The sequence below is a fragment of the Liolophura sinensis genome, chromosome 6, assembly GCF_032854445.1.
Source record: "Liolophura sinensis isolate JHLJ2023 chromosome 6, CUHK_Ljap_v2, whole genome shotgun sequence".
Taxonomy (NCBI): domain Eukaryota; kingdom Metazoa; phylum Mollusca; class Polyplacophora; order Chitonida; family Chitonidae; genus Liolophura; species Liolophura sinensis.
Window position 1 is genome coordinate 15986434 of NC_088300.1, and position 288358 is coordinate 16274791.

Consider the following 288358-nt stretch of genomic DNA (forward strand, 5'->3'; position numbering starts at 1 on the left):
TCCATGCTAAGACAACACTCGATCACACACACTCGGATGACCAGTACTTTGCATATTCCTCTTACACTGACCGTCAAGCGGGATCGTGCTAAGATTACCGATTATAAAGCACAAATTTCGGGCTGAACTCCGGATGTATTCATAGCGAAGGGCGCAGACTTTCCACTAATTGAAAAGTACATCAAAATAATGACAGATTACTAAAATTTAACTGATTGCTTTACTTCTGTGGTGGGCTTTACGTTCAATGTTGACTGTTTGATCACTTAAAACGGAATTTTTGAACTTTAAATTTTTCGCTTTGGCCAAAATTTTGCATTATTTACAAATATAAGGTCTACTGTTGCATGAAGAAAAACGATTCAAACAAGAAAGACCGAGTTTGGGATGAATAAAGGCCATTTGTCATTGACATCTTAAAGTGATCCAAACGGCTCACCACGAAATACAAATTTTTGACAGCGTTGTATTCAAACAATATATATCTAACAAAATGAAGCATAAGTTCTTAGTAAAGGTAGTTTTGTATATGGTTTCTATTGGTCCTTTTACTAAAGCTAAATGGGACTGGATTGTTTTCTGTCATTTTGAAGGTTGCGGAGCAATGCCACAACTTGTACAGTTTTATCAAGGGGTGTGACGATGTAGATTGGCCACAGATCAGATAAATCCAGTTGTAGGTCTATACATTATTTGTTTTTGTGTATGTATCATATAAAGGTGTATTCTTCAAACATTCCAAATTTCACGAAGTTTTGCTCAATTTGGACAGTTCATTTTACACCATCGTAAGCCATTGCATTAAACCTTGATATATGCGTGTTGGGCCTAGGCCTATGTCTTTACGCTGGCCTGAAATGAAAGGTAAAGAACATAGCTCGGCGTTAGCTATAGGCCTACTGAAACATGTAGATCTACTTTGTAGCTTGTGCTTTATATTCAAATATCTAAATCGTCACCATATACCATGTTATAGCCTACATAAAAGTTATGCAACGTTTCTTCTTTTACTTCTTTTTCTTTTGAACCTTCAGGTTTTGTGTGCAGTTGAATATCGTGCACTTCACGTGTAGCCTAAATATAATAAATTATATCAGATCTAAAATAAATTATATCAGATCTAAATAAGTAATGAATTTAGGTCTTTCCAGTTAATGCTATTTTTCAACAGCCGTTCAAAGTTACGACATGGCTCACTTCACTTATGCAAAAGTTTGCACGTGAATATAGTCCATATCATTAAGCATACGCGACTCATTTATAATGAATAAATAAAAGGAATAGGTTGTACGTGAAAATATGTTTCAGTTGTAGATTTCCAAATCCTTGGTCCATATACATGTATATGATACGATAGTGTCGGATGAAGATCCTTGGACCGCCTATAGAGAAGTTCAGTCGACTCTTGCAGTTGGACTGATCGAGAAATACATTATATTATAAGCGCTTTAATTCCTGTGAGTATATGAGAAATTATAACTAAGTAAACCGTACAAATCCCCGGCCGGTCCAAGTCACATATATCCATATATATGCAGGTCTTTACACATCGAGGTACACATCTAGGTATACGAAGGCCAAAAATATATTTACTGCATATAAGATTTTTTTTTTCACCTGGTCGTCATGTATTTTACATGTATTTTATGTCCGCTCGCAAAGTGAAGATTTTCAGTGAAAGCTCTCTAGTGTAAACCCTTGTTGCATGCCTTATCATTTTACAAAGTGTGCTTTTATTACATGTGGGCATTGTTCGGACTGGGGTAATAAGGATTTAATATATGCACCGGTAGCCTACGTCAGTTAATTATTGATTTAAATATATACATACACATATACATCTGGGATTTTTTTTTTTCAAATTGGATGAACTCTACCCCTATACAGTGGGACACTTGAGTGCTGTGCCGATGTTACAGCAAACACCCTAATAGATCTATACGTTTACGTGTATATCGGGCATTTATGTACCTGCACATCAATACTGTATATCGTCGTCATATGACTGAAAAATTGTTGAGTACGACGTTAAACCCCAAGCACTCACTCACTCACTCAATACTGTATATATTAACTGTAGGGGTTGGAAATTCCTATTGTTTAATTCCTGCAGGTGATCAAGCATTTAAACTCTAATCCGCGAGGGTATTGTAAAAGGATCATAATTAGCGACAAATTAACTTAAACTATATGACTCGTTTAGGATGGCATTCGCACTGACACGTCTTGGCACTCCAGCAGGTGGGTGGGGGAAACCGGTTAACATGATCCATGCATGCACACAAGGGTGACCGGTACCTGGCAACAATACATCTTCTCGGATACCTGTTCCCTGATTTACATGTACTATTCTAACACCAATCATCAACATTTATGTGTTGAATTTTGTGCTCAAACGGTGCAAGTGTGACGAAAAATTTCAGGTTGTGGGATAAAGATGCGAAAGCTCAACCAGCTGTTTGGCCCGCAGTGATGATGTCATTCTGCGTCGGCGCACCAATCAAACCTTACCTTGCGGAACCCGTCTGCGCACGGCCCGCTATTTGGCGTGGACAGTGAAAAGTCGGCCATCTTGGCAATGAGAGATTGAAAATTCGGAAAACGAATTGCCTGTGCACGGCTAGAATCATCTGATTGTTATAATTCTGTTGCAATTTTAGGATGCTCGCGATCATGGATTATCCAGGAGAGCCAGTCTAAATGTGGAACTTAAACTTTTTCACTTGTTTTGGCAAGTGAATAGGTTGAATGCCAGTTAGCGCCGACACAACACTGGACATTTGCTGACCTATTTCCCAGGAAAATAGCCGTCAGATTTCTCCTTTCGGGTTGCTAGCCGGTCGAACGAATGCGTCTTCAGCGAGGTCATTCTATCAACCATCGGGCATCATATTTTTTGACGGCTTACACCATCAATCCAAGGCTAGTTTTGGCTAGATCGACCTACACCGGCAAGTAAAATTAGAAATTCAACATGTCTGACAGCAGAACGAGAACTCAACTGCAGACAGTGCACGAATGCGTCTCTGCCGACTACCCAGATGATTCGCCACTGTTTTCCAAAAGACGTGTGACAAATGAACCACATATTGGCAAATATCGTCTGGTGAAAACCATCGGGAAGGGAAATTTTGCTAAAGTAAAGTTAGCAAAGCACGTGCCCACAGGAAGAGAGGTGCGTATACAACACCGATGACTGTCAGTTGCATGCAACTAAAATGACAGCCATGTCAAAAATAATACTTTGACTGATTAGTTAAGTTTTGTACTTTTTATAGTAATGTTTGTAAGCAGCATTTGGCCAAACAGTTGCTTTGGTGATGACGATGAATTTTGTTGTAATGATAGATGAACACATCCATGGTAGTGCTGATAAGTATCAGATGCAACAATGGTGAACTGCAACCTGATTAAGCCAGTCTTTATTTGTACACCATAGACCTGTAAATATTATGTGGTACAAGCAAGCCACAATAATTGAATGTGTGAAGTTCACCTGGAGAGGAAAAAAATTTCATCAAAGTGAAAATGTGAAAGCAAAATTCAAGTTACCCGCTTGTCAATCTTTTGCTGCATTCTGTAAGACGAGTCGGAATTGGGGGTCATGTGACCACCCTTTCGTGTCTAAAATAAAATGGCCGCCCAATGTTAAGCATTGGGGAAAAGGTCACTTTTTTCCACTTCGCTAGCGACCAGTAAGGCCTCATACATAATAATGTCACAAAAGCTCTGCAGAAACACTCAGCCTATCTGGAAAGCTGAAATTATACAAATCCAGTGGATACAAGATGGCTGACAACGATTCAAAATAGGCAATTTGCTATGCAATAACGTTGGAAGGACCATTTTCTCACCCATGTTAAGGAGATCATGTGGCTTCTATCTTCTGATCTGTCTTACAGAATGCATCACCATCAAATGGGAACAACTACATTTGCACATGCCTCGGATAGACACAATTCACTTAAACAGCTTGACAGTGCATGTCCATGGGTTAAAAGTAGTCTGGTTTTTGGTACCATCTCTCACATATTCTGTATTCATGTAGAGAAAAGAAAATTATACTACTACTACGGGTAGATCCATAGTTATCCAAAACTACTGTCTTTTATTCTTGCAATGTGGCCAGCCTGCCATATAGACTGCAGTGACAGAATGAACAGGTATAAAGACCAGATTTGAGATGGATCAGCTACAAATAGGTGACTGTAACACAGAATCTACCGCATGTACGTCAATCATGCAACTGATTAAAAAAGAGCAGATTTCAAGCTATCCAGAAATATATATTGCAATTTAGTTACATATAGGACCCATTTCTCAGACCATATGAAAGAAAAACCAGACCACAAAACCTGGCCTGGTAAGCCACTTTTGTGGGTTATCTCCCCTGATTGCCTTGTCAGAGTTGGCCACAGAGCTCAAACAACGTGGGGCTCGAATAGAGCAATTGTGCTTGCGATCTTCCGCCAGATCCAAGAAATAGACCTGAAAGAAAGCAAGTCTTCATATACCATGAACATATATTTCTGTTTAGCTTGCAGGGCTCAAATTAAAAGTCTCCTCTGGCCTGCAACTTTTTTCCAGTTTTAGCAGGCACAATAGCAGATCATCTACAGTGTTTAAACTTGGCCTGCCAATTTAGTAGTTCAATTGATGTTGAGGTCTATTTTCAACAATTTTCTGATATTTGCCTGCCTCAACGTTTATTGAATGTTGAATTCCAAAATCTAGTCGGTCCATAACGATGTGGGCTTTTAAATTCTCTCTAAAGCAAGAGAGAATAGAACCTTTATTATGACTTCTGCAAGTATAAATCCAGTCTCGAGTCAAAATGTTGTTGCAATCTACAGAATTGTTTCCTCCTCACTTGTTGAAGTAATTTTTTGCTGTCATGGCAAGTCGGGTCTACTAACTTTTCGGAGCTGCGCTCCAAAAAATCAACATAGATATCAACCTAACAGGACAACGCAAATTTGTTTTAATAAATGTCCAGGCATTAGTTTCTGTGTTATGTTAGCTCATATGTACTTGACCTGTCTCGAATCAAGTTTTCATACCCTTCAAGTCTCTCATTCCGGGCTTAGGCCAGAAAAGACCAGATTTCAGAGGGCTTATGTACACACAAATGACTATTACATGGAAATTGCTGCAGAAACATCTATTAAGCAACAGATTCAAAAAAGAGCACATATCAAGCTTTACACAAATACACAGTATGTCACAATGCAGTTTATTTTCAGGCCTATTTCTTGGACTGGACGAAAGAAAATGTAATCAGTTCGGTCCAAGAAGTAAAACTAAAAATAAAGAAATTTTTCATATAACCAGTAACAAGTATCATGGTCACTTAGATGAAATTGACCACTCAAATCTGGGTCTATATGCCGGTTTTGTCTATCATTTCGGTCTTTAGGCTGGCCCCAATTATTTTATTTTTATCACACCATGTACAAAAAATAATGTATTAAATGAATTATTGTGACTAAGTCTATACTTTGCACACCTCCATTGTGCGAATGTTTGCATGCATTTTTAATTTTTATCAGCACAGTCAGATAGAATAAAAGAGCAAGTTACAATGAAAACGTAGCGATTTTGTCATGACCTGTACGGAAAACAACTGCACACCTGAACACAGTTGTTGTCTGATCCCTTATTTTATCTTTTTCTTGCTCACATTGCTTCAAGGATTGTTATTGGTTTTGAGCTAGAAATCCGGGTATTGCTAAAATATGATGGAATACACCCATTGAGCATCCTTTTTTTTTTTTTTTACTTAAATTCCGTTTCATATGGCAAAACAAAATTTAGGAGATCAGTAATTAATTCTAGAATAGCTTAACAAGGAAAAAGAAATCTGATTGATGGTCTTAATGCAGCATATGTATAAACCAACATCACAAGTTCAAACATTGAAGAAGGGAGGTAACCATGTAAAAAATCGTAATTTCTTGTTGAATACGGGGATTCATAGAAGTCCAACTTTGTATAAGCGGAAACTCAAAATTGGTTTTTTTTCTGGTCCAAATTGAGTTTATTTATATTTTAAACACTGACTATAACCTGGTATTGAAGTTAATTCTGTTTTAGGGACCGGTATGTTTGTGAATGTGAAAGTATATATGATATACCTTTATATACATATGTGTCTATATGTGTGTACAACACATATATGTCTATAAATTTACCAACGGATGTAGATGCCACCCAAATACTGTCCAGACGGAAATATTGTGTATATGGCATCACTCTAGAGGAATGTGCTTATTCCCCCATGCATACAACACCAGTATGCAACCCCAGCGAGCCAGATGTCTGTGTAGAATTTGTTGTGATGAATAAAATGCCATACTGGTAGTAAATGCTGGTTAATTTGTCCTGAAAATTTCACGTAAAATTTCCTGGAGTGACCCTCCTTGGAAAGACACATGATGATGCTGCTCTTTACCATTTGGTGTTATATTGGAATCTACATTTACACTTATCTCTCGTAACCTTGGGTTCAGGGTTGTCAGGCTTATTATGAGGTTTTGGGTACATATGCATTAGGCGCTCCAGTGGCAAAATACATCAGGGGGCTTTCTAGCCAATTTCTTTTCAGAAACTCAATTTGAACAATCAGACAACTCAGTATTTTTTTGTCATCCATGTGTCAAAAAATTTTTCTCCATGTATTGTATTTCAAATGCCTAAAACTCCATATTAAATCTGTTTCAGTCTTTTTTTATTAAACACCTCATATCTAATTTATAATCTTTGTGAAATTAAAGGCCTGCATTTATTGATATATTTTAAGTGGAACGGCTTTTATTGTTAGGTAACAAATTATGCGATCTCAGCTGTTGATATGTATAACTAATTCTTGTGATAATTATGCAGAGCGATTGGATATTTCTAATCTCTATTAAATACTATTTTCCAACAGGAAAGGAAAGTGAATAGTCCAGTGTACAGTAGCATTACCTTTGTCTAAGTGATTGTATGCTTTAATGATATAAACAGTAAACAGGTGGGAAAATACAGCTGTACACATTTACATTGCTACTTCAGTCAGAAAAAAAGGCCATGTTGTGTAAAGTTTATTTGTGAAGTAACATTTTGTGTAGCCCAATAGTCTAGTATCCGTTTGGAATGTTGCGTTTATGAATGATTTTGCCAACTGCTATGTTGTTGTAACTGCTGAGTGACAAAGTACCGATCTTGTTGCTGAGCATTGCAAAGAGTTACTGAACTCAAGAAATTTTCACAAAATAGCTCATACAATTCTTGAAACCCTAAATCATGTCAAACGAACAAAATAAGACGAACAAGCAGAGTGATAATAGGTGCAGGAATCTGGTAGTTACCGATGTGAATAAAGACAGTCTGCATGGAGAACTGTCACTTGTCTGTCTGAAGTATTTCACGCTATACTTTTATCAATTATACTTTGGTGGCTTGGCAGATCATACATATTCATGTTCCACACCTCCTTCACCTGAATGTATTGTGCATTGAATGGACCTTCCAGCAAGCAATCATTTGTCTGGGGGTAGTTTTGTTTGTCGGTTAGGAAAAATACCAACTGCCGAAAATTTCCCATCTGGGGAGAGCGCCAGGGGGAAACCCAAGTCACAGCCCATGTGTGCAAGTAAACCTTTGACCAGTAGTGGTGATATGCTGGCGACTCCAGCGAGGAAGTAGTCACCAAAAATCCATAAGCAACAAAACCTCAAAGTCAGAAAAATGCAGAAACTCAGTTTTTTAAAATTTGTCTAAAACTCAGTTTTCCAATACTTCTCTTCGTGTTTATCACAAGTGGTTACAAAATTTCCCAAACAGAAAGAGTTCGTGTGAATACAACAAAAATTCTTCTGCCTTGGTTGATTCCTCTGCTCTCATTGTTGTTCCTGGCCTTGGTGAAAATAATAATTTGCCATTGTTCATGGGTATGTTTGCGCAGCTTTATGTTAGTTAAAAAATAGTTTTTGAGTTTTTTTGAGATGTGTGTTTAGTGTTTTGCCGAGTAAATAATACCTATTTCTCTTTCCTTGTGAGCTCAGCTAATTTTATGTCAGTGTTGCTGATTGTCCAGAAATCAGATCTTGAATATGCTCTAATTGTAAATCCATAGTTTTTTTTTTTTTTTTTAAGAATTCTGATTTCAAGGACTTTAAGTTGATGTCTGGATTTGTTGTGATGATCATACCAGAAAATCTGGAATTCATCAACCTTGAGCAAATTTCTGTTTCTGCAATGTCCTACCATGGTACATGCAGGTCTACATGTAAGTACTTCATTCCAACTTCCAAGGGAGTGAAGTCAGTGGAGCAGCTTGGATAGCCTGGGATCCTCATTGTACGTCTTGTGTATATTTGTACATCCTGTATATATTTTGTATGTGAGCGATACATCCTATGTTTTAAGGACACCTTTCGTTTTTTGCCCATGGAAATCCACTTCATTGAGTTAAAGCCATTGTAGTTCACTGTGAATTATAAATGGCATGTTGCTAGGCTATGACTTTGACTGATCAAGCAAAATTGATAAATAGGTGTGCCCAGATTATAGTGGTACTTCACACTGTCCAAAAATCCATAATCCCGTGTCAGTTTCATACAGGAGATCAACCAGGACATGTTTACCTCTTAGAACTGTGACCTCCACAGATCAACTAAATATACATTAACCCTTATTGTCTTCCATTTTCAGACACAGTAACATAGTCTATCAGAGGGCTTTACACTCTTTGGGCAAGGTTGGGGAGATTGGTCAACAGGCTGGATAATGTTTCTGAGGCTTTTTAGAACAAAATGCCTTCTAATATGGGAGTCTATCAGAGTGCTTTACACTCTTTGGGCAAGGTTGGGGAGATTGGTCAACAGGCTGGACAATGTTTCTGAGGCTTTCTGGAACAAATTGCCTTCTAATATGGCATGAAAATAGGCATTTGTAATACATGATTCACTGAATTTTCAAAAAAATGTGGCTCTCTCGTCTGACATCTTTGATTTTGCCATAGGATCATCAGCTATGTAACCTTGATCTGCATAATTGTGGTAAATTATCTGCTTTTCTGCTTAGCATAGGAAATTACTACAGCTGGAACACCTGGATAGCACATTGCTTTCAAGATAACTGCTTAGTTGAGAGGTACACCTTGCCTTAGGGAAGACCATGTGATTGATAAGAACACATTACTTTAGGGATGACCATGGGGTTGAGAGGAACACATTGCTTTAGGATGACTGTGATTTAGAGAAAACATGTTGCTTTAGGCATGGCAATTTGATTGAGAAGAACACATTTCTTTAGGGATGACCAACCATGTGATCGAGAGGAACACAATGCTTTAGGGATGACCAACCATGTGATCGAGAGGAACACATTGCTTTAGGGATGACCAACCATGTGATCGAGAGGAACACATTGCTGTAGGGATGACCAGCCTTGTGATCGAGAGGAACACAATGCTTTAGGGATGACCAACCATGTGATCTAGAGGAACACATTGCTTTAGGGATGACCAACCATGTGATCGAGAGAAACACATTGCTTTAGGGATGACCAACAATGTGATCGAGAGGAACACATTGCTTTAGGGATGACCAACAATGTGATCGAGAGGAACACATTGCTGTAGGGATGACCAACCATGTGATCTAGACGATTACATTGCTTTAGGGATGTCCATGTGATTGAAAGGAACACATTGCTTTAGGGATGACCATAGGGTTGAGAGGAACACATTGCTTTAGTGATGTCCAAACATATGATCAAGAGGAACACACTGCTTTAGGGATGACCATGGGATTGAGAGGCACACATTACTTTATGGATAACTATGGGGTTGAGAGGCACACATTACTTTATGGATGACCATGGGGTTGAGAGGCACACATTACTTTATGGATGACCATGGGGTTGAGAAGCACACATTACTTTATGGATGACCATGGGGTTGAGAGGCACACATTACTTTATGGATGACCATGGGGTTGAGAGGCACACATTACTTTATGGATGACCATGGGGTTGAGAGGCACACATTACTTTATGGATGACCATGGGGTTGAGAGGCACATATTACTTTATGAATGACCATAGGGTTGAGAAGCACACCTTACTTTATGGATGACCATGGGGTTGAGAGGAACTTGTTACTTTATGGATGACCACGGGGTTGAGAGGAACTCATTACTTAATGGATGACCACGGGTTTTCGCCATAGGGTTGAGAGGAACTCATTACTTATGGATGACCATGGGGTTGAGAGGAACTTGTTACTTTATGGATGACCCTAGGGTTGAGAAGCATACATTACTTTATGGGTGACTTTGTGGTTAAAGGATTAGTGTCCAGATTTAGCTACTTGTGTTAAGTATAAAGATTATAACCAGTTTAACAGTATTCACCAGGAAGGCTTCTGAGAAAATTAATTATGACTTTAAATCCACCAAAAACAATAGATTTACTACCCTAGCCAATCTCCAGCCAGCCATCCAGTAAAGCTCAGTGAGTGATAGATGACCAACCCAAGGCTTGCTGGCCTATATATCCTGGGAATTCGTATCAGAACAATGTCATTTTCAAGATGGATTCTAGCTTCACAGAAGCTAATGTACTCATGTATGAGTTTGAACATGTGGTGGACGACATTGAAGTTCTCATTTATGACACTGACATACGACTCAGGTTAGACTTCAGATTACAAGGTTTTAGACGTTGAATTTGATCTTTGTACATGCATTTCCAACTGCACTGGCAATACGGACTTGTAAGCTATAGCTTTATCCTTTGCTACACTGTAGGTTGTTTGTATGTCAGATTTAATATTTACTGTTCCTTCCTTCTGTCCGCATCACAATAAATATTTTATTCCCCAGAGTGGATTTATCTCAAAAATGGGTTTGCGGGAATAAATGTTCGTGCATTTAATCAAGGAAATACTGGAAAAAAATTCTTCCACCTGTTAAATTTTCCTAGTTAAATTATGTCTGGAATTGTTAGGCATGTCAAACAGGTGTTATGAAGGGCGGCTTTAATCCTCTTTAGTTTCCTGCGGTGTCGCTAATCATCGTAATCTGGATCAGAGATTAAAACAGTGTTGGATGGTTTATCACTATAAGATTGCTTGCGCACCTACCCTGAGCAGTATTCAAAGAGATGTCACTTGTTTTTGCACCTTTTGATGAGTAATTTTAATCAATAACCAAGATTTCTACCCAAGTCATTAATTCTTGATTAATGTAGTCAAGCAACATGATTAGTCTTCCACTGTTTTTGGTTTCAATTGTCCCCTGTAACCTGTCTGAAACCGCTAGTATAGCCGTAGCTGTCAAGCGACCATTGCATGACCTTTCACTTTTACTGGCATACAGAATATTGATCAAGCTAATGACGAATGACCTCTCACTTTTTTTTTACACCCACCAAGCTCTATCACCAAGCAGTGATCCTTGCATAGGCCCTATTAGTGAAATATAAACCCTCCTTAGACACTATAGAATCTCTCCTTTAGTTTTAAAACTCGTGTAAATGCGATCAACTTTACAAGCAAACTGTTTAAAGTCATTCTGATTCCCGCTGCTTCTGGTGTTTCATTGCTGCTTAATAGCCAACAAAATATTTTTACAAAAACGTTTTCATGCGTAATATAGTATCCTAGCTGTAATATAGGCTTCGTCGTTGTTATACTTCGTACGGTACTGTACTGCTACAACAGCTAAGATGTCACATAATAAGGGCAGGTGCCTGTGATTGTACAAAGGTGGCATTTCCAACAATTTGTTCAAAGCTCATTCATTGGTCCACAGGAGAGACCCAGCCAATGCGATAGCCTGTATCATAGCGACATTCACTAGAAAGCACCAGAAACTTTTCTTTCACTTTTACCGGCATACCGAAGATCGATCAAACTAAGGACGATGGAACACCCACTTGGTTTACTCACAGCACCCTAATTCACCAGAGTTTATATACACATCTTATTTCTCCTCCCTGCTGTTAAAATTTAGCTTGTCCCATTGGACTTTCTTATCCCAACTTTTGCCATCACGTCAAAGATTTCACTCTCAGTTATTTCAACCCTGCTGTATTTCATTGTTTGTCAGTCCGTTTATGCTAAATAATTTGTGTGCAATGTAGGATAAAACCAAACAGTGATTCATTTCAAAGTTAGTTCAGAGTTTATTTTGATCTCTGTTTGTCAGTTTAGAGGTTCTAGTGTTTGTATGTTTTGAAAGTTATCATGGCGAATAACAACAACGCCCATTTGACATAATGTGCAAACAGTCGAGCAGAAGGCACATTGTGGTGATGGTTATGGTCGTAAGTCCTCTTATTGAGATTTGAGAAAAATTGGTCATTGGAATATTATTATTGTGACTTTCTTATGGGAATCCAAGCAGATTGGATTACAGGGGTCATGGCGAAAATCGGATAAGGGGTCAAAAGTAAAGCCCTTCTGTATAGCTTCATGTAATTCTAAGTGAATTTGACTGTTTGACAAATACCTTCGGGAAGTGTTTATTTTACAAACATGTACTTTCTTTAGACGTTTGCTGTAGTGTTAGACGTTGAATCCTGTTCCCAAAAATGTATTCTGGCTTGCTTACATGAGTGATTATGTGATTAGCAGAGATTTAATATGTTTCACCAGTTTGTATTGTGAGTCACAAAAACTGCATGGTGCTTGACTAGCTGTAAGGCTCCACATCCCTCAGGTTAGAATGTCCCACTGCTGAGGTATGTTCCGAAGTACATGTTTTAGTGATGTGAACACCAGGGGGAGGTATCCAGGGCTATGAGCCTATCACTATGGCCACTTGATATATGGACTGGAGTCTGTGGAGAACTTAATGGAATATCAAGGTTTTCTTTACATCAGAAGTGTTCTTAGTGTTATCCAGGCTGGTCCTGTTGCCAGGGATCAGAAATGTACATGTGTGTATGTGTTATCTGAAGCCCCCCTCCACCTTTCGTGGAGACTGCATACCCTTCACGTGCCCATAACATATTCTCATTATATGGTCTTGTGTACAAATTTCACCTGTGCTGGATGAGCATTAAAGTCACAAGACACTACTGATTTATGTTTAGTCTGTTATGGTTGACTTGTGTTTTAGGCATTGGGTGGTAAAGATAAGTGTGATAAATTTTGCAAGTTCCAGACCCCTAGTTAGGATTTGGTGAAGGCATGGGGGAAGAGCGTCCCAGCCAAATGAGCCGGGCATCCTCCGGAAGACTTGCATTGCCAGAAATGCTTTTGTCACATCGCAAGAGTAGTTTTACATCTAACATCAGGATAAATTAAATGGCCTAAAACATTTTATTTTAGTAAGCTTTGTAATCCTCATAGTCAAATGGGATCTTTGATCGCAAGGCTTGCTGCTGTACTTGATTCGATAGATATGACACGTGACCAGTATTCCGAGGTCACCACGGCAGGAATTTTCTCATTCCACCGCAGGCAGTTTAGTAGTTAATTTCATGGGGTTTGGTGGCAGAACTGTGTAAACGGGGCTGCTGTAAGACAAGTGGGGAAGTTGTCAGTGACTTGCCAATGATTGGTGGCTTACCCCGGTTTCTTTCAGGGGTTACCTACACCCACCTGACAGTACTGACCCATCTTCATATGGGTGATATAATCACGAGTATGGCGTAAAACAACAGTCAGTCAGTCAGTCAAATATCTTACAGGATAAATAAAATGTTAATTGAAACTGATTGTGGAAGAACACCATTTCAGTAGTTGCTGTGACAACAAAATCGTTCATATTTTATCACTCCAGCCTTCCAAGATTTATTTTCACTAACTTCTGTGCTCTTCAGTTGAAAGAAAACAGGATCAATTACTTTTTAAAGTAAATTGGGTTTGCCATCCCTCTAAAGCCTCAAAAATTTCCCTAACAGAAAGCAGAAAGTTTATCAGGGATCATGCACTATGGCTGTACTGAAAAGAATTTCCTGTATCAAAATCGACTAAGCTTTAATGGTAATCTGGGACACAATAGTAGGCTGCATTCAAAGTCAGTGCACTGGCATATTTGACAAACTTTCACCTGAAAACACCTGTTGTCGGAGTCAATTAAAAGGCTAAAATATTGCCTTTGGAGGTTAAACTGAAATTTTATATGGGGAAATCATCCTGCCTTCAAAACACTTTTCCAGGATGGACTTCCTAGATAGCCGAGCTGAACTCGGCATGCTTTTGTGTCAACTCAGTGCATTGCTATTCTAGGTGCTACCTGCGTAATTTGCGATTTAATAAGCAATGGCTTGGCAAGATCACAAAAATTTGAGCGTTTCCGCAGATATTTGTGCAGCCAGCCGACTCCGGAACTTCGGAAACCATGCCTCAAGCACTCAAGATGTCTGAACTAACGGGTTCCGATGTGGAAGTAACTCTCGGGAATTGGAGGCGAAAAATAACTACGCGTATGTAAGAGATAATATGCCGATGGAATTCTAGTGCATAGCGTTGTTTTATTTGACAGAAAATTAAAAATATGGAAAAAAATACTTTACAAAGGACATTTTTAGCCATGGCGCTTGGTACTGTGGTTTCACAGATGGATGGCGGACATTCCGAGATGCATGGCGGAGCACTAGCTTGGGCTCTGAGTTCGCTTGATGCAGCTTCATTTTTCTGGTTTTGCTGAAGTGTAGGGTTGTTACATTATGTGACAAAGTAAAGTTAGTAAATGCAATTAACACGTTTCTAGGTTTACCATTAAACTTGTATGTGTACACTTCCATGTGTACAGGAGTGGACATTATGAGCCAAAGGGCAGGGTACATGTGCAGTTAGTTACGTCTGAAGTGTACATGTGGCTTGAAGAAAAACATCATATATTTACTGTTTAGCTTACAATGAATGTGTATTTCAACCGTGCTCAGCAACATTGCACTTCTCCCTTACGTCTTACAATAGTGTTGTGGTAATAATGTGAAATCAGAGACAAGTCTGCATGTATCTACTAAAGCAAGAAAGGCTCATTGTATTGTACCCATTAAAAGAGTACTTTCCAATTAATTTAATGGGTATATGGTTTTACATGTGTGATGACAGTATTAGTATAATATATACGTGTGTACTAGAGTTCTGAGACTTCGGAGTTTTGCATCTGGTTTATTTATTTTACTGGCTCAACTATTCTTATTATGCTTCATAAATACTGCATGCGTACTCTTACTGCAATGCATGTACATGCAATGTTCTGAATTGCTTTTGTTTTATTCGAATGATTCCATTTGCACAACTGAAGTCACAGAGCCACTGTGCAATGTCGGCCAGTCGGCTACATCCATGTTCAGCTTATCACAAACATTCACTCGCTACTGTCTAAGACAGGTCCTTCCTGTTAGCCATGCTAGAATTTGGAACAAGGGTCAGGCACAGCTTTAAACTAAAGTTGATTTAAACAGGTCAAGTCACATTGTAAATCTGTGAAAGAAATCACGTGATTTGATCAGACATCTTGATATAGATATAATAATACATGTATATTTATTATCATAGAACTATTTTTTGGGCTAGGGTACTGGTAATGAATTCTATGTACCAGTTTTGTGGCCAGTTCTGTTGTGCCACAGTGTGTGGTATGTATCAACATGGTTGGTAGGGTACTATGTATGAAGGATTTCAGGTTAGTTACCCAGGGTATATGTATCACAGCAGGCTTTTCAGGAGAGTTTGATTTTATCAGCTCATCCTCTATTCTGATTTGAAGGCTGTGTTTCTGTATGTTTCTGTACTTGTTATCAGCCTGTGATTCAGTGCAGAGGCCAAAGACTGAAAGCAAATACATATCTAAAGCCTACTTTGTCAAGCATGTTCAGTGTATTGGTATCTGATTTTAATTATAGTGGACAAGTGGAAAACTTAATTTTTTTTTCTTCTTTTATACTGGTCTGAAGCTCATGTATAAGTATGTCTATATGTGTAATATGAGTGCATCTTTTGTGATCTGAACTTCTTTGTAACCTAAATGTTCAACATAAATTTACGATACTCCATGATACGCCTTTTATACATTCTCAATAACGTCACAAATGGATACGAAACCTGCACTGTACATATATTAGAATATGCCTGTCATGTAACATGTACAGGTGTATTTTATCTCATCTTATGATGTACATATATTGGTATATAAAGATTGCTCATCATTGGCTAGTCTGTAGGTTTACCACTCATGGTTGGAAAGATTTTGCTGTCATGGCTTGGGCATTTGTAGATCACACTGTGTGCAGTATGAATAGTGATTAATAATCATGTTGACTGTTGCATGCTTTTGTCTTCCTGATGACCCTACAGACTAGCCAAGACTCTGCAACATTGGCCTTTGTGGCAAGACATTGATGCCTCAGTCAGTTAGTCTTATGTTATCTTTTGACACCCACACATTTTACCCCTACTTTGACTAAAGGATATTGTAAGATTAATGATTTTGGGAAATTCTTAAGCCAGGTGAATAGTAGCCTGGTTGATGTATTTAGGTAGTTTTCACAGGTAAAATATCATCGGAAAAACATTAATTTACCGAGTAAAAGTGAAAAAGACTTCAGATGGATGAAGGCCTGGTTGGGAAGATAACAGTAGAGGTGTTTTACCCGTCTCACCCTCCACTTGGTAGCCCCCTGTCGAATATTCCTCTTAGTCTAGCAAGACTCTGATAAGCTACTTTTGTATATGTGTTCTGGGTAGCAAGTACCATAGTCTAATTTTAGCCTTGCTTATGCAGGAATAAATTAGCCAACTGTTGCTAGAATTCAGTGAGGTTTTTCTTTTAAAAAATGTCAACAGTATTCCAACACATGGATTCCTGTACATTCCACCCTTCAGGCATTCATAATTTAGCTGTAAAGGGCATGTGCACATGTATACACTGGGCTACACACTGGCCAGGTATATGAGCCACTCACATCCTCCATGCTGTGGGCTGAGGCTAGCTGGTGGCAGGCGAACTGGTATATCTGCTTTGAGCACTCATTAAATCAGCTTACCTTTCAAGGTCATGTCATAGGTCGGCTCTTGAGAAGGCTTTTAACTATGCATCCCCATTTGAATAGTATGGAGATATCCAGTGCATGGGAATGTAGGCTAAAATGTGCCATAACATAATGATATACATGGCTGTTCAGGTAATATTTGAACAAATAAAGAATAAACTACATGGGAGTTTTATTATATTCTTGGGTGAGAAGTAATTTACGTGTACATGTCAAAACAGGTAATCAGGCAGACAGAAAAAAAAAGCTTTTTGACCGGTTGGCACAGTGGATGTAAGACATGGGATATATTAGTGAATACATGTATATGATTGTCCTAAAGTAGGTAAGGTGCTTGCCTTTCAATCACATAGACACACAAGACGCGGGATCGGTGATGTTCCTGGACAGGTAATTTTCAGGATACTCCTCCTTTCAGTGTTGTCGAGCCTTGGTGGAAATAGTAGCTAATATACAATTTGAGCTTCTTGAACCAACACTTATCTTCGCTATCCTATGACAGGTAGACTGTCAGACTGTTACTAATTTTAGACTCAGTTTGTAAAGATGTCCGATTCAATTGTCTCATAAAGATGTTACGAATCATTATGATGTAGAAGCCTTTTGAAAATGAAGGCGACAAAAAGTTATTGTCTGGTGCATCTTCCATTACATATACCACATTATGAGTCAAATTTATTTTTACAATAAATTGTATTACAGTAAACTCTGGTTAGGGCTTACAGTCAATTGTAGCTATGATCGCTTTGTGCAAGTGGGTCCTGAACATTACAGATGGGATTGCTGCTGATCTATTGTGGCATGTGCTGGTGCATATACATGAATCGGCACAGATGTATACCATATGTGAATCCTTGTTCTCTTCATTCTAAACTGGGCGCTAATAAGAAGAGGGTGAGGGTAATTATGTGCATATATGTACAGTAGTTCTCTGTCGCTAGTTCGGCCATTTTATTTATTTATTTGATTATACTCAAGAATTTGTTCACCACTAATAGCCGGAGGTGTCCAGTTTTACATGTATGGTAGGAGGAAACCTGATTGACCTTTGGCAAGTTTCTGGCCGACTTGCCCACTTATGGCAAATTGTATTGGTGGTAGGCAAGTAGTTTTCAGGCAAACTTAAAGCCTAAGATGAGCGCTATCAAGAACAGTGGAAACAGGGACAAATTCTATGACCGAGAATGGGATTGATCTCGTGTCGTCTGATGTGATCTGTTGTAAGTGAAATTGATAGTGCAAGCACAATGAAGTCCCTTAACCACATAGCCACCAACTTTAATAAATGAGTTGTAGTCACTGCTCAGGGTCCAGTTTCACCAAGCAGCCAACAACATTTTTTTATCATACGTTTGGCGTACAGTATTCTGTATGTCACTATTAACGTAACATTGTGCGATTGTCATACATGTACGACATCTTTGTGAAACTCCGGGCCCTGATCTGTTTATACAGTATATAAATGTACATCAAGTGAGGAGACTTGTCAGGTGCCTAACTGCTATGGAGAATTCAATCTGGTTTCTTCAAGCCCCGAGAAGTGGAATGTTGTGTTCTTGAGACAGGCACACACATACAACATGTAGAAGACCAATCAAGTAGGTAAATTATGTGCAGAATATTTTCAATTTGTTGTAGCCAATAAAAATATTACATCCTACTGTACATATGTGAAAATATAGTTTAAATACCAAGCACTGTACTGAAGAATAAATTTTCTGGGTTCAAGGTTCCCTGGAATAACATTCGAAGTAAGACAAGCACTGTAACTGATACAGTGTGGTCACATACGTGTATGCATGTGCAGACTGGCCTCTGTTGACGTGTAGTGATGGTGGTGATGTTCAGTGAGTCAGTCACTCCCCATTTCACATCACCTGTTCTAGGCTGAGCTGCCCTGGCAGGCAGAGCAGTACTGTGGACAGCTACAGGTACACACTTCAGTTCTACACAGACAGGTACATGTATGACATGCAGTATGTAGGTCACGCCAATGGTCTCCCTCTCACAACCAAAGCTGTCAGCATCTACACACACAAACACACACACACATAAAAAAAAATCCTGATTAAATTGATGCGCGGCATTATGTTGTGCAAGTTTGATTTTCAATCCAGTGACAGTTGTCCAAACCGGTAGACTGCACAGAACAATGCAGCTGAATGTTGTGTGTTGATTTGAAGCCTCCGGGATGCCTGCTGCTCCACGTACATATATTAAAGGTTGAGAAGGAAGGAAGCTGATACATACATGTACATGGGGCGGACACTGCGGATGTAATGCTGGCATTTCTTCCATACCGTTACTATTTATACTGGACTGCACCTGTGGGCTTGTTTGGATTGCCCCCTCAAGTCTGTGTAGTCAGCCTGCGAAAGAAACTCGGGTTGACTGTACAACTGGGGAATGTGTTTCATGTTCATGGAATCAGATTAATCTTGTATGGTGCTGTTTCATCTACACTGATCATCACCTATTAAAGTCACACCTGTATTGAGTTTTTGTGTAAAAGCAAAATAAACTGTGGCCCAGTGGATAGAATATTTATTTTGCTTTGTGGAGTGAACTTCACCAGGTGTTATAAAGCGGGATATACTCCCTTTTCTCCATCCCTTACTTGCACCCTACCTGCTGACAAGAATTTACTTCATTATATTTTACAATTTGATACAGAACTGTTTCAGCTATTCAAAAGTGGATTCATCACTATGAAAGCATGAAGCTGAACACTTGACTAAAGTTATTGTAATTTTCAAATAAGGATGTTTAGGGACATGATCAACATATATAAAGGCTAGTGTACACTTACATAAATATTGTGATCATAGATGGGTAGTACTGCAATACAAGCTATTTTTGATTTCACATTACACACGTTTAGTTTGACGATCAGGAAATTGTGGATAGTCTGCATGAAATAAAGAAATAAATACAAGGTGTGAGTATGATGCTGAGCAACTATGAGTCTGGTATGGCTGTTGTACTGGGTGACGCCGCACAGCTGGGGTTGAGGCTGATTAATACGAGATATGGCACAAACCTGACAGCCATATAAGCTGGGCGTTGGGAGGGAAGTGAAGTCTTGGCTGTCCTCACAGCTAAGGTACTCTCATAGATCGCTGCAGGTTTGTCATCGAAGCATTAGTCATGTCTATGCTGGTGGGTGGGAAGGTGTGTGGTATGCAACACACATTAGCCCAATAGCAAGGTAAACGAGTACACAACAACCAACTGTCGATGAACTCTTAAATTATGATACTTTGAAGCCGATGCTCACAACTGACCAATGCATATTACAAGGACAAATTTTAGGGAGGCTTTTTTTTTTTTTCTTTGAGGACAGTAATTGTGTGTTTTAGGACTAGCTTAATTCTTTTGGGTACTCATATGAAACAGTCCAGGGAGAATCTACATGTACGTGTAGCATACTTGTATATGTTTTAAACTTGAATAGCTGAGCTATTATGCTGGTATTTTCTCGTCATGATCAAGCTCATGCCATTCCAACATGTGTTCTTACTACCTTCCAGTGGTGAAAAAAAGAGAATATGTTCATAGACTCTTTGCTGTCACTGGTTCATCATTGTACACATTTTTCACTCTGGGACAAGTTACACTGCACAAGTTATGGTTGATATTTGCTCCCAAATCTGTATATGCCTGTGCTCTAGTGTAATGCTTAGTCACATGTCTGCATCTTATGTAAATGCAAACACTATAAACTGTGCAAGAAAGCACAAGCAGGACTCACTGTCATTGCTGTTTTTGAGCCTGGCTTGCTAGATCTAAGATGTACATGTTCGTTAAACATTTGTGTTAATTATGACCAATTGCTGATTGCTGTCATTAAAAACAGGTGCTGGAGACACTTGATGAACAATCTGGTGTTTTGTAAATCCATTTAAAGATACATATTTGTCATAATAGGCAGGTTGTAACACATATTTAGGGCACATACATACAACTACATGTACAACTACAAGCTGTATGTTCATGTATATGTATGTGTATGCTTCTCATATGCAGTTTGTGCAGGTCTCTTCAGTTTATGTACTTGTGGCTAATAACCAGAGACCATTAGTTACCATGTCCTGGTTATGCAATACTGCGGTATACATTTGTGGAGTAACCTCACCAAACCTGGTTTCTTGTCAAGGTGGTCCATAATGGCTTGCTGTGCAAGGCCCCTGGCCAGTCGTGCTTTTCAATCATGCATTGATGGATAGGAGATGTTTGGGTTCTGCATGTCTACATGTGCAATGCCATAGTGTATGGTGTGGGATACATGTAGCTGTTGTGATGATCAGTACACAGGTATACAGGTTAGGTCTTCCATTCTAACTTGTATGTAATAAGTGTGAATAATTATATCTGGCCATGTCATAGTATATGTAGTTTTTGGTGTATTTTATTTGATTTTTAAGCATCATGATTTATGCAGGAAGTGGTTTCATAACTTGTACATGTATATTCCCTTCACTTATAAGTGCTTGATGCTTAACACTTGACTGAAATCATTGTAATTTTCAAATCAGGGTATTCAAGATCATGCTCAAATAAATACATGTGTGTACAAAGTTTAATACCTGCATATACACGTACATGTACATAAATGTAAGGTACCTTACAATGTATATGTAAGGTAAACCTACAGCACATGTGCAGTGCATTTCTGAAATACTGTCCATATGAGACCACTATTAGTAATAGCCCATAGCTAATGAGGTTCTGGGTGCACATCTAGCTCTCACAGGATTCATTCCTGCAGCACTAAATTCATACAACTGACATGTTTCTGAGTACAACGTAAACTGACGATCAGGAAACTATGTAAATAAAATAGCATGCTGAAACAAAAATGCGTTTGATTGAAGTATGTGTTTTTTGCGATTTCGTTATGTGATAAATCTGACTGACTGGTTGTTTATTTACAGGTTGCCATCAAGATTATAGACAAAACACAGCTGAACCCATCAAGTTTGCAGAAGGTAAGGTATATTTGCACAACAATACAAAGTATAAAATGTTGTAAATGTGTAAAGCTATCAATTCGTACTGTTTTATTGTACATTTACATTTGCCTTGATTCTAAACTTTCCCTCAGAACATTAACTGCCATCGTGGAAGTGAAAAATTCTTCAGTTCGCTTATAAGCAATCAAGAAATGAATAAATCAATCTAAAGCATTGGGGTCAATATTGCCAATGTGGTGTTAAGTCAAAAATCATTCATTCTAAACAAGGGGAACTTGAGTATGCAACACTACTCCTAATCACAACCCACATAGACATGGACAAGGAATATGTAGATTTTCTTGTTCTCTTGGGTCTTGGTGATCTTAAGCAGTCAACAGCACTCGTTGGTCATTTACCAGATGTTAATGGCGGATTCCACCTTTAAAATTGCCCCTCAATGTATAAATGACATATTCCTAACTATGGCATTAAAGAACAGTTAAATAAACTTCCTGTAGCAGGATACCACTAATTGCGGCTGCCTTTGTAGTAGATAATTTAGAGGTAGGCCTCAGCTACTGCTGAATGTCCTGCAGCAGATACAGATGGGTTGTCATAGGTAAGAGTTTTTATCAGTGAACAGGTTGTCTATCTAATTCATTTCAACTGTCTAATATTCACCTGACATTTTGAATGAAATTTTTATATCAGTAACACCGTCTGCTTTTGAGCTTTTGAGGAGATAAAGGTGTATAGGATCACAAAAGCTTCATTCTCACCACACCCATGATAAATCATCACCCAAAAAAGAAAAAGATAAAAAAGTACATATTTGATAGGTACCTTTTTGTTGCTCATTGAGTAATAGAACAGAACTCGTATGTGTTTTTCAGTCTAATTTTTTAGTTATTTTCGATCTGTAAAACCCTATTGAACACTGTTTTAATTTGGAGTGTATTTTTGTCCACACTTCATGTGAACAAAAATTAGTCTATCTGATAGATATATATACATCTGATTCTTTTCATAGATAAACACGAAACTGTTGTATGAGGATCTTCTATCTATTGACAGATATTTTTACATTTTCGTAAAAGTTTCATCATCAAGTTGATAAGTTGCAACACAAGCTTCAATAATGTGTATTCAAACTGAAACTTCCTAAAAGAAGTAACAAAAAAGATATGCAAACATATGTATTGTTGAATAAAGATATCTCATATATTGTAATCTGATCTGCTTTGTTCGACTCTAGTTGATATTTTAACCTTGATTGTTTTAACTCTAGTTGATCTAGTTGTGGGTAAACATCCTGGACCAGCTCTTTTTGTGGGAACATTGTAAACAAACTGTGTAATCTATAGATACAGACCGTTTTAGTCCCAAGTCCTGTTAGTGTTGAAATATAAAGCAGCTTCGCTTACAAATCATTTTGAGAGCAGGAAACATAGATGATTTTATCACATAGCATGCCAACAGCAATTTGCATTAAGCACCAGCTTGTGCATGTAACGTAAATTGCATACCAGTTTAAGTCTCTGAACAGAGTGTGTTAAATTTTATATGAATAGCAAATGATGCGTCATTATGGGACAAAGGCCATTGAGGGGTGTTGCATGCATGTGTCAGTGGGAAGTATGGTCAGTGACATCCCCACTTGGGCCCCTCCCTTGTCTGCTTCAGGTTGATGGGATATCCATGTCTTTCACTTGAGGCCTGATCACCTGTATTGACCCATTCACCAATCTGTTGTAGGCCATCCCCCTAAATGTGCCAATAGTCAAAAGTAATCAGTGATACTGTTTCGGGCAGGGTGTAGAGTTGCACATGTCAGAGGTTACATAGGGTCACAGGAGTTTCTCGGCATTGGCTGTTACCCCCTCACATTAGACATTTGAGTATTGATAATTTATCACTGAGTGACAGCCATGTGGATATATTTAAACCTGTTGCCTTTGTATAGGTTTGCCTTTATACCTTCACAAACTCACGCAGAGCCAGGTTTACCTACATGTTTTTCTAACATACATATATGTAAATGTAGTGTACAGAACTGTCTCGATAACCAGTGAATGTGTAAGCAAGTGCTCATTGGAGCGTAGCTAAACGTCCTGTTGCGGTATCGGCACTACCTACACCCTAAAGACTGATCGCCTCGTGTCTCTGTATGACCCGCCAGGTTTTAACCTACATGTACAGTTATCAGCCTTGAAACCTGTGAATATAGTGGTTTCATGTTTATGTTACATGTATGGCTGCTTTCATCCACCTGCACATGTGCCCACTAAAGCCCACTTAACTACACATCCCATACTTTTACACATCCCATACTTTCTTTGGGTTCAGCACATCTTCACATATAGTTTTCAAAAGGTTTAAACAATTTGAAACTGTCAGCCTTATTCAGTGTAGTGAAATATATTTTCTGGTTGAGGTGAAGGATCATGGAAACTAGGAAAACACTGGTGATAAGTTACAAACCAGTTTTATTCCATAATAGTTCTACAGTGGGTAGGTGCGTATTTATGAAACTCAACAATGAATAATCAACTTTAATACATGTACTTAAACACCAACTTGTGTCTTGGGATGTGGGTTAGGTTTATGAAAAAGAATTATTTCTGAATTCCAAGATGCAGAGTTATGCCCCTTTCCATACATTGTTGGGTTTGTGGTTGTATTCTGATTACGTGTTGGTAGTGTTGCCATTATATTTTGTATGCAGTGGAAAGGCCTTAAAATGAAAATCTCCAAGTTAAGGTGACCTGGATATTGATTATTTTACCGTAAAAAAAAACATTCATGTAATACTATTTTAATGATAAAATCAAAAATATATCATATGTACCTGGGGCATCCCTAAGTTGATTGTAAAAAGCCAACGGTGGCATATCTGCAGTACCTGGCTGTATATCTTAAACATTCTGTGTTAGAGTATTAATATTGGCATTTTTAAAGCATGCTTTTCAGAAGAGTTGTCTATTGGGCAGTCAAATGGAAACAGACAGCTGTGTATATCAAATTTCAACTGTTTATTTATTTCTTCGCTATGATTTGAAAAGTCCTTGTCCTAAGCCCTTGGTCAGGGGTACATTGTTTTGAAGCATAGCTATTTTAAATGAAATAAATGTTGTTTTTTTGTATAATTTAAGTATGTTTAAATGGATTTATATGACATATCTTTTTTGAGTGAGTGAGTGCTTAGGGTTTAACGTCGTACTCAACAATTTTTCAGTCATATGACGACGAAGGAATCCTTAGGGTGCATGTACGTGTAATGTGCCCCCTTGTTGCAGGACAGATTTCCACCGCTCTTTCATTTAGTGCTGCTTCACCGAGACGACTTACCGAAGGCAAGTAAGGCGCCCTGCCCGAGCCATTATACTGATGCGGGTCAACCAGTCGTTGCACTATCCCCTTCATGCTGAACGCCAAGCGAGGAAGTTACAACTTCCTCTTTTAAAGTCTTAGGTGTGACTCGATCAAGGATTGATCCTGGATCTACCGGTCCCGAAGCGGACTGTTTTTTTGAGAGTTCTGCTATTAAATTGTTTGTGAATAAAGGTTAGAGATCTATCCTAAACATATAATTTGTGGTCAGAAACTGGTCACAAACTATGAACCAAACCCTCTTAATCATTCATAAATAGAAACAACCTTTTTTTTCTATTTTTAGTTATTCAGAGAAGTCAGAATAATGAAACTTCTAGACCATCCAAATATAGGTAAGTCTACTGTTGCTATATTTTTGTTTAGCCTTATTTTGTGCCAACTTCTTCTGAAGACATAGCCCTATGTCACTGATTTAAAGTTTTGGAACAGAGTATTAATTTCCTGAAGATGCTGTATTTCACCAATATACTTTAAGACCTTAAAATGATGCTATTGATACCAGCTCATAGGTTTTTCTGAAAAGAAATTAACCAAACGCCACAAGAAACTCTTACGTGGCTCTATGAGGTAAATGAATCAATAAGAATCAAGTGAAATGTCATTTAACCACACTATACCATACTTTACATTCAGGGCCTTATCCAGCCCTTCTCAGCGTCCGATTACCGGAAGCTGCCATTCCCTCGAAGTGCCCTTTGCGTCAGAAAAAAAAAAAGTAAACAAATAGTAAAGAAGACTCGGATTATCTACTTAGTCGCTAGGCTTCAGCTACCATTCGCCACATTAGTTTGGCGAATATAATTTCTGTGTGGCAAATGCAAATTGGCATACCTTCACCGCAGTGGCTAAACAATGGATGCCTGTCAACTTCAGTTGTTTAGGTTTAAATTCGTAAATTTACTCATATTTAATGTTGGATCCAGTATCAAGAAAGCATATTTGACTTCAGTGTGAACGAACTTGTTATGAAAACAACAAAATGTATGCCCTAAAGCAGGTGACGTACATTGGACTCACGATAATTCAATTATTATTCAGATTATGCGGGCTGGGAATGACTTCCCGTTTAATTTCAAAAAAAAAAAATGCCGACCGACTGACCCGACTTCAAAAAACAGGGCTTGTTACCCACAACAAACAATTTTTTAATGTCTTGGTATCTATGATACAGTGTGATGATCAGATGCACATGTCATCTGGGATGGCAGAGTTCTCCACATATCAGTAAATACAAGCCATTTTTACACTGAATTTTATGGTGAGGTAGGTGTTCTGCTGTGCACGTGGGGTGGAGGTCAACCGTGGAACCGAGGCCCTTAAAAATGTATGAGAATCAAAATATTCAACAGTGAGGTGCCCTTCACCTGTGCTTCCACCCCCTGCCCTTCTGAGGCCAGATTAGGCCCTGACATTAGTAACACTGTAGTTACATGGACTAGAAGTAGTGCATGTACATGCTAGGAAAATGCAAGTAAAATAAGTATTCAGATTGCCCAGGGGTGTGTGCAGTGTACCTTGTGTCTTTGTCCATCGTCCCGTTTTAAACGAATTATTTAGCTACTTATACTACCCTATGTTCTCAACTGTTTCGCATATGAAAGAGCAACTTTCAGTGCAATTTATGCACGTTTTTAATTTGATTTTGGTGACAAGACTTCATTGGTTGGATTGGCCAGTTTCAGGGCTTCACATTTAAATCATTCAACACAGAGTATTGACTTCAGAATATGTTTGAACAAACACCTTGCAAACATGCAAAAGAGTTGAAGAATTACAGTAATGTGAGCGTTCAGAGCATTTTGTTAAACTTGAACTAAGAAGAGTTTTCATGATGACAAGGAAGTCGACTTATTGTCTGTGTAGTCTAAATAGTAATATGTTCAAATGTAGATAGAACCTTGTTCAAAACTGTCTTAAGACTTAATACCAGATGTATCTTCAAGCTACATGTAAGTCTGCAGTTTTGCATTTGGCTCCAGAGTAATTGTGTACCAGTATATTAAGTATGAACTAAATCTGCTGCTGTGCCATTTGATGTCTGTGCAGCTGTATTGGTTGCTGGGTTTTGTTAAAATAGTAAATATATAATATGACTTAATGCTGTTATTAGCAAGTACACTTTTGGACAACCTGGCTGTGGTCTCAGGGAACATCTGTGATGTCATAATGAACAAACATGAAGTATGACATTATTATAGGAACGAGCATGTTATTTTCTGTCCCCATTAACTACTGATTAGCTGGTTTAATGCTTTCTTTAAAAATAAAAATTGGATTAAAAATGAAACTTGCCCTGAAGTGCAGATATGGTATACATTATGTGGTTGTTTGAAATACACCATAGGTCATGGCCACTAAATGGCCGAGCAACTATTTGTGTTGTCAATGTGCAGTGGATGCCCCTGGGCCTGGTAGTACCAGCATGTCTGTACATTACATCTATCCTGGCTACAGAATGCGGGTAGAACAGACTTATCCTTGAGCCTGTATACATATCATAGGGGAAACATTTCATGCTTTATTGAACATGACCACAGGGAACAAGAATACAAACAAATCACAAAGCAAGATAAGAAATACATGACTAGGAAAAACAGCCAGAGAGTACAGCTGTTGATCAGTTGCATGATGGCTAAGATTATACTTAGTGATAGGCACTTCATATTCCTTACTACTTTGCATGCTAACATAACAAGCACCTGTCGTGCATGAATAAAGTGCCTAAGCTACATGTACATGTTTTTTTGACAGGAAGCCTTTTCTAGGGTGTTGTCATGTCATAGACTATACATACCATTTTATTTGGTTGATAGAAATTATTTTGGTCATTCCAGCAACTTAAAAAATGTACTGCTTGAAGTAAGACTCCAGCTTTGTTGTCAGGTACATGTACATATTGATGGTGTTTGAGGGCAGTTGGTCACAACTGAGGCAGCACATGTAGCTAAGAACTTTTACTTTAAACTTCATTCTGTATGGCTAGGAAACTTTTAATATAAAAATGTGTGTCTGTACATTCATGTGTAGAAGAGAGTGTCAGTGGGGATGTTTTTTGCTGACAAGAAGTTTAAATGAGATGAAATGACTCATGCTCTGGTTTTGTTCTATCTGGCTTGCTCTACATAAGTATATGTATTAATATGCCAATAAAAGCTTGGCCTGGGGCCATATCAGTTAAAACTCAATTTTCAAACATTCATCAAACAGGGACACTGTAATATTTTCTGATTCATGATTATCTTTTTTTTCCCTTGTTTTCCAGTAAAATTATTTGAAGTAGTAGAAACAGAGAAGACCTTATATCTGGTGATGGAATACGCAAGTGGTGGTAAGTTTATTAGCTACATTTAATTTCTCACCATGGTAACCGCGACTCGTGAGCATTTTGATTGCTGCAGATTTTCACCCTTTAATGTGTGTAGACCTGTGACATTGCACATTTTCTGTGGATGATCATAAGGCTTGTGGCCATCTTCATGAAGCATAATGCATGTTTGGGTGTACTTGATTGGCTAGATTCTGGTAGCTTCATCTTTGTGTTATTTCTGTATAAAGACATAAGACAATGCTGTGTTTGTTGCAGAAAACTTAAATTCAGTCTATATATAAGAATAGGTAAAAATCAACTCTGCAAGCTTAAGGCATCACATAGTTGTGAATTGGCTGATTTGGCAGGGTGTACATTTATTCTTACAGTATACTTCTAACTTTGGGACAGATGATGTAGTGGTAGTTCTTTTCCAAAACTCAAATTACTCAAAGTAAAGATGTATATATGTTGATTTTTCTCAGGTGAAGTGTTTGATTACTTAGTGGCACATGGCAGGATGAAAGAAAAAGAGGCTCGTGCCAAATTCAGACAAGTAAGTAATAGTGTCTAAAATGTACATGTTATTTTCATAGAACTGTGGAATTTGTTGTCAACCCTGTATGCATGCCACGGCCCAATAAAGTTCAATGGTTGAATTATGCCCATGCTTGGTCATCTGTAATATGAGGTTTTATCAGGGGCAGGAAAGAGGATGTGAGGTTTTCAGTGGGCTATGTCTTTTATCATTCACGTATAAACATAACCACAAATGGGTGGATTGTGCAAGTAAACCGCAGTCCTGTCAGGTCTTCTAATATTGTTAATGAAAGGACAGGATTCGTGTCACTGATATGTCCCAAGTTTGTTTGAAAACATTTGCTGTTTGCAGAGATTTAGCACATGCGGAAGTGACTTTAGCACATTTTTATGTTGTTTTTCTGTATTGGTACAGACTGTTGGTAGAATTTGCATTATTTTATGATCGTATCAATCTTAGCTTTTGTCATCTGTGAGTGATGCAAAACATGAACATTGTTGTCTTTGTTGATTGCAGATTGTTTCTGCTGTTCAATACTGTCATCAAAAGCACATAGTTCACAGAGACTTAAAGGTAAGTCAAGTCTAAACTTATAGGGTTTTATGCCTTTACTGCCGCTTTACTGATCTCTTGAAAGACATTTGTTTTATTGGAAATATTTAGTTAAAAGGCAGATGTAGTTTTGATGTGTTGTATAGTCCTCGTATGTCAAACTGATGCTTGTTTCTACCTTTGTGTATATTTTTCAGGCTGAAAACCTTTTGCTAGATGGAGATATGAATATCAAAATAGCAGATTTTGGTTTCAGCAATGAGTTTGTTCCTGGCAATAAACTTGATACATTTTGTGGTAGTCCACCCTACGCAGCTCCTGAACTTTTTCAAGGTCAGTATTTCTCTCCTGTTTGGTGTTCAAGGTCAAACTTTGTCACATCTGCAGAGCCCTTTATTTCAGATGAAAATATGGAACATTGGTTATGTCTTTTACAGGTGATTAGAAGAAACATGTTTTGTTGCAAATTACCCCAGCTATAGACCCATCACCATTTCTTCTTGAACTGTATACATTTGTTTTCCAGAAGATTTAATTCTTGTGCCTGACAACATATTGAGCTTGTAATTGAACAGTTTCTCTTCTGTTCTTTACTTAGTTTTAATAATTTTTTGCCTTTTTGTTGTCATCTCTGGGTTCAGACCGGTAGAACTGTTCCTGTAAGAAAACTACATTTTACTTTAAAAAAAAGTTATATACTCTGTTTAGAGAACTTGATTCGTTTGAAGTTTTAACACTTTGATTTGGTGTGATGAAAAACCATAAAAAGGCTTTTATTATGTCAGATCTGTAAATTTCTTCATGTTCTAACATTTTTATAGGAAAGAAATATGATGGCCCTGAAGTAGATGTGTGGAGTTTAGGAGTTATATTATATACACTAGTCAGTGGGTCACTACCATTTGATGGTCAGAATTTAAAGGTGAGTAAGCTACACATATCATCTGCATTAATGGTTTTAATTTAAAAGTTTGAAGTTATTTTTAAAGTTTGCAAAACACAAGTTTTTTTTTTGTATTATGATATGAGTGTGTTTGCAAAGAAGAATATTATCAAACTTCAGGCATGGAAAACTAAAAACTTTTCACCTGAGCTCTGAGGTGAGCGAGCTATAGTATATATTTTGTTAAATATTTGACTTTGTGAATGATTCAGTCTTTGATTTGTCTTCACAACAGGAACTTCGAGAAAGGGTTTTACGTGGTAAATACAGAATACCTTTCTACATGTCCACAGACTGTGAAAATTTGTTAAAAAAATTTTTAGTTTTGAACCCAACAAAAAGAGCCAGTTTAGAGGTAAGTATAGCTATAATTGCTTACAATTTGTTCTGAAAGTTCTGAAAAGTTAATCTGACTTTTTGAATTTGTTTCTGTTTTTATCTATCTGGTAATGTACTATGAAATCAGATACAAAAATGTTCTTACTATCATTGAAAACGTTTTCTAGTTAACATATTGCTTTTGTTAATTTAACAATATTGCTTAACAGTTCATTGACATAAGAGACAACGTTTTGCTGCTTATGATGTACTGTTCTTTTTTAATTTTTATGGTCAAATCAGAAAAGAAAAGAAAACAGTGATGTTTAATCTTTATGTTAGTACTTTGTGACACTGTACGGACTAAATGAAATTTTCAGGAAGTGCCAGGCCTAGAATTAAAGACTGTTTAACATTGGTTCAAAATGTCACTGCTTATCTGTCTTTATCTGAGTTCACCACAATAGTAATCTGGGCTCATTCCATTCACTGATGTATTAAAAAACAGAATGGTTACATTTTTTAAAACTTTTATAATGCTACATTTTCTGAATCACTGTCATTTAACTATGCATCGTTAAATATCACAGTTTTTTTTGGACAAATGACAGCACTGGTATTGAGTAAAATATTGAGGAAGGATTCATTCAAAACTCTGTTGGCGTAAGCGGCTTTGGACATCTTGCATTATGTCGTCAGAGTTACAAGATTATAGTATGAAGCTAATTTGGCAATTTGTCACCTAATGGTGTGCTCACTAACCTCACACTGAGTCTAATTATCATCCTAACTGAGGTGAAGTGTCTGCTGGATTCAGTTGAAGTAACTTTGTGTGATTTCATCATTAAACTCTCCTTGAACAACCATACCACATCAGCTCTCATTAAAAATTTAGCCAGGATCATTTTAATGTAATGTAATCAAAATTCCAATGTAACTTGTATATAAAAGTTGTGTAATTTGTAGTGATGCATTTTTGTTGATTATGAAATCATGATTTTAATGGAAAGGTTAAACTTAGAAACAAGGAATTGTTGTTTATGTTCTGTCCATAAGTCTTCTTAACATTTGTAATGTCGACGACGGAGCCCTCAGTGGTGATGGGTTACAGGTAAAATCTTTGTCTTTGTACTGCACTTTAACTCTCTCTCCTGTGTTTTTCCTGTGTGCCACCACAGATTATTATGAAGGACAAGTGGATGAATATAGCTTTCGAGGATGATGAACTAAAACCATATATAGAGCCCATACAAGACTTTAGCGACTCTCTACGAATAGGTAATGAGTACAGCTCCAGTAGCTGGCTGCTCCATGGTCTTGGTATTGTCTTCTACATGTTGTGAATGTTGAGTGCTGTAGTCGTCGTAACCCTTACTTTTCAGATCGTTCCTCCCTCCAATGGCAGCGATCTGGGAGTTTTCTTCTTACTTTGCTAAACTTTACATCTGTCTCCATTGCACGTTGTATTCTTAACTCTCAGAATGTTCGATTCTTTCTATAAGTCGGCAAAAATAAAAAGTCTGCAGGACATGTCGTGTATATGACAGGATGAGAACTTCTGCAGAGTAGAAGATAAGCTCCCAAGTCATCTAGGCGACTTACCCACCCTTTTCTCTTTATTTTTTTTTTTTTTTTAAGTTTTGTTTGTGGTTTCGCCATTTACAACTGGAATGGTTTCTTTTGCTCAGAACACTATGAAAGACAGATGGATCAATATCACATTTGAAGACAATGAGTTAAAGCCGTACAAAGACCCAACGTTTGACGCCAATGATGTCAATCGAATAGGTAACCTCACTCTCTGCTGTCATATATTATCCACTCCATAGTACAGGGCTAGCAGCAAACAGCTTCCAAGAAGATTATCTCTTGTTGTCTGGAGTGTTTCTTCCCAGTGCTGTGTAGCCAGGCTTCGGTGGACAGCTGTGTGGTACACATTCAGTGGTCATTATCACATTCAGCAAAACTACCTCTTTTCAAACATCTTCCAGGCAACATACACGCATCATAATAACTGTGTCAGAAACAGCAAAATGCAGTTCTTTCTGCTCTTCAAAGTGATCTTGAACCCCCAAAAACAGCATCCAGTGCTATATAGTGTGTCTGCTTGTGTCCAGGAATCTGTTGTCCTCGTTAATTTTTATTTTTTTTGGAATCGTTGCTGAATCACACAGGAGAATTTAAAATAGAAATTTAATGTTATTTGTGAATTGTCACCTAATGAACCACCAAAAAATTGTCTGTTGGAAAAAAAAGAAACCATTGAATGTATCATAGTTAATGGAAATCTTCAAACTTTTTGACCTCTGCGGCATTTTTAATCAGTGAAATATATGCTAAAATGATTAATTTTTGTCACTAAAGATGCACGCTTTATAAACTGTGCAAAGTATTTCTCTACACCCCATAGTAATCCTAGAATATTTCAAATATCGGTCGCAAAGGCGGTTGAAGAATTGGGTACATTATTGTAGTTGTCTACTTTGTTACCTTAACTCAATTTGGAATGGTATTTTCCTCGTAAGTTTTCTCAATTCTCACATACGTTTCCTCGTTTGCCTTCTTCATTGCTTGTTACCTACTTTTGTCATGTTGCACATTGCTTGTACATGTAACCTACGTGTAGTTACTGTTGCCAGTCCTTTTTTCTTTTACCCGTGCCCCATAAATCATGGCTTATCAGTGTTCATTTTGCAGTTTTAATCATTTTATCATTTGCCCAGTATCCCATCTCATTCCATCATACCTCGATTAATGGGACAGTGTGTTGATTTCATCCTTCATTGTCAGCATCAGCTCATCTAGTATTCAGGGCCCCATTTCATAAAGTGCACGTAGAGCTATGTTCAAGTAACTACCATGGTGCTGTATACCTCGAGTACTGGTCACCATGGAAGATATGTGCATGCAACGCTAAGCTCGCTTTGTGAAACGGGCCCCTGGTCACATTCTGTTGTCAAGCTTTCTTCTTCTCTTCAAATGTATTCCATCATTTCTTATCACTGTTCCTCATCAAGGATTGTAATCGCCTTGATTGAAGGGTAATAATTACCCGTGTTCCCAATATTTCCTGTCAGTTACAAAGTTTTATATGAGGTTGTGATTATAACATGAAAGATCTTAATGTTGATCTTATTTTAGATCATTGGGTATGAGTGCAACACATGATTTGATTACTTGACAGAACCGGCCTATTCCAAGTGTTTGGCCTTTAACCTCTTGAGATTCTGACATGTACTTTTTACATGAATCACTTACACAACTGATCTCTTGTCAGTTTCTGCTCTTTAGGACTCTTTTAATATGCTCAAGATTACAGTTGAACAATTGTGGTGTTGGGGAGGATAGTTCAGTATGCTGTTCATACAAATCCTTGTCATCTCTGACTGCATTCATTGTTTTAGTTTTGGTGCTTGTGCTATCATTTCTCCCTTCATTGTCTGGTACATCTGCACATGCATGCAAAAACGCCCCATGCTTCACTCAGAAACAAATTCAGAATCTTAAATGTATTTTATTTCATAATTGGACTGATTGAGCAAATTAAATGTACTTTATGGTGAAAAAATTACATTTAGTATTATTCTCTCAATTAATAAAATTGGGACGTTGTTGATATGATTGTTTTCAGTGTGTAAGTATAGGACTGTTATTATTTGTTCTGTCCTACCTTATCTTGTTGATCTGTGCACTGAAGTGGGAGGTAAATTCCTAGTTCAGTAAGGGCTTGTGGTATAGTTCTGTATTACAAGCCCTTACTACCAACTTCACAGGAAGTAATTGATATTGTATATTATTGGAATTAGTATGATTCATCAGTGAAACAGGATTCAGATCCATATAAAATAATCTGTGTGAAATATTCAGAATCTTAATTTGTGACCAGTTGGTTAATATTTTATTTACCCTTTTTTCAACAATTGCATCAATGCATTTGGGTAGGTGCATTGATGCAGTGGCTAAAAATTACCTCTGTGACAATGAGCCAGAGCAATTTGTGTACACTTGCAAAAAGTCTTACATGTATGAACAGTGGCATTGGCTGAAGCAGTAGGAGGAAATCATGATACAGATTTTCCAAAAGCAGGCTCAACTGTGCTGCATATGTCAATATAAACTGGTATATTTGACAAATTAAAAATTTGGAAATAATAATTTCTTTCCAAATAATTCTGCAGTAACCATTTACTATTCAGTTAGAGATTTGCAATTGTGCAGTACATGTAAACATTTATATATGCTTTCACCTCTCACTCATACTTTATCTTGTATTATTTTTAAAAACTTGCTGTTGGAATTTGTTATTAAAATGTTGCGTTGTTTCCCCCTTTTTCTCCCCTTAGATATCATGGTCAATATGGGATACTCCAGAAAAGATATAGAGGACTCCTTAGGCAAGCAAAAGTTTGATGACATCCATGCCACATACTTACTGTTAGGGAGAAGAACTACAGACGTAAGTACATTAAGACAAACTTTCATGTTTTCTTCTTATACTTCTTGAGGTGAAGCAAACTTTGTAAGTATATAAAATGTATAATTAAGATTTTAGAAGGCATTGTTGTCGCATGTAAAGAATTGTGGACATCATCTCTGCAGAAGGAAGCCCAGACTGGTGACAAAACACAATGACAATGAGAAAGACAGGAAAATGCCAGCTCTGCTTTTGTGTTCATTTTCTGATGGACTGGAGACTTTTGGAATTTGAAGACATCCTCATATCTTACCTTATGTATACATGTACTTTTCGCTCTATGCAATTCGTCTGGAACCAAAGTAGTTGAATTTACTTTTTGTTGAGCCATAAAACCTTGATGTTCAGGGTATAAATGATGAGATTTAATGGTTGAATAAAAAAACTTTTTTGCTGGTGTACAGACCAATATTGTTAGTGACGGCTGCAATGGAGAACAGTACATGTCATTATTACCCCTCAGGCAAGTTAAACCATAGTTGTCCTGTCTTTTCAACAATCTGTAACAAATAAAAATTTGAATTAATACCCTGTTAGTTAACTCAAGAGTTTGAGGCATAAGGCATATTGAAAAAGAATATTAATGTAAAACAAAAAAATTACAGAGTTATGGCCCTTTATAAGATTTGTGTGACTTTCTTGCATCTACTTTATCAAGTCAGCATTCCTTATATCTCTAAAATTGCTGTGCCACAATGATCCAAGTTTTTGATCTTGGGTCCTTTTTGTGCTGAACCCTCAAACTGAGATGTCATTATTTTGTGGGTGTGCATGTTGGTGGGATTCACCATTTTCTGATAACTCTTTACTGGTTTCATTTCTTGAATTCTAAACTTGTTGGACAAATGGTTGCCAACTAGCCAACACTCTTATTGACTTGCATTCTTACAACTGGTCATTTTGGTTGCAGCTGGACGGCAGTGACCGGTCAGGAAGCAGCCAATCATTGAAAAATATACAGACATCAAACCGACCTAGCAGCGAGCACAATGCCAACATGAACCAGTCTCCTAACAAAGTCACACGCAGCCAGTCGGCCACCGGCGGGCAGAAGCACAGGCGGCTAAGTCACGGTGGGGAATACAATGGTTAGGACATTTGGGGACGCCCATACTTGGCATGGTGTCCGAGTACTTGTCCGCATGGGGATTGGCTTTGTATCTCCCTCTCAGCATAACAGCCAATGTGTCTGTGTCAAGCCCTGTTTGTGGAACAAGAAAGTTTGCGCCATGTTGAGTTTGTGTTGACTCCCTACAATGTTCGCTTGCCTTGTTGTTGTTGTTGTATTTGTTTCTGCTGCTTTCTACAAATGTAAAGGTGCAGATTGTGGAAAGTAAATGAGATAAAATTTTCCCCATGACTGTTGCCTAATTTTGCCTAATTCTGAGAATAGTTTTCTGGGTTTGTTTGGAAAGTAGTACAGGAGCAATGTAAGTTTTAGCATCAAAATTAATATTTTAAAACACGTTTGCCTCTAAAATTGCATCACAGTGGGAAGGTCTATTAGCAGTCTGCGGAGGATCATGGGTTTCCTCCCACCATAATGCCTCCCTCCATAGTGCAAGTCAGATATTTTATGTACAACATACAACACCAATCAAATGAATAAATGAATCTTAAAAATGAACTCTTTTTTTTTTTTTCGAAAATTTTACAGGCTTGAGATTTGTCCTCTTTTTGGAGGAATTCCTCTTTATTTATACAAAAAATGCATTAGGAAAATGTTCAGAATTTAATTTAGAAATGCGAAAAATGACAAAATTATAGTTGTGCTGTGTAGTTTCCTCTTTTTCATCCTAGTGTTTGTCTCATCCCTGATTTTAGGTATCATATGATATCATCCTACCTTACACACAAACCTCAAAACACTTTTCTAAGGTCAGTAGAGCTCGGGGAAAATTTGAAACTTAATGATGGGTGAAATTTTAGGCCAAATTGCCATAAAATTGATGCCACTTGGTATATTTCCCAATGCCTGGCCTTTAAAAGACCTAAATTCCTTAACAGGGCATTACCATGTTCATTTTAATTAGCTTGTTCTTTTACTATCACAGATGGGAAAAAATAAAGACACCTTAAGATAGTGTCGATAAGATTGATAGTATATTTACTTTGCTCAAATTGTATTCAGATGTGTATCTTGATAAACTTCGTTTAAAATGTCTTATTAAAAGAAAGAATCAAGACACCCATTCTCCTGAATGCACAGCTAGTAAATAACGTAATTTAGAAGTTATTTGAGGAAAAGAAATAACATGTTCACTTGAAATTCTGTTTTTACTTTTGTTCACAACTCTATAGATTGAGAGGGGTTGTTTTCCTTATTTCCTTTTGGGAAAGTAATGTTTTTTGTGAAACTTCATTAAATTTAATATATAATGGAGTCAAACTAGGTATAATTTCCCTCTTTTAGCTGCATGTCATATAGTTATGTATTTTACTTCTCTAATGTGTCCATTGCTTCACTGCTGCACTTGTACTGTACACTTTGATTGATGGAGTTTCATGGTGATATTTTGACAGGCACGTCAGGCGGGTCTCATTCATCATCAGCGTACCCTCCGAAGCGACAGAACACAGACGCCAGCAGCACAAAAGAGAACGCCTTATCAGCCCGCATGAAGACCAGCTCCTCAGGTTCCACTCCACTCGAGTCGCCTAAAGTGGCGCAACATATTCCAATGATAGACGTCACACATGTAAGTCTTATCATGAATTCTCGTCATACGTCTGAAAAGTTGTAAGCTACGACATAAAAACCAAGGCATGCATTCATCATAAATTCAGAGCCTTATTGGGTTTCTGGTGTATACACACTGTGATGGTTTCTCCAATAAATGTTGAGCAGTTACACACTTTATGAGGCCTGTCATCAGTTCTCTATCTCGCAACATGTATGTGATGCTTGGATATCATTGTACATCAATCCAACACTAAAATTAAGATGAACAAAAATACTGGACCTTTCATCATTTCATGTTTGATGTTTTCGTCATAGATGTATGTAATATATGGGGTTACTGATTTGGGAAATGTCTTGGTGTGTCCTACAAATGACTCATTCCAATCTCATATGTCTTCCTTTAAGTACATGTATCTAATTTATGAACCCAACGCCTCTGCTTTTCTGTGAAAATTTAATCATTTGAGCGAACTGGATCAAATGCAAGTCCAAAGAAATGCAGGCCAGTTTTGACTTTGTCCAGAGATTTGTTGAAATTTTTTTTAGAGATAAGGTGGATGGTTTTGAACAAAGACCTGACCATCATCCAAGTGGAAAGTTAAACTTTGCTTAACACCAATGGCATAAATATCATCGACCCATAAATGAATGCCATCATGTTGGTGAAAAATTGCTGATATTTAAAAAAAAAACCAAAGAAAAAAAAGGAACATAAAATTGAAAACTATACTGTAGCATCAGTGGTATAATGATGGCAGACTGTTAAATGGTGCTGTATGTTTAATGTTCCATTCCTGTTTATATGCACAAATTATGGACAGTATTACAGTATGATATTGTCCATCCATCTATAAACATTTTTTGTAACTACTAAATGTACAAAGATACTTCACAGTTATTAAATTTGATCACTTCTTGTCTTTTCCACAAAAGCATATTGAAAACAAGTCACATTGCTTTCATATTAACAGTTTTGTCCCTGTGGTGCATATTGGTTTTTGTGTGAACATTGTTTTTGTTTGAATTTGTTTGAATTCAGGTGGTATACAGGGTTTTCATTTAGAGAAGGTCAGTTCAAAAGTAGGCGGCTGAATTGAAAGTAACAATGCCACAATTTCTGTTAATTTAAATAGTAAGAATATTCAAAGTAGGCCGCTTCGGGGACGACAGTAGACAGCTGTCTGCAGCCTGTTACTTGCCCTTTTTGTACATCCTGGGTATAGCTGAAATATTGCGGGTGTGGCATTAAGTTATAATGATGCACTTCTTTGTGTTTTTGTCAGCGCTCTTCAACTGGTTCTGGTCGCTCCTCTGCAAAGAAGAACAGTGTGCCTTCGGGTCCGAACTCCTCCAAGGCTGGTGTGATCAGTGGTACAGGGGGGATCAGTCGTCGGAGAACCTTCAGTCCAGGGGATACTAAAACACCATCAATAGAGAAAACTAGTAGGGTCACCAATGGACAAGATTCAAGGAGGTAACATCTGGCATGACCTTTTCTCTGCCCCTTCCCAAACTCTTTCATCTCCCTCAAGCCCCCCATGTCTGTAGTCAGGAATGATTCATTGCATTTTGTTTATGCAATTTTCATACATTTTGCATTCTGTCCGTATTACTTTGAAATGTACAGAAGATTAGCTTGCTTGTACACAGCATGAGTATTGTGTACACAATGCTACATGTTTTCCCAGCTCGAGTTTAGTTTAGTAGCAGTGACCAGAAGCTGTACAAGGGTTTAGATATAAAGCCTAGGTCATGATTTTTGCGCTGTTATTACTTATTTTCACCACATCTTAAAAAGAAAGGTGATCAGATATCAGCTCATACTGGTAATCCACAGGGTAACATCCCAGAGAAAAAAAACGTCAGTCAAGGGCACCTGCATGGCCAAGACGTGTAACTCTGTCTGTCAAACTGTGACAGTGAAGGCAGTGATGTCACTGTACTGTGATTTTAACCTGTAGCTCAGACAGCTAACAGGTGCAGGGGAAGTGGAGAGTCCGGGTTGGAACCTTGTAACATTACAATGCATGTTGTATAGTGAATGAAATGGCCTTCAACTTGGCCCTATTGTATGAAGTCTTCTCTTTCGGCTGTTAACATATCTCATGTGTCGTCAACCTCTCTCTTCCTTCTGTCCTGCTAGCCCCCTGAGTAACACAAGCTCTAACAGTAATGCAACTGGTGACACATCGTCTGCACGACCAAAGGGGCACGTGAAATCGGCCAGCTTGTCACAACCTGCCTCCAGATCAGCTGAGCTGCCGCCTCTTGAAGGATCTGACAGCATGCATCGGCCAACGTAAGCACCTACTCTAGTTCAGCTCAGAGATCTAGGGTCTGTTCTACACGCCGTTCACAGTCATCAGTTTCACAGTCACGGCCATTTGTTTAGCCAGGCATCCAACCTGAAGTTCTAGTGCATGTAGAATGGATTCTAGAGTTCTGATTTAGTTCTTATCTGTCTGTGATTTCTGCCTGATGTTGTTAGTGGTGTGAAGTCTGCATGACTAACCTGATGCATGTCTAACAGACCTGCATGTGTGCTGCATGAGCAACTGACCCCCATGTATGTAAATAACCCAGGGCTAGTAAGGTATAGCTGCATTGCTGATGTAACATTATCTGTCTTAAAAAGATTTGGTTCTCATCAGATGTCTGTCATGTACAATGTTGCTAAATTATTAGCTTCTTGAATAGTTTTAAATTCTCATTTAGGCCAGATACAGAAAGTTTGGAGTGGAATGTGATAGCTGTTGATAATAGCAATTTTACTACAAAATGTGGCTTCAAGCAATTTATGAAGCTTTTCAGTGAAACTTAGAGTATCTTCTCGTGAAAATAGTCCTACCGAACTCGGTATCCTACAATATTATATTTAATTCTATGAGAAAAATTGCTAAAATTCTCGAAGATGAAAGAATTAATGTACTTTAATTTAAGTTTCAGTTAACTGGTTCATAAATTTGCTGCTCACAACCATAAGTTGAGGTTGTGGCCTTCAATGAGTAAAGTGACAAAACTTGGGATTTGTAGCCATGCAGGTCTTCTGCAATGTAATGATCTGAAAAGTAACTACATGTACCATGAACTTGGGAAAGAGTGGAGTCTGCAAAATGAAGGCAGGAAGTATACATGACAACAAGCCTCATACATGTTCATGTATTTCTATCAGTATTTTATTTGTAATCAGTTTCATTATAAGGTATGTACAGTATCTAAGGATTCTGAACAGACTGATTGATGTTGTTTTCTGCATGACTATAAGAGATGATGGGATGTAAGCATATTGTATTATTGCTGGGTAATTAGTTGTGTTCAGACTCATTATATCAATATTGTGTTTATTAGCATGTGTCAGATATGTAAAACAGGTATCAGACTTGCGGATTGTATAGGGTACTGGTTTAATATCTTGCTCAGTGAAATGTGTGTGCTTATTATTTGGATAAATTACAATCTGTAAAGAGACCTGTAATTACATAATCAGCATGGAATGTGCTTTAATTTTAGAGGTTATTTTGGTGCACTCACACAGGTGACCACGCAGGTAACCACACAGGTAACAGACTTGATGCTAAAGGAGAACAAAAATACAGGGTAGCGTTTTGGATTTTCTGACATGGTGCCAAGAAAGGAAATGTCTTAAGACAGATAAAACATCCACTCATAAACACTCACCTAGCAATTAAGGAAACAATTGACTGTATTAAAGCCTGTGAATTGGTGTAAATTAAGCAGCTTAATTGAGTAGGTGTACATATGGCTCCAAGTGATTGATGTGTTTTTAGTATAGTGATAACTGCACGTGATTACTGTCAGTGATGACACTTCAATTGCACATCATTGCATACTTAACTGTCATAAAACATAACATAAAGACACCAGGATTCAGTTTTGAGTTGCAAAAGACTTGTTTAGACTATTGAGCGGGTCTGACGGTAAAATATATATATTTTTGGGGTCAGATTACTGTTGATAGAGAAGAATTATGTGTACCAACATCTGTGATTCTGTAAGGCAACTTGTCAGGTGGACACATTTGTTTTCCCAGGCTATTGTCAATACTAACATGTGCATTTTGTAGCTGTACCACAATTCTAGTTTAGATTTTTGAGAAATATTACATCTATTTTGACTGAATAGAGCATCTTGCAGTTATTTTTTGGAAATGATGATGGTGCTGATTGTGAAGTACATGTACTGTTACTGTTAACTTACTCTAACAAATTTGCCACTGCAATTTGGCAGAATTCTGCAGCTCATAATAAATTCATTTTCCCCCCCAAAAACAACCTAAGGAAAACAGTTAAGTAATTAATATTTCATTTATGAGGGCTAGATGTCATGAACGAATGATTAATGCCACTGTTATTACAACCATATCATAGATGTCATAAATCCCCTGCCCCCTTTTTGCCTGCAAATGGTGATTATCTTTATGTCTATATTATAATAACACAAATACTGGGTCAGACATGAGATTTTGACACACTTATGGTTGAGTACATGCCATTTGTTTGCCAGAGGACAAATGACATCTCTTACATGCAAGATTGTCTTTAGTTGGGGGAATTGGCTATTATAGATTACTATTATTATTGGATTTTAGTGGAACGATTCCATGTCTGCTAGGATGGGAGCCTAGGGGTTCCTATCTGCTCATATATAGCCCATATCTCTCTCTGGTGTTCACACACTCAGCTCTGTGTGCATCTCTTGGTTACAGTGTATATGATATTCAGATCAAGCTGTATGTTTATCCTTAGTGAGTTGTAGTTAGATAGCCTGTTTGTTCTCCTTTCATTTCTCTAGAACTGCCCCAGGGAAGACGGCCGTGCCGGTGTCGCCCGCCACTGCCAACCCTCGCTTCCCCCGAGGGACGGCCAGCCGCAGCACATTCCACACGACGCGAGACCGCCGCCAGCCGGCCAGCCCGGACAACGGCCCTGGTGGCCTCCCCTCTCACTGCCAGGATACTTCTGCCATGGGGGCAGGCCGACCCGGCACAGGAATCTCTTTCTTCAACAAGCTTACATCCAAATTTAGTCGCAGGTATTTGTTCACTAGTCACTGCCGGCATCGGCCCACACAGCGTGCATATCTATGTGTTTTCTCACCTCGTCACACACTGCATTGTGGGACGCATTTAACTGTATTACTAACATGACTGATGGGGTTCTCTCTTGCAGGTAAAGTTTCGCCTCTGAATCCGCTCCTTAATATATCTACTATTATAATATAAACAGCTACATTCCTTGTGTCTATTGTAGTATGCCATAATGCATCACTACATGTGTGCTATACATACGTCTATATATATATATATATATATATATATATTCTTTTTATGTGTACAGCTGCTTTGGTGATTGAATTCATAAATGATCAAAAAGCTTTTGCTGGTGTGAGTTTTCATATTTTTTTCTGGTAATCTATGATATTTATAACCTGTTCGCTCTCCATTGTAGGATTGGGGTTTATATAGAACTGTGCTAACTTCTCCTGGCAGCCTCTCCTCACTGTGTCTTGTGAAATGGTTGATATCAAACTGTTAACCCTCTCACAGCATTAATGTTACACATGTACCTAATATGTTTGGCATGATAATCCCAGCAATACACCACATGCTTCCAACAACAAATGCTAAAGTATAGAGCATGTTTTTAGCTTTTACATACTGGCAATGGCATGATTTTTATATACAAAAAAAAAAGACAAAAGTAAGAAGCTGTGGGGCTCATCAGTTTGTCTTTCACAGACTTTCTTGTCATTGGAACTATTCAAATCTGTCCAGTGCTTTTTTTTTTTTTCAAGGGTATTGTGCACATTCTGATTTAAGATGAATGTGCTGCCAAGGCCAGGCATGTTGTAGCATGGGACCTCCTAGTCCTTTGCAAAATCCTGAATCCTTTTATGGCAGGTTGTCATGAAGATGTCATGTTCCAAATTCACTGCTAAATAAACATGTTTGCATATAGTATTCATTGACATTTGTTTTTAAAATCCTTATATTTAAACCAGTTGGCTCGACTGCAGAAATATTTAGATAGCCCTCAGGTATGGTGTTAATGAAAGCAATTTTCAAGAACAACTTTTTGGATTTTGCATTGACTGGAGCTGTTCAGGCCCTGCTATTCTCTTTTTCCAAGGTGGCATAAATCTGCCCTATCCCACTGATACTTCACTTACTAGTGAGAGAGAGGCCTGCCACTAATTAGCTCCCTTGGTTGTTTTTCTAATTTCCAGCAAATTGTTCCGCAGGTCCATTAATGAGAAGGAGGGAGAGCAGATCAAACCTCGGTCATTGCGCTTCACCTGGAGCATGAAGACCACCAGTTCTATGGACCCCAACGATATGATGAAGGAAATCCGCAAGGTGCTTGATGCAAATAACTGTGACTATGAGCAGCGGGAGAAGTTCTTACTGCTGTGTGTACACGGAGATCCCAACACGGACAGTTTAGTGCAATGGGAGATGGAGGTGTGCAAACTACCTCGCCTCTCCCTGAATGGGGTACGCTTCAAGAGGATTTCAGGGACATCCATAGGCTTCAAGAACATTGCTTCAAAGATAGCCAATGAATTGAAACTTTGATATCAGCTGAGAGAGGAAGGGGATGCAATAGATGCTGGGGAAGGGCTGGTGTAAATACAAAGAGTGTAGACCCATGATCCCCGAGGGAAGGGTGCTGACCCTGTTTTAGCTGAACTGTCAGAAAACATCGCTGGTGATGTAGGTTTTTATCTTTTGTATACAACAGTGTTAGTTAACAGATATCCTTCCTCAGGGTTGTGGACTATCAGAGCCTTCCCTCTTTCTCTTTCCCCAATTGCAGCTCTAACCATGTACCGATTTGACCACATGTTGGGTCTAGAGAAGACATCAGAAGAGAAATGATTGACCGTGATAAGGCACCCGTAGCTGTCATTTCATACTATACCAATAGTTTTTTTATGGTTTTCACATAACACTCAGTTCATGTAGGTAATCTCATAACATCTGCTTGATCATGTTTTTGTAATGTTTCACTGATTATGCGGAGTTACGCCCTGGGCCAGGCTTCCTCTTGCGGCCACATACCGCAGGCTTATACAGGCTGGCGGGCCAGGCCGCACGGCTGATCATGCTAGGACGAGCAGCGGCTCACATTTTAATCTGGTTTTGTATATTGTTTTCCGTTTTTACCTGGCTGAAGGCCAGAGCTTGCCAGCCCAAGTGAAGGCTTCTGTTGCTGATGTAGATGTTGGTTGATACAGACAACATCATCGCTGTTCTTGTTTCCTTTCTCAGACGTTTGTGTGTCCTCCACCGAACTAATAGAAGTTATCAGTTGTAATCCAGTTGAATCATGTACATGAATGTCTTGTTTTCCCTTGTAAATAAAGATGCCCAATAGGGGGCAGTTTTAAATTAATCAATCTTGTATCATTTTCTATGTGCCAGTTTTGAATTCTCTGTAACGGTAAAGCATAAATGTGTAATTGATCAGTCCAAAGCACAAAATGTTACCTCCTCTGGTGTCAGTTGGTACAACACTTCTCTTGCAGCCAAAACAAGATTTGAAACTGCCTTACTGCAATTATTTGCAGTTAGAATGGCAGTTCAACTTTTTTCAGTGGCAAATCATTATTCTTTACAGTTTTTTTTTTTTGTTTTTTTTTTTTTGTACATAAGAGATTGTAAACTTTGTGTTGACCATTTGGTCTGTACAGAGACTAGAGGCAGATGACCACAGTTCGTGGCTTCCACTGCCAGTTGTTAACATACGTGTAAATGCCCTGTATGTAAAACCCTAGTATTTTTGAAAGGTATGTAAGTCTGTATTTAAATCCATTATATATACATATATATATATATATCTATATATATCAATATATAAATTTTAGGCACTGGATAGTATGTGACCATTAAAAATGCTTAAGACATACATAATGAGTTGCTTATGTCTTCCAGTTGTGCTTCGCAGACTATGACCAAGTGCAGCTTGTGTGAATTTCAGCCACACTGTCAATAAGTGTGTGTAGAAGGTTGGTACAAAGCTTGAATGCTCATGGTTTCCTTATGTATGCTCAGTTTGTATGAATGGAAAATGTGAGGTTTCCTGGCTACAGTATAAAAAAGGTTATCGTTGTGTTCATGGGATTCTAAAACAGATACTACAGATGAGTTTGAACAAGTGTAGCTAATTCAGAGAATTTACATCTCATACTACATGTATATATGGAAAATTATGCAAAAATCAAGCCACTTGCAAACCACATAGCCTTTTATATAAAATTAAAAAAAAAATTTAACAAACAGAATCGAATTTTAAGAATGCAAAACTTTCTCATGGATCTGAATGGTTGTGGAACTTGATCTGAGGTAACAAAACGTTTTATCAAAATATCTACTGGAAACAGTTTTTCCACAAAATTATTCAGGATTCAGGATTGCATAAACAGATCTTTACATTTCACAACATCCAGGTTATATTTTAGAGCAGAAATTACACAGTCGCCCATGAGCATATGCGTAATGGACTTTGCTAGATATGCAAAGTTGTGCACTGCAGGAACGGGTCTGGTTTTCGACCTTGATTGGCTTGTCCACAAATGATTGTACGCACCAGTTTAGTTAAGTTGAGCAATATTTACAGGAATTGTTGCCTGGAAACCAAAAGATAATATAAAGACAGACCCAACTTAATAATCCTCACATTCAGAGAAAGTAGATCACAAAGCGGTTGCAGCTTTAAGTTAATTTTAACTATCATGGTGACACATGTTAAAAGCTTATGTTGCCATAGTAGTTATGGTCAACAGCCTATAATCGCTTTGTGCAAGAGAGCCCTGTGTATTGGGAGCTCTGCGATATCAACAAGGTCCAAAAGCCCACCTTGAATTAACATACTTATGTAGTTAAATGTAGTTGATTCAATTATACAATGATTTAAATAAGAAGTCATTAATAGATAGCTTTCAGTGATGTGAATGGTAATGCCTTTTTTGTTAGTTTCTTTAAGATCTGCTGTCTAAATGGCTGTATGCCAGCATAGTACATGTATATGAAAGGTTAAACAAAAAGCAGATATGACTGTGGAAATAAAAAAAATATCAGAAAAAACATAATTGCTGTTGCATCATAAATAAGAGTGATATTTTGAGAACAGCAGAAGTGTATTCAACATTACGTGCAGGACAATTGCCTTCAGCTGTCACAAAATGGAAGTGGCCAATTATTGTTTTGGGGGTTCTCTATAATATTTGTCAGCTAGTCTGATCTATCGTGGCTGCGTCTCCTAAATAAGACATGACTTGTACTTACACAAACAGTACATCATCGCAGCCAATGATGGTGCTGGTACCATGATTTCACTTCAGGTCTTATAAATCAACCCTCAGACAACACAGGTTGAAATATAACCATGTAAAAGCTGGTATTATGGAAGACAGAAACAAACACAGCTGCATTGTTTAGCTAAATTCATGCCAAGTTTCCGTCATAGTTAACAAATGTAGTAAATAACCTCAAAAACCTTGAGCAGTTAATATCGGTACTCTGCGATATTATTTATAGACCAGTTCCTCTGACAGATCTTGTAGAAGTTGCATGTAAATGTACCAGGTCTTGTAAATATCTTTTTAATGGTTATATTTGTGAGTCACGCACGCAAACCAAAGGGAAGTTCTTTAGTAATAAAGCTCTAAATCAGAATGTTGACAGAGAAATGATGTAAAGGTACAATCCTTTCTGACCTTAGGTTGGTTCAGACGTATATAAACTTTGAAGAGGCCAAAGTTAAGGTGCCAGATTACACAATTATACCATTTCTGATTTGGTCAAAATTCAAAAATAAAAAAAAAACATCTATTTTTTTCCAATTTTGGGGTCCTAGAAATTACTATTTTGAATCTGCATAAATGTCATCATGAGACAAACATGTCAAAATGTCAAATTTCAAAAAGAAAACTAAGCGTTCTGATGAGGTTTTAAATTTTGACTTAAGACAGAAATTCTGTTGTGAGATGAGCTGCTGATGTTGGAAAACTGATTCACCCCAAAAATTCCAAGCTTGACAGATATACAAGCATGGGTTTGTGGCACTGAGAGTGCAATGCAAGCCATCAGGCTTTAATGGCTACCGCCCATGGCCAATTGCTGTAAAAGATAAATATGGACATATAAGGACCGATCTGGACTGTGAAAGGCCATAATTCAAAAATTGTTGCAAATCCTGTTACTGGGAGCAGAAAGATGAGTGCATGTTGTGTCAGTGATGAAATCCATCCCAAGCCATTAAAATCTTTCTGAATCTTTATGTCAGGCTGTAGTAACTGGACACCCTTTTCTTCGGATAAGTGAATTAACCTGTTAAAGGCCGTGACAGTATGAAAAAAAAAATTCTCCACAAATCTCCAAGTGATGATAGTTGTCAAAGATCATTGAAACAGCATCAAAAACTATGAAGCACTGATGAGAAATAAAGATGGACAACCTGTTCAATAAAATTAATATGTATAAAAACGAGTTTTAGGAATAATTCTGCTTGTACGTTCAATGTGCGTTTCTACTAAGTCAACCACTAAATCAATAATGTTCACTACTAAACTTTGGATGATTCATCACTGGCTTCTTAAGGTAGTCCATGTGTGTGTGACAGCCCATAATGTCAGAAGATCACATGATTGTCATAGGTGTGTGGGTTGCCTTGGATAACAGGCCATTCAGGGTGTGTCAGTATCCTAAAAAACTACACTACACACTGAACATCCTAGGGTGTGCATGACCTGATATCTATTGGGCATGTAGGACATGTTGCTGAATTAGAGACATTCATGGGTGCACAGGGCATGCCAGTAGACTAGAGAACATCAATGGGCATGCATGACATGATATCTATTGGGCATGTACGACATGTTGGTGAACTAGAGACATCCATGTGTTCATAGGACATGCCAGTAGACTAGAGGAGAACAAAGGGTGTGCATGACATGATATCTATTGGGCATGTACGACATGTTGGTGAACTAGAGACATCCATGGGTGCACAGGGCATGCCAGTAGACCAGAGAACAGCAGTGGGTGTGTGTGATAGGTCAAAAGATGAGAGTGAGTGAGTGAGTGATTGGGGTTTAATGGCGTACTTCAGGTGACAAGAGGACATCTATGGGTGAGTATGATGTTAAATTATAACAGGGCATTCATGCATGTGCATGGCGTGGGGAGTCTACAGGATATCCATGTGTGAAGAGTCAGCAGACAACATCATTTTGATCATGACCGACAATTTCCAATACTGACATACATTTAATGCTTAATGCCAAATCTCTGCGATAACATGCCAACACCACCACACATGATGCCCCACCCTGCCAAAGAATACTGATACTCGGCCTGACCACTTAACACTGCGCCAACACAAGGAATTGCCAAGACTGCAAATTCTAGTCTTGAGTATGTTCCAAATTCAGCTTGAACCTGGATCTAACATACAATATGTTCTCCTGCTGATTTTACTGAGGACTAGTAGTATAGTTATTTATTTATTGTTTAATGCCACAGTCAAAACATTTTCACTTGTACGAGAGTGGTGTTGGGGGCCTCCGTGTCTCAGTTGTTAATGTGCTAGCACAGCGTAATGACCCAGGCCTCTCACCAATGCCATGCTGGCTTCCTCTTCGGCCCTAAGTGGGAAGGTCTGTAAGTAACCTGCGTATGGTTGTGGGTTTCCCCCGGGCTCTGCCTGGTTTTCGCCTACCATAATGCTGGCCACCGCCGTATAAATGAAATATTCTTGAGTACAGCGTAAAACACCAGTCAAATAAATGTATGAGAATGGTCACTTTTATGGGTGAAGAAACTGGAGTGCCCAGAGTGATTTTGGCGAGTAAGTTATTTGTGGAAGGAAAGTGATCTCCAGTGAACTTCATCCAAGACCACACTGGAGAGCACCATCGATCACTTATTTTGACCAATGTCAGGAGTGCAATGAAAGAAATAAAGTTTCTTAGAAATAAATATTTCCTGTCCAATAATGGGATTGATTTATTTATTGGATTCGTGTTTTATGCTGCAGCCAAGAGTATTTCACTTATATGACGGTGGCCAGCATTATGGTGGGAACCAGGCAAACCAGGGAGAAACCCAAAACCATCCTCGGGCTCTTGCCAACAATGGGACTGAACCCACAGCTCATTTGACCCAGTGAACTTAACCACTCAGCCACAGCTTGCTTCTGGCCGGTGTTTGTGAATGCAGGATTTGAAACCTTAATTATGGACAGCATCAATGCAGTTCTTAAAGCGCTAATTCCTCAACTTTTTTGCATATGAAAGAGCAACTTTCAGCTCAATTTATGCACCCTTTCCATTTGCTTTTGGAGACAAAACTATAATTTACATTGGTTGGGTTGGACGATTTCAGCGTCTCACAAGAAGTATAATTTTATCAGTTTACACAGACAAATGCCTGTAGAATATGCTTAAATGAACACCTGCAAACATGTGAAAAGCTTGAAGAATTACAGTAACATATGAACACAGGAAAAGCTGTGATTGTATTCCATGTATAACATTAGGGCATCTTTAGTGGTAACTTCATGTAACCATTAGTGAAGCGTAAAACCAAAGTTCACATTAAATTCAGACCAAGTCTGATACATTTATGTTTAATTTTATTGGCCACTTTCACACATACACTGAATAAAAATCAATTTTATCCTCATGCATGTATTATATCACAATATGAAGTGATTTGCATTAAATCACATTAAAATGTATGAAATGTGGTACTCTATTTGTAATGTTTACTAAGTAAATGTTATGTTGATGTTTAAACTGGTAAACGAATAGTGATATTAAAATAAATGTCAATCAAACACAACGCCGCTTGGAGCTTTTCTCTTCTTGCTTGTAGGGTTAACAACACTCATGCCTGTTTTCCTGGGCTTTATCTTGGCCGGGTTCACCCCCTTCTTAGGCCCCAGGTCCATCAGGGGATTTCCCACATGTCCTGCAGCCCCACTGCCGGCCTGGGCTTTCAGCTTTTCTATGGTTTGATTGACCCCCTTTAACTTGGAGTCCAAGGTTTGCACATCCTCTGCAAGCCTGAACAAAACTGACTGCAGCTCCGCTTTCCTCTCAGCAGCTTTAGCTTCATACAGGTTAAATGTAACACCCGAAACCCCTGACCCAGCTATCAGTGTTATCATGCTGCTTGTCGGGGTTACTGTCAGGTCTCCTGCATTAAAGGCATTTCTGAAGAAAAAACAGTGACACAAATTTCAGCCACAGAACAATTTTTGATGAAGGCAAAAGTACAAAGGTTGCAAAGTTTAAACTACAGGCATGGTACTGAATGAAATATTTTATTTTCACCGGTTTATGCACAACTGTTCTGGAGACCTATTCAGCTGAATAGAATGAATAATACGCCAGTAGAGTTGGAACCAATGTATGGAAAGAATGACTGTTAAAAGCCAACTCTGAATGCAATTTATTTACCCTCATTTTTCCATTATGGTAACTTTCGCTTTGGTTGGATTGCCAACATCACTGCTTCACAGAAATTAATATTTTTTTTTCAAAAAGAAATGTGCTCAAAATATGTTTTAAATACCCAGTGAACATTCGAAAAGGATAAAGAACTAGGGTATCCATGAACTAAAATAAGAGTACACTTGGTTTGAAGGCCAATGACCTTGTTTCCCAACACAATAATTTGTAAAAGTCGTGCAAGCAGTGAAACATTTTTTATTTCATAGCATTATTTCAACTACATTTTATCATATAAGCTCAGCTTTTGTCGCACTTTCTGGCAAAAAAAATTAATAGTGAGTTCCCATGCAGAGAGCGATATGATGATCGAATGGGTGGTGACCAGAAAACAAGAAATCCAGTGTGGTTTACTTACTAAATATACATGTTTTGTGACTATCACGCTTCTTTTACTTACCAGTGCAATGGTCGTTGTCTATATGTAGTTCGTTAGAGTGGAAGAACTATATATATAGATGATAACTGCCCCAAAAGGAGCGTAAAATTGCATGCGACAGTTAACCCATTAGTTGCGATTTACTTCAACATACCTGTGTTATGTAAGTAGTTCATCTAGACGAGACTAGTTCCAAACATATACCAATCTGGTACTTTTTAAAATAACAACGTACAATTGTGTCTCTGTTAAGTACACGTGTATGTTTTCACCTGTATAAAGGCATGTAGCTCAAAAGCTTAAATAAGTTAGCACTTTGCTTATTAATTTATAACCTACACGTACAAAGCAGTGCATCATTCTCCGCATGTAAACACAGAACGGACGAAAACGGGAAAGTAAACACTTAACTGTCGGAAAGTAAAACTTCAAACATTGAACATGTATCTATTTTTAAATCGAAATACTTCTGCCCAGCCTTCCAGCCCAGGCTGTTATTGTGTCTGTCATTCAGCAGCTTACTTAATACGGTTCAGCATCACAGACGCTGAGGATATACCCGCTAGGTCTCGATGTGCTTCCATTTCTTCCTCGTCCCATTCTATCCGCCATACTTCTATCCCGTCACTCACACATAACGCCCACTGACTCGTTAGCCGAGTGAAAACCAAATACTTAGTGTCTTCATTTTCGACCAGCCTATTCAGATTATCTACTCCAGATTCTCGGATCAATTCCCTAAACCCTGACATTTCAAATAAAGGCCTTGAAATGACGGGCAGGGAATGGGATGCAATAACAAAGATTTCGCACCGGCAGCCTTTTGTTTACGCTTCCGCTAGTGCTCTGCGCATGCGCATTTAAAAGGCTGTAGACGTATGCCAACATGGAAATGTCAACGGAGGAGTTTTCATCTTGACGTATTCTTTCGGCTGACGTGTCAGATTTGCTTCCGTTCACTCTTGAGCTAGGTAAGATTATATTTTATTATTTTTGGATAAACAAAGATGTCTGTGTAGTCAAGTTAGCATCTTAGATGATGTAAATCCCCTGAATAAATACAGAAAACGAAACAACAAGCGGACAACAACAACAACCTGGCAGAAGCCTAGAATTCAACTGTCAAGTTCAACTCTTTTGTTCAAGGGTTTATAACGGTGTCCTCTTGTTCCAAGTACCGACATATAGTGTGCTGCCTCACTGGAACTCCATCCAAAAGACACACAGTCAGTCCAGTTATATTGTATACACTATTGATCCAGCTGGATGAACTCAGTGTGCTATTTTAAAATTCTGACATCCATTGTAACACTGAAGGCCAGCCCAGACTGTCCAACATTACTCAACTTTTGTTGTCTCAACAAGAGTCAACAAATAACACATCTCAACACACAGCAACAGTCTTGGACAGTGTTGACCTATCAGATTTTTAGTGTGGTTGGGATACTCAACTTACCTCAACAGCATTCAGCTTGCTGTTGAATCAACAAAAGTTGAACCATGTTGGATAGTCTGGACAGGGCTTGAGCCTATCACTGACTCTCAGACAAATCGCAGCACATCTGTGCATTCCAACTCAATGTAGCCGATCTCAATGAGGCCCGTGCTCACGGCACCCAAACTCATCTGCACAAAAAATACAAGTTTTTTTTTTAGATATTTTTGGTTTGAAATAAGAAAGTTGAAGTTGTTCTTGAAGACAGCAGTCGAAATATAATAATTTTTTGAGGATGTCAATACCAAAACAACGTACAAAAATGTTCATGGTGGATAAATTCATGTTGAAAGTCAATGCAAGATATGGCTTTATTAAAGACAGGTCTTTTTGTGGAACGATAGGTCCTTACTTTCAGGATTGGACAGCTGAGTTACACATCCAGTTTTGATAGCTTTAACTATGTAACTTTCTGTAACAGTCAAGTCCAAGAAAAAAGAAGCATATTTAACCTGTTCATTCACCTTTTCATGACACCTTCAGGCCTTGTCATATTCTAAGACTGCAGGTATGCTGAAAGAAGTTGACGCACATATATATGTAAACCTGATGATCATCCCTTATGTTTTCCAACTTCAATTTGATTGAAAACACAATGCCAGCTCATGATGTAATGCAGTATGACAAACATAATGTTAACAGTGATCTTAAAATCTCAAAGATCTCAAACAAACAAAACAAACAAACAAATAAAATAAAATAAAATAAAAAGCATATGCCCATTGTGTAAGTAGAGATGTACATGTTATGATTTACTGGGTTACAAGTATCACCGGTGTATTCATATCCACTGGTGGTCGCTCACTAACATCAAAATCGTTTGATATTAGCTTCTAATTTTATCTCAGATGAAGAAAATAAAACAACCAAAAAAAGCCAGCGACTAGTGTAAACAGCCTTAAATTTCATCCTTGACTCAGTTGCTAATTTTTTGGGGTGATTCTGACAGTTGTGTTGATTTTCATAGAAAGGTGTTTTAATTGAGGCTTGTTTGGATGGTAGGATGATATACTACTGAGAAGATGAAGGTTTTTAGCATCAGAAAAATAGGAAGTATTTTCTGACATTTATTTACCTGTAAAAGTGTGCCCTTTTAGGCAGATTATTTTGTCATTTACAGTAATTCTGTTGTTGTATGATTTGTTATGAAAGAGGCCATATTAAAAAAGAAAAAAAACCGAGATGAATCAAGTCGATGTATGTGCTAAAAATCCAAAAAGTAAAGATATATCATGAGACCTTGCTTGTTATTCACTCGCTGTGGTTGACTGGATGACATGCAGAATGACGGGACAGGGTGACATCTTCACGAAAGGTCAATCCAACTTATGGTTGAATTATGCACAAGCATGGAGCTACTCAACTATGCCCTGTATGTTTGATCTTTAACTGAAACCAGGATATCTACTCGTACGGTGTCCATTGAGTGATTTGAAGATTTCATCAGTTGACAGTTTTATGCTTCACATGCTGAAGCACATGTACATCTAGTAGTTACTGGTTAGGCACAGTTTGTATATCTTTAAGAAAGTACTTGTCATGAAGGAAAGAATGAAGCACTAGTACCCTAATTCCTCAACCTTTTCGCTTATGAGAGAACAACATTCAGTGAAATTTATGCACCTTTTTAATTTGTTCTCAGAGACAAAACTGCAGTGGTTTGGTTGACCAATTTCATGACTTAACAGAAAGTATAATTTTATCAATCTATGCAGAATACTGTTCTCAAAATATGCTTGAATAAACACCTTGCAAACATGCAGAGAGGCTGAGAATTACAGTAGTTCATATGGAACTGCCAAATGAGACAGCTGTCTGTATGTACGTATGTACAAGATGTTTTTGATTGCACTTTCTGATATTTCCTGTTACGAGTTCTGTTTGAGACTGCTCTCAAGAATCCTTCATGATACTTTATATGGCTTTGGTACATTTCTTTGCAAGTTTTGTAAATACATGTACCGTAAATACATTGTTTAAGAAAAAGGTTGTGGATAAAACAGTGACTAAGTATGAGAGATAGTGTGCAGAAATGGAAGGTGCATGCCAGTCAAGAATTTTTTGTATTTTGAGAGAACTGGCTACAAGGATATTGTCAAATGCTGTCATCTTTATTTGTACATATACCAGTCATGGTAAGGTGTGATTGTGCCTATTGACTTCATTACGAGGACCTTTAATAACTTTTACAGTTTTGAGTTAGATGCACATGCATGCTGGAAAAGGAGAATTTTATAGGAGACTGCGTCAGGCATTTTTCTTAATTGAAAGTGCTGAAAGTGATTTTTTTCTGAAAATATAGCTGATCACATTTGAGATGAATGTGCGACTAAACAAGAGTGCATCATGGAATCGCTGTTTAACCTAAAATATTGACCTTGATGTGGCATGTCTGTATGTCTCATGTGACAATGTTCATCAGTGAGTGACATATATAGCTGGGTCTAGTTTACTGTGAACACTCTGGTTTTCTCTTCATATTATACAGTATAATGGAAAAAATTCTTTGGTTTTCTGTTAAACAACAGTTAAATAATAATTTCTAATATTTTAAAGCTAGGGACACAGTAGGCAGAAGTTATTGCTTGTAGAGATGAACACACTAGGCAGAGTTTTCCGCCACTTGTGGTTTAGTACCGTAAGTTATGTCATGTGACCTAGTAAATCATATGACTCAAACACAATTTTGTCGGTCAATACAATTTTATTCTGTTTTAATGGTTAGCTCTGTTGCCTGAATTCGCTGGAGCTCAGTGGCTGACATATTTTTTCGCTGACATGGTTGATACAAACAATGATTTCAGAGCAGACAGGGTCGCATTCAAAGTATAGCATTTGTGGATTTTTAGAAATTCACAAAAAATGCTGTTCAAGCGAACAAAATCCATCGTGTGTGTCCCTGGCTTATAAAGACGTATATACATGCATGGATACATACATTTTCTGTAAAATTAATTTTAGATCTCAAATATTTTAAGTACATTTAATTCTGTTCTGGTAAATTTCAAGATGTCAAGGTATTTCTAGAAAGGCTTTGTCTCGTGATGTGTCTGATGTGGATGACCTTCCCTTCTTTATGGTCTTTTCAAGAAATAAATGTAAGTATGTAATCTGTTAAAATGTTCTGGATCCAGGAGTCTCCCACCAATGCGGTCACTGGGAGTACAAGTTCAGCTCATGTTGGCGTCCTCTCTGACCATATGTGAGAAGGTCTGCCAGCAACCTGCAGATGGTCATGGTTTTTCCCTGGGCTTTGCCATAATTCAGGTCACCGTGGTATAAGTTAAATATTCTTGAGTACAGCATAAAACACCAATGGCAATCAAATAAATAGATAAATGTAGTGTTTTGTTTGGATACATGTACAAGTATATCTGGTCACTCTTTGACAGAAATGAAATTATAATTGATTTACTGTACATGTCACATGTACCATGTGACAAACAGAGAAATTGATCAAATTTCATTGTGTTTATCATCATTGTAATTAAATCACTGGAAACTGCCATTTCTGGATGTGCACAAATTCCTTATCATTGTTGTACAAGCTTTTTCATCATTTTGAAACTGTGGTGAGAATAACTAAGGAATGGAGCACAATTGCCTGCAGGGCAAAAACTCAATATTAAAATGTATTTACCATAGACCATCTCATACCATATTCAAGAAAGCAAAAAACTAACCAGCAAACCAGTTATGTGAAATTTTGTGCGAGCCGTCACTTAGGATGTACATGTGCACCCATCATGATATGAATTATTTATATCAAAACTTGTTGTTGTCCTTTTGGCTAGGGGCTACATATTTATATTCCATGTGCAATATATCAACTGCTGGGAGACTGCAGATAACTGTTGTTTTGTTTTTTTCACTCCTGCCCAAATACGAACTTATTTGGTGGTATTGGCAGGCTATTTGTCGTGCATTCTATAGCATTTTGTGGTGCTGCAGTGTGAGTACTCATGTACTAACAGAGACGTGCACACACACACACACGCGTTACATACATGTACTAAGAATGGACAAGCACATCCGAATTGTAAGGATGTCCAGGACATAACGTACAGTACAACTATATGTGCTCAAAATAAAATGGGTCTGCGTGGAAATCAAGACCTTAACACACATTTTTTTTAAATCGCACTTAAAAATTAATGCATATAAGTAGTTTAGGCTTGGTTTAAATGTTTGATATTATTCTAGTTACTGTATATCTCTGATTTTTTTTCTCACCTTTACTTGATGCATATAATGACATTCTAGTTCCATTTTATACCTTTATATGTCTGATAAATTTATAGCTTGTCACTATTTTTATGATTGCAGATACATGTATAACTCTGTTATATTGTAAATACTAGTGCAGTAGTCACAGCAGTAGTTAAAAGTCATTATAAACCATTGAATACTGTACATGGATGTGTAGTAGGCCTACAGTGTCAGGCTGATAACAACAGCGTATACAGTATGTACATAGGTCCATATTAATGTAACTGGTCTGTGCTGTGACTGAGTAGACAATTACTGAGATTAGAAATTAGTTCTCTTAAGGATTCATGTGTTGGACTATGATATACATGTACAATAGTGTGTCATGAGCCCATCTCATGATGAGGTTAGCTATGATTGGTGGAGCAGCAGGACTACAGTAGTGTGTCATGAGCTCATCTCATAATGAGTTTGGCTATGATTGGTGGAGCAGCAGGACTACAGTAATGTGTCATGAGCCCATCTCAGAATGAGGTTGGCTATGATTTGTGGAGCAGCAGGACTACAGTAGTGTGTCATGAGCCCATATCCTGATGAGGTTAGCTATGATTTGTGGAGCAGCAGGACTACAGTAGTGTGTCATGAGCCCTTCTCACAATGAGGTTGGCTATGATTGGTGGAGCAGCAGGACTACAGTAGTGTGTCATGAGCCCTTCTCACAATGAGGTTGGCTATGATTGATGGAGTAGCAGGACTACAGTAGTGTGTCATGAGCCCATCTCACAATGAGTTTGGCTATGATTGATGGAGCAGCAGGACTACAGTAGTGTGTCATGAGCCCATCTCACAATGGGGGTTGGCTATGATTGGTGGAGCAGCAGGACTACAGTAGTGTGTCATGAGCCCATCTCACAATGAGGTTGGTTATGATTTGTGGAGCAGCAGGACTACAGTAGTGTGTCGTGAGCCCATCTCACAATGAGGTTGGCTATGATTGGTGGAGTAGCAGGACTACAGTAGTGTATTATGAGCCCATCTCACAATGAGGTTGGCTATGATTTGTGGAGCAGCAGGACTACAGTAGTGTGTCATGAGCCCATCTCACAATGAGGTTGGCTATGATTGATGGAGCAGCAGGACTACAGTAGTGTGTCATGAGCCCATCTCATGATGAGGTTGGCTATGGTTGGTGGAGTAGCAGGACTACAGTAGTGTGTCATGAGCCCATCTCGTGATGAGTTTGGCTATGATTGGTGGAGCAGCAGTTCATGTAGATGATGAAGACCAGTAAGCAAAATTAACCACACATGCATTGGAAGCTGGAAACAGGAAATTCACTGGTCATGGCAAATTTGGGAAGGCAAAATCTTGCAGGTGTGATAAAATCCTCTAATATGGCATAAGTGCTGTGGATAGATTTCTGCAAGTATTTGAGTGAAGTTGAAAGATCTGTGTACACAAAGCCACTCGGCTGACTGCAACTGCAAGTTTCTTAAACACTTTTGCTCATTTGTAAAATTAAGCCGGCGAGTGGGTTGCCGTCAACATTTTTGGTGAATGCTTCAGACTCTGACTTGGGTTATTCCATTGGGTATTTGTAATTTACAACAGGTAAACTCACAGCATGTATATGACTGGATATTACACTCTGTTTTTGACAGGGAAAGCCAGCATTTGATTCCGGGCAATCTTTCTGTCCTCAAGGATGTGGACTAGGTAACTGATAGTATTACAGGACCTCAAAACACAATGTGTGGAAAACATGACCTTTAGATTTTCCTCCTGGAACTCATTTAACAAATTCTTTTACATATACAGAAGGAAACATTCACTTGAAATTTCACTTTGTGTTATTCTTTTCAGTGTTTAACCCCACTGTTACTGAGGGGTGAGATCTGAATCACATGTGAGATATTGCAGAAGGAAATGTTGACGGGAAAGTCTGGGGCCAACATGACAGCTGTTTGTAAGGTCAGTACCTTAAAATATGTGTGTCAGATGTTTGAATTTAGTAATCGAAAATCAAATTACATACTTCAACATGATAAATGAGAACAGTTGGCAAAATGGCAAGATATTAAATTTACAACAGCTCTCACAAGGCATGGAATATAACATGTTACTCAAAGATGTCTCAAATTATTGAGAAGGGAAGTAGAGTGAGCAGAAGATTTGGAGCACTGATAGGTGTAAATGACTGAATGGATGTCTTGGTATGTGTAAATTAAAGACATGTGGAGGTGAATCTGTATGACATGAATGATTGGATGTTGAGCACTGGTGTACATGTAAAGGGTCTGTCCAAATGAATATACATGAAAGTCAACAGTTGTGAGTAGATTTTTGGTATGGGTAAATGGTATGGGCAGTAGGCTTTGTTTGCTCAAGGTATGGGGGTGCATATTGCCAAATAATGCAGGAATCAGAATTGCTATCTTTTTATTTAATTGATAAGTGTACAGCACAGTGCATTGACCCAGGAGCCTCTCACAAATGCAGTCGCTGTGAGTTCAAGTCCAGCTCATGCCGGCTTCCTCTCCGGTGGTATGTGGGAACATCTGTCAGCAACCTGCAGATGGCCGTGGGTTCCCCAGAGCTGCACTCGGTTTCCTCCCACCATAATGCTGGATATCATCGTATAAGTTAAATATTCTTGAGTATTACGATGATATGTTTATGTTCTTCAGCATAAAACACCAATCAAATAAACAAATAAATAAGTGTACCAGTTAATTGCCAAATGTCAACATTTCTCTGGCTCCCTCCTTTCATACTGCCAGTGTATAATTGAAAAATTCTTCAGTCTCATATCAAACAACAATCCAAATTTCATGTAAGCAGATGTGTACTTTATACAACAAGTACATGTAGATACAGCTATCATGATATTTGGACTTCTAGCGTACATGCCATATTAATGTAGTGCCTGTTCTGCTTGTCCTCCTCAGGGGTGTGAGTGTGGCAGCAGTAAATGCTTCAACAACAACAGGTGAGAACATTGTTAAACTTCAACTGGAACAGAATTTGGAAGTTATTTGCCTTTCCTTGAGTCTGCACATTCCAGGCAAAAAATGTTTCTATGAGAAGTGTACAGTTTTCTTTTAAACCAACATTTAATATCCATTTATCAGTTTAGTTTAGTTGGTGTAAGTGTTTTTCATTGTTCCAGAATAGGTCTGTCTACAAGTAATTTGCACTGTTGGTATTGTTATGGAGCTACATCAGTCAGCTTAAGATTTGGCATTTAATCAGCAATATGTATTGTATAAATGAGACAATCATGAAAATGAAATGAATTATTTTAAAATTAAAATTATAAGTTTTAATTATAAGTTAATCCATACATCTAAGCCATAAACTGTCTTGTAGCAGATTGTGAAGAGAGCAATCAATGGTGATTGAAAAAAAAAGGAGAGTAGTATTTGAAATCATTGCACATTTGACCTGACTCTTCTCAGGGACTCCTTATATACATGTAGATATATGTATATGGAAACAAGATGGCCATGTACATGTACATCTGCTAGGGTCATTGTCTTAACGAAGGCAGTAGGATCAATCCAATTTTAGGATGTGCAGAGAATAGGTCTGCCACCCAAATTTAAAAGTCTCCAGGGCCCTTGTTGGCTCTTGTTGTTAGTATGCTAAGCAGCACCGTGTCTTGGGAACCTTTCACCGATGTGGCTTCTTATATTAAGTCCAACAGCTTACTTCCTATCCAGACGTACGTGGGAAGGTCTGCCAGCAAACTGTTCATGGTCGTGGGTTTCCCCTGGGTCTGCTCGGTTTGATTGTCTTTTAAAGTTAAATATTCTAGAGTACAATTTAAAACTCCAGGGAAATAAATAAATAAGTGAATCAATAAAAGCTTCGATGGAAACCAGTAATGGTATACTCTTTGTTGAATTTAATTGTAATGTAGTTCGTATAAAATGTACTTGCACTCTGTATTTGAAATCACTCTCTTTGTTGAAGTGGTATGTATGCTATTTACATTGCATTGACTGAGCGATGACCTATAATTGTACGTGTTTGCTGATGGGGTACTCTTGTCAAATATTTGAACTGGTAATAAGTACAAGCCTCTGTTTACCAGGTAAAGGTAGCAGGCTGAGGAGGATTTTTAGTATTTGTATATGTTACAAACATTTTGTAAACATCATATTAAGAAATGACAAGGGTTTGATTTATTTTTTTATTTTTTATACCATAAAGAGTTTTCTAGTATATGTATGTTTCTGGACATGACATGGCATTCGTGTGATATGGAAAATCTTGTGTCTTTGTATGATATTTTGGGATATTTTTGTGTTAGCCTAAAGGTTCATTGAATGGTTAATGTTGATGAAAAATGAAAATTGCACTTTGGAGGTACACTACGTGTACATAAATGTGTTTTTTTGGTGAGAAAGGCATCAAAGTTGAAGATCATGCAGTTTTGGCACTGGATCAGTTTGTGCTCTAGTTTGAGGCACAGTGTTAGCGGATGTGCAGAGTGTGTTTGTGTGTTGTAGTAGGGCTGTGTTCTGTGTAAGATCTCAGTGTTATATTCTCCCCTTGGTCCAGAACACCTGACTGGCCTCCTAACATTTTTAGCCGTCTCCTGGATGAGGAACAATCCATTATTAATAAGGATAGGATTGAGTCTGACATTTGCAGATGTTACTATTTTACTCAGTCCTTTCTCTCAAACATAGAATTTCAGCCATGACTAAGTTACTTTATTTGCATAACTCTGAGGCTTTTTTTCTGCGGAAAAAAATGTTTCAGCGCCAAAAGTAATATTTTCTGACATTTATTTGCCTCTAAAAAGGCTCTTTTTGGAGCAGAATTTGAGGTCATTTACAGTTTGTATGTATTGGTGTAGAGTACGCCATTGTGGCCCCGGCCTCGAAAGATCTCCGTTAACAACAGCAAAACACTGACCCACTTGGAGAGAATTTGAGAAAAATCCAATCAAATATTCCTCTGGGGTAGAAAGTGGGATTATTCTGCTTTGACGGGATTGTCCAAGGCTTGGTTGGTACGATCGCTGTCTCCTAAATCGCTTAGAGATAAAAGTTATTGACTGTCAGGTGGGGAGTGGTCAGAAGATGATAAAGCCGTTACTGGCTGAACATTTGCCTTAGATGATGGCCCCCTGTTGCCAGTGTCTGGGATGTTCAGTTCTCTGATCAAGTCTTTCTGGCCTTACACACTCAATCAATCAGTCCCTGAGCATTACTGGCTGCTGTACACTCTATCAATCAGTCCCTGAGCATTATTGGCTGTTATACACTCAGTCCGTTAATGCGTGAATATTACTGACTGTCTCGATCATAAATAAATAAATCAATTCCTGAGCATTGCCGGCTGATATACTTGTACATTCAATCAACCTGTACCTGAGCTTCACTGGCAGTCATACACTCAGTCAATCAATTCTCGTGCATTACTGGCTGTTATAGTTCGTGAATATTACTGGCTGTTACACTCAATCACTCAATCCCTGAGCATTACTGGTTTAAACACACTCAATCTGTCAGTTCCTAAACATTGCTGGCTGTTATACTCAATCATTCAGTCCCTTAGCATTCTTGTCAGTTGTGCACTCAGTCAACAAATCTGTCAGCATGACTGTCTGTTCCACAGTTTTGTTTGCTGCTTCAAGTTCAGACTTTTGGCAATTATTTGGTAAAGAGCAGTGGCTTTTGCTCTTTATCCAAACCACTGACAGCCATCATAAAAGTTAAATATTTTTAGTGTAGCATGTAGTACCAGTCAATAAATAAATATGCAACATGATGCATCATTGTTTGTTGACTTACCGTTTATGGTGTGTTTAGAATAACATGATTGCTGTCACCATGAAGGTGACCATGATAGAAGTTAAACATAAACAATCACAATGGTGTTTAGTAGTACAGGATGGCTAAAGTAAATTAACGCTAAAATATGGGGTAAGGTTATCCGACTGGCAACTGAAAAATACATGTACTTTCATTTATCTTTTAAGGTTATTTTAAAGAGTGTTCATATGTTTGAGTTCTGTGGTGGGCTTTGTTGGCCATACTGACCTTTTGTAGGAACTCTGATGTCACTTATTTCCCCTGTGTTCACCAGTGGGAAGAAATTTTTGAAAACATTTTTTCAGTAATATTTTACTCATGGGTAAAAAAGAGTTATTCAAACATTCAATATTCTGACGTTTAGAGGTAGAAATGAGTTCTTAAACACTGGTAGTGTGGTGTATAAAGGCCACCTGAGAATTTAAACGCTCGAATGCTTTTAGCACTAATGAATAAAGTGTAAAAAATATAAAAAAAAAAAAATTTTTATACATAGTTTTAAGTGGATACCATCTCTCATTTAATGTTTGTATCACATATAATATATTTTGTTTGAATGTATGCCTATCATTAATTGATATTGCATCACTGTAAAGAACTGTGTATTGTCTAATCCATTATGTGAGCAGGAGCTTTATATGCGGTCAATACCTATAAACATGATTGATGTGTTGTTGATTACATGTCCTTAGCCCTGCACTGTCTGAACTTGGCGTTCACTTACATGTACACAGCTGTAAGCCAACCTCTGCAGCCAGCCCTGTTTATTCTTATATTAAGTCTTGAAGGTTAACCAAAACCGTCTCTCATGAGTAATGGCATGTAGAAGGGAATATCAATAAATGCTGCTCGCAGTGATCAGGCGAGCAAACAAGCGCACGGGTGTGATGTACGAGAGTTCTGTAGAGAATCACAGGTCTGGCCACCTTCGCCAGACCTTTGTTGAGTAACTCAGGTGTCGACCCTGGCCAGCCGTGTTATGAATTAATGGAATTAGAGAACGGAAGGATCTAACCAACAGTGGTTTGGCCCAGTGAAAGTTAATCGTTTGTCAGGCACCAAGCAGACCCCAGGGAGGTATGAGAAAACCCCCCAGTCAGATTAACTGTATGACAGACCAAATGAAATTAGTCATCGAGTAATTGGGCGTTCAAGTCTCGAGGAGACCTTGGCACTTCTCCCCGCTGTGATGGTGATACTAAAGCTCAGTCTTCTGGCTTGGACTGCAGAGATTTCAGTCTCCTACGGGACGTGACTCCAAGGTAACCCACTCTGAACCAAGCACAGAGGAGACAAGGCATTGTTCCCATCAGCACAAACACCAGTACTGCCGTCTCTGATCATCAAATTGGATTGGACTCAGACCAGCTGTGGACTATAACATTGGTCATAGCTTGGACTACCAGCCTTACCGCTGTGCTGATGTGAGAAGGGTAGAGGCTTGAAGTAGATGTAAGGTGGAGAAGGATGAAGGGGGTTGAGAAGATGGAAAGGTGCCTGAAGCTGTGTGCCTGGTGAGCAGATTGTGTATAGCTGAATATCAGCAGCTCTTTACGTTATTGATTCCATGTAAATTGCTGCATACTGGGCCATACAGGTAGGCTGAGGCTTATAGCAGACCTTAACTCTGCTCTAGCTGCTGTATCGTTACACAATAGCTGGGAGACTTCAGGGCCGGTATCCAGACCTGCTGCACACCGTGCTACTGTCGTATCCAGCAGTCGCCTATTTAACCTTTCAGATGGTTTGATAATCACCAAGCATTTTCAGCATACTTTTTGTTTAGGTTCCATGCATCACAATGTGTATAGGCAGTGGTGTGGTGAAAACTTCTGAAAGGAACCTGTCAACATGCAGATATACAGTATTTACATGCTCACAGTATCTGTTTTGAAATGTTTAGGTTTTGCCATAAACTCAAACCTTCCTGCATGATTTTGTAGCTGTTAATTGTGCTGTATGTGTATATGAGAACACAGTGCAGAGCTATACTTTCACATGTAGGTTATAAACTTTGATTTATTTATTTGATTGCCACGACCATCTGCACACTACTGGCAGACCTTACCACATACATGACATACTACCTGACAGAAAGCCAGCATTTACTGGACTTGAACTCACAGCAACTGCATTGGTGAGATGCACTAGGATCATTCTGCTGCACTAGCACTCTAACCAGCAGGCCATGGTTGAACCAGTCATATAGTAATCCCATGTTGTATGCCCTTGTACTTGATAGTACCTGAAATGTTGAAGTACCCTTACTCTCTCCACGTTTTCCTACGCTTTACATGTGTGTTGTCATCTACATATACATTCATGTAGAATATATATTGAGGAGTCAATTTTTTTTTATGAATATTTCTTTATAAATTAAGGCATAGGAGTGACAGGGATATAGTTCACGTATTGCGAAATCCTGAATCTCAGGAAGAATTTAGAATTTAACTGTCAGGTGAACGCAAGTCTATCGGATAGACTCTAAACCATTATTTAAGCATACACGGCTGATACCCCTAATGACAGGCCAAAAATAATGTGTGTTATCTGCTTTTTAGAAATGTATCTAGCTGTCATTAGCAGACAATCATATATAGTAGTAGTGCTATTTATTTCTTGGGTTGTGTTGTATACCATACATATGTACACAACAGCAGTTCTTTGCCTGGTATATGACAAAAGAGACCTCAAAGCGATGGTTTATCCTCTGATGTTATCAATCAGTCAGGTTACATGAGGCATTGATTAAGAAAGTGCACTCAGGTACTTGTACGTGTATACATATTTGTACATGTAGCCTTAGTTGTTAGTGTTATTGTGTGTTAAATCCACATGTCTGTCTGTATACCTGTCCATATGGTTCAGTGATTCTGTCAGTGGGACTGCATGGCTATTTACATTGTAATACCTGATCACAGCACTCTACGGATACACATATACTTTAGTACACATGGTAGTTAGGGACACGCATGCACAATTATACACAATATATTTATCCATTTGGCTAACTATATGTAGTATGTGTATGTGTGGCATAAACCAGCCATGGGGTCACTACAAGGGTGAGGATTGCACATTATACATTTATGGCATATATACTAGTGCAAAATGCCAAACCACAGCTTTTATTAGATGGTTCTTGTTTTACTAAACGTAACCTTCTTTATGTTTGTAGTTATAAACCAGTTGTTGTGTCAACAATGTTCATGTTTCTGTTGTATACTTGGTGCTGAGGGACATGACCTAAAAATTTCTCATTTTGCCTAAAACTGAGAGTTTTATTGATCTTAGAAAACATATTTAGGTTTGTTTGGGAAAATGCACTTCATTGGGTGAAGTTTTAGGCGATGTACCACATAATTATGTGTTACATGATTTGTACATGCAGTTCCATAATCCCCTTATACAATATACATGCTGACAACTTCAGGGAAGGAATAATCTATTTGTTACATGTGTCAGATAAAATGAAATTTATGGAAATTGTATTGAAAGTTGTATATTTATTTAAATTTTTCGAATATTAATGTCTTTCAGGGGAATTTGTGTTTCACACTCATCAGTTTGGAACTATAGTGATTCATCGTGTCGTCACAGTAAGTTGTTTTGTGATAAGATTTTCACGTGATACGTTGTGTGTGTTTTTAATTGTTCCTTCAGCCTGGACTTGCACCAGCAGATTGAGGAGCTACGTAGCCAGCTGCACCGTAGCAATGTACACATCTCCCAGATAGAGCATGAACTGATGGATAGTAAACAGGCTGCGGAGTACGAGGTGCTCAAGCTGCGAGATGAACTCTCCAAACTGCGAGACAGATATGACAGGTGAGTATCCCTGATCGCCTGCATGAATAGCTTAGCTCACTGGTTATCACGGTGGCACAACATTTTCATTATGTACCTGACATCAGGGAGCGAGGCATCTGTGCCCAGCTGGTTTGAACGCTAGTGTAGCACAATGACCCTGCAGCCTCTCACCAGTGTGATTGCTGTGAGATCAAGTTTATCTCATGCTTGCTTCCTTTATGGTCAGACGTGGAAAGGTCATTGATGTTCCTGGATTTCTCACGGGCTCTGCCCGGTCTCCTCCCACTATAATGGTGGCTGCCATCGTATAACGGAAATATTCCTGAGTACAGCATAAAAACTTGAATCAAATAAAGAAATAAATCATAATCATCAGGGTCTTAGAAAAAACACATGTAGCTCAAAGAATAATGCAGATGTCTGGCACAGAACCCTCAACTACTGCTCTCTGTAGATAACGTGTGGTAAGACAGACGAGGTTGTGGTTTATATGTGTGGAAAGTGAGCAGGGTTGTGGTTATATGTGTGGAAAGTGAGCAGGGTTATGGTTCATATGTGTGACAGGTGAACAGGGTTTTGGTTTATATGTGTGACAATTGAACAGGGTTGTGGTTCATATGTGTGACAAGTGAACAGGGTTGTGGTTCATATGTGTGACAAGTGAACAGGGTTTTGGTTCTTATGTGTGACAAGTCGACCATGTTGTGGTTCATACAGTGTATGTTTGTCAAGAGAGCAGGATTGTGGTTCATATGTGTGGAAAATGAGCAGGGTTATAGTTCATTTCTGTGGCAAGTGAGCAGAGTGGTGGTTCATATGTGTGGTGAGAGAGCAGTATTGTGGTTCATATGCCTGGCAAGTGAGCAAGGTGGTGGTTCATATGTGTGTCAAGACCCCTGGGTCATGGTTCATATGTGTGAAAAATGAGCAAGGTTGTGGTTCATATGTGTGGCAAGTGAGCAGTGTTGTGGTTCATATGCCTGGCATGTGAGCATGGTGGTGGTTCATATGTGTGGCAAGTGAGCAGGGTGGTGATTTATATGTGTGTCAAGACCGCAGGGTCATGGTTCATATGTGAGGAAAATGAGCAGGGTTGTGGTTCATACAGTATGCCTGGCAAGTGAGCAGGGTGGTGGTTCATATGTCAGGCTAGTGAGCATAGTTGTGGTTCGTATGTGTGGAAAGTTAGCAGGGTTACCACACATACGAATTTTAGTATGGTTAAGTTTAGTTATGCATGTAACCGACATCTGTGAAGCTGTGGCACCATGGTGTTTGTACCCATGGTCAGCTGTAAGCACATTGTCTTGTAAATGGTAGATTACCCAAGGCTATGAAATTTGTAAGTTGAAGTGGCCTACTGGATAGTTATAGTACGGTCCTGTGACCGTATCACAGTGAGGTATTGTGTCTGGTGTCTTTGACATGGCATTTCAGTATTTTATATGTTTTATTTGATTGGTTGTTTACGCAGTACTTAAGAATATTTCACTTATGCAGCGGTGGCCAGCATTATGGTGGGAGGAAAGCTGGCAGAGCCCAAGGGGAAACTCACAATCATTGACAGCTTGCTGACAGACATCCTCACATACATTCGGAGAGGAAGTTGGCACGAGCTGGACTTGAACTCACAGTGATTGCATTCATTAGAGGCTCCTTACCCTGCATTAGCGCACTAACTACCTAGGCCATGGATGCCCCCAGTGTTCCAGTAAGGCAACATAATAAATAAGTTGGCATTGGGTCCTGCCTCTTACAAGGAGACGTTAAAATGACATAAAACATGTACGGTGTACCTTTTTCCATAATATACATAAACCCATTTGCCTGTGATTTTATTCCAGACTGTTTGAGAGCCACAAAAGGTTGCAGAGAGTGAATCATAGCCTGGAAGATAAACTTCTTAAAGTGGTTAGTATAGGTCTATTATATTGTATTTGTGCCATAAATATACTACCATACACATGCACACATGCAGATACTGTACATTATTTAGATAACAATTTAGTGTTGTTAAGGTTTGTCTCAAAAAATGCATGTTTTTAGAAAGGAAATAAGTAAGAAATAGCAAAGTACTGCTCCTTTATGTTTCAGTATTGTTTTTTTAAGTTCTCATAAAACAGTAGAAAAACAATTCAGTCATTTGGTGTTGCCTACATTTTTTTTTTCAAATAAACCCTTATTCTTGAGTAAAGTATAAAATCCAGGCTCTTCACTACATCTACATTTATCTTGTGTCATGCGATGTGTTGACCGTGTTACTGTGTATGTACATGTGTGAAGTCCGATACATTTCAATATTCTGTCACTAATTTGACTTATTAGGTAAATATGTACATGTATGTATGTCCAATGTCTAATGCTAAGTTTCTACTTGACTCAGGTTAATAAATATGAGGGAGAGAAAATGTCCGTTCAGAAAGAGGCTGCATCTCTCACTTCCAAGCTGGTGGATGCCAAAGTCACCATCTGTGACCTAGAGGAGGAAAATGTGAGTCCTTGTACATTATTGCACCTCGGAATAATGAGGATGCCTCATGGAATTATTCAATTTAAAAAAAACAATGTTATTTGTAACAAAACATCTCTGGCTTTCATGATTAACTGGGTTTATGGATGTATATACCATATATGTTTGATTTCTATTACGTCATACCACTGAGGGATCCCATGAGATTGCTATGCGCGTGAGTGAGCCAGTGCTAACAAGGTGTTGGCTGTGGGCAGGTGTGTCCTGTGATATCTCCAGTGTTGGAGACAGTAGCAATCTCATGTTATCCCTCAGTGTTGTATGACTACACAGACTCCAAGTCAAACTTCACCTTATAAATAAGGCTTGCTTAACTTTTGGATTAACCCTTACAAGATTCTCTTGCCAGCCTTACCTTTGTGAAGATAGGTATATCTGGTGACTAATGTCAGTGTCGGTGTTTAGGGATGTTGCATTGATTTGAGTTTGTTTATTTATGTACTTTTTTTAGATTTGTAAACTGTACACAACCTGTTTTTGGTTTATTTTTGTAGGAGAGGTACAGAAATGACTGTAACCTGGCTGTACAACTTCTTCAGTGCAAACCCTCAAATTTTGTGGCCCACAAGTTAACAGCGGTAAGAACTGGTATCTCAAACTTTATACAGAAATAATCACTTAATGAATTCAACAGGTCTTATAACAGTTGACTGTAGTCACTTTTGTTAGGTGTGTCTTTGTTGCATTTAATGCTCAAGTGGAATGCCTTCATTTGAACTTTGAAAAATCTAACGTTCTTTTCCATTGTCAGCTTGTTTTAATTTAGGATGTCCCAGTTATTGTTTTGTCAGCTCATATTTAGGCCTGAAAATTGGCCTTGTTAGGTGCTAAGCTTGGTGAAAGTACATGTACTTGTTCGATCTTGAGTAGGTGCATGTACATATATTTCCTAACTGGGTGGGGTAACAACCTGCATGGCTTCAGCATGGCATTTCAGGGAGGAAGCACTATTAACGTGTTAGCACTGAAACCTGCCTGTAGCAGGGAAACTTTGTTGTAGAATGACTAAAATACTGCTAAAAGTGATTAAATTTAAGTATACAAAGAAACCCAGCATTGTACAAGCAGCCCCTAGACTGTTGAAAATGTCACAGATTCACTAACATGTAAATTTTTTTCTTCAGCTTCCACTGGACCTTCAAGAGAGAGTTAAAAGTCACATGACTCAAGAGCAGATCATCAACATGGAGGACGCTTCAAGGAAACTTGAAACCAGGTTGATACGTGTTCCCATGCAGACATTTCCTCCTACAGCTATGGTCTACTCTATCAATGACCACACTAACCAGTCAGACGAGGAGAATAAACTAGCCAATGAGGAGTCTGTTCCAATGACACTGATAGCTAAGGTTCTGACACAACCAGAGCCGACCCGTAAGCCTAGAAGAACATACATCTGTTACAAGTGTAAACTAGACGTGGTGTATTTGGACAAACAGGTGCAGACATGTGGGGAAATGGACAGAAATGGACATGTGCCCGGAAACATCAAAGTTCACAGGTCAAACAGTAACAGGGTCAGATTGAACTCTACAGAGACAGATATCATGTGACATCAGCAAAGCATAAGACAGCATAATAGTGCAAATGTTGAAAGTTGGCTTGTCTCGTGAAATCTCACGTCAATAATTACAAATTATAGATGTAATGGCTGTGGCACTCATACATATATTTGTTAGTAGGCTATGTTACAAATAAGCCTTGCTGGCATTGTGAATCAGGCCTTGCTGGCATTGTGAATCAGGCCGTGCTGGCTTTGTGAATCAGGCCGTGCTGGCTTTGTGAATCAGGCCTTGCTGGCTTTGTGAATCAGGCCATGCTGGCTTTGTGAATCAGGCCGTGCTGGCTTTGTGAATCAGGCCGTGCTGGCTTTGTGAATCAGGCCGTACTGGCTTTGTGAATCAGGCCGTTCTTGTGGAATGTGCCCAGTACACTGCCAATACCATCAAAGGCCTTAGCGGTAGTCTCTGGACAATCTGTCCGTGTTTAACTTTTTAAGAAGTCAAGGGCTGTCATCTGGATATGGACAGTCAAATCAAAATTGCTAACATGGAGTTGCACATTCTCAGGTGTGTGTCACACTTGCTTTCTGCTAACATCTCTTCTATTATAAACTGCAAAGCCCATGGTTGCTATCGGGCTTGCAAGCAAAAATCACTTCCCTTGACTTATGTTTTTAAGTATTAAAGTGATATTGCCATCACTGCTGAAATGCATAGAGCTGCTGTTCTAGGGAATTCCATATTGAGAAATGGTATATAAAATATGGAGACAGTGCTATTGGGCACATTGTTTAACTGCCTTAAGAAGGCATTAAAGATATATATCATATTTAAGCATAAATTTGTCATGGAATTTTTTAAGTAAAAAAGAAACCAGTAAAATATGATGATGTTTGTGCATTTATTGATATGTCCTTAAGATCATAAAACAAGGATCTCCTGACATATCTGTGTTGGACAGTAATAATAAGGCAGCTACCAGTTCATGTATAGACTTTTTTTTTAATATTTGACTTAGGTATTACTGTAATTCTTCAACCTTTTCACATGTTTGCAAGGTGTTTGTTTATGCAAATTCTGAGAACATTACTCTTTGTATACTGATAAAATTATACCTTTGTGAAGCCATGAAATTGGCCAGTCGAACCAATGTAGTTTTACCTCTGAAGTCAAATTCAAAATTTGCCTAAATTTGCTCTTCTATATGCAAAAAGATTGAGGAATTAGGATACATACACGTGGAGTTCTGATACCATTGCAAATAAAATTGAACCAATTATGAATTGCAGTCAATACCTCTTTGTTGGGGATTTATATTGAAATATTGGTACAAAAAAAAACATGTCGTTCATAAATATTGAAATGGTTATGCCTGAGATTTCCAGGCCAAAAAAACCCCCATATTTGGATCTTCTTATTCAAGAACTTTATGACTGATTTTTAATAGTAATGTGCACAGGCAAAGTTAATATTTTGTGAAAGGCAATTATTTTATTATTATTATCTTTAAGTACTCCATTTATTATTCATTATTCATTAATGTGCATGTGTGGAGGTAGGGATGAAGAGAGGGCCATTTTTTTCCCTTTTTTTCACTCATTGTTACAATACTTGTTGGCCTATTCTTCCATGTCACTAAGGATGTAAATTACTTAATACCAACAATATAGTTATTGAATGTCAACAATACCATAAATTCTGCTTTCAAATCAATCTTAAGAAAATCACTCCAACAGTGCTTTGCTGACCCAAAAAATCTAAGCTTGACTACAGCAATGTTATGCGAAGAACATGTCACCAGTCCTGAGTATTGTTCATGTATACAATATGCTTAGCCTACATCTTAATTTATTCCATTCCAAATGTGAACAGTATTATGTGTACTGTTGTAAATATCAGGCTTACTTTGTGTTGTTGTGATGGATGGCATGACAGTTGGGACAGTTGGAATTATGAACTCAGGCTTGTGACATACTCCTAAATGCCAGCATGTATCAGTGTACATGCATGTCCATACCTGGTTCTTGATGTTTCATGAACAGTTATTCATTGTAACTTACATACATTGCACACATACATGTATACTTGAAAATTACATAACACATAGTAACTGTAGTAGAGGAGGTAAGAAGCCAGTGGTGGTGGTTCTAGTGGAGTCAGTGTGTAGACTAGGGGATTGTATGACATCACCTTTATCATCAGGTGCCTTAAGATTTTGACATTTGAAATGGTGCATTTGTGACAAAAGACAAAACATTGGACAATGTATACATGTAGATTATACCTGGAGCTACATACATGTAAAGTTACCATGGAGTCATTCTGTTTGTGTAAACTTTTAAGCATTAAACCTTCATATTTGTGCAAGATTTAGCACACTTTTATCTATGATTAGCGTGGTTGCTTCCATAGTGTTAAGACCTAGCTATATATATATATATATATACTGGGTACATCAAGATAACATTTGTACATTTCCTTCACATACACATACACTGTGTACATAATTCTCCTTGAACTGACATATGTAAGCCTGTATGTCATGTTAAACCCCTTGAGAGATGCAAACTTAACTCATATATACATGCAGTGATGTAACTTGAAATATTATCTGTTATGAGCGTTTAATGCAACTCATTATGACGTATACATTATGCAGAAAGCAAGTTTGCTTACATGTAGCTGCATGATTGGGACTGTTTTTAATTGCTTTTTGCTTTCTCATGACTCCCCTAAAGGACATGGAAACCTGTGTTTTCCAACAGGCTGGGAGATCATGCACATTGCTTGGTATTGACGTCCTTGTATTCTGGTTTGTTTTTTTTGTTTGTTTGTTTTTTTTTTAATGCTGGTCATTGTCGTATAATTGAAATATTCTCGAGTGTGGCCTAAAGCATCGATCAAATAAATAAAAAGTTACATTCAGGTGTGGTTGTACTCCAGTACCCAGCATAATGAGGTGGATTGCATACCTGATGCCTGCAACAAGGTGATCACTGCCTGTTGCTGGATTAGAACTCATGAGCTCAGTAATGTTAGAAGCAGCCAGAAGCCTCTTTAGCAGTGCTTTTACTAAATGTTTTACATGGACTGGTTGTTCAAAGTGTATTAAAAGTTCAGTCAGATTTAAATCTTAATACCAGTCTAATGCACTTTTGAACAACTGGGTCCAAGTGGAAAAAGTCATGACACATTTATTGGAATACTGTAATCAGTTTTTACCTGTATGGTACTTTGTGTTCATTATTATTTTATTATGAACAGTTTATTTTTGATCTCCCTTAGTTTATAGCAAACACTCTGCAGCTAGGCCTTTTGGTTTATAATATTTAGAAGTTCTGTAATTCTTCAACCTTTTTGCATGTTTGCAAGGTGTTTATTCAAGCATATTCTGAAGACATTATTCTGTGTACTGAAAACTTTTTGTGAAGCCCTGGAATTGACCAATCCAATCAATGTAGTTTGGTTTACAAAGTCAAATTTTATATGTACATAAAATGCACTGAAATTTGCTCTTCACATGCAAAAAGGTTGAGGAATTAGGCAATTAAATGTGCAAGTTTATTAAATGTTTATCCGCCATTATTTAGATGGTCCCCATCATACAAGCACAGCGTAGTAAGCCTGTAGAACATGGTGTAGGCTGTGTGTTTGTATTATAGGATACTCGCAGAAAAATCTGCACCTTTTGGTTTATTCAAAATTTTGGGACCTTGCTGTTAATTACAAGGACTTCCTCAATTTTTTTTTTTGTATTGTAACAGCATGTGGATTTTAGTTGGGTTGTTGTGTCTTCTCTCTTCCACATTTTGAATTAATATATATGGTTTGTTTCATTTTTTACATAGTAGAATCTCCCATTTACATTTCTGTTATTTTAATACAATTTGACACAGTTTGTAAGTTATGCATACATATATGCTGTCCAGAGATTTTTACTACACGTTCATTTTGAAAAGATGACAAACTTCGCCACAACGGTAATTCTGGGCATTAAATATGGTGGTGTGTGAGTAGACATGTGTAATACATGTTTGTATATTCTTCATGGATGAATTGTTAGATGGATATGTGTGCCAATTTGTTTAATTCCACTTCTGGAATATAGACCTTTCCGAACTGTCAATCAGGAACACGCAGGTGACCAATCATAAGCAGCATTATTGGCATAACCACACATTGGTTACAAACGTTCAGTCTTTCTGTGACATCATGATGTCACAATAGGAATCTCGTAAAACTCCTTTTCACCTGTATCAAGACAGTCCAAAGCTGTGAGCTTATTTGTTCTTTCCTTTATTACGTCACAGTGTGTTCATTTTTTTTATTTGATTGGTGTTTTATGCCATACTCAAGAATATTTTACTTATACGACACAGCCAGCATTATGGTGGGTGGGAACCGGACTGAGCCCCAGGGGGAAACCCACAACCATCAGCAGGTTTATATCAGTTATCAGTATATATATGAAGTACACACAGGCTGCAACGTCACAGAAGAAAGCGATGCATTCTCCTGTTATTTGGACCGTCTGTGTAGCTTGTCCTTGAGTCTCCTGTTGCTTTCACCAGGAGTGGAATTAAAAGTGACTTTGTCATGAGAAGGGGTGTTGGAAATCTGCATACATACATACATTCAATTCAACCATTTGGTGTGTATTGGAATTTGCAGTGCTTCACATGAAATCCACAATATTTAGAGATCTTGAGCACAGTCAGTGATTTGGATTCTTCAACTTCTTTTATATAAATGCTTTTCGAAAGGAATCTATGCCCTATTTAGCATTTAATTTTGAGAATAAAGTTAATTTAATCTGAACTGGATTATTTACTTCTCTAAAACATTAACCTAGTCATATAGAACAATTATAGCTTTAAGTTTACTGGTATCCCCAATGACATGGACTTCAGCATAGTGATAAAGGACTGGTAGGGTCCCACAAATACGATTCAAAAGGGAAAGACATGATAATTGCTTTTCAGAATCTGAAACATAAGATACGACTCTAAATATTTTGGGAGCGAAGAACACTTTGTATGCATACTTGTGTTATGCCTATAATTTTTCAGCAACCAAACATAACACATATAAAAACTGCAATTAACCTTGGAGGTTTCGTTCTTATCCATGAAAATCATAGTGCTACTGCTATTTGAGTTCGCAGTGTAAGGTAACATTTTATTTTAAAAAAACAAGAACAAATTTAAAGTTTATACTGAATGTGTGTAAATGTTGGGGCTTCCAACCAAACTGTTAATGCCAAATCAGCATACTGTACATCTATTATAAGGCTTCCCAAGTATCATTAATTTCTTACTGTTTTGTGTATTTGTATTTGTCACATCTAAGGATGAATATGTCTTTAGACTTTGTATTGATATCAGTATTTTGTGTTTCAAACAATTATGTGAGATGTAAGTACAGGCGTACATGTACATAAATGTAGATCAAAGGAAGATCTATCTATCTTGTTACTACTTTCAGGCATAATCTTAAAGAGCACCAGTATCGGGCAGACACTGTACATTTAAATGTTGTTTTTATTACTAAACATTCTATTGTCTACAATTTTGTGAGACATCATATTATTGGAATGTGTTTTGCTACAAAACAGTCAATAGTCTAAAATATGGTGAGACACCATAATGTTAGGACACTGTGGTGTTACATGTACTACAAAACAGTTGGCTGTTACAATTTTGTGAGACCTCATTATACTGGAACATTGTGGTGTAACTATGAAACAATTGATTGTCTACAGTATTGTGAGACATTATAATATGGAAACATTATGGTTTGACTACAGAACAGTCAGTTTTCTACAATGTTGTGAGAAATCATCTTGATGGAACATTGTGGTTTTGTCGCTTCCACAGAACAGTCAGTTGTCTACAGTTTTGTGAGACATCCTAATGTTGGAACATTGTGGGGTTATACAGTTTGTTTTCTGCAGTTTTGTGAGACAGATACATTGTATTGTTGGAACATTGTGGTGTTATTCCATGAATCTGTGATACTGCTGGGTTGTACAACATAGTCACAGCACTGTGCTGCTTTCCTCAGTTCTAGACTACAAATGTCGAAAACATTTTGATACATTAGAAAGTAATATATAGATTGTTAAGAAGAAGAAATTAAATCTTCTTTGAACATTGTCGTTGAATATGTACACAATTTGATTCTATTCCATTAAAACTTTGTAAGAAAGACAGTCTGAAGTTCATTATTCTTAAACATGTTGCAGGCGTGCAAACAGAAACCTGTCTGGCGTCTTTACAACTAAGGTAAAAGGCCAATATATTTATTTATTTATTTGATTGGTCTTTTGAGCTGTACTCAAGATTATTTCACTTGTACAACAGTTGCCAGCATTGTGGTGGGAGGAAACCGAGCAAAGCCCAGAGGAAACCAACAAACGATCCGCAGGTTGCTGATAGTACAATCAGAGAGGAAGATGGCATGAGCTGGACTTTAGCTCACAGCGAAAGTACAATCAGAGAGGAAGATGGCATGAGCTGGACTTTAGCTCACAGCGACAGCATTGGTGAGAGTCTCCTGGTCAAATGTCCAATATAATCAAAACTCCCGCAGATTGGGTCAAGATATCATGTTTGTAAGAATTTCAGCTTAAAGTCCCTTGTAAGATCCTAGGTAACTAAGCACCTATCAGGTACATGTAATATCAGAAGCTTTTGACCAATGCTATCACAAGTCCATTTCCAACTCCTGGTATCACAGAAATAGCCTTTCGTATGAAACCAGTAAGGTATTCGGTGAGATGTGTTGGTTTTCCATGGGTTTCTTCACTTATAGCCCTGACTGGTATCATATTATGCTAGTAAAATTTTCTTGACTCTAGCATGAAGCACCAACCTAATAAATAAAGAACAAGTAAATAAATGCTTGTTATGATGTAAGCCTGCCAAATGGGTTGACATATCATTTTACTTGATGCATTATGTTGTGAACAAAAGTGCACATCTCAGCAGTTTTCCTACCAGATTTCCTTTGAATGCCTTAAAAATTATTCCGAAGTTTCCAAATCCGTTTACAAATTTCAAGCCTATCTTGAAGGTTCTTCATCTAGCTTATGTTGCTTTAATTTCTAAACTCTGGACAGGAGCAAGAATAAACAGAGGTTGCTTAGATCTGTCACAGATGTGAACTATAAATTAATAACAACAAAAATAAAGAAAACCTCTTCAGGTGTCTTTAAAAGAAAGGGCACACAAGAATAAAATTCACTGTTGAATTAAATATTTCATGTTGGGTAAAACGTTTGCTCCTCTTACTAGACCCACTCAATAAACTATGCCTTCATGTACATGTTCATTCAAACAACTGGTGTCAAGTGCTGCCATACAGCAGGAATCTAATGGTGTCCCACAATGATAGACATTTCTAGTGGTGTCCTACAACCTGTGCTTAGTGCTGCATTACAATCTGACACAAGTGGTGTCATACTGCATATGCCTGTATCACACCTTGAACAACTGATCAATGTGTGATATAGGCATATGTACAGACCTTATCAGTTACAGCCACACCCCCAACTCTCCTGTACAACTGGTTCCAGTCACAGCGCTGTACTGCACAGGGTGATAGGCCACATCCATACAATTGCACTGAGCCTATGAATCACAGCCACACCCCCAACTCTCCTGTACAACTGGCTCCTGCCATAGCGCTGTACTGCACAGGGTGATAGGCCACATCCATACAGATGCAATGAGCCTATCATTCACAGCCACATCCCCAACTCTCCTGTACAACTGGCTCCAGCCATAGCGCTGTACTGCACAGGATGATAGGCCACATCCATACAGATGCACTTAGCCTATCATTCACAGCCACACCCCCAACTCTCCTGTCCAACTGGCTCCTGCCATAGCGCTGTACTGCACAGGGTGATAGGCCACATCCATAAAGATGCAATGAGCCTATCATTCACAACCACACCCCCAACTCTCCTGTCCAACTTGTTCCAGCCACAGCACTGTACAACAAAGGGTGATAGGCCATGCCCATACAGGTGTACCAAGCCTATGGGTCACAGCCACACCCCCAACTCTCCTGTCCAACTGGCTCCTGCCATAGTGCTGTACTGCACAGGGTGATAGGCCACATCTATACAGATGCACTGAGCCTATCATTCACAGTCACACCCCCAACTCTCCTGTCCAACTGGCTCCTGCCATAGCGTTGTACAGCACAGGGTGAAAGGCCACATCTATACAGATGCACTGAGCCTATAAGTCACAGCCACACCCCCAACTCTCCTGTCCAACTTGTTCCAGCCACAGCACTGTACAACACAGGGTGATAGGCCATGCCCATACAGGTGTACCAAGCCTATGGGTCAAAGCCACACCCCTAACTCTCCTGTCCAACTAGCTCCAGCCACAGCACTGTACAACACAGGGTGATAGGCCACATCCATACAGATATTCCAGCCTGTGTCAATAGTCCGTATCATCTTGCCCGACTGGTAATGATAAAAGTGAAACCTTCCCTCACCACTGCCACTGCAAACCAAGCTCCCGTCAGGGCTGACATCAAAACCAACACTGTACCCCAACATCTAAAACAGAGTATAATCAGTCTCTATAATGCCAGATTACTTTATTGTAAACTACCATTATTCTGGGACTAACATAATATCTATCATATTGGTCCCAGCAATACTGTAGCTTGACCTATTTAAGCCCTGCAATAACAACTAACAATTCAAATTGAGAAAACCAGTGCCAGATAATTGTTAAATAATGGAAGATTTCATTCTTCCATGCAGGTTTAGCAAAAACAGCATAATTAGGCTGTAACTTTCTATTCTCACACTTATTTGGTGTTTATACTGCATTAAAAAAAACGCAGACAGTCTAAAGAAAATCGCCTTGTCCTCCATTATCCCACATATAACATAATACTCCAGTTTCCATTGGACAGTAAGTCATGTGGGGGATATATATTCACGTATACTGCAGACGATACCATGTGCATCTGTTGACGACTAGGTTATCTCCCTTTGTTCACTTGTGAAAACAGTGATACGCTGACACGATTCACCTTTACATTGACCTTCTGATTAATATGTCACATGGTTACTCAGTGACAGGATACAGAAATATATGATGTCAGTAACCCTCATCTTGCACTGGGCTGATGCCATATATTTCTGTATCCTAAGTAACCATGTCATTAGTAAAGTGCATGTACCTTACATACCTCCTTGTGTAAACCTGTAGCCATGACAACAGAGGATAGATTTGAACATCTACACAATACGGTCTCTTTTAGAATATCTCATGATATTCTGTTGTATAAGCTGTCTCACCTTGTGTCCTTCAAAGCGTCTGTATTTATCTAACTTGTATGGACGGTTGATTGAGAAAACAGCAATGTAGTTGCCATGGGTTTGTGCCAGGAAGGTGTCTTCAGTAGGGTGTTGCTTCAGCCGAGTGCAAACGTACCTTTCCTGGATATCAAAATGTCAAAACTATAAGTTTTAATGAATCATGAAGTGAAGATGCTTCCAGCAGAGCAAAAAGTCAAGCATTATTCTTCATAACCTATGTAACATCCAAATATTTATAGGAAGGAATTTAAGGACATTAAAGATAAAAGAGATAATTTATAGTAGCATCCATTTACCTGAAAGATTTGGTTGGAGAGGACCACAGTGGAGTTAAAATCCCAGGCCAGGATATTTCTGTCTGCAGAGTCCTTGCTAACGAGGTCACAGCTTCCAAAGACCTGGCTGCCATCTCTGGAAACAATTACATCCTGTACCTAGAACAGACAGGACCAGACAAAATAAATAAGAAGAAAGAGCTGGGGTTGGGTGAAAATCTGAAAATCACTTTACTTATAATATTTAGGATTTTGTACATTGTATTAAGTGAATTTAAATAAAGTATGAAATCAAAAACATATCTGGTGCCATTCAAGTCCTGGAAAATGTAATCAACCTGTATTAAGACTATCAAGTAAATAGAAGAAAAATATGGTTTATTTACAACTAAAAAATTACATTCTCATGCAATGTTCTTTCATTCACAGACCTAAAGCTCTCACAAAGCACCATTTTACGTTTTATAAAATTTCCTTATGCACATTCACTGTGAGTGACCTTTGAAGTTGGGATTTTTTTCTAGATATCGATGGCTTAGAAAACCTAAAGTGGTGTATTGTATCAACATCTCACAAACTCATCCGGCCATAATGTAAGTACAACCATGTACTCATTTATTTTATTTTTTCATGCGGTACATCAATGATTCTAATATAACATGCAAATCTTTAGCTAATAATATACCTGGCCAAATCTGTCTTTATGAGTGAAAGTTTTGACAGGGCCAGAGGCCTGTCTGAGATCCCAGCAGAGCACACAGTTGTTAGAGCCAGCCAGAATCAGATCCCTATAGACAGGGTGGAACTTCCCACAAGTGACAAACCCAGGGGCTGTAAACCGCCTCTCTAACTGACCTGCAAATTCATTTAGAATTACAATGAAGGTTAGCTTACATCTGATACGATCACCTGTGTGGTGAGCTCAAACAGATTGTGACATGTATTTGTATATGCCTTAAATATTCACCCAAAACATAGGCATTTTTCAATGCCAATAAAGGTAATAATAACCCTTGGTTCTGAAATGTATATTTCACTGTTAAATAGCACATAATCCTACCTTCCAAACAAACCTCAAAACATCTTTCAATGATCAATAGAATTCTCCAAATCATACTGTAAAATGAGTAATGTAAAATCAATTTAGTAGGTCAAATACAGAACCGCTATTTATTTATGGAAGACTGATGTTTATCACTATACACAGGGACATTATACTGACATTATGGCAGACATGTTTACAGGAGAAGCAACACTCTATTGCCTATATTGCTACTATTATAATTTTCCCAATGTGTTCAGTGTGTACTCTGTTAAGTCTCACATTTAGATGTAGAGGTCAATATACCTGTTTCCACATCGCTAACTGCTGCTGTCCTATCAAAGCTACAGCTGAGTACTTTCTTGCCATCTGAGTTCCACTCTGCATCTTTCACAGCCTTGTTGTGCTGACTGATTGTCTGTACACACGGATCTACCCGAGACCAACAGTTCCATATCTTAACATGGGTATCCATAGAAGCTGACAGCAGAAGATGGCTGTAATTAGGGCAACACCACTTGACCTTATTAACCACACCTTGATGGCCAGGTAGAGACACCTGCACACCTTTGGGAGGTTTACATTCTCTGCTGCGGTATGACTGCAAGTGAGGAGCCACTTTACTGTGGACATAATAAATTTTTCTCCTCTCCACTGGTATTGTCGGTTTATCAGAATAATTCTGTATGTTATTCTGAGTGGGCTTGTACTCAGCTGAAAATTCATAAGCATTAGAGTGATGATATTCCGTAGAAAAATGACATCTATCATAATCATTAGCTGTGATGTATTGCTCAGAGGACTTGATAAAACATTGGGTGTCCCTTATTTCTTGACACAAAGCGCCGGCCATACCACCACTCACTGCAGGAGAACCATTATCAGCTTTTGACTGCAAATCAGCAGCAGTATTTATCCAAAACTCTGAATCTGGAAGATTTATTTCCACTCCGTCGATGCTAACCTTGTTTTCCATATTTTCTGTATTTTCACTTTCAGTCTTCCTGTGTTTATTTCTAGGTCCATCTGTCGCGTCATCATCACTATCACAAGACAGCAGCCCGAAGAAATTGGTCTCTGATTTCCTTTGATTACTTGGAGGTTTTGGGCTGGTGTCTATTGAACTTTCGAAATTTGAATTAGAGCTGTATGATGTAGTGTTGTTGTTGCTTTGAAATGTGTTAGCAGACGATACAAGAAAAACGCCATCCGTTGAAGGCAACAAATCTGCATATGGGTGAAGTTGTGTCTCTTCTGACCATGATTTTTCGGATGACTGGCTATCACTGGAATCTCCACCACCATAACCTAACAGAGCCTGCATCGTTTCGTCAAGATGACGAAATGACTTACAGGCACTGATGGGCGTAGACATGTTTTGTCGAGACAGCCAATCACATGCTTGATCTTATGACTACAAAAGTTTTAGCCAATCACTGTTCGCTTTACAAATGGGACATGAATGATGAAACACGTGGAAACGAAGCCTTCCGAGCAGCATGTTACACTTTTATGATTCTTGCTTGAAGATATTATGACATTTCTCGTTATTTTATGGTAGGGAAAGGGTTATAAATCATCGGCCATTAATTCTGAATCTTTTGCAGTGTTTCTGGCACTTGTTTGATGATCTGCTGATTTAAAACAGTGGAAAGAACGTACATGTCCAAGAGACAAGCCACATGTACAACGACAACATATGTACAGTTTCAGTTTCACAAGTCAGTGAGGGTTTACATGTGATTTTGACAGTTTGTTTTAAATTAGTGCATTAGATCATTGGTAGTATTTTCTTGTCACCAGCGTAGTGAGTTTGTTTTCACCCGTATGGCGGAAGACGCCGCAAAGGAAGTTGAGAACCTCAAGGTTGACGGAGAGGTGGCCGATGTCGTCAACCCATGGGAAGTGACCACGAGTTCAGCCACAGGGGTGGACTATGACAAGCTGGTCGGTGAGTGGAGTAAGCTTGATGCGTTAGCAGAAGTCAGCAGAATAACAGTGGTGTTATTAATGTATTTAAGTTTTAGAAATTAAATAAAACTTAAATTAATTTGTTCATTCCATCTTAATTGCTTCATTTCACCTAGGCCTACTTTCTTGGACAGAAAGCAAAGCATTTATTAGTAGGGCATTTTTGTACATGTGACTGCTAATCAAGATCTTGGTCAAAATGATATCTTTATTTTAATTTAGTCCAGATGGTAACAGGGGCATGGTACACATACAACTCAGGGGGCTGAGGGGGTCAGCACCCCAGTGCGGCGTAATGACCGTAATGGCTGTGAGTTCAAGTCCAGTTCATGCTGGATCCCTCTCCGGCCATACATAGGAAGGTCTGCCAGCAACCTACGGATGGAAGTGGGTTTCCTCAAGGCTCTGCCCAGTTTCCTCCCAAAATAATGATGGCCGCCGTCATATGAGTAAATTATTCTTGAGTACAGCGTAAATCACCAATGAAATAAATAAATAAATAGTTAACAACTCACTGTTTGCTTTTACAGTTTAAAGTGTTTGTGCTCCACAGAAAATTAAAACTGTGATGCCAGCTAAATATAACTATTGAAATAATATTGTGATAAATGAGTCTGCCTTCTGTGCCTGCACCTATTTTGTCAAAGATGGATTTTGTTTCTTGTGAGTAGGTTATGTTATGCTAATGTCATGTAACAATCTTCATATGTTTTCCAGAACGTTTTGGAAGCTCCAAAATAGATGATGAGCTGATAGCACGGATTGAAAAAGTGACGGGAAAGCCTGTACATCACCTGGTAAGACGGGGCATTTTCTTCTCTCACAGGTAATTTGGAAAGATTTCGCTTTTATGATAATCATGTTAAACAACTCAGAGTTACTTTCGGTGGCTTGGCTAAGTGTTTACCTCAGAAAACAATCATGTGACCACAGAGTTGGTCATAAGCAAAATATTTTTACAGTTACCTATTTTATGCAACATGAGAAGGCCATTGCATTTCATGATTGTTGCGTGAAGAAACTTGTCTTTTTTTTTTTATTTTTTGTTTCATATAAATGAAAAAACACTGAATGTGAGAAAAGTGGTAGATGTCATTAAAGAAAAAAAGAGTAAAACAGGATGTCAGATAAAGATTACCTTAAATGACATTAAAATTTCGACTAATAAACTGCATTTTATATATTTTCGCAGTAGGATATTATCCAACCTTCCAAACTAACTTGGGGGGGGCCTCCGTGGCTCAGTCGGTTAGCGCGCTAGCGCAGCGTAATGACCCAGGAGCCTCTCACCAATGCGGTCGCTGTGAGTTCAAGTCCAGCTCATGCTGACTTCCTCTCCGGCCGTAAGTGGGAAGGTCTGCCAGCAACCTGCGGATGGTCGTGGGTTTCCCCCGGGCTGTGCCCGGTTTCCACCCACCATAATGCTGGCCGCCGTCGTATAAGTGAAATATTCTTGAGTACGGCGTAAAACACCAATCAAAAAAAAAAAAAAAAAAAAAAAAAAAAAACTAACTTGGAATAAGGGTAAAATGACCAAATTAATCATGGAGAAAATTTTACATCATTTAAGGTAACTGAAGTTGACAGTGTTTTGTACATGTGCATTTATTTTGCTCTGTAAAATGATTTGTTTATACTTTTCTTGTAGGGACATGCACACAATCTTGACCTTGTATGAGCAGAAGAAGCCATTTTACCTGTACACTGGCCGTGGACCTTCATCAACCTCTCTTCACCTGGGACATCTCATTCCATTTATCTTCACAAAGTAGGTTCACACGCAATACATCTCAATAATAGATCGGAATATTAGATATAGAAAAACATGTATACTTAGCCCAAGCTTAAGTTTGTTTCTTACTGTTTGATGGTAATCTTGATGTGCTGGAAACAATGCTGTGGATAATAAGCATGAATTGGCAACATTTTGGTGCAAAAAATGATGTTTACAAGACCTTAAGTTTTAAACAGTGCCAGTATGATGATTAAGCACATTATCTGTATTATTAACTGAGTAGGGATAATATTTAACAAAGTGCAGTATTTGATTTGCCTATTTTATTTGCATTGCAGATGGTTACAAGAGACGTTCAATGTTCCACTAGTCATACAACTGACTGACGACGAGAAATTCCTGTGGAAAGATCTGTCTATAGATGAGGCATATCGGCTTGCCAGAGAGAATGCCAAAGATATTATAGCCCTTGGTTTTGATGTGAACAAAACCTTTATCTTCAGTGACTTGGAATACATGGGGTGTGTATGTGAAAGAGCAACTTTCAAAGCAATTGATGCACATTTCTAATTTGATTTTGAAGACAATACTTCATTGGTTAGATTGGCCAGATTCAGGACTTTACAGAAAGTAATTTTATCAGTCAACACAGAAAAATGCGTTCTGAATATGCTTGCACAAACACCTTGCACACATGCGGAAAGGTTGAATTACAGTATATCAGTTTTATTCTACGTGCCTAAATGTTCATTTTTGAATTTTACTTCAAACCATGACACCATGTGTCAGGCCACAGAGAATTTACCGTCAAATGGATGATTACTGGATTGAAATAAAGAGGTTATAAGACGATAGTTTCTTCATGAAATGAAAAGTAATGAAATCTGAAATAACACATGACATCTGACTGTATATTTTGAGGATATGAATTTGAAAATTGTGGAGTGACTGTTTTTGCCTTTCCTTGACAAATACAAAAGTATGAAACATATGTTGATGTGGTATTGAACATTTAAAACGTATTATTCGTGTCATTTCAGGCAAAGCAGGGCATTTTATAGGACCGTATGCAGAGTACAAAAGTGTGTGACATTTAACCAAGTCAAAGGGATATTTGGTTTCGGTGATAGTGATTGTATTGGCAAAATCAGTTTCCCGGCCATCCAGGCTGCCCCCAGCTTTAGCAGCTCTTTCCCAGAGATCTTCAACAAAAAAGCAGACATACCGTGTTTGATTCCCTGTGCGATTGATCAGGTGAGTGACTGGTTTATTCCTGCACAGATCCTTGTGAAGATGAAAAATATCAGGGCCAAAATTTATCAAACGTCTTGTGAAAAATTCAAACACAGCTGCAGTTGAAATGTTTTGTTCCAGGAAAATTAAAATTTGTACACTGATTCTTCAATGCAGAAAAATGTATCAACCACAATTTCAGTGATTTCTTTAATAATGTACCATAATTAAATCATAGCATCAGTAGACAGTGTCCGGGAATTACCAAACTGCTATTGAAACTGATGTTAAGCCCAAAGAAAATTGGAAAAAAGTTTTGGAAGTACTATTTGCAGAAATTATGTAATCGTTGATCTTGTTCAAAACTCGGTGTACACCCTTGAAGTGCCCCGAGTCCGGTGAATGATGTCGCTACAGTGTGGGCAAGGTGACATGTACACAGATACTGCATGGCTTCTTCGGGCCAGCTTAAGGCCCCCTCCGCACCCCTTCACCTGACCCATTTGGTCTGTTCCCGACACCCTCACCCCATTCAGCCAGACTCATTCGGTCTGTTACCCACTGGGTTCTTTTAAACAGAGATCATCATTCACATCACCGCTGCAAGTTACTTAGTTTACGGACTGACTGCTGAAGCCTTAAGAAAAGTGTACTTTATAGCCATTCTTACCCCCAAAAGTGAAAGGTGAAAAATTTGTTTGCGCTGTTATATGTTATTACACAAGGTAGTCAGCACATTAAGAAATAAAACCAAAGCATTTCATGTATCCTTCAAACACCATTGAGTCATTCTGAATTTTAGTTTGTAATTTGTGGTATTTTTCAGGACCCATACTTCAGAATGACACGAGATGTGGCTCCTAGAATTGGTGGGAAGAAACCAGCTTTGCTACACTCCATGTTTTTCCCAGCTCTGCAGGGAGCGCAGACCAAGATGAGTGCTAGTGACCCCAACTCTTCCATCTTCCTCACAGATACTAACAACCAGATTAAAAATAAGGTTTGTACCCTTGTCCTCTAACTTGTACACAAGTATACATAGATAAATGATATAATCGTAGCACCTCTACATGTATATCATCCGTGCAAAACAGTCCATGAGAAGGTCTGCCAGCAACCTGCGGAAGGTTGTGGGTTTTCCCTAGGTTCTGCCTGGTTTCGTATAAGTGAAGTATTCTTGAGTACAGCGTAAAACACCAATCAAATAAATAAAACAAATAAATCCTTGCAAAACAAATTATTTTAAAATAAAAAAGTCCAGGTCAGTGTTACATGTATTGATGAAGGTGAAACTTGCTCACTTCATTTTTGTTTCTTTATGTAAATCTTTTAGTGTGCCTTCTTATGTAAGTCTATTTAGTTAGGAGCATTTCGCAGTCTGAGGTGGTTTGCAAATCTGTACTCTGATCACTGGAGGAATGATCCTAAAAATACACAACACAGTACTGAGGAATTGTGGGAAATAACGTGTTGCCTTCAAATCAGGATCAGTACTGTCCGTACCATAATGCATCTTCACTGGGACACAGTCGTCAATGTCTATAGATCCCATGACATCGTATGTTTCTGTGATTCTGTGTACTTATGACTGTGCATTGGCGGAAGTAATTGAAGAATAATAGTAGTATGTGACATACTTCTTTCTGTTTGCCTACTTCTGGAAGTGAGCATTTTCATGAATGTCTTTATTGTACAGCAGTTTGAGGATTAATCCACTCTCAGTGTTCATGTAGCCGTGGTAACCATAAGCAGTTGATAATTGAGCGTTCACTGACGGTGTCTTCCAGGAGTATGTTGGGCAAATCTGATCTTCACATGTGGGAAAGTTAGTCAGTATATTGCTGTAGGGTTATGGTTTTCCCTGAATGCCACATGGTGTATTGACAGCCATGGTGTATGTGAAAAAATGCTGAGTTTGGGGTTAAACAAGAGGAAAATAAATACGTAAATTAGAGCATACTTCCTGTTTCATGTACATAGTGTTCCTCGCTCTGTGATTATCACCCTAACGGGACTCATCCCATTCACATTAATAGGGCATGAGTCATTAAGTACAGTGTATGGTACTAGCCCTTTATGTAAATATGTAACAGTTACTGTTTCTTTTTTAGATTAACAAATATGCATTCTCTGGAGGTGGAGCCACAGTTGAGGAGCACAAGGAAAAGGGAGGCAACTGTGATGTTGATGTATCGTATCAGTATCTGACCTTTTTTATGGAGGATGACGCAAAATTAGCCGAAATTAAAAAGGTATGTTCCGTCTAGCATGGAACTGAAGAGAATTCACAGTTCATTTGTACCTAGCTTGCTGATGTGTACGTTTGATTTGTCAAGCATGAAACATTTATAACATTCATATACATTCATAGGTAGTGTGCAAAATGAAATACTGAATATTGCCTGTCAGAATATTTATCTAATTTAATTGGTATTATATGCCAAAATGTAGAAATTTCCAGGTTTTTTTAACTCAAGGTCTCTCCTTTCAGACATACACAAGTGGAGAGTTACTCACAGGATATCTCAAGAAAGAACTGATAGGAATCCTCCAGCCTCTTGTCGCCGCCCACCGAGAACGGCGGCAGAAAATAACAGAGGAGGAAGTGACTCAGTTCATGACGCCACGGAAATTAATATATGATTATTAGATATGTGCATAGCGAGAAAAACTCTGCCTGTGTCTCTTTGTCTTTTGAGCTGTTTATTTTGAAGTCGCATTTGTCACATTCATTACCTGTTTATGGGATGGCATTTGTCTTTAATGAGGCTGTAACAGTTGACTTAATAAATAAACAGTAAAGATCATGTTTTAGGAGATAATTTTTATGTATTTCAATAATATCCCATTTTCAGAATATGATTTCAGAATACGACATGATCATTTGATTACAAATTTTTGGTTTATAATTATGCTTACCTGTATGTGCAGGTTCAGGTACAAAATTTGAAACTGTCTATGGTGGGTTTTTAAACTTTATTTAAAAAAAAAAAAAGCTTGATAAAAGCATTGTTGACCATACTTGCATTGTTCCCAATGTTGTAAATATTTAGATTATATGTATCAATGATGGTGTATGGCAGTGTTTTCTGTGCATGTGGTAAGACTCCTGTTCATGTAATGCGAAATCCCACTTTTCAATGTGAATTCAAGTTAAAATGATAGGACTGACACGTGTTCACTTGCCTTCCACCATTATGGCATACATATTGAATTTGCTTTGCGCAATCTTTGTCACTAGTGGGAAAGTTTGTGAATTACTTACCAACAACTGGTGGTTTACTCCTAGTTATCCTCTTATCTCACTCCATAAAAGCCACCATTGTAGAAGTGAAATGCCTTTAGTACAGAATTAAACAGTAATCAGATCAATAAATAAATAAATAATGATGAAATTACTATTGTTTTTTTTCTGTGTGTGTTTTCCCAATTTAACCTTTGTGGCTTCCTGTCTCCAGCGCTTTAGCTCAAATCAGTTTGGAGATTGACCTGCTTTAAAGAGCTACTGTCATATCATTTAATATACATTTTTCAGAATCAATCTCAGAATTGATATCGAAATCTAGTATACTTATGGTTCAGATGATAGTGAAGAAACTTGTATTTTGCATATACATTTAGGATAGGCAGTACCACATTGGCTGAGGCACTGTATCAGGCAAAGAGTGTTACTGCATGTGAGTGTAATTTTCCACATAATTACAGTGTGTGCCCTAAACATTTGCACAAAAATGCTTTTTAAAGGTAAAAAAGGTCATAACATTATGTTCAGTGCAGGAATACATTTTTCCAATATTGCCTTGCTTTCCAAAGAAATCTCTATAAAACATTTCTAAGATCAATATTCTAGAACTTTCGGAATCTGACAAAATGACTATGATAGATAGGTTTACTTTAGGGATAGGTAATCCCTAACATTGCAGACTCTGCTTTCCTAACTATTATCTAGGCCTGTTTGGTATACAGACTTTTGTATTCTGTTGTATACATTGTGGCTGTGTCTCTTAAAGAGAACCTAACATTATACACATGTGCAGCAGAAAATATTACCTGTATTTATTTATAAATATATTTTTTTGAATGTAAAATATTGTGTGTGCCTACAAAATAAATCTCTCCATGGCTAGAATTCTGCCTTGTGTTGTAAATAATCATTTACATTTACTATTTCCTCTTTGCTTTAAGTTTGACAATGACCTATTTATCCGCTTTCGAAATTACAGGCAGACCTTTAATTAATGAGGACAGCTATGAAAATAAAAGTTGCAGATATTAAAATTCATTATATACAAACTGATTATTGATCCAGGACTCTAAGGCCAAACGAATGCATGTTCAATCACAGCCTTTCACAGGGAATTTTTGCTCTTCACTCATTATTTTTAAAGTCTTGGTGATAGTAAGCAGTTTAAATCCAGTATCAGCTGGCTCTACTGCTGTATTGGTTTGTCAACTGCATGATCCTGGTGAGGTATGGGGCTTCACCCTAGTTTATATGTATACCAGATTTCCTTTGCCTATAACATTCATTGTTGTCATGGATACGTAAAGTGAAATATCCTTGAGGGCTGGTATCGCCATGGTATGGCTGAAGTATTGCCCATGCATAATGTGACTTGGTGGGGTGTCAGAATAATGTGACTGGAACAGGGTGGGATGTCATGTCTGGTGTCTTTGGCATAATACTTCAGTGGGGGCATGGACTCACCCTGCCACAAGAAGATACAGTTGTGCACACACACCTAATGACTCCTTGTAATATGACTGCAAAATTGCAAAAAGTACGACGTGAATCCCTAAGCATGCATATATACATAGTCCATCTAGATGGACTCAGTGTACTATTTTAATATTGTGACATTCATCTTAACACTGAGTTCATGGCCACCTCTGAAACAAATCGCCGCACATCTGCACACTCCAACTCCTTGAGGCCAATTTCAAAGAAGTCTTGCTGACGGCACCAAGACTTACCTACACTAAAAATACATGTTCTTTTGATGCCTTTTTGGTTTTGAATTGCGTAGATTGAAGTTGTTCTTGCACACGGCAATGGAAATATAACAGTTTTCTCCAGGATTTCCATGCCAAAACTCAGTTGCATTTTAAACCAGGAAGTAGGTCACGTGACACTTCAAAATGAGTGTCATGGTAAGGCACTTGCTACCACCACAGTGTGACCACTAGGCAGCGAATGAATTAGTTCCATTGGTGTGGACAGTAAATTAAGGGGATAGTATTAAAGATTCCACTGGACAATTACATATAAATGCCATAGGAAGTGAGTTTGACTGTCAAAAATTGGAAGGAGATTGGACTTTGAAATCCGTGCCATGTTTTTTGAGAGATGGCAATGTTACATTGAATGAATTTTTAAAGTCCATCTGGATGAACTAAACTTTTAAAAGTCCATCTGGATGAACTAATACATACGTAGCATACGTAGATAGGTCAGGGGCCAATCAGCTGTTTTTAGCCGACTCCATGATTGAGGCCATGTAGTTTAAGAATGGCTGATTGTGATGGTGGTAGCAGATCACTGAAACTACTTTGAGCTATAACAATCTAAAACATAAAATAATTTCCATACAAGTTTCATATATATGTAGTATTTATTTCAGTGTAGATAAATATATGCAGGTAGATAAGATACCTGTAGACATCTACAAAGCTATGCGTGCAATTGTGTAGAGTTAAATTTAACCATGTAGAGCGAGGCCAAAAAAAAATATATATCATTTAACATACATTTACATGTAAGTAAAGTTCATCAAAAGTTATGTGATTTTTTTCTAACACATATGTAATAAATCCATAAGTTTAACATTATGCACTCTTCCTTGATAACAAAGCCATCCAATACATGAAATAATTTAATCAACAGACTTGAAAATACTTTGTCAAAGTTATCAATCACCACCACCTTCACAGGGTGCCAGAAATGGACGGAAATATTGTGCAATGAATGTTTAAAACTCTTCATCTTTGTCACGTCATTGTTTTTTGAAGGACACCCAACTATGATCGGAAGGTACTGATGAGGCTAGTTGTCATAAGGGCACCTCAGTCAACTCGTCTCCCCACTCCTCTGTCTCTGTTAGAGGGTTACGCTGAGTGTCTTCCCCCACTCTTCTTTGAGACTCCTGAGGAGGGTGTTTGGAGATCTTAGGTGAACTATACTCAGCAGAGTATTTTGCGCGTGTAATATCATCATCCTTACCCACATTTGAACTTTTATTTCTGTGTTTACCTGGTTTTCGCTCAGGTGTGTTCATTAGCTGTCCCAAATTTTCCAACAACTGGGCTTTGTCTACATCATTTCTGGATGACCTGTCCACTGTCCGCAGTCTGACCTCTGTGACTTTGCCTGATTGACTGGTTTCCTCGGCCTCACTGGTGATATCATTATCATTTTCTGCAAAGTCCTGCAAACAAGTCCTAATGGCCTCCACTGTACTCTTATGAACACGATTCTCACTTAGCACAAGGCGTTTTAACCTCAGGGGATAACTCTTAACCAGGTGTAGGAACAACTGAAACACAAAGAACAGAACAACAGAATGCCTGGATGCTTGAAATACCCATCCCAAAGCTTCTGTCTGGCCTATACTAAAATTCACAGCTTCCTATCCAAAAATATGACACCGCACAAGCACCTGTATACGTGTAAAGATAAAATTCTTCCAATGTGTTCACCACTAGCAACTTGATGTATACCAGAGATGCAAGGAAGATGTTGCACAGATTGAGAGTACCAATACCATACTTCACTTCAAATTTATCATGTATAAAAGCACTTCAAAAAGAACTTAAAGGCATAAAAAACTTTTAAAGTGGCCCTATAGGATGGATGAATAAATCAGAAACAAGCAAAACATGTCACTTGAAGAAAGTTATGACTCCATCTACACATGTATTTATTTATTTATTTATTTGATTGGTGTTTTACACCGTACTCAAGAATATTTCACATATTCGACAGCGCCCAGCATTATTGGGGAGGAAACCGGAAACCGGGGGAAAACCCACGAAAATCTGCAAGTTAACCGCACAGTGTTTTCATGCCCACGTCCATCAATCTCTGACTAAGATATGGCAATGTGGATTATGGAGTACATTATATTATTACTGTGGATGCTTAACTTCTCATAACATATCCCTTTAAACACTACCACCAAATACCACGTCTCCTACCTTAGCAGAATGTTCCGTTAGCCCAGTTCCCTCCAGGTCCAGCATTTCTATCTTACGGTTAGCAGCTAATGACACAGCCAGGCACCCTGCACCATAATCTCCCAGAGTGTTGTAATCTAAGTACAGAGCCTTCAGCATGCTGTTGGCTCCAATGGCCATACTGAACTTGGCCCAACCTCTTGCAGTGATGTCTGTATTAGCACTGAGAGTTAGATCCTGAAGGCCTGTGTTGGTCAAAGAAGTCACTTATTTATAAGACTGTGGTTAACATCATACTCAAGACTTTTTCATTCATACTTATTCGCCAAAGAATTTTGAGAGTAAAAAACACGCACAAAACATAAACATCATTAACTGTCTTACAGTTTGCTATATATACAAGTTAGATTATCCAAAATTAAACTTTCTTTTAATAATGTTATTAAATCTCTGATTGGTGTTCTGCAAGAACTATATAAACTATTATATCAAATACATTTAACAGAATCTTATATTATTGCCAGAAAACAAGCTGTAAATTACATTAGCATTACTGAAATGAAAAATTCTTAGAGGAGCAGAGGATAAGACTAGCTCCTCCTAGCTGTGCTAACAGCTTGGCTATGACTTTATGACAACAGGTAGCTGTAGGTGTTTCCTCTGGGCATTGCCCAGTTTCCTCCACTACTAAACATATGGCTGCCATGACATGAATGGAATGTTCTTGGCTGTAGCAGAACTGAACACAAATGAAATAATTCAGACACAGTTTCGAGTGTGCATCAGAACACAACAGAACAATTTATACTTTTGACAAAGAAAGTGTGAAAAATAAAGGTTGACAGCTCAGTTATTATCATGTGTGCATACCTTTCCAATGCTTGAATCCATAGAAAGTTTCAGGTGTTGCAAAAGTTCACCTAAAATGAATATAATTTGCTCAATTGCATGCCATTCTGAAGGGTCATATTTGGTTTACACATATGCTGTCATGCAGTACACTCTCAAAACTGCAATCTCGCTCTAAATAAGTAAGACCTGCATCTTCGTCTTACCTGACTTCGCTCCATCAGGTGGCAACAGATCACAAACAGCCTCTAGTCCATCATCCCCAAAGGCACAGTCTCCCAGGTCAAGAGATGTAATGTGCGGATGTTGAGCCAAAGCCTGGCATATTACTTTCACTCCTTCATTACCAAGTTTGTTTCCATGCAACCTGTTAACAATTTACACACAATAACTACACTTATGCCATTAAAGACAATAAACCTGTCATTTGAATGTTTACTTGTACAAAATAAAGTACTACATTTCCCACAGTGTGCTAGTGAGGTATGTCAGTTGTAATTGTGTGAGGGAATTTGATAGCTTAACAATGTTACATGTTGTATAAATATAGTGACAAACATGCAATGTTTAAACCAATACATAAAAACTGGTGTGCTGTAATTCTTCAATCTTTCTTCATGTTGACAAGATCGATGTTCTTTCGAGCATATTCTTTGAGCATTATCCTGTGTAGACTGATAAAATTGATCATTTTGTGAAGTCGAAATATTGGTCAACCCTGTCAATGAAGTTCCGTCTCTGAAGTCAAATTAAAAGGGTCGGGTAATACCAAAGACTCTAAAAATGGTACTTTTACTTACGACAGAACACGTAAAGATCGATTTCGGGTAAGGGCTTGTGCAACCAGCTCCACCCTGAAACTGTCATTTACAAGTCCAAGACTAAGATTTAGCTGTAGGACTGATTTACACTGACCAACAGCCTTCATTAGCCGTTTGCATTCCTTGTCACCTACTTTACAGTCACGCAGAGAAAAGAATCGTATGCCGCTGTTTTCTAAAGATTCGCAGATGTTGCTGACTTCCGGAGAAGTAAGCATTTCCCCAGTCATCTGGATAATGCCTGCACCCGGCAACATTTTCACTGGTTTTTTAGATTCTTAAGATTACACTATACGTCAACTCTTGGTTGAAACAAAGATGCAATTTCGGTACATTTGAAAGTGAAACTTTCGGCAAATGCTTAGTTTTTGACAGCCATAACCGGAAGACCTCAGTTGCTACAACATGTGCGTGGAAGAGTATACCCACATGGCTTTTGATTGGATTAAAATGAAAACTTCTGTCTTCTACAGATTCTCTACGGATTCTTTATTCTATAAAATGTTACCGAAAGAATTTTTCGCAGAAGATAAGAGCGGAATTTGAAAGTCCCTCAAACCTGAGGTGACCTAATTCTGTAAATAAACCAGAAATGAGCCAAGTCAGTAGGGGGCGCTGCTAATTGTGAATGTCGATGAGCCAAGCAAGCAGCAAAGATGCCGATGCTGGAAGGGTTGGGGTTTACAGAGAGAAGTGCTGTTATAATTGACTTCGGCTCAGCATATACAAAGTAAACAGTTAAATTAATGTTTGAAATGTGAAGTTTTCATTTTATATGTGCACTTCTGCGATCTTAGCGGTTGGTGTATGAGCTGTGCCAGATCATGTCTACTCTCCCATCTAATCCTGTTCCTAGCCCACGTCAATCTATCATCTGGATCCGTCTTTCTTGGTGTCTAAATGTGTACATTGACTCATCTCATTTGTGCTGATCTGAAATTCTGACATTGATCGTTACATCGTTTTGAAAGCTCAGATTTAATCCATTGACAGTTTTCACCCTTTTGTGTCAGTCAACATTTAAAACTTTAACAATCACACCAACATACATGTGAACGGCTAGCCTAATAAATTAGACCTTGTATGCTAACGATTGTATCTTTTGCGTACAAGGTCTAATTCATTAGGCTAGTGAATGCCATACAACATAATGAGGTACCAGAGGGTTTTCCTCTCACAGTACGTTGCATTGCATTGAAATAGAACTTACACTCCTGTAAGTCTCCTGTAGCATGACATCAAACATGTTGTTTGTTGTGGTTTCATCAAATAGATCTATTAGATGGCCTGCTTGTTAAGATACTGCATATTTGATGCTGCAGTAAAATGTTAAGCAACCTAAACACTGTTGGAGGGCCTCCGAGGTGAGGTGGTTAGCATGCTAGCGCAGGAGAATGACCCTCTCACGAATGTTTGAGCTGTGAATTCAAATCTGCTCATGCTGGTTTCCTCTGGGCCATATGTCGGAAGGTCTGCTAGCAAAGTGCAGATGGTCTTGGGTCTCCCTCGGGCTCTACCCGGTTTCGTCCCACCATAATGCAGGCTGATGTTGTATAAATGAAATATTATTGAGTTCGGCATAAAACACTTGTCAAAAAATAAAAACAATTATGTAAAATGTGCCACTTTAGCCTTCAGCCTGTATCCTATTATTGATGATTGATGTCTAATTTCAGTGATCAACCATTTAATAAGAACATTTTTGGTAGTTATACAAGTAAGTTTTAGGGTTTGCTGACAGTCTTCTGTATGAACTGTGCACCAACAACTTTGTGTTGTTTGTTTGTTTATTTATTCACCACAAGTTAGATCACAGCAGGTAAGTGATGATTTTATGTACAAAGATGGCGAGAATAAAGTCCAGTGAACATTTGTATAACTCAGCATTAGGGATATGGTTCTGACGGACAATTCACTCAGAGTAGCCATGTTGTAGAAGCCCTCATGAACTTGTCCAATCACAACTGCTGAAATCGTCTCACGATTATTGGCTGTCACGTCAAAAAACCTTTTATCTCTCGATTGTCCGAGTGGTTTCTTATTGTGAATAGATATATAACGATGCAATTAATTGGATTTTGCGATTAGTTTAACTGTTAGACTGATGCATTTTGAACCACACATTTATGAGCGGGGAACTGAGAATGGCTGCCTGTGTCACAATGAGTACATGTTGGGCAGGAGGCAGTAGTAACTTGTCAGGGTGAGCTGGCAAGAAAATGGCCTTGGGAGAGTTAATTCTGAAGAAAAATATTGTGAATTTGCATTATTTTTCCTTATCAAAGTCAGATTTATTACAAAAATATCATCTCATTGATGAACATATCAATCAGAAGGTCCTGCTATGTTCGGTAAATTCCCTTAAGTCGGTACAGCCAGCTAGGTCAAATGCTTACACCCATGCAGAATGAGTAAGATCAATGAAACACGACGCTTGTGGCCAAAAACATCGCCCTGACCGAGCGCCAAACTAAAAGAAATACCGACCCTTTGAACTTGGGACTCTTTGGTTGGGTATCAGGTGTTTCTGTTTGTATTTTCTCATTGTCACAGTATTTAATACCGATGGTACAAGAGAGCTCCTAGTTTTTGTGACCTTACTCTAGATAAATATAACATGGCAAAATGGCATCACCAAATGAGTGACTAGGTACAGGCGATTGTTTGCTATTTATAATTTTGATAAGCGATGTAGACTTTATTAAATATTTTTAGAACATTTATGAAATACTACTTTATTAATTAATTCAGCTTTAGTGGCTGATTTTATGTTGACTTTAATTGCAACCATCAATCACATTGTCTAAATTGTGTGATTTGAGAATAATGGCTGATGTAATTTTTGTTTCTCTAGATGTGGATTTGCGGGAGATTCAGGTCCACGATGTATAGTTCCAAGTGTGGTCAAAAATAGTAAGACAAAAAAGGTATTACATTTTTGGTGTAATTTTTAAAAATTGTAATTATTGCACATTTTTAATATTATTAAAATCGATTTGTTAATATTTTGTTATTTTATTAGTATTTTATTTTATTGTTCTGTGACTAAATGATAGCATAAATATCTGTGAAGCTTTAATCAAAACACCAGTAAAAACTTGTTTTCAGCATGAAGCTTCTTAACAGAATGTACTTCCAAGTTTGTTTAAAATTTTTTTCTAAATTCAGTATGTGGGAATATTATCATGTATGATATGCTCAAGAGATTGAATTGTTTTGCCAGCGTTCTAAGATCTGGCAGTTCAAGGATGAGGAGGAATTGTATGAACTACTCAAGGACTTCCTGCAACACCTGTATTTTAGGTAATTTTGACTGTGTCATTACACATCTGTATAAATCTTATCTTCGTCAAAGTAGAAGTGGATAACAGCCACACTGCATTGGGGACTGGAAGCTCTGATATACAGCATTGAGTGACATTGTAGACAACTTCAACGAAGAGTTTCCAAAAAATTACTGATGCAAGATGAGAAATTACCTGTTTGGATAAATGGAGAAATATTTTTTGACCAGCAGCAAAGTCTTTATCTCAGATTTTAATTTTATTGCAACGTATTTGGGCATAGGTACTACTTTATCATGTAATTGATGAACATTTCACTACAAACATTTCACTACAAACGCTGCGGATGGTCGTGGGTTTCCCCCGGGCTCTGCCCAGTTTCCACCCACCATAATGCTGGCCGCCGTCGTATAAGTGAAATATTCTTGAGTACGGCGTAAAACACCAATCAAAAAAAAAAAAAAAATCACTACAAACGTGATGGAAAACAAGCAATATATGTAATGTCACTGGCCTTTACCATTCTCTAATGCTGTCTGTCTGAAATTAATGAGATTTGCACACTTCTAGACAATGGATTAATTGAATTAACTGTTTATGATGAAGAGTTCCATTTTTATGTACATTTATAAACAGTATGGTTGCAGTTTTACTCATAATGAGGTATGCATTTAATGTAATGTGAAATCATGTGAGGAAGTTATCAAATAGACTTGTGCTGTCGTGTCAGTCCTATCATTTTGAAGAAAATGTGTTGAGAAGCAGGATTTCGTATTACATGAACTGCATCCCTAAAAAGTTTTAGTATATTTTTGTGAGATTTTATAACAGATCATATTTGTTTTATCACAGACATTTATTGGTGACCCCAAAAGAAAGGAGGGTTGTTATTTGTGAATCTCTGTTGTGTCCGTCAGCCTTCAGGAATACCTTGGCTAGGGTGCTGTTCAGGCATTTTGAGGTGAGTTGCTAAAAATTGGTATTTAGCAATGATAAATTTCAAGTACCAGAAAAATGTTAAATCCTTAGATTATGATGTGTCAAGAAAGTTAAAACATTTGTAAAGGATTCATTTCTAAAGATTGCTCGCCACTGGCCCTCAGCCAATGTTGGCTTTGGGACATAGACATAGGTGATCTCCTTTGTCAAAGTCATTTGGGTCCTTTCAGAGTAAATCATGTAATGTGCCTTTAAAGGTAAATCATATAGGAGCTTCTTAGCATTGCTTGAAAACTTGCAAGCCAGGTTACTGGTCAGCATTTTATTATCCCTCCATTTCCATGTTAAACTCCCAGTCTCATATAGAGCTTGCAAACTCAGCAAATGGCCATATTGACATACACAATTGCTTTATAGGGGAAGGTGACTTTAAAATAGCCTTACCAAGAAGAAATGACAAACAGGACCAATTTTCATAGAGTGAGGTGTTTTTCACTGGTATAAAACAGGTACATTTAGAGTATGCTGTTTATTGTTATCTCTTCAACTTGTTTGATCTAGTGGATTTGAAATGGAGCATTGAGAGTAAATTGTATTATTTTCAGGTGCCGTCAGTGTTGTTTGGCCCCTCCCATTTACTGACCATGTTGACACTGGGGACAAATACTGGACTGGTCATTGACCTGGGCTATAGAGAAGCAGTGGTTGTCCCTGTATCCTTTTGAGTTCTGCTTGTACACATACTTGTATTACAAGGGAAAAAACAAAAAACACAAATTTTCTAGCTATTTCAATCTATCCGTCCCTACATCTGTTAATTTCATATATCTGTCTGAGACAAATGAACTTTGTATAATCACATACCTTAACAAGCCTTCAGGTTTATGAAAGCATATCTGTGATGAAAGCCCTGCAGTGCTTACCCTTAGGAGGACAGGCCATTCATAGGTAAGCGACTCACTGTCCACCAACTTGACATTGATCTCTGCCTGCGAAGGTAGTTTAGAGGTACTGATTGTGCAGACCATTGAATTATAACACGGAGGTGGAAAACAAATTTAGGGTTTGCTGTCCATACTTCTCAGTTATGCTGATCTATGCATCTTTTGGCATAAAATCAGAAAAAAGCTCTAGATTCATTACTGAAGAGGTGGATTTCTGCAGCCTGGTAAAGTGTTCCAAACTTTATTTTGAACTGAACCACCTTTGCAAAACAAACCATTGATTTTGTTTCTTCTAATAAACTTGATATTATAATGTTGTATAAATTGCCCTTGTTTTTGGAATAAACGTGACATTTTTTGTCTCTATATAAGAGAGGTATTATTTTCTCTTTTGCTTTTACCAGGCGCCTGGCATCATTACTAGAGACAGCTACAGTATCTACAGCCACTCAAAGTGAGCAGCCCCTAGGCAAAGCTGCAGGTAAGACAAAGTGACAATTGCAAATCTGAATTGCAAAATGTTATATGGCATGGAACTGGATTATCAAACCTGTACAGTTCAAAAGGGTACTTGTAAACTGAGGAAACTGTTCAAAACTGGTCTGTTGATCTGTAACCGTCTTACAGCATTATTTCCCCAAAATGTTACAATATTTATAGCATATAAGTTTTCTGAAAGTGGAACACAATATGGATACAACATTCCAGGTCTTCAAAAATCCTAAATCAACTTTTAAAAGGAAGTTATTTTGTTTTTGTTTTCACAGCTGACCTCTCCGAAGAAGTAATTGAAGATATTAAAGGTAAGATATGGATATTGTTACCGATGTCATGTTGGGATATTGTTTTCATCTGATTGTTAGGATCTTTATAAATGAAGATGCTATGTCATACCACAGTGTGCTGGTGGTATGTCCTGGACGCCAGGGTGCTGCCTAAGATTGGCATTTGGGTACTTCCTCACCTGGCACAGCTTAAGGGGGATGAGTATATCCTAGTTCCTCCACCTTTTTACATATGAAATAGCAACTTTCAGTACCAGTACCTGTTGAATTTTATTTTGGAAACAAAACTACATGTGCAGTGGTTGGGTTGAACGAGTACTTTATAAAAAAAAAAAGGAAATGTCAGTCCACACAGATTAATGCCCTTAGAAAAAACATGATTTGAACAAAATAGGTGATGATAAAAGCCAAGCATATTAGTGGACACAAAGGCCATACCATTTCTTGTTTTGGTCTTAAAATCTATTGGAAGTTAGAGTATAACCATAAATATTTTTTTTTCTCATAATATATTTAATGGGTTGTATACTGTAGGAGTGTATTGCAATTTCGTCATTCTTTTCTATTTTCTATATTTTTTCAGTCAAATGCTGCTTTGTGACAAATTTTAAAAGAGCGAAAGAAATCCAGGAAGTTACATTATATGGAGCAGATGAAGGCAAGGTATGCCATCGGATGTGTTTAAGATGCTTTGTAATATTAGAATATATGACAATCAAATGATTGCAGCCCTGAAATGCCCTTCCATTTGTTAGCATGCAAATTTAATATGAATATGGAGAATGCTTTCTTGATGCACAATGTACTCATCATTTCAAACGTGCGCTTATTGCTAGTATCTATTGAAAACATTATGAGTTTATGGAAGACAACAAGTCCTTTTACCATTTGGGTTGTCTGATGGATTTCAGGTGTTGTTTGTTCAGCTGAAGCTTTTGACGCCAGGTGTTTCAGGTGTCTGGATAGGTGTCATGGATTCCTCTGCCCTCAACTTGGTCCGATTTGGTTGTCAGTGTCACCTCAGTTGTTAACCATATACGTTACTGAGTATTGCCCAAACCATCAATCAGAAAAGTAAATATATACATATGTATATATGCCATGCAGATGTTATTTTTGTGCAGAATATACATGTAGTTCTGATGTTTTTTATCTTAAACTCTGATGAGTTTATTGTAATACATTTTTTCCAGTTGCCTGCTCCACCACCGGTCCTGGAGTATCCCTTGGACGGAGAGAAGGTACTTCACATCAATGGCAAAATCAGGTCAGAGCAAAAATATTTGATGTATTTTGTACTGTATATATAATGAAAGTCTCTAAGTTTGATCAGGTAGCTGGGGACAATTCCCCAAAGCCATTTTTGACTTAAGTCAAAATTTAAAACCTCTTAACAGTACTTAGTTTTTGGTACTGAAAGTTGAAATTTGGATACATTTATCTTAACATAATATTGAGGAGGTGGACAAAATATTGATTTCTAAAGCCTAAGAATAAGCTTTAACATTGTCAAAAATGGCTATGTGGACTTGGCACCATGTATTAGATAAGGAGCACGAAGAAATGATTAGAGCAAAGTATATCAGTGAACACAAGTGTAGAAAATTTGTACAACAAGCTAACAGTGTGACCATTTTTATTACAGAGAGCACACGTGTGAGGTTCTCTTTGAGCAGGATAATGAGGAGCAATCAGTGGCCACTATCTTGTTAGATGCCATTGTTCAGGTAAGTCTGCTCTGTTATAATCGAATTCATTTCAGGTTACGATCAAGATACAGCAGTGTTTTTGCCCAGCATCTGTAAACATGTTGGTATGTCCCATGTATAGTGTGAAATTGCAGCAAATATTGTTGGGGTGGCATTAACCCATGAGCATTCATTGTACACAGTGATTGTGCTCTAAAATGTGCCTCTTGTCACAAAGATTTTGAAATGTTCGTGCTAATGGGCTGACAGGGGAGATGAGTTTTCTGGGTTAAACCTTGTAACGTTGGTCATGCTTGAATAAATCTGCCATACCTAAACTTCAGCTTAGCCTCGTCATAACCTGGACATGTCTGTCTCTCACACTGGCCAATCCGAATTGATTCTGTGTCCCTTTAAGTGATTTCTCACAGCTTAATAATATTGTATTATTGCTAGAAAAAACCTTGTACATTTAATTCGCACTCTAGTCTGTTCTGAGGTAGATTTTACCCTGAAAATGCCCTATGCCCTAAGAACAAAGCTGTTGAAGAACCAGAGTCATCTTCGAGCTTGTCTCCGATGAGGTTGAAGACTCCATCAGTAGATTTAAATCCTCACTGATTACTGTGTGTCGGTGTGTTTCAGTGTCCTATAGACATGAGGAAGCAGCTAGCGGCTAACATTGTGGTGACGGGAGGAGCAGCCATGTTGACAGGCTTCTATCACAGACTGCAGCAGGAGCTACTTCATCTGCTGAAACAACCTAAATACAAGAGAGACCTGGCCATATCAGGTTTCAGATTCCATCAGCCTCCAGCTAAGGAAAACTGCTCAGCCTGGCTCGGGGGTAAGATGTTTTGCAGTGACTAATTTGATTGTTGTTTTATTTTTTTATTTTTTTTTTTTTATTTTTGATTGGTGTTTTACGCCGTACTCAAGAATATTTCACTTATACGACGGCAGCCAGCATTATGGTGGATGGAAACCGGGCAGAGCCCGGGGGAAACCCACGACCATCCGCAGGTTGCTGGCAGACCTTCCCACGTACGGCCGGAGAGGAAGGCAGCATGAGCTTGTCTTGAACTCACAGCGACCGCATTGGTGAGATGCTTCTGGGTCATTACGCTGTGCTAGCGCGCTAACCGACTGAGCCACGGAGGCCGCGATTGTTGTTTTACAGCATACTCCAGAATGTACCACTTGCACAACAGTGGCCAGCTTATGGTGGGAGGAAAGCAGGCACAGCTTGGTGGAAAACCCACAACCAACCAACCACAGTCCAGCTCATGTGGCCTTTCCACATACAACCATAGAAGTCCACATGAGCTGGACTAAATTCGCAGCGACTGAATTGATGAATGGATCCAGAGTCATTGTGCTGCACTAGCATGCTAATCACTAGGCCACAGAGGGCGCTATTCTACAGTGAAGTAATTTGTGGTTTTCAAATGAATATCAATGAACTGGTCAAAACAGAATGGTTTTTCCTCCATTCTTGCATAATGGAGAATTTTTTCAGCCTTTGAGAAATTATTTCCTTTGTATTTCCAATACATGTGTACTAGCCCAGCACTGAAAAAAGATTAACATAGAAATCTTTTCATTGGATTGAAAATGGGATTAAATAACTGGAACTGAATTGTTTAGTGTGCATGTTTGTGCCCAGTTATTAATGAGTTGCATGTAAAACTACATCGATTTTTTTAAGATTTACCAGGATATACCTAAAATTTAGTGTATTTTGTTTGTCCTCTTATTTAGGAGCGATGATTGGTTGCCTAGAGACACTACCCCACAAGTCGATGAGCCGTGACACTTACATCCAGACCGGGGTGTTGCCAGATTGGTGCTCTCTGGGTACAGAGCCAGAACCTACCAAGGACAAAACCCCGACCCGGAAGTGATTCCGTGTCATAGTGCTATTTATTTCTCATAATTTATTGCAGCTCATCACTCATCTCGTACATTGCTCTCTGTACACTTCTCTTCTGCTGGGTAGATTGTGGTGGACATGTTGCAAGTTGGTGCAGTTCACTCAGTCAGTCATTGAAGACTTCAGTGTTCTGATAATCTGTCTGCTCTGTAATTAATACATGATAATAAATGTATATGTACATACAGCGGCACCCTGCGTCTTCTGTGTGTTGTCTACCTACCTTACCTGAGACCGTTTCATGGAATTCTCCTTTATGAATGATGTCCACTTCCACATGTTTCAACCAAATGAGTTTATTAAGAGAATTTCCTGTACAACGATGAAGGGAAGTGGCTATTAAAAGCCTGGATTTCATACACTCGGTGGATGACCAGCGTCCGCTAGAGTGTTCTCATGATGTTGACTAGGAAGTTAAACACGTTTTAACTTCACTGGTGCCGATCGGAGGTGGACCAGCGGAGATCAGTTGTCGCAAGTGGCCGAGTTCTCAGACAGCTGACGGACCCTTAATAAAGATCCATGAGAACCAGTTGGTGGTTTTACTCCAGTTTCCTTCAGCCATAAAACTAACTGCTGTCTTCAGTGTAGCGTTAAAATGGCAGTCAAAATAAAAGTATTATAAGCTACAATGGTATATCATAACAGTGAACGAACCAGCACCACATTTGCTTGGCTTCTAAAGGCGTTCATAACAGGCATGAGATTTGTCCTTTTTGTACAGGAATCCCTCTTTATTTATACAAAAAATGCATCAGAAAATTATTTAATTCAGAAATGCTAAAAATGACAAAATTAAAAGCGTGATATATAATTTCCCCTTTTTCATCCCAGTGTGTGCCTCGTTCATGTTATAGGTTACCATTCAAATTGTTGTATATAACTTTCAGCATCGGAATCTTTCATTTCTCCCTGTTGTTCTTGTATATAATGCTTAGTCCTATTTACAGCATTATTACCAGACGAAACTAGCCAACGGCGAACGACGCAGGTCAATTTCCTGTTACAACTGACCTGCACCAAATTTGGCCCACGATGAGAAAATACCGAACACTCACATACCGAACTGGATACAAATCTGACAACCAAACGAGCTAGCGGCAAGGGTAGGCAAAAACAGTCAGAGTAAAGTTTCATATCAAGCCACCAGACATCACACAGCACCGAGTCATATTATACTGACACCGGGCCAACCAGTCATATTTCCTTGCTTTTACCTCTCAGTGTTGAGCGCCAAGCGAGGCAGCAACAAGTACCAAGTCTTGGTATGACCCGGGTTTGATCCCAAGTCTTCGGACGTCGCCTTCACATTAGGCAAATGCAGAGCGAACACCCGGGAGTGATCAGACGTGATATCGCCATGTATAAACAGACAGCAGTTGGCGGTTACTGAGCAAAAATGAGTGTTGGACGATAAAAACGAACCAACTGTATACCACGTCTAGCCGATCAAATATTACTTTACAGTGTAAGGGGTAAACGTGCCTCGATCTATAACAAATCTTGACGCATATACAAAATTTTATACTGCCCTGTTCATGTTGTTTTAAATTTATTTATTCTTGCTTCCGTGGATTTGCTTCGACAGATAGCATTAATACATACATGCACCAAAGATATTTAACGTTTACCCTTCCGTATGGTGACGCGTGGGGATAAACAACCACAAATGTTCTCCTGAAACATTGTGGATTTCGCGCCAAAAGTGGATACACCCAAGAGTAGATAAGGAATAAAAGAATCACGCATTAGCACGCTAGCCGCGGTTTTTGTACCGTTGGCTTTTTTTAGTTGGCACACTGACAGGTGAACTTGCCAACCTTCTTGTCTTCATTGGTATTCTCGACGTGGTCCACTTGAGAAACACTAACATCGTGCGGAGAGTTTGGACTTGGGGTAGGCGATGTCTTTTTCCGCAAAATCAGCTTCGGTTTTTGGTAGGGGAAATTGGAAGTAGTGACAAAGAAAGTTTCTGACTGTACTTTAGTCTTGGCCTTTTGTACCTTGCATTGGACTGAAGGTGTAGGACAACATGGATCCGTTTGAACCGCTTGGTCAACTTCTGCTGGTCTGCTGTTTACAATCCCCATTGCTGGAAAGTTCAGATAGTGGAAAAGCCCACCGTTATAAGCCCTATCTCAAGCCCACGATTGCTCCACCAAAACTTCTTGGTTACATTTCTTGGACCTGCGGTAATTCACTTCAGACTAAAGTCAGTCTAGGCGATAATTCGCGTTACGTCAGAGATCGACGTCGCTGACATCTCCACAGTAACCAGAAGAGTCAACGTCACAATCAAGAGTGTGAACGTTACTTTGAAACCTCCACTTGAGAAGTTACCGACGCTTTATATGGCAGGCATGAAGTTAGACTGTAACATTTTACAACTGGTAAAATAGCAGAATGGGCTCAGCCCCTTCTAAAGCTTCAGGGGCGACAATAACGAAGGTCAAGGAGTGTAACCCACAGTCTGCTGAAAATCAAATCGAAGAGACTCCAGTAGAAGTTTTGCGGCCCGGGGCAGCCGCGAAGGAAACACAGGCAAGTCCCGGAGTTCAACGAACAAAACATAAGGCACAACGAGAGGGTACAATGAAAGACAACCGGCACGCCCAAAAAGGTGCTTCTGCCGACGGTATTTCAAAGCCAGGAAACAAATGTGCCGCAGGAAGACAAGATAGCGCGATCGGATTGGAGGATGAGATGATGCGTTTAAGGCGATGCAGGCCGCTTCATTCGAAACTACCACCGATACACTACGTTGAGAAAAACGAGGGAGGACTAATGGTACAAGATGTGGACAAATCGGCTGATCAAGGGAAAAAAGACATGAACAAATCAATCAAGACGGACAGGCCTTCAAGCGCAACGTTTCCTCGCAAATCTCAAAGTGGAACAGAGTCTCCCAACTCTGGCATATCACTACCGGATGCTGATCATAAACCAAACATTACGCCAATAAGGATCGACCCCGTTGATCCAAGCGCAGTTGGGAAGTTGGGCGTTTCGGGTCAAGAGCTTCTCCAGCAACTACAACGTCAAGGCATAGTCAGCGTGCACGGGACCCACCACGTGGACTCGTCTACCATAATAGGACAGTTGGCCCACCTGGGTCTTATACGGGACAACAGCTCTAAAGGGACACAGGGAGGCGTAGTTTACAACGAAACTGAGCGACGTAAAATGCCAGCCCGACTCGCAAAGCTGAATCACAGTGAAGTGCACCAAGGAGCCTTCCCAAACCCAGAGGAGAAACGCCGTCGCGTAAGACACAGGCCAAACCTTGGAAGCTGCGGACTGCTGATGAACGAAGATGTGGTTAACAATGCTTTACAGCGGGCGTGCGCCAGAGAACGGAAACAGACCAAGATATATATGCCGTCAGACAACGACGATGACAGCAAAGCGCTAGAACAGAAGATTGATCAAGTTGAATTACTGTAATGTTACCGTGGACAACTCTCTAGAACGATAAACATATTGTCAATGACGACGAAATCATTTGCTTTCGTCAATATTTCATGTGTCAAGTAAACCCAAATCAGGACCATTCGATAACTTGTACCTCGTGGTACCAATCAAGTAATAGATAGCCTACATCAGCATCATTTTTCCTGTAAAAATAAATATTACTTGCTAGCGAAATATTTTGTTTAGTAGTTACTGCTCGTAGACCATGATTGGACGTTATTGGAGCTAGTATAAACATGGAGATCCAGTCTATGAACGTGATATTCTGTAATAAAGATGGTCAGATTAGACCTTACGACGACGAACTTCAAGAAGCTTTCGGAGCACGCATATGGCGACCAGTTATAGTGCACATGCTGTGATCAGATAGGTGGGCATGCACTCTCACGAAATCCCCGGGAATTGTGATAGTGACGTAAACTAAACAATTATTTTTGAACCACCAGAACTCAAAGGTTCTGTGTGCTTTCCGCAACAATAATTCTTAAACCTAAGGTTGGAAAAATGAAAGAAATCTCATATGTTGGTGATAATGTGTTATAGGTTAGTGATAGGTCCATGCCACTGACAATCTTCAGCTTTATTTGTACTGTATGTGGTTAGCCTGCGCCATGCCACTGACAATCTTCAGCCTTGTTTGTGCTGTATGTGGTGAGTCTGCGCCATGCCACTGAAAATCTTCAGCCTTATTTGTACTGTATGTGGTGAGCCTGCGCCATGCCACTGACAATCTTCAGCCTTATTTGTACTGTATGTGGTGAGCCTGCGCCATGCCACTGACAATCTTCAGCCTTGTTTGTGCTATATGTGGTGAGCCTTCGCCGTGGCACTGACAGTCTTCAGCCTTATTTGTACTGTATGTGGTGAGCCTGCGCCATGCCACTGATAATCTTCAGTCTTGTTTGTGCTGTATGTGGTAAGCCTGCGCCATGCCACTGACAATCTTCAGCCTTGTTTGTGCTGTATGTGGTGAGCCTTTGCCATGGCACTGACAGTCTTCAGCCTTATTTGTACCGTATCTGGTTAGTCTGCCCCATGCCACTGACAATCTTCAGCCTTGTTTGTGCTGTATGTGGTGAGCCTTCGCCATGGCACTGACAGTCTTCAGCCTTATTTGTACCGTATCTGGTTAGTCTGCCCCATGCCACTGACAATCTTCAGCCTTGTTTGTACCGTATCTGGTTAGTCTGCCCCATGCCACTGACAATCTTCAGCCTTGTTTGTGCTGTATGTGGTGAGTCTGCGCCATGCCACTGACAATCTTCAGCCTTGTTTGTGCTGTATGTGGTGAGGATGCGCCATGGCACTAACAATCTTCAGCCTTATTTGTACTGTATGTGGTGAGGATGCGCCATGGCACTGAAAATCTTCAGCCTTGTTTGTGCTGTATGTGGTGAGGATGCGCCATGCCACTGACAATCTTCAGCCTTGTTTGTACCGTATCTGGTTAGTCTGCCCCATGCCACTGACAATCTTCAGCCTTGTTTGTGCTGTATGTGGTGAGCCTTCGCCATGGCACTGACAGTCTTCAGCCTTATTTTTTACCGTATCCGGTTAGCCTGCCCCATGCCACTGACAATCTTCAGCTTTATTTGTGCTGTATGTGGTGAGCCTGCGCCATGCCACTGACGATCTTCAGCCTTGTTTGTGCTGTATGTGGTGAACCTGCACCATGGCACTGACAATCTTCAGCCTTGTTTGTGCTGTATGTGGTGAGCCTTCGCCATGGCACTGACAGTCTTCAGCCTTATTTTTTACCGTATCTGGTTAGCCTGCCCCATGCCACTGACAATCTTCAGCTTTATTTGTGCTGTATGTGGTGAGCCTGCGCCATGCCACTGACAATCTTCAGCCTTATTTGTACTGTATGTGGTGAGGCTGTGCCATGCCACTGACAATCTTCAGCCTTATTTGTACCGTATCTGGTTAGTCTGCCCCATGCCACTGACAATCTTCAGCCTTATTTGTACTGTATGTGGTGAGCCTGCGCCATGCCACTGAAAATCTTTAGCCTTATTTGTACCGTATCTGGTTAGTCTGCGCCATGCCACTGACAATCTTCAGCCTTATTTGTACCGTATCTGGTTAGTCTGCCCCATGTCACTGACAATCTTCAGCCTTGTTTGTGCTATATGTGGTGAGCCTTTGCCATGGCACTGACAATCTTCAGCCTTGTTTGTGCTATATGTGGTGAGCCTGCACCAGATGGAAGCCTGCTTGTGTTGTGGGAAATGTTGAGCTTGTTTTTCCACAGATTGGAGCCTGCTTGTGTACAGGGAAATGTTGAGCTATCTCCAAGAGGCCTACCAAATGTGGGAACATTTGTGGTTTTCAGCATGACTTCAAGGATTGTACTTACCTAGAAAAGCAAATCCACTGGAGTAAAGTGTATATAAATTGTTATAAATCAAATACACAGTCAAAAGTCATAAGTCATAATAACTAAATGGAAATAACACCTCAGATTTGTAAAATTGCTTTATGAAAGTGTATTTCTGGTTTTGGGTGATAGAAATGAAATGAATGAAAGACCACCCTGTGGTGAACAAAAATATCATAAGAAATAACAGAAATCATCTTCTTCAATTCTCATATATGTTTCCAATCAACAAGATAAATGAATTAATGTTTACAATGGGATGTTACAACATATGCATCATATCACAAACCAGTGTTTCAATGCATGTGTTACAAGAAAAACATTTACTACCTAATAAACATTAACTTCCAAAGTCTCTTTATAGCGTGATTTCAAACACCATATTCATATATTCTCAAAACTAACAGAATTCACTTAAAATGGTATTTTACTTGAAAACAATATAATGAGGTGCAGGTCAAATGTTCCACCAGCTAAGAAGAACAAAATGCTGAAGGACAATAATAAAGAAAACATGATTTCCTTCAAAGGAAAAGAGATATCTAATCTCAGTCATTAGAAGAGATTATCATCTCAGTCACCAGAACAGATTATCATCTCAGTCACCAGAACAGATTATCACCTCAGTCACCAGAACGGATTATCATCTCAGTCACCAGAACAGATTATCATCTCAGTCACCAGAACAGATTATCATCTCAGTCACCAGAATAGATTATCCCGACTTCACGTATACCAAAGCTGTAGAGGAGCGAGTTGTTGACGCGGAATGTCTCATGGACACATGGTACAAAGCTTAAGTAAATATTGTCCTATGAGGAAGACTAAATACTGGTTTCCATACTTATTTTTCAATCATTACAGTCTGACAATTATCCATGAGCTTAAAGCAAAGATCTTGAGGGGCTTCAATACAGAAAACTAAGGTCAACACCAAAATGAACAGAAACTGCTGCATTTATTCTTGTTCGTAGACGAGACAAGTACGTTAATTAAAAAATCATCATGTGACCTGTTACATAAATCAACGTCGCTGTGACCCCTGATGCTTATGCCTCTATCACCAGCTGTGAACGAAGCAGACCCAGAAGGAAAAGTGACTAGTAATCCAATATCATCACTGTAATTCCTACACTTCTTCCCAGCATGCGCTAATATGTATTGTCTCTGTCTTCAGCCTCCACGGCCACACCATTATGTAACCTTAGCAACATGGGGCAGTCAGCACTGGTGTCATGGAGCTGGTGTTTAATCATATCCTCAGGATCCACCTTGACAAAAAAAAAAAAATGTCATAATTATTAAAACTGTACAATGGAGACAGTGAAGAACATTTATAGGTACATATTAGCTACCTGTACATGACAACATGGTCATTAGACTTGAAAAAGTAAATGTTCGCATTGCACAAGGTCATTTTAAACATTGCATAACTTAGTATTACTTTCATACATGGGAAGGTCAACCTGCGGATGGTCGTGGGTTTCCCCCGGACTCTGCTCGGTTTCCCCCCACCATAATGCTGTTCGCCGTCGTATAAGTGAACTATTCTTGAGTATGGCGTAAAACACCAATCAAATAAATAAATAAATATTACTTTCATAAATCTAAAGTGACTGTTAAATAAAAATTATAAGGATTCTAAAGTTAATTTCAGTCTCCTCTACCCATAAACTTGACCACAGTCAAATGTGTGAAAAATTCACCATGGTGTTAAACACCAATTAAAAAAAAAGTCATCGGACATCCTAACACAAGGATTTGTTGCACTTATTGCAAACTAAAAAACAAAATGAAAATACAAAAATTCTGGAACACATATTTGAACTAAACACACATGATACACACAGTTAAGACAACACACAGTAACGGTGGACCCACACTACCTACAGCAGACATCTTACCTGGTTCCAAAAGTACGGTCGACGGTAATCCTCAGGCTCTACTGGCTCACGTCTGGTTCGTATCAACCTGAAACATTCGTAAGTTATTGTAGAGGACTGACTGCTCAGGAATATACTGGATGAAATAACACAAATAAATATATATACACATATAAATAAATGACTGCACACAGGAATAGAGGTAAGGTTGCATGCGTGAAAATCTTTTTTTCAAGGATTTCCAAGGACCTAATATTCTAAGTTTCTCAACAAAAACCACTCAGTGTAAATCCTCAAATGGAGATAATCAATGAAATAAGTTGAGAGTCTGTGTGCAGTTCTGAGTAAAATCATTGTTTACTCAGTCTTCCTGACTTTCTCTAACAATCTCCTAGATTTAGGCTCCCATGTTTACTCTAATCAGTCTCTCAGACTCACTCTTAGTCTTACAAACTTAATCTAAGTCTTCCAGACTTACTCTAGCAATCTCCGAGACTCACTCTAGCAATCTCCCAGGCTTACTCTAGCCATCTTCCAGACTCACTCTAGCAATCTTCCAGGCTTACTCTAGCTATCTTCCAGACCTACCCTAACAATCTCCCAGACTCCCTCTAGCAATCTCCCAGATTTACTCTAGCAAACTCCTGGACTTACTTAAAGTCTCCCACACCTACTCTAGCAATCTTTCAGACTTATTCTAGCAATCTCCCAAGCTTACTCTAGCCATCTTCCAGACTCACTCTAGCAATCTTCCAGGTTTACTCTAGCTATCTTCCAGACCTATTCTAACAATCTCCCCTATTCCCTCTAGCAATCTCCCAAGGTTACTCTAGCCATCTTCCAGACTCACTCTAGCAATCTTCCAGGTTTACTCTAGCTATCTTCCAGACCTATTCTAACAATCTCCCCTATTCCCTCTAGCAATCTCCCAGATTTACTGTAGCAAACTCCCGGACTTATTTAAAGTCTCCCACACCTACTCTAGCAATCTTTTAGACTTACTCTAGCAATCTTCCAGGCTTACTCCAGCTATCTTCCAGACCTACCTTAGCAATCTCCCAGACTCAATCTAGCAATCTACCAGATTTACTCTAGCAATCTCCCAGATTTACTCTAGCAATCTCCCGGACTTACTTAAAGTCTGCCACACCTACTCTAGCAATCTTCCAGACTTACTCTAGCAATCCCCCAGGCTTACTCTAGCCATCTCCTGGACTTACTCTAGCAGTCTCACAAACTTACTCTGAACAGTCTCACACAAAAGTGTTCCACACTTACTCTAGCAGTTTCCTGCGGGCAGACTCCTGGATTCTGTAGACGGCATCAGGTGCCCAGCTGGCCACAGTGTCCTCACTCCCAACGGCAATGTTGATCGCCATCCGCACGCCATTGATCTGAAGCCAGTAAATGACAATAAACAATTTTTGACAGATCTAATTAATTCATTTAATGTTTCTATCAGCTAATTACAGAGTGAATATATTCTGCGTGATACAAATCCAGATCCTGTAACTATGATTGAGTACCTGTAGTTACAGGCAGTTTTGGGGATGAAGTGTTTTGCCAGCAATATCATATTTGCTCTCTTTTGGCTGCTTATATAACCTGAATTCAACCTGAAATTAACATTTATCAGCCAATGGTAGAAGAGAACAGATGGCTACAGTCCATAATTAATGCTTCTGGGATGGGAAGAACGAATGCAATTTTAGAATGTAATTGTTTTTCCTGCTTTGGGTGGAACTTTCTTGTTTTTCCTGCTTGTTAAGTGGTATGATTTTGTAGCAGAGGCTTCAACTTTCATTCTAGGTATAAACTTTTGTGTTTTACAGAGAATGGTGTCTGATGCCCCCTGGGAAAAACGTATTGAAAAAGCCTGTTTCACCAGCCTCTGCCTGGGTAGATTTGACCCCTATCAGCTGTTCGCCTATCGCCTATTTAGGGACGGGGCTTTGAGGACAAACGTTAACATGTAAGAAAATGAACACCTTATTGTGGACTGTGACCAGATAGGGCATGCAACTAGCTCCCATTGGTAATAATTATTATCTACACAAACCTTACTGACCTGGAGCCTGACTCCATCTTTAAGTGAGAGAGACATGTCACCTTACCCTATACAGGTCTTCATCTGTGATCTTGACATCAAAGGTGATCTCCATATCACGGTCAGCCAGAGCTGACCCACCAGTGTTTGGGTCATAGCCCAGGCCACATATGGCACCTGTGTACCTTGTTTTAGCACGGTTCACTCTGTACAGGGGTAAAACCACAACACTTAATACACACATTCACCACCTCTTCATGCAAAATTATGGGGCCTCCGCCACACCTTCACAATGCACTGAATTGATTTTTATGCGCTTTCCCCACATTTGTTCCCAGTGTGCGAAGAGACGAAATGTTTATACCCCCACCTGAAATATGTTCGTGACAGAAACTATCGACAGTATAAGTCTTACAGGTTGCGCAGAAAAGCTTTATTAAAATCTGCACACTAGAATGCTGAGTTATAAAATGTTTTTCGACATTCTGGACCTCTGATACTCAGATATATTTCATTTCATTTCATTTTCTGAAAGTCTAATGACAATTTAGATGGCTCATTAATCATACATCTAACATAGCCATCCTCTTCCACTCCCCCTCCCCCCCTCCCTATCCCAGAAGAACCCCTTTCTCACCTGATCTCAGCCACAGGTGCGAAGATGAGTGATACCAAAGCAGCCAGGCCCGGGATGTGTGGCAGAATGGTGGTGTCTCGGCATATCATAGCCGTTCCTGAAGGGTTGAGTCCCACGTGCGCAGCCACCATCATCTTCCCGTGCCTGTCCTGAGGACACTCATCTATCACCACGGAGTTCACGCTGTCAGGGTCAATCCTCGCCTGTCTGGCAGAGAAAGGTATGTAAGTCACAGAAAATGACAGTTACATGGAGTTAAGCTTGTTTATGAATCAAATTGTAAACCATAATTTATGTATAAAACCCCAAAAGTATTTAGAATTAAATCGTACACTGTAATACATGTATGAAACCCAACAGTTGCCTCCCTTGTACATACCTCACACGTCCAATATTCGTGAGACTGTTGAAGGAGAGTTCAAACGGGTTATGGGGGCCAGTTAATGTCACCTGGTGAAAGCACAGGAAGCAGAGTAACTATACACTAATGTTACAGCTACAAACTTTGCAAAAAATTGCACCTTATCTACAGTAATGTGAAATTACTCATGTGCACATGTAAGTGTATGTCTTGCCACTCCGACCTGTCCATTTGATCTTATAAACTTGTGCAAAAAATGTGAAGTCATCAACTGAAACTGTCAGCTTGAACCCCCACCTTCCTGCTTCGCAGCCATATTCTTATTTTCATCCTAATATAACATAATTTGATTCTTCAGCACAAACACTAACATCTTTATTTAAATGTCAATTTTCTTGCCAGCTAGATTCAACAGAAATATTTATTTCCTTACTTATTGATTGATTTTTTTTTTTTTTTTTTTTTTTTTTTTTGATTGGTGTTTTATGCCGTACTCAAGAATATTTCACTTATACGACGGCGGCCAGCATTATGGTGGGTGGAAACCGGGCACAGCCCGCGGGAAACCCACGACCATCTGCAGGTTGCTGACCTTCCCACTTATGGACTTATTGATTGAATATTTCACTTATTAAGTATTATGGTGGAAGGAAACTGGTGCAATCCATCCACAGGTTTTAACGGAAAAATATTGTGTGTAAAAGGAACAACTATCTTTGATAGAGGAGAACTGTAAATTTGAATAACTTTGAACACTTCAGTCTGCATGAGTTTCACCAGAAAAGATTTTGTACCTAGTCTGTACGTGTTCATCTGCTCAGGGGAAGGGCCTAGGGAAGTTTACCTTCTTTCCTCGTTCTTTGGTGTTTGGTTCATGGGTTGAGTCCATATGTAGCTGAAGCCAATCAAACTTCTCTGCTGTATCCTCGTACATTTCAGCCAGTGCCCTGCGATTTTTCTCCTCCGCTCGGCTCGCATGGTTTTGCTGTAAGGAAACACCTGAACCTTAGGTTGCAATCCACACAAAAAAAAAACAATTACACAAAGCATACTATTTCATTTTATTTATTCATTTATGTAACTGGTGTTTCAGGCTCTGATCACAGACTTTCCATGCACCCTGAATAGGCATAATCATGAACGTTATGATTAACTTGCCCATTTTTCCGGATTCTGAGAGTTCTATTCATTTTAGACAGGTGTTTTGAAGTTTGCTTGGAACATTGGATGATATTCCACAGAAAACTTGAAAGTTTCAGCACCAAAATAATATTTTGTGACATTAATTTGTCTCGAAAAATGCACTTTTGTAGGTGAAATTTTACGTCATTTAGATTATGTGATGGCAGTCTCAATAAACCTCCTTTAACAACTTGTTATTTCCACATGACGACACTGATTATAGTTATGTAGAAAACACTGGCTGACTTAAAGAAACCCTCCATAATGACCTCTAATACCTGGGTCATGACTTTTGACGCGAGAAACCTTGACCTTTGAAAACAAGAAACCATGACCTTTGACCCATGAGAAACAATGTTAGCAGACAACAGTGGAAAAAAAAGAGTCATTAATCTCTTCCAAGCAGTGCGGGTCAGTGAAAATAAGTTCATCTAACTGGTCAATGTTGAATTCTGTAAGCTATCAGTTACCTGTAAGTCTTATGCACACGTGAATGAGTTCCCATACAATGCGAGTAGGAACAGATTTAACCTTGCATTAACACAATGTTTACAACTGTCGCAGAATGAAGCTAGTACAAATGGGCATCCATTTCCAAATACACGAACACAATGTTCAATTCGTGCATGTTGAGTTTATGATTGCCGTTTCATGAAATCAGAAATGTCTGGAGATTGTTCTTGTCTAACACTTGTAAAATGGGATGACAAAACGCCACATCTGTGAGGCTTGGAAAACATCCCCCTGTATTTTATGGGAGCTTAACGACAGTTGCTTGTTAGTCAGGTTTTTATCGCTGAACTACATTTGCATGCTGATTTATTACATTTATTTATGGGACAGTAAACAGACAACACTCTCTCCCGTATAATGCATTCACCGAGGCTGTGTACCTGACAGCTGGAGAATCAGTCATTAGCTTACCAGTTTGACAGGAACATGCTTTGAGACAGTTTCAGAGTTTAGAGGTTTGTAACAACTGTTGCTTGATACTTTCGTCATTTTAATTCATGGATAAAGATATAGGTGTTGTTAAGCCTGTGCCCACCAGACTACTGTCATCTCCCCAAGCATATGTAATGCACTCCTGCGGCGATGTATGTCTAGCCATTAATCGAGGTGAGAGAACAATGGCCCACTCCACCATTGCGGCACCATTTTATGTTTTGATTATACGATGTAAAAGTGGCAATTTTCACGGTCTGGCACATAGCTGTGGCTTGATGCCTGCTGGTCGAAATGGTCAGAGAACTACGGTACTAACTATACTTGACTTCAAAATATATATGATTGAGCTTGGAGATTTTCAAGTATCCAAAAACCTTTATGTGATAAAAAGCTACAAGAAAACAACATCAAATATTATAAATCCTCACTGGAAAAATGCACACTGTATATAATTATATTGATAAAATATTGTTAAAATTGGTGGATATTCTTACCAGTCTGATACAGAACGACAGCTTACCTTGGACACAATGTTCTCTTCAAATGGTTCAGCAAAGCCATACAGTATGAGCTCCTCATTGACATTCACCTGCTGATTCTGATGGATCATTGTGAACAAGGTGACTCTCATCACACCCCCAACTATGGAATAGATCTGCAATACAACAACATCTATACCACATACTGTACTGACAGAAGGTGACTCTCATCACACCCCCAACTATGGAACACATCTGCAATACAACAACATCTATACCACATACAGTACTCACAGAATGTGACCCTCATCACACCCCCAACTATGGAACACATCTGCAATACAACAACATCTATACCACACACTGTACTGACAGAATGTGACTCTCATCACACCCCCAACTATGGAACACATCTGCAATACAACAACATCTATACCACATACAGTACTGACAGAATGTGACTCTCATCACACCCCCAACTATGGAACACATCTGCAATACAACAACATCTATACCACACACAGTACTGACAGAATGTGACTCTCATCATATCCCTCACTGTGGAATAGATCTGCAATACAACAACATCTATACAACACACAGTACTGACAGAATGCTTGGAGTTTAACGTAGTACTTAAAAATTTTTCTGTTGTATGACAATGAGGAGTCCTTAGACACATATGCTGTGTCTTCCTGTGGCATGGCGAGTCCAAAGATACCAATGACCAGACATGACACCCCACCCAGTCACATCATACTGATACCTGGCTAACCAGTCATGCTTCCTTGCTCTAACCTCTTAGTGCTGAGTGCCAAGTGAGGCAGTAACAAGTATCATATTTAAAGTCTTTAGTATGACCCAACCTAGGTTTGATCTCCCAACTTAAAAGTGGCCGCTCTAACCATTAGGCCACCGAAGCGGTCTGTACGGTCAAAAAACCAATGACTAGATGGAGTGTGAGATGGACGGAGATTTGTCAGATTTGTTTCATCATTTTTATAAAGACAGAGTTTGTTGTTGGCTTAGACAGAACATTACCTGTACTTTTGAAATGTTGTTTTATAGCAGAATAAATGTCTTTCCAAAGTTGGTTGAATCAAACTTTAAAATCTTCTAATTTTTGGGACAATTGGAATGTCCCAGCACTTTTTTTCCTGATTTACACGATTAGAAAGCTTTGAAAAACAGGAAAATCATAAAAATATCCAAATTGGATAAAGTAAAAAGGTGGCTTTTCAGATTTGTTCTTATTCCATTTGTTGTGTTTATAGTGCCGGCTTGCTCATAAAACACAAAATAAACTTGGCAACACCTATTACAATACCCTTGTAACAGGTTGTCCAAGACACAGGCTGTACTCTGGGTATACTGACAGCTACATGTGCATGACCTTATGGCTAGGAACAAGCAAGGAAGAAGTATGTCTCATACTTAAGCCTGGTGAGAAGGCTTATGAGAAGGGTGTTCTAACCTCAAGGTGTGATTAACATGCAAGACAAAGAATTACATCTTTAATTGTCTATTCTCTTACTTACTTATAAAGCAATTGCAGTGTGAGTTGGGTTCAAACATATGTCAAACATTTCCTCTCACCATAATGCTTGTCACCGTTGTATAAGTTAAGTATTCTTAATTATTCTTAACACCAATCAAATAATATATAAATAAATCAATCAACATAGACATGGAAAGAGACATAATAAGTAAGTATGAGTAGATAACTGGTCTCACCTGAGCGATGCATTCCTTCTCCAACACCAAATCTTTGAAGCGGAGGGTGGCCTGAGGTGACCACTGTCCATCTGCACGCTTGATGATGGACGGACGCAAACCCATCAGTTCACACTCTATAGCCTAAATACAACAGTTGTAAGAGCCTGCCTATAGTTCTGCTCTGAAGACAATAATAATATCATCTATTTTGAAAAGTATTAATTTAAACTGTTAAATGAGCGTTAAAAGTACCACTGATGAATGGTTAGTCTGTAAGAATATTCTCCACCCACAGAGGGCATATCTGGACGTATTCTGTCTGTACGGGAGGGCTAGGGCCCCACCTCATTATGATATGACTTTAAAGAGAATGCATTACACAAGAACATCGTATTATGATATACAGTAAGATTTTAGACATTTTCCTGAAATTTTTTTGGCAACTAAGTTGTTACCAATTCTATTTGTTCGGTTAGTTTGAGCATGAAATCTTAATTTTTCGTACCACTGACGTATGTGTCAATAAATCAAAATACATGTTTTGGTCCTTACATTGTATAGTTGTATTTCAACATTACAAATATGGCAAGGACACATAAAATACATGTACAACCTGTCAACCTTTTTTCAATCCTTTCAGGATTATATCCAAATGTTCATCACATATAGCACACGATTACTAACAGCTCATTCCACAATTTAACAGATAACTTCTTCAACAGACCATGAAAAACACTGTATAATAAGTTTGTTGGCATTCACGCAATTAGGAAGATCAGCTACTGGGAAGTAACCCAAGGGGTCAAGTAGTGCTATAGATAATTTTCAGAGGTAGTGCGGTACTCGCTATTTTTCCAAGAGAGGGAGTACTGGGTAAGTCTACTGCAGTACACATTTTAGGGAAATACTCAACACTTCACTATTTTGGGTCCCCATCAATACACCTGGAAAGTGTGTAGTTGACTGAGTAAAGAGGGTTGAGAAAATCAACATGTATAGGTCTACATAGACTTACCATGAGGAATAAGTCTGAATCCCACTCATAGGCCTACATTTATTTATTACACCTCAACCTACTGGGTTTATTCCAATAACTCACTCACTGACAACTTTACCTTTTCATTTTGTTTTGATAGCAGGGTTTGCAGTATCATTTCATTCTATGGTAGCTTGCCTAATGCGACTGGTAATGTGTTTTTTTACCTGTCGCAACATTTCTGTATACACAAACAACTGCTATTTTGGGATGAAAACATGATACACTTGATATGCTAAATCCAAATGTAGGCCTACATAAGAAGACAAAAATGTATTATTTGTGCTTTATTTATTGGCAGTATATAGCATAAATCTAAAGTGTTTCTGAACACAAGCTGTTCTCGTGATCGTTGTATTTCATTGCATAAGCTTCTCTCCTCACTTCAACATAGCACAAATAACTGACGATTGGTGTAGAATTAAAACCACATATTCGGAGCTATCTTAGGAACATTTAATGCACTACAGTAGCAGAACTTGCTGTACAGTAACCCAAATAACCATTTTTTTATCCCTTGCTACATCTTCTTCATGACAAACACTAGAGAATGCAACAAATACAACTATGGCAGTAGTCATTCTCCATGACTGCGGGTAGTGGTAAAGGAGCCTTTGCTGTAACCTTCAGTTTCTGAAAACCAACATGTCCTGGAGAGCGTCATGCAGGTAAACTACATGTACTTTGGAGATCTACTTTCGATTTTGACAGGACTGACAGGCTTTAAATCTCGCATGTTCGCTATAGCTTTCAAGAATCTAGGCCTACATACAAATTGCCATGCGTATTCAGTATGCTCTGCTTTAATTTTAGAAGCGTATCATCTAATTTTCAAGCGCGTTTACGTCTGCACGCCCCTTATCAGTAGCACTGGGACAAGGTCAAACAGCATTCCCGCCCTCTGATAACTTCCACATTCTTTATTTTCACCATTTTGTTGACTAACAAAATGCTAACCAGATTACCTGGAATGGTATTTTCTCCAGGTGAGCTGGAAGTTCTCGTAAAGCACTTAGTGGTAAGATATCTGTGTTTCCAAAGTCCACAAAAAACACCTAAGCAAAAAGGAAATCAACATGAAACCAATGTTACCGATATGAAAAATTTTAAAAATATTTCTGTAAAAAGTAAACGTAAAAGAATAAAAGTATTAAAATAAAGAAGACTTCTGAACTTCTGGCTTCATATTACAGCGAGGTACTTATGAAGCAATATAATCCAAAAATATTGTGTTATTAAATAATTATTAAATTATACATTACAATATTTCTATTTCCACAGGCTATAAATAAACACCTTGTAAACATGCGAAAATGTTGAAAAATTACAGTGAACCATTTTGAAGAATGAAAATATACTATAGCCTACAAAAGTACATGTATATACAGCCAGATGACTCTTCCTACCTCCACCTCTGTTTCTCGTCCCTGGATGTGAACGGCCTTCACCTTAGCTCTGAAGTAGCCGAAGGTTGGCTCATTGTAGGGGGCAGCACAGTACATGCCTGACTTGACCCGACATGTCATTGGCTGAAAACAGGACACAAACAGAACAGTGTACGGCGTATTAATGATTACTGAGAGATGTGTACCCACAAAGACATACATGACACATAATTCAGCTTTACCCTTTTATACACAAACAGAGTATTAATGATTACTGAGAGATGTGTACCCACACAGACATGCAGGACACATAATTCAGCATTACACTTTTATACACAAACGGAGTATTAATGATTACTGAGAGATGTGTACCCACAAAGACATGCAGGACACATAATTCAGCATTACCCTTTTATACACAAAGGGAGTATTAATGATTACTGAGAGATGTGTACCCACAAATACATACAGGACACATAATTCAGCATTACCCTTTTATACACAAACGGAGTATTAATGATTACTGAGAGATGTGTACCCACAAATACATACAGGACACATAATTCAGCATTACCCTTTTATACACAAACAGAGTATTAATGATTACTGAGAGATGTGTACCCACAAAGACATACAGGACACATAATTCAGAAATTACCCTTTTATACACAAACAGAGTATTAATGATTACTGAGAGATGTGTACCCACAAAGACATACAGGACACATAATTCAGCATTACACTTTTATACACAAACGGAGTATTAATGATTACTGAGAGATGTGTACCCACAAAGACATGCAGGACACATAATTCAGCATTACCCTTTTATACACAAAGGGAGTATTAATGATTACTGAGAGATGTGTACCCACAAAGACATACAGGACACATAATTCAGCATTACCCTTTTATACACAAACGGAGTATTAATGATTACTGAGAGATGTGTACCCACAAAGACATACAGGATACATAATTCAGCATTACCCTTTTATACACCAAAAAATATGTATGCTTTGGGTTTTACATCTTACTTAACAATTATTCAGCCATACGACAATGACTACTCGAAAGCTAATAAGTGGATGATAGCAGCTGCTTTAAATGAACCAAGTTTGCGAAAATGAAACTACATTCTCTGCTATAAACTGAATCACTGGGCCCCTGTCTTTAAGAGGAATTTTGCTGATATCGCCGTCCTCATTGCCCTTGTTGATAATAGTCCATTTGCTCAATGTTACAATTGTTAAAGATCACTTGTTTTCCACAAATATCATGCGAAAGTCTACATCACAAAAGTTCATCAGCAGATTCCCAATGGTTGGTGGTTTATCCTTGGCACTCTGGTTTCCTACACCCCACTAAACTTAATGCCATTGTATAAGTGAAAAATGCGAATGGCATTTAAGCAACAACTGAACAAACAAATAAATAAATACTATGTCAGTGAGAAGTTGAAGGGCCTACGCATACATTTACATGTAGTTGTGGAGTGGTGAGGTTACCTGTAGAGGAATCCTGTTCAGATCTGCATGTACCAGAGTCAGGTCATCTATGTTCTTCTTCTCCTTGTATTGAACCCAGAAATGTCCACACTCTACAACCTGCAGAAATCAGGGTCAATCTCACATTAACAATAATAAATTGCTGTGAGGCTATAAAGTGGAAAAGTGACAAGTTGAAAAGACCACAAGATCACACTGTTCTAGGGTTAAAAGTTCTCTATATGTAGAAAACTCAGTAGTGAGCTACTGGCTTTCCACTGCCTTACTTTTGGTTCTCATCTCTCTAATAGAGGTATATGTAGGTCAACTTTATAAAATAGATACCTCACCTCTTCAACAGAAGTACTGATCTCTGTAACAGGTATTTCATCTTTGTATTAATAATGGTGTATGTAGCTAACATCTGTAACAGAGGTGTCTCAACTGTGTAACAGAGATAACTTACCTCTATAACAGAGATATGTATAGTTCATCATGTAATAGAGAAAACTTGCCTCTACCACAGAGGTATGTGTAGTTCACCTCAGATAATTCACCTCTACAACAGAGGCACATGTATTTATAGCTGACTTCTGTAATAGAGGAATGTGTGGTTCACCTTTGTATTAGAAGTATGTGTAGCTCACCTCTGAAATAGAGGTATGTGTAGTTCATCTCTGTATTAATAGAGGTATGTGTAGATCATCTCTATAACAGAAGTATGTGTAAGTCACCTCTATAATAGAGGTATGTGTAGTTCACCTCTGTAATAGAGGTGTGTGTAGTTCAACTCTATAATAGAGGTATGTGTAAGTCACCTCTGTAATAGAGGTGTGCGTAGCTCACCTCTGTAATAGAGGTGTGTGTAGCTCACCTCTCTAAAAGAGGTATGTGCAGCTCATCTCTCCAATAGAGGTGTGTGTAGTTCCCCTATATTATAGGTGTGAGTAGCTCAATTCTGTAATAGAGGTGTGTGGAGCTCACCTCTGTATTAATAGAGGTATGTGTAGTTCATCTCTGTAATAGAGGTATGTGTAAGTCACTTCTATAATAGAGGTATGTGTAGTTCACCTCTGTAATAGAGGTAAGTGTAGTTCACCTCTGTAATACAGATGTGAGTAGCTCACCTCTGTAATACAGGTGTGAGTAGCTCACCTCTGTAATAAAGGTGTAAGTAGCTCAACTCTGTAAAAGAGGTGTGTGTAGCTCACCTCTGTAATACAGGTGTGAGTAGCTCAACTCTGTAACAGAGGTGTGTGTAGCTCACCTCTGTAATGCAGGTGTGAGTAGCTCAACTCTATAATGGAGGCATGTGTAGCTTACCTCTGTAACAGAGGTGTGTGCAGCTCACCCCTATAATAGAAATAAGTGTAGCTCACCTCTGTGACAAAGACCTCAGCCAGACTGACCCTGACGTCTGGGAAAGGCACCTGGTGGTTGATGTGACGTCTCCTCATTTCCTCCTCCTCCCTTGAACTCATCAACGTTAACCTACAGACAGAAAAACACTTTTTTTTTCATCTCATCCTACAATTTAGAGTTAAAAGAAAGAAAACTTTCAACATGATGGGTTATCTTCAGCCACAATACTTGTTACTTTACCTTAACTGAAGCAAGCTGTTTTGAAACTTCATGAAACAAATAAATGAAGTTATCTTATGAGCACATTGTGTAGTGTTGCCATGTACTTGTGTTTGCAGATAGCCTGATCTCACCTGTGTTTTTGCAGACATCCTGAGCTCACCTCTGTGTTTGCAGACTGCCTGAACTCACCTGTGTTTCACAGATAACCTGAACTCACTTGTGTGTTTGCAAATACCTGAACTCATGTGTGTGTTTGCGGATAGCCTGAACTCACCAGTGTGTTCACAGACGACCTAAACTCACCTGTGTGTTCGCAGACGCCCCTCTGCAATAGCCTTCTTGTTACTGTCTGCCTGAATCTTCTCCAGCCGTGCCTGGGCTACAGCGTTAGTGAACAGGTGAATCTGTAAGGGCATCCTCAAAGATCTGTGCCAGGTATAGAGAGGGACTGAATTCAAAGGCAATTCACAGATATACACCAATGGCTTATTGGTTATTCACCCATGTCAAGACAGAACATGGCACGTTGGAAAAGAATTAAGGTGTTGAGGTTTATTTATTCATTTTTTCTTTTTGCGTTTAAAATGCAACATCAATGGAGTATACCACTGCGCTTTCCTAGATACCTGACAAACCTCTTCACTTAAAGCTGCAGCCAAAGCAGCATGAAGTGGATTTGAACCGGCCAATTCATAAGCCAATAGCTTGACAGTAGCTTGACAGTCTCTTTCACTGTCTGTCTTTCACTTTACCCCTAACTCCATCCTGAAATGTTCAACATGTTCATAACATCACATGGTAGCCTTACTTTAGGTGTGACCTTACCTCATCTTGACCGCGAAGTAGACGCCTCTGTGAACCTTGCCCATACGCTCTGACTGAGGACTACAGAACTCCACAAAGCCCCTGTAACAAAGCACGTCTAGATGTGACAATGATTTTCTGATATCAAATGTTATCATTTATAATTACAGATCAAAACACTACAAGAAATTGTCTAAGATAATATTTAAAGGTCAAAACAATTGTTAAACATTAGAATTATATTCCATCATTGTATCTATTACAAGTCGGGATCAAGATGGTCTAGTGTGTTAACAAATGATGTTACAAAGGGCATTTCTGAACTGCATACAAGCCTAATTTGGGTGTACTTCAGTTCAAATCTGTATTCACTACAGGCCTAACAGTTTTATAAGAATCAGTCTCTAAACTGTTTCTCCATGAAAAAAATCACTAATAACTATCTTAAATGAAACACCTCAGTTTTTTGATCTCACATTATGAACACCTGTAATGCAGATACATACCTGGTTTCTTCAAAATGAGCCCTGGGCTCTGAGTCACAACACTTGAACATCATCTCCACCTCTGCCTTGTACAAGCTGCCGTGGTTTGGCGGGAAGCCTTTGATCTGTCAGATAAATATAAACATCAGACATATGCAAGCAGTTCCCACAAGAAATTCAAGCAATTTCCCACAAGCGATTAAAGCTCAAACATGCCACAATTTAGGAATTTTTGCTCAGAGTTTCCTTCAGTAGTTCAAAAAATCCTTGGACTCAAACCAACATTGGCTATGTTTGTAAATTTAGACACCCTGTTGTCAAATTCTGGCTTAAAGCCTTGTACGCCCATTACAAATTGTTAATATCATACATTTGGCACTACAATGATAGCTGTATACGGCAATTTTTTCATTTCTTTATAACATTTAGTTTGTAGTTTCCCATCCATTGGCTTTTGGGGAAAAAAGTACATAATACAACTAATGTTCCCATATTCAGATTCATTAACAAGGGGCTCACCATGACCGTTTTAAAAGGGTCCTTTCCCGACAGTGATCTAAAGGCGTCTCTCTCATCCAGTTTCTCCTGGACGAAATAGTTGGGGTAAAACGCTCCACAAAACACCAACTACAAGGGCAAAATGAAGAGTTACTAACAGTTCTGAAAACAAATATGGTCAGATTTCATGCTCTAAAATATCTCACAGCAGAAAATACAGCATGGTCAGAAGCTTACAAAAATTCCTCTTCTGTTGACTTGTATAAACTTGTAATCCCTCAGACTGACGAGTAAACATGGGAATTATTTTGGACAGATATATGTATTACAATTAAGAAATATAATGTGTACAAATCAATAGGAATTGCCCCTTTTCTGCAAAAACATTCAGAAAAATTTCCTCACTTCACCACAAATATCTGGTTTCTTCAGACAACTTTTCTCACTTTCACCACAAATATCTGGTTTCTTCAGACAGATCTTGCAAGTCAAGAATGATTCAGAAATTCACACACGGTAAGGTTTAAAATTTTAGCGCAATGGAAACCTACAAACAGGCATGTACAATGACCTATGACATATCACCAATCAGTCCGACTAGTGTCTAATCACTGCATACCTTTAGGAAGAGCCTCTCTTCAGCATCTGAGCTGTTCCGTTTGAAGTGCGGTTCTGGCGTAGGACGGATGATGTTGTGTTTTTTGAGTCGGTCTTCCAACTCCTTGGCCAACTCCACCACCTCCTTCAGGCGACGGATCTGCAGGAATTTAGATCGTCCCCAGGCCATCTCAGACTGACCACTACGACGGAAGTTCTGCTGGCTCTTCATCTTGGACCATGTCTAAAGAAACAAAAAAACTAATTACTGAGTGACTGGTGGACGGCTTTAGCAAAACTTCACCAAATCCTTTTTTTCCTTTCTTCGATTTTTGTTTAACACCATTTTCCAGAATTTTTCACTTACTTGATAACAGCCAGTATGTTACGGGTGATGTAAACTGGAGTGCCCAGAGTAAACAGCCAGTATGTTACGGGTGATGTAAACTGGAGTGCCCCGAGTAAACAGCCAGTATGTTACGGGTGATGTAAACTGGAGTGCCCAGAGTAAACAGCCAGTATGTTACGGGTGATGTAAACTGGAGTGCCCAGAGTAAACAACCAACCTTTTACACGGTATACTGGTAATTTTTCTACATGTAACTTGTCATACTGATAGAGGCCACGTGGCCTTTTGACAACTTCATGTAAGACAACACAAGAGAGTATTATCAGCCACTTTTTGCCACCTACGCCCAGAGAACAATGGAAACAGGGGAATACTGAATATTCTCTGTCTGAGGCTGGGGTTGAACCCACGTCTCATCTGACCTGGTGACTGAAAGGCAAGCACAGCTAACTGACTATGTCCTGGTCCCAGTTCACTCATCCAGTATCCATTAAACTGCAACTTTTTGTCTGACAAAGACAGCCAGGTTCAGACTCACCCTGTAGGCAGTAAGCACAGCCAAACAGTCACTGAAGGAGCCATCTGACCAGGCCAACTTTGTCCTGTGAGATAAAAACACTTTTACAAACGTGCTTTCCTTTAAGATCAGGAATAGTATCCTCCTAAACATGTACAGTAATGTACACTGAACTGAAATGTGTTAATCTAAAATAAGGCGGGAGTCAACATTTTACTCCATTAAAAATGTACATAAAGTCAAAAATAATCTACACCTTAAATGAAACAACTCTTTCTTACCAAGAAATTTCACCAAAGCAATTATTTTCAGAGATGGGTTTCTGTGATCACATTTTCCACATTACTCTGTGAGATTAAAAATCCATTATTACAATTTATTAGAAAGATCCTTAGGTTCATCGGAGACAAATTACAAAAAAAAAAACACAAGGGAAATTCTTGTGAGAAAATGTCAAGTGATGAAAGTGATGTCACATCAGATGTGGTAGAAAAAGACCACACAATTATATCCAAGTTTAAGTACTTTTATGGTGCATCAAAATTTCTAAAAATATATTTCTTATGTTTAAAAACAACAACTGAAAACCATATTTGTTTTCCATATCCAGATTTGTAAATCAAACGGTTTTCAAATTTTTGCATTTTTAGATTATGTATATGTAATCTTACCACGAGAAGGAAAAAGGACAAGTATTACAAGTTTTGTGAATGTAACCTAAGTGACACAGTCTAATTCCTACTTGTACAGCACTGGTTACTACTGAAACTGCATGCATACACATGCATAACACTACAAGTGTTTTGTTAACCCTGAAACACGACTGCACAACACAGTAACTCTGACAGCTATAGGGAAATGATTGCATTGTATCCTACTTGTAGGCCATGAGATGTTCCCTGTAAGGTTTGGCAAAGATACTCTTCAAGGACAGAGCAGCTCCTATAGAACAAAGAAAACCAATGTGTGAACTGACAATCTAGTGAAATTGTAACAACACACATGAGTAATACATGTTCTTTCAATGTAAAATTAAAATCAATCATTCCTACACACAAATTTTATGTTCTCACAGGGCACTCTACCATTACATTACATGTTAAAACCCCTGTAAACCACGGCCATTCCGATGAACAAGTTTACCTGCAAATGATTCCAAGGAAGCCACCATTCTTGATACGCATGTACACTGTTCTGTTAACATGGTCATTAAATGTACATAATGCAACATGTACTAGGTAAAGCAAGCCCTATGTCCACCCTAAACCAAATGCACATGTACATTTCAGATGATGATATCCATCGCATGTCAATCACCAACCAATAATAAGACATTCCTCCAGCAGGCCAAACACATGTCCCAGGATCAGCAGCTTCCCGATTCTGATGTCCACTGGCAGTTTGGCCAGAACTCGCCCCACAAAGGTCAAATCTCCATCGTGAGGGTTGTAAGGTCCATGCTGCACCTGAGACAAAGCCCCAACCTGGGAAAAAATAACAAAATTGGAAAATGTATACAGGCCTATCATGCTAACTATACAACACAAAAAATCTGCACACAATAATTATATCCAAACCGGACCATGGTTGATGGATTTATTGCATAGAAATTACAATGGCCAATAAGAATCAATGAAAGTATTGGATATGCAAAACTTTTGCCTAGATCCGGATGGTTTTCACACCACGGTTAGACATTACACAAAATAAACACGAGCACATAAATTTCAGCAAAATCGGACAATGTTTGGAGCAGTTATTTTCCTGAAATCCATGCCCAAAGTGAATAATGGAAATGAGGTACATTAAATATATGCACTGATCTGACTGGCATTCAAACTGGATCTGGGGTTCCACAAAGTGAGCTTACACACAAAATTTGCTTGAGAACTGACAATATTTGTCAGTTATTGCATGGAAAGAGAGTGCAAAAATTGTGACAGATGGTCCTTACCTCCTTCAAGAAGAGAACAGTTTTCTCTATATCTTCCAGTCGTGGAGGGGAGAGAGCTAGTGCCAGGATAGCTTTAGGTTCTCCCAGATCTAACAGTTTCACCTCCAGGATTAGCCTCTCCAGAGGACATCTCTGTGGTAAACAGTGATATATACTTTCTCCATCAAACACCAAATTACAGTCTAAGTGACCATCAAAATGAATTGAGAAGTAAAATAAATAGAGACAGAGTAGCTAACAGTTCTCATACCATTCCCTTATTATGACAAAAAATGGTGCTAACCTTTTTAAGTGAAAGAAGTGGTAGGCAGGAAATCTAAGAGGGCTGAGAGCAGCCACACTGTATTATACAGAGTGATGATCTCAAGTCACTGTGCAAGTATGGATTTTATAAAGTCACCACTGTCGTAACACTATGCGACAAAGGGAACAATCACTGGAATATACCAGGTCTGTTTAGATGCTAAATGGGATGAGTACCAAAGATGTTCACCAAGGCAATGAATTTCTTGTCAGATCATGCTGACCTTTAAACTTTCAATAAGAAGAAAGATAATTTTTAAAAGATAATGTTACATATACCACAAGAAAACACGTCAGTGAACACAAAATACACAAACATCTTTGCAATACATGTATACATATATAGATATACCAAATTTGTCAAGCCTGACCTGCATCTCTGGCACACCGTGCTCCTGTATGTACATGTCATAGAAGTTCTGTGGTACCAGCCTGTAGACACGACCATGAGAGACTCTACCGGCTCGACCTGAAGGCAAGTATGTGTAAGTCAACAGTGTCATCTTTTCATTCCATACTTGTGTGTGACATTACATGTGTTTTTACAACAAAAGATACATGACAATTCTATAATACCTGTTTATATAGCTTGCTCTTTAGAAGAAACAGCACATCACCAAATCCTCACCTTTCCTCTGAGTACAATTAGACTTGGATGCCCACTCTAAGATCAGGCTGGTGTAGTTGGTTTGGGGGTCACACACAAGTTGCTTTGTCAGGCAGAAATCTATCACTGTAAAACAACAACACAAAATTGAGATTAAACAACTGTTTAATATCACATCAACTACATGCATTTCTTTTTCAGCAAAAGGCTAGAATTGTTCATCATGATGGATGGATATATCAATGGTATCATAATTTTAAAAAAAATCTGCAGAAAAGTTTTACTATACTAGCCAGTATAAACTTCATTCTTTGAGCTACCCGGTATATCCTGATATTTTGCATCTTTTTAAATACCGTTACTACATACCTACGTGTACACAGAAGGTCAATTACTCTTCCAAGCAGAACCACATTTTGATCTGCTTTATGGCATTTTGATCCAGAATCAGATTTGATTTATTTACAAACTTATGGTAAACTTAACGACAAGGTTTCACAAAACACATAATGAACTCAGATATGAGACATGATATACATGATACAAGATATGATGAAAAGCATTGTATTTTTTATCTTACCATACTTGATGTCTGGCACTGTGATAGAGCTCTCTGCTATGTTTGTTGATAAAATCACCTGAAATTGACAAGGTTTAACATATGACCACGTAATTCTGTTTACTGTTTGCTTTCTTTTCCTGAGATGGGAATACATAAAGAACATTATTTTCAAATCGATGTTTTATAAAAATAAAGCTAAAACTTGTATCAAAATAGTGTAATGGGCTGCCATTTCAACTTTCACAGAGCTGTTGGTTAAAAATTGAAAGGTTAAATGTTTGGACAGCATTTGTGTGCTTAACAATAGTTTTTTTAAACAAACCGAGAGCCAAACTCCACGACGCAGGTATGAATTTTATGGTGCCATTGACATGTACATGCATGGCTATCATATATTTTCTTACCTTACGGTGATGCTTTGGTGCTGGTTCAAATACCTTCACCTGTTCCTCAATGGTGATGGATGAATGAAGTGGTAAACAAATCAGCCTGTAATACGGCATTGAATGTGAATAATGACAAGCAGCATAGAGTACATATATTCTATACTGTGTATGTAAGGATCAAGCATCAGCCTATTTGATACTCACGAGGTACCAATTTTATTTTGTGTTTTACCAGTGAGCCAACAATAAAATATCCCAAAATGCACTGAAAATAAAACTGAAAATCCCTCTTTTTAGTTTTCCTTCATGTTTTTTCTGATTTTGCTGTGTTTTTGGGTTTTTTTAGGCTTCCTGAATTGCTGGGAAAATCTTCATTTCCCACAAATGAGATACCTGTCAAGTTTTAATTTTATTTTAAGCCTTCCTTGGACATTGAAAAAAGATTTATTTTGCCTGTAAAACAACAATTAAAACGGGACAGCACCAAATTACCTCCCCCAAGGTCACTCATTTAAGAGGTGCTTTTGTAGGAGTAAGCTGTGGTTAGGAGGGACCTCAGATGAAGTCTAGAAAAATAATTAAATGTTGTGACATAACATACACTGTGCACGCTTTCATAGGCATGGTTCCACAGCTCATAGTTTCATGTCTCAAACACTGCTCTCACATTATACTATAGTCCCTGTCCTGTAACAAGGGAGGTAATTCAGAGCAAGCCTATTCGCGTGGCCTAAAGTACAAATACTTATTACTGTACACATAAGGATAAACAATGGGTTTATTTGTTAGTCATTCAGCACAGTGTAGCAAATTGTGAGAACTGTGCATGAAATTCAAAAATGACACTACAGTTGACCATGCTTAAAACCATGCGTCTTTTTCTCCAGAAGTAACTGGCTGAATCTACCACTTGTTGAAACATTATTAAAGCCACAGATCATGGGAGATTTCACGACAGGATAACACAACATGCTGTCTGTGCACTGGTCAGAAGTACATGTATGTAACATACTAGAAACAAGTACTATTTAAAAGCTGGTGTCCAGATCGATATCAGCTGAGGTCATATCACGCAGAGTACTTTAATGTTATCGGTGGATCTTAACCAAGTATTTGAAATTGAATACTCGATTCAGCCATTTGTTTCAGCTTTACTTGACGCTGAATACAAATACATACTTGTGATCTGAAGCTATTTCATCCAACTTCTTCTCTACATTGCGGATCTCCTCATAACCTACAAAATAAAAAGAAAGGATAACAAACAATTCAACAAAAAATTAGAATTTAAACAACTTCATCATCTGCCTGACCTTCTCAGATCTCATTCAAACAAAATATATACCTAAATCCTCAACACAATGCCTGTTTTAGGACATTTGGAGAATGTCCATACTGGTAGCTCATCTGGACAGGTTATTCTAAAATTCCTGTGAAGTTCATACATGCCCCTATATGTTGCTCAGAAATACATTTTACTCTTCAACATCCCACAAATTAATTTTTCAAATTCCATTATTCAGGTGAATTTGTTGATGATTAAACATTTTCATTTTTGAAGTTAATATTAGTTTGTTTGAAGTTAATATTAATTTGTTCTTAAAATATTAATTATTAACATTAATTTGTTATTAAAAGTCAATTTTTAGGTCATATTTAGATCTGAGAGAATGAGTCTCTCAGCATAGAAGACAGCATGGGGTGGGGACTTTTCGTAGGATTTGTTCTACACACAAAAATGGACAGGTTCAAAAGAAGCACCTGGAATTTATAGCATTTACATTATGATTAACGAGATGGTGTTTACCTGGTAGGAAGACCAAGACAGATCCTCTTACAGGTGCAAATCCAGACTTAGTTCTCCTGAAACATACAGACATTTATTTATTTGACTGCTGTTTAAGGTCATTTTCACTTCTATCATCGTAGCCACCTTTGATTTATTTATTTATTTGATATTTTTTTTTATGGCGTACACATGAATATTTCACTTACATAATGACAGAGCGCCCACTTTTGTGGGTGGAGGGCTGTCTGGAATAAACCACCGACCCTCGGCAAATACATGTAACTGACTTTCACTTGTGACATATGGTATAGATTTGTATGACATAACGGTTGATAACAAGTGGTCCCAAAAGAAAGTAACAAATTGAAAATGGCCACCTGTGTGCAGTTGGCTTCTTAGTGTCACTAAGGCCTCATGAATAATGAGATGTAAAAATTCCCTGTCAAAGGCTAGGATTGAACCCACATCTTGCGTGTCCTAGAGAATGAAGGACACCATCTTAACCATTCAGCCGTTATCTGGTCCCCCAACATAGCACATTAACCCCTCTTGCAGACAATGACTTCTGCACAAACAATTGGATCTTGGCCCTACTATTATTACATGGAAAATGTGACTAATTGAACAGGATAAGTTGTGAGTTACACCCCTCTACAACACTCTTCTGCCCGAAGTTATTACCCTTGCTCCTTGGCCTCCAATGTGTCAAATTCCTGGATCAGTTTAACAGCCAGATGCTGAGATTCCTCTGGGATACTTGGTGAATAAGCATCCAGGTAAGGTAACTGTAAATACAAAGTCACAGATTTCCCCAGCCTCATCATAGTTCATCAATGTCAACACAGGTAGGCCTACTCGTACTGAAGGGTCAAACATTCAAAGACTCGACATTCCCATCTTAAACTCTGCATTCAGCACTTTCTTATTTAGCACTGCCTCACTTCACAATGTTAATGAGATGCCTAATAGCATGTCAAAGATGTGGTTTAACATCCAGTTTAACAAGCACTGTATTGAAGTTTGGCCAATAAAAATACATTTTCAGAAGCATATGAAAACCTTAACAGGATACTTTTGATGCCAACACTTTAGTTTTTCTGACAAGAAATAAATCACACAAAAAACTCTTTAAGTAGATGAATCAGTCAGAAGCAGGCAAAATGTGCCACTTGATAAAATCTAAACCATAGTACACTGTATTTATTACAACTTAAATACCACCACCAATTTCCGAACACACAACCACTGCCTTCAGTCTACGACAGGTATTGGGTGTTTTGCCCCATACAGTTTCAGTGCTGCTCACTGCCGTACACTATGAAACAGCCTTAACAATGCCAACAGATACTAACTGTTCATTAACTGTCAAAATCTGGGGGTGACCTTGTCCCAACAATAATTGTAAATAAATTTAAAACTAATGGTACCCCAAAAGTGTATTTTTAAAAACATTACAACACACAATGTTACTAAACAAAACATTTTATCAGCATTAGTCTAACATATTTATATTGTAAAAACTTCATTTGTAATTTATCTTAGTGAAGACATGTACCGTGTTACAATTCATCATGATGAAGTAGCAACAGAACAGTATGGAAAACTACAGGTCTGAGTGGTGAGGTGAAACAAGTCCTTGTTGAAGGATCCCCTCATTTCTTAGTACAAAACTTTGACCTATATCTCTGTGATCTAACCAAAAAGGCTCAAAAAGACTTCACCACAAAAAAGGGTTTGATTTAAAGACATGTAAATAAACATTAACCAGTGAACCTTATCAAAGTTTTTTCTCATCCTAAATCTGCAACTAGCAAATCTATCAAAAATATAGGCACCAAAACTCAACCTGGCAAAAACTTCATTATGGCCAACTTATAACAAACCTGATTACATGTTACATAACAATCATATATAAACAAAGCTTATGACATGTTTCATAACGGCAATCTTATGTATCTTTTAAAACAAACATAAAAAACAAAAGACGAAAAGAGGGAATGATATCTTACCGGTCCAAGTTTTTCCAGCTGACCGGCGTAGTACTCTGAAACACTGAACATCTTGCCTTCCACCGTGAGTACCGGGGCAGGCTCCAGCCGGTTCATGAATGGGACAGCAAAATACTGAGCAAACAGATCTGATTGGAGAGTGGCTGACATCAGGATGACCTGCGTGGAGAAGTTGAGAACTTGAATACATCAGAACTTGCACCCAGGTGTATTTATTTCCCAGGTATCGTGACAGTTGCTGCTTCCTTCTGTAAGCCCTACTACATGTCACAATCCTATTGTTAAGATTCCAACAAAATACAAAAAACAAACATGTGACCTTTAGCCACATTAGGCCAGCATATAGGCCTGCAAAGGCTCAAAATAGCCAGTATGGACAAATACTTCCTAATGGACTGTATTGGCATGGCTTCGATAATTATTTTAAAGTTAGCAAGAGGCATCACTTGGCCTCAAGTTTGTAACATGAACGCAGAACATAATAAGGTCTGTCAATGTCAGAGTACTAATTTGTTGTGAGAGTCAAAAAAGAAGACCTATCCATGCATTATCCTTTTTATATCATGTTTTTTTAAATAATATTTCATCAATATTCAGTGATGCCATTGCCGCCATCTTTGTTTTCACTTGATCCTACTGTACCCTGTGCTTTTTATCTTGTGGATGGCTCAAAACTCCAGTATATGTTGACGGAATGCCATACCATAATCTAAATCCACACATCCATGTGAATATTCAGAATATTCAGATTATTTGTTTATTGTAGAGTCAGTTGTTTTGTGATCAGTTGACCTCTAACTGACCTTGACATGTCTGGAGTTTGTCCTCAGGAACTTCCTCACCACCAGCAGTGCAAAGTCTGTCTCCTGATCACGCTCGTGAACCTGAAAACCAAGTACTTAGTAGTCTGTGATAATTCACATAAAAATTACTATTTGAAAAAAAATTCAGATGTTCAGAGAAAACAAATGGGTCGACTAACAAGGCAGTCAGTTATACTCGGCAATGGAAAACATAGCTGCTATCTCTTTTAAACCTGAATCCTGAAGTGCACAAAACCATCAAAAAGAACCCTCAAGTTGTAATTTATACACAAAGAATTACTCGCTTGCAGATGAAGAGCGTTATCAGCATTATTTCAGACATGTCACTGCTCGGTACTTGAAACAGGCCAGTCAGAAAGTTGACATACCACTAGATAACTAGATCGCCTAGCCTCCTATGCCCAGTTCCAAGTGATGAAATACCAAGATTATCACTTTTATTGCTTATTGCTGCTGATGTCCCCGATGTCAACTGGGCATCTAGTGAACAAGTTCTTTGACCAGGGAATGAACTCACACCTTAAGCACCTTGCTCACAGCATTTACAGGAAAGTTCAGCTTGCCATCTTCACATCTCACCATAACCCACGAACTGTACTGCACCTACAGGTTAGTATTTTTCAAGTCCTGGCAACACATTCTTCTTGACTCTGATGAGTTCGTTCACTTTTTAGATCTTAACAGTTTTTTCCGTAGTCTGATCACTTTCTTGTCAGAAACACTATGTTGGCACTAACATATTATTGTAAGGTCTTTTACATGCTTTTGAAAGTGCACTTTTACATACCAAACTTTAGGTGAAATAATACAGTCAGTGAAAAATTTTGAGTATGGCAGTAACCAAATATATAAATAAATACAGTAATAACTCACAGTTTAATATGTGCTGATAAAATGTGTTTCACTACAGTAAAGTTTTAACACAACCTTGTCTGACATCCCATCTCACCTCATCAAGGATCACATGAGTGAACTGTGTCATGGTTTTAGCGTTGATCAGTTTTCTCAGCAGGGTTCCCGTGGTAACATACAACAACCGTGTGTCCTCTCCAGCAGTCTTATCCAACCCAACCTACAACGAAAAAATCATTACTGTTATCTGTGTCTTGATATAACCTGAGCTGTTTAAATACTCCAAAACTGGCAGTCCGGAACTATCAATCAAAGCATTCTCAAGGATCTATCTGTGATTCAAACCGTTTAAGCCGGACTGAGAAATACTGCATTCATACAGAGGCAGCTGATGCAATGGGACTGGATTAAAACACACAACTGAATTGCTCAGATTTTTTAAATATACCTACATGTAAGCAGTATGTTTTAGTCACTTCATGTACATTTTCTTCAAAAAGTTTAAAAAAAAGGAACAAATTATTATTCTGATGTTCAGTTTACTTTTTTGTCACATTTTGTCACTGTCTGGCTGAAACTGTCAGAATATGTCAAAGAACATTGTCTCTTTGTCGCACATACTGTGACCCCTGTCAATAGTTACGTCCCTTTAATCTCAATCTTACACCTTACCTGATATCCACATATTGTGCCGAGGTCCCAGTTCCTTTCTGCACAGACTCGGCGGGCGATGGACATGGCTGCTATCTTGCGGGGCTGTGTCACAATGATGTTACAATACTGATGTTTCTCTGCACAGTTTGCCAGGATGTACTGTGGCACCTGGGTGGTTTTACCTGAGCCTGTGGATCCCTGGATGACTGTCACCTGGTTACTCTCCACTGTCGCTATAATCTAGCACAGGTAAACAACAGGTAATTGTCAGAGAAAATGTCACAATACTGTTAGAACAAATAGTTTGTCATTATACTTGTTAAGAATTAATCTATGTATTCAGATGTACTTCTTCAAAACTTTTACTTTGGAAATATTTCAAGGTGCACACATATTATCACACCTGACACAGCTATAAATAATGGGGTGAATACGAACATAAATCTGCAAGTAACTTTCCTGCTCATGCATGCTAGAAGAACAACCTGCCACCAATCCAAAATACACATGTTTTTAAAATATGGAGTGTTGATAAGAAGTAATCCACTGAGAACCTAAGCATCAACAGAAATAATGAAGAGTAACCTTTCATAAGCGCTGGCATTCATGAGCATAGTGTTACAGATAACTTATGTTATGAAAAGATGCTTTCATTAGTTATCTACATGAAACCCTTCCCAATAACTCTTTCTGTGGAGCACACCCATGGAACCATGTTTGAGCTATCGGAATCTGAAGGGAAGAAGGCGACTGCTTACGGGATAATGATGGTTTATTTTTTAACACCATGTTTCAATGATGATACTAAAATTGTTTTCACTCACTTGATAATGATGCTAGTGTCAAAATCAAAATGTTATTCTGAATAAATAAATTATTATCCATAAGCAATTGCCATCTTTCCGTGACCTCCTATCAAATTCTAAATGCCCCTCAAAGAAGTGTAAGGCAATCTTACTGAACTCATCTGGTTTGGGTGAATGGACAAATCTCAGAAGCTCGTCTTACAACCAAGTTATCATTAAACCTACATTTTCATTAGAAAAAAAAACACACACACACACACATGTACCCCCATAAATAAGTAGGTTTCAAACCTTACCTGGTCTTTGAACTGTGTGATAGGCATCGCAGAGTTGTCATAGTTTATGGTGAAGTCATAGTTATTGTACACATCCATGGCATTCTCCGGTATGAGGTCATCAGGTCGCCCCACCCCTCCTGCAATGGTACTGTCCAGTTCCAGCTGACTGAGGCTGTTCATGTCCCTGGAGGTGGGCAGGCCCAGCCCATCAGCAGGAGGCTCCTGGAATGTAATGCAGTGCATCAGAGAAATCAACATGCTCAATTCTTGTAAATGTTTCTTTTATATTAAATTTGCCAACAAGAATAAACGATATCTGTAGCTTTTTTTAGTTTTATTAACTCTGAAATCATGTATTAATGTCAACATTGTGATTTTAAATGTATAAAGTGGTTAATATTCAATATAAATACATAATTTATTTATTATAATGAACATGCTTTGAAAAAAAATTTACCAAACCCTGAGTGTGAAGTATTTCCAATATAACGATGTACTTTATCTGGAATAATTTTCTGACGTCTCACATTCACTTTATCAAACAGAAAGAACTGTACTTTAATTAAGCGTTAACAACATCAGGATTCATGCTAGCACATGCTTTGACAGACAAAATCATGCAAGGTTTCCATTTCTGACTCAGAAAGTACTAAAACACATATTTTTGGTCCTGGCTGCATTACAGAACTGGTTCCAAGCATAGGACTTGACAATCAAAGCTACAACAAACTCCATATTTCCCTCTCGAACCTATATGAATTAGTCTATAGTGAATTAGCATATTTTTCAAGACAATATTCAATAATTTCCCCAAACTTTATCAGTTTTTTTCCAGTCTTGTTGGAAGTTTCAGGAAGCACACAACTACCTCAACTGTATACAGCTTGAGGTTCATAAATTATGTCATGACGTTATTCCTCATGAATTAATGATCAAGATTAATTCCAATAAAATTCATAAATTTTAAATCAAATCTATAACACAGAAAAGGTATGACTATATTCTTGAAAAAAGTTGGTGTGCACTAGAAGCAGTATTTAAAATACTGCTGACCGCTTTGGTGGTTGAACAGAGTATCCACCTCAAAGTTGGGAGGCCTGGGTCAGGTTATACCGAACACTAAAATGGTATTGTTGCTGCCTTGCTTGGCACTCAGCACTGAGAGGTTAGAGTAAGGAAACATGACTGATTGGTCCAGTGTCAAAATAATGGCGGGCTGTCATGTCTGGTGTCTTCGGCATGATGCTTCAGTGGTGGGAGCATTTGGCGGGCAGAGACTGGTCTTACCACAAGAAGACAGAGTGTATGTACACACCTAATGACACCTCGTCTTCATGTGACTGGAAAGTTTTTAAGTACGATGGTAAACCCCAAGCATACACACATATATAATACTATTCTTGGGGCATAGGGATGGAACATAATACTGTTACAGTGTTCCTTGAGCACATGGGGTTACATACCTGGAGAATGCCCTGTGTAACAGCCTGCATCTCCAGCTCTTTGTACTGCTCCACATAGTCTTGCTGAGGCAGATCATGTCTACAAACATACAAGAAATACAAATAACTGTAATCACAGGGAATTGCTAACAACTCATGTCAATGGTTTTTAACTTGGTATATAGCAGCACCATTATTACAGATCAAGATTTTACACACCACAACCCTTTTTGGATTGAGATGTGTTAGAAGCCTTACATTGCCTACTTTGTGTTATGATGTGTTTTCTGTAGTGTTTAATGTGATAGTTTTAGTGTGATATTTTATTTAACATTTAACCTGTTGTCTTTTTTCACATTTACATGTATAGGAGTAAAAGTTTGAGTTTCGGGATTTTTATGTCCATTATTAACTAATTTGTGGCCAGTTTAGTCATGATTATGGGTTCACAGTGCTGTAGCTCCAACACGGCTCTTGTCCTGATGGCTTAAATTGGTAAGTGACACATATTACTAGAGCTGACTGTAACCATATATCATTTATTTATTTATTTGATTGGTGTTGACGCCATATTCAAAAATATTTCACTTATACGGCGGCGGCCAGCATTACCATGGAAAAAAACCTGGCAGAGCCAGGTGGAAACCCACAACCATCCACAGGCTGCTGGTAGACCTTCTCATGTACAGCCGGAGAAGAAGCCAGTATGAGAACCACATATATTTAACTGTTATCGAGAATTAGTCCTTTCTGTCAATGTGACCAAGTGAATAAATCCAGCCAATAAATGTTTTGAGATCAGAACTCAAAAATGAGGAATAGGCAAAAATTTGACTTGTTTTTTTTCTTTTGTTTTCTTCTTTTTATTGTCTGAATTATTTGTATAATCAAACCATCTTAATTACCAGCTGGTAGTCGTTACAAACCATATCTCTACACACCATCAAACCTATCAACCCAACATCATTCCAGATGAGCAAGTACTGTGATACCGGTGTCACCCCTTCTATTGTGTTAGCCTATGATAGCTTGCACCTTTTACCATGTTAGCCTGTGATGGCTCGCACCTTTTACCGTGTCAGCCTGTGATGGCTCGCAACTTTTACCGTGTTAGCCTGTGATGGCTCGCACCTTTTACCGTGTTAGCCTGTGATGGCTCGCACCTTTTACAATGTTAGCCTGTGATGGCTTGCACCTTTTACCATGTTAGCCTGTGATGGCTCGCACCTTTTACAATGTTAGCCTGTGATGGCTCGCACCTTTTACCGTGTTAGCCTGTGATGGCTTGCACCTTTTACCGTGTTAGCCTGTGATGTCTCGCACCTTTTACCGTGTTAGCCTGTGATGGCTCGCACCTTTTACAATGTTAGCCTGTGATGGCTCGCACCTTTTACCGTGTTAGCCTGTGATGGCTTGCACCTTTTACCGTGTTAGCCTGTGATGTCTCGCACCTTTTACCGTGTTAGCCTGTGATGGCTCGCACCTTTTACAATGTTAACCTGTGATAACTCGCACCTTCTTTCACCCAAATCAGAGAAATCAATCAAGAATCATGAAATGCTGACTCAACTTATTAAAATCCTGTTTCACCCATGCTACTGACAGATCAGCTGAGACTCTGTCATGGCCTTCTACACAATATGCTCCCCAAATGTTAAGCAGCTGTCTCAAAACCTGTACTAGCACTGACAACTTGTAGGAAACTTTGCTAAGAGTTGTAATGAATTAAGTTTACAGTGCCGATGCTGCATTTCTCTGTCATTGGCTCACTTTCTCAGCTGTTCATAATAAAAAGCAGCTTTTCAATGAAACTGATAGCATACCACTTCACCAGGTATCCTCTCCAACAAGAGTAGCATGATAAACTTTACAACTACATGTACCATACCTTTCTATTTACATTTCTTTTGTGTGAATACAGTTTCAATTTGAACGTTTATGGACTAAAAGTTTGATCAGTGAAAGGCCCTGCTCCGCATCACTGTGACACATTGCTTTTCTTTGTATGACACTAAACCTTGCCAGCAAACAGACTTTCTCAGTTTCTGAGTCTATTTATTTTTTTATTTTTTTTTGTCACCGTCGGATATTTCCTTCATATTTATGCACACAACGTACGGATGATAGGTCTTACATGCCAACAACCTGACACTATGACTAATCCAATCATTAACCACTGGCTTTTTCAACTTTCCATTCATGTCCATCTGAACAGAAGTTACCGTTTGTATGGAGGGACGAAGCCATGCTGCCTTCCCTGGATCACAGTCTGAGTGCTTGGGTCAGTTCTCAACCCTTTACGCTTTCCTCGGGGAACGGATGGCGCTTCGGTTATTTTTTTGCCGATAGTAAACCAAGAATCTATCTGGTCCAAGGTAATATCGCCTCCAAAATGGGCCATTATGACGTCTTGCTTATGCTGTTCATTTCACTTTCATTTCCAGCGAGTTTCTGTGACGACTGCATATCTTTTCTCAGCCACAGTTTCGCACTTTTCATACAAAAAAAAAAAATTGTCTGCCCTTGACGATTACTAAGAGTTGTGTCCCTTCTTCCACACAATTCGCCCCTTTCCAGTTCAGCGCCTCCTAGCGGGTGAATCGCACACGGAGGAATGTCATGGCCGCGTATGGGGTCATGTAGCAGTTTCGCCTGTTTTCCACAAAAGCTGTCGTCTTTTTCTTTTCATGACATCTGCGTGATTGAGGTGAGGGATTAGAAATAACCATGTATCTATATACTCACGTGTGTTTTGCATGAAACTCATATTTAGTGTTAAAATACAATACTTCGACAACGTAGATGCAGCGGACTCGTTGAAACAACAACAACACTTTCATGTTCAGTAAATGTTTCTTAGATGCAGAATGTAACACTCTGAGATCGAGCAACACAGCTGTGAAACTAACAGAAAGTACATCCCCAAATGTGTCGGATTGTCAGTAAGCGACTTTTACCGCTGTCTACAGTAATTTCGTCTTCCCTGGCGAACCTCACGCTCTTACACATTATCTAACTTAATCTTATATTGACCTTGACAAACATGGACTATGGCAGTAACACTTTCAGGGTCTACCACCATCTTGATAAGGTAATAAATCCTATACACTAGGAAAATGGGATTATTTCACGAACAGACATGATTGCCGTGAAAACTTTAGCTCATAGGCATTTACAGAGGGCAGAGGATTGACAACAATTCTAATGTCTGCGTGAACTGTGGCACATGTCGCTCATGATCAATCCAACATATCTGGAGCTGTTTGCTTCCGTAAATCTCATGAATGTGTTGCTTGATTTCAGAATTACATTAACCAATGTAGTCTTGGTTGGGGAATTTTGAATTTAAATTTTAAGGCTACTTTGTAATGCATAGTGCATAAAATACATAGGTAGTAATTTCTGACTAGTTCATAAATTGCTCTAAGAAAAATATATCCATTTAGCATGTTTTGAATGCATGTGCAATCTAGGTGTTCATTTAGGTTCACAGCTAAATATAGGCCTGTTAAAATGTATAGTTTACTATTGGTATTCAATGTTTTTGAAATATTTGGACTTAATAAACCTTATTCATGTTCTTGTACATAAAGAATGGTATAAAAGAGACGAAGGGATGCTAGATCTACACTTATACTGACAACTTATTCTTCTGTTTGCTTCCAGAAAGAATCTAAAATGCCTCATCATTGCTGTGTGCCTTTGTGTTCAAGTGACACTAGACTTGAGAGCTGTAAACATTTGTCATTTCACAGTTTCCCTTCGGACAAAGATTTGGTAAAAAAATGGATTGTGAACATAAGGAGAGACATTGGTAAAGATTTTGCCATAAACAGACACACTCGTGTGTGCTTTTTACATTTTACAGAGGATTGTTATCCAAAACACCAAGGCATAAGACGTCGTCTTGTGAAGGATGCCATTCCAACAGTTTTTCATTGGTGTAAAGGCACCTCCACTCAGCATTCTAGGAGAAAGATTAAGAAACAGATTTCCTCAGTAGCATCCGAGAACAAGGAGAACAAAGCAGCTACAGGTCTTCAACAGTTTTCTGTGGAGGAGCATTCTTATTCCCGCCAATACACTGATGGGGCTATGTATACTATATATCCTACAACTTTGAGAAGATATTTGGAGAGCAGCAGTAGTGGGGATGACAGTTTAGAAGATTATGAACCTAGCGTCTCACCTGATAAAGCCTCTGTTTTACAGACCAATTTAAATCTGATGACACTGCGCTATGAAGAAAAGTTTACTTTGCTCAGATTTTGCAATTCTGACAGTGACATAAAGTACTATACAGGATTTCAGTCTTATATATCTTTATCATGTTTTTTTCAGTTTCTTCAGCCAGAATGTAATTTTTTATATTATGTGGGCACAGAGAACACATCATCTGGTACACCGTATGACTTATTAAAGAAACGTGGACCATCTAGATCAATCTCACCAATGGAAGAGCTCTTCATAACACTAGTGCGTCTTCGTAAAGGACTACAAGAAAGGTTAATTGGTGATCTGTATAGCATATCTGAGGGTCATGTATCTAAAATTGTCAACACATGGATTATTTTTTTAGCAGATAGATTTCGATCATTACCAATCTGGCCAAAAGCTGAACAAGTGCGAAAGACCATGCCAGCATGCTTTAGAGAGCATTATTCAACAACACGTGCTATTGTGGACTGTACAGAACTATTCATTGAACAACCATCTGCATCTGACTGTCAAAGAGAGACTTTCTCATCTTACAAACACCACAACACTGCGAAGGGACTCATTGCAATTTCTCCGGTAGGTCAACTTACTTTTATTTCGCCATTATATGCTGGGAGATGTTCTGACAAAAAGATTATTCGTCACTGTGGGCTCCTAGACTTACTGGAAGATGGTGATAGCCTCATGGTTGATCGGGGATTTGACATTCGCGAAGATGTTGAAAGAAGGGGGGCTTCTCTTATTATTCCACCATTTCTGCATGGACAACAGCAGTTCAAAGATGAACAGTTAAAATTCTCAAGGGGAGTTGCAGCTGTGCGAGTTCATGTAGAACGAGCAGTGAGAAAAGTTAAGGAATTTGAGATCATTCGGAACATTGTTCCTATATCTTTGTGTCCAATGATAGAGAAAGTTTGGCTTGTGTGTGGCCATTTGTCAAACTTTACAGGTACATTATTTAAAAGTTAGTAACTTAGATCAGTTAGCACTTTGTCTAAAGTAAACTGGTTTTAAAGATTAGAATTGCTTCTCGTTTGCTCGAACATCAAAGGGCTTTAACTGCAGCTTCGAGTCAGTAGGTTATCAGGTACTTGGCGAAGGTCGATGGTTTACTCCAATAAACTATGGTTTTCTTCAACCATACACTTCACGAGCCCTCATATGAGTAAAAAATTCTTAAGTACAGCATTATCAATCAACTAAATGTAAGTTGATAATAAGTAAAAAAAAATTATTTCATAATACATTGGCTGGCTTCAAGAAGTGAATTACAACAATTCAGGATTGGCATGGGATGGAATTGTTACATATCATATGACACTGCGAACAAATTTTGTTTCACTTGGCTTTACTTTTATTTAAGGAAACTCATCATACTCAAAGGAGACATATACATTATCATCACTTGCTCTATATAATAGATGAAGTTCCTTCAAACTCTCTTACAATTTGATTGAAAATGCTTCATTATTAGTATCATGGGAAAATAACAAATGGAAATGTGATTAACGAATCTATGGTATGTAGGCATATTTCTCCAGTCATACACATGTGCATGTAAATAGAGTAAATGATGACTGGACATTCTTGAAAAACATTGCTCCACAATATGTAATTCTGACATGACAATTGAAAATGCTTAATATTTCTACAAATGAGTGTATTGGAGGCGATCAACAAAGCTAGGCAACAAATGATGGAAATAAATATCAGATAGCTTTGGGAGCATTTTGTTTTCAAAAAAGTGTTTGTCTTTTTTAATGGAAACAATAACAATATCATCTGGAGGCACAAACACCACCATATCACAAATATTTACACCAGTAATATTAAGCTGACCTTGAATTTGATAAAAATAATCATGAGTCTCAGACAGTTTCACCTCTCCGTCAACATATTTTAAGTAGAAATTATTTTCCTTAATTTGTTGACAAATTTTGACTTTCTTTTGAAACACACTGTAAGGGCACTTAACTTCTACAAGTTTCAATTCACTGTTGGTAAGCACAATTTTATCAGGACTAACACCTAAATATGGTATTTTGGGATTTATTATTAAACCTGCTGAGCAACTTTCACAGGGTTGGACTTCACTATACTTGGCAAATGCAGCTGACTCATAATCTACACCATGGCGGACACTTCTGCACGTGAAAAACTTCTGCTTTCTATTGAAAGTTGTTATTGGATTAGTACATGATTTTAGTCTACAGAAAGTCCCAAAGTTGGATGCCGTTATTCTATGTTGGCGCTGGTCAAACCAAAACTTACTCTTACTCTGTAATCGAGTTTTCTTTTCAATACATCTAGATGTTTCAATATTTACTTCCACAATGGAACTGTAGTGTTGTTTCTCTGATGCAGTCAATTTAGTTGTGTAATCATCCACACTAAAGTTATATTCTGTTCCATTCATTAATTCAAAAAGTTCAGAATGAAGGCTTCCATCCATTTGCTGTTTAGGCAACACTGGAATACATTGATTGGTCCTGATGGTGTCTATGACTGGTAACTTAATACAATTGGAATGATATAAGTTAACAAGTTTCTGAATTTTTACCTGTGTCACAGTGCTTGCAAACTCAAGTACAGGATTATGTTGCTTCACACTACAACCAAGGTCCCCTTTTGCTGGTCTCTCTGGGTCATGCTTAACAAAGTTTATGTCAGAAAAAAGCAGTGGTTCGTCTGTCACAGGTTTTCGGACATGCCACATTTGAAGTTTTTGTGTGCATGTCTTAGCATCTGGGATTTTGTTTATCCCTAGTCTGTACAGATCTATCAAACAATACAAAGTTGCCACAAGATGCTTACACTGGCCATCGATTCCAGCAGGGCACGAACAGGTTGACCACTTAAGCCTTCGACTGCCCTTGAAACAGATAAACACATTATAGGACAGCTGTCTCATGGATGCCTGACACTGACTACGGAAATATACATAATTTCCGTTTTTATTGCTGCTCAGTCCAGTAACACGACCTTCTCGAAACAGGTTCCAGCCTTCAACATGATGTCTTTTGGTTTCTACTTGAATGACAGACTCATCGATGACCTCCAACAAAAATTCTTCTCCCCATCCCTCTTTCGGTGCTACTCTCCCTTGAAACCCAAGAAAACCTGAAACGCAGTTTTGACAAATTACCACATGACTGGGTTAACTTTTTCTGTCCTGACGTGTTACTTTACAAATATGATTGTAACAGCTGACTGAAAATAGCCTAACATATTAACACTGTCAGATCAATTAAGTCATTACAATAAACAGTCAATATAATATTAATGTGCCCAAAAGTAAGTAGAAGTAAAATGACCCCATTTTCTATACCTTTACGCGACAGTGATGGATTTTGTGCCATAACATCTGTACATGGTGGGCAGTACCATCTTCCAACATCATTAACTTCACCCTCTTCCAGATCAACACAGGCAGGATGGAACCATTCGTCACAAAAATCACACTGGATCATTGTTCTATCAGGATCATCTAATTGTTTACATAAACAATAAAGGCGAGTGTCCTCCTTTCTGGTTTTTGCATCACTGATATCTTCAGCCACAGTTTGTTTCTTTCTCTTGCAATTCATGGCTCTAGGCGAACTGTTTAAACAAAATTAGAACATCATTGAAAAATGAATATAATCATACATGTATTCATTCACATTTAAATGAATAAGTCTACCTATCCATAAACTAAATTACAGCTGATAGGCCTATTATGTTTTAAAAGCTTACAACATGTGCATACATAAACAAGTCTCTACGGGATTAAAGCAAGGCGTATTACACTACAAAGCAGTTCTCGGGAGAGACTTTCCATCTTACAAACGCCAAAGTACTGCGAAGGTTAGAACATTGTAAATTGTGTTGTTGTTGTTGAGGCTAAGCTAGCTGGTTGTATTTTGTGTAAACAGTACTATTTTAAGTCCTATACCCTTCTCACAACCATTCAGTGAATCATTATAAACAGTTTGTCCTGTTAATTCACTTTACCTTGATTTTCTTGCGGCTTTGGAATGAAACTGGCGCCTGATAACACAAAAAACTTAGAGACGGCCCGATGACCCCATACGCGGCCATGACAGTCGTCCGTGTACGACCATCCGCTAGGAGGCGCTGAACTGGAAAGTCGCGAATTCATCACAAACGTCATTGGGATTTATTTCGGATGCGTTTCATGCCTGACTCAAGAAAATTCAATGTATAGTGCAACCCTTTTATGAGTTGGGAAGTCACCAGAGGGGTCAACGCACCTGGCTTGGTATCTGACAGACATCCTGAATTTAAACTGCAGCCAAATCAACAAGAGCCAGATTTGAACCAGCAATTCTAGCATCAAGCTGGCTGGTTTGCCAAACGTCATCAGTTACACTATCCTGATTTATAGCAAAACAAAGAAAATGACCATACACCAGTGTTAAATGTTTTTCTGTGCAAGTTGTCAAATAAGCAATTTTATTATGTACACTATATAATCGTTTATCACAAAAACCTTATATTGATTGAAATATGTATTTTGATTCTTTTTTTTTTTTTTAGTTTTCTAGGAACAGTGAAACTATATATCATAACTTACTTGTCACATTATAGTTGTCACTTTGTATGCTACATTACTAAAACATTGCACAGGTGACACTAGGCATGACACTTCACTCAGTCATGGTACATTGATTTAAGTCAATAAAGTCCAGCTGCTGTTGTCTAGATATTGGTGCATCTGCCACCAGGGTTCTAGAGGGAAATAATACCCCCCCCCCCCCCCCCAACAACTTTAAATTGGTAACCAAACTATTCTTGAAAGTGATGTTAGTCCTCAAACAAGCACACAATGATGAATATTGCTTGAAGTAACAAGCATAGATTCTGTACTTGTCTGTATAGACCAAGGAATGACCTCTTATGAAAATATGCAGGCATAAAGCTTCCTTAGTTTAATACTGTGTAATGCTCAGTCACTTATGTATAATGCTCAGTCACTTGTGTAATGCTCAGTCACTTACATACTAGTGGGCCAGTGTTAGGAGTGGAGGAAACCATAGTGCCCAGCATAGTAAGTAACTGACATACATTCTCTTGTGTACAAACTTACATGCCATATTGGTGAAAGGCAAGCGATCAGCAATGAACATACAGTTTGCTGCCAGTGACTTCATTGTGAAATCTTACCCCCGTGTCACATCTTTCTCCCCATGCAGCATTACTTCAGCATTGTAACATGATTAAACAGAAGGTAACAACACACAAGATTCCCTTACTGTGATAAATCTTTATTCAACTACATCATGAACTTTCTTGAGACATAGCTGGCCCATGTAAACCAGACAAACTTTTCATCTTATGGGCCAAATTAAAATATTTATCACACATAGATGCTGACATAATGATACCACTTACTGGTTCACTGTAGATAAAAAAAAAAATTATGGGACTGGCTTTGACAGACTTTTGTTATCAAATTCATCAAGCTAGACAAAATAATAGGTATATGACATAAATACACTAACAAAGGACTTGACATCCAACCTCATAGTACTGTAACAAAATAGAAAAATAATAAATGAAGTAATGGTCTAACAGTGTTATAATTTACAAAGAGAATCTATATACACTTTACTTACAGTTATGTACAAGCAACGTTCCCTGATAATTTTTATGTATAAAAATATTCCCAAGGTAGTTATCCGTTCGTGGCAGCTTTTGTTGGGTGCTCAGGTACAAGCACCAGCGTACATTTAGTCAACAGGCATATATCAGGGATTTCACAACCACAGTCATGCTGTGTCTCTAATAATAATAATTTCCATGATCGTTGAATATGAACACAGCCTAAGAACACAGTACAAGTGGATATACACTACACACAATTAAGCATATTACACTACTTAACCTTTAAGTACCTTGAATATATAGTTCTCTTAAACTTTCAGATTTAAACTTACGTCCTAACAAAAATATTACAGAAGTAAATGTAAATGGTATACATAACTGGTACAGTTAAGACCATAAGTACCTTTTGTGCTACTCACAATTATTTCAGATAAATACACAGTAATAGGTAAAATAAATTTTTCTGAATTTTAATTTATCATTACATCCTAATATACAACTGGCCTTGTGGCCATCAGTCTGGTAGACATTACCTTGGCAAGACAGAGCCGAGGTACAATGGTTATAGGGGGCAAGGTGCACTTATGCCACAGTCACATAAGACCTACATAGGGTAGGTGTCCCAACAGTGTGTGGGTGTCCCCCACCCACACTGGATGGCTGCTTGGGTGGGTGTTTGGTGGCTAGTGTAGACCATACAGCATTGTAGCTGCCAGCCTACAAGAGCACATCTAAGTGACTGACAGAAATGGTCACTTACTCCGATACATGTAAATGTAATAAAAAAAAGACTAGGTTAAATATTAAATAAAATATCAACACTACACAAAACACATTGTAACACAAAGTAGGCAATATAAAGCTTCCAACAGATCTCAATCCGAAAAGAGTGTGTAGAACCAACATTATCAGATATAAAAATATCTGAATCCTAAACAACCAACAGTGGTTCAGTCAAATACACTTGTAATTTGTATATATCTCAATAAATAGTAATAACAATGCATGTAGCAAGTCAGTCATGCTTTTTTTCTTACACATGAGAAAATTAATTTTATATTCATCTTTACAGAAAAATATATTTGCATGTTCACCTTAGTTTACAATATGATACATTTATATACAATGGGAATAAACCCAAACCTAGCACTGGTTATTTGATCTATCTACAATACAGGTATATTACACCTCTGTTGGGTGCGCTGGACACTTTTATTCAGAAGAATGTTTTCATAAGATTTGTAAGGCAATGCATTTGGCACATTTGGTTTTGTATCACAGATTTTACCTTATTAGAAGCCTTTTGTTTCTCTTTTACAAAAATGAAGTATGTGTAACTATCCTAGCAACCAATACTGCATCTCATTCTAATGTATTAGAGTACAAAGGTGGTTTGACCTTCATGATATCAGTGTCTGGATGGTTTGACCTTGCACTGAATTTTTGATTTAATATCTGCTGAGCTGATTGGTCTAGTTCGAGCATACCGGTTCCTCTCTGCCTCTGACACTGAAGATGAGCTCCGGTAACTAAGCCTGACACTGTCAGGATGACTCCTGGGAGACGGCTTGCTAACACCAAATTGTGCTGCTGATGATGATGTTGTTGCTTTAGCTGAGCATGGTCTGCGAATTGGAGAAGTCTGTCTAGTGTCAAACGTGGACCTCTTGGGAATAGCAGTGCTGCTGGGGGACAAATGATGGAGTTTTCTTTCCGAATGAGAAAGAACACTCTTGGCGTAATCTGTATAGGAGTGGTACGATGACTGGCCCAGGGTTCCCGTGGAGCTAAGGGACTGTTTCCGCCGTGAGTAACTATGATCTGCAGATAATGGTCTTCTTGATAGTCGAGATGGTCTACCTGGCAAGCTGCTTCCTCTAAAAAGACATATATAAAAAAATTGCAGCAGAACAACTATAACCTCAAAAAAGTTATATGTACATGTAACTATCAGAAGGCAACAGTTAAAATTCAAAGAACTTCTGTCTCTTGAGTCTTTCAGTGATAACAGTTTATCAATATGTGGAATAAGTGATCAAATGGAAGATCAGCAAATTCCATGGAGTATATATGGAACATATATATATACTTGTATATATGGAACATATATATATATATATATTTATATATATATAAACAGCCCTGTTATGATGGGACAATAAACAATAGGCACGTAACTTAATGGATGAATATGCACATCTTGATCATAATCTGAGAACAAACCTAGGTCCTGCTAAAACTTTGAGCCATGTTACCCACTACGAGCAGGCTAGACACCCAGAATGCATGTAGCTGTTCTTCACTGCTGTACACACCAATGTGGTCAATGAGAGTTCAAGTGATGGTTTCCTCCCTGTATGGGAAGGTCTGCCAACAACCTGTGAATGGTTGTGGATTTCCCCCTGGACTCTGCTCAGTCCTCCACCCCCACACATAATGCTGGCTGCCATTACATAAGTTAAATATTCATCAGTACAGTGTAAAACACCAATGAAATAAATAAATAAACCATTGCTATACAAGAAAATCAACAACAGATTCAGCACTGAGATAATTAACATGCCCTGAACGACCAGTACACCTGAACAGATTGTCTCACCTGCGTGTTAATGATGTGGTGTCCCTGCGGTCCAGGTATCGGAGGGTGGGGGAGGATTGCTGACTGTAAGCCTGCCTCATCTTCTTCAGCTCCTCATCCACAGCCTAAAACATTCACACAGGTCAAAGGTCAAATCAAACTGGGCAGATTTACACAGTTAGCAAGTACAGTCTGCACACATCTGAAGGTGTCAAATGCAGGAAAATGTATTATTTGATATTAGAATCATCCAGAAACACTTGACTACTTGTGTACTAACTGTTAATCTTAAATACACGTACTATCACATAAGGTTATATCCTTTAACGCTGGTGGAAATTTATACTTTAAACAACATCCTTACAAATTACTTCTCAATCTAGAATGGAGTCAATACTCGTGGAGTTTGTCTATACAATGTACGCCAGCTTACGTTTCTAGAGATGGACAGAGGGCCTGATGTCTCAGCATGGTGAGTAACATGGGAACTGGCAGCCTGACGAGATGAGCTGAAATGAAAAAATCAGCTTATATTAATTCTTAGGCAATTCACTTCAATACGAAAATGAAAAGCTTACCACCCCAGCAAGGACAATTACATGTACCTACAAAGCAACAATTATATATGAACTCAAATACCAAGTTCTAAGAAGAAAAAAAAAAAAACATCTGGTTCATTAAACAAAGCCATGGCTTTTCAAACTGTATGAAGTTAACACTAAAATTTGGTGTAACACTAGTATATGGTGTCCTGTGTTTCATAAAATGAAAAATGTATGAAGTTACCGTGTATTGTGTGGCGATAGAGGCCTGGGCCTGGGTTTCAGTGTCTCTCTGGCCTGGGATATCTCTGAGCTTGCTCGCAGCCTCATCTCTTGATACTCTTCAAGTAGTTTCTCGGAGTCATGAGCTAGGTGCTGATGTTGATGATCCATCATTTTACCTTCAGCTCTTTGCTTCATTACTGCATTTGCAGTTGCAGACATTTCTCTGTTACTCCTAGCACTAAAGGACACGCCGTTTGAAACACTTGGGACATCAAAATTGTACAAATAATCTGAAATCCTGAATTCTGGACTCACTTCTCTGCTACTGGAATAGTCTAATCCAGAAGAGAAGGATCGGAAAGAGGAATTGAGAGAACGTGGAGTCCAGTGGGTATCAGAAGAGAATGATCTTTCCTGCCTCTCCATCTCATCTTCTGCCACAGCTCTCACGAGTTGTTTACGCAGGGTCACCAGATAATCTTTGTGATCTCTTGGACTCATGATGAGGGAGGTCTCAGAAGATGCTGCAGCCAGCTCCAAATCTGCCGACTGATAAGTGGTGTTTGGTGAGCACTTTACCTGGGAGTGCTTGTAGGGGCTCAAACTACGCGTTCTTCCAAACTCATTTTGCTCCCTCATTCGCTCCAGCTTGAAAGCTTCGATTTCTGCCTTTCTTCTCATCTGCGTGATGTCGCTGTTCCTTGTCCTTGTTCGACCTCGGCCTCTGCCCTGTATTCTCTCCATCCTATCCATGCAACTAGCAATAGTCTTCTTGGACTTGGCCAGGTCCTCTTTGTATCGTAGGATGTAATCTTCTGTAATCACATCCTGTTGGTGATTTTCTGATTCAGCCACTGCTGCACCATCTCCTCCATCAGCATCCCAAGTTTCTTCAATAGACGCCAAGATTAGGTCCGTCTGTCCAATACAATAATTCAGCTTCGCCTCTAACAGTTCAATGGTCAAACTGGACGGCAGGTAATTCAAAGACAGAAGTTCTAGGATTTCGACTCGTTCTTGTTGAAGCCTCTCCAGTTCATCTTGCATGCTGATTGGATCTGTGTCACTACCTTCGACACATTTACTGTGTAGAGACCCTGATAATGGCTTTGTGTCCTTGTGACCGTTAACAATGTCAAAGTCAGTCTGGGTGAACTCATCAGAACTGTTTAGGATATGTCTCACTGATTTGTCAGTTGATATGCTCCGGTCTTCGCTGTAGTTTTTCAGTTGTGCCTGATTGCTGTCATTCACTAGATTACGCTGTGGAGATGTGATGAAATCCTGACCTTGTGCAGAGCTTTTATTTCTGTTATTTTTCCTCTGCTCAGAGTATGTGTTTACCTTGACTGCAGGTTCACTTGGATGCAAAACGTGGACTTCAGAGCTCTGTTGTCTGACTTCAGGACGATTCTGGTCCGATTCCTTCTTTGGCAGAGAATGACCTCTGTCCTCATAACCATGTCTTCCATTAACAGACCTGCACTCCTCTGCCTTCTTGATGGTGTCAACATTGTCCTTATGGCTTTCTGAGAATGATAAATTTTGAGCTTGGGAACTTCCTCCTCCAGAGGGAAATGTTGTTTCCAGGTGTTGAATTTTAATGGGTATGGCCCTTTCATTAACAGCAGGCCTATGATCTACCTGTCCTGAAACAACATTTATCTCTGGCATCCTGTCAGTTGATATTGCCCTTTCATTAACAGCAGGCCTATGATCTACCTGTCTTGAAACAACATTTATCTCTGGCATCCCATCAATTGATTCCCCATCTGTAGTCACTGATGTAGTTGTTGATGAGGTTTTATCCCTGCATACTCGAGTTGCTACCAGTCCCTGTGAGGAGTCTCCAACAAAAGAGGGAGCCTCATTTGAGTTATCTTTCAACACAATTTCAGCAATTGGTGCTCCTGGTTCACCACACCCCATATTCAAAACAAGCTTTACTTCTCTGTCCCTATCCACACTATTGATGACAGTAATGTGCCTGGGCTTTGGTGTGTCACCTTGGAGTTGGGAGGCTCTGGTTTGGGAGACTTGAGAGGATGGTGAAAATGTAGGGATTGCTGGCAATTGCATGGGAGTATCCATGGAGCTTGGTGGGGATGGAGAGGGACGTGGTGTGAGCTGCTCCTCTTCCAGTAAAGGCAGAGGTGTTCTTGCAGGCCTTTTACGCAGGGCCTCTTGTCTAGCTTCTCTGGCAGATCTAGCTCTCCTCAGCAAACTCATCATTCTGTCATGCTCGTCTCTCAAACTCTGAATATCGGTGCTGATGTCCAGATCAGGAATGTCATCCACTATAAACTCACTTGACAACAATGAGCCGGTGAGATTAAAGGAGGAGTTTGGTGAGAAAAGATCTACTCCTTCATCAGTCTGAACAGACATGTCAATAGTGAAATCAAGTTTTGACTGTTCTGGTTCTCTGGCTGCTTCTGCTTGTGTCTGTACTGCTGTGTTCGCAATTTCAGTTCCCACGGTTTGGGTACCTGAGAGAACGGACGCCACAGTGTCTGTCTGGGTTGATTCATTCAAAACAGTCTGTGTTGTGGAATCAACCGATGATACCATTGAATCTACTTTATCAGAGTGATCCTCAGTGTCACTTGTTTGTATTGAAGTATCTTTGATCTTGACCGTTTTAGACAGACTTTCCACCTGTGCTGCATCTTTGGGTGTAATGGGAGATTCATGATCTGGGATTCTTTCACTAAGATTTCTCAGCAGGCTGTTAGTTTCCAGCATTAAATCTGACAATCCCCTCCAGTCAGATTCCTCCGTCTGAGTATCTGAAATAGTGTATTCTTTAACTGGACTACTCTCCTTTGTATCCTCTTCAAAAGATTCAGACTGAATCCCTCTGGAAACCAACTTTGATCTCTTCTTCCTGTGTGTGGATGTGCTTCGATCCATCTTTGGCAAAGTAGCATGAAATTCTAGAGAACTGGATATGTTCTGGTTCTGATGGTGGGAGGGTGTGATGTGTTCTTTGCTCTCAACAGGCTCAGAGACTGCAGGAATGTCTTCCATCAAGAAAGCAGAATGCCTGCGTCCTGATTTACTCAGCTTGCTTGGAGATACTCCACGAGTCACAACTCTGACCTCATCATGGTCATCAACAGCTGTACTATAGCACAACTGTTCTTCAATTGTCGGTGAGTAATCTTCCTCTGGAGGCTTGCTGGGGAAGATGTTTTCTATTTCTGGCGAAGGTGACTTCATTGTGTTTCTTAAAATACCACATGAAGAGTGTGGTCGCCTCACATCTTCTCTGGAATACTTCGGTAAATTGTCATCAGAAACGGTCCTCTCAGAAAGTGGTAACATAGAGTCATCAATTCCATACTTATGTCTCAGGGGTGGATCACCAGATTCTGATTCATCGTCAGCAGAAGCCATTTCAGAATCATCGTGATAGCTTCCTTCTGTTTGGACACTCCTATTGTGCTGTTCAGCTGGTCCAATGAACACCCAAGTAATACTATCATTGGATAAGGCTCTGCCATCAGAATCTTTTATGTAATCTCCATCGTCTACAGACTGTGATCTTTCGGGCAGATTTACTTGATGTCTATCTGTGTCTGATGTAGCTACAGAGAGAGATCTTCCTCTTACTCTATAACCTAAGTCCTCAGCACCAGATGAATCAGATTCAGGTTCAACAGTGACTCCTGTCCGACCAATCACTGTCTGATCAAGAAGCTGAGAGCTGTGGGTTGCCCAGTCATCAGGAAACTCAGTCACCTTACGGTTTCTGTTTACCCAGTCCTGGTCAGAGAGTTGGCCATCCAAGTCCAAGGTACTGCTGGATTCAGTCAAACTATCAGCTTTAGTCCCTCTAGGTGAAAGATCCAGCTCCGTCACACTTTCTGGTTTGACCATATTGTCAGTGTCAACCACTGATGGGTGAGTTATAACATTGTTGACACACGAGGACATGAGACTGGAATCTGCCCTCCAAGCTGGTGAAAATTCACCAGGATGTCGATTATTCAAAATCCAGTTATGGTCTAGAAGCTGGCAGCTTTTTCCTATACCTTCATCAGATGAGGTACTAGCTGGTGTTTCTACCCCTGTGTTTTCAGTATTAAGTTGATGATGTTTCTCTTCTTGCATGGTATCATCATTGTACTCTGGAACAACACCACTTCTCCCTGTCACATTTTGCCCAATCAGATGGGAGCTGTTTGTTATCCATGGTTCAGCACTGTCTCTAGAGACCCTATTTCGAGCTATCCAGTCTTTGTCTTTTCCTTGTGCATCTGAATCTGTCAACTCATCTTCTGATGCTAGTGATGACCTCTTATGTCCTGACGTCCTACCATCATCGTGGCCTCCATTAAGATAATTTGCACTGTCTGTCACAGGCAAACCTTCAAGGTCACTGTCTATGTCTGAACTTTCAGCGACAACCCCAGTTCTGCCTAACACTTTTTGAGAGAGCAGCTGTGAACTTGATGTTGTCCAGTTTTCTGGGAGATCTCTTGGAGCACGATGCATCGACACCCATTCCCGGTCAGAGTCTTGGTGGTTTGATGAATCCGTCTGATATTCATCTTTATCTGGGCCTTGCTGATCTTTATCTGGGCCTTGCTGACTTTGATCAAATTGTGCATGCTCATCCTGCAGCTCTTGGTCTTTCAATGGGCACATTTGACTTGTGCCTGGTAAATTATCCAAAACATGACCATCAAAGCTATTAAAAATACTGGGACCTCCTTTGGAAACATTGGAAACTTCAGGCACTGTGGAGATAGTCACTGGGATACCTTCCAGATCACCGCCTATGCCTGAACTGTCAGCTACAACACCAGTCCTGCCTAACACTTCTTGAGAGAGCAGCTGTGAACTTGATGTCGTCCAGTCTTCTGGAAGATCTCTTGGAGCACGATGCCTTGACACCCATTCCCGGTCAGAGTCTTGGTTGCTGAATGAACCCATGTGATATTCATCTTTATCTGGATCTTGCCGACTTGAACCGAACCCTGTACTCCCATCCTGTAATCCATTGTCTTTGATAGGGTGAATGTGTCTGGAGTGTGGTAAGCTATCTAAAACATAATCACCAGATTCATTATCTGCACTGCTATCTCCTTTGTCAGCATTGGAAAATCGGACTGCCTTTGCTTCAGATTCAGATAAAGTCATGGATCTTGGAGTGTACCAGTCAGCAACAGCCATATCCCGAGGTCTGAATTCTGCAATCTGAGCATGATCCTTCCCAGGAGTGTCATACTCCACACCTCTGGCACAAGGCAGCTGGCTGTGATTGCTTCCGCCATGCACATAATTGTTCTGATTAGCTTTAAAACTTTTCAATCTTTTATCTCCTCCCTGAGGGATAGGTTTGCTGCTGACATATGGGTCATTTGAACTTTGGCCAACTCCAGTCCTTCCCACAATTGTCTGTGAGATGGGCTGGGAACTATGAGTGACCCAACTTCCAGGAATCTCTCTTTCTGGTCTGTTTCGGTTAATCCAGTCAGCGTCTTCAACTTGATCATTACAGGGTCCTTGTAAATGTCTTGAATCACCATTGGGGTAATAATCTTTTTTGTCGTGTTGCTCTATGTCTGGTACAGTTTTGCTCTCGTCACACGGGTTCACTGAACTGGAATTTACTCCCATTCTATGGGATTCATCTAGGGAGCTGTAACCAGGTATCTGTATACTATTTCCTTGTGGACCCATCCTTGTGGAGTCAACTGTAGTTCCACCTAACAGTATATGTGAAATAGGCTGAGAACTTTTGGTGTTCCAGCTGTCAGGAATGGGTGCTTGTGGTCGATTTCTGTTGATCCAATCAGAGTCTTCACTTTGATCAATATATCCATCTTGTTTAAAAGGATGTCCTTGCGAATAATCAGTTGACCTGCTAGGTGCATTTCTTTCTTCCTGAATGTTCTGTTCCCCAGGAAAATGACCTACAGAACCTACACTGATTCCAGTTCTGCCAGACACAGATTGTGAAATGGGCATAGAACTTAATGTATTCCAACTGTCGTGAATTTCTACTTGTGACCTGTTTTGGTTGATCCAGGCTGCATCCTCTCTCTGATCTTTATATCTTGTGTCTGGTCTAGATAATGGATATTCTTTTTGTCCCCCAACGGTTTCTTTGTTTTGAACTATAGGCTGGTGATATCTAGCATCAAAATCTTTGTCAGCTTGAATTTCGTTAGCAGCAGATAACTTGGTCGTGCCTGGTTGAATGCCATATCCAGGGACATCGCCAGAAATTCCTTGTGGATTCATCAAACTAGCACCATCAGGATGAGTTGAGCTGTTGTGCAAATGTCCTTCATTAATTTTCCGCTCGTTTGGTAAATGTCCTGTTGCATTACTGCTTACACCAGTTCGGCCAGACACAGTTGGTGAGAAAGACTGAGAACTTACAGTATTCCAGCTATCCAAAGTGTCTGCTTGTGACCTGTTCCTGTTGATCCAGTCTGCATCATGAGCTTGACCATCATACATATTGTCTGGTGTTGGTAATGCATCTTTTTTCACCCCAGATGCTGTTGTTTTGTTTGTGACTGCAGGCTGGTGAAATCTGCCATCAACATTTTTCCCAGCTGAATGGGAGAGAGCTGAATTAACAGAAACTTTGCCGTTCACTTTCTGAGACACAACTTGGCCACTGAATGTTTGCCAAGGCTCCATATCTCCTTGGCTTCTATGTCTTAAAATCCAGTCCTGATCAAGGTTTTGGTCATTTGGCACTTGGGATGTTGGCACAACCTTGATTGTGTTTTCATCTTCACTCAAATACGTGCTCTGAGGCAAGGGTGGTGAGTGGTTCTGCTGGTACCTTACATCAAATAAGGGAACAAGCTGAAGTAAACCTGTCGGTGGACTGCGCAACAAACGAGGGGATGTCATGCGAATGAGACTTGAGGACTGTCTTCCAGCATACTCATTTCCTGCTAAAATCATGGCCACTTTGATCGCCTGATCCACACGATCTAAATCAGGATCAGAGTCTGAATCATGGTAACTGAAATTGTGATGTGGCAGTTGAAACCTGATATTTTCAAGCTCAGAGTCACTGGAGCTAGAGTCGTAGTTCGATGCTTTTCTATAACTCGTCTTTCCTGGACGCCTGCTTGGTGATTTGCTCAATGGCCTAGCGCTGGCAGTATTGTGCTTGGCTGGTACTGGTTTGCTGTCAACTCCAGTTGTTTCATTTAAATCAGATTGAGTCAACGTGATGGGCTTAAGTTCTGTATAATTGTCTTTAACTTGAGGAAAATTATTGTAAGTCTGTGGATTTTGAGTAATGCCCTGGGAAGACTGATAATCATGCTGTTCTGTTAAATACCATGGGCTCCTACCAGCATTAACAGTTTTATTTGGTGATTCATGGGTATTCTGAACACTACCTGATGTGACTTCAGGCACATGTCGGAAGGAGCCTCCAGACTCATTCTGTTGTTCTGTTGAAACCCACTGGCTCCTTGCAACATCAACAGTTGTGAATGGTAAGCTGGGAGTATTATCAATGATACCATATGACCTTTCTTGTGCATGTTGGGTAAAACGATCCTGCTCTTCCGGTGAAACCCTAGAACTGCTTCTGACATGGTCAGTGCCATATGACATTTGTGAGGTATGTCCAACAACACCAAGTGAGTTTTGTGGTACAGGTGTACGTCCTGTAGTCGACCTGAGGCCATGTGTAATGCCATCCTCCAATGAACCACCGATGACATCAGTTCTATATGGTATTGGCCAGGTATATCCAATAAAATCAGGTGAGCTTTGTGGTAAATATTGTGTGGAGTCCCGCTGCAAGTTGAAGCCACTTGTAAGATTATCCTCTTTTGGTGTAGCCAATGAACCACCGATGACATCAGTTCTATATGGTATTGGCCAGGTATATCCAATAAAATCAGGTGAGCTTTGTGGTAAATATTGTGTGGAGTCCCGCTGCAAGTTGAGGCCACTTGTAAGATTATCCTGTTTTGGTGTAGCCAATGAACCACTGGTGACATCAGTTCTATATGGTATTGCTGAGGCATATCCAGTAATACTAGGTGAGCTCTGTGGTACATATGGTGAGAAGCTTTGTGGCAAGCCAAGGCCATGAGTAACATGATCTTGTTCTGTTAAAGCCCTTGAACCAATGTTAACATCACTGGCTCTAGATGAGATCTGTGGTGTATATCCAACAGCACCAAGTGAGTTTTGTCGTACAAGTTGCATGGAGTCTCTAGGAAAGACGATGCCACAGGTAATAAGATCTTGCTTTTCTGCTGAAAACGAGCCACTGGCGACACTATCTGTTTTATCTGGTACTTCTGATGCATCAACAATGTCTTTGTGATATTGTGGCATGTACTGAGGAAGACCTACAGATGTGCCGAGCCCATGAATTTGGTACGAGGTTCTCAAGTCATTTGCTGGTTGTTCAAGACCCACTCCAGACTGAGTATTTTCAGCCTCAACTTGTCCTCTAATAATACCCTTTCTCTTGAATGGACTTTCACAGAGACCATCATGAAGCTGACCCTCACATCCAGAATCCATGAAGTCCCTCAGTGACTGAAGCACAGATCCTTCTTCATAATTTATTCCTTGGATATCAGTATTGGAAAATCCTGGTGTACTTCTATCCTTATTCCTCTGTTGCCTTGTAAGATCACTGTTGTTCAGTGCCACATTCTCTGTGCCATGGGATCTGACATTTGACGAGCTTGACTCTTGAAACATGTTCACAGGAGCTGATGTTGTCAGAAGACTACTCTGTGGGAATGATTCAGTCCTCTGCGCTGTTCCTACACTTGAGGATAAGGCTTGATCTCCTTGCTCCATGAATAACTGTAATGACCTGAGAACAGAACCATCCTCAGGGATGATGTAAACAGTTTGTCCAGTTGTACCACTGTGCTTACTTTCCTCAGATTTTGTGCTAAGAACCAGGTTTGGTTTGTTTCCTTTGTTTTCTTGTCTGAGATGTTTTTTCACAATGTAATTGCCATCTGATACTAATTCCTCAGTAGAGGGATTTAATGCTGTATTCGTAAGTTCATCAGAAGACAAACATTGAATTCTCGGTTTTGGCAAAGCTTGGTAAGTGCCTGAAGACTCAACATCTCTGTCATCATCTGATTCACTAGACTGAGATGAAGCTTCTTCTGCTGATGAAAACACTGTGAATAACCTGTTCATTGTCAGTTGTCCATTTGAATGACTGTTGGTGTCAGGTATGAAAGTACTGCAAGAGTTGACACCTGAAATGGACAGTTCTCCACAATCCCCATCCATTTGCCCACTCTTCATGGCATCCTCGTCTTTAGGGAGATTACATATACTATCTATCTCTACTCCCAAATAGGATTTATGCCTTGATCTTCGATTTTCAACTTTATCATCACTAGTTGGGGTGTCTCTCATGGACTTGGTGTATGGATGTTTTTGTCTATGAGGCCCTGTGAATCTTTGTTTAACATGTCCTTCCTTCTTCAATCCAGAAGACCTTTCCTTCTTTCTACAAGAATCACCATTTGGGATAAAGTTGTTCTGCACTGATTGGTTATTCTTTGAACGTTCAAAACTGGCCCCATGACTACTTTCTTGTTGATCTCCAGCTCCTTTCACCACTCTACAGGATGTTTCAGTTGCTGGTGTCAGATTCTGATCAGACCTGCATGGATGAAACATGGCTTTAAACATGGGTTGGAGGCCTACTTTCTGCACAGGAGGGTTGCTCTGAAGTTCTACACCTTTCTGCTGTGGGTTACTCCGTCTGGATTCGTCAGACTTATTAAGGGGCAGACTTTCATCTAATGGAATAGGTAAGCTGTCAAACAATCTGCCACACCCAGAAAAGGTACTACCCAGGTTTGAGTTACCTGATTCTTCAGACTGGAAAACTGAAGATCCCAGAGCTGAATCTGGAGTTGTGGGTGACAGAGGACCTCTACTTCTCTCTTTAAAGCTGACAAGGTAATCAGCATCGGCGTCAATTTCTTCTGAATTCAGATCAGTTTTAAGGGGATACAAACTTTTTGTTTCACCCACCATGCCCAACGCAGTATCTGATCTTGACTTACTAGAGTCTGGTTCTGGCCTACTGGACAGGTTTTTAACTGACTGTCCTTCTGTCCTTTCTAGCCCAACCTGAACAGTGTAGGTGTCTGGGACTGAGAGCTGAGCAAGGTCGTGCGGGAATAATACTTTCTTCAATGATGCTACATTTCTCTCAGTGTCAAACGTCCTACTGCTTTTTGGTGACAGAACTGTGGTTTCTCCATCAGTGTAGTCCGAGCTGATGGCAGAGTCACTCACTCGACCCACATGCTTTTCCAGCTTGGCAATTCTCTTCTCCAGTTCCCTTCGTACCATTTGGTGGTCCACAGATGCTGCTATGGGAACTTCAGTGGTTAATACAATATCATCATTACCCTTCACCTTCAAAACAACATCTTTCTTTCTTTCAGAAATCACCGGTCCTATTGAAGATGGAGAATCCTCTTTGTTTTTAACTATAATCTCAATTGGCTTGGATTCATTTTTGGGTTGTGGACATGTCTCTTTGTACATCTGTGATTCATTAGTGTTGTCTGTATCCTCACTCTGCTTGGCCTCATTACCAATCGTATCTTGGGTACTATCTGTCTTACTCGCTCTGAATTCAGTATCAGCGCACAATTCTTCTGCTTTTCCGTGACTTTGTGAGCTTGGCTTGTTGATGTCTTCATCTTGTAAGACCTCTGTAATAGAGGTTTCTGTTTGGTTACAAGTTTCTGTCCACATCTTGACACCATTCTCTGCCTGAGACTCAGGAAAACTGCCACAAGCTAATGTTGTGTGCATTGGAATGCTCTGCCTTTCAGATATCTGTACTTTTGTTATCTGAACTTGTGCCTTAGGCTGGAAACATGCACGTTCTGGCACATGTTCTACTCTTTCTATCTGAATGTATGGCAGTCCATCAATGTACACCAGTTGCGAACCAAAAATATTTTCCATCTGGTGCTCGAAGGCAGTAGTTCCATCAGGCGATCTCTTAGAGCTTCTGTGTGCTGAGGAGTCAATCACATCCCCAGAAACATCTGCTTTACACACAAGGTTTACATGATCTTTTGTATCTGCTTGCTGAGACAAGGAAATTGGTTCTGTGTGATCTGAGTTAAAAGATGTTTTACTATATCGTGAACTCTTTTCAGGCAGCGGGAAGGCCAGGTTTTCAGCTGCCTTTAACGCCTTTACCATATTTTCCAGGGTTTGGTGTAGCTCTGTGGAAGCAATCTGGAGTACAGCACCCGTGTTATCACTATGTTTCACATGTGAACTGTCTATAGGACGGAAATTCAAATATGATTGTCCATTCACAACCACTATAGATGGGCTAACATTTTTCATATCTTTACTGTCAGTTAAGTCAGTGTTAACACAGAGTTCACTTGACACAGCCTCATCTTCTTTCATATAGTTAATGGAAGGCACATCAGATGTTTCATGTTTGGTAAGACTATCCACACTGGTATCACAGCTGTACCCAGAGGCTTCTTCAGCGGACTCTGGTTTGGAGTCTGTCCACTGAAGTTGTCTGGTAATGTTTTCGTTGACTGTCAGGCCTAGTGGCTTCATGGAAGGTGTTGATTGAAGACTGTTCTTGCCAGCTGCAGGTGAAGAGGTGGTGCCAATAGCCGCATGACACAGGCTGTGTAGAACAGGACTGACACTGTCTGTAGATAAAGATGTCTGTAGCAGGTTAGAACTGACTGGAATGAGAATTTGTTTGCCACTCTGTACTAACTGGTCTAGGGACAAACTGCTGGATGAGGTCTTGGATGGGTCCACTCCACCAACATATATCACAGGTCGTGCTTTACTTCTGTCTGTTGTTCCACTGTAACTATTTTCACTTGGTTCATCTGCCATCAATACTGGCAGGTACAACTGTGAGTTACAGGACTTTGTGTGATTTTCAGAACTGTGTGAATCTTCAACTTGATTAACAATGACGTCAGGTTCTGGCAATGCGTTGACAAATTCCACAAGGCCTTTAATATGGGCTGAACCTTCAGGGTCAGATTCACCCAGTAACATTGGCATTGTCATTCCGGATAATTCTGCTTCTCCTCCCTTTGGAATCACACTGACATTCATATCCCCTTCCTCAGAACATTCTGGGTCTAACCCATGCACAGATGGATGTCCTTGAATGATATCAGGAGTAGATGTCCCACTGACTTCTGCTGATTGTATGCTCAGTCCACTGTCTTGCTCTTTGTTGGATGTTCTTTTATCTCTGGAGAGAGTTTCCATGGTGTGTTTAACTGATTCAGCGAGAGAAGCGGGCAGTGGTTCACTTTCAGTGTTCTTTGTAATATCTCCTTCTCCGGAAGATTTGTCACATTTGATATAGCTGTTGGTATTCTCATCCTTAAATGTTTTCTCAACTGAACTTTCTCTGCTAACATTTCCTCCATCACTGACTTGACTGTAATGAGAGTTATAAGATGATAGGTAACCATGTTCTGTAACATGGGCGTCGCCAGAGGTGTGATTATCAGGCATCTTAAAGAGCACCTGCTCTGTGTGAGTGGTGTGTATCTTGTCCTCTCTATGGGTACGACTTGTCTCTGTCAGGGTGATATCTATAGATTCTGGGAAATCATGTAAGCTGTTGTCAACAGTATAAACCACGGCCTTTTTTGGAACGGTGTATTCAACTGGCCGTAAACCAGCTGTGTTGTACTCAGTCCTTTGAACATTGTACACAACATTAAGTTCATCTCTATGAATCACAAAGTTGTATTTCTTATCCTCAGCAGCTCTGCTACCTCCATCATTGTCATCTGTGTGACCGTCAAATGTCATCACGTTTGTCACAGATCGAGATAAACGACTCAGTTTTGATTTGAGTAGGCTGGATTGACCATCAGGTGGTTCAGATTTTCCCCTCACTGATGCAGAATCTCGGAAGGATGGCTTATGGATTTCTGGAGAACTTGACCAGCTTGTCATTGGAGGTAAAACTTTCTCTTGTGAGCTGATGTTATTTTTGGGCACAGAATCAGCCCGATCTCCGCTTCTGTCCATACTTGATCTTCTGGAGTTTAGAGCATGAGTGAGGTGTTGTATAGAATTGGCAATAGTGGCTATCTCCTGGACAGCACTCTCTGAGGTGACCACCGTGCTCATGTCTGGATTGCTCAGGATTCTGTTGTCTGAGTAGGTGAGAGAATCATCTGAGTAAACACCGTCACTGTCAGATGTGACATACTCCTCAGAGCTCATCGCTTTACTCTTCTTCACAGGTGTATCTTGGGCTTTGGTCTGGGGACGTCGACGACGTTTGGATGCAGACCCTGGTCTGGAAGACGGCTTAGAACAAGGCTCTGCAACAATATGACAATCTGTGAAAGGTCTTGACTTTACTTACAAAAGCTAGTGACAAAACTACAGCCAAAGCAAGCAAGAAGACAATACCTATGTGATGTGAATATCAGAACACAAATGTTGAATTTAGCACAGTTTTAGAAAACTATCTGACAGTAACATTATATGTGTAGTTATTATTAAAATTAAGACTGCAACCTACAGAGAAACTCCAGGGCAGAGACCACAGTGTGGTAGCTGGCCATTGGTCACACACATTATAAACCAGGGTAATAGAACTGAACAAGTCACATTTGTATATTTTTGCTTTGTTATTTTCTTCCATCTAACGTGTCACATATGGAACTGCCACAATACAACATATATGTACCATGAGTGTAGTGAACCTGAGTCTCCAGAATACCTCTCCAGAAAACCTCAATATTCTCTAATGTAAATATTATCTTAAAGATAAGACAAAATTATCATAAAACAGTCTGAAAAAGCCAATGAAGGACACTCCGCTAGGGAAAAAACAAATTACCTGATCCTAAGGAGTCATCTGAGAAATGCTCTGAGCAGTCTGACTCTAAACTGGTGTGATGTCTAAAGTGAGCTCTCTGTCTTGTACGCCGTCCACTAGATCCTGAGCTGGACTTAGAGGAAGACCTGGAAATAAAACAGTGATTGGTATTTTAAGTTTCTATGAATAACCTACTTATTATTCCTGTCATCTTGATTATTTATTTATTTGATAGGAGTGGCCAGTATGAAAATGTTGGTCGGAAGGGGGATGGCGGGGGGTGGGGGTGTAACTGGGCAGAACCCAGGGGAAGTCACCAGATTATCAATGTTCAGATAGTCATTTTCAATATTATGTGGAAAACTCAAAAATATTTTACTTATATGACAGTGACCAGCATTATGGTAGGAGGATACCAGGCAGAACCTAGGGGAGACCCACAACCATCCACAGGTAGCTGGAAGACCGTCCTACGTATGTACATGCTGTTTACAAAGCTAAATGAAATCATTTTCATAAATTCAAATAAATGCTATTCTATCAAATTTCTGTTTCTTACTTGGGCTTAAGTTGCTGCAATACTTCTTGGAGGGTTTCTAGTTTTTCCTTGGCATCTTGGATGGAATCCATGGAAAAATCACTGTTACTGTTGTCTTCCTGTTCAGGTTTCATGGTTTCAGTACAAACAGTCTGGTCAGTACTAGGATCAGCATGTTCTAAATTGTTTTCTGAAGATGACAAATGGCATTGTACTGGCTGCAAGCTGGCTTCTGATGGCAGTGCAACATTGTTTGAAGTCTCCATCATTTCCACACCAGAAGCAGGCTGGCGTAGAAGTTCCAGAGAATCTTCAAAGTTAGCCTCTTCCAAGTCCAAGTATTGTGATGGTTGTTGGTCAGATTCCTGTCCTTCCAAAGAGTCCCCTGAAAAACTCAGATCCTCAACAGCAGGTGAAGAATGGTTCAGCTTAGGATCCGTTACATTTGAGTCTTCAGGGAAGGCACTTAGATGGACAGTCGTGCTGACATTTTCACATGCTGAACTTTGTTTCTGACGTTTCACTTCAATCAGCTGTTGATTATCTGGAATGTGAACATTTTCTCTTTTGGAGCCTGCTCTGACTGGAGATTCACCTTCCACAGGGTCAAGAGCTGGAGTATCCTGGCCACAAGCAGATATGCTGTCATCAGAGCTAGAGAAATAATCTGGGTTTTCAATGACAGTGCTGGCAATGGTGACTGTGGAACTGTTCATAGACACATCAGTGTTATCCAAAATCCCCTCCATCTGAGCACTGTCTTGGAATGTACATTCTGGTGATGTTGAAAGCCTCATTTCATTGTCACTGTTATCTGTAATTACTATTACAGGAATACTACTAGAACTACCTCCAGCACTGAAGAACTCCTCCTCTGATTCAGATCTGCTGGCAGAGCTGGAAGTGTATTTATTGAGATCAGGATCAGACACATTTTGAGGGCTTCTCCTTCTGACATGACTTTTCCATACCAAGTCTGAAGGTCCCTTTTTCGCAACAAACTGTTTGGCATGGTTATCTCCCGCCAAACTCATCTTTGACTGCTGCAAAGGGAGTCCAGGTGTCATGATGTTACTGTAGGATGCTAATTTATCTCCTACAGGAGCAGAATGCCTTTTGTATTCCTCATCACGACCAAGGCGACGACTTCTCTTCCGGAGAACCACACCAGATGTGATGTCAGTCTCGGACTGAGTGACAGTATCGTCCAGTTCTGTCTCCTCTCGCTCATCCTCAGGTACACTGGCCAGACTGGATGCACTGGAGACTTGCCTTAAGCAAAACCCTGGTCTGAACGGGGCTCTGTAAAGCTGTCCACTGTCAGTTATGCTGTGAGACTGGTCAGAGCCTTGTGAAGGATTAAATGCTTCAAAAGCTTTCACTGGAATGCCTTTTTTAGTTACACCTGGTAGGGCTGCTTTCTTAGGCGAAATACTAGATTTGGGCTGTGTTGATTTCTCAGAGGACTGTGTGTTTGTTCCTTTTTTACGCTGGTTCGTTTTCTGCTGTATGTGGTGACCTTTGAGCCCCAATTTATGCCTTGAATGACTGTATTTTTCTACTGGCGGTTTTTTGGTTTTCAAATCACGGCTTCCTGAGTTTGAAGATTTAGTACCCCTGTCAGTAGAGTTGGCTAATTGGCTTTCCTTAGTTGCCTGTTTCCGTGGTTTGTTGGGGGGAGCCTTATACAACCTATCAGTGACACACTGAGCACGGTGGGATATTTTCTTGGAGCCGATGTCTTTAGATTTATCAGCTAACTGAGTTTCACTCAGGGAATCCAGCGACATATTTGATGCTGACTGTGCACTATGTAAACTGTGAGAACCATCAGATGATTCCTTTGAGGTAGTATTCAGGGAGCACGAGCTGTCTGCAGCAAACATATATCCCCTAGCCGGAAGATCTCCATCACTTCCGCGTCTTCCAGAGAACTTCTGAGCAAATATTTCAGCTGTTTCCACTTCTGTCAACAGCTCAGCACTACAAGCTCCTCTCAAAGGCTGGGGTTTGAACTCCTCCACCTTCAGCAAATCCTGTTTTTCCTCGAGGTACATTTCCAATTGCTCCTCTTTTCTTTGAAGAGCATTTAGTTCCTTGACTTGTGCAGCTATTTCTTCATAGTGAGAAGCATCTGTGGCTTTGTAGCGATCCTCTATCTCTTGGATCTTTTGTTGATGAAGGAGGATTTGTTCCTGGGTGTGTTCAAACTGGTCCTCTAGTTCCTCTTCTTGCCTGGCCAGGCCCACTTCCGTCTCACGCTCTGACCATTTCTGCATCATTTCAACCTGGGCCAAATCCTTAATTTTTCCTTCTATGGAAGTCTTTCTCACTCTGAGGGCTTTCCCTTCCGGACACACAGTTGGGCTGACTAAATCTCCAGGGACATCTGTTTCTGTGTCATCATTATCACCCTCTAAGTAAGATTCAGACTGATTGCCCACTCCCCGCTGAAGCTTCTGTTTTTCTCGAATTTCTGCCAGCTTGGTAAGTTCTATTGCCAACATTGTAGCATCTGAAATCACAACAGGCATATTAGAAAACATGTTTTCATTTAACCTCTTTTAAATTACAGCTACCTTTACAGAAGTATTTGTTAATACTAAGCGCACCATTCACACAAGCACCCATGAAGTGCAATGACAGAACACTTTTGTATCTTTGTATTACACATACAGAATGTTGCGAGATTTAGTCCTCTCCCAGGCACTCACACTGAGGGCTTTACTTCTTTGATCTTATGCAATAAAAGCTCTTTCATTTACTGGAGATCTAGTGACATGGATAGAATATCTGATACACAAACCCAGAATTCATCACATAATGAAGTTCTGTAAGTGCTGAAAGTTGAGACTATGCTTCCATATATTATTCTGGGAATCAAAATTCGCTACATTTCTGATACCTCCTCACAAGATCATGATGATGTTAGTCACAGAGGAAAACCCTTCCTACCTGACCTTCTAACACAAATACTACAGACATCTCTTAACTTACGTTCCTCTCGCTCATCCTCCAGCCGTTGTCGTGCGACTATCATCTCCTCTTCAGCTCGTGCACGATCTGCCTGTGCCTCCTCAATCAGCAATGCCAGTCTGGCCTTCTGCTGCTCAATCTCTGCACGATGCTCTTCATGCACCCGGAACACCGTGTCTTCCTTCTCATGATATGTGGCCTCCGTCTGTCTCTGTGCCTCACGCACCTCTTCCAGCTCTCGCCTGTAATAAACAGTCAGGATAACATCATCATCTCTCCCATTCAAGGATAAATTTTTGAGTTGAAATGGCATGGTCATAGATGGATGTGCATTATCACAAATATGAAAAAATGGAAAACATAAAAAACATGGATCATTTAAAAATGCTGCAAAAAATCTTGGTAAAGCCATTTCAAGTTAATTTTTAGTTTTCAGTCCGCACCTGCATGTCCTATAGTGTGCTACATAGGTTCTCTTTATGTGAGAAACTGAACAACAAACATCACAGTGCATGTATACTAGGTATTGCATTTCCATTCAAAAGCCAGAAGAAACTAAAGAAGAAAGCTTACATGGCCTGAATAAAATGCTGTTACATGTATCAATCAAACCAAACAACATCCACATTTTAGACCTCATAAAATAAATAGAAAAAAATAAAAGGGTATAAAACATAGTACATTTAACGTGACTTAATAAGAAACATTAGCAATGAGAAGGTCCTCGGTGAGAATGTGGAAATTTGACAAACAGGTCAAAAATAACAACCTACAATCTGGGCACCAATGTACAACAAAAACTAGATGCCTGATGTAAAAGTCACACTGAAAACATCAACATTCAATGAAATTCAAAAACAAACACACATGTATCAACAGCACCAATTATTAAATCTTCTGATAATTTACATAGTTAAATTTTATCATGTATAGATCTGATGGACATTTCAAAAAGAATGTCAAATTCTAGTGCATTTTAGTTTAATAAAGTATAATAAAAAATCTGAATTGATATGCACTTAAAATGTATGATCTAAGAGTATTAAAATATTGATGAATCCTCTGTGCCCGACTGTCACCGATATAAACACATTATACATAAAAGCTACAAACTATTAAACCGAAAAATACTCTCAAACAGATTTGGATCAAGCATCAGTCTTCTCTCTACCTTTATATACTGTAATAAATGTAGAATACATGTACATGTATAAAAGTTTGTTGTATTTCTTTCGCTCTTCTCACAGTCCAATTTTAAAACTGGCAAGACAAAAGTCAGTTCAGGGAATCCAACTGACAGATAATAGCTGTTCTACTGTACAGCAGACCTACCCATGCATGCTAACTATGAGCTATGTATTGTATATACCACACACTATCAGTCATTACACATGCACCCAGGCCATTCAATCTGCCTCATGCCCAGACATGCAGCTGTCTGAATGGCATAAAACTATCTTACATGTTACCATCAAAGACAATTTGACAGGATAATAAAAAATCAAAACATGCATACAAGCATTTCTTAAAACACTGCAATGGAACAAAAAGTAACATTTATTTTTTACTTTTTATTTTCACATAACTTGAAAACTATGACAGACTCAATCCCAGGTATAACAGCTGCCATCTTACAAGATACATGTCACATAAAAAGCAATATCATACTAAATATATACTGATTTCGTTCTGATTTCTACCCCCTACTTCTCTACCCCAGTACAGAAGAAATAAATTGTAAAAATCCAATGAAACGAAATTTGACATTTATTTTTTACTCTAAATAATTTAGATTTTGACATAACTCACAAAAAATGACACAATGTTTGGTGTAACCTACATCATCTAACAGGATCTCAAAATAAATCAAAATTATAGTGCCCTGGTTCGGCTCTATTTCCTTCCTTACCCTGGTAGAAAAGGTAAACACAAAGAATGTAAAAATCAGGCGACCTGTTGAGCAGAAATCAATCAGAACCTTTGAAGTAGGTAAATAACAAAATGGGAGTGAGCTTTTATTGCTACTTGGTTGATGATAAAGATGTGGGTGTGTGCTGGTGCCGCAGATTGAAGAGCCTCTCCTTACAGGTGGCTATGTTTGGCACAGATAAATACTTCTGACAAGAAACATCAGTACTTTCTAAACTAATCACTTCAAACCTCTCACCTCAGCACAACAGCCACAGTAGATTTTTCTACCTGGGTGATACAATATACAGGTAAGTGCGCTTAAGACATTTGGCACAATGTCAACTGTACTGGCATGGACACAAGTTCTGCAGTGGAACTATGTAGAATGGAACTCTACACAACTGACCTGACTGGTTTCTGAAAGGCAGTTCACAATTAACCCTGCCAAACTTTACATCTGGGACACAAATAATCGTAACCTTTACCCTAAGGCACTCCAATTAAAACATATGAAAATACACACTTTGGGAATTACACACATGTAGATGTTTATCCTCTTCAGCAAATGGCAACCTTTGCCTACAACCATTTAATTGAGTGATGAAATAAGGGCAACGCTGACTTAAGAAAGCATGTATTATCAATAAATCTAAATTGTGTAAATCAGTGGGAGAAAAAAAGTCAATTGAAACCAAACTAAAACTTGCTGGATCAGGTAAACACAGGAAGGCCTGGCAGATGAAGCCTCAATATAAACCCACTATCTGGCTTGTCTACACCTACAATTATTCAGATACCATAACATTATTACAGCTAAAGGGTTAGTCATTTAAAGCCAACTATCCAAGCCCTAACAAGGTTACCTGGTTTTTCTTAGCCCTTCCTCCTCTCTCTCATCCTTTTCCTGACCACTAAAACACAGATTATGAATATTGAGTAGGTCGGACTTCCACACCTGTCGCCTCCTTGCTGGGTACATCCTGGGCAGCACAGATAGGGTGATATGAGGGCTGGCCTGCCGACTCTAATCTGGCATTGGGACACAGCCAAACACACCTTTATACATATTTAACAGTGCTGGTCCCTCACTGCTCACAGCCTCTCACTGTAAGCTCTGGTAATAATGGGCTAAGGCGGCAGGGCTAGCCCAGAGTGCCAGTCTATGACAAGTCTCCTAACACGACAGATGAATATTTTCATTTGTTATTGACAAACCTACAGACTGCGCACAGTTCCAATCAGTGGCCCTGAGCTATGTGTGTAAACATGGATCACGTATTTGTCACCTGAGCACGGCACTAGAGACAACAGTTGGAACTACGGCTTTTATTTGGATTATGGTTCAGAATGATAATTTATCCCCTGCCCTCTCCCCTCTTCTTCCCTCTTCCATCAGGGCATGAATGTTCCCATATGTGCTAATCAGCAACTTGTGCACTATCATACATTCATCAACACCTTTTCATTTTCCTCACCAACACCACCTTGCCATGAGCGAGTCCATACTAATGTAATAACACGTACTCCTAACTGTCTAATCGCCTTTAGGCTACATTATGGACATGATTACATTGATGATAAAGCTGAAAGTCATGCACAAGTAATAAGGAACATCAGACATCAAAATCCCATCGGCAATGAAACTCAAAGTGAACAACTGGCTGGAGTGAGCCTTGCCTTTCATGCAGAGAAGGATATATAGTAATACATATATTAGCATGTATTAGTACTGGTGAAAATAGCCAGGGCCTCAAATTTAATAGCTGTTGTTGTTACAAGTACCTGTTACAAATAACATTTATTAATTTAATCCTTAAGTTTGGTAGTTAAATTTGTATTCTGTACCCAAGGTTATAATTAATAGATGTTTAATAACAACCAAGCAGATTTGTCTCTACAGAACAAAAATGTATTGTCATTTTTACCTCAAAAACCATGATGATTACGAGATAGCTAAAGTTTCGCGCAAAGCTCTCCTGGCACAAAGCTTTGCTAGAACAGGTCAATGTTGTAATAATTTGCATGAAATTAACAAGCACTTAGTAAAACAATACAGTATTTCTGTTGTTTTTATTATTTTATCAGCCATCACCGCTGATCTGCCACCACCTTCATACCTGCACATCAACAACATCTTGTGCAATTAACTCTGAAATTCAAAGGTATGTGAACACACTATAAATCTCTACAAAAGGTGAGAGTTAGTGCTTGTGTTATACATGTACACCACACAGTGTTGATGGCACAGTTAATGACTGTCACCTTCTGACCTCTGCCTTCATGTCAGTATTAGAGTTAACCCATACATAATGGCAGATCCAAACTACATCTATACCTACATGTACAGCTACTTCTCTTGAGGGAAGCAACACTCAAACATCTCACAGATCAGCATCAAAAGAATTTCATTTTCATGTGCTAGTTTAATCTTTCAATGTGAAACATTCTAAACCATGTTCGTATGTTAAATAAAAAGTTTAAGGAAGTCTAATGAGAACCACTGTCGACTTTAATTCCAACAGCTACCAATGTGTCATCTTTCTCTCAAAATGCAGGGTTTATAAAATTACATTTGTATTTACCCTACCACAGTGACAACACCACTGAAAAGCAACTATACAAATCAACTTCACCTTCTAAAAATTTGTGGTCAGAATTTCTTTGTAATAGTGAACTTTGTTCTTGAAACATAATTCTGTTTTCTGTCTGTTTTTTTTTCTTTTTTTTGCACCACTGTATTGTGTTTTTGAAAAATTATACATGGGTGTCCTAGATCTGCCTTGAATTACTTTTCTACAATGTCCTATCCATGTTTGCGAGGCTGAACACTTAATACACCTACACAAATACACATCTAAACACCGAGTACACCATAACCAAACACATAGACTTACCATATGTCTGAAGTACTAGAGCTAGGACTGTAGACAAAAAGACAGTGTATGCAGGTTGAATAAAACAAGTCCACAATGCACACAAACATAGCACACACATATTGATGAATGATGCAGATGTAGTCAGTAATGAGTTACTAGAGTACAAAAATGAGATGGATGTTTAAATACATGTTAAATCAAACATGCTCTTCTGTCTAGGGTGGACTGCCAACCTCAAGGTAATACTGTAAAGTACTTATTATTCGCTGGAATTTATTTCCATGGATTTTCTCCAAAAATATGTTCGCAGGAATTAATTTTTGCGCATTTAAGAGAATACTGAAAAACAAATGTTAAAATCTTAAGATATAATATGGCCAAAATTATTCAGGCATGTCAAACAGGTATCATCATGGGTGGCTTTAATCCTCCTTTGTTTTCTGCGGTATCGCTAATCCTCGTGATCTGGATCAGAGATTAAAACAATGGGGGATGGATTATCATATCATAAGAAGATTACTTTTGCACCTACCATGAGCAATACTAAAACAGATGTCACTTCTTTTTGAATCATAGATGAGTACTTTTAAACACAAGGCCGAGTGACCGATCACCTTTTGAGCAGTTCAATGCAAAACATATGAATTCACCATCATCGGGGCCAGTCACTCATTCTTTATCAAGCAACATGGTAAGTTTTGCATTGTTTCCAGTTTTAATCATCCTCTGTAGCACGTCAGAAACACCAAACATTGCCCTACCTGTCGAACGGCCATTGTATTGTTGTACACACTACACAGTTTTTTAGAAGTTCATTGGACCACAGCCAATGGGATAGCGTGTATCAGAGCGACATTCATCAGAAGCAAGGACCTGCTGGTATCTACTTTTCTTTTACTTTACGGTCATAGCGAAGACTGATCAAACTAAAGACGAATAAACTCCCACTTTGTTTTATACCCACCAAGCCTTAGCACCAGAGTTTGAATATATTTAAAACATAATTTCCCTTCCCTGCTGTTAAAAAATTTAGCTGCCCTGTCATGCTTTCTTAGCGCAACTCCCATCAACCTGGCAATTATTACCACTACCTGTAGTATACGTTTCAATATTGGATATTTTTTCCCCCCATAAATTATTGACCGTGAAAATCTGCGAAAATTAGTTCCACGCGAAAATTAAGTACTTCACAGTATATAGGTTTTACATGTTCTGTGTGCCATGCTGAATTTTGCAAAGCCTTACAAATATCTTGCCAGCTGTTTTCACACACTCTGTGTTAGAACAGTACACAAGTAAACAAGATGCATAGCATTATGCCTGAGTACAATGGAAAAATGCATACTTTTCTGCTTCATTGTATAGTTGGTTTACTTTTCTTTGAATTTTGCAAGAAGGATATTTTCGTAATATGTTAGACTGTCGAAATCACACAATCAAGGGAAATATTTGCACAGTCTTCAGGAATAAACTTTATAATAAAGACAACATCACACCCTTTGCTTTTTCTCTCAGCTTTTTAACTACCAAGAAAAAATTTGTTTTCTAAGGGACTTTATTTCAGAGATATTCCATAGTAGAAAATTGGGATAAATAGAGGACTATCTTCATCATACATTTACCTGCTGCGTCCACATGAATGTATTTTCAAAGCTGGATTTTCAGTACAAACACACGACAGACGAGAACTCACCTTGCTGTGAACATTCTCATCTGAGGTCGGGAAGCTGCGACAGGGGAGGCAACCTCTGTTGGGAGTGTGAGGTTTGGGGAGCTGGCACCATCCATCCCTGTGTCACACATATCACTAGCATCCACAAGGCTCTGGGTCTGAAACACCAAGGCAGACAATACAAGAAGAACAACTCCATATTCAGCAAACACAGCATATTCCATTCAGCTGTAAATTTCAGTTAAACTTCAAGAATTTCTTTTAAATACAAGTAGGTCAAGACATATGGCAATTAATGTGCTAATTGATGCAAGTATAGATTTTCACTGACCAAAAGGCAATAGTCAAATTCATCACCTTAACAAAAGTCCATGGGCTTCCTTTCAACAGGATCACAGATATGGTAAACACAAAAAATGGGAACAGACAAGACCGACTCCTCAGCCTAAACGGTTTTAGGAGTAAAAGTTACCAACAACTCATGGGGTTTTTATTTATTTATTTGATTGCTGTTTTACGCCGTACTGAAGAATATTTCACTTGTACCGACAACTCATAGGGTTTTTATTTATTTATTTGATTGCTGTTTTACGCCGTACTCAAGAATATTTCACTTGTACGACGGCAGCCAGCATTATGGTGGGTGGAAACTGGGCAGAGCCCGGGGGAAACCCATGACCATCCGCAAGATGCTGGCAGACCTTCCCACATATGGCCGGAGAGGAAGCCAGCATGAGCTGGACTTGAACTCACAGCGACCGCATTGGTGAGAGACTCCTGGGTCATTATGCTACGCTAGCGCGCTAACCATAGGGTTTTTATAACTGGACAAAGGCAACAGAAAACGTAAATGTAATAGAGTTTCGGACATACCCGTCTGTGCTCTCGGAGCTTGGCTGCTTCTTCAGGGTGGTTAAATCTGAACATATGGGTTTTCCCCAGGAGGATAACATCCCCTAACAGACAAACAACACAACAACAACATGAGGAAGGGAGAGAGACAGATAGTACTACACATACTTCATGGCACGTTGAACAACTCTTCTGGTAATTATAAACTGCATAATGTATACACTCATATGCTACACCATATACCATTTGTAACACTATCATCCGCCGGTTGCTGACAGACCTTCCCACGTGTGGCCAGAGTGGAAGCCAGCATGAGCTTTACTTGAACTCACAACGACCGCATTGGCGAGAGGCTCCTGGGTCATTATGCTGCGCGCTAACCACCTGAGTCACGGAGGCCCCTCATGATATTGTACCAAATTCAGTTAACAAGACCATGTACCATTTGTAACACTGTAACACCACATATAACATCACATTCTGTTTATATACCATTTTAACATATTGAACAAGATTTTAATAGTACTTTTTTCATGATAGATGTGAAAGATTAGTTTTTGGTGATCTAGTGTGGTTTACGAAACTTTGTGCGTGCTTTCCTCCCTAACCACACACTGTCCGCATTGTAACTCTTGGAAGTAACATTATTCACAGATAAAAATCTGTGTACAAAGTTTGTGAAAGTTAATCTGATTTCGACAGGATCACATTTTCTGACCATTCAGGCCCCTGTTTTAGGAAGTAAGTCTCAGCGTTACTAGTATATGTTTTCATGCATATTACACCACATGTTACAACAGCTTAAAATAGGCCCCTGAGTAGCTTGAGGCCACAACAGAGCTGGCAGATTCCAGTGGATCTGAGAGATGACCAGCTAGTACTGACCTTGGGTGAGTCTCTGAGGTTCCCTGAGGTCAATCCCATTCACTGCACACAGCGCCCCACGGTTTGGGTAGAGGGTCACTGTGCCCAGTACATTTTTGATGATACAGTGTTCCCTCTGTATACAAGGACCACATAGCCCTGTAGACACATTGAAGCAGAATTACAACATAACCTGTCTGACATACATGTATATTCACCACTAAACACAAGCATGTATACAACATCAAAAATCACGGCAAAAGACATACTAATAGATGTCTTCATTAATGTGTTTTTTAACACATACATATAGGCGTATGCATTTCCCCATTTCTATTGAAACTTGTTTCGTTTGAAGAAATCATGTGTTCTTTTTTGGAGTACAAACAAAATTCAAACTCATTCATGGATATTCCTTTCAAATACTTAACAATTATCATGAATAAAAACAACTTTAAATAAAACATGACCATGGCCTCCTGCTGTACCCACCTATGTCCTGCTCCTGGTTTGCATCCTCTTTGCCAATCCTTGTCTTCCCCTCCTGTCACAGATCAAAACATGGCACATATCAATACAGTACATTTGCCCTTGTCACAATTATTACCTGCAAAACTAAGCAGCAATATCATGCCTCTCATTCTGTGCATCCTGTGTATCAGACGGTCCAATCAAGCATTTGTTAAGGCACACACTCAGGTGAGCTCAAAAGGTATATGCTACTGATCATACTCCCTATAAATGTGACATACCTTGAGATGATAAATGATGACCCCTGTACTAAGAATATCATCGTCCATCCCTATCAGGTGAGGTAGCTGAGAGTCCACGATCACGCCTTGAGAGCTTGCCCGCCTGCCCAGAGGTCGCCGGATGCTCAGGTCAGATTCCTACAGATACAGGAAAGAGCTGGAATCACCTAAGTACCAAATCAAACTCACTACTGTACATGCATCAGTTCAACAAATTTCAAACTGCTTGAAAATAAGCAAATATCTTTTCACAAATGTACACATTTTAAATGACTGACTCATGGATGAAATCTGTTTCCCATTTTTGTCCGAGTTTCCCGTTCCTGTTGAAGTAATATTTTAAAACTAAAAAATCACAAAATCTCAATACTGATCAATGCACAAATATATATATATATATATATTTTAGCACATGATAGAATACAAAAATAAACTTACATCCAGGATATCTTGTGTTTCCTGCCACTTGTCCAGCCAGGTTTTGGTTAGTTGATTGGCCTGCAGATATATAAAAAGGAAAATTTTAGACCAATCCAGGCCAGACAACCTTGCCAACTCAAGAGAATGTTCATGTGCCAGCTTTAGAGCAATGAGATTTCATTCTGAATTGTCTCGTCCTACTTTCACACAAAGGTTATCAGCAACGGGTAACACATGGGCTAACTAACTGATTTTAGGACTAACCCCCCCCCCCTCCCAAAAAAAAAACTTATCATATATCTAATCAGATTACTGCTTGGAAAACTCTTCACTGGTACAGAATTTACCTGGAATAAAGTTAAAGAGGACACTCACCTTGTCCTCATTCTCTTGGATTCTTTCAAACAGGAATGTATTAGTGCCGGACTCCTGCAGTGACATCAGAGGTCCAGCCTGCGGAATAGCAGGTGTCAGTCAGTAATTATAACACACTGTCAGTGCATAACCACCAAGGGCCTGCTCTTTTACACGTACACATAACAACAACAACATAATGTTGTACATGCAGGCTACCATGACAGTAACATCCACAAAATGTTACATGTATTTGTGCTTCATGAATGGGTTCCTAGTGCCACATCAGCGGGTAAAACAATTTTATATAGCGTAACTTAATCAATTCCAGAACATACCATACTTATAATAAGAATTTAAAACAAATTAACCATTATGTATAATCAGCCAATTCAAAATAACAATGTACTGTTGTATTAAATTATAACTTGTGTACAATGTAAACAATTTCCCAATGCTACCAAAGCAAAAGATAAGTATAATGTATATAGGCATAGTCACAAAATGGCATTAACACAATATCCAACAGGAAAGACAAGATGCATCAAAATGCAAATGAGAATGATTTCATACAAGCATGCTCACATCAAAAGATATACCTGTTTATCAGACTCCGACTCATGCTTTTTACGTTTGATGGGAACAATAAACACTATCTCATTCTGCTGTGAGCTAGTCTGTAAAAAATAGCAGTCATGGTTATGTTTCAGACATTCAAACACAAAACCACTGAGGGTGAAACTCTCCATTCAGGTCATCCATTACAACACATAAATGTACATGCAATCAGACAAACCATATCTACCCTAATTCATCAACCCTTTTAGATATGTAAGAGCAACTTTCAGTGCAGTTTATACACACTTTAGGTTGATTTTGGAGACAAAACTGCATTGGTTGGATTGGCCAATATCAGGGCTTCACAAAAAGTGTAATTTAACCAGCGTACACAGAATAATGCCTTCAGAATGAACACCTTGCAAGCATGCCAAAAGGTTGAAGAATGACAGCATAATGACAAGCACAACATTGCGGCAGTTTTTATGCAGGAATAAAACCATCACGGAATCTGGAGGGCCATCAAAATAAAAATATGGCTTGTTTTTAAAGATATTTATGGAATACATTTATGTATGTTGCAGAAAAAAAAAGATGTGCCTTAAATCTCACTGTTACACATACATCATGCACAAAATTTTGCCTTATGATAGTAAGATTTTTTTTTTTTTTTTTTGATTGGTGTTTTACGCCGTACTCAAGAATATTTCACTTATACGACGGCGGCCAGCATTATGGTGGGTGGAAACCGGCAGAGCCCGGCGGAAACCCACGACCATCCGCAGGTTGCTGGCAGACCTTCCCACGTACGGCCGGAGAGGAAGCCAGCATGAGCTGGTCTTGAACTTACAGCGACCGCATTGGTGAGAGGCTTCTGGGTCACTACGCTGCGCTAGCGCGCTAACCGACTGAGCCACGGAGGCCCCCTATGATAGTAAGATAGTATATAGTTCTTTCTTTTTATATTGCGCTACTAATAAGTATTTTTCAAGTGTAGAGTGACTGTGCAATGTTTATATTTTCCATGCGTATCTTGTAACTTGGACCATATTTATAGAATTTCTTCATGTCAGAAAAATGCTGCCTGCAGACTGAATCCAGTTTTTCAGTTTTATTACAGATAAATAACCATTAAAATTCAGAAATGTTAATACAAAAATATTTCATTTCATATTTCATATTTCTCATCTTATTGTAAATTTCAACAATTATTTCAAAGTAAAAATTTGTTTTTTTTATGCTGTACCGAAGAATATTTCAGACCAGCCCTGATAGCACAGTTGGTAGACTGTCCACTTTGGGTCAAGTCTGGGTTGGGTCACACATAGAACCTTAAAAAAGAGGAAGTTGAAACTTCCTCGCTTGGCGTTCAGCATTTAGAGGAAATCTGTCCTGGTACAAGGAGGGACTCCTTCCTCTTCATATGATGAAAAAAATTGTTAAGTACGATGTTAAACACTCTCTCATTCACTCTATGATGGCAGCCAGAATTATTGTGGGAGGAAATCAGGACATTCAACAACCATTTGCAGGTTGCAGGTTGTAGCCATACAAATGATCGGAAAGGAAGCCAGCCTGAGCTGGACTTGAACTCTGGACTAGAAAGGCTCCTAGGTAATTGTGGTGTGCTAGTACACTAATCACTAAGCCATAAATGCCCCAAATGAAATGTTACTATATTCACTATATATATATATATATTGCAATGTCTGTTTTAAACCGTCAGGTGATTTAATAGTACTCGTGTGTTTGCATGCTATTCCTGGGAATCATGCAACTGTTGAAGATGCTGTTAAAGTGCAGAAATGGTGAAACATTTATGTCAAGAATTTCTGCACTTCTCACGTGCTTGCAAAGAAAAATGTTCAGGTGAACAAGTGAAAATGCATGCACATTTTTTATTGCTGAATCTCCATTGAATTTCAATTGCTGACATGCTGTTACAGTTTCAGAACTAACCACATTCCTAACTTACCCCTGACTTGGATAAAAGGCCCCAAAACTATACACAGAAAAATAACCAAAATGTTGTACAAAAAAAGCAAGTCAAGATACAAAAAAGCAATACGTGATGAAATGTACTGTCATAAATTGAAACAAATCTGATCCAGTAAAACAGCGAACATAGCTTATATGATACTTAAGGCCCACATAACATGTGGGCAACACAACAGTGGAATAAATACACAGAATAAAAACTAACAAATACACTTACAGATTGTAACCTTAACACTAACTAAATGCAAATAAACAAACCATTTGTGCCGTTGCCAACATCTGACGCAGTCTCTCTATTTCTCTTTTCATCTCTCTAATTATGGTCACATTTGGATCCTGCAACATGAACGTCCACATTCCATCATTTAAGCACTTTTTTCTGATGCAATTTTAATTACTCTATTTATCAAGCAATAAATACATGAGAAAAGCTCTCTTAATTTAATTACTATACTATTCACATGAGTTTTATAACAGTGCATGGTTTCACTGGGATCACTGCAGCGTAATGACCTAGGAGTCTCTCACCAATGCGGTCGCTGTGAGTTCAACTCCGGCTCATGCTGGCTTCCTCTCCGGCCGTACGTGGGAAGGTCTGCCAGCAACCTGCGGATGGTCGTGGATTTCCCCTGGGCTCTGCCCGGTTTCCACCCATCACAATGCTGACCGCCGTCATATAAGTGAAATATTCTTGAGTACGGCGTAAAACACCAATCAAGTAAATAAATAAAATAAATTCACTGAGATCAAGCTGGTTTTGGATCATACCTCATTTATCTTTGGTTTGTTGATGATACTTTTCGCTCGCTGTGCGTATCGTAATGTACTCAAGGATTCGCTGTAGTATGAGCTGGCCGGAGTTATGGCTGAAATATAAACGGTTTTCAAGTGTCATTTCGTACACATACAGACTGCAACTCAAACTGGCTCTACTACATCGGAAATATCATTTTAATAAAAGGTGAAAAGATATCCCACAACAGACTGAGAGTCAAATACATTAAACTTATGAACAATACTAATGATATTTGAATATCATTATAAAATATTTATTGTGTACACTGATTCTTTGACTAAAATAGCATGAACAAAATGTAGCAGGATACAATATGTGGTATGTTATAGCATGGAATAGCAATTTAAGGTGGTCAAAAAACTGAATATTCCCACCCTCCCAATTTCATGAAAAAAAAAACAAACATCTGTAAAAAATAAAGAGAAAAAATGCGGGTGTTCTGAGTGAATTAATCATTCGCAATGAAATATTAATACACGTGTAATAAATCATCCAGTGTCTATTGTCACATTGATCCGGCATATTGATGAACATATAGGGTAAAGCGATTGAGGTCAGCTGAAATAGCTAGAAATTTCCAGCACTGCCACTCACTAATCAGGAATCTCTTTCTCTTCAGAGCAGACAGGTTGTTATCAGGTATTTGTGAAGATCAATGCCTATACACTGATCAGTCAAAAAGGTATTTATTATGTTTTCACATGTTAATCTGCATGCACTCTGTCACACAATGGACAGCCTTGTATAGCAATGATCTGAGCCAGCACCACCCATTCAGGCCAACCCCGGACAGGTAACAAACAGAAGGACTGGCAGTACTCACTAGCAATCATAATGGTTTTGGAGTTGCCACCGAGGCTGTCTTTGAGCAGCCAGGTGAGGACGGAATCACGGTATGGAATGTAGAAGGAACGCTGTTTACGGGGACTGGAGTGAGGGCTTGTCATGGTCTCGCTGGCAGAGCTGTTGTGTAAACTGGACATACTCTCTGTGCTCCAGGATAACAAGGACTTCTCAGCTGAGGGAAACAGAGCTCAACATTTAATATTATATCTTGTACACAGCATTTCAACTAAAATTTCATGCAATTTTCACAAACTACTTTTTTCACAAATGTAGTACAAAAGGGTAATTATTGTAATTCACTTAAAATTTATTTTAAGTTTGACCTTATGGTTTGTGAGGTCTGAATAATTTCTCATCAGAAAAACTTAGGTGTTGGCATCATAAGTATCATCAAAAGGCCTTTATGTCCTTCTTAAAGTGCATTTTTACACGCCAAACTCCTGGGGTAATACAGTAGTTGTTCTAAAGTCATACGTAATTTCGTAAAAATTAAATCATCTATTATTTAAAGTAATCTTTCAACAGCTTAATACAGCATGGTGATTGCTTAGCTTTAAAATAATTTCACAAATTGGACACATTCCTAACATACTCCTTTTCCCCAAAATACTAATTCTGAGATTGAAGCTAATTTTAAACTTAAATAATGAGCTTGAATTATCATTCAGTTGACGAAAGGAATGCAATTTGTATATATATTTATCTTCCAAGCTACAATGTACAAGGTATGTTTTTTTTTTTTTGTACCGTTCATATATGTACAACAAACCGCTTATTGAGGATCCATTAACTGCACAATACCATACCAAATTAAAAATCAGCTTCTAAGGATTTAAACACATTTAACTGTTTATGATGTACATGTACGAAAGCTGACACTGCATGTTTTGAATGACAGTTCATACCTAATGACTTAATGACATTTCCCAGTGTGACAAGAGACTTGTTTATATTAGCTCCTTCTTTTAACCTGCCCTTGTATCCCGTCTTCACAGTGGTGTCTGCACGCTCACTGAAACAATCAGTCCATACATGTAATATATATACACATGCACACTAATAACACACACATTCCTGAAAGCAGCTGAATATCCATACTGGGCATAGCTTAGATATCTATATTTTCATGTTTCTTCCTTTTTTTTACCAGTTACCATAACATTTTTTTTCTGCCACGGCAAACGAAACACATCTTCATGAAGAGACATCTGAAGAGAACTAGCAACAAACTGATTATTTCAAACAGTTTCTTTAAAACTGAGTTCATGGTCATTCAACTATATTCCTTATGTGGAGTCATTGTCATCTGATCTGAGTTCCACCTGCAGCCCAGCTGTGAGAACCTGCTTAAGTCAGGTGTATAGCCAGAGCCACTCTAATTACAGTCCCAATAACTCTAGTGTACAGTTCCAATAACTCTATTGTACAGACCCCAAAATTTGAATTTCTGATCAGTTGTGTATCCCCCAAGAGCTGAAATGTTTATAGGGACTCAACAACATAGGATGACAACCCCAGGAACTCTAGGGAACAGCTCCTATAACTCAGATGTGCAGCCCGACAAATCAGATGTGCAACCCGACAAATCAGATGTACAACCCAAGCAGCTGTGGTGTGCCACCTCAATAACAAGTGTGCATTCTACACCTTCTATAACACAGATGTAAACCCCAGATAAATAGAAGTGTACAGCCCCAATATAACACTAACATCTCAGGTGTACAACACCTATATAAAATGTGTAAAACACCAATATCTCAGGTGTATTATGCCAATATAACATGGGTAAAACACCAATATCTCAGGTGTATTACCCAATATAACACAGGTAAAACACCAATATCTCAGGTGTATTACCCCAATATAACATGTGTAAACACCAATATCTCAGGTCTATTACCCCAATATAACACTTGTAAAACACCAATATCTCAGGTGTATAACCCCAATATAACATGTGTATCTCAGGTGTATTACCCAAAACAACATGTGTAAACCACCAATATCTCAGGTGTATTACCTCAACGTAACACTTGTAAAGCACCAATATCTCAAGTGTATTACATCAATATAACATGTGTAAAAACACCAATATCTCAGGTGTTTTACCCCAATATAACATGTGTAAAAACACCAATATCTCCGGTGTATTACCCTAATAACTTATGTTGTTTTGGCCACATGTACATGTACTCTGAACACTCCCTACAACAGAAAGTGTGCATTGTAAATCCATATAACTTAGGGGCAAAATCCTGATATCTGAAATGTACAAACCCACTAACTCAGGTGTAAGACACAAATAATCCAGGAGAATAGCCTGTTTGGTACGCAGTAACACAAACTCAGATATACAGTACATTTACTGACCTGCCAGCTAAATCCACAAGGTTAATCTTACTGATGATTTCACTGGGAAGGTCATCTACTAGAGAGGCCTGATGAAACAAAAACACAGGTGTATGAAAAAGTTTATAATGAATTACCATTAAAATTTCTTATTATTTAATCATGAAACATTATGACAAATAAAAATTTTTTCAAGCATTGATTGCAACAGTATACATGTATATGTCACAGTGTAGGAGATGGTAGGTACGTTTCTGAAAGGATCATTTGTTTCTGATACCATTTTTGAATGTACATCTACATGTGTCTTTTCATTAAGGTTGGAATGTGTTTACATTCTTGTATCTACTGACAAGCCAGACAGCTATATGAAAGTCATCAGGTCATTCTACACATTGTACAGCACTATCAGAATAATCAGCTAATAAATGACCAGTAGCTACAAGGGTTTAATATTTAAACGACTTGTTACAAGACATCAAATCTCCTGACAGCAATGATAATATTGATTCAAAAAGCGCTGCATGATTTCGCTTCCTGGAAGTTTTGTCACGGTTCACTTCACATGTGGCTAATGAGCTGTAATACACCTGTGTAAAAGTTGTTCCCCTTGGATGATCAGCTCTTTAGCCCTGGCTCCACTCGCAAGGCAGGCAGGTTTAATTACAATACAGTTACAGGTGAGTCTAGCCTTTATACAAGTCATTCATACACAGTCATGCATCCAGTCATACTAACAATATCAACATAGCTACTTTCTACCTGTGATCAATATTCAGTCCCTTTGAAGTCTTTAACAACAGTTACATTCATTCTTGAGCTACAAGGGAACATTTTGTTAAGAAGAACTAAGATTGGTTTCAGTCACCCTTGGAGGCAGAATGTAATGGCACCGATTACAAGTAAACATACATGTAGACTGCCTGTTGTACTGACAACAGTTCAAACTGCAACCCAGAAAGAATACACACATGACAGGCAATAATTGCTGTTCAATGTTGTAATCAATGCGCTGTTCTCTTGTAGGTACAATGGCAATCATGTTTATGGGTGGGAAACCAATGCCTGATAAAACTTCCTGACCTACATGTACATGTAAAGCCACACCCCTCCAATACTGAGGGCCCTAGCACCTTGTGGGTTAGGCATTGCTGTTTTAACAGTCATTAGTTAACTTGTAGGTGCTTACCTGTGTAAATGTAATGGTAATGATGGCATGACTGCGACTGCTGTGGTCGTGCATGTGAGTGGCAGCCGTCACTCTGAAACCGAAAGTGAAAGATAATGCACAAAATGCATGATTCAAATCCACAAGATTATATTTAATTTTATTTATTCACTCATTTCATGTTGTTTAAAGGCACATTCAGAAATAATTCATTTATATTTTCACGGTTTGTGGTTATATATATTTAAGGAAACTATCTTTGTCTACAACAACTCCAAATAGACATTTCAGGTCTATACACTGCATCACAGCAACTGAAATACAAAACAGTCCTCACAAAATTCTTGAAACTGAAATTCCTAACAATGAGTTCTGATGTCATAATGTGAATTTTGTCTTCCTGAATATCAAGACAATACCTGAGAGAGTTTTTAACACTCACCTGAGATCATTGCCCTTCTCCAGCAAAGTCTGTATTTCAGCGTTATCTTTCACAAGGTGTCTGGACAGGTCTACAAAAACACACAGTAAAAACTGGGCTTGACTGAAGATATCATTTTGAACGTAGATAAGTCAGTACTCTACATTTCACAGGCTCAAAAGTGAGAAATATAACAATGTTTACGTAAGTGTGGATTAACTGTCAGATTTCACAAGAACTTGTAGTATGTGGTGTCAGAATCTGTATAATGTCTGTCTAAAGTACATGTGAAAAACCTCACTGCCACTGTATGATCAGTGTACAATTTCCTCTTTTCTTAAAATGTGTAAGAGTGTTTGTGGTCATCTTTAAGATTGTTATTTAAGCGATCATTAGTCACAATTCAAATCTTTTCAACTCGCAGTCAATGTCAACAATATGACCTGGTGAGTCAAATCACTTGTCGCTGTCATAGCCCTGGAGTGATATTAAACAGACCACTCCTCAATGATCTGACCGATATGAAGAGGTACCTTCTCACCTTGAACATAGGGCCCCTCCTTGGGATGTTCCCGCACCTTCAGGGTGTACCTCTCATTGTCTTTACAGTTCAGCATGTCTCGCACACGCTCATTGTAGATTTCCAGGTAACTGAAAATCACATGACATGGATAAGAGATGTTTATTCGGGTATGAGCAACATCATAGTGGAAAGTTAGAAGTACAAGAAATGTCCGAGACAAAACATCAGCCATCATGTAGCAGAAAGATAAATACCATGGACACTGGTATTCATTTAATTTAAATGTATTTTGAATGCTTTAAATCTAAATCCAATTATTTACCTTTTTAAGAAATGGACAATGGAGTCTGACAAAGTCACCAGCATAAGTTAAGACTGTAACACATGACCTCACTGGACAAAGGCCAGACTGCTCGACCAGTGAGGGATGTAAACACAATCTACTAATGTATTTTCTTACCTGATGTCCACTCTAAAGGTGATCTCGTCAGCCTCATAGTCATCAACCCTTGCAAACAACCCCTGGAAGCAAAGCCGATCATAACTCATCAATACCATGTGACATCCACATACTGAGCAGTAAAGCAGTCAGGCACAAATTTATGATTGTGTACAAAGATCCAATATGACTTACCTCACATATTCTTGGAATTAGACCCACTTCACCCTAGGAGAAGAAAAAAACATAAACACAATATATATCAGAGTAGCAGTGCAAGTATATACAATGTAATTAATGTTTCCCTCTCCATTGATAAGCTTCATGAAGTAAAGTATTGTGGTAACTCCAACAAAAGATACAAGGAGATGCAGGATTAAATAATTTGGTTTTGCTTTAACAATTTTCAAGAAAACTCAAAAAGAAATACTTTTCAAGAAATTGTTGGAGTTACCACAATACTCTACAATATACAATGTGCATTTAACAAAGATATTAAAACTATCTTTATGATGTGCACATCATTTCACAATTTATTTTTTCTCGATGATGCCTTTGGTTACTTTGGTCTTCAAGAGGACTCACTATTTCACTTATCCACAAATGTGATCATTTTGATTCTGACAAGACGAACATCCAGACGGACATATCACTCACATGATGCCCCATCATAGTGTAGGTCTTCCCAGTACTGGTCTGACCATAAGCAACCACACAGGCATTGTACCCCTCAAAGGCTGCTTCCAGCACTTCTGTACCCAGGTCTTGGAACAGCTACAACCAAAACAGAAAGATTCAATGTCTGATATACATGAACAAGCTTAACAATGAACAGTTGGATCCTCCTTGCTTTAAAAGTGTTTTTCATTAAAAACCCACCATTTAATAGTCAGACGCACCTACAGGTTTCATACTGAATAAGTCCAATCTCATGACTCTTCAAGCCTGGCAAAAAAATTCCATGACTTTGTACAAACCCTGACCTACCCAGCCATACAATAAACTACTTGGACAAAGTCCACAGTGGTCAGATGTTTGGGTGGGGAATCTTGCAGGGGAACCTTGTCAATGACCTTACCAAGACAAAACCCAATATAGTCAGATGTTTGGATGGGGGAATTTTGCAGGAACAACCACACATTGTCGGCTATCTGGTCAACGACTTGACCAAAACCCACACTGCTCATATATTTGTGTGCGGTTAATCTTGCAGGGAACCTTGTCAACCATCCTACCAAGATCAACCCACTATAGTTAGATGTCTGGGTGAGGGAATCTTGCAGATAACCAATACATCTTGTCAGCTACCTGATCAACCACTTGACCAAAACTCGCACTGGTCAACTGTTACATAATAAACGATTTCTGTATTTAGCTGTGGGAAGGAGTGTGGATAAGAAGTGCGCAAATAGCATGGGGATATGTTTTTGTTCTGATACTTGATATATGGCGACATGGCTCAAATATGCTTGGTTATCAATTCAGTCCTGTCAGAGGAATTTAGGAAATTACGGCTGCTGTACTTTCCTGACGGAGAAAGTACGGTTTTCTGAATAGAGTGACCTCACAACAAGCCTTTAAAAATAGAGCTTTGATAAATCCTGATATATATTACTGCATACAGGGTTTAGGTTTCTTAACATTTTGATAACAAAGTCATTAAATACATGGCTGAATAAATGTGTATACTGGATTTTAACAACAATGTTCTGTTAGCAGTTTTCTGAACAGTGAAAGCAATGTCTAAAATCAACAAAAAAAGTACATGTATACAAAATATGTGTACAGGTGCTTGAAATTTACAATTACACGTCAGTGTCAAGATATATCTTGAGCATAGTAAATAAAGCCATGACAGGCTCTACAGTGAGGTCTGAATGACAGGCTGTTTGATGTACAAATATATGTACATCTAAGGGTGTTCAGCTGGCAGCTATCCAGACTGTTAACAACTAGTGATCTCTGACACAACACTGACTGACAAATCACATTTATCATGTATAGGCTTTAACCACCCTCTAATAACGCACCCAAATATATTCTGGTTCAACAGTGCACTCATATACTCTGGAGCCTGAGAGGGCTCCAATCCCCACCCAGACTGCACTGCCATATGTTACAGCTGTGTGTAGCCCATTGCACATAGCCTAAGGGATGATGTAATAAACAATGCCCATTAGTAACGATAAACACTGAGGAGTTGTTTGAAGGTGAAATTGGACAATGTTAAATGATACAAGTACATGTAGTGAATCTAAAAGGTTACCCTGTGGCATTCTCTACAACCTGTGCCAGTCTGCACAATATGGCGCAGAGTTCAAATTTATAGACAGAATAAATGCTTGACATAACAAGCCTGATTTGGTGTGTGGGTCTGCTACTGTTGGCAGGTTGGTTCAAGATGGGAAAACAAAAAGTGGAAATGTAAACTACACATGTATTTTGCTTGTTCATAAACAATTACATATCACCTTTCAAATTATATGTATCTATTTGACTGGTGATGAATGCTGTGGTCATGAATTTGTCAATTTTTCACATGCCAGAATCCAACCAGGCTTGCCACAATCTTCTGACACAAAACCATAGAGGGATTCGAGAATGAATCCTCTGTGTTCAAGGGCCTTTAATCTGCAGAATTACAATCTAGATCATCTGGTCAATGACAATACAGGTAAGCTCTTGCAAATTTAAAAAAAAAAAAAACAATTTTTACATCAGGTCATGGCAGAGAGAAATAAATGGACAGAAAATAAATGCCACTGCTAATTGTTACAGTTTGAAGTCTTCAGGGACTGCAACAATAATTGTGTTCTGTGAAGATCAATAAGCTGTCCAGGTAAGTTGATCACCTGGAATGTGAGGACCTCCAGCAGAGGAGGTATGCGATTCTCATGGGAGTACAACCCTTTTTAACCAGCAATAACGGGTTTCAAGAGCTTTATTGTTCTGTCCTTACAACTCATCCATCAAAGGTTTTGGTAACAGTTTAACACGCTTGTTAAATAAAAGATGCATTCACACACTTGGCAGACCACCTAAGAGAGTGGAACTAACTCTTTAACAGGGTACCTAAGTGATCAGTGAACCAGATGATCGCAGGTTAGCATGTTATGCTAAAGTCATTTTGTTAGCTTTCTAACCTTCTTAAGTGACTGAGTTATCTGACTGAGTTTTGGGGTTACACAGTATTCTTCAAAAATGGCTATATCCAGTGTCTAGGTGTTCAACTGATGTAAATATCAAATTTCAGACGAAACGCAGACTGATTACAGCAAATATGTTATGTGTTCATGTCTCACGAAAATGCCTGCATCTTGCCAAATTAGGAACTCTCCACTCACTCAATAGAATGAGACATAAAATGGGCAATTATAACGAAGTTTAGGAATCTTTATCAACCTCAGACAGCACAGATTTAAAGATCAACATCAGGTCCCTGGTAACATCACATAATATACATATGCCCTAGACATAAAATTGTGCCTGTGAAGCAGAAACCATCATTAATCCAATAGTTTTAAAAGTTAATAAAGAAATAATCTCATATTATAATACACTTACATGCAAGATAATTTCTTAATAACTCTAATGAATAACTCTGAAACTGATCGACTATCATGCTGGCATCTCACACCTTTATTCAACCTGCTTACAGTGAGTTTCTCCACTCGCTTTCTCAAAGCCACCTGACCCAGTTAAGGGACAGCACACACTACATGTACTATGATATACAATGTTTTGAAATCATAATTTATAACCTTGTACCTATTTGTTTGACAATTTATCAACAAACCTGTTGCCAGGTACATACAAAGTACATATTTAACCCTTACTCTTAAAGCATGCAAAGCACAAGTGTGTAGGCTAAGTTTACATATATACATGTACATGTATACATCTGATTGTAAGCTGCTCTGCTACATGTACATGTATACATCTGATTGTAAGCTGCTCTGCTACATGTACATGTATACATCTGACTGTAAGCTGCTCTGCTACATGTACATGTATACATCTGATTGTAAGCTGCTCTGCTACATGTACATGTATACATCTGACTGTAAGCTGCTCTGCTACATGTACATGTATACATCTGATTGTAAGCTGCTCTGCTACATGTACATGTATACATCTGATTGTAAGCTGCTCTGCTACATTTACATGTATACATCTGATTGCAAGCTGCTCTGCTACATGTACATGTATACATCTGATTGTAAGCTGCTCTGTTACATGTACATGTATACATCTGATTGTAAGCTGCTCTGTTACATGTACGTGTCTGTATTTATCTGGGCACCAAATATCTGGTCAGCTGCCAACAGCTTTAATTTACCTCAGACCTGACTTACTGCCAAAGTTTAACACCATAATGAACTGTTCCGTGTCAGATTTCTTTCCGTTCTCAATATAATTAAAGAAGAATGCTATGTGAAACAGCAGTTATTATACATCCAATAGTCCTTAGCATTCCAGGGAATTTGGAGACATGTCATTCTTTCATCTTCAAAACGCACATGTTTTCTTTTCTTTTTTTTTTGGGGGGGGGGGGGGGGGGGGGGTTCAGATTTAACTTATCTTCTAACGCCATAAGTATTCATGACATAGTAATGTGATTGCATATTAAATGAGATGAGTAATTCTGAGTAATTCTAGACCAGTGACATCTTTTAAAATGCAAATGATGGCAATGCATTTTTGCTCAAGCCATGGTGCTAGAGGGCATGTACTTTACTACTATTTAATCATTTACATGAGCAGTTAGAATAAAACCCTAACTGAGGAAAACTGACAAGAGGCCGTATTTCACCTGTTACCTGTGATCATTTGGCAACTATCAAACTGTCGTCAATGCTCTGGTTTTACCGTCCGGTGTGACTTATACTCATCACAATGGTGTCTTGTTGGTCTTATTGCTGATGTGCTGCCTCACTGGAATACCATACAGAAGACTCAATACTCCACTCAGTAACAATATAATGTCACTGAGCTACAGGCATATCGTGTCCTCAGGCTCTGTCTGGTTTCCTCCCACCATAATGCAGACTGACATCATGTAAATGAAATATTCTTCAGTAAAACATAAAACACCAATCAAAACAATAAATAAATACTGACACACCCAATGCATTGGCATCAGAACTGAGGTTGGGTGGGGGGGCATACTGAGGTGGCAAATAGATATCATTGATTTTAGAATCTTAGTAGTCAGTTAGAGTAAATATTTATTTATTTGACAGGTGTTTTACACCATACTCAAGAATATTTCACTTATGCGATACCGATCAACAGTATGGTGTGAGGAAATTGACAAGAGGTTTATGAGGTTTATAAACTTGACTGGTTTATGTATGACCATTCGTGGGAAACTCATGATCATCCAGAGGTTGCTGGCAGACCTTCCCACATACAGCCACAGAGGAAGACAGCTTGAGCTGGACTTGAACTCACAGCGACTCCTGTGTCAGTGCTCCACATTGGCATGCTAACCACCTCAGCAAAGAAGGTCCCAGTCAGTTAACAGTATTAAATATAATGGAAAGCAATGGGACAAACATTGGACTGACATGTTAGATCACCAGTTTGGGATCACATGGTTTTGGATACACATGGTTTATAGGTGAAAGTATACCAAAACATAGAGAATCACATTTACTGAAGATGTATTATTCATCTATGGCACGCAAATTTAAACTACATGTAGTTTCCCCAGGGGAACATGTACATCTATTGATAATATTTCCTTCAGACAAATGGTCAGCAGAGGGCACTGGAGGTCCACTTCTACATCTACACTGATCAGATGATCTATGTCAGAAGGTGACCAATAGCTAATATCGTGCACAACACCTGCAGAAGCACTGGATAATTCCAGAGCTAACGGTTGCTAGGTAACAACTTCCTCTTTACACTGAGGTCAATCAGACAACTAAAGGTGAATAAGTGAAGTCAGGTCACTGACATCACTAATGTCATCAATACAGGGCTTTGAGATCTAGATTCGACCAGATCACCCAATGACCAATCAACAGAAATTTCCCCCTGTGACCACTGTCAGACTGACCAGCCTATATCCATGTGTACCTGTATATCCCTATGAGCTAGAGTCATTCCACCCATGTCAGTGACATGAGCAGGGTAGTAATCAATGCTCAAGGGCACCCATCACCTGTCACAAACCAATTACCTGTGTGATCATGAGACAAGTTAAAAAAAGTCAATTCAAGATTTAGTACTGGATACTTCAAACTTGTCAGATGAGACAAATGACCGGCCTATTAAAGATCGAAGTATTTGCCTTTGTTAAAAATGATTACTATTATCTTTCTGAGCAGAATGCAAACTTTTTACATGCATGAAGCAGTCAGAAAAGAGTCTTGTCCCACATATATCAACTTTTTTGATGATATATAAAAGTACATGAATCTTATCCAGTGCTACAAGTAGCATTGCTTCCTCAAAAGTGTACAGCAAGGTTAGTCTACATGTACAAATCTAACCAGGAATTCTAAATCAATGAGGATCATCTACAGGGTAGAATACCACAATGTTTGCAGAAAAATACAATTATTTCCAAGATCAAATCCATTTGCCTGAAGTTACCTGTTTCCATTGCCATGGCAACGCCAATCGCTTTCAATGTAAGACTAGACTTGCAACACCAGAGCAATAATTTACTATACAGCAACTACTGTATGCACTATATGCATTTACATGTATATTACTTGTAGCCACTGGCAAATCTTTTCTTGTAAACTAGTCGATCGGTCCACAAAACAAACAAATTGTTTAAATAAACGAAAAATCAGAGACATCATGATAAAATTTAAACTGCTCATTTGCAATTATAGTATCACAACATCAGTTCGTAGTTCAGACAAATACTGCACATGTAAGCAGAGGTTGGAAGGTAACAGTCAATTTCTTGACAGATGCTTTTTGTAAACTATATGCTTTGAAAACCAATACTTCATTTCATATATTGACAGTCTTAATCCTATAGATTTAAAAGAGTTTTGAAAAGATTAAAAGAGCTTTGAAAATGGAACCCACTTGAAAGTGGAGCATATACAAGATAAAATGGGTGTTTTGGGCAGCCTTTTGTATCTACGTTCATGATGACATATCTTTATATTGCATGTCAATAATATGTACATATTATGTACATATTACATATTATGTGTTGCATATAAATATAGGATGTCATTCTGATCGGTCAGATTTTTGATGATTTAATACCAATGATAGACTTTAATGCACCAATGGCACTTATTCCTTTCTTAAGTGAAAGATTATCTACGTTCATGATGACATATCTTTATATTTCATTATATGCACCCTATTAATCCACATGTCAAAGGTCAGACAGGTACATGCTAGTTCCTTTATCCTACACTTGGGTGAAACACAAATGTTTTCACAATCAGTTTATACAGATCTTGTTAAGCATTGACCCAATGTGTGTAGCTGCACACATTGGTGTTTGATTTGCTAATTTTTCGTGCATTGGCACATTGCCAACAGCTGTTTATCTCTTGACAGGAGAATTCTACAGGGCAGTATTCTGATACCCTTTAGATTTCACTTTTATTTACCTACAATTATATGTGACATTATCACAGCATGCTAATCAGCATGTTAATTCATGTAAGTGTACATACCCTGAAAACCCAACAGCTAGGTGCAAATAGATTTCAGCAGCTGAGGGACTTTATAATTACATCAAAGTATTAAAAGCAACAGCACAAAAAGTATTACCTTTCCACAAACTCACTGTGTTGTCATCTGTGTTGGTACTTCAAACAAAGTCACTGCTAAAACTTAGATATTCACTTTAAAATATTTTCGCCAGTTCTTTTTATGCAAGTCTTTGCTTTGTAGAAGCTACATGACTAGATCTGATAAGATCACATATGTGTTGTTCAAACTTGGACAAATTATAGAAGTATATTTTGAGTATGTATATCTCATGAGTATTTACACAATCACCAGATAAAACAAGAACATTTCAACAGATGTAAATCCATGAGTGCAAATTGTGTTTTGTTCAATTAAATTACTTCTTTATTTAAAACCACCAAACATCACAATGCACAAGCAATGAACACAGCTGCAGAGACCCATCTAACACATTAGAAGCAGTTATTCTCCATAACTATCCCAACACTTTGTGTTGATCCATTTCAGAATTAAATTAGGCAACTACACTGACTGTTATTAGCAGAACCATCTGGTCACTGATGGGATTTTTCTGACAAAACCTTAACACCACACTGCTGCAAGTTAAGACCTACATTTGAGCTGGGTGCATGAATACTCAAATTCCTCAACCTTTTCACATATGAATAAGCAACTTCAGTTCAATTTATGCTCATTTATAATTAAATTTTGGAGACAAAATCACATTGGTTGGATTGGCCAATTTCAGGGTTTCATAAAAAGTAAAATTTTATCGGTCAACACAGAATAATGCCCTTGAATTAAATTATATGCTTGAATTAACACCTTGCAAACATGCAAAAAGGTTGAAGAATTACAGTACATTTCACATCCGTCAGTCTTTAGGACATTATGAACCTGCAGAACACAGAAGCAGCAGGGCAGCTGACATGTACACATGTAGGTATATTGTATGTACATAAAATGTATTCACATGTAGCTAATAAGCTGACCTAGCACATGTGCTGCACATGCAGCGGATAATGCGACCCTGGGATGTACCCAGCCACTAGTAAACCTTCCCCTACCCACACCAGATAAGTTGAGTACCCAGGTCTGCTCAGTGACAGGTCCAAGTACCCTGACAGCATGTACCCAGTCCTATCCCCCTCCTCCCCCCAACCCCACCCCACCCATGAGACTAGCCCTGCATCAACCTAGGAACAGTAACTATTGCCCATGGCCATCCGCTCTCGCTCCTGCATGCTATTCCATGCAGTGTGTGCTACATGTGACTCATCTTACCCCATACCCCCACTCTATGCACAGACACCCAGCCATCACATCTGTATCTACACTGACAAGCAGTTGCACATGCCCCATGTTATCTTGTTAGCACAGATCATCGTAGTCTACCAACATGTCTGGGTTAAAGCTACATACATACATACATGCAAGACAGGTTGTCTTAGGTATTTTTATGTTTTTCTCCTTTTCCTTATTAAAAGTGTCAAAAGTGCCTCCCTGCTTCTGAATCTTTTTACAGTTACTTGTATCCTCCAGGTACTACACTTTTTATCCAAGTTTTTTCCAGGATCACTATAGCTGACCACACTGCAGATGAACTGCATGGCCAGTGGGAATGGATAGAAACAACCCAGTAAACTCTCACTGAACCAGAGAGAGCAAGTTGGTGCAGAAAACCACCAGACTTAAGAAAGGCAACAAAGTTAGCATATCAACATATACTCCAATGTATTTTCACAGCTCACGCTTTGTCCCCCTCCCTCCCCCCCTAAGTATATTGAAGATAAACTCTGTTTTCACAGCTTCTGGACATCACTGGTCACAGACTGAGTCAATGAAGAAACCATGCACACAACTTCATATATCAACTACAGGATTTCTGACAAACAGTAAACATGTGTTGGATATTGTACAGAACTTTAACCCTGAAATTCTTGGACTGATTCAAACTGGTTTTTGACACAGAGACAAGCACTCAGCACTATAAATTTCAGCTGACCACATGCATGCTTACACATGCCTTCCATTTCAGCTGACCACATGCATGCTTACACATGCCTTCCATTTCAGCTGACCATATGCATGCTTACACATGCCTTCCATTTCAAGGAATCCATGCATGCAAGTCAAGGTTGCCATATTCCAAAACAGAAACAAAAGTAGCAAAAGATAAAAAAACTGGAAACATTTAAATTCCAATGCCAAATAAATATTTTCAACACGGAACACTATATTTCAACTGAATCTTTTACACTTTTACATGGTACAGAGAGCACTGTTTTTTACTTTTATACAGCCAGTTTTAGGAAATTACATTAAAATAATCGAGAAAGACAGCATAATATTTCTGTGATGCTTTGACATTAAAGCCAGTATTATAATAAAAAACTTCACCTCTATAATACATTAGATGGTCAATTTCACCTTAAACTTCAACCACCACAAATTTGCTTATACTATCTGATTATGAGAGTTCTACTGTTCTTAGAAAGTTAATTGTCTTGACGTTTATTTTGGAGGATATCATACTTGCAAAATGTACGTCTCAGCATCAAAAGTGATATTTAATGCCCGTGAAAATGCAATTCTTTGGGCAAATTTTTAAAATTCAAATACAGAACAGTTACTTAGATGTAAAACTTGGATTCAAATACCATTTCATAGCACAAATGGCTTGGTTACATCTTGAGCGACTTATACAAGTAAATGCACTTATAGTCAAACGGTGGGCAGTAGCATATCTCGTATATATATGGCGACTGGCTGCATCAAAACACAGATAACTGTACATATAGACCCTGTAAGACAGCTGCACATGAACCATAAACACTCCAAGTGAGTATGCCAGACACTAAACATGTGGGTAACGGTCATAAACACAGGGCATAAAATAGAGCTCTTTACACTTTCTACATTCTGTTATATTCCAACTGCGGTTTCAAACTTCATGTTATTTTCAAAGAATATATGTATAAGGAATATATATATATATATATATATATATATATATATATATATGTATAAGGAATACATGTATAAGGAATATAAGGAATATATTTTCATATAACTGTAATATATTTTCATATATTCCTTAAAAATAACATGAAGTTTGAAACTGCAGATGGAATATAACAGAAAGTAGAAAGTTAGGCATTTTATTATTTTTTTTTCCCATATATATATATATATATACATGTATATGCAAGTCCTCTGCAAGTGTAATGGCTGTTAGTGTAGATAGCTGCTGGGGCTTGGAACTGTGGGTCGTGGAGTTATGAGGAAGTTCATGGGTACAATTGAGGATGGAGTCCTCATGGTACTGGAGTTTAACCAGCCTCCTGCTAACCACTTTATTAGGTCAAACTTAGCCTATTTATAGCCCAGCTGTTTATTTCACACCAGCACTGATAACAGAAGAAATGGCAAGTATGCTCCACAAACCTGCTGACTGACAGAACCACTGCAGAAAACAGGCAAACCAAACCAGACACTGGAATTTATAATACATCCAAATTCCACTGCTACAAAAATCAAACCGTTTCCAGGCAAATCATAAACAGAACTTCAGGAGTTGAGTGAGATGGCAGTCTCTTTTCCGTCTTTGTCTTCATACTGCGCTGCTTATAACCACACTAATGGTTTCAACCTCAGACAAAACAACCAAGCAGAAGGCCTGAAATCAGCCATTTCAGCTGTCTGAAATCTTGAGTGAAACTTTTCTTTTGGAGTGAAATTCTGTGAAGACAATACATATGTAGTTTCTTGGAAACCGACTGTAGTCCTGAATGTACATGTTACAGTTCCCTCTTAAAAAAATGTGATTATGGGTCTCCACATTGTATATACCAATCACCCAGCCAGCATGGGTTGTAATAGTTGGGCAGGAACTGCATTAGGGCATTCGCAGACATGCTGGTATCTCTGGCATGTCAGCCTACACTACAAGGCTGCTGACAGCAACATGTAGCCACTGTTAAATACACATCCTCCTCCACATGTCTATGCTTGTTTGATTGAGGCAAGGATCAGGGGTATGGCCAGGCCTACCAGGATGTACACCTCAATTATATCCCCTTTAAATGTATGCTTTACTTTCACTCTTATAATAATAGCACACAAATTATTTATAGGAAATGCTCCTTTGTTCTAAATGTATAATAATCAAGTCTATATGATTTATTTCGTTATTTAGTTCTTCCATGATTTAAGTCAGCTTTAAAATCAAATTTCATGCATAATGGATCTTATCTGTACTAGTGCTTATCACTTCCTTGACTTTACTCTCAGCTGCATTAATTGCTAATAAACTTAAGTTTGACCCCCAACTTAATTACCTATGGATAGTCCATCACCTCAAATATACACACAATGACTCAGTTATATTTGTAAGCTGTGTTTCACAGTTATATCATGTATCTATTGCCTTCAGAAAACATCCTGTGCTTATACACTGCACATGTACTGACCCTAACAAAAGAACCAAACAGCTCCTGACATCCACAATGTCAAGTGTCATTATGGTTGGCTAGAGTCCAGACCAGAAGGTCCTGGTCTGATCATGCAGCTCTGACAAACAGATCTGTCAAAAAGTTTGTCTCTCTAGTCAGGCAGGTAACCGATTACAGGAGTAGGGTTTAGCGGCACTGTGTAATCCTCAGATCTACAGAAGGGGCTATTGATGGCTCAAACACTCTGGGAGGGGACTAACAAGGGGGGCCATCAGTCATGGCTTTGTCTGGCAAGTTAGTGCTAGGCTGTCAGGAGCAGATCTCTGTACATGGATGGTTATTACAAACATGTCCTCTTCACGGTCAATATTTTGTTCTTACAAATCTATCTTTGTCAATGGTATGTCTTTCCAATTAAAATACCAACCTTAAGTGTAAATGAATTCCAATGGACTGACATGGATCCTATGATACATTTTTGGCCTTATAAAGTTTCTTCAAAAGCACTGATTTCCTTAAAGGTGGACTGCAAAGAATTTTGGTGGTGGGGTAACAGTTTTCTGTTCAAGTTATCTTGTATATATGTGTATGTGTTCAATTTGTAGCTTTTGTTAGGACGGAAAAAAAAAACATGCACAAACCTATCCTTGGAACAGTGTGAAATGAAAGTTCTTACACGACATCACAAAACCTGTACACTTTTTAACATGAACAACAGAGACTTCCATGATCCAAAAATACAGAAATGAGCAATGTAAGCAATATTTTCGATACAATGACACGTTGGTAAACTGTAAATACTTCTATTGAAATACTTAATGCAATGTTTTCACAAACACAACTTCTACAATAACAGGATTAATCTGCTGACATTAATATTCATGAAAATCGATAAATCTTCGTTTGCCCCTAAATTATTGCAAACATTGATGAATGCACCCAAAACTATGGTATACAATTTGGAAACATGTAAAACGGATTCAGGGATAGTATACAGAACTAATATCCCAAGTGGGCAGGGGGATGACCACGGTGATTGCAGACATTCTCACACTTGAGCATGTAGGCAGATCTGATTCACTCACATGACAGAGGTAACAGCCTGTCCTGACAGTTTGCTTACATGTATTTATGACTGATCAGTTATGGTGCAGGTCAACTGCTGGACTGTATGTACTCATGTATTTACTTCACTTCAGTAATCTGTTCTCACCTGGCCACTACCCCTCCCACACATACACACTATAACAGTACACACCTTAACCTTGCATTGTGCCAACCTTTAATTGACCATTACCTGAACAAACAATTACCTGTATGTAATTGTCAGAGCATAAGACATGGGCAATGTGAACCTTGTACCATTGGCCAACCCTCCTGAGATCTGTCATGTCTGAGTGAAATAAAATCTAAATAATTTTCAGTCAATGTTTCTGTAAGTGCTACATGTACATGGGTCTTAATTTACAGATCAAAGATAAAACATCTCTGTTCTATAAACTGCTCATTCACCCAAAGCCACATATAAAAAGTCAACAACAAACCCATCTATCTAGAGCAGTTCAAAACATAATTATAAAAGCCAAGAATGATTTCAGAAAGTACATTCTGCCTGGCATATAAGTTCAATTTCGATCGTCACCTAAATGGTTAGTTAATGTTTCTGAAAGCTATGATAGTTCAACAAAGACTGTAATTTAACAATTACAAGTGTTAAGTTCGTGACAATTAGCCACTGAAATTTGGTCTAAGCTTTAAAAAAATGCCAACAACTAATTAGAACTCAGTTGGCATACATGTAATTTAATATTTAGTTCAGCTTTAGTGCTAAGTCACTGCCATTAATTTTGGGCAAATCCACCAAGTATAGTGCTCCTGTGGTTCTCTAATGTGAGCTAGGAATAAAGTGTTATTTAATGACACAAATTAGCTCATATATTTAATCAAGCCTGTCCCAAGTGGCAGCCGCTGTGAACACAGCACTAACGACAGGTAAATCAAAGTGTAGAGATTAGGCAGCACTTTACCTGGTTATAGAATCTCAACTATGTGCTCCAGGTAAGTTGAAGGCACACTTTTAAATTGATAGGTAGTCACCATTATTTACACATCTCCAGCACACAGGTTTCATTCTACCTTCAGTGACTGTTCAGCCTTTAATTTCTTATTTATCGCATTATTATTATCACTATAGATGTATTGATCAGCAGTCACAAAGCATTTTCAATAATCCTTGTTTACAATGTAAATTTCTTTGTTAAAATGTAGGCAAATGTAACAATGCTGATTATCAATGGTTTGGTAAAGTGAGGCTTTATATCAGATAAAACTAATACCAGGCTAGAGTAATTGGATCAAAACAAATTCTAAAAATAATTGACTTTTGCAGTGTCTGTATTTAGATCTTGACAATAACAAAAGGCTGCAAAATATAAAATTCTGAAGTCAGTGGTGAAAATATACACATGCCATTATTCATCTCAAAGTAATTCTGCCAGTCCTGCAAAATAATTACGCATAATTTTGCATGCTAATAAAATAACCTTTTGTTAGAGAATACTTGTTTTGTAATTAATTAAGGCAGAAAAATGCACCAATACGTCAATCACTGGCACAGACAATTATATGTAATTAATCAAGCCTGCAAATAAAAGTACAATATATTATTATGCATTATATGGTCTTTAAGAAAAACTGCATCATGGATTCTGGATTCTGAGTGACTATAAAAAAAAAACTGCTATATTAGGACTGAAAATGTTTGATTAGAGATGTATAAAAATCAATGTCTTACCAGTTCCTGCGAGGCATAGATGGGAGACTGAGGCTGATCATACGAGTTGTAACAGTAATCAAATGTGAAGTGCTTAACTCTCTCTCGACTGTCTCCATACTCACTGAGAGACTCCACCTGCGGGAGGGAAAAAAACAGGTCAATCAGAAGAATAGAAATGGTTCAAATAAAATGCCATCATGATATCCCTGTAATATTGCTGGGGTAATGTAAAACCATAATTATTTATTTGTTCAAAGACATATGATGAATAGTGACAAAATTCTTTGGGCAGTTAAAACTTTATACCTGAAGATCAGTTTTCATGTCAATAACAGGTGAATCATATTGAAGTGGCTCTCACAACACAGCAAAGTTAATGTCACCATTCAGACTTTAAGTGTAACTAACCTGTATGTGTTCTTAAAAGCTATTTACTTTTTTTGAACCTCAATTTACATATACTCCGCTGCTAAACACAATGTGTTAAACTGTCATGAATCTTCAGTGTTCACTGATGATTTACATTTATCTATTCGTAAATGTCCTGAACTCCAAGTGGCCACCAAGTACCTATACATGTACAAACTTACAATTTAACAGGTAACTTTTAACAAATCCTTTGTAAAATGTTGCATCACTTTCTTTTTTTGTCCTTTAATGATATATCAATTCTGGGTTCTCTTACATATAGTTAAATGATCACGAATCTAGAGACACATGTCTGCCTGTACTCCACTTAAATTTGGATATTTTTTTTATTATGATCTACTGTATATATTACATCTACAAATATGAAGCCCACCTTACATGTAACAACTTGAAAAACTGGATTATTCATCCATGTTGTGCACAAACACTGATGTGAAAATTCCTTCCTAACCTGGCATCGGTATATGTTTACAAATACACATGCATGTAAACACCTGTGGACAAGTATGTTGTGTCTAAGTCACTTCTGGATATGTCTCCTCTAGACTAAGATGTACATTCCATAATTCAATATGTATTTTCAGAATCTGTGGGCCTCTGGATGTTATGAAGCCGAGTAGCCTGGTTACAATACATACATAACTTGCATACAAACAAATTCAGGTATGCAACCACATATATTGATATATTAACATAACCCACAGCTACATCCTGCAGCTAAAATGTCTGCTGACTGAGAGACAAGGATGGAGCTAAACAGTTACTCTTAATCAATTGTGAAAATCTGTCATTCATATCGGAATGAGCATGTAACATCATGAATTTACCTGGCGCACGCTGGTTCAATTTGCATGTACAATGTACAAGTATACATGAATACTCTGAATAATAAATCCATCTTCAAAATGCTTGGGCCGTACGTGGGAAGGTCTGCCAGCAGCCTGCAGATGGTCGTGGGTTTCCGCAGGGGTCTACCCGGTTTCCTCCCACCATAACTAAGTGAAATATTCTTGAGTTTGGCAAAAAACACCAATCAAATAAATAAATAAATAAATAAATAAATATGCTTGTATTGATAAGTTATGTACACGTAATATTAAACTGCTCCTTTGTAGTCCACTAGGCTGTGAGCGGTTTCTGCCCACCATAATGCTGGCCGCCATTGTATAAGTGAAATATTCTTGAGTACGGCATAAAACACCAATCAAATAAATAAATAAATAACTGATCCTTTGCCAGCACATGCAACTCAACATGGTATATAGTTCTCTAAATTATGCACAGTTAATTTTGCAACTGCACCTAAAAACAGAATTTCTTATTTAAACCGTTTTCTTACAAAAATAAAGTTTAAGGAGTTCTGGGAGCAATATTAAGACTTTCATTAAGAAGACACCTTAAAGCTCCTGCCATTTCCTTATTACCTCTAACAATTTCCACATCAATAACTTCATCACTATAGTTTGACAGCTATTATTTTAACCATGAAGACAGACAGGTAGAAATGCATACATGTACATGCATGTGACTATTATTTGGACATAAAGCTTTTGGAGGATTGATCTATTAAGAGTGTCCTTCATAATATGGTTGACAATCTATGATAGATTGCAGTTCCTGCAGCTCTGCCAATACCTGCCAATACCTGCCAAGGTAAGCTGTCTTACTGACAATCAATACATTGATTTCCTCCTCATTTATCAACACAGTGCAGCTCCTAATCTAAACAGTTTCAGGATATTACTGGCAAGAAATCCCACTTCCCTCAGAATAACAGCAATATGGTTTGTTGCTTGTCATCTTTGATTTCCAGTTCCATCAATCTGACATTGTCACCACTCTCCAACGTTAACAAGATGCCATAGTGGGCACATTCCAAGCAAAAACTATTTTCCTAGAAATGGTCCTATTAGAATCAAGTGCTTCCAAATGAAACTGAAAAAAAAGTTGACTCAGATATATATTGAGCTTATCTGCGTTAAGAATAGCTGTTAAAAATACTTTCTACATCCTAAACTTTGATGTAGAAAGTATACTCATTCCATGTTAATGACTCATTCAGCTGTCAAAATTGGAGTCAGTTAAATACAGGATTCTTAGACCTAAAGTAACAACAGACTGAATTCTCTCTAGTTTAAATTCACACGCACTATTTTAGCAAAAACGATTAAACAATCAAGCCACAGAGCTGTAGAACAATCTCCTGGATTTTTGTTCAGCTGCCAAACTTTGGCCAGCTTGTGAACACCTTTGGGAAGGGTGTTAACTCTTACATGTTAACACCAAACACACCTTTATAAGATTACATTATATCAGTACAGTGAGTTAACAGGCAGATTTTAAGCCACTCAAGACAGTTTTCTCACAATAGGTAAAAAGTTTCTCAAGTGATGCTCAGTGCTCTTGACAAATCATCAAAGGTGGTGAGCTTAATTAAGTAGGTGAACACCATATACATTTAGCTTGTTACTAAACTGTGACTAATCTGTAATAACTGGAACTAAAGGCTTAATCTTTCACTTTTAAAGCCAAAGACTGCATGTACTTGTATACTTGACCCTGCAGGACGACAGGTCAAAATGATCATTGATAGAGTGCGTCTTACAGGGACAAATGTAGTGAAAAATTCATAATGTTTACTGGAAACCAAAACTCTGGAATAAGGCTGAAAACCGCCAAATTGTAGCCTTAGTATAAGCTTAAGGATTCATTTACTTGATTGGAAGTCTCTCAGCCTTTTTAATGACATCGTTTCTTGGTCATCCCTGAGCAATTTCAAGTATCCATCAGTACCCAAATTTGAAAGCTGTATTGATCCCTGGTATATATTATATAAGCATCGCCAAATTGGTCACTTTTCGGTCGATTTTGAACTGGAGCGTAGGTAATTGCAAGCATGTGCATGGAGGTTTTTCACTTTAGCAGTCAAAAAATAACAGGCTGATTTAACTTAGGGAGAGTTCTTGGCTAATGCATATAAATCACCAAGTTTGCATAGAAGTTTTTAGAGGTATGGAAGGTTTCAGAGTTTTCTTCGTGCAAATAATTGCTTTTACCTACACAGCAGTGAGAAACACATCAAACAGACTGGTTTTCACAGAGAAGGGAAATCAATTGATCAGTTGACAAGATGTCTGAATTAAAAAAAAAAAGCTATGAGCTAATAACAGTGATTGTCTTACCTTTGTGTTAGTAATTGACAGCGTATCTCCATTTACGTCAACAATGAACTTGGCCCCCTGATCAACTTCCCTGAAGTAAGGAAAAGGCATGAATAACTTGCCATGTTTACAGAAACAGTTTGATTAAATTAATATTAATAATTTAGCTGTAAAATTAAAACTTTCACACAGAAATTGTGCATTAAGAATACATGAAAAAAGTCACATCTTTAGGCCTTATTATTTAAATGGTGCACTAACTCATAACATGAGTAATTTTCATCTTTCATTGTAACTCTTTAAGACAATCTGTTCAATATAACTTCTAGCATTTAACACTGGATTCATATCAGTACTTAGAAATGAACAGTGATAATACAGTTGCGCATGTATGAATGTGAATCCATCATTTTGCCAGCCAGGAACAGCGTACGATAGGTATGGACATTACCAAATGTTATGACAGTGAGAAATTCAGTCGTGAGACTTTTCCAGGAAAAAGTTCCGACTGAGTTATGCAGAGGTTTTACAATCAACCTGGAGCCCAAATTATTTCTAACCTCTATTTCTAACCCCTACTCATTACTGTGCTGGTAACATAATTTTGTCAGTGCAATCTACATGTGTAACTATTATTTTTCTCTTTCCACTGCTAAATAAGTGTTGTGGTGTATATTATAACAATGCTAACCAGATCGTTAATAAGAATATTCAGAATGTACAGAAATCACACAGATGCGTGGCTCTGTAAGATGCTACTATCGACGTGGTAATGCCTAGTGAGTAAGTACAATGTATTTGTACTGCAGAAAAGTTACGTGTACTGTGTAGGCCTGCTCAAGGCTTCATGTATGTCAGTCACTAGGCCTACTACAACTGTACACACGCCTAACAATATCTGTCTTGAGGAATTACACTATGTAAAATCCAGCTGAGTAGTAAACATTTGATACAGATGTCAACAAGTTTTAAAAACCATCGACTAGACCGCGAATCGGTGTGTTTACCGTTGCATTACACTTACCAGCTAGACAAGCATGCCAGATGCGCGAGGTCAGGATGTCCCACATTCGACTTGACATGTCATTTCTTTCTCCGGAAAACACATAACTATGTACTTACTTTTTGTTCAGGGGCCTTGTCCGTACAGCTACTTTGACGTTAGACATTCTTTCTTACTCCGTGTCAGCCATTTTCCAGTGTCATTTTGAGAGAGCTTCGGTAGAGTGTCTACTTCTTTACTCCCTCAACACTCCATTCACGACTGAACCACACGACTCGGTGTTGTCCGGACGAGTCCATTCCTGTACCATTCTGAGGTAGGTTGTGGAATTGTTACCGCCCACTGCTTTGACAGATCCACGACAAATACTCAGTAATAAATAAGGACATCCTGTGTGCACTCTTTAAAATAAGTATAAATGCATTTCTATTAGGTGCGAATCGTCCAACCTTGACCATAGTTTAGAAGCCTGAGAGTTTTCTGTATTTGTTTTCCCTATAAATGTGATGGGCATGTCCGACCACGTGACCAGCCAGCTACCATACATCACTAGGTAGATAGCGTCCTTGGATATAAGATTTCACGTTGTGGCCTCACTCGACCTTACGGGCACTTACTAGTACCAAACCGAAAGCGTCCGGTTGTTTATACGAGCTCTCCTGTTTCCCCCACGCATTTATCTTCTTTAAATTAGCATGACAGCTACTGTATGTACCCACAAGGTGCGTGCGTGGAATTACAAAATGTGCAGTAGGCCTGCTTCGATCAGTGACTGTGTCACATGGGCTGTATGGCTAATTTGTACATGCGACATTTTTTTTTTTTTTTTTTTAAACTATCTGTAGCTAGTGTGGGACTAATGAATGCACCCTCTGAACACAGTTCCATGTCTGTTTTTTAATGCGACTTCATTTGCTTTCCTCGAAATAAAGTAACTCTATATATAAGCCAATCTTGTCTGTATGCATCTTGTTTCCTGAACGGATATTGTGGCACAGTTTCACAACAGTATTATAGTCTACATGTATGCTTGTCAACGCCCCATCGCGTAGAGAGTACCACTTGAGACTTTGTGTCCGGTATGGTGGTAGGCTATGCCTATATCTAAAGCCGTGTCTGCTAGAAGACCCATTGACAGCAATAAACAAAGACGATGTGTCTTCCAACACATGTGGTATGAAGTCCTACACGCCAGCCCATCAGTCTACGCTCCGGCAGAAGGGGTTGTGTGCTGTGTTCTTCTCATACCATCTGGGTGATGTTGTGAGAAAAGTGGAGCATGACCCGCATCTTTGGTTGCCCCGCATCAGCCCGTCTCCTTTCAGTTGTACGGCTCTGGCTGCACATGCCACGTCGGCCGTATGGGTGCTAATCTGTCCATATTACATTGCCCCATACCCCCCCACCCCCACCCCCACCCCGCCATCCGCCACTTCCATCAAAACCTCAAGCCGTAGAAAATTTCAACCGCCCGTCCCATTTCCCACATGGCTTCGGACACACCTACATGCAGGACCATGAGGAAACTCAGTAAATGATTGCCGGATAAATATATACCCATTTCACTACAGGCCTAATACACTGTATACAGTTGTTATATGCATAGTTATATGGTATCTTTGGTTATAGTTGTAATCTTTAACGATTCTATTTCTTACTAACTGTATATTCGTGAGCCCCAGCAAGGATTCATGTTGGATTCAAAAGAAGCTGTATATAATTACTTTATGTACATAGCTGTATATAATTACTTTTTCAATGATATTCGCAAGCAATGTTCTAGCGGAATTAATGAAAATAGTATTCAAATCGTGTACCCTGTATACCGTAGTATATAAGTTGTTGATAATCAACATATGTATCAGTTGCGTTTTGATTGGAACTGTTCATATATATATTATATATATATATATATATATATTATATATATATATATATATATATATATATATATATATATATATATATATATATATATATCCAGCGTAGTGATCTAATATACAGCACAATTAATACCCTGGCCCTATAAACAGACCCGGGTGAAGAAGTGCCAGAAATTCTGGACGCTGGATCTGTCCATTTACTGACAAGAGAATTACACTCCATGTAAAACTTAACAAACTTAGAGTGAATTAAGGCGCTTGCATGATGAAATAACCTTAATTAACTGGCACACCAGTTTTTTCTTTTTTTTTTCTTTTTTACAGTAATAAATTCTGACGTTCATGGAAATCGTCAAATAACACCCCAGATCTTAATTGCCGTGAGGAATCCGAGAGACGAAACCGTTTTGGTCCAGATAAGGCATTGCCATCTGGAGATTCCGTAGTTTTCCTGTGAAGATGAATACAGGACACCTCACAGCCTTTGCTATATTTAGAACTAGCAGATTAACAATATACCTATATTAGTGAATGAGAGAGATCGGACTGGTGAGGATTACTCTTCAATAATTTCTGCATATAATCGTATTCATACTAGATCACATGTAGGCCAGCCAAAAGGTACACAGTTTGTACTAATCGGGCTTACCTACATGTATACATGCGATGTGATATATGGTTTCCGCGAATTTCACATGTATTTTATGTGGTTAATGGAAATTCAAGCAACTCCACCGTCCCACCATAATGCTGGCCGCCGTCGTAAAAGTGAAATATTCTCGAGTATGGCGCAAAACACCAGTCAAATCAAATCACACCAAAATCACTCAAGTACCTCGATGAACAAGGAGATATCCAATGAATGGTAACCGTTGTACGCAGGAGTAGAAATGAAGAAACTACGTTGCCTTTGACAGCAGCGTAGCGGTGACCAGATTTATTGAACGCCGAAACAATTATTGATGAAATTCTAGTCTTCGTGAGGAATAGTGGTATAGAGAGTAGAAAAATCCCAAGTGGAGATGTCAAGTATATACCAACAATTAATTATCGTATTTCTCATCGTATTAACGAAAATAAAGTCATTTTCTTCTGACATCCCTTGGTTTATCCACCCGGAACAGAAGTCACTTGAACATCTTTAAATGTCAGAATATCTGCTGTTTACATGCAGGCTATATTAGATCGTCTTCATCAGTATACGATATGACAAAATATAATTACTGTATATGTATACATGTAGCCGAAGAATTCAAAAATCTAGGCGTCTGTGCAAATAATAAAATATATAGCGCAATAAATTCACCTTGAATCTTCAGCTTTATGGAATCATATCAGCTTGTCCTTGACCCCTGTCCATCCTTGGCCAGTGAGACTCGAACCCAGTGCTCATGCTTCTTTTTTTTCGGGGTTTGTCCACTTAAACAGCAATATAACGAATCGAGGATCCAGGTTTCCATCGGGTTCTCTACCCAGTTTCTTCTCATAAACTAATTGTTATGGTAAAAATAACAGCCCGATCTTTCATGACTGTACCAGTTGATTATTTTTAATGTGTATATCCATTTAATTTCTTCGTAAGCCCTAAGTCTCGGTATATGTGTATATATGCACAGTTATATACACAGTAATGTTTGTCAATTTCATCGCAAATAAGCGTGGTGTATAGCCAGTTAACTGAGGTAAACTGACAAGATGTCAGATTTCACCAGTTACGTGCGGCCATTTGCCAATTATCACATTGTCCATCGCTGCCTTGATTTTACTTCCCATGTTGTAATTTTCTACAAGTATGTTCCTTATGTTTACTGATCAAGCGTATACAACGTTGCACAATCGTCGACATCCGTTGATGATGATTATGTAGATTTAGATTTAAAGGATTTGAATTTTGCATTACTTAAAGGCAACTAGCAACAGCACATGCGTGTCATTCTAATTCAGTGAAAATTCATTCGTTAGAGAACAGTTTATTCTTGCAAACTCAAGTCTTTGGAACTGGGCCGGTTTCATGAAGCTCACTTAGCTAAGCTAGCCGTTAACTGTCATGACAATCGCCTTGCCACAAGAAGACAAAGCACATGCGCATACGCCTATATGACTCCTCGTCGTTGTGTGACTGAAGAATTGTTAAGTACGACGTAAGAACTGAAGTATACATGTGTACATACATACCGAATCTTTAGGCCCCTAGACGTGTAAACAAACATTCATATAACCATAAAAATGTCCAAAACAACTTTGATTACATTGAGAGAAAAAAGAAAGTAAGAAAATTTATAGGACGGGTTCATGGAGGTGGAAAGACGCAAGAATGTCCCAGAAGCATAATAATGAGCATCCAAATCGTGTATACCATGTTAGCATACAAATTAATCAAAGGAACTATGTAACTCACCTTGCATTTTGATTGCAGCTGTTCGCATGTCCAAAGTGGCTTTTTTTTTTCAACACGATAGAGCTAAAGACCAGGTTTAGCGGAAGCTGAATGCCAGAGATCCTGAAACACTTCGTTTCATGCAAGATAACTGTATAGTCATTGTAAAATTCAGGAAATTTAGAATGACAGATACTACAATGCGAGATTTTACGTATAAAATAAACGCCCTGTACGCAAGACCCTTAGTTATAATGTTCACACTGTCATCCTATATCCCTCTTGTCCTAAACTTGGCGTGAACCCCCCCCCCCCCCCCAAAAAAAAGCCGTGTAACGTTGTCTTTGTAGAAATGCAAGTTAATTCAACAGTATGATGTTCTATCTCGACAGTCTGTAGATTCCTTTAACCCCAGCTAAGGAGGATATGTTTCTGCCATACACAGCCTTTGCTTAGTAGGCAGATCGTCAATAGGCCGTTCAGTTAATTACTTATTCATCTATTTATTTGATTGCTGTTTAACATCATATTCAAGAATTTTGCACTTAAGTGTACGATTGTGGCCAGACACTTTTATGGCTGGAGGAAACCGGATTGTGCGGCGTGACCGATCATTGGAACTTTCCCACGTGTGACGCTCAGCACCCCCCCCCCCTCCTCCCAAATATGAACCATGTTGTGTACATAATTATTACTTCTTAATTTTTAATATTCTTGATTATTTAGGTTTTCAGCACTAACGCTTGTTGTGTTTGCTAGAACAGACTGTTGAGACTGGGGCCACTTCAACCACACAACAGACTGCTGTGGCTGGGGCCGTTTGTGAGGTACATGCACACTCCAACAACACATCAGACTGTTGTGGGTGGGACCATTTGTGAGGTACATGTACACTCCAACAACACATCAGACTGTTGTGGGTGGGACCATTTGTGAGGTACATGTACACTCCAACAACACAACAGACTGCTGTGGCTGGGACCATTTGTGAGGTGCATGACTTGTACACTCCAACCACAGAACAGACAGCTGTGGCAGGGGCCGTCTGTGAGGTACATGCACAATCCAACAACACAACAGACTGCTGTGGCTGCGACCATTGTGAGGTACACTGTCATGTATATACTGGCACAGAACACCAATCAAATAAATACTTAAAGAAATAAAACAGTAAAAATATAGTAAAAATGGAAGTCTGAACAATAAGTTGATTCAATAAAGTGTATTTTGTGATTAAAACTCAAACGTGAAGAAAAGTGATTACAAAAAGGAGAGGGATTATGAGTGGACAAATCCAGGAGGATTTTAGTAAGTTAACAAGACAGATGAGGTACAGAGGCATTAAACCAGAACATCATGGGTATATCAGGTGTATAGACCAAATATACACAAACATAACGATTATATTTACAGCTTTGTACACAAATCATCTTTATGAATTTTTTCGGCTTACACGGTAACTTTAGAATTACTTTGAAAGAAATCCTTTCTAATTTTATTAGAACTTCATCATTATTTTCCTAGTCAAACATAATACATATACCTGTACCAACATGTGATAGCTTACTTCACTGCAGGTAGACTAGGTCAATGATTCAGAGTAACAGGCATTTTGCAGTAATTACTTTGTTTCAACTGCACTAATTTTTTTTAAGGTACAAAGCAAAATATGAATATCCTCATTCATTGTGATCACAAATTTTTCAACAAGCTACGCTGAAAACATTTACATCACTACGTTAAATGAGTTAAAACTGTGTCCCAAAACTGGCATTTTCAGGGCCACCAAACATACCTTAAAACATTTTTTTCTAAGATCGACAGAACTATCAGAATCAGACAAAACATGCAACATAGCAATGGGCGAAATTTCAGCTCATTAACTGTAACTGTCATTTTGTGTGTCATGGATCATGGATAGCACAGCTCAATAACCATATAACATATATGACATGACAACCATGTCCAAGGATTAAACATGTTATCCTTCAGTGGATCCTTACATGTACATGTACACCAGTAAGTAAGAAAACTCTTGCCTCTTTCTTATTCTTGTGATTAACATTTGCTCTTGATCAGCAGTGTCATTATAAGTATAATTTGTAACACAGCCAGTCACTGTTACTCTCTGATCTATCATGAATTTTCAATTCAATTCCAATTTTTTGCTGTGTTCTATGGGCAAGCCAAAAATAAAAAGTCCTAAAATGAAATAAAACTGAAAATTCATCTTTCCATTTTCTCTGTTTTTTTTTTTCAAAACTATCCAATTATGTGTATGTAAAAACTGTTATGTCTTTGACAGGAAAAATTGTTGGGACAATATACACTTCCCACTAATCAGATAACTTATGCTTTGTTTTTATACCCTCCTCTTGACATTGGAGAAAGATTTATTCTACTCATAAAACAACAAGCTAAGTAAGTGTGGCCTAACAATATAGGCATTGATAAACATTACTTGAATGGACCTCATACTGTATATAGAGTGTAATACTACTTGAATGTACATGTAGTTATAATGTTACACAGATCTAGAATTTGTTCATAAACATATAGCATAAAATGTGTATTATGGATAGCTTAGTAAATATAATAGCCATTAAGAAGCTGGATGCACATGCGCCTGTGCATGTGCAGTCGCCTAGTGGGCAAATTGAGCAAGTGATAAGGTGTGTCAAATAGCCAGGTAAATCTGACCAATTTAAGCCCAGCCTGTACAGGTACATTTCACATGTAGAAATAAAGGTGCCAAGTTAACATTGATACAAAAAATAGACATCTATACATCATATATGCATTTCTGAACATTACCTACACGTACCTCTATTTAGTAAGTACAAAATAGGCCAAAACCAACAAAGCGGTTAACAAGAATATTTGTTTCAATCATCACACATCAAACATATAAGTGAGAGTTGCCAAAGATACCAGTAGAAATTTCAACAAAATCACAAACAGTTTGTAAACTGATGTTCACAGATCTTAGATATTTTAACTAAACACCATACACAGTAAAACTTCAAGTTAAAAAGAGATTACAGTATCTTTCAGTACTTGAAATCTTCAAAAAAACATAGCAGATGTTTAAATGAGTAATAGATATCTGGCAACAGATGTTTAAATGAGTAACAGATAACCGGTAACAGATGTTGGGTGGTTGAGACCCTTTTCCCAAATAAGCCTGCTTTAGACAATGATGAAACAGTTATACATCCTGATCTATCAAATGTCAGCACTGACAATGTGCATGAATTAAAAATGTCAATATAAAGCAGCCTTACCGTGAAATATGTTTATAGGATGTCAACAGCACATCCCTTCTGAAATATTACCATATTATGCTGAAAGCCCTGATAATTTTAAAGAGCTACTGCTTTCAAATTAATCAGTTTTCAGGTAAAATTCTGCCACTTCTTACATATTGTATATCTTTACATATTGTATATCTTTTTATAATCATTTGGTAATATTGCGGGAAGTCTAATGTGGCCATAGCATTGATGTGACTTACCATATTTACCCAGTATAGACACTATATGCTGAAGACAACTTGGTGTCGAGGAGATCACATCAACATACGGAGGGAAAATGCAGCCAGTACATTTTCACTTTATTCCCATAAATATACCTTTGTTCAGCAACAATATTACCACTGCTATCATGCAGTGGTCAAATCATACAATATAAAATAAATAAAGTGCTAAAAAAAACAGTCAAATAGTAGTCATACTCTTTTAAATATTTTCCCACAGTACATTTAAATTACATAAACATACTTAACAGAGATGCTGAGAGTTAACAATTGCCCTTCTTTTTTAAATCTTCAACTATTAATTACAGCACTGTAAATGAGAACAAAGTTCAACAGTTAATTTTGGCATACCATAAAATATTAACCCAAATATACATATTCCTGATCAAATGAACAAGGTATATGTGGTATAGTACAATGTTTGGGAAGAGATCATCTCCTCAACAGAGCAGGTGGAAGGATTGTCTCCCTTTGTCACAGTTTTCACAACCGATCTGTCCTAAATTCTTTTGTCAACAAGAAGTTTTCTGAAAACTAATCTCCAAATTTACACGATGTCCTCCTATCTTGATTTGAGGTGTAAGAGTATCTTACAAAGACAGTGATTTGGAACTGAACAGGAAAAATCCTACTATCAATAGGGTATTTATGTCCAAAAAAATATCATAGCTAAAAACTTTTACAGAGACACAAAAGATTCTATCCTTGAAACATTATCAAAAATTTGCACCAGATTTGGATGAGTTGTAACTTTCAGCCAATGGCCGCAGATTCTCCAAGACCAAAGCTCACTTTTAATCGCTCATTCAGACAATATCAGCCATTCTGTTACTCTTCTGCGACTGAACTCTCATCTCTGGACTCAGGACTCCAGAAGAACATGCCAGCGACACACCTGTTCCCCCTTATTTTCCCGCATGTCCGCCCAGTGAGACATCTCCTCCTCACCACTGCTGTTCTGACCTGATAACATGAAAATAAACACATCCTAAATGACATTGTTTGCCCAAAGGGTTTTAAGAGGTATCCAATTTTTGGTAATTCATTCAAGGGACAAGGAAAGAGTCATACACTAACCGTTGAAGTCTGTTCTTTCTGAGGGAAGGTGTACATTTCAAGAATTTTTTGGAAATGTCTTTACACAAATACTTAACATGCTGACTGAAAGATACATTTCTACATCGAGACAAAAAAAAAAAAAGACAAAAGCCAACAGAATTATCTCCCTTGATCCTCTTACAGTGAAAAGCAGTCTCCATTGATCCACACGACAAACAATTGCTAATTTCAAGTATGAGTGTACATTTCATTGCACCATACAGGTAATTACACAAAAGTATTGAAAATTTTTGTATGCAAGGCTTGAATTAGAAAATCTCCTTTGGTCTGCAACTTTTTTCCAATCATAAAGTTTTGGCACACACAATAGCAGATGACCTGCAATTTTTAAGCTGCTAATTTAGTAGTTCAATTAAATTAAATACTGGGGTCTATTTTAAACAACTTTCTGATATTTGCCTGCCTCAACATTTAATCATTGAATTCCAAAATCCAGTCGATCAATAACGAAGTGGGGTTTTAAAGTCACTCTAAAGCAGGAGATAATAGAACCTTTATTAAATTAGTGAATTAAATCCAATCCCGAGTCGAAATGTTGTTGCACTCCACAGAAATATTTCCCTCTTGCTTATCCAAATAATTTTCTGCAGTCATGGCAAGTCAGGTCTACTAATATTTTGAAACTGTGCGCCAAGAGACATGCAAATCAACCCAACAGGGCCACGCAGTCCTAAACGACAATGTTTAGCGATGGTTTCATCAGTCATCATGGATTAAAAATAGAAAGAACAATTTGCCCAGTAATTCGAACAAGAAAGGTCAACTACAAAGGTTTCAGTCAAGGCTTGCGCCTATCATTTATCGTCTGCCCAGCTGTCTCGTTATTCATGTTTTCTGACCATGGCCTTAGATACAATCCGGACTTTGAGGAGAGAAAAGTTAACACTTGATCTGATTTTCTCGTATAACTAGTCCAAGATGGATATAACTGTGTATTAGTTACTGAAAGAATCCTTTTATTTTCCATCCAAACAAGAAGTCAACATTGATTTCGCTTTTAGCTGACGCAAAAATGGAGTACATGCCGCAATACGAGCACACATGTGCACACAAGCGAAGGGAGATAATACTGTTCTTAAGTAGCTTTCAGCACCGAGTTATCTCTTATAACATCTCCTTGTGGTTTACAGCGGCCACGATTTGTGTTTCCTATGTTTTCAGAGAATAATAAATTGGGTGTATCTTTATCAGTCCTTTTAATTAGAAAGCAGAACTTATAGTTGTCCATACACTGATATCTCATGCTTGGCCTGTGATTGTATTTGTTGAAATTTTTTTTGCGGGACAGTTTTAAGCTGGCCTGCTATGGCAAATCTGGCTCCTGCTTTTCGCCATTCGCGGGTCCCCATTTCGAGCCCTGGTATATCTACCAACTAATACCATTTATTTCTTTAAATGCCAATTAAAATATATTGTACTGACACATACCCAAAGCAAACCAGCCAATCATCTCCTTTTTCTTCATACTGCGTTTATTATAAACAGACACCATGAGGGTGACCTCTGCTAATTGAAACAGAGCCACCTGGAACATGAAAGTCTCCTTAAAAAGCGGGTTGGGCTGTCCTCTCCTGATGGAGGTCTTACTGCGTGCTATTTCCTGCCCAGTCGGTGACATCATTGTCAATTTCACGTAGGTATCTGGAAACAAATCGATACGTAGTGTAATGGGAGCAGCTTCTCACTGCTTATACTAGCAGGAAATTCCCTTTAGCTCGGCCATGGAGATCCGAGTTCAAATCCTGACTCACACAGTAAATCCTTCATCCATTACAGTGACAGCATCATGGGCATATACATGTACAAGATACTCAGATATTATGAATTCTGAATTATATGAAAGTGTGAAGAATCAGTTGTTACAGAAAGAGGTACACTAGCTAACAGTTTCAGGTCCATCTGTACAAACACAGAGGGCTCTAATGATACATTTGTTGTATTATACTCCCATATGCATTTTCCCACAATAATTTCACCATCTAAAGATATTCATCACAATTCACAAAGCTTCACTTAATCATCTTCCTATAACTCTTCTGTCTGCTATTTTTTATACAGATCACTTGCAAAAAAAACAAAAACCAGTGTTAAATCTGCATTTACCTGGTGCCCTGTTCATTGCCATATTCCTGAAGTTACTTCCCTTGAGGACCTCTACAGAGAGACGACCTGTAGTGCCGTTGTATGAGAGCCCTAACAGAAGCTCGGGCATTCCTCCATGCTGCATGGACTGAGTGGAAGACCCGCTCTCACTCCGTGACAAACTCGAGACATCAAACTTGGAATCTCCATGCTGAAGTCATAATTTATGTACTGGTAACACAACATTTATTTACCTCATTGGTGTGTTAAGACATCCTATTATTATTAATATTAATATTTCAATTATATGTCTGCAGTCAGGTTTACCTTTGCACATGGCCAGCAAACCTGACAAATATCCAGATGTTGGGCCTTTAAGTAATATTAAGTATTTGAAATATTTTCATTTACCTGTCTTCATAGCATGTTAAGGAAGACAATTATCTCCCTTAATCCTCCTAAAGTGAAGAGTAGCTTCCCTTGATCTACATGGCATATACATGTAGTTAATGGATTACTCCTAAGTCTATGTATATACTGGTATCCTCTTCCAGTTATTAAACTTTTCCAACACCACTGCTTCATACCAACTGTTAGGCATTTTTCTATGTGAATCATTCACCCTGAAGACTTAAAATTAATAATACTGTGCAATGCACTTAAAAGCCGTCAGCCTTGAGCACATTTACAATGTAACAAATAGATCCAATGTAACGATGGTAGATCTTCTTCAAGTACCATTTAGAAAGTTGTGAAACATGAAGCAGAATACCTTTTTAAGATAACAACTTTTTAGTTTATGTCAGACTGCTATTGTAGTCTCTTATATAAAATTGACCTTATACCGCTCTAGAGTTAGAACATTTACATGGATATGGATGGACAGATGCCAACCTCTGTGAAAATATCCTTTTGCCAATACTGGCTGAGTGGTAAAAATATGAAGTGTTTTGTGCACTTGCAGTGTTGTCAGCTGGTTATTTCTGGGTGACTAACTTACACTGAGGTTACTTCTTGGCTCCAGCACAACCCAGTGAGTGGAGGAAATGTCCAGGTTCAGACAGCCAAAGCCTACCACACATTCACCAATCATCCGCTCCCGTCTCATCCGCTCCACACCATACAGTCGGAAACGGACGCCCATGTTGTTCACATCCTCTGAGGAAAACAACCAGATTATAACAGATTAACTTTAGCAATGTTGTAGAAAAGCAAAGAGCAAGGTTCTATGTCTCACAAAAAGACCCATTTATTAAAGTATTATGCTGACTAACAAAAGCAGCACTAACACAAATTTATTTGGTATGTTTCATACTGAGCTCAAGAACATTTCACTTATATTATAGTAGTCAATGGACTAAATTTTAAAGAGCTCTCGAAAAAGCACTGCACCTCAGCATGTACAAGACACACCTCCTGACTGTAGCAATGTTGTATAGACTACTGGACCAGTAAGGCCTACTGTCTTTGATCGCAAAAATATATAAAATATTGGCAAAACTAAATTAATTTAAGTCAACTGAAACCAAGGAATAGCTTGTTTCATACAATGTAGATAGATGCAATGAAAGGTTAGAGCAAGGAAACATGACTGGTTAGCCTGTGGGGTGTCATATCTGGTGTCTTTGCATAATGATTCAGTGGCATCAGCACTTTGGTGACATGGACTGGCCCTGCCACACGAAGGCACAATATTTGTACATACACCTAATGACTCCTCATGGTCAAATAGTTAAGTACGATGTTAACCCCACAAGCACACATACATACAATGTAGATAGAAGCATCAATGTCAAGATCAAGCTAGAGTAAACTGGGGTTGGTGATACCTGATTGGAATATGAGGTGGAGGAAGAAGTACTCACCTTTTTTTATCTTACTGAAGACAAAGGTCTCATCAAAAGCAGGGTTTTCACCTGTCCTAACCTTGGTCTTGACTCTCTGTTTCTTGGTTGGGAGGAGAAGCAGACGGACTTGAGAGTGGTTGGTACCGCCACGCTCCTTGGCTGGTACTTCGCGCGCCTGTAAGATGGTGATGCTCATGCTGGCATGCTTAGCGTCATACTGGAAAGGTGACTTCAAGGCTGCCACATTTGGAGATAAGCGGAGGTTCATGCTGGAGGTCACTCACATCAAACAGGTGTTCCTGAAACAATGAGCCGTAGCATCATCAATATTAAAAGCAGTTTATTAAACAATTCTTGTGCCTCTGTGAGAATAAGTGGTTGACAACACTGGTTTCCCTAGGGACTCAGATTGCCATCGGATAAGTGAGAAGTTCTTGTGTATAGCATTAAACAATAATCAAATAAATAAATAAATAAGTAAATAAACAAATTCACAAATCTTACTGCAATCTCATTAGGCAAATGATCTTGAAATGGTTTGATATATCAATCAAATAAATGAGGCAAAAATGGCTCCCAAATGTAAACATACACAAAGCATGTTTACTTAATACCTATTCTGAAGACATGCTCAAGCTCAGCAAAACACATTTTCTTGTCATCAGTGGGTGTTAAATATGAATCAGATGTTTCCACAAAGGAAATATTATCACTCCTGTCAGTAAACATTCTCTTCAACTTTTTTTTCATATTACTAAGCTCAAATTCGTCATCTCTTGCCAACTGAATATGATTAGTATATATCACTGCAAGATTATTATAAAAAATAATTTAGTGAGAATAATGAATGCAGTATTTGGAAAGTTTTTACACAGCTGGCATTTTTATGAACAAGGGTTACATGTAGTCCAAGAATACATTGTTAATGCATGTAGAACATGTACTTGCACTAAAGAGTAGTTCAGACAGGTTAATTAATATCTAGTTAATTAATATCCACAGCAGGTGGCTCCCATGAAGAACTGAAATCAACGCTGATTATCTTAGAGTGGAGCATTTCCAGGTGGATCTGGTCACAGTAACATTTCCTTCACAGGTATCACAGTTCACGTAGGTGACAGTACAGCTCATTATAAACTTTATCGTTGCTCAGGTCAGTGGATGGTCAAGGGAAAACTGACCATTAACCAGAACTGAAAAGCTCTCTGTGTGATGGACAGTTTATGACATACTTCCCAGTTTAAGTGTAACATTAACAGATATGAAATGCCTGCAGTCTTAGTGCTAATTCTTGAAGTTTGTGACAATTTCCCTTTATCAGACACATGTACCCGGGTAATGGAATTTGGATGTGAAGATCCAGGTTCAAATCCAGGCTACATAAAGTAAATCCTTCATCTCTGCCATGAATTTGAATATTTGTCTCAGTGGTTAATATAACTTTTATGCTCTATCAATACCATACCTTTCACTGATCTGCTTACAAACGTATACCGGAGAATTTTGAAATAAATGGAATTTCTCATTACTCTTTTTTATATGTCTTTGTGGAATATGACAACTGTAACTAGATACAGTAATAAAGACAATGAATGGCTGCCTAAAACTGTGACAGATTTGGAATATAAACCAAGTTTACCATATCACACTTGTAATGCAAACAATTTATAAGAAGAATAAGTTATATCCGAAAATTTCACCCAGGAATTTCTATCTTTTTAAAATTTCTTTGTGGAATGTGAAAATTGTAACTTTTTTACAATAATCAACATAATGAATCGCGGCCTCAAGCTGTGACGCAGGTTTGAAATATTTAAGCTAAGCATACCAGATAAAGCAGACAAATTCTAAGAAGCATAAATTACATAAGACAATTTCATTTGGGCACAAGACATCTGGTGTTCATCTCAAAAGAAAATTACCTTTTCTTCTTGAAAAACAGCACCAATATTGATTGAGAAGTATGCAAATGTAAGTTTTATAAGCTGACACTACAACTGTTGTTCAGTACCTGAGCAAGACAGGTAAGTGTTCCGCTCAATGACTAGTGACATGGATTCCAGGTAAGCGCACGTCATAACTTTGATCCCAAACAGATCAATACCCGCAGGTGTGACATTCCCTTACACAGGTAACTTAGATGTACGTCCTCAGGTAGGTAGTGCAGCTACTTCCTCAATATGACAAGAGGACAAACCTTAATCAAGCACAGTCTGTAAATAAAAACTGAATCATTGTGTGCTGGAGGACTGTCACAGGCTGGAAGGGGAGAGGTTTAAATGGTACTAACCATGGTCACAAGCAAGGCACAGGTGGCTCTACTATTTCCTTAATTAATCTTTGAATGATGAAGTGCCATTCCCTGGTGATAACCCTATTTTGGAACATGTACATGTGACCTTACTGTTTTTCATCTTGTATTCCAAAATGAATACTCGTATGCAAATGTGCACTTGCAGGCAAAACAAAAAAAAAACAGAAATAAAAATAAAAGTGTAGGTAAAAATACTAGCAAGGCTAAAATTTGCCAGACATACATATAGTGAATGCAGAGAACTACTTCTTACTGAATACCTAATAGATATCAAAATTTCATGTGAAGACATTCATAAAGATGTAGGCCTATCACACATCTGCCTTGGGAATAAGTGAATGCTGCACTCACATCTGAACCGAGTCCCTTGCCTTCCCCTGACAGAGCCTCGCTGGCCATGGAGTGGGTCGGGGAGGTTTGCTGGAAGCCCTCATTCTGGTAGGACAGGACAGCATCTGTCGGGGACTGGGTGCCTGAGTGGCTGTGGGGAGAGGAGGGTCCCTCCAGGCTGCTGGCCTCTGCCTCCACCTCGCTCCCTGCCATACTCCCAACTGCGCTTCCCACCACACTGGACTCATCATGTTTGGATCTCTCTGAGATAGAAACTTTACCCACAGAGCGCACTGTAAGGTATAAACAATGACATGTATATAATAATGTGTAAACAATGACATGTATATAGCAATATATAAACAATGACATGTATACAGCAATGTGTAAACAATGACATGTATATAGCAATGTATAAACAATGACATGTATACAGCAATGTGTAAATAATGGCATGTATACAGCAATGTGTACACAATGACATGTATATGGCAATGTATAGACGATGATGTATATATCAATGTATAAACTATGACATAAATATAGCAATGTATAAACTATGACATGTATATAACAATGTGTAAACAATGTCATGTATATAACAATGTGTAAACAATGTCATGTGTATAGCAATTAATGAACAATGACATGTATATAGCAATGTATAAACTATGATATGTATACAGCAATGTATCAACAATGATGTATGTAGGAATGTGTAAACAATGACATGTATACAGCAATGTGTAAACAATGACATGTATATAGCAATGTATAAACTATGATATATGTATAGCAATGTGTAAACAATGACATGTATACAGCAGTATTAAAGCAAAGCAAGTAAGTGCCAAGATAATTGATGTTGAGGTCATGGATATGACCTGGGATTGAACTCTGGATCTTGTGTTACGAGGCAGATGCTTTATATCTACTAAGCTACTGCAGCCGGTACACAAAAAATAAAAAAATAGACGATTTTAGTACCATACTGTTGATAAAGGAAAAAATAAAGGTATTTTGACAATAATGTAAATGTAAGAAATATAAATAGATTCCTGTATATATGTATTAAAAAAAATGCCAAAATGATTTAGCGGTTAGATGTTAGTAACAACATGTTCGAAGTGTAATCAAGGTGTAGAAGATTATACCATGATTACCCTAGAGTAAGTGAACAACATACATTTTTTTAATGATAAGGAACATAATAACAGTTAATGTCTAGATACATGTAGTGTTTAAGGTTACTGCATCAATCATTAGCCTTTTAATGTCAGTTCACTATACTGACATTTTTATTCATGTTAGCCATGTTTACTTCTTGTGGATAAAAAAAAAATGTAAATGTCACAAAAAGGCCCATAATTGACACTTTTAATGTTGCTTCTGTTGTAGTTTCAGTTCATTTTTGAGATATAAACTATAAATAGCATTGGCACATTGCCAACTGGACCTAATTCACCGGTGCTTGGCTTTCCGGACTGTAATCAAATCAGCACCCAGAAGTGCGTTCCCTTTCCGTGATCATGTGATCATCAATCTGATTTTGTCTTCAATCAATACTGGGCTGGCAGAAATGTTCTGTTATGATGGATGTCACAAATGCTGGGGAAAAAGTCCCTAGGACTTAACAAGCCCAAATATTATATGCTGTGGTAATCAACATTAATGACTTGATTGTTGACACAGCAACAAAATGCCAATAATATTACTAATTCTGTGAGTTACATGCTGTCTGATTTTGTGAATCAAGTCTCATCAGCTACTGCTTGTGGCTTTATTAAACAAATCTGCCAATGTGTACATATGATTCCGAAATTATAATACCTTTCTCTAAATGACCTAGACTAAGGAAAAAACACAAATCTTAAAAGAAACAAATTACCAAAATTCTTTCACACATTTTACATAAAGATATATAATATACCTTTATGTCAAATATTCAGACTTTGGCATGAGACATGATTTCTGAAGATAACATTAAAACTGTGATATAAAGACACATTACAGGCTTTACAGCCATCCTTCTTATGAATATAAAGTAAGTACATTTCACAAAATAAAAAGTAGAATACCTGAGCCTGAAGGCTGTAGGGTGGTGGGAGACTTGACATTCTTGATGCTGCGTGTACTGGCTGACCTCTTCACCTCCTGGTACTTCTCCAATACATCATCGTCACTATCACTAGAGGACGTGTCATCTATCTCATCTTCACCAATCCCAAACGAGTTCACTGAAACAACAAGGCAAATCCTCACATCAAAAAACTGGGCATTTCATTACAAAGACATCATTGAAAATATTTTTTGTTGAGGGGAACCGAACTGATTTTCCTAATTTTACTGGGGTTTTGATGGAAGTTTTTTTTTCGTCTCTGACAATTTCTTTAAAATTCCTATTTCCTTTACTAATGTCAGACTACAAAACCATTTCCTTATCTACCGACCCTAGTATTTCTGATGGCTTTTACTTTTATTGAATGCCCAAGTGAGACCTCGCCGGGACACTTTTGTAATCTTTCTATGCCTTGAGAATGAATGTACAGATATGTGTTGTTGGGTTTTTAATGCTGTCCTGAACAATTTTTCACTCATATAATAACGAGGAGTCATTAGATTTGTTTACATGAACTGTGCCTTCTTGTGGCAGGGTGAGTCCATGCTGCCAAAGTGCTGGCTGCACTGAGGTATCATGCTGAATACACCAGAAATGACACTCCGATCACTGAGGTATCATGCTGAATACACCATACATGACACTCCGGTCACTGAGGTATCACGCTGAATACACCAGACAGAACACCCCGGTCAATGAAGTATTATGCTGAATACACCAGACATGACACCTTGGTAACTGAGGTATCACGCTGAATACACCAGAAATGACACCCCGGTCACTGAGGTATCACGCTGAATACACCAGACATGACACTCCGGTCACTGAGGTATCATGCTGAATACACCAGACATGACACCTTGGTCAATGAGGTATCACGCTGAATACACCAGACATGACACCCCAGTCAATGACGTATCACGCTGAATACACCAGACATGACACCCCGGTCACTGAGGTATCATGCTGAACGCACCAAACATGACACCCCGGTCAATGAGGTATCACGCTGAATACACCAGATATGACACTCTGGTCACTGAGGTATTATGCTGAATACACCAGACATGACACCCCAGTCAATGAGGTATTATGCTGAATACACCAGACATGACACCCCAGTCAATGATGTATCATGCTGAATACACCAGATATGACACCCTGGTCACTGAGGTATTATGCTGAATACACCAGACATGACACCTTGGTCAATGAGGTATAACGCTAAATACACCAGACATGACACCTTGATCAATGAGGTATCACGCTAAATACACCAGACATGACACCCCGATCACTGAGGTATTATGCTGAATACACCAGACATGACACCCTGGTCACTGAAGTATCATGCTGAATACACCAGACATGACACCCCGGTCAATGAGGTATTGTGCTGAATACACCAGACATGACACCTTGGTAACTGAGGTATCAAGCTGAATACACCAGACATGACACTCCGGTCACTGAGGTATCAAGCTGAATACACCAGACATGACACTCCGGTCACTGAGGTATCAAGCTGAATACACCAGACATGACACTCCGGTCACTGAGGTATCATGCTGAATACACCAGACATGACACTCCGGTCACTGAGGTATCAAGCTGAATACACCAGACATGACACTCCGGTCACTGAGGTATCATGCTGAATACACCAGACAGAACACCCCGGTCAATGAAGTATTATGCTGAATACACCAGACATGACACCTTGGTAACTGAGGTATCACGCTGAATACACCAGACATGACACTCTGGTCACTGAGGTATCAAGCTAAATACACCAGACATGACACTCCGGTCACTGAGGTATCACTCTGAATACACCAGGCATGACACTCCGGTCACTGAGGTATCATGCTGAATACACCAGACATGACACCCCATCACTTCATTGTCCTAATATGTCCTGATGAATAGATTCGCTGTTTCTTTTTTCCTCACTGAATACTGATCAAAAATTCCACTCACATCAAGACATTTCCAATGCTTCGCTTTGCTGATGGAAAGTATTTAAGTTTTTAAAGTTTTTTTGGGGGGGGGGGGATCAAAATGAAGTTACAGATACCTGAAGGTCATCATCATCTGGGAATATTTATAGAAATAAAACCATAAAGCTCTTTAACAGATGGCAAATGTTAACAAAAAAAAAATTAAAAAGCAATGAAAATTTAATCTCATCTATATATATCTCTTCATAAAAATTCACTTTATACAGTTAATTATCTTGACTCAAGAACACTTATATCATGGCTGGCGTGAAGCTTTATGGGTGGACAAACACAGGCAAAGCCTTGAGGAAAACCACTCTGCATCTAATGATTGTCAGGTTTCTGACTTAGAGATGAAGCCAGAGACTGAGGCTAGCAGGAGCAGGATTTGAACCCATGTCCTCTTTGGTCAAGGCTAGAAACCATTTATGTGTGCACTCAAGTACTTCATTTACCATAAAAAATTTACGACAAAAAAGTGAACTTTTAGAGGCAAATAAAGATTACAAACTATAATACTGTTGATGCTAAAACTACATTTTTCCAGTGCGATATCAACCTACCTTCCAAAGACAAATCAAAAGACCTTTTTAATATCAACAGAACTCTCGGAATCAAGACAATGAGTAACTTAATAACAGACAAAATTTTAGTTCAAATACAGAGGGCATTTTACATTTCAGTCAGAGCCATATTTAATGTAACTATCAAATCCTGGTATTTTAAGTCTGAAAATATAACTGACAGATGCGATAGATGCAATTCAGAGTAAATCTATATTACAATTTCAGAGCTTGTCACCAAAAAGCACCTTTATTACATTTTGTCTCTTACTGAATGTAAAACATACATCAGTCGAATAACAAACCAATCTGTTATATATAAATGTGTGTTTAAACATCAATGAGGGCTAAAGGAGAATCTGTATACGTAGATGGCTTACGTGAGTGCAATGTGTTCAGTTATACCGAATGTTGACTTTTCTCCTGCTCAGTAATTTATCATGCACCATTAGATTGGAACCATTATACTGGGAAGCAGATTATCACAGATATAAAGTGTTATACTAAATAAACACACCACACTATTACTCCCTATAACAACAACTAATGTTTTGCAGGACAATGCTGCAACGTTTTTTATAATGCATCATGATGACACATCATGACTGCAATTACTATTACAGAAATTACCGCATTATACACAGTGGGTATAACAAAATACTAGTATATGGTTTGTACACCCTGACTGTGGGTTCCACAGGGTACATGTGTACGGGTTGATGGATTTCACTACATAGCCGAAGTCCAGCGCTCTATCAACTGAGCTTAAAAGGGAAATTCCCCCTAGCCACTGCTAGTATAAGCACTAGAAACTACAGTAGTACTCTGTTATGGAACAGCTACCTATAACATCACATCAAATAGCTTACATCTCCCACGCACTATGATCAAAAATCCAATGCTACACTAATTCAATTACTCCTTAACATATAAATGCCTTTCTGTCAATAACCTGGTTATGCATGCTTTCATCTGCAGGGCATACTATCAATGTATAGGTCTGTGGTGAAACCTGCTGTAATAACCCTCAGCCAATACACAGTGTCAATATGGTAGCTCACAAAGCCTGCATTCCTACTGTGGGATAATATGTCCAGTGTGTGGACACACTGTGACGCACACAGAGCAACAATCATTCCCCCTCCCTTTCACGTTTCTTGCCAGTGCAGCACAAGAAAAGCCCATCTAATCCTGCAGCTTACCCTTTTTCAGTGGTCCATTCTGGCCAGAGCCACCTTTGACCTTTGCCGCCCTCGTCGCAGGTGCTGTTGTTGTATCATCATCTGAGGAATCCTCGCTGCTGCTTTCCTCGTGATCCGAGTCAAACGTGTGACTGGAAGATTGCCGTGGTTTAGTCCGAAAGCACGAGGTCAAGAACGCCGACGGCGAGCAATCACCGTCAAATAGCTTGAACATACCACCCTAAAACTGTCTGCCTATGTATGTCACACTGAGGGGTTCTATGGGTATAGTACACTAAAGTACATAGATGTACACCATGGCAGACTGACAAAGACCTTAGGTACATGTACACCCATGGGGTGGAGGATTAAGACCTAGCCCTGGTGAGCAGCAGACGTTCCATTCAGCCAACTTAGAAACGTGACACAGGCACTTGTGGCACAGGTAAACTCCTAAGGTTCTAGCACACCTGGAGATGACGAGACATTACAGGGGCTCACGTTACACTTCTACCACAAACAGGAGTCCTATTACATAGCTCATTAAACACTGGCATCAGATTTGGACTGTTTTGGATCTGCGTCACTGATGTGGCCGGGCTATACCACCAAGTGAACCGATAGGCCACATAAGCTTCAGTTGTAGGCAGCTAGTCAGAGGGTATGGCAAGTGTGTCATAGTGAAGCTCCTTAGGAACTGTGGCACCTCACAGCACTACAGCGGGTACATGGCACACATAACCACAAGCTGACACAAGACAATGGTAGACCACTTCCCACACACTACACCACTACCACAATAACCTTCAACCACAGTCCATTCACAAACTAGACTCTTGAACATGGTACAGTATGTTGTCAGGGAGAGAGACATAAAATCAATAGGCAAACGGCGGCGGCTTGGGAGCAGCAGCGACTGGGGCATGCAGGCGTAGCCGCAGTGATCATCCGTGCTAGCGGGAGACCTGAAAACCAACCACTCTTTCTAGGATTCAATTGGCAATTTGCTGCGTCTTCAGTTTCCCTTGATGTATTGGGCAGATCTGGTCACGGAAAGCAGCGTTCCACATCGGAACTGTTGTATTACCCGAATGGGGAGCCATAAAGATCTGTCAATGGCTTAAGTGTTCTCTCCTCGAGCTAACAGAGCTCTATCACTTCTTCATTGCTTCTGTCGATACCTCATTATCCCAACCTTGTAAATAAAATGTCCCATTGCAGTTCCTCTTGTACTGTATTCAATATACATCTGGCAGAAAGCTAAGTCACCTTTGTTAAGGTGCACCACAAACTAGTGACACCTATGATCAAAGTCAAACTGACAATACAAGTCTTATGAATTTTTACTCCAGATCTTTGAAGTATGTTGGCCTTGTGTTCCACTTAAAAGCTTTTTTTTAAATTTTCGATTTCACTCATACCTTTCTCCACTTTTTAGGTGATCCCATATTCCTCTCCCACTTTATCATCTACCCATCTCTGAGAGTTTACTGATTTCATTTAATTGGTATAATTTTATTCACCAAAACACCAATCAAATAAATAAATGAAATGAAATGTTCTAGGGCAATGACAAGAATACAGCCATACAGATTTGATCTATCTTCAGCACCTACATTTCACCCAACTTCCTACCACATATCACCAGTACTGCACATACAATTCACTCGCCCCCAGCAATAAACATCCATTTCATCTACTGCCAATAATGCATTTATATTTCACCCATCTCCATTCCCACATCTACCTTCCACTCGCTTTCTTCCTTGTATCCACCCCCCCTACCCCACCCCATTCCTGCATTTACCTTCCACCTACCTCCATTTCCTGCATCCACATAAAACCCACCCACCTCATTCCTGCATCCATCTTCCACCCACCTGCATTCCTATTTCACTCATCTCCATTCCTCTATTCATATTCCACCCACCTCCATTCCTGCACCCACTTTCCACTCACCTTCATTCTTGCGTTTACCCTCCACCCACCTGCATTCCTGCATCCACATCTCACCCGCCTCCACTCCTGCTTCCACGCCCACCCGCCATCTTTCCTGCATCCACCTTCCACCCACCCTCCATTCCTGCTTCACACCCACCCGCCATCCTTTCCTGCATCCACCTTCCACCCACCTCCATTCCTGCTTCCACACCCACCCACCATCTTTCCTGCATCCACCTTCCACCCACCTCCATTCCTGCATTCACATTCCACCCATTTCCATTCCTAAATCCACATTCCACCTTGCTTCATTCCTACCCATTTTCACCCACTTTCTTGATCCACCTTCCACCCATCTCTTTTCCTGCACCCACATTCTACCTGCCTCCATTCCTGCCTCCACCCTCCTGTCCACTTCCAATCCTGCAGCCACATTGCACCTAACTGCATTCCTGCATCCACTTTCCATCCACCTCCATTCCTGCATTCATATTCCACCCATCTCCATTCCTACATTTACCTTCCACCCACACCATTTCTGTATCCACCTTCCATGCACCCCCATTCATATTCCACCCATCTCCATTCCTACATTTACCTTCCACCCACCTCCATTCCTGCATCTGCAAGGCCTCACAACCTCCATTCCTACGTCCAGCATTCAACCCGCCTTCATTTCTGCATCCACCTTCCACCATTCCTGTATTTGCCTTTCCTTGCTGCACCTCCATTTCCTCACTTCCTGTACTGCACCTACACCCATCCACCCACCCCTACCCATTTCCAGTACTGCACCTACATTTTCCCTCACTTCCTGTAATGCACCTACACCCACCCACTCCCACCCATTTCCAGTACTGCATATGCAGTTTCCTATCTCCAATACTGCATCCGACTCCATCTGCCTTCAGTATGGCAACTGCTTTTTCCCTCACCTCCAGGACTGCACCTATATTTAACCACCTCCAGTACTGCACTGTCACTGGCAATGTGGTACTCCACACTGATACATCTCACTTATTAAGCATGTCACTCATAATTAATTGTCACATTCAGTCTTTACAATAAATATCATTCCCCTATTTTATGCAGCCTAAGCGCCACACCCCATAGCTCATTGAATAAAACATACCTTTCAATCTCATTAAGTGCAACCTTCATACCTTGTACATTATTACTGCATTCCATTAAGGAACCTTAAACAGCCTGTATAGAATCCATGCATACTTCACCTTTTGGTCAGCATTAGCCCACATTGTGTCATAAAATCAAAGCCAGACAGTATCACACCCACAAATAAACTACAAGACAGTACCGCATTCAACAGTGTAGAGATGAATGGAATGCAGAGATATGGCGCAATCTTTCAAAAAGTTCACTTATATATGTAGATATATGCCTCTTGCCAGCAGTGCCAGCAAGATAATTGTCCAATGGCAATGTCATCAAAAGTTCACTGGGCTACTGAACTGATCAATATCTCCCAAGTCTTGTGCCAGCAGTGTCTCACTGTTAAGGTCATATATAAGCTGTATATATGTACACACATACTGTGCCAAGCCTCTCTGTTGCCTATTAAGTAATGCATTGGTAGAGATTAGTTTCCATGCAGAACAAGGGAAATACTCACTCCACCATGTAACAGGTAAACTGCTGTTTAAAGCAGGATGAGTTGGTTTCCCTTATTCTACCACAAAAATACAGGCATTTCATAAAAAAACTAAAAGTACACAACTGTCATCATTATTTTGTGTATTTGGGGCAAAACAAACATAACAAAAAAAATACCAGCTTGACAGCAACAAACGGCCATACATAAGGTAAAAAGAGTCTATCACCAATACAAATAAAACTGCAAAACTTCTGCGCATGACTGAAACACATGTTGGCAAAATGCCAGATCAGCCTCACCAGCAGCTGTATCTAAGAATTACAGGCTGTCTTGGTCTTATTGGAGGTGACAGGTTTTACTGACATGTTTTGTCCCATTAAGGAACCCTGTGGATTAAATTGCGCCTGTTGTCTGGGTACACAGGATTGATATATCAGTTATCGCAAGGTCCCCAGGCTTTATTTAGAAGACAGGGTAATAATAGGGTTAGGATGATGTAACATCTGAGCAAAATAGCATGCGAGTTTTATGTACTGAATTGCCACGATAAGGCCGTAATACTAGTGCCGATGTGACGTTAAACCATTACCATAGATTAATTATTTAATGACTAGAAAATGACTCAACAGCAACTGTAGTTATATACAATGTCTATAAGGCTTATTTTATCATCAGTGTGATTATACAAGATAATTTTCAATAAAATTTACTAAAATCTAAAACAACAATAACATCTGTCTATTTAAAGCTCTAAAAATGTTTAACTGAATATATGCTATGTTCCGTCACAGGTAGACAGAAAAGATATACATGTATTGTTATGTGACAAACATTATAGTCTGAACTGATCAGTGATTGGGCCGACTTGTTTTTTGGCAATAAGTCAGGGCCTTTGAGTATCAAAAATATGTGTTTATATTACACTTTGCATTCTAATCACACATGTAGTATTTGCAGTTCCCAAAAAACAAAAAGCACCACCAAAACTGAAGTATTAACTGACACACGTGGATATCTTGTCATATTGCATATTATAATATGGTATAAAATATATCACATTCAGTGATGTAATGATTCTTTAAACTGTCAAGGTGTCTCAAGTATTGCTCATATTTACTGAGGATCATTATCTTTTATGTCATAATTTCATGATGATAATGAACAATGGTCTTCAAACAACTTGAATATAACATAACTCCAAGAAACTGTACAGAAAAAACCTTGATGGCTGCGAAATAAAACGCCAGGGGAAAATGGCAGAGAGATTTCCTAAGTATTACATTGATCTGTATCAATCTTAAACCGAGAGCGACAAATATCGGCCGCACCACTGTGAACTTTTCTGTGTCTTAAGCTATCAAGGATATGCATCACACACATATACACACAATTACCATTAATCAATATTATACATTTCAGGTTTGCTCATATTTCAAAATAGCCTATCCCTATCTCAAAGTGGAATCAACAAACCAAAGCTTCATCACCCATTGCCACATGTGGTCTACTGCACACTCTGATAGATAGCACAATTTTCCAGTCCTTCTGTCCCCTTCTCCCCCATTTTCTCCTGCTACAAATTAAGACACATTAGTATTCCAGATAGACAGGCCTTTATTTTTAGGTGATTAAGTGTAGCCTTCAGGATTACAGAGGAGTTTTCAATGTTAACTGACCATTTCTTGTATCTCTCATTAGGATAGTGAATAATTTCATTGGGTTTTTCAGATTTTAGATTATTTCAGCCTTATTCAGAGGCCTAGCTACAGTATTTATCCACTCTCTTATTTACCATAATATCAGAGCTCAAAGCTGGGGTTAAACCAAGAGTAAAGTTGGCATGAATATTTCAAGAGTGGAGAGAATTTATCACAACAACTGTTGCATGATTTTCTTTCAAAGACCACAAAGGAAATGGGAACAGCTGATCGAGAGCTGCAGCGGGGTGCTGGGGTGGGGGTGGGGTGGTTGCGGGGGGGGGGGGGGGGGGGGGGGTTGGGGGGAGGGGTGTGCATCAGGGTGTGTTGAGTATTAGGCAATCTAGACTCATCAAATCATTTAGTTGGCTCACTGCCAAACACCTGGCTTATATATATTTCACCTGGTTATATATATTTCTACTCAGTATATTATTATATAAAGACAACAATGCCATGCACTCGTCACTTGACTAGTTCCAAATTCACTTCACAATAATCTGGCCTCATCAGCTTTATTCCCCCCGCCAACCCACCCCAAAAAAAAATTATAACAAAAAAAAAACAACAAATGTACATGTAGGTTTCACTTTGCTAACTGCAGGTAAAAAGTTCTTTGATCCATCGCAATAAAGAGCAAAGGAAAATTCAGGAGTTATTTATCCATACCCGTAAAACATAAATAACACATTTAACATTTTCAAGAGTCCTTCCATACAAGACACACCAGGAGTTTAATCACCTGGACAATATTTTGTCCCTTATAAAGGTTAGTCTTTGTGCCTCAGGCAAACTTTGCCCTCGACATTTTTGCTGAAATAAAATTTCCTTGGGATCAATGTCAATCCAAAGTTCATAACTACATGTATGAGAATAGAGATTTCTGTTGCAGCTCCACATCACCATGGATACTGGACATTCATATCTTCCAAGCTCCCATTTCATCATGATGTGTATCACACTTTGACATACAGCTAACATTGAAACCAGGGTTGAAGTTTACAGAAGTAGATATTGTCCACATGCAGATGAGCTTTTATTGTGTCCCAAAGGCCTAAACCACTCACTAGACAAATATATCCTCTTCTTCTGAAGTTTTATCTTAACATTAGGTTTGCACTTTATTTCTGTGTAACATCCAGCTCATTTAAGATTTCTGTTCCATAAATGTGAAGCTGTGGTACTGTGTGGTCCCCAACAGATAGCAATCCAAGCAGAAAGTCAGTCAGATAAATAGGATGTCTCCTTAGCAGAGCCAAAGGAAATGGGGATTCAATTGTGTGGAGAAGACGGATTCCGGAGTGGAAACAATAATGGTTGATTCAGAGGAGTGTTTTGGCAGACATCTGACAGTTGGCAAGCTGCTGTAATTCCACTTCCTTTGGAGGCATGGCAATCTGGATGGCTGTTTAAATCCCCTCAAGGATGTGTATCAGAATCTGAACTACTAGTGTCAGTCTTTGAGTTTTCTGAGTGGGTGAAAAGAAATACACAAAACACTACTACATCAAGAAGATATATTGATACACAGACATGCAAAACATAACAAAAATACTTAAAAAAAACAACACAATAATTACATTAATATTCATGCTTAATGGAAGTTCGGATTGTACATAACTTTCTCTCAGCAAGATTGCACTTAATTTACTTTTTGTTTTACCTAAAATGTCTCATTTATTCCAAGAAAAGAATAAAAAAAGATCCCCAAAGGTATTTGGTACTAAAATTCCTCTTGGTTTCAGGGTTACTGAACTGTAAAAATTCAACAAAGTACTGTCAACAATGTTGAACTTTGCAGACTTATCACAAGGTGAGTCTGAAATTACTGGGAAAATTTTAACATGAATATGTTTCTATCCTATCACTTTTTATGACATGTCACTTGAATTCTGCCACCACAAAGAACATTGGGACATTAGTCCCACGCAAAAGGCCAACCTCACACAGTTATCAATGTCTTCATTACCTTAAAGACAACGGAAATTATTGGAAAATACTTACCCGTACTACATTTTAACAAGAAAATGGCTAGTAAGGGCACCAAATAAAAATGACTGATTATTAGAGTACATGTATGTTTTATGAGATTTTTGACTACATATTTTGTCACCTGTCATGTTTTTAAAATGAAACTAACCCAATCTCCTTTATCAAAATACTAAGAGCACTTACACATGACAGCTAACATGAAGGCTAAGTCTTAATTCATAGTGATTATAGTCAAGAACCTCATCCTCAACCAAAAACCTCTTCAACTTCCCAACAAAACAAAATGAATCCCATGCAAAGGATGATCAGACAGAACAAAAATCCTCCAGCAGTGAAAACCAATGAAATTTCTCGGCAGCACATGGACAGATAAACATATTTCAAAAGACATATTTTTGATGACCAAAAACTGTACAGATATTGAAGTAGGCATTCAACAAAAGTGCATGTTACAGTGCTCATGCAAATACAGTTGTGTTCATGATATTCTGGATAATGTGTAACTAAGAATGCGGAGACCACTCTGTCTGGAAGCCTTAGCATTCATTTTGCTAGATTGCAAGAAAATACTAAAATAATAAATAAATGCTGCAGAGTAAACGTGGTCATTTCTATATACATTCTAGGATGAGTGAAGCAGCACTTGCTGGCCTTTCAGGGCATGCTGTTATGTTATACCATTCTTTGCTAGACATACATTCTTTTGACTTTCACCTTACTACTTGTGTAAGACCTCTGTGGTTGGTAATAAAACACATCAGGCAAAGCCACTGGTTATCAGAAACAATGGTCACATCAGAAAAAAATAGCTTATATGTCACAAAGTCAACAGCAAGAGACAAACTCCATTGTTATCAGTAACAAACAATTCTATGATTTATCAGTAACAAACAAATTTGATTATCTATAGCCGCATCACTCAAATATCTGATCTCATCCCTTAAGTTTCTGATTCACAGCAATCAAGTTTCAGGTGCCCAAAACAGTCAACTATCTGGATATCAAGTTTCTGTATATTATCAATGGACGTCTTGATGTATGGCTAATATTCACAGATACGTCTGTTATCAACACAGCTTTAGTTACATCATCACTAACTCAACTATCATGTATTGTTCAGGCTAGTCACTTATTACTCAACAGACACCCTTTATTATGAGCAAATGCTGTGTACACACAAAGTACACTGATACCTGAAAAATGCCAAGATCACCAAATAAAGGTCAACAATCCTTGTAGATACTGTAACTCTTCAACAAGTTTGCAAGGTGTTTATATACAAGCATATTCTGAAGCCATTATTCTATGTAGACTGATAAAATTATACTTTTTGTGGGACATTGCGTCCAAAATCCAATTTAAAGAGTACATAGATCACTCTGCTCTTTCATATGCGCAAAGGTTGATTGATTTATTTATTTATTTGATCGGTGTTTTACGCTTATTTCACTTATACGATGGCGGCCAGCATTATGGTGGGAGGAAACCAGGCAGCGCCAGGGAAAACCCACGACCAATCCGCATTTTGCTGGCAGCCCTTCCCACAACCGGCCGGAGAGGAAGCCAGCATGAGCTGGACTTAAATTCACAGGGACCGCATTGGTGAGAGGCTCCTGAGTCATTACGCTGCGCTAGTGCGCTAACCAACAGGGCCACGGAGGCCCCCTGCAAAGGCTGAGGAATTAAGGGTAACAGAATGTAAAGTGTTCTGTGTCTTCTTATCTCTAGAGGAACATAGCACCTTTAAAGACTGGATCAGCATCTCCCTAGCTCCAGAACCATTAGCTTTCCACAATGAGTGACATATCTCTAAATGTCTTTATTGAGCCTGGTAGGTTCATAAATATTTGATGCCACGGGTCGTCAGCAGTATTCAGCCAGCTGACATTTCATGCCGTCATTCATCTCTAAATTGATTTTTTATACACGCAATTCGGCGGTTATTTGCTCGGTAGTTCACGCACAGCCTGTAAAAGGTGCCCAATTCTTCCACAGGGAGTGACCCAACCACATTATAATTTAATCTATCTCGTTATTTAATGTGGCAGACTTTCTTTCTCGAACTTGGCAAATTTCAAACTCATCCTTTTCACACATTCCTGCACAGGACTGAACATTGTAGAGCAAATTAAGGCTATATTTCACTGTCAGTTTGAGTATATCTCATCACACAGCAACACAGAGTAGCCTCTGTCATTCATCACCTGGGTCTTGTTCAGTGTCGGCCTTTCAGGAGCCGACTTTACACAGGTAATTCTCCTAAATCCTAAGGAATTGTTTCTGGGAGACCTAAAATGGTCTCTGTCAATGTGATGGATCGCCTCCCTTGCACAGGTCTTCACACTGTCAATGCTGCTCAGTTTTTCTGCCATTTAAACTGTATCAAATCGGCCACCCAACACCCAGAGGAAAACCAAATCAGACAGAACAAAATATCCCCTCTACAACTACAAACAATGGACCACACAAGCATATCTGAAAAAACACAAAAAAAAACATCCCATCCTTTTCCTCCTATCATTTTGATATTTTGGATTCCGTTGCAAATTAGGCAGAAGATAATGAAATGTTTGCTGGCTTGTGGACAATCCTAGGAGCTTGTTCCTGGAATGTTCCATCCAAATCTCTGTGTACATTGCCAACACCTACAGGATTTTATGTATCACTCCCAAATCCCTGATAACTTACTGGGACATGTGCCAGCCTGGGAGTGACTTACAGTGACTCGCAGTCAAAGTAACAAAATAAATGTCTAGTACAAACTCTTTATTACTTTCTACAGTTGACATAGCTTGGGTAATGTCCAATTTCAATGGATCCAAAGCTCGGATGATTCTTGACTTAATGGTACAAGTAGTTCATTTAGCCACGGCTACAGTATATTTCACTTCATAAGCATAACATGGACATTTCCAGGAGGGCATTGTACATGTACGTTAAAGACACGGTGTAACACCAGTGAATTTCTATGAAAATAAGATTACTGCAGTTCAGACTGGTGAAATGAGGCTGAGGTTGAGGTTGGTCTGAGGGAGGGGGGCAGGTGGTGGTTTGAAGGCTATAAGTGGCTTTCACTAACATCAAATAAAAAAAGGCACATCCAAACCCATACCCCTCAGCCCTCTCAGTTCTATTCCTCTCTCTAAAATGGAAAGCAGCGGTGAAACTTCAGCAGCTCAAGGCAGGTGGCGCCTGATCTGGTCACCAGGTGTCGCTTGTGTATATAGCTTTGGGCAATTCTTGCTGTTGCCACGACAGATTCAAGCCCAAGTTTGAGAACTGGGTCATTAAATCAAACAAACATTTGTCTCATCCAGTTGTAAGTAAATGTTTATTCTGTTGTGATTGCATCTCCCAACTGTCATACAACAGGTGGAAATATGTGTCTATTTTCTATCAATTTTGCGCAGCAGAATTCAAACAAATTTCGCTTTGCGCTTTTGTGTAGTGTAGTAAGTAAGTAATAAGTAAATAATTATGCAAATTTTACGACAGCTATTCTAAATATTTCCCAAAGTACTCACTTCAACTTAAAACAGGAGAAAACTTTTTGTCTCCACATCCAACAAGATATTCCTAACAGTTCCCTTTCTAACAAATATTCTTCTGAAAGGCCTTCTTGCATGTTTTTAGGATACAAAATCCAGGCAAATTCAAAATAGCCTTGGTTACCATGGCAACTGCCAATATGAATAAACAACGCTGGTCAGGTCTATATGATATGACTAAAAGTAATTGGACAATTTTTATGTCACCTTTACCATAACCTTAACATGGCCTGGACACTGCCTTGAACTGCTGGAGAAGCTATGAACTCCCATTGCATGCACAAACAATGTAAGTGCACCAAGAATCAACAACCCAATCATAGAATGTCAGAGGGAGGTAAGGAAACTTTGTACTCACCTAGCTTTTTCTTTCTGTCGGACTGCTTCACTGGCTCAAGAAGCCGATGCCGTCACAGTTCATGAAGCAGAGCGCTTTGTTCAGGAACAAGAACACCACAATGAGGAGAACGGCGAAGGCAGCAACGGCAGCAAGGAAAGCAATGGCTTCCACGGGGACTGAAAAAACAAGGAAAACCAATGTTGCTAAATGTTTGTACAAACATCCTACTGTGGGTTTCAATGATGTGACATTAATTGTTAACAGTCTTTAGATTTACATTATTCTCATTTCATTATTACCTATTTGTATACACATATAAATATAGGTGACATATACATATAAATATAGGTGACACATAAATAGAATACCAAGTGTGAACCTCACTGGGCAATCCAGGTCAATAACTGAATGTCAATTGACCAATATTCAAAACAACTTTTACCACATTGGCACACACCACAAAATATATCAAGAAATAACTAAAGATGTACTAGCTATAATGTTGAAAATAATGCAATGATTTTAGTAAATAGTCCCGAGTGTCAAACTAATCTCTTTGTCTTTTGCAATGGTTCTTTCCTGATTTATGAGCCTAAAAGTTTCTAACTGAGAGATAGACAGCTTCAGATGATTTACTTCATTTTGATTTAGATGAGTCAGCCACCTTTATGGGTGAGGAAACCAAAGACACAGCACTGACAAACTCTTCCATGTGTGACATGTGACATATAATTGGTTGAAGGCAAGAGGTTTCCAAGGAACTTCATGTAAGACTAAACAAAGAAAAATAACACTGTCGACAGTTTGTTGCCACCAAGGCCTTGAGAACAAGGGAAGTAAGGGGATCCTAAATATTCCCTGTCAGAGAATGGTATTGAACCAAAGTCTTATGTGGCCTAGTGACAGCCACAGCTTGCTTCTTAACTACAAAATGATGCCCTGCGGACTATTATTTGATACCATATCAAAGTCTGCAATTAATGTCTCAGTTTATGTCCTGCAGGTGGAGGGTTAAAGAGGGTGTCTCTTATGGCCTATGTCCACCATTCATAATGACAAGTAACTGATTAAGCCTCAGGTGAGTCGGATCATAGTCTGTAGCTGTAGTTACCACGACAGACAACCTGACAGAAGAGCCAGCTGAGACTCACAAAAATGGCTACCATGAGTTCCTTGTCTGCTGTCAACTGATTATTGCAATCTTCAGCTCACACTCACGGTTACACTGAACGGCTTTTACCTGCGCTATCGTCAAGTCAGTTCACTAGTGAACATTTGGCCAAGCTGGTTACCTGATTTAGACAATTAATAATTCTAGGTATGATACAAATTTATAACACCTATGTTTCAACCACCTGTGGTGTAAACAGATATCACTACATTAAATGTATGCAGTTTTGTGCTTGATGTTATCATTTTTTTTTAATAGAGTTGACCCATACCTGGGGAGAACATCACGCTTGGGGACTGTTAGTGAGAGTGTGTGGGATGGGGGAGGTGAGTGAGTGAGTGAGTGCTTGAGGTGTAATGTTGTACTTAACAATTTTTCAGTCATATGGCGAGGAAGGAGTCCTTAGAGTGCATGTAATGTGCCTCCTTGTTGCAGAAAGGATTTCCACTGCTCTTTTATCTAGTGATGCTTCACTGAGACGACTTACTGAACGCAAGTAAGCCGCCCCGCCCAAGCCATTATACTGATACGGGTCAATCAGTCGTTGCATTATCCCCTGAATGCTGAACGCCAAGCGAGGAAGTTGGTGGGTGGGGGTTGGGGGATGTTAACCCACGCCCCCATAGCCAACCTTTCTACGTATGAAAAATAAGCATGTATGTCATATATCAGTTTGTATCATCTCAAATGGAATTGACATTCATCTTATATATTGCGTATTAACTGTAGAGGTTGCCATCTGGGCATCTGAGCATCTGAGACATACAATGTAAAGAGCTATACAGAAAGCCACCTGTCGTAACAGCGGCATTTACAATGGTGGGGAATTTGAGACTAGAAGACAGTTATGACAGGGGCACTTAACTGGCTTTGACAAACCTCTGGTTAAGTTTTCACGAACTTTGTACTAACATGTTCCAAACACATTTTGTAAAACAATATCACACTGAATCACTAAATTTATATATTTATTTGATTGATGTTTTATGCTGTCCTCAAAATATTTCATTTATATGACCGCAGTCAGCATTATGGTGGGAGAAAAATGGGTAGAGCCTGGGGAAAAATCCAGGACCATCTTCAGGTTGCTGCCAGACCCTAAGGCATTAAATGAACTAGACTTGCACCAGATATGTAATGTGTTAAACCACAAATATTACATTACTGCTGTGAAACTGGAATTCTATGTGCAAGAAGTTGTTCGTATAAACAGTGGAATGGAGCAGTGAAGGGAGCTATGTTGACTTCACAGTTTTATTATGTGCTCTTGTAAACCATGATTATTTGGCATTTACACGGCATGTGTTTCATGTTCTGGGTTTATAGACTTTTACACTTCCAGTTTTATGGCCTGTAGTTATGCACAAGGGTCATAGGTAAGGTACTTTTTCACATTCTGTACACATTTTGTACATGCAGTGTACCTGAAATGTCGATTTCACACCTTTTTTTAGTTAAATGATTTTGTCATTTTTTACACAGTGGTCAATTTAATGCAATGATACATATATAGACATATACCATATTTACGACTTAAATCAGTCTATATATTTGTAGCATAAAGCAACATTAGTTTTACACAAACAGGCTATATTGAATTTAATATCAACGCTCAAATACTTCTGACGGAGGCCAGCTAGGCTTCAAGCAAAGCTAAAGAAATTGCCAGAATCCATGTTCACCTTATGTGGTATAAGCTATTAAGTCATATTTTTGAACCTAACATACAGCTTAAGTACACATTATTTTCTGGAAAAATCGAACTTTTTCCACTTTCAAACATCCTCACATGAATTAATTTATTAACACTGGAATCTTCTACATGTAGGTGTACCTATTTTTGCAACCCACAGTTTCACATTAATTAGATCTAAAATCAGTTGGCCATGTTTTCCCACTAACTAGCGTCCACATTAACATTTTGAAAGCTAAACTGGGAAAAATGAAACGCATCTCAGATTTCCACACTACTTTACATTTTGACTGAATAATTCAAGTAAGAACATGATATACACTAACTCAGGTAAAAATTTTTTCTTCAAAGCATTCTGTTACCCAGGATTCTTTTAAACTAGAAATAAAATCTTAAAAGGGAAAGAAACACAAAAAATGCCTTAGCAACAACTGATCAAATATCAAGCAACAACAACAAAAATGTTTCCTATCACTGCACCCAAGTACTGGTAAAGAAGTGATGTGCGTGAGTGTAAGAGCCTGTGTACTGGACAAGAGTGGAATGTATTACACAGCACATGAGCTCACATGTACAAGGACAACATCTGTTTATATGATGTTTACAGTTCTCTGATTAAAGCTCTTTGCTACTGCAGTAATCTTCAAGATGGCAACAGAAGGTTGTACCCCAGTACTGGCTGAGATATATGTCCCATTATCAACCCCAATTCATAGGCTTATTCGCATGCTAAACATGTCAACAAGATCATAAGGCCATGTGTATCAGATTCTCTATCAAAATCCATTATATTTTTATGAAAGTCATAAGAATTTTGCAGAATACCCAGAAGAAAGTAACCTGTCAAACATACATAGAGCTGTAACGCCTCATTTAATGACCTAACTGCTTGTTAGTCATGCTAGACAGACCTTGAGGTACTGGTATGGACTTTTTCACAAGGTAATGAATAAGTCTTAAAATTAACAATGCAAGTGGACAAAATCAACAGCAAAAGTGATCACACTAACTTGAAACCTGTAAGAATTGGTGGGTAAAAAACATGCAGTGTAAAACCTGTTATAAAAGCTAAAGGTACATATACAGTGTCATAAATTTTATCAATCAATCAATCAATCAATGAAATCTGTGCATCACCAACCTTGTACTGGTGTGAAATCCCTATCATAACTCCCAGCATGCCCTTGATCACCAACACCTGTGTGCCTATAGAACGTGCTATTTGACTTACTTTCCATCCTTGGTTAATGATGGTTCAGTATGAGGTGTTAAAAAATGACAACGGAACAATGCAAGAAATATATTCCCCGCTTTGATTCCTCAAATGAAAAAAAGAGAGTTTGAGATGATACAGGTAGAATATGGTAATCCAACCAACTTCAAAGTAGAGGCTCTCTAACTGGCATCAACAGCGCGCACAGACGAACTGGTCACAGAACACATTACTGAATGTGTTTATATTACATTAAGTCACCTAGGTCTCACCACACGAAAGTGGATACTACGTGTAAAGCATGTCTCTGTCCAAAAACATGCATACAGTACATTCTGACTGACAAATGGGCACACAACAAATCTGATCAACATGGAACATGTACCATTACTATTATAATTGGGCTTGCATGAAGTGGCCATATTCTTACCTGATAACAAGCTGTGACAGTGGGATGGCCCCTCACATGGTGGGGGGGTGGGAGGCATATTATCTCAGCTGTGTGACAGGTAACCAGGTAGACCTGCCTCTAATATAGGTATTCTGACCAGCTCAGGTAAACAAACATATACCAGGTAAACAAATATCGATCCATGTTAGTATAAAGCTAGAACAGCATCCCATTAACACAGGTAATAAATGGACGGTAAAAACATGCTTTTAGATACACACACATGTTAACTGTGCACTGAATTCTATAACAAAGTATAACATTGCATACTTCACATAGCAATCAATTAGTCATGAAAATCTGAGAATTAGCTATGATGACTCAGAATATCGTCAGAAAACACAGGTATGTTAAATTTCGAAATGAGAAATGCAGTGATATTTGTCTAACACTAATTAATCCTATGTTTGTTATGAAGTGTGACTGTTTGAAATGGTAGGTAACTAACTGGTAGGTAACTTGCAGACACCTGAATAATACTTTGTAAAAAAAAATAAAATGTAAATAAAAATCTTACCTTTCAAAATATGCCCAAAAGTTCCTGATTAAATCCTTTTATTTATCAGACACTTGTATCAATGAATTAATAAATAGAATGAATAAACTAATGATTTGCCTCCATCTGCCAACTATCAGATGATAACGTGTATTATCTCGGACATGCATGATAGCATGTATAGCACATGCGCAAGTCGAGGCTGGTAGTGCCAACAGATGTGCCTAGAGTCAGTGGTCATTGTACCATTGCTAAGTAAAACAAAGACCAACAACATGCCTTTCACTACTGCACGGATATTACAGCAAGGCAAATAACTCCTTAGGCCATAAAAACTCCTTACATTTCACATTATCACAGTTTCGATGCTGGTGCTATCACCTATCTCCAGCGAATATCTTAAATACTCCAAGAATGACATCAAAATGGATAAAGAAACTAATGCTTTTTCTACAATATGCATTATTGGTGTAAATTATTATAAGGTATTCATTTATTTATTTTTACGATGTATATTGTTTAAAAATTTAATGCCGTTTTAACTGCTAAAACTGGATTGTAGACATAATAACTAGCATGCTTATATTCAGGGTTAAAAACAAGTCTCTTGTGTAAGTCACCTTGGGCATCTATTACCCTAATTCTCTGACTTTTTCAATTGCTTATATGATTTATTTATTTATTTGATTTGTGTTTTACGCCATACTCAAGAATACTTCAGCCAACATTATGATGAGAGGAACCGGGCAGAGCCCAGGGTAAACCCACGACCATCCGCAGGTTGCTGACAGATCTGCTTCTATGACAATATTTTGAAACATTCGGACAGAGCTATGGAGTTTTATGAAGCCTGCATCTTTACTAACAAAAACAAGTCATTTTTAGGATCATTTTTATAATACACATGTACTTGCATGCATAAATTCCACTGAAGAAATTCCTTTGATAGTGAAAAAGGTTGAACATTTACAGTAGGTATTCTGACATACATTGGCATGAAGTTTTTCTGACTGTAATTGTGTAATTAAAACAAGCAGAAAAACACCTATACAGCTGCTCTACACCCAGTATATTCCTTAGCTGTGCATACAAATATGTTCATATGTGTGTGATGAGTCATATATAGTTCTATATTCATACCCACACATTTAGATCAACCTCATCTCTGTACTGATGATTTTCACATGTGCCAAACAACTCGAGCTTACAGAAAAAAAAATAGTTCATACATATTCATGGGCAAGAATTGCACAAGAATGAGTGGATATCATTCAATAATGCAATGACATATAACAAAAAAATGAAACCAGACATGAATTTACAGTTTCACTTACTCCCATTGGCCAAATGCAACTCCACTTCATGTTTAGGCCACAACAATTTACATTTTTGTTTATGGGTAAGATAAATCTTTTTCCAATGTCAGAGGAGGGTACAAATATAAAAATAAAACTGAAAAATGATCAAATTTGTGGAAATGTAGACTGTCCTAGCAGTTGTTCTTACATAGTTGTTAAAGACATATTTACATGATCAAAAAGCCTTGAAAAATAGAAAATTAAATCATAAAACACATTTTGATCAGAAAAAAAAAGGTGGATAATTTTCAATTTTTATTTCATTTTTGGAGTTTTGAGAGCCAGCTCACCCGTAAAACAAAAAATAAAATTGGTGTGGCCTAATATTACTTATTTCGTGTGTTTTTGTGTATAATCTGTATATTTTTAAGCTACTGTAGTAGTCCATGCCAAAACCTTCTCACATGACTTCCCATAAAAGTGACAGGTTTATAACCAGAACAGACAAATCTAACACAAAATATTCATTTAATGTTATTACAAAAAACAGCCATCAATATTTGCTACAGTCCATTTCAAAATTCCAATATAAACTTCATTTTTTGGCAGCACAAAAAGCCTAATTCATTAACTGAAATTTGTGAACAAAAATAAATTGAGCAATGCTGAATTCACTAAATTAATTTTATGGATGTTTTGCTCAAGATGCAAGAACTCATCTATTTAAAACACTTCATTATGTTTATTGTAAAAGGATCTGGAACCCAATAAAAACATGGGATACAACCATGCAGGCCTCATCACATGCCTGACAAGTATCCTACCAACACACAGCAAGTCTCGAGCATGCATCACAGATTACATACTACCCTGAATGATCTGAAATTTCGTCCACAAAAGTTCATTTTTAGAGGAATGAAGGAATGTCACAATAGATTATTTCTGATGCTGAAACTTCCAATTTTACAGTAGAATATCATCCAATGTTCCTTGCAAACCTCAAAACACCTTTCTTAAATCAATACAACTCTCAAAATGAGGAAAAATGGGCAGGTTAGTCTGCGATGAAATTTATGGTCATTTAGCGTACTTCATAATGAACTTGAGCGACAGTATTTTTCGTCACTTGACTGGACAGGCTTCCTTGATTATCTGCAATGCATTTGGTGCTTTTCATTCTCACAATAGTATCTGATTTGTACTTGTAGGATTTGCAGCAATGAATTCACAAACTGAACATAATGACCATACTCTGAACCAGATACAAACCACAGCTGCCTGATTAATTTTGTGATGTCCGACTGAAATGGACTAAACACAAACAGGGCCTATACTTATCAAAAGTCTTAATGCTTTATACAAAAATTCAAACACATTTACAATTAAAATGCATTGCTCCAAGAAGTTTAAAATTTGTACACTGATTCTTTACTGCTGAACAATGTGCCAATCACAGTTATACTTCTTTCCTTTTCTGGGTTTGGATTTCTAAGCACTTGCAATTTATAGCGTGACAAATGCGAGCCCTGGCTGGCAGAACTGTTAAGCCTATTGCTCCTTCATGCCTTTGCAATGACATTTTTTTGCAACTGTTAACATATGCATTTTTAAAGGACAACACACACCGAGATCAGGTCACCACTGACACAGGAAAGGTAGCTGGCTTACTTCAAATCAAGATACACTATATTACTGGGTCCATATTTATCAACGGTCAAGGCTTTAGTCAAAAGTTCAAGCACAGCTACAATTAAAATGATGTGCTCCAGGAAATTTAACATTTGCACACTCATTCTTTACTGCACAATAATGTATCAGCCACAATTTGACTTCCTTCCTGATGTGATTTGGTCTTTTTAAGTGCTTCCAATTTATGATTTAAGTCTTAAGTCGCTTGATAAATATGGACCCAGGCCTCTAACAATGAAGGCTCCGCACAGAATCAATTAATTCTGGTGGATACAAGTACATGTATATAATCTTCTGTCAAGGTTGGAGCCCATGTTGGCTGGTTTGGCTAAAACATTGGAGCCCATGTTGGCTGGTTTGGCTAAAGCATTGGAACCCTTGCTAGCTGGTTTGGCTAAAGCATTGGAGCCCATGTTGGCTGGTTTGGATAAAGCATTGGAGCCCTTGCTGGCTGGTTTGGATAAAGCATTGGAGCCCTCGTTGGCTGGTTTGGCTAAAGCATTGGAGCCCTTGCTGGCTGGTTTGGCTAAAGCATTGCAGCCCTTGCTAGCTGGTTTGGATAAAGCATTGGAGCCCTCGTTGGCTGGTTTGGCTAAAGCATTGGAGCCCTTGCTGGCTGGTTTGGCTAAAGCATTGGAGCCCTTGCTAGTTGGTTTGGATAAAGCATTGGAGCCCTTGTTGGCTGGTGTGGCTATAGCCTTGGAGCCTATGCTGGATGGTTTGGCTAAAGCATTGGAGCCCTTGCTGGCTGGTTGGGCTAAAGCATTGGAGCCCTCATTGGCTGGTGTTGTTATAGCCTTGGAGCCTATGCTGGCTGGTTTGGCTAAAGCATTGGTTGCTGTATTTAGTTTATCTGTTCTGACCACTGATATTGCAGTCATGCATCCAGATCTCTCCGCAGGTTTTTTTTTACACTTTTCTGATACATGGTCCTTTATTTGGGGAGCTCTCAAAAATTCTTGAATATGAAGTTACAACACCACTTAAATAAATAAATAAATACACTTTCAAAAAATTCTTGAATATATATACTGAGTTGAAACCAATAATAAATAAATAAATGAATAGTTACATATTGGGGCAAACGGGACTGATAGAGTCAAACATCACAGTTCTATTTTGCAGGGATTTGATGTTTCATTTTGAATATGAATACACCATTTCTGTAAGAGTCATTCACATATTGTGCCTGTAAACTGATCATCTTGAAAACAGTTAAACACATATGCAAATGTGTCTTTTTCATGCAGGGCTGCACAATGTGGTTGACATTTCTCGCATACATTAGCATTAATGCAGATATTGCATACTGTGTGCATGAAGTAGATTACTCTTCTTCTTCTGAACCTTACACAAACATTTTGCAGTCGCCTTGTTAACCTGATGCAATTTAGCCTGTCTACTTTTCTTATACAAACAAAGTCTACTCTAATAAGGTTAAGCTGACATGTCAATATCTAACTGTGCCCTGGATAGTCTCGTGTGCTATATATATAAACCAACACAATGCTAATGAGAAAATGATACCATTGGCACTACAATCCTCCAAAATATGTCCAAAATATTACAAATTTTTAATTTGTATTATATTACAAATTTTTTGCAAAGCTTCATAGTGTCTGTATGATAAAATAAAAAAGATGTTTTGAAAAGCCAACAAGGACTTTCATAAATAGCCAAAACACAAGCAGGGGTCCTCCAAAAACAAAAAAGACAAACGAAAAACACAAGTATGTGTAAACCTAAATGTAAACAAAGCTCTCCCAGCAGATGAAAACATAAAAAAACCTACTCCAGCAAACAAAAATACATGTAATTTTACCCCTGCAAATAAATTACAATAAATTATCCTCAACAGATACACACAAGGTTCCTACATCACCAGGGACACATACTCAATGTATTTGCCAGCAGGCAAAGATACATTCAAGATTTCTCCAGATGTTAAAATACACTCAAGGTTTCTGTATTAGGCAAAAATACATTCAAGGTTTCTGTATTAGGCAAAAATACATTCAAGGTTTATCTCTTGCTGGAAAAATACACCTAAACTACTTCAACACCCTAAAGGCTTGCAAGAAGACAAAAACACATCAAATAATCTTCCAATGCCTCCCCCCCCCGCCTCCCCCCACAAAAGGAAAAGACATAATAAAGGCTCACAAGAAGACAAAAAATAACAACACCCCTGAAGATCTTCCACTCGACAAGAAACCAAAAATGCCGAAAGTATCCTACAGACAGAACACAGCAAAAGCCTTCCAAACAAACAACAGAATACTCTAAGATCCTGCACCATACTTTCATATTAGTCCCAGACCAGACAAAGAGACACTCAAGTCTTGATCCTTAAGTAAGAATGTCATGCAAAGCACACGGATCCATCTGGAGGCTGAACATTTCTATAATCTTCTTTAGCTGATAAATATACACTCACAGTTTCTCTCACAGTTCCTCGTGCCAGTGCAACTACTTACGGTACTAAGGTACTGATTACTATCATAAACATTGGCATATCAAAAAACCAAAAAATTAATCAATGCTCAAACTGACTCAAAATCTTCGCCATGTATTCTCCTGCTCTCAACCTTAGCTGTTATTCTTAATGCCTGGATTACAATGTACATGCATTTGATTATGCTTGAGTATAAGAGCAGATGGCGCCAAAGGCAAAGAAAACTGTGCAGCTCTTTCAACATTACTTTCTCATGCTTATATTGGACACTTTCTTTGAAACTGAAAATCTACAGGTGACACTCAACAATGTCTTATTTGATGTTTTATTTACTCATTTTTTTATTTGATAGGTGTTCATGCCATACTCAAGAATACTTCACTTATACAACGGCAGAACTCATTATGCTGGGAGGAAACCGGGCAGACCGTCCCACATTCTATACAAGTTCTTAATTCAGAGGGAGTTCTAGTTTTAAAAAGGCGGTTCAAACATTTCTAATAGCATAACAACAAATGCCGTATCACTTATCTGTTTGTATCAATGAAGGAAATCACAGTATTACCCATTCAATAGGTACCGTAATTCTTCGACATTTTAAAGAGCCCCTGAAATTATTTGCACAGTTTTATAAAGCTTGCATATTTAATGACACAAACAAGGGATATTTAGCATAATTTTCATAATAATTGTATGCATAAATTCTAATGAAAAAAGTGCTTTAGAGGTTGAAAAGTTTAAAGATTTACACTATATAATATATGACATCCATGAAGCCAAACACTATTAGGTATGCATATCTATGGATATATCTATATCTTACTTCTACACATGATATATACATGACAACAAAACAACAACTTTTCTTTCAGGTTCAACAATGTCCCAATCAATCACCTACCTGCAAATTCAATCTTGCCCATGACTCTTTCTCGAGAACTAGCTTTGAAAACGTGTTCTGAGAGACAAGAAGTGAATTAGAGCAAAGTCCAATGTAGGTAAACCATTACATCTATTAGATAGCTCTGCTGACATGTACGGAGATGGCCCTTAGCTGTTAGTTCCTTCAATAATTCAGCTCTCTACTACCGAAAGCCTTGGAACGTCCGAACCTTGCAGCGATACAAGCAGGACTGCGTGACACCTCAACTGGCCGGCCCCGCTCTCTCGTCGCGTCAATACGTGGAACCTGGAATTGGCCGTTGCCTGAAGCCTGCTGAAGGGCTCGGCAGCTCAGTACTTACAATACACAGGGATATTGCCTAATACACATAGGTCTATGCTGATCATTCACAACTAACCACTGGGCAGGTCAGTGTCAGAAAAGTAGGAATGTACAGGTACAGTATACTACAGCTCAATTTGATTATGCAATGAACCATAATATCCCAGTAGAGTCTAGATATATATTGGCATAAGCAGTCTGTGAACAACTAAGAGTTTTCTAGGCAAACTGAACAGCTGAGCCTCTACACCTGAACCCAATCCTTACCGCTTTTAATAAAGGTGTGACAGGATCTTCCTTTAATAGTGTGACACTCCAAGGATACAGAGGCTAAAGGACAGAAGTGTTTACATGTCAGATGTCTGTGTATAATGTGTTCCAGGACTTCTCAACACATTTATAACATGAAATTACAACTTCTAAATATATCCTGCAAAAGCTTCCCTTAATAACCCTGAGCATTCTGACACTATTCACCTGTGATTCACTTAGACTTGAGGATGCTATAATAATGCAGGTAACTATCTGTTTCTACAACATGCCTGTGCATCAGATTTTCTGCCCGAGTCTCCAGGTGTTACCTGTGGTTAGAGACAGATTTAATCTGATTATTCCTATGTTTCTGCATAACAAGGCTTATCAGTATCCATTATTGATCAGAAAGGTCACATCCATCCACTCGTCCTCCAGTTATCCTTACGGGGATCACCAAATATTTACCATGTACTGAGATCATCCGTAACACTTGTCAAAAGAAAGTTAATTTCATATTTCAATTTGAGACATACAAGAAACAACTGTAATAATAAGACCACACTTTATAGCAAATAGTTGTTTTTAGGGCTGAAAAAATCTTTTTCTATTGTTGTTAGCATGTATACAAAAAAAATTAAAAAATATTAAAAATCATCTTATTTGTGGGAAATTTGGAATGTCTCAGCAATATTTTTTTCTTGAAGACACATTTACATGTGACTGAAAAGACTTGAAAAACATGAAAAATCATAAAAAATATCAAGATTGAACAAAATAAAAAGAGGGATTTTCAGTTTTAGTTTCTACCTTGTTAGACCAGACAAAAAAAAAAAAACTCAAGACACGATCCTTACGTAAGATCCTTGTAAAACTCAAAATAAAAATTAGAGTGACATAATGTTCAAAAGAAAGGCAAGAACTGCTATAGAATGTTTCATTAAAATATGTTACTTCGCTTAAAGGCATGGAGAAAAGCTCCTCATATTGCCCAGTACCTAAAAGTTTTCCAAGTAAGGTCAAAGGTGAATCATCAAGAGGGACATCAAGTTGAGGGATAGAGGAAACTCAGACGAGTACAAAAAAAAAGTTCTATACCTTTCCAGGTACCTACATGTACCAACTTTCCACGATAGGGCAGGAGGTGAATCAATGTGAAAGCCATTTTAAGGCTCAAAACAGTTTGTAATTTGTCACCACCATTTTGCGCACGTCAGTATTTGTCACGTTCAAGAGCACCTGTCTTACACCATAATGGTATTGGGCAGTGGAGACGAACATCACCAATACCACAACAAGGAAGCTAATGAGAGCTATTCACATTGAAAGATTAAATCCACAGATCGACCGTGGCCTACTAATCCCCACCGCCTACTGTAACTGATCTCAGATGTGACAGATCGAGCCACCCACTGATCTTCAGCTCACTTCTACCACTGATCTTCAGCTCACACCTACCTTTGTTTTTTTTTCTCACTGTAATTCCTTAATCCTTGGCCTCTATGTTGTGTTGACACTTATCACTTTATGTGCTTATATAAGTAGAGTTGCTATGGTTGTTCATTATGCTTGAAAATAGTATTGGTATCTATATCGAAACATCGCTTCCAAATAAACACAAGTTGTTATCCATATATCTCGTTATGTTATTCTGAACCCAGTTATTAAACTCCTTCTGAATGGAAGTAATTATGAAGATAATTACAGGATTATCACTAAACATAAGCATTCAGAATTTCAGATGAGAGGCAAGATGTATGGTAAATTTCAACAAATGTGGCGAAGCAGTTTGAACACAATCGTGTCTACAGACAGACAGGGAGATTCCAGTAGCCCCCTCCCTCCTCCACACCACAATAAAATTGAGTGAAGTATCTTAGACTTAGGTCATCAGCTGGTATTATGGTTCTATCAAATATGTCAAATGTTGGGTCTAAAAATGGAAGAAGTTATAGGTCATTTAGCTCTGAGCATTCCACTTTAAATAAACAAACAAAGATAAGCATACACACATCCTGTATTAATATACACACATGTGTGTGTACATGAACACATCCCATATAAATACACACACATGTATGTGTACATGAACACATCCCATATAAATATACACATATGTATGTGCACATGAACACATCCCATATAAATATACACACATGTGTGTGTACATGAACACATCCCATATAAATACACACACATGTATGTGTACATGAACACATCCCATATAAATATACACATATGTATGTGCACATAAACACATCCCATATAAATATACACACATGTATGTGCACATGAACACATCCCGTATTAATATACATACATGTATGTGTACAAGAACACATCCCGTATTAATATACACACAAGTGTGTGTACATGAACACATTCCATATAAGCATCACTATCACACACATGTATGATCGAGCCCTCTGGCCCACAAAATAAACACTCTTGTTACACGCTGACTAAATTTCTCTTCTCACCTGAGGGAGTTTTTTGCAGAACAAATATTTTTGTCTCTCATTACATTTTATCCCATGAGGGCCTGAGTTTACCCATTATAAACACATCTCAATAATGAATGGCTGGCACAAGGTGACAAACCACAACATCAATCACAGCTTGATGAACGTTTTCACCAACCACAAAGGTGAAGAAAAGAAGAAAGTACAACGGATCAGTCTAATGACAATCAAGATACTTGTCAACCGGCGAAATTGATAGCATTTTCATTTGTGCAAATTTAGCACATCATTTAGGATTTGTTTTTGGAAGATTTATATTCACGCATTGCAATTGTCTGAATGTCAGATTTTATAAGGCATTAATTATGTATATTCTTTATGCTATTTACATCAAATGTTGTACTCAATTTTCTGTTTAATCACAAGCTTAAGGTTTACACATGCATAAAAATATTAATTAAAATGCTTTAAATCGGTATTACTAAGAAAGTATAAAAAAGTCAAGTGAATTAATCCCTCTATTTTTTAAACTACAAAACTCAGAAAGTTATACCTCTTAAGTTTTAAATTTTGAATGAAATCTGTTAGCTGCCTGAAGTTAGTTCCAGATTCAAAGGTTTCAACTCAACCTAAAAATATCAAAAATACACTGAAGATATTCAACCTAAGAAATAAAAAAAATACAAGGGAGATATAATATCACATAAAGGGGAAGACTACTCAAAATTTAAGTGAGCACCACGTTAAACCCCAAGCATTCACACTCACTCACTCAAAATTTAAGCGATCATTGAGCACTTTCTTTCCTTCTTCTTAAAATGCTGTTCAATGTAAATGCTCCATGGTGATTTTTATGAACTTACATTATTTTTTACGTTGAAATTTGCCTATATTTACACATAAAACTGTCATGAACTTTCATCATCGATTTGTACTGAAGCACACAAAAGTGGCATCGATCTTAAATCATTTCCTCACTTTATAATGGTAAGTGCTGACAAAACCTAGTTCAAATTGTACTTGGCTATATCAACCTGTGACTGTAACTGTTTGGTGTAGTGTTCTACATAAAATAAAATAATATTTCATCAAATTGATTTCAATTATTTTATTGGTGCTTAATGCTTTATTCAAGAATTTCTAACTTGTACCATGAATGATGGTCCATTTTATGGGTGTGGCAATAAGGGAAACTCTGGAATGCCTAAAGTAAACACATATCTTTACCTGTCATGTAAGGCTATGCTGACTTCACCCAAAGCCTGTTTCACCTTTAGCCACACATACCTTGGGTACGACTTGACATGACAGTGACACCATGTTTCCGGTTTCTCTAACATGGTGTCGCCACAATATGACTGCAAAATTGCCGACGTGGCGTTAATCCATAATCTTTCAATCATTCTAACATGGTCTATCCCATGGCCTCCTAAGAATTCCAGGTTAAAAGCTGATTTATAATATTACCATGCCTCCAGAAGAAATTGGCTGAGGTTGTTTAGGTTTCCTTTTTCTGTAAGTTCTAACTAAGGTTATACTGCTGTACTTGTTATTTATGCTATCAAGTACTAACATACTGTCTTTAACCTAAAACTTCATCCATGACAAAGTCACACAAATTTTGCACACTTAGAAATGTTTTGAAATTTGTTTGAAAGGTAAGATAATATCTTGTAAGTTACTGAAAAAAGGTCACTTTCGACACCAAATGTAATATTTTATGACATATATTTGCCTCTAAGAATGTATTTGGAGGAGGGGGGGAGGGGGGATGAATTTTTAGGCCTAATATATGTTTATTTGAGCTGGAAGCATTTGTGTCTGGACTGTTGATTCAAATAATCCTCAGTGACTTCCCATCTATTGATCTTGTGGTTTAGCCAGTATATTGTGAAACAGTTGACTTCCTTGTTTTCCCACAATACCGGAATCTTGATCTTCATCCTAAACTCTATTATCGGTTTTGCACCGATGCTTTTCTTTATCCAGCTGGCAGTCAAAGAAAAAAAGCACAAAAATTACAGCACGAGTTTTACTGGAATTACGTTTAGCAGGTGTTTAATAATAGAACACAACAACCAGCTTGGCAGTAAAGCAGTTACCTAAAAACGTTAGTAGTCCATCAAGGTCGGCATTTCAGATTTTTTCTCGTCACTCTGGACGACTTCTGGAAATGGAGATTTTAAGTATTGGGGTTTCCACCACAATAAATAATTATTATGTATTAAATATTACATTTACCTTCATTTATTCCAAGTTATAAAATTATGCAACATCCATTTCATTTTGTTCTAGATGCTCATAAAAATGTTGTTTTGAAATTTTAAGTGCAGTTATTTAATTTTTTACCAGACTGTTTTAGGTATGCAGTGTATTTCTTTTCAATAATTATATTTTCTTTGCAGCCATCCTTTAAATGACATACTGCTTCCTGATTTCAATGACATAAAAATAGCTGAAATTTGTGTGTGTTTTTAACAGGAACAGTCTTAGATTTATTTATTTGTTTCTGTCGCCAAACCCTTTGAACACACCCTACAGTATATCGAAAAATCAATACAAATGCCTGCTGGTGCACATATACATTTCTGTTCACATAACTATGGGCCACTGTTGCTGCAGATAATCAGATTACTTTGTCATATAATTCATATAACCAATCCACTCAAGCACTGTAAGGTGAATATAATGGTATATCAGATGATATGAGCCAATATAAACCCAAGTCTATTTGTAGTGTGAATAACCCAATAGCCTTATGATGGTTTCTATACACCCTGTCAGCTCAAATATTTGTAATATTTGTACCATGTTATCAGATGCATAAGAAAATGAAGCACATACTGACAGAGATATCAGTTCTGATATTTCTTTTTCCATGTACTAATATAATAACTAATATATGGCCTCTACTTTTATGGACAAAAGGCTTACCCATCATAAGCATCAACTGGTGTAGGGCAGGGGGGACAACTCTTGTTGATTAAAAATGCAAACTATCGGAATAAATTAATATTCCATGTGCTAAAGGGTTTAAATTAAATTTACATAATCATTCCAGGCTCAGAGTCAACAATCATCAACAATGCCTTAAAGCCAGATCTTATATGTTCATATCAATATATGTATCAAAGTGCAAAACGATACATTTGCAACAAACGGTTATCTATCTTCAGATGAGCTGTTTGATTCGAAACTTGAATGTAAAGAACTGGTGATGCCTCAAAGTTTCTCCCAGTTCCTCAGCACTCAATCACCGATCTATGGTATAACAAACAACGGTATCCCAGACAAACTTAATTTATGCATTTCTCATCAACAGATGGAGTAGGCCCATATGCCAAGGAGATTATTATTATTTATTTATTTATATATTTGATTAGTGTTTCACACCGTACTTAAGAATATTTAACTTATACAACGGCAGTCAGTATTATGGTGGGAGGATACCGGGCAGAGCCCGGGTGAAACCCACGACCATTCGCAGGCTGCTGGCAAAGAGATTATTAGAACTAAAACTGAGTTTTTGGTACACAGGATCTAGACGTTAATACAGTAACATTTAATTGCAGTTGGTTGCAAACAGTTTGAGATATTTCTAGGTATGTGATATACATGTCTTCACAGGCCCATAGCCATCACGTTAGTCTGGAGAATCCACTCACATGGAAATTTAATTTTACAGTCTGCTGATTCCATGTTTATAAAATCCACTGAAATACTGCATGTATATTGTATGAATAAATCTCTGTTTTATCCATGGGTAACGTTTCTATCCCTGTTTTCACAAATCTTCATACTCTACAGAACCCCCCCCCCCCCCCCCCCCCACAAAAATGATGTGTAACAGCACATAATCAGGTAACGACCCTCAGCAGATTCGTCAAGCCTTGCAAACCTATCTACAGGTACATGTACATCATATCATAATATTCACAAAAAGCTTTTATAAATACCTCTATGAACTACTGAGTATACCTGAGAAATCCCTATTGCTCAAGTAACAACTATCCTTCAACACTGCCTTAATGGGTACCATTTTTAGTGAGGGAGTGGAAGACTTGCCTTTATACCAGTATTCTGTCCTTACAACAGATCAGGTGATTAGTTCAGGGAAGTTTGCTTTGTTCTGCTGCAGAGTCAAACAAACTGACAGCACCATTTCTGCTGCCCGGAACTGCCGGAATGAAAAAATGGTTTTATTTGTTTTGTTTTCATTGTATTGATCGGAGTACTCACAAAAAAAGAGGTTTCTGTATATTATTAAATGTATTATGAAGACATTATGAAAAGGCCATAACTGTGTAAGGCCAATGACATTTGACACATTGCTTCCAATTATTGTCTTTAGAAAAATTTGTTTGTGATGGAACAACTTTCTTTCTTCATTATCAATATATGCCATGGTAACAGGCAAGAAAATAACTATGCATGTATCAAAAAAGTCAACACAAAATAATAAATTTGGAACAAATTTGCCATGGTAACAGGCAAGAAAATAACTATGCATGTATCAAAAAAATCTACACATAAAATAATAAATATGGAACAAACTTGCCATGGTAATGGGCAAGAAAATAACTGTGCATGTATCAAAAAAGTCAACACATAAAATAATAAATTTGGAACAAATTTGCCATGGCAACAGGCAAGAAAATAACTATGCATGTATCAAAAATGTCAACATATAAAATAATAAATATGGAACAAATTTGCCATGGCAACAGGCAAGAAAATAACTATGCATGTATCAAAAATGTCAACATATAAAATAATAAATATGGAACAAATTTGCCATGGTAACAGGCAAGAATATAACTATGCATGTATCAAAAATGTCAACATATAAAATAATAAATATGGAACAAATTTGCCATGGTAACAGGCATGAATATAACCATGTATGTATCAAAAATGTCAACATATAAAGTAAGAATGATGCTGACAACCACAAACAAAAATGTGTATTACAAAAAACTACATCACTGAGCAAATTGCAGGTCTTGGGAGGTTATGGAAGCATCAACTGTGTTAAAAGTTTCCCTTAATATTAGGCATACAGTTACATTTCAATCAAAGCAAAAATATTACTTCTGATCTTTTCTATTCATCTTGTGTTAGCCACAGCAGCATCCTTTTTCTGAGACCCATTCTACAAAGTTATATTAGCACTACGGATACGACTATAATACATACGTAATCATTCCAGATAGAATATATGATGTCAAAAAGTGGAAGAGTACCACATCATAATGTTTAAATAGCTAGATACACAGCACATATACTTCAATGTGGCCATTTATTTATTTGATTGATTGCTATACCCAAGAATATTTCATTATATGCTGATTATAAAGAGGTTTGTGGTCAGGTACATGTACCTGCCATACCTACACTGCATGTGTTGATAGTAACTTGATCTTAGCACTTTGTAATTCCCTGATCGGCTTTTAGAAAAGGGCCTGGAACAAACTCAATCCAAAAGTAGACATGCCTACAGAAAAAAAAACATAAGCAGCCATTGATGCCCTGGTATCTGATCATGATGGTATGTTCATCTACTTTATTCAAGCTTTAAAAAGGCTAAACACAATATGTTTGACAGGAATTTCCAAAACACAATGTCTCTGGTGTAGTCTTGCCTGGATTAAAGTCTTCTTGTAAAAGTAAACTCACCTTTTGAAAAGTTAATCATATTGTAGGAGTTGTTTGCATGGTAAGTAATCAATGATCAAGGCAGACTTCTTAACTGGGCAGGTGCGCGATAGACTTGTTAGTCACTGACTATCAACTATACCCAACAACACAGCAACACATCCAATATTGACCTCTGTCTGTTGGCTAAACCTGGACATCAACTGACGACCACCTTCAGTTTAGTACTGCTTGCAGATCTCTGATAGCTGTACAGGTGAGCTGTCGGCGGTGTATGTGAAGTAATTTGTCCAGGTAAAGAAGACTCGATCACTCAGCTGTAACACATGACCTTATTTATGCTCTAGCAACTCACATACATTCATACTCACAATAAAAACATACACTGTATGCCGTTTTTCCCATTTCTTTTTATTTTTTTAGTTTCAAAGTATATTTTATGTTACCCACAGTATATATACTACAAATCCCATTTTATACATGAAAAACCTTACAGCTGAACAATTGCTCCAACAATTAGCCTTATTAAATGTCTAAATATATTAAAATACCCACAAATGTGAACACTTAATGAGAAACCTCATGTTATTTATCTTAAACTGGCAAAAATGAATAAATAATTTTATTAATTTACTGTGAAAAAAAAAAGTTTATGAATGCTAATTTGAAAAAAAAAAGGAAAATTTTCAGTTCTATTTATGTATATCTCAGTTTTGATCTGTAGGACACTTCCATTTTTCAAAGAAATGAACTACGTAGAAATGACCCGTCAGACTTTATGCTTGGATATGTCATGAGATGTTGGATATGATAAGGTTTATACCTGAGCCAGTTCTAGTTCAGTACAGAGATCAGCTATTCTGTACCAATGGTGTCCATGACAATACTGGTAATATAGATCTCTGACAACCTGCACATGTTAATATCAAAACCCCCATGGGACCATAAAACGCCAGTCCACATGTAATAACCTAGTAAGATGAATCCCATCTCTCCAGCATGGTAGTCATTTGTACAGAGTATTTACAGAGTCACAAACTGTATCCAATCTCAGGGTACTCTACAGATCATGTATATATGCATGGAATATATGTAGCATATATTCATCCTCATATATATACCAGGTTACATATGGCAGTTTCATAAATGTCTGAAGAGCAATAGCATATTTCGTTGTACTACAGCATGTCTGTGTTTGACATCCTTGCTGCTGACTGATTCGGGCTTTGTCCATAATTATTTGCCAGCAGGACAAATACACTGGTATTTGGTGGATAACATGTGTTGAACTCTCTACAGGGGTTCTATCTGGAGACATGTCGTGGGACTTAGGTTTAATATATATACACTCAGGTCTCAAAGAAAGAAGAAAGGAAGATCTGATTGGGCTTTAATGTTGTAATCAAAAATACGTCAGTCCAATAATCAAGGTCAGGTTTATGGGTAGTGGAAAACAGTGTGCTGAGAGGAAAACAGTGTGCTGAGAAGAAAACAGCATACTGAGAGGAAAACAGTGTGCTGAGAGGAAAACAGTGTGCTGAGAAGAAAACAGCGTGCTGAGAAGAAAACAGTGTGCTGAGAGGAAACCACTGCTCTTCACTACCATAGCTGAAACTGACAACACAATTCCATGGGTTCAGATCTTCTTACCTACAGTGAGAGCAGTATATTCAAAGATTCAGCAAAAGGAAAAAAATTGGAAGAGCTTGTATATCTGCAATACATTGGTGTCCCACAAGTGGATTGTTTGCACATTAGGCTTTTATTTTAACATCAATATTTCAAAGCCTGACACATGGTGACCAGTGCTGGGAATGCACTTTGTCAAAGTGCCATAAAAATGTGGTCAGTCGCTACATACTGTAGTACGAATAGAGTGGTGCTGTATACACGGCAACGCAGTTTTTTCAAAGGTCATATACATACATTGCGAGTTTCCAAGTTAATGGAAGGTGTTGGAACTACGTCCTTGGTAAGCCATAGGATATTGAATAATAAATATGAGGCTGAAAAATCAATTAGCAAATGAGGTTTCTCATTGGTGACACTGGGGAGGAACCCAGAGACCATAAAAAAGATCTACCTACACAACATTTAAATTAATAAAAAAAATTCCGATGTTTTAAAAGCTAATGGTACATTTACACATGTTGGCAGTATCAAAATTGTCTTAAAAACATACAAACCCAAAACCATGCAAGATACACAAGGATGATCAAAATGCATAGCATAAAATCTTTGTTTTTCAACTTTTAACACAATGTTTTATACCAATAATTGAAAGCATGACAATTTGTTGAAAAACAGATAGTATGACAGATACATGTTATCACTCGAATGAATGAAGTGCTGTCGGTTTTTTATTGTGATATAGTGTAGAAAAGCAAAAAGCTTTAGTCTTTCTTTTATTTATCCACTTAGAGAATACATTACTTACAAAGAGAAGCAAGGTTTAAGGTTTGAGGAAACACTGAAATCTCCAAAATTCTGACACAAAGCTGTTGACGAATCAGAAAAAGTAAATGTAGGAATTACACAATAGCCAGAGGTTTGCAGTCCACTAGGTGAACCCAGTAACCCAGTGACTCCCTACCACTGACAGACTTCAGGCCTGTCAACACTGTCCCTACCACTGCCACACTCCAGGCCTGTCATCAATGCCCTTACCACTGCCGGACTTCAGGCTTGTCATCAATGCCCTTACCACTGCCAGACTTCACATCTGTTACCAATGCCCTTACCCTTGCCAGTCTTCAGGCCTGTCACCACTGCCTGACTTCAGGACTGTCATCAATGCCCTTACCACTGCCAGCCAGGCTTCAGGCTTATCACAACTGTCCCTACCACTGTCAGACTTCAGGCCTGTCACCATTGTCCCTACCACTGTCAGACTTCAGGCCTGTCACCATTGTCCCTACACTGTCACACTTCAGGCCTGTCATCAATGCCCTTACCACTGACAGCCAGACTTCAGGCCTGTCCCCATTATCCTTGTCAGGGTTCATGCCTGTCATCACTGTTCCTACCTACCACTATCACTGTTTCACCAGTGTGTCTTCAAGCACACTGACCTGTCCAACATATTAATTATCTTGTCTTTTGTTTTAAATTTTCTCATAATAATCAACTCTTCCATAACAGCATCTAACACACATGGCATATGAACTACAACATGACAGACTCATCCTATGATGATCACAATGGTCATGTAAATACCTGACAAAATACAATACTCAACAATCTCTTCACTACAAATGATAGAGAAATCCTAATAATAAACCTATTTATTTATTTGACTTGTGGTTATGCCGTTCTCAAGAATATTTCACTTGTACGGCAGTGGCCAGCAATATGGCAGGAGAAAACGTGGTAGAGCCCAGGAGAAACCCACGACCATCTGCATGTTGCAGACAGAAATTCCCATATATGGCATTGGTGAGAGGCTCCTGGTTCACTGCGACGTCCTCGGTCCATCAAAAATAAAATGTGATGATGAAAACTGATATACATGTATACTTACATTCAATATCAGACCAATGTCTGCTGGCAGGTGAGATCATGTTGATGATTTGACACCACTGCAATAACTACATGCAGACTGGTCACAGTTCTGAATTACAGTAGGGCTCAGGGGCCAAAAAATCTAGTAATACAGGCTTAAAATGGAACACCTGTGATAGTCCAATATATATCCCAGATGCAGGCAGGTAAAATATTGCAGGTATCAGGCTGTAGGGTTAAATCTGTAGAACACAATACGGAGGCAGCGTTCAGATGAAGGGTTGCTTTCTAGTGGCTGCCGACTGGCATCGGACAGTCCCATACAGAACTATTACACCTGCGTTCTATAGGTCCGTCCACAAACCCCCTTATGATGCCGCCTATCTGCTGCTTAAAGTATCCTGGAATTAATCACCAGGCTAACTGTTCACTGTCTGCCGCCTTGGTCCAGTGTCTATTGATCTATACAGTTTTACGGCAGTGTAAAACTCTGGCATCCACAGTTCGCCAATATATAAAGGCATCTCCCGGGCACCAACTACATGTATTGTTGTGCTACAGGCTTTATACGGACAGTGCCAAGTTCATATATATATATATATATATATATATATATATATATATATATATGTGTGTGTGTGTGTGTGTACATGGGACTCTTCATAATGGATACTAAAGCAGCACACTACACTATAAGTGCCATTAAACAGCCAGAAAAGACCAGTGACATTTACTATACAACATCACCACAATTAGGCATAATTGACTGTCAGATGCCTGATGAGGCTGGCCAAATAAATCGGCTTTTACACCACTCATGTGGAAGCTGGGATGTTATATTCATGCGGAGGTTACATGTCTGCAAAGTAATATGTATATATAGGCCGGTGTAAGATCAAGGTAATCAGCAGTTTATAATACAGATGTAATGGTACTTAAATATTCATTTGATATGTCCTAGAGTACCACTCATACATTATCCTAAATGACTGAATGCTGGTACATGTATATATTATAGCTAATTGTGTATGAAGCTTGTACTCATTTTCTATAGGTGTACTCTGAAATAATCAATCATTTTACCAGCCCCAATTTCCCTAATTTTAATCATGTGAGCATTCAATCAATTCTAATTTTTTTGTTTTTATTCTATTCCTCTTGAAACTATAATATTCACTATATTTTGGAGACACATTATATTCTGTATGATATAAATCTGAACCACTAAAAGTTTCAGCATGTGGATTTGGTTTTTTCAAATGAAAATCTTTGCAAAACAACATGGGCAGAATATCCCAATGGATTCATTTTGTATTTCTGGAAACGGAATGTTGGGAACTAGCAGCAAAACACCGACAACTGTTACCTGTCTTTGAAATCCATTACTCTTTTAACTGCTGTAATATGTCATGTAACAAAAACCTTACAGTAGAACTTTTATGAAACAATTACTATTCTATTCTGATTGGTTGATGTAAAGAAAACAAAGCTAAATATCCAGATCAGTTTACAATGCAAAACCTGGACCGGCACACTGACTGACCCTGCTCTGGTTTCTCTCTCTATGTCTTTAATTATATTTTACATCTGAACTATTAATATTGTTATATCTTTATATTTACATCATGACATCCAGCTTCAGTGACATCCCCACAAAAGTGAAGTTAGTAAAATACTTTGATAGAAGAAACACAAGATCAACATCTAGATAAAATATTTTCTTTTTCATCTTAAATTTTTAATGTTGTCCTTAAACTATGAGAGCTGCCATGCTGATTCTGTTGGCATTTATTTTTAACGCTTTTTGTCAGGATTGCATTATTGTATAATCTTTTCCAAATCAAACAAACAAACAAATAAAAAAAAGACAAGAAAATAAATACATAAATAAATCACTTGATTTACACAATTTGTTTCAGTGGTTTAAAAAATAAAAACGCCGAAATAGAGAGAACTATTGAGTTTCAGGCTAGCTGGCAGTGTGAGCAGCTGTTGCCTATGGATGGCCAGGCTGGTGAAACACCAGACTTTGACAATTGAGTTAGCGCCACACAGCCTGCTGCTGATTATGACATAGCCCTCTTTACACAAATTGACACGGTCGTTTCATCAGAAACCCTATTCAGCAAAAACCAATGTTTGATTTCACCGTCTGTCTGGCCTATTCACTTCTGGTTCAATGCAGTCATCTCTAATGACTGTGGCAGACTAGTTAGTGCCTGGACCAAAGAAGAGAGTTCCGGTTGCTCTGGTAAACCATGCTTGACAACTCCTTGTCTGACGCTAAACTCTGATTGGTTCTGCCCTCTTGACACTCTTCAATCAAAGCCTAGCCTCTAAAAACTAATACAGCTTTATAGTCTTCACTCTCAGACAAGATCAAGCCAGGCTTTTGTGTCCATCCTGACATAATCTACCAGAAAAACTCAGGGAGTCAAATTTCATCTGGTGTACAAACTTTTTCCATGAACAACTGTCCATATTGTTGAATCACTACACTCCCGTTTGCTTTTCAGCTCTGGACAGTGTGATGAAGCCACCCAGGTCAGGTCAGCTCCTATAGAAATTCAATCAATTAATTGTCCATTCACTACTTCCTCTGCTTTTCATGACCTTGAAATCAACTGCTAAAGCCAGGCTTAGCAGTGTCAGAGATCAACATTCTGATCAACATGACTACTGCTATGATGCCGATGTCTTGCTGGCACTGCATTAGGCCTTAGAAATACGTACCTACACTGTTGAATGGGCACACAGTCTTTACATGCTAATTATTTAAATAACTAGGAATAACATGATTTTGATATGTTTTCATGTAATAAGATGTCTAAGATAGGTCTATATACATATAGGTTTACATGTATGACTGCAGCAAAACGTGATGCAGTCATGATTAAATTCAATTAATTTCAACAAAATGTACTTTTACAAAACGACGAAGTGATGGTGGCAGTAAAATCCATACAACGTCTGTCATGTTCCAAAAGGCATGTCTTTTATATTGTTCTCAGGTTGTCATTGGTAGGCTGTCATTGGTATGTTGATGGGGTAATGGTTAGGCCTTCATACACATACCTTTTTCTCTGGCAAGATCTTATCCATGCAAAAGTTTCAAAACTGGTGAAAGATGTATCAAGCCCTGCTGATGTACTTAGGCTATGCTCATATATTCATGGCATGAAAGTTTATGGAATGTCAGCTGAGAGATGTACAGATTTAGTCCATTCAAAAGATTTGTATTTCTTGACACTGCCATCATAATTAATGGACAGTGACAGAGGAGATGACTGACCCCGCTAACATTTCATTCATGACAGACATTCTGTCTGATTCTGAAAGGTCCTTACAATGGGAAATTGCTTTGAAGTTGGGTAGGATGTTTCCATTAATATATATATGATACTAGCATGATACATGTACATCACATGATACACATTGAGTTTCCATGAGTGCAGGATCAGATTAGCAGCTGTCACAGTTGGTGATCAGGAGTAGTCTGCTGCCGTTTCAAACAACACAATAACTAGTATTAACCACAAAATTGCATAACCTAGCTACCTGGGCATTTAACCCCGCGTTATAGGTGATTCTGTTGTCAGCTGAGGTAAAATATGCGTCCAAATGCCTTCATATCATTGTTAAACAAGAACATGCATCACCTTGTCTCATGGTTGTCAGCTGTGGAACATGGGAGACAACTCTGGCCACTATTCCAGTGCCCTATACACATTGAAGAAACAAACACCAAATACTTATTGATTTATTGTACTAAATTTCGCCCTTGGATTATCATTCATGACATTATGTTATCAGCCAGAAGTGATTAGCTGTTTTCTCTATATATTAACGCATTAGTTAACAAGTGTCCAGTGGTCCTCCTGAATGGTAGAATTCCAGTGATACCGTAATTCTTCTCATTTTTGGGACAGATATTAGTAGTGTTGAAAGCAGAATATTACATTTCTTTACCAACGTTTTGGAAAAGTAAACACATGAGTTTGTTGTTCATTAGAGAGTCTAACCATGTGAGAAAAAAAAAATCAATATTCCTGCAAGAATTACATATATATTGGCTAAGATGAGCAGACTAGGTGTCCCAAAAATTAGAAGAATCTGGAGCAGCCAACTTTATTCTGTTACATGTGAAATATTTTATCTAGGCTAGTAAAGTGGGTTGCAACATTGTAAAATTGTTGCAACATTGTAAGATGCTCACTTTGATATCATACTTACAGTCATCTACTGTACAAATATGTAAAATGATACATCTGTTCCAAACTGGAAAAAAAATATTGCACTACATATATATATATATATATATATATATGTGGCACCATGTGTAAACTACAACTTTCAATTATTAAAGGAAACATTTGCTAAACTGTATTAACACATACATCTGTAGACAGAAGTTAGTAGTTTTTATTCACTTACTGAGACAGTCAAAGAAAATAAGCAGCTTGAATTTCTTATTTCTTCAACTGCAAACACCGATGAACTGTGCAGCTTCACATTTATTCCTAACTGATTATACTGTTCTTGACTTGAACACACAAATATTTCTGACCTCTTTTATGAATATTTAGCTTTAGTATTTACACGACTGTCTACTAAATATGGGGGAAACATGAACATGTTCTTAAAGGAAGATAAACATAAAAATACTATGCAATGCAATTAAAACAGCCTTGAGCACATGTACAATGTAATGATAATATAATATAATGGTTTGTTATAAACAGTAGATCTTCAAGTGCCATTTAGAAAGTTGTGAAACATGAAGCAGGAGACTACTTTTTAGGACAGCAACTTTTCTTTTTATTTCAGACTGCTGTTGCAACCTCTTACCTCTGATCTTGAAGAAAAAGGTCAATGTTGCTGAAAATCAACAGGGTTTTTCCTCATGCCAAGGTGTAAGTGTGGTGAACTTAGGCTAAACTGTTCTAGAGATAGCATGTTTACAAGTCTTTTATAAAATTTAACTTAAATAACCCAATGACCTTGAAGATAAAGGTCAAGATCATTGAAAAACAAAAGGGTTCTTCCTCAAGACAAAGTGTATGTGTGGTGCAAGTTTGGTGAATTTGGCATAAACCGCTCTCTAGCTCTTATATTTGTAAGCCTTTCATAAAAACCTAAATGACCTTGAAGCGAAAGGTCTTGACGAAGGTCTTGAAGACAAGGCTGAACAGCAAAGGTTAAACAGAGTAGGGCAGAGTTTTTGGCAAAAAATCGATCAGTGTCAAGACCAGTTGAATCTTTGCCATATTTTTAGAATAAAATAAAGTTCCTAAAGTTTCTAAAACAGGCTGTGTTGTAAGGACTCATATCCAAAAACACCACAAACAAATTTTCTTTCAATGAACCAAATTCTCAACTTATGATTTCATCACACGAGTGATGTAACTTCACAAAACCACTCGCAGATCAGTGGGCAATATTCTTTGGTATAGCCTCTCTAAACACATTCTAATTCTAATTACAAACTTGAATCCAGTCATCCCCTCTCTCGATCCACAAGAAAGAACAGAAAGGAAAAACTATGTGAAGTTTCTGCAACTGAATCAAGACATAATAGATTCACAAAGGCAATATCATATAGCTGACTTATTTTACAAATATTTAATTACACACAATTCCCCTGTACAGCTGTTTAATGGGGTTGGATCACTATGACACGTCTCACCTGGGTGATCAAATGACAGAGCCTGCTGCCATGTAGGTCATCAGCACCAATGTATTAACCTTCAAAGATGAACAAGTACATAATGGTAACACTAAAGAAGCAAGTATTTGTTTGCTTTAAGGTTGCCTTGTGCATTTGACTATACTGATGTTAAATGACTTGAGTCAGCTTATAAACTGACAATATGACATCCATCAAACGCCATTAAATAGCGGTCACATGTGCCAGATGCTCCACGTGGGTTTGTCCTAAAAATAGCACCAGCGTGCAAATGTAAACATTGATTATGCCTACCTTTTGGTCCGAGCAGTTGAAAGATTAAACAGAAGAGGCTGTGAAAAACCTGAAGTAAACCCATCGTGCCTGCGTCAAGACTCAATCAATAGCACTCTGGAATTTTCTTCTGGAGCCAAAACCAGCCCTGTTATTTGAGAATTACGGGCTGTCATCAGCTCCTCATCAATCAAAGGCCGTCTCGTCGCGAAACCACAACGACGCGCGGGTCTCCATTTTGAAACATTGATTCCTATGCCTGAATAAATTATCTGCCATTGGTGGATTGGCAACAGGCAAAGCGTTTTGGGCTCGACTATCATACATTACCAAATTCTAGGTTCGAAGGTCAGCGTTAGGCTGGCTTTGGTGTTGCATCCATTCAATCTTGATAAACGTCTATCGTCCACTGACTGCCAGCACAGATCTGTCAGTGTCAAACTGAGCGCTCAGATTTTTGACTCGCGGCGTCACGCTGGTCTGGGCACAGCGCGACGCAATCGCGATGATGCCGACTTCCAAACAGTCTTACGATTTTATATTCTCAGCTTACGCATTTGATAAGTGTGTACGTATTCAGCGAATCTAATCAGGTCCATGGGCTTACTCAGTCTTTCTTCACAGACTCACAAATTCTAGCATGACAGGTCAAAGATGCAATACTTACGGAACATATTGGACAGCTATGGTGCTCTTGGCAATTCCAACCTCCTGTCCATCAGCTGCTGTATATATCGACTGCATGCGATCAGCGATGGCCGCGCTAGCCGGTATATGTCTTGATGCTGATGGAGGAATAAAGATCATATATGGCCGGCGTTTCAAGAGAAATGGTTACAGCTAGGATAGCTAAATATGACTCATCCATGTTCTAATATGTTGTTATTATGTAGGCTTAGGTCCTAAGTCTTCAGATTATTTAGTTCGATTCCATTCAATTTATTTGCACCGCTATAGGCCTACAGTGTGACAAGGTGCAAAGGACAATAAATGTGTAGCAAAGACCAAACAACGCCACTAAGATGCCGGCCGAATTGCATGGGGTAATTAATTATGACATTTTTGTGTATTACAGATAAAAGTACCATTGCTTAGCACTTAATGTATAGGACCACATAGTTAAAATGTGTTGCCACATGAAGGCCAGTTATTGTACACTTCATATAGAAACCACGTTCCTCAAGGAATTGGACAATACCGTTGCACAATCCATAAATCCATGCATCATTGGCCGAAATCACCAATTAAAAAACGGATTCTTCCATTTTCTGACTAATCAGCAAATGTCTGAAAACTGAACAATTTTAATGTAGTTTTACATGCCGTGTACTCAATAATATATTTCACGTATACAGGACGGCGGCCAGCATTGTGGTGAGAGAAAACCGCGAGTATACAGAGCCCATGGGAAACCCACGACCATCTGCAGATTGCTGAGAAGCCTTCCCATGCACGTAAGTATTTGACTAGCCCATAGTTAAGCTCATACAGACTTCCAGGCGGAGAATTTCACTAAACAACCGGCTTGAACCCTACCTTATTTTTACAGCCTGAAACGCCGGAAATTTAATAGGCCTAGGTCAAAGCCAGCATTGGTAAACCATCTTTCAACAGTGATCCAGCCGTTTAACTTTCAAATCGGACTACTTAAACCAACGTCTGCCATGTTTGGAATTCAACTTCGGGCATGGTGATGGGCCGCGCAAATTTGATCTTACCCAACATTCTCTCTAAGAATTGTATTCCCTGTAAACAGAATGTTGGGTGAGATAATAGAAAGAATTACTGAAGCTGGCTGTTCTTGGAAACTTGCTATAGTGGTTTTTTGTTCAGATTTGGTGCGGGTTTCTCTGATATGTTGGTCGTGGCAGTTTTTTTTTCAAATACATTGCGGCGTGGTTGCATCATTGATATGAATTTGAATGAATAGCAGGCGATGTATGTAGCGTCCTTTACGCATTTGTACGAAACTTGATTCATCGTTCAGTCGGTTACAAACAGCGCTTTTAGCTAAACCAGTGATAACTGGATATTTTTTTGGATATTTTTGGATACTTTCTATGGTATTTATCTGGCCTTCAGTGATATTGTCCCCAGTTATATTTTCCATATTCCATTGGTGATGTTATAAAACATTTATACATAGTTTCTAAACATTTTCCACTCAGACGATATCTAAGACCTCTGCAGGTGTATAATTTGTATTGGCAGCCTCTGCAAGTTTGCCCATTTCATGACACCATGGTTTAAGAATGACCCAGACAATCACATGTCAGTTTCTATCAGCGGGTTGCGCTCCAGATTACCACTATTGATATAGCGCAAAGTAATTGTCCCCTCGCCCCGCGGGTCACGGTCCACAGCACAAAGACGGTAACATTCGCGCGCAATTTGCTCCTTTCTACTGCCGTATGGCGAGGGGACGAGGACGATCACCGTTCGGACAACAATCTCATAAATTTACAAATAATCTCATAAATTTACAAATTTAAAAAATTACGAATCTTGTGTACCGATGTAACACATCAAGTATTTATTTATAAATTTATTTATTTTATTGGTGTTTTGCGCTGTACTCAGACAGAGCGTCCAAAATCTTTCGCGCCCTGCGTCATGATTGTGTGTATTTCCGCTTAGCACGGGGGTACGGGGGTACGGGGGTAGGGGGTCGTATGTTCATCGTATTGAATTAGATCGCCACGTTGAATAGATGAACAGCTGCGATCAAAGCGCAACTGAGATACATATTTTGTTGTCGACAACTGATATTCTAGCATGGTACGCGATTTGAATACTGATTTCACCCAGTCGCCTAAAACATACCTTGCTTCTTTCTAAAATCACTGAAAACTGTTGACTGCTTCTCTTTGCATGATTCCGTCCTATTTTCGTGATTAATATACTTTCTTAGTTCTTTGGTGGTTTGTGTTATACGTCCTTTTTGGACAGTATGCGAGTATTGACCTGGAACCTTCTTAATAGTGAACGGTTGGTATACGAATTTCTGTTTCACACAATAGATTCAAGAATATTTCACTCAGATTCATATTCATTATATGGCAATTGCATGAACTTCTCGTCTGTGGATACTCATATATAAACCTTTCACATGTTACGTCGTGCATCATCATCATAATCATCATAATTTTGTTGACAACTGCGTGTTACATAGCTCGCTGCCTTATTGAACAACACGGGCCTCCGTGAGCAATGACTCAAGGGTCTCTCATCAAGGCGGTCGCTGTGAGTTAAAAGTCCAGCTCATGCCTGCTTCTTCTCCGACCGTATGCTATGTGTGAAGGTCCTCCATAAACCTGCGGACGGTCGTGGGTTTACCCCCGGGCACTGCTCGATTTCCTCCCGCCATAATGCTGGTGGGATCAATCTCTAAGAATTTAAACCTAAGTACGTTAAGTTTTGACCCATTGTTGACATGGACAGTTCCCTTGTCCATGTTATATATTTATTCATTTGTTTATTTATTTGATTGGTGTTTTACGCCGTACTCAAGAATATTTCACTAATACAACGGCGGCCAGCATTATGGTGGGAGGAAACTGGGCAGAACCCGGGGGAACCCCACGACCATGCGCAGGTTGCTGGCAGACATTCCCACTTATGCCTGGAGAGGAAGCCAGCATGACATGGACTTGAACTCACAGCGACTGCATTGGTGAGAAGCTTCTAGGTCATCACGCTGCGCTATCGCGCTAACCAACTGAGCCACGGTGTCCCCCCTCCCATGTTATTTACGTTTAATTTGTGCCATACCGCCTTCAAGTTCACAAATAAAAAACCAAAAAGTGCTTCATATTTGGTCTTCAGTTTTTAGGTTAAGTAAAAAGGTTTTCCTAGTTTTATTTTTGGGATGACTTTATCATTCCATAATATTTAGTTAAAATATGGGTCATCAGGTTTTCTGACATGCTTCCGAGATGGCCATATTTTTTTTGTTTTTGTTTTTGTTTTGATTTGTGTGTATGAACTTTTAACAGATCCTACTTACAGTTTAATAATAAATTGCTAAATCCACCACATTTATCAAATATTTGTTTAACTCTCGACATCTTGACGATGAAACCTACAGGAACTGTTATTCCAATCAGAGTTATCTCCCCTGAACATGTAAATCTTTAGGTACGGCGTACGGTCGAAAATGGCAGACTTTCCGTTGATAAAGTTGGGATCGTTGACGATGAAGCAGATCTTTAAAACCTTAACTAAATCCATCCGAAATAGGGCCACGACATCTCCTTTCTTCAGAACTTACATTTGTATGCCACCAGCACAGGGTATGTACAAGTTGTAACAATATGAGTGCCCTTCGTCGCCTAAAGCGTCTGTCATCCTCCCCGTGGAGATCGGTTACTGGCCAATGAGGTAGCAGACTCGAGCCCGCCCTTCGCTGATTCGGCTGCTGCTTTAAACCTGGGGTTTTGATAGCGAGTCTGCTTGGCGAATGCCGATGCATTACCCCCACGAACACTCTTTCTGACATTACCAAGTTAGAATACTGGTAGCGAAATCAGTTGGTATTGCATATCCTTTTAGTTGTAATTACTTTTGAACATCCCGATTTTTCGGAAAATAAATCTCGTGAATATTTACGGGAGATTATCTATTTTCATTTCATTTTTTGCACCGGTATGGTATTTCTATGTATGTTTATTTCATATTTCGACCGCTTATAAAACCTGAACAAAATTAGTCGATCAGTTTTAGGTAAAACTTTATTTAAATATTTATATCTTTTACAATTTCCACCACAGTTAAAATTTTCCACCGCAGTTGAAATTTTCCACCGAAGCGAAAATGGTTTCCACCTTCGATTAAGATGACTTTCGTCTCGGTGGAAATATTTCAGCTGCAGTGGAAATAATTTCTCATGAGAAATTATTTTCTGTGTCACAAAATTACGGCATTTATATATATTTTCTTTCCAAAATAAATCATTTTCTTAGCAAAGAAATATTTTCTTAACAAACCGTCTGATAATTAACCCCTGCACGGCCTAGCTAAAACCACGGACCGGTAACAGGTAGACCTGTGTACGTGTAGAAAACACAGAACAACATTGCAAACGAAATTCCAGGGCACAAATAAGAAATCGTTCATGGAATCTATTTACAAAAACTGCAATCAAACATAACGATCACCTGTGCATACATGGGGGCCTCCGTTGCTCATTTGCTTAGCGCGCTAGCGCAGCGTAATGACACAGGAGCCTCTCACCAGGTCGCTGTGAGTTCAAGTCCAGCTCACGCTGGCTTCCTCCCCGGCCGTAAGTGGGAAGGTCTGCCTGCCTAGGTTTAACCCCGGGCTCTACCTCCCACCGTGGTGCTGGTCGCTGTGGTAGAAGTGAAATATTCTTGAATACGGCGTAAAACACCGATCAAATAAATAAATAAATATACATACATGTAGGTGGGCAGAACTGGAACTGCATAAAGCTACGTCCTGAACTTCATTTCCGTAATTTCTTTCTTCCTCAGTGTACCACTGGATTAATGTTAAACTACAAATGTGGATTCTAGGACTGGTGAGAGCTAAAGAGGTAGAAACATTGACTGAAGAAAAGGCCGTGGAACTGGGGGCAAATATACTCGGAGAATTTGTCATATTCTCTATTGTTGCTGCAATAATTTATTTCAAATATCGAAGGCCTTCCATTCAAAGACGACTCATAGAAGAAGAAAGACGGAGGGAGGTGTCAGCACTGCAGGAATCTATATCTGAGTTACATCTTGCTATAGAAGTTCAATCATCCGAGATACGACAGTTACAAAGGACAGTATGGGACTTAAGATGATCTGTATAAATTAAAGTTTTTATTAACTATCGTGAGATGGACGTCTTTTCAGTCAATTTCAGTGTTTTTATCTTTCCATTCATATATTTATTTATATGGCGTCCTTCGCCTGTCGTCCACCATGGTTTTGCATAGCAACGTTATAACTATCTCGTGAGCTAATGGACCAGTTTTCACCAAAATTGTCGTAAAACTTCTCGAAAAGAGCTTTTAGCGTATACCACATTTTGGGGTTTCTTTGTTTGTTCGATCATAGCAGGCATATAATACTTCACGAACGATATCCCCAGAACGGTTGAGCCGAATATATAATGAAATTAAACGTCTGAAGCTTAATGTCACGGACCTTAAGGGCTAACCAAATTCTTACATAACCTTACGAGGCTATACGAACTAGTTGGTTGAATACAAACGAAGTTTGGGGTGTGTGAATTGATAGTTCCTATAGCTAAAGTATGGAACCGAATATTCAGTATTGAAGATATACTTTATTCGGAAACCAATTACATGCTGTATAAATCTGCCTTGGATTCTATTGTAATCTGTTTAAATGTATATGGGTGTTCGTTGCATATTGGAGTTTACTGTCAGATTATATATTTGTACTCACATATATATATATTGCATGGTCAGATTTAGCCTATAGCTGGATGCGTCCTTGTCCCTGGTAAACCTCTAGCCAGTGCCGGATTCGAACACTCGACCTCATTAATTAGTGATTGATTGATTCATTGTTGCTTAACGCCATACTCAAAAACTTTTCATTCATACGATAGCGGTCAGAGGCAAACCATTGACATATGGAAAGTTACTATACTTTCCCGCGTGTGACGACCAGACTTGCACTCCATATTGGTGGGAGGAAAGTGGTCTTAATCCAAGCGTTCCCCGCTTAATGTCACTCTAATTTTGTTTTCACTCTAATACCTTATACATCCTGTTCACCGCGACCTGGTCTGCAGATTTATATATGTAGATTTTAGTGCCTTAGTCTGGCTGATTCGTTAATGTGTCCTGCTCGTCTCAGTCCATCTACCCATGACCAATCAGATGGTGGCTAATTCCTCCACGGCTTTAGGTCGGGAGGTTGTTCGACCAATCAAATGCTGGTTAATTCTCATGCGGCGTTAGATGGGGAGTTTGGTGGAACAATCAGATACTGACATTCTCAGTATTTTCAGTGGACTAATCAGATGTTGGCTAAGTCTGAAACGCGTTTAGATCGGGAGGTTGTTGAAACAATCATATGCTGGCTAATTGTGATGCGGCTTTAGATCGAGAGGTTGTTTGATCAATCATATACTGATTAATTGTGATGTGGCTATAGATCGGGAGGTTTTTTAACCTTTACTGGCGAAATAAAAATGGTGTATGGGTTTTTGTCGATTTCTTTCACCCAGTAACATAATCTGAAACCATGGCGTAGACCTCATTTGTAGACCTCTCTAATGAACTAATATATGAACATATATAGGCCAACCGTACCTTTTCAATAATTACAGACATTTACTAAATGAGACACACTGAAAGCAAGCCAGTAGATCGTAGAAGTCTCCCGCGAAGCACTCACAGTGAGTGATATCGGCATGCCAGCTAGCTGGCTCAGCTGAGGTATAGGAAGGTCTTCCCTGGCCTATGAAGCCAACCTTTCCTATCAGCTTGTACACGGCAATTGACGATGCCCTCCCAAGGCATTATGGTATATTTCCTTAAAATGCGTCTGTAATTATTGAGAAGGTATGGTATATAAACTATGAGTGATTGTGGTCAAAATCGTAATTCCCATATTATTTGTGGACTAGAAGTACACACATTGTGTAGGCCTATAATTTGATGTGAACATGACTTGTGTTTTAGTGATACACAAATTTTGCACCCCTAATACAGATGTCATTGTTCATGTGTAAATTAATACATACACTCGTTTTTAGGGAGAAGAGCGCCACTGACAGGTCTGACAAATACCATTGTGTTTGTTTGATGCTTTATGACCTACACTTACCCAGGAATATTTCATGAAAATAAAGCTCTTTTGCTGAAAAAAACTTCCCCCAAGCAAAGTGGGTGTGGCATTACACTTTTGCAATCAAGAATATTGAACCGAGAATTTCTTCGTAGCATTTTATTATCATTTGTTCTGCATGATATACACACTGGCTGTTGTGCAAAGTTATTATTAAATTTGGTATGGAAATAAAATAAGGTTTCCTGATTTTTTGTTTTCGTTGACAGGCTGTAAATGCAGGACGGCATTCACCTGGGTTTAATGACGCACGGAGAGGACATTTTGTTCAGTTATTGACAGAGGAACCATGCGTGACGCGTGTAGCCAGCAGGCCAAAGTGCCATTCCGGTCCCGGAAAACTTAGTTTGCCTTCAACACTTTCTGGTTGTGGTTGGCGCCAGTAGAGCACCAGAGAGTGCTGACAACCCACTGTATCTATGAAAACTGTAGTTTGTCTGTCATATTATTCATGAGGATTTTTTCTTTTTACTCACGGTTTGGTGATTTTATCAACTGTTTGTCCTATCATAATTCCCCCAGCCGTACGAGGGAGTGCTTTTGACAGAACAACCTGGGTGTGGACTACATATTCTGACGAAATCCTTTATGATGAAATCTGCAGCATCGATTGCCCCAATATGAGTTCTCTCCCCTGTATGTATGACTCTTCAAGTGTCTTCATGACCGGCGAAAACCGAAAGAAGAGAGACAAACCATGGTAGCTTTTCCGTTGATAAAGTTGGGAACGTTGGCGATAAAACAAATAAGCAAACCTTTGGCCAAATTCATTCGAAATCGTGCTACGTCATCTCGTTTCTTTAGAACCTACATTTGTATGCCACCAGCCCAGAGTACGTATAGTCACTATGTTGTTGTTGTTTCCACATTATTTCAAGACTTAAGGAAGTCGATAACTACACAGATTCCTCTCACACACCAAGCTGCTAGGGGTTAACGATGTTGCATTTAATGATATCTGTTTGTTTTGTAATTTGTCAACCAGTATAATGTGAAGAAGCTAATATGCAGGGACATTTCATTACAGACTTACCGGTACCATACATTACTAGAGAAGGTCATAAATACAGATGCATTGTTTTTCTTCCTCAGTGTATCACTGGGTAGACGTGAACATTCGGATGAGGATGCTGGGACTGTCACGAGCTACAGAGGTACAAAGGCTGAATGAAGAAATGGCAGTGGAACTGGGAGCAGAGATGCTTGGAGAATTCGTCATATTTTCTATAGCTGCATCAACAATTTATTTCGAATATCAAAGGTCTGCCGTTAAAGAGAAATTGAAAGAAGAACAAAAACAGAGAGAGGTCTTAGAGCTGCAGCAGGCAGTAACCGAATTAGGGATTGTTACAGAAGTACAGGCAGCAGAGATAAGAGGGTTGCAAAGGACATTGTGGGACTTAGACGAAAGGACAAAGAAACTGAAAAGATAACCTGTAATGTAGTTTTTAAATATTAATTGGCAGAGAATGGTGTTCCCCCGAATGTTTTTAGATGAGTTTTATTTGCTGTCCTAAAAATACATCAATGCCCTGGAGTGGATTGTAAGTGTGCATCTAAGGCCACCATGATCTGAATTCATTATGTTATTTGATGACTGACGTGATTGTGCTTCCTCTGAAAACAGTTGAATTATGTCAGTATCTGGGTTAAAGTCCTATCCTCTGGCTGAGGTATCTGAATATGTACGGCACTGGCTTATTATCATCATGAATTGTGAGTGTTTGAGAGCATGGATATATATGTGTGTATGCCATAATGATATTTGGTAAAGACTGCAATGTATTAGGACCATTCAGTAAGGTATGCAGTGGTATGTAATGTCTACACTGTCATTATGAAAGTAAATGACCAGAATTGGTATAATGTCTTGAAGTATTACACTTACCTTTATTAGTTCAAGTTACTATAAGCTTAGGGGAACTGAAGAGAATGTCGGGGTGTAACCATTTGGGACAGACTGAAAGATAAATTTCTGTGTGTTAAACACATGTCAAGTAAAATTAAAGAGGATTTTAGGGTAAAAGTATATAAATATGAAGATGAAATAATTTCTGTGACACAAGCCCTTGTGCAATAATTTCTAATCTTTTAATCTTTCAGATAATTTTTTCAGATTATAGAGAGAAATGTCTGAGAGGGAAGGAGTCTAGGCAGTACATTTGTATCCCAGTTATAACTTTGATCACTTACCTCTTCTGGGGAGACCTTGTATGTGACATGTCTGATTTTTTTCTGTTGGATATCAGTTAGGGACAATCAGCTAATTGGGTTACAAAACCAGTTGCATTTATTGTAAATATGTGTTGACTAATGCAAGAAAGTTTCAGATGGGATTTGGGGGTGCAATCAGGAGTACTTCATTTATTTATTTCACTCTTGTTTTACGCTGTAATCAAGACAATTTCACTTATATATGATGGAGGCCATCATTGTGTGTGTGTGTGTGGGGGGGGGGGGGGGGGAGGGGAACAGGGCAGACCCCAGTGGAAACCCATGACCATCCGCAGGTTGTTGGCAGACCTTTCCACATACAGCCATCTTCAAGCATAGTGTAAGGTCTGCTTGTTAGTGGGTCACGGTTACCGGCCTTGATGTCTAAGTGTCTTTTATTGTTTTAAAGTATTGTACTCTTAATTTGAATCAAAAGATATCCCATAATAAAATTTGTGTACAGGTTGTCTGATTCATTAGAGATAACCAATTGCATGATGGTATTAGTACCAGACAGTGAAATCTCCAGCTTCACCTGTTAATGGCAAAGAGCACACTAGCATAAAGTACATGTCAGATGAAAGACTATTAAGTATTTGCCAGGGAAAATAGTTTGATTTATTTTTTTAGAATAATTTTCGACCTAGTAAAATGCATTGAAAACTTTGGATTCTTCTGTGGCCTGTTCTGACCAGATTGAGACCAATCATATCACTTCAGCTTTTCACCACTGGACACACATAGATTGCTATATTGCATCATTCAAAATGCATCTTCATTTAGCGCTATGAATGCATTCAACAAATGGATGTTGAAATAAACTATTTCACGCCAAAAATATTGCTATGATGTCACTGACACCTGGGACCCACACCCATCCACAGGTTGCTGACAGACCTTCACACATACAGTATATGTACATTTACATTTAATTCAAGAGGGGTTTGACGCCGTAGTTAATAACTTTTCAGTCATATGACGACGAAGAAATCCTTAGAGTGCGTGTAATGTGCCTCCTTGTTGCAGGATGGATTTCCACCGCTACTTTATCTCGTGCTGCTTCACTGAGACGCCTTACCGACGGCAAGTAAGTTGCCCCGCCCGAGCCATTATACTGATACGGGTTAACCAGTCGTTGCACTTTCTCCTTCATGCTGAACGGCAAGCGTTCAAAGACTTAGGTGTGACTAGACCCAGGACTAACCCTGGATCTACCGCTCCCGAAGCGGACGCTCCACTGACTGTGCTATCGGGGCCGGTGAGACTTTGATAGATTACAACCATATTTACATATTTATATTTTTGTTTCACTGGGATATAGCACTGTTTCACCTATAGCTGTATTTCACAACAGCCATTCAAGACCGGCCCCGATAGTACAGTGTGCAGAGCGTCCGCTTCGGGAGGCGGTAAATCCAGGATCTGTCCTAGGTCGGTAAGTTGTCTCAGTGAAATCTCAGTGAGCAGCGCTAGATAAGAGAGAAGGTGGGAATCTGTCCTACAACAAGGTGGCACATAAAGATGTATAGTTAAAGGATCCACATAATTACTTTCTCACATATTTATCACACTATATTTTCTTGATATCTGTAGGTTATAAGTTAATCCTTAAGTCACAGGATAATCTCAAGGGCACAACATAATCCGTAGGTCCCAGGATAATCCGGAATTCACAGCATTATCCAGAAAATCCAAGAAAATCCTTCAATCCGTAGATGACAGGATAAACCGGTGACTTGATGGGGTTTTGGGCTCGAACTATGATGACAGCGAGCAACATTTTCAAAATCACGTATGTGAATGGATTTTAGACATCTTTAAATACCCGTAGCTCTCGATAACGCAAGGCCCCTTTTACTCGCGCGCTTTAAGTGTTGTAAGGTGCCAAGTACAAAATACCTTGCAGATATTTGTGTTAATTTCAATCTTCAATATTAATTTCTTATATGCAACGGTGTAGGTATGAAGATCTTTTCTACAGGAATAAGGTACTTGGGAACAAAAGACTGTGACTGGCTAAAAACGCTACCCAGAACCAGTTTGTGGTCTAAAAACCCCCTTGGTTCATTCCCGGTCATCTAAGATGATCCATCTGCACCCCTGTCTTATCCTCATATAGCTTTCTCAATGTTTTGTTCTTTTTTTTTCTTCATATTTTAACATCCGTACATTTGCTGACCGTAATTCAGCTCTTGATGTGAAAAGTCATGTACAACGTAAAGGTTTTTCTTTTTCTAATAATAATTAAGACGGCCTCTTTAAGCGTAGTTTCGCTCTTCTACGCGGCAAGTGCATGTCATTCTGATGGCCCTTTTCAAGTGCATAGTGTCGATGTTATCAGAAAGGCGAGATAAGCTGTTATCAGAGCTTCAGTCCAAGCGTCGCCTTGGGCAAATGTGAACACATATTTGTTGGGTAAAGTATAGAGCATGACAGGCTTACATGTAAATTATATCTACACACATTCCTTCACGCCTGCTGTTTTTTGATGGTCTAGTATACCATGGAGGTATACATGGATGTAATTATGGAATTGATGATATTGAACGAATGCAGATAAAAATGACTGTTTACGTGATCTGGGTGATGGATCAAACGGTTGAATAATAGCTGTAATACGAGGGCGGGTCAGGGCCGAGTGTTAGAGGTGTTTTTATCCTAATCGCTTGGACGCAGGAGGTGCGGGTTTTAAACCCTGCCCGAATTGGGTTACAATAACCTCTCGATGAGGCTGGTTGTATAGCCTTTCACGCAGTCCAACATTCGTTAAGATCATGCGTATCCTCCACCAATGTAGTGTGCAGATCTGTATATCAAACGTAGGGAAGTTAGTCAGTAGCTTGTCAAAGGTCGATGGTTTTCCCCGGGCACTCCAGTTTTCTCAACCCATAAAACTGATCGTCATCGTAATATGAACAGTTCTGGAGTGTAGTGTTAAATAACCATCAAATAAAAGATAAAGTTGAATCCAATATACACTAATAGGCTACATATATAGGCCTATTACAGTTCCGTCGTGTAGGACGTAGAATACCGGTACCACTGTTCAATTTTCTCAGGGGTAAAATGTTACTTGGTATGCAGTGGATATACGCGCATGAGCGAAGGTGTGGATGTTCATTTCCGATATTGTACATGCATGGGGTCAGTATAACCACTCCTATCATTAATATCTAGGTTATAGCTAGCTGCTGTTCCAAGCTGTATATAGAGAGGAAGACACCGAATTCGTGCTACACATACTAAGGAGACTAAATGTAAATTCTTTGTGACAAAAAAAAAAAAAAGAAATAAAAAAAGAAATTGTCCAGATAGTGAAGTACGTGGGTAATTTACACAATACACAATTTCTGTAATTATATTCCGAATAATATGACAACGGATTAAATTTACATGTAATGCATCCACTGAAGACAATCAACGAAACCTTCTGACTTCAAAATTCTGGCGTCACGCAGTTTTTGCGCTGACAATTTATTTTCTGTGAAAGTTCCTTAATAAGGATGTGAGACTATATACAGAAGTTGCAAATCTGGTTCTGTTTGCTGTAGGCTGTTTTAAAGTTCAAAGGCTTCTTTCACAAAATGTAGGCTACCATTAACTGAACGTACCAGTGATGGACACAAGGGCTGCAGGCGTACAGGTATAACGTTGTCTGGATTTGTAGCACGTATATATATACATATGCAATGCTACGAGCGGTTTGTTAAAACAGAGACGACAGTTGGAAAAGGGAAATTCCCGCCCATATGAAATCTTTATAACAACTTAACCCATCTCATGAGAAGACATTGTTTGACCTGAACATGCAATTATTACATTGTAATTTAAAAAGTCATAAAAGCGAGGACTCTAGCAGAATGAGCAGACGAGGTTAGACAAAGTTCAGTTAAAGTTACAGCCATCCGTTACAGTCGATTGCGTGCAAACCAGTTACCTGTGACAGCCAATTGGCATTCCGTACGTACAAGTATCTGCGGAAATCCCTGTTCAAGTAAACAGTATGATAGCGAAAAAAAGCACGATTGACTTAAAGCTGAAAAACGATAAGATAAATTCCAGTTGATAGAAAGACTTCAGTTACCCATCGAATTAAAATATCAGAAGGCTTATATATTAGAGCCTTTGCTATATAGAATATATGCATTTTGTTTATTTTTTCAGGATTATAACTACAAGTCGATAAATTATTGACACTTTTTATTCAATAGATGTTGGTACTCTTATTACACTCTTGAGAGTGGTGTTCTTTTCATCATCTCTTTAAGAGACATAGGAATTCTGTCTTATATACAGTAAAGAAAATAACACCAATGACCTTGAAATTTGATCAAAATTCGCCCCCAGCAGGCCATGGTACCATGCAACACGAAAACTCGATTTCTTGAATTGCATAAAGAAATCAATCAACTGTCTTGGTCATCTAGAGAGCGGGATCTGCTTTCAGTTTCGTATTGCCTGTGGATATCATGGTACATGCCTTGTTAATTTTTTTTAAATCGGAAACATTGGCTGAATTTTTTCATTGGTGAATTTCTGAACATTCTACACAGCAGCTGGCATGTAGTGAGTCAGTATAGCAAAGCATTCGTGTAGGCCCGCTTGCGTTGACAAGATATCTTTGTCACGATTTCTTCTGTCTGCATGAGTTAGAAATTTTTAATCGCATTAACATCGATAAATGATGATGACAGTATGCATGGGCCAAAAACTGTGTTGGTGAATATCGGTTATTGCATATTCTTGCTTTGTCGTGTTACACTAAGCTTATAGATCGTCAGAGTGTCTATAGTCTATGGTGTTGTCCATATGTAGGAACTACTGTCATTTTAGTTTGGGTGACCTTCGGTCAAAATCACTTGCTGGACCACAGTCAGTTCTTCACATACAAATGCACGTCACAGAATCGTTATAGTCCTCAATTGTTACTTTATGCACACACACATTCTTTTAGGATTGTCTCCTTGTTACACACTTTGACCTACCTATAGGCCTAATATTTACAATTATTTACAGTCGCCTGGTTATGAACCGTTACTTAAGCTCCAGATGTTAAGACATCTGACAGTTTAAACACTGGGTTGAATCTTCTTTCAACCAGACAGGTTTGCCACCGGTTTTACATTTTAACTTGCAAAACAAAAAGCAGCAGTCATTGACATCTAGTCACTATTTACTGTAGTATATGTGCGTAGCAAGAACGTTTTCTTCCAGCATTAAGTGCACCGGAGTATGGTCAGAGATTGTAGCCACATTTACAGGTTGTGCCCAGAGAGAGCTCAGAACACCAGACGGCAGGTCATAAGGCAGCCCCAGTAGGTGGTGAAGTTATTGATTGTTCCCCCACAGCCTCTATAGATGAACCGAGTACAACGACGTCGTCGCGAATCAAAGTAGTAACGTTGTACCCGCTTGTTGCAATTCTGACTTCCGGAATGTTTGGGTTTAAGGCATCGATGGTTTCCCCCTGAAAGGAAGAAAAAGGTTTGATCATCTCCGATCCATCTGACTGAGCGCACTGACATAAACACAGTGGTCATGCGCAGTTTAAAGAAAGCTCTTGTCTGAGTTTTATGCCAGAAAAAGTTAATTACAATTTTTTTATAACGCTTATTTTCTTGACCAAGATAAAAAATATTATCTTTACCCAAAGCCATTAATTGTAATGACTTATTA

At 38.6% G+C, this 288358-nt stretch overlaps 11 protein-coding genes and 1 long non-coding RNA gene across 19 annotated transcripts; 4 read left to right on the forward strand and 8 right to left on the reverse strand.

Moving 5' to 3' along the window:
• Window positions 1-2568: 2568 nt before the first annotated feature.
• LOC135467972 (MAP/microtubule affinity-regulating kinase 3-like) lies at window positions 2569-45966 on the forward strand. 5 transcript variants are annotated; one of them, XM_064745937.1, is made up of 17 exons: window positions 2569-3175; window positions 21933-21986; window positions 25630-25678; window positions 28609-28674; window positions 29139-29209; window positions 29711-29767; window positions 29944-30079; window positions 30568-30668; window positions 30925-31044; window positions 32186-32285; window positions 35351-35463; window positions 36392-36569; window positions 38005-38180; window positions 39448-39638; window positions 40308-40463; window positions 42977-43216; window positions 44426-45966. In XM_064745937.1, exons 1-17 carry the CDS (start codon window positions 2975-2977, stop codon window positions 44757-44759), a joined length of 2343 nt encoding a protein of 780 aa, XP_064602007.1. In that variant the 5' UTR covers window positions 2569-2974; the 3' UTR covers window positions 44760-45966. The 5 variants fall into 5 exon arrangements, with proteins under 5 accessions (XP_064602007.1, XP_064602010.1, XP_064602009.1 ...); XM_064745940.1 differs by having other exon boundaries at window positions 36392-36554; XM_064745939.1 differs by lacking the exon at window positions 32186-32285 and adding an exon at window positions 32696-32795.
• Window positions 45967-50811: 4845 nt separating this feature from the next.
• Window positions 50812-52904, reverse strand: LOC135468975 (uncharacterized). The gene is made up of 2 exons (XM_064747478.1): window positions 52602-52904; window positions 50812-51403 (listed from the first exon to the last, which is right to left on the reverse strand). The coding sequence occupies exons 1-2, from the start codon at window positions 52829-52831 to the stop codon at window positions 51016-51018; spliced, it is 618 nt and encodes a 205-aa protein (XP_064603548.1). The 5' UTR covers window positions 52832-52904; the 3' UTR covers window positions 50812-51015.
• A 57-nt stretch (window positions 52905-52961) lies between these two features.
• Window positions 52962-73388, forward strand: LOC135468244 (brain-enriched guanylate kinase-associated protein-like). 2 transcript variants are annotated; one of them, XM_064746388.1, is made up of 8 exons: window positions 52962-53050; window positions 59647-59754; window positions 60732-60772; window positions 67275-67439; window positions 69266-69332; window positions 69805-69912; window positions 70446-70529; window positions 71076-73388. In XM_064746388.1, exons 2-8 carry the CDS (start codon window positions 59710-59712, stop codon window positions 71502-71504), a joined length of 939 nt encoding a protein of 312 aa, XP_064602458.1. In that variant the 5' UTR covers window positions 52962-53050; window positions 59647-59709; the 3' UTR covers window positions 71505-73388. The 2 variants fall into 2 exon arrangements, with proteins under 2 accessions (XP_064602458.1, XP_064602459.1); XM_064746389.1 differs by lacking the exons at window positions 52962-53050; window positions 59647-59754; window positions 60732-60772 and adding an exon at window positions 65051-65125.
• A 939-nt stretch (window positions 73389-74327) lies between these two features.
• Window positions 74328-83492, reverse strand: LOC135468316 (WD repeat-containing protein 25-like). The gene is made up of 5 exons (XM_064746500.1): window positions 82432-83492; window positions 81769-81938; window positions 81105-81242; window positions 80788-80928; window positions 74328-80034 (listed from the first exon to the last, which is right to left on the reverse strand). Exons 1-5 carry the CDS (start codon window positions 83447-83449, stop codon window positions 79813-79815), a joined length of 1689 nt encoding a protein of 562 aa, XP_064602570.1. The 5' UTR covers window positions 83450-83492; the 3' UTR covers window positions 74328-79812.
• A 90-nt stretch (window positions 83493-83582) lies between these two features.
• On the forward strand, window positions 83583-91185 carry LOC135467709 (tryptophan--tRNA ligase, cytoplasmic-like). Of its 2 annotated transcripts, XM_064745526.1 has the most exons (9): window positions 83583-83682; window positions 83929-84076; window positions 84814-84922; window positions 85745-85864; window positions 86170-86352; window positions 86872-87085; window positions 87891-88064; window positions 89176-89316; window positions 89556-91185. In XM_064745526.1, exons 1-9 carry the CDS (start codon window positions 83680-83682, stop codon window positions 89712-89714), a joined length of 1251 nt encoding a protein of 416 aa, XP_064601596.1. In that variant the 5' UTR covers window positions 83583-83679; the 3' UTR covers window positions 89715-91185. The 2 variants fall into 2 exon arrangements, with proteins under 2 accessions (XP_064601596.1, XP_064601597.1); XM_064745527.1 differs by having other exon boundaries at window positions 83601-84076.
• A 1490-nt stretch (window positions 91186-92675) lies between these two features.
• On the reverse strand, window positions 92676-96291 carry LOC135468885 (leucine-rich repeat-containing protein 73-like). Its single transcript, XM_064747346.1, has 4 exons — window positions 95887-96291; window positions 95293-95453; window positions 94259-94482; window positions 92676-93597 (listed from the first exon to the last, which is right to left on the reverse strand). Exons 1-4 carry the CDS (start codon window positions 96162-96164, stop codon window positions 93115-93117), a joined length of 1146 nt encoding a protein of 381 aa, XP_064603416.1. The 5' UTR covers window positions 96165-96291; the 3' UTR covers window positions 92676-93114.
• A 246-nt stretch (window positions 96292-96537) lies between these two features.
• On the forward strand, window positions 96538-105666 carry LOC135468597 (actin-related protein 10-like). Its single transcript, XM_064746938.1, has 13 exons — window positions 96538-96637; window positions 98762-98834; window positions 99131-99210; window positions 100044-100152; window positions 100736-100843; window positions 101011-101078; window positions 101479-101555; window positions 101842-101877; window positions 102443-102522; window positions 103053-103126; window positions 103505-103586; window positions 104193-104394; window positions 105309-105666. Exons 1-13 carry the CDS (start codon window positions 96564-96566, stop codon window positions 105449-105451), a joined length of 1206 nt encoding a protein of 401 aa, XP_064603008.1. The 5' UTR covers window positions 96538-96563; the 3' UTR covers window positions 105452-105666.
• Window positions 105667-111433: 5767 nt separating this feature from the next.
• Window positions 111434-144240, reverse strand: LOC135466729 (ATP-dependent RNA helicase TDRD9-like). Of its 2 annotated transcripts, XM_064744385.1 has the most exons (36): window positions 144015-144240; window positions 141814-141892; window positions 140369-140572; window positions 139285-139506; window positions 138710-138832; window positions 137740-137820; window positions 136937-137095; window positions 135609-135712; window positions 134946-135001; window positions 134318-134375; window positions 133157-133241; window positions 132771-132828; window positions 132212-132316; window positions 131955-132052; window positions 131281-131412; window positions 130648-130810; window positions 130205-130268; window positions 129348-129411; window positions 128483-128704; window positions 127885-127992; window positions 127387-127490; window positions 126902-126982; window positions 126380-126502; window positions 125872-125983; window positions 124514-124612; window positions 123027-123149; window positions 122586-122675; window positions 120603-120725; window positions 118910-119044; window positions 117104-117244; window positions 116278-116348; window positions 115899-116105; window positions 115329-115467; window positions 114493-114608; window positions 113236-113302; window positions 111434-112602 (listed from the first exon to the last, which is right to left on the reverse strand). In XM_064744385.1, the coding sequence occupies exons 1-36, from the start codon at window positions 144191-144193 to the stop codon at window positions 112483-112485; spliced, it is 4215 nt and encodes a 1404-aa protein (XP_064600455.1). In that variant the 5' UTR covers window positions 144194-144240; the 3' UTR covers window positions 111434-112482. The 2 variants fall into 2 exon arrangements, with proteins under 2 accessions (XP_064600455.1, XP_064600454.1); XM_064744384.1 differs by lacking the exons at window positions 111434-112602; window positions 113236-113302; window positions 114493-114608; window positions 115329-115467; window positions 116278-116348 and having other exon boundaries at window positions 115961-116105.
• Window positions 144241-146162: 1922 nt separating this feature from the next.
• Window positions 146163-150021, reverse strand: LOC135466944 (uncharacterized). The gene is made up of 5 exons (XM_064744699.1): window positions 150004-150021; window positions 149339-149610; window positions 148337-149130; window positions 146675-146766; window positions 146163-146286 (listed from the first exon to the last, which is right to left on the reverse strand). Exons 2-5 carry the CDS (start codon window positions 149595-149597, stop codon window positions 146163-146165), a joined length of 1269 nt encoding a protein of 422 aa, XP_064600769.1. The 5' UTR covers window positions 149598-149610; window positions 150004-150021.
• A 1243-nt stretch (window positions 150022-151264) lies between these two features.
• Window positions 151265-210889, reverse strand: LOC135468784 (uncharacterized). The gene is made up of 29 exons (XM_064747206.1): window positions 210756-210889; window positions 209655-209724; window positions 206062-206178; window positions 191788-191904; window positions 191326-191358; window positions 191152-191213; window positions 190710-190819; window positions 190190-190259; window positions 189769-189841; window positions 188601-188668; window positions 187136-187242; window positions 186208-186402; window positions 185357-185454; window positions 184847-184924; window positions 182632-182709; window positions 182054-182131; window positions 181697-181756; window positions 181259-181396; window positions 180999-181050; window positions 180528-180665; window positions 179664-179746; window positions 178812-178948; window positions 172353-172573; window positions 169377-171870; window positions 168839-168963; window positions 154982-168314; window positions 154629-154704; window positions 154217-154320; window positions 151265-153494 (listed from the first exon to the last, which is right to left on the reverse strand). Exons 1-29 carry the CDS (start codon window positions 210800-210802, stop codon window positions 153026-153028), a joined length of 18831 nt encoding a protein of 6276 aa, XP_064603276.1. The 5' UTR covers window positions 210803-210889; the 3' UTR covers window positions 151265-153025.
• A 5214-nt stretch (window positions 210890-216103) lies between these two features.
• Window positions 216104-232794, reverse strand: LOC135466945 (synaptotagmin-16-like). Its single transcript, XM_064744700.1, is given in 9 exon segments — window positions 216104-219394; window positions 220979-221191; window positions 221654-221843; window positions 222633-222790; window positions 223498-223702; window positions 223704-223778; window positions 226145-226416; window positions 228202-228360; window positions 232008-232794. Coding segments are annotated over 9 exon segments (1587 nt in total). The 5' UTR covers window positions 232222-232794; the 3' UTR covers window positions 216104-219293.
• Window positions 232795-237910: 5116 nt separating this feature from the next.
• LOC135468501 (uncharacterized) lies at window positions 237911-263269 on the reverse strand. The gene is made up of 3 exons (XR_010444230.1): window positions 263198-263269; window positions 243135-243292; window positions 237911-238705 (listed from the first exon to the last, which is right to left on the reverse strand). It is a non-coding gene; the product is annotated as an uncharacterized LOC135468501 (long non-coding RNA).
• Between the last annotated feature and the right edge of the window lie 25089 nt (window positions 263270-288358).

Bases quoted from the DNA above. Each gene is read 5' to 3' on its own strand.
- LOC135468244 (XM_064746388.1), top strand. From the start codon at position 59,710: ATGTTGACGGGAAAGTCTGGGGCCAACATGACAGCTGTTTGTAAG. The intron at 60,773-67,274 runs GTGAGAACATTG...TTGTTCCTTCAG, and splicing joins AAATGCTTCAACAACAACAG to CCTGGACTTGCACCAGCAGA. The intron at 70,530-71,075 runs GTAAGAACTGGT...TTTTTTCTTCAG, and splicing joins TGGCCCACAAGTTAACAGCG to CTTCCACTGGACCTTCAAGA.
- LOC135466944 (XM_064744699.1), bottom strand. From the start codon at position 149,597: ATGAATTGCAAGAGAAAGAAACAAACTGTGGCTGAAGATATCAGTGAT. The intron at 146,767-148,336 runs GTAAATATTGAA...TTGTCCATGCAG, and splicing joins ACTACAGTTCCATTGTGGAA to AAATGGTGGAATAATAAGAG. The intron at 146,287-146,674 runs GTAAGTCTAGGA...CCTTTCTTGTAG, and splicing joins GAGGCTATCACCATCTTCCA to TCCTTTACGAAGACGCACTA.
- LOC135466729 (XM_064744385.1), bottom strand. From the start codon at position 144,193: ATGGCCCATTTTGGAGGCGATATTACCTTGGACCAGATAGATTCTTGG. The intron at 131,413-131,954 runs GTCAGGCTTGAC...TGTTTACCACAG, and splicing joins ACGGTGTGCCAGAGATGCAG to AGATGTCCTCTGGAGAGGCT. The intron at 117,245-118,909 runs GTAAGCTGTCGT...GTTTCCTTACAG, and splicing joins AAGAGAACATTGTGTCCAAG to CAAAACCATGCGAGCCGAGC.
- LOC135468597 (XM_064746938.1), top strand. From the start codon at position 96,564: ATGCCGATGCTGGAAGGGTTGGGGTTTACAGAGAGAAGTGCTGTTATA. The intron at 98,835-99,130 runs GTATTACATTTT...TTGTTTTGCCAG, and splicing joins AAAATAGTAAGACAAAAAAG to CGTTCTAAGATCTGGCAGTT. The intron at 100,153-100,735 runs GTGAGTTGCTAA...TATTATTTTCAG, and splicing joins TGCTGTTCAGGCATTTTGAG to GTGCCGTCAGTGTTGTTTGG.
- LOC135468885 (XM_064747346.1), bottom strand. From the start codon at position 96,164: ATGTTGCCGGGTGCAGGCATTATCCAGATGACTGGGGAAATGCTTACT. The intron at 95,454-95,886 runs GTAAGTAAAAGT...AATTGTTAACAG, and splicing joins CGATCTTTACGTGTTCTGTC to GTTGCATGGAAACAAACTTG. The intron at 93,598-94,258 runs GTAGGAGACGTG...TTTGTGTTTCAG, and splicing joins TAACGGAACATTCTGCTAAG to TTGTTCCTACACCTGGTTAA.
- LOC135467709 (XM_064745526.1), top strand. The intron at 87,086-87,890 runs GTGAGTGACTGG...GGTATTTTTCAG, and splicing joins TTCCCTGTGCGATTGATCAG to GACCCATACTTCAGAATGAC. The intron at 89,317-89,555 runs GTATGTTCCGTC...CTCTCCTTTCAG, and splicing joins AATTAGCCGAAATTAAAAAG to ACATACACAAGTGGAGAGTT.
- LOC135468316 (XM_064746500.1), bottom strand. From the start codon at position 83,449: ATGCAGGCTCTGTTAGGTTATGGTGGTGGAGATTCCAGTGATAGCCAG. The intron at 81,243-81,768 runs GTATATTATTAG...TGTCTGTTCTAG, and splicing joins ATAAAGACAGATTTGGCCAG to GTACAGGATGTAATTGTTTC. The intron at 80,035-80,787 runs GTGAGACAGCTT...ACTCTGTTTTAG, and splicing joins GACGCTTTGAAGGACACAAG to ATGTTGGGGTACAGTGTTGG.
- LOC135468975 (XM_064747478.1), bottom strand. From the start codon at position 52,831: ATGTCAGGGTTTAGGGAATTGATCCGAGAATCTGGAGTAGATAATCTG. The intron at 51,404-52,601 runs GTAAGCTGCTGA...TTTTTTCTTCAG, and splicing joins GTGATGCTGAACCGTATTAA to AAATGCCTTTAATGCAGGAG.
- LOC135468784 (XM_064747206.1), bottom strand. From the start codon at position 210,802: ATGTCTAACGTCAAAGTAGCTGTACGGACAAGGCCCCTGAACAAAAA. The intron at 190,820-191,151 runs GTAAGAAAATAC...TGTGATTTTCAG, and splicing joins ACCTTTAGAGTGGACATCAG to TTACCTGGAAATCTACAATG. The intron at 184,925-185,356 runs GTATGATCCAAA...TTCATGTTGCAG, and splicing joins ACAAACCAAAGATAAATGAG to GATCCAAATGTGACCATAAT.
- LOC135467972 (XM_064745937.1), top strand. From the start codon at position 2,975: ATGTCTGACAGCAGAACGAGAACTCAACTGCAGACAGTGCACGAATGC. The intron at 25,679-28,608 runs GTAAGTCTACTG...CTTGTTTTCCAG, and splicing joins TCTAGACCATCCAAATATAG to TAAAATTATTTGAAGTAGTA. The intron at 29,768-29,943 runs GTAAGTCAAGTC...TATATTTTTCAG, and splicing joins TAGTTCACAGAGACTTAAAG to GCTGAAAACCTTTTGCTAGA.